The sequence below is a fragment of the Pholcus phalangioides genome, unplaced genomic scaffold (assembly GCF_987345545.1).
Source record: "Pholcus phalangioides strain wild (caught in Gottingen) unplaced genomic scaffold, Ppha-v1.0 ptg000003l_1, whole genome shotgun sequence".
NCBI classification, from domain to species: Eukaryota; Metazoa; Arthropoda; class Arachnida; order Araneae; family Pholcidae; genus Pholcus; species Pholcus phalangioides.
The window spans coordinates 39208353-39496710 of record NW_028301596.1 but is presented as its reverse complement, the minus strand read 5'-3'; the positions used below and the strand labels follow the sequence as shown (position 1 = coordinate 39496710).

The 288358-nt window shown below is 36.4% G+C and overlaps 3 protein-coding genes across 6 annotated transcripts in view; 2 read left to right on the top strand and 1 right to left on the bottom strand.

Annotated features, from left to right (window-relative positions):
* LOC149088524 (protein trachealess-like) overlaps nucleotides 1-107210 on the top strand; it is a 294081-nt gene extending 186871 nt beyond the window's left edge. For 2 of the 4 annotated variants that reach the window (XM_089248056.1, XM_089248057.1), the window contains exons 2-13: nucleotides 27336-27398; nucleotides 35152-35390; nucleotides 85110-85189; nucleotides 88440-88529; nucleotides 96673-96862; nucleotides 98090-98208; nucleotides 98376-98569; nucleotides 99704-99810; nucleotides 101702-101849; nucleotides 102035-102150; nucleotides 102251-102399; nucleotides 105329-107210. In XM_089248056.1, the coding sequence (XP_089104182.1) occupies nucleotides 27336-27398; nucleotides 35152-35390; nucleotides 85110-85189; nucleotides 88440-88529; nucleotides 96673-96862; nucleotides 98090-98208; nucleotides 98376-98569; nucleotides 99704-99810; nucleotides 101702-101849; nucleotides 102035-102150; nucleotides 102251-102399; nucleotides 105329-106567 (2734 nt within the window). In that variant the 3' untranslated portion in view covers nucleotides 106568-107210. The remainder of the gene's footprint in view (nucleotides 1-27335; nucleotides 27399-35151; nucleotides 35391-85109; nucleotides 85190-88439; nucleotides 88530-96672; nucleotides 96863-98089; nucleotides 98209-98375; nucleotides 98570-99703; nucleotides 99811-101701; nucleotides 101850-102034; nucleotides 102151-102250; nucleotides 102400-105328) is intronic. The other 2 variants (XM_089248058.1, XM_089248055.1) reach the window with 1 other exon arrangement.
* An 18727-nt stretch (nucleotides 107211-125937) lies between these two features.
* Nucleotides 125938-261251, top strand: LOC149088522 (zonadhesin-like). The gene is given in 36 exon segments (XM_089252083.1): nucleotides 125938-126052; nucleotides 128431-128601; nucleotides 131487-131660; nucleotides 141905-142078; nucleotides 143167-143340; nucleotides 143798-143971; nucleotides 149022-149201; nucleotides 149292-149471; nucleotides 149589-149762; nucleotides 154049-154335; nucleotides 155294-155460; nucleotides 155575-155757; nucleotides 157973-158117; nucleotides 174128-174233; nucleotides 184220-184427; nucleotides 184493-184665; nucleotides 184760-184933; nucleotides 189503-189679; nucleotides 193829-194005; nucleotides 194123-194293; nucleotides 200477-200650; nucleotides 221597-221698; nucleotides 222892-223068; nucleotides 227611-227787; nucleotides 229747-229926; nucleotides 230019-230192; nucleotides 232542-232564; nucleotides 232567-232633; nucleotides 232750-232920; nucleotides 250118-250294; nucleotides 252146-252319; nucleotides 252908-253081; nucleotides 254851-255024; nucleotides 256773-256949; nucleotides 257772-257948; nucleotides 260980-261251. Coding segments are annotated over 36 exon segments (5943 nt in total). The 5' UTR covers nucleotides 125938-125958; the 3' UTR covers nucleotides 261162-261251.
* Nucleotides 240716-243349, bottom strand: LOC149088523 (chymotrypsin inhibitor-like). The gene is made up of 2 exons (XM_089248052.1): nucleotides 243202-243349; nucleotides 240716-241419 (listed from the first exon to the last, which is right to left on the bottom strand). Exons 1-2 carry the CDS (start codon nucleotides 243269-243271, stop codon nucleotides 241226-241228), a joined length of 264 nt encoding a protein of 87 aa, XP_089104178.1. The 5' UTR covers nucleotides 243272-243349; the 3' UTR covers nucleotides 240716-241225.
* Nucleotides 261252-288358: the final 27107 nt, after the last annotated feature.

Sequence of the window (288358 nt, the reverse complement as noted above, 5' to 3'; positions counted from 1 at the left end):
TTTATGCAAGATATGAAGAAAACTGGATGTTGTGTGAAGATGTTTATTATTATTTTTTCTCACTCACATCCAGTTTTCCGTATACCTTGCATAAACTCATAAACAATCAAAGAGCATTCGTTCAGTATACGAGAGACCCGGGTTCGACACCCGGTAGAGGCAGAGATGAATTTTACTTTTCGAAAAAATCAGCATCTTCATAAAACATCAATTTTTCTCTGTATATCGTACGTGAACAAGTAGAGAGCGACATTATGCCATATTAATACAGTCAATTCGCGATAACTCCGATAGCTCGAATATCTGTTTAAGTTAAAGTTTCCACTCAGCCCCAGAACATTTTCCGTATTTAAGTGTTAAAATTTCCCTTAACTCGAAGTTTCCTAGGAATGCGATAAATTTAAAAAACAACATTTAGAAATCAGCATTTAGCAATGGAAATCAGCATTTAGCAACAGAAATCAGCATTTAGCAACAGAAATCATCATTTAGCAACAGAAATCATCATTTAGCATTAGAAATCAGCATTTAGCAATAAAAATCAGCATTTAGCAATAGAAATCAGCATTTAGCAATAGAAATCAGCATTTAGCAATAGAAATCAGCATTTAGCAATAGAAATCAGCATTTAGCAATAGAAATCATCATTTAGCAAATTTAGCAATAGAAATCATCATTTAGCAAATTTAGCAATAGAAATCATCATTTAGCAAATTTAGCAATAGAAATCATCATTTAGCAAATTTAGCAATAGAAATCATCATTTAGCAAATTTAGCAATAGAAATCATCATTTAGCAAATTTAGCAATAGAAATCATCATTTAGCAAATTTAGCAATAGAAATCATCATTTAGCAAATTTAGCAATAGAAATCATCATTTAGCAAATTTAGCAATAGAAATCATCATTTAGCAAATTTAGCAATAGAAATCATCATTTAGCAAATTTAGCAATAGAAATCATCATATTTAAATTTAACTATTCAATAACCAAAGTTTCATAATTATGAAATGATGAAACTTTGGTTATTGTCTTAATGAAGGAATCGAAAGAATTTTGCGAAAGCTTGTTGAAAGATGTTGAAAAGGCTAAGATGGACGGTTGCGAAAATTAGCATAGTTTGACCAGAGAATGTCCTTTAGGAGTGAATGTCGGAACTTCATTAGCTCAATGCTTTTCTCATTACTTCATTAAAACATTCAGCAAGTTTCATAACTTTCTGATGAATAGTTACCACTGCATAGAAATGAAGCTTGAAGATATGAGTCATATGAATTCAAGAATTAGCATTTGTTCATATATTTTTTATATGGTATTCAAACACGCTGTGTAGACATGGATGTCGAAACCGATGTTTTTACACCCAATTACTATTATATCTCTTTATTAAATTTCATATGTGTAGTTTTCAGATGAATAGATCAGTTTCAGTTACCTGTATATGGGACAGTAAAAGCACGAAGACTGGCAAAACCTAGGTTTTTCCGGTAAGACCTAGGCTTTATGAAGACGAGTTGGTAAAAGCCTGAAACACGCTTGTAAACGAATTCAATTTTGCTCTCATGATGGTTAATTACTTCATTAAAAACTGCCTTTGACTTGATAAAAGTCCGAAATGAAACTTTTACAATCGGCAGAGGAGCAATAGAGCAGCTCAAATTAATAATAACATGAATTTCTTCTTAATCATGATTCATATATAATTCAACAGTTTCAATCTCTAAACATTTTTTTAGAGCATTTCTCACTCACCAAATTTACTACAGGTATCTTTTAGTAACTTCAAAACTGTTTACTCAGTCAAATGAATGTAGGGCTCTTAAAATAAATACTCATACCAATTGTTTTTGAAAAAAATTTACATACGTAACTATCGTAAAAGCTTACATTCCTGTAACAAAAACTTGAAAAAAATATATGTAAATTTATTTCCTATGTAAAATATTATTTTAAAGATCCTTTATAGATCTTTATTTTACAGAAAATATTTCAAAAGCAAAATGATTTGTAAATCAAAGTGAGAAATCTGAGTAAATCGATGAAAAAAAGTATAAAATTCATATTCTTTTCCTCTCTACTTATTAAATCCTCCATCACGTAAAACTGATCTAATGTACGATCCTATTGCTCTTTCTTTGATCCTGATCCAAAAAATATCGGTACACCTTTTACTGGAATCTCATTAAAGCATTTTATGTTGGAAAAAAAAGTGAAATTGAAACGTGTCGCGCACTTACTTACCATCTTTTTCGTCGCTATACGGGAACCTATTTGAGATCACCAATAAAGAAATGACTCCTGGTCCGAAAACCGATAAGTCCTGGAAAAGTAGGAGAAAAAAAAAATAGACCCGGTTCAGAGAATATAATTTGGACTTGTATGACATACAAATATATGGTAATAAGCAAAAACTCACTGAAATGGGAGAAACGCTCAGGAAAAAAAAAACTTCCCTCCCCGCCCCCACCTCAGCTAAAGCGTTTCCTTGTCAATGTTATGTACTTCACATTTACGGGGGCGAAACTTGCATGTGTAATGGAGATGAAACCTTTAGTCTCTAGTTCATGAGAAAAGCGGTAAAGGATCGGGAGGAATGTGTACATGAAAGTACGTATGTATATTTTATTTGTAACCCATCGCAGTAAGAGGGAAATAAATGTATTTGGTGAAAGCCATGCAATAAAAACCTCAGGTACGGACGATGAAGGGGGGAAAAAAATGCTAGGAATGCAATAAAATTTAAAAAAAGAAATGCATATGGAGAGACTTTTACGGGAAAAAGAAGAAATACGCGTAAAAATATCGAATTTCAGTATTTGTTTACGAGGGTAAATTTAAATATTTCTCTCTATTTTACAAGAAAGTTTTGTTTTCCCATTCGTTGGAAGTATTTTTTTTTTAGTGAACAGTTTTTATATTCATGAAAGCTGAATTTTAATTTTTTTTTTGGTTTTCTATATTATAATATATTTTGGATTTCTCACCATTATTTTTCATGAGTTTTATACTGAGAAGGAAAAGCTTGTTATTGGAAATATCTGGAAAATTCTTGATTTATGTTTTTAGCGATTTTTTTTCCAAAAAAAAGAAAGAATTTTAACATTGTTTTTCTTTTTGGGATGCAAGGTGAAATGATCTTGACTGAATAATCATCGGAAGTTTACTGAAAAATATTGAGTTTTAAATACTTTTTGCTTGGGAAGATCAGGAATTGACTTTTTGTGAATCGTGAATACAAGTTCGTGAGAGTAATTATATATTAACGATGGCACACGGACATGTACCTTTCAATATTAAATCGGCATCTTTCGAGGCAGACTTACACCTGTACAAGATGGAAAAGGCTAATATTCCAATAGCTGATGTAGCCTATACTGCTTTCGGATGAAGTACAACCCTGTGTTGGAATTATACCAGGTTAAAATATATTTTTCTAGGAGCTGAAAAGTAGGTCTGTAATGTAATGTGAATCGTCTAAAAAAAAGCCATAGCAACGATAAATAACATTGTGTGCGTGAAGCCAGTATTTTCTTGAAATCTTGAATGGTGGAACGAGAGTTGCGGTGAAGTTTGCAACTACCCGTGTACAATTGTAGTTATAATTACGCGTGTAAGTACCATTAAACCGCTTGCATTGAAATTCGGAAAAATTGAATTCGAATCTACGCGCTGAGTGTAGATTTAGCTTCTTCGTCATATCCATGCCGAAATGGCTGAACACATTTCGTATCAGAAATATTCCGCATACACTATCAAGTCCAAAATGAGGAGCTATATAAAGTTAATTAAAAGGTAAATGTTACAGAACTTTTCTTACTGCTATACAACTTTAAATGAAAAACAAAATTAACTCACAAAAAATTTTCTGTATTGCATTTCTGCTACTGATGTCACATACACCTCTTTCAGTCCACAACTATCTTAATGCATGCACGTGAAATTATTTTTGTTGGTCCGTTTATAGGAGATTTTACAGAAGCCGCTCCATTGCGTCAGAGCTCAGTGGTAAGATGCTCGCTTACCGCTGTGAAGGTTACCATCCGGTTCCAGGTTCGATACCAGGGAAGAATGTATTTAACAATGATATTTCCTCCTAACGAGCTTGAGGTGACCACTGGTAAAAGATGGCACCTTAATTTCCAATCCAACTCGTTAATGGCAGTGAATTGCGTAAAAGCGATATGCGGCGAAGTTTTCAACTACCCGAGTACAATTGTAGTTATAATTACGCGTGTAAGTACCACTAAAGCACTTGCATTTAAATTCGGAAAAATTGAATTAAAATTCAAAATAATTAAATTAAAATTAAAGAAAATAAAGTTTTGAAATATACAGTACATTAAAATTTTAAAATAAAATTAGCTCAGACTATCACATCAAACTATCGTATTTTTTAAATGAGTGCCATGTGGGTGCATGCGCTCCAGAGTGAAAAATAAACTAAAATGAATGTATGGGATTAAAATAAATGTATGAGAGTATTGCTGGTGTATCCGCTGAAACTTTTCCCAATATAATTCAAATGTAATCATATTCTACAAAAAAGTATTTATTAGGATATTCTCACTAATTCTAAATAGTTGAAATTTACAATTTACCTCCCTTTTTGCGTGTATTCCGTAGATACAAATTTCATTACTTTGGAAAAAAAATATCATGACATATATTTAGTTCACAGTGACGTATAATCCCCATGTCAAAATTGCATTCATTAATAACGAAATCGTAAGTAATGTGTGTTTGTGTGTGTGTGTGAAACACGTTTTAAAATTTTTCTACTCACATTAAACGCCATCTATGAATGTTTCGAAATAAGGTTTTAAATTTAATAAATTTATTAAAATTTAGTTGATAATTAGCTCTTTTCACGCCGCAACTCTTTGTAAATATCTAACAACGTTCTTTGTCAATATTTTATCAATTAAAATGTTTAAAAACCAAAACTAAATAGAAACTACTTTTCCCTTAATCAGCGCTATCTGAATACCATGCCAATCGATGTGATAATTGTTATGTTTTCAAAGCAAAAACTAACCCGGGCATAAATGTAGGCGGGACACAAAATCGTGTTTATGAAATGTAAGCAAATAAGTGTGAAAAATATTGTTCTTAGATTTACAATTAAGCCAGCATTTAAACTCCATTCGAATACTTAATACTGATTTATCTAATGCTATACAGAAATACAATTTCATAATTACATGACCTAAAATATTTTTTCTAAAACTATCATTAATATTTTATCCCCTGTTTAACTAAAGCAGGGGGTGACCAACAGCTGGTCCACGAGCCACATGCGGCCCGTGAAGTGATTTTGTGCGGGCCGCGACAAGATAAAAGTACCGTGAAAAAGTTAAATTTGTGATCATTGTTTGAACTATCGGGTTCCGACAGCAGATTTCTTGATTAACAAACTGCTTACAAGCTTCTTATTTCTAGTGAAGAAATCATTTTAATAACTAACTAATTAATTCAATAAATAATGGAGTGGCTTACACGCCAAAGTTACACTACTGATGCGGCCCGCGACGCTATAGCCGATCATTAGTTTAGGCCGCGAACAGAAAGAAGTTGGCCACCCCTGATCTAGCGGGACGACAAAAATTTAGTTCATCATCGGTAATTACTAATATTACGGAAAAAATTATGTTTCAGCTTTAAGATTGGTGTATATATATAAAAAAAAGAAGAAAAGACTCGCCAACCAATGCACTTAAAGCTCATCTCATTCAGAAGGTGTTCGAAACTCAGAGATGGGTGAGTTGAGGGGTGGAAAAAAATCCTAAAGAAAAATCCTAGAAAATGGTAGGGGGAAAAAAAAATCCCGTCACATCAACCTGAGTGTTCCTTCATCAAAAATTATTGGAGGAGAGGGAAACACACAAAGAAATGGTGAAGAAAAAAAAAGAGGGTGGGGGAGGAAAGCTTCAGTACAAAAGAAGAAAACTGATTTAGTGAAACAAGATGGTGTACAGAAAAAGAGCACCAAGATGAGAGAAGGTGGGGACGGAGACGATCATCGTCCACCATATCCTGATGAAATACTGAAAGATTTAGCCGTTCCAGCTTTCGACCGATTGGTTGGAATGATTCCGCAACATCAGCTCATTGGTAGCTTAAGTTGCTTCATGTTATTTTCTCTTGAGCTTCTTTTCTTTCTTGTTCTCTACTGCTGATTTCTGACGCAGCCCTTCCCCCCAAAAGTTGTTTTCCCTGAGATGGCCTCTCATTTCTGCAATTGGCCGGGATTACTTCGTTGTAGGTGTAGTATTCTATTTTTTTTTTTCCACGGCCCGGAGAGGCTAGGCTCACACTCCTGGCTAGAATCCCCCTTACGGAAGGTGCATTTCTTGTATCTTGTCATTGTGTGGTGAAAATTTTATGTGGAAATCAATGAATCAATAGACACAAAACCACGTGCGGTAGGAAAAGTACTGTGTTGTACTGAAATAGCCCCTATTTTCGGCAGTTGGAGTAGTTTGTTTTTTTATTATTATATTGTGGTTGGGTGTGAATTCCGAATGATTTTCGGAATAAAAATACCACAATATTTTACAGTTATTATATAACGATTTTTCCTGTTATGCTGTGAGATCTGTTAGAAGTTAACGCTGGATATTTTGATGATAGGATTACTTGAAGCTACGGTTGAAATTTCGGGACACACTTTTGAAATGAGATTTTAAAATAAGTACAGCTTTAATGATGCACTTACAAAACTCAGACAAAACAATTTATATCTAAATTGTCTAAATAAAAAGACTATAATCCTTCAAACAAAATTCTAAATTACAAAGTGATGTTTCGACTCCTTTAGAAATAATTTTGTCAATTTATTTTTAAAATTGTCGAGACACACCTACAATTTTCTCAAGGCACATCAGTATGCCATGGGTTAAAAAATCATGTTCCATCAGGTGACATAACACCTAGTGTCAATGAAATGGCCGCTATGGTGGTCGAATGGTCGAGTGACGAACTCGCATCGTGAGGATCCGGGTTGGAACCCACCATCACAATAGTGGTGGTCGGCTGAACTTGGTTTTCTGCGGGTCCCAGCTCCGAGGGGGCGAATGCGAGCCGATCTCCCCGTTAAAAAGTCTCGCCACATTGAGCAACAGGCCTGCACAAAACAATACAATTATTCAATCATTACTCTTCACTCATAGTTGGAAAAACTGATGGCAGATGGAAGCACTACACACAACAAGCGTTACACAGAAATAAACATGTACTGATTCGTTAGAAGTTCCGCAGAGGAATATGGACGATCTGCATGTGCGGTTCAGTAGTGGCAATGAAATGGCTCGAGATTAGGCGGGAGGGGCTCCAGCGAGATATTTAGAATTCTTATCTAATTTCTAAGAGTGCCACGAAAGTAAAAATTTTGAGAATTTTTTAGAATTGGGGAAAGAAATACAGGATGTCTCATAAGTTAGTAAATAGTTCGAAAATTGATAAACATTTAAGGAATTGGTATATATCTGAATGCGTTTTCCGAAAAAGTTATTTCACACAAAGGAGTATTTTTTTTTGTAATGAGAGAAATTTAGTTGAAATTTTTGTTGATAGAGGGCAATGCACCAAAACTAGCCATTGAAAATATGCAAATGAGTGTCCTGTAGAATAATTTTGGAACTGGTTGAAGAAAACTAGTTTCCGAAAATTGCATAATTATAAAATTAGTGAATTTTTTTTCCATGACTGTGATAAGATTTTCTTGTTTATGAGACAAATAGTTTCACTGTAATTGAAAGAAATAATTTTTTAGTTCATGGGTGTAATATTTTCATAGTTATGGAGAAAATGTTTTCAGAATCAGTGAAATAAACAAATACTGATTTTTTTTTTCAAAGCTATTGGAAGGAATTTGTTAATTAATGAAATTTCATAGTTAATGAATTAAACAATTTTTCGGAATTTCTCAGAAGCCTCGTTGAAGAACACATTTACACTTTAACATCAGCCAGCCGTTGAAAACCATCGTATGGGTAGCGAAGAGTGACATCATCCTCGGATAAGCCGCCATCTAGTGACAGTGTCAGCAGTTATGAGCTTTGGATTAAGTTAGGTCCGACAGTCCATGAACGATCCCGTTCAGCGCACACGAGCTGTAAGGAAAGATTGAGAATCGTTACCTTTGTGTAGTCTGGTGCGCTCACCCGGCAAAGAAGTGAGAGGACGTGGGTTCGATTTCCCGCAAGAGGGCAGTTGAATTTTCTCTCCTTCCCTAATTCATCTTCGAATCAGCCAACTGTTGAAAACCTCCTTATGTCTTAGGTTTAGACCTCTGCCATCTCTAAATAACCATCATAATGCCGAAATAGGATCTTTGTTGCACATCATTATACACTGAGTGGCCACTTTCTTATGACCCCCCTAACAGTAAAGCACATGAGCTATGGCCCGTCACACTGTTCTGTTATTTCAGGCATGTAAACATGATATTTGATTTCACACTTTCCAGTCCAGATTCGGTCAAGAATGTTTTTAGGGGACCAACAAGAAAAACTAAAAAAGATAAAAAAATGCTTTTTATAATATCGTGTCTTGAAGAAGCTTCAAAAGATTTTTAACCTTCACCAAGCATTTTATTTGTTTCGTGCAAAGCTTTTATGCACTTTCCTGAAAATCGCATGTACATTAACGACCACATGAATGTTTCCTATAAGAATTCAAATTTTTCCAATCGCATGCTCTTTTGCTTATAGAATGAGGAGTTTTCAAGCAATGTTTACAAAAATAACAAAAAATTCAACACTACACATGAAACACATTATGAAGAAATTCAATATTCAATGAGATATGGACATTTTAAAGTAAATGATTATTAATTACGCATGTGCGCGGAAAGTAAGAATTCCAGTGGAATATCACGGAAATTCAGAAAGATGTCAGCGATACAGTGAGCTGTAATTTAAGTTACTTTCTGAAAGATGAAGGGTTTCACCCAAATTGATATTTTGATTATTTTCCACCGTTTGATTATTTTGGTCATTTGAATATTTCCTTCAGTCTTTTTGTTGTTTTCATTCTGACATCTTACACGTGTGTTATGTTCAAGGATTTATCTCACATAGCATCAGACACGCGTCTTCACTCATTCTCATGATGCTGTGAGCTTGATTATTCTCAAAATAACCAAATGACAGAAATGCTTTGTCAAACAATTTTCAAACAAAAAAAAAATTTTGTCGGTCCCTTAAGGCAACCGAACTACGTGCGGGGCCTTTTTTTGAAAACACTGTGATTTTCACACAGCAAAAGTGGGGTTAGAATCAAAATATTGTATGAAATAAAGAAATCAAGTGAAATATTTGTACAACAAAACTTTTTGAGATATTTTAAATTGTCCTCAAAATTGGCTTATTTTCAGTACCTACGCCAAAAATTGTACAGTCGAATCCCGTTATAACGAACTCCAAGAGACCGGAGAAATCGCTTCGTTATAACGAAATTTTGTTATAAAGGAATTCCAGTTTATTTGCATTGTTCCTATGTAAACTTATCTGGGGGGATTAGAAACGTGTTCGTTAAAACGAGATTTTCGTTATATCGGTATTCGTTAAAATGGGATTCGACTGTACACTAAAAACCACGCAATTTATTTGAATAATTTTGATACTGTATGTTTCTATGACTGTTTTCTGTGCAATGAACTAAAATTTTCAAGATATATAAAATATTCTCTGAGATATATGCCAGTTTTCGTGAAACAATACGTGAATTTTCACAAGAAAATTCAAATTTTTTCATTCAATGAGCTCTAAGTATTAAATTCGGAACATATGGCCAAGATCCTAGTCCATTGCACGGCTAACACGGTTGTGTGAAACACTGTTCAATAATATCATGACAATATCTTGCATAGTTTTTGAGAAATTTTGGTTTCACGGGGAATAAAGTGACGAAAAAATGAATCTTCAAAAAACGCGTTTGAAAATTGTTTGTTGCCTTCGAAACTATTGTTGCAGATGATTTAAATCACCCATAAGTCTGTTGTTATTACTTATTGCAGGTACAAAAATAGAATTGTTTTGGATTCTGTGTGAAACATTCTTCCAAATGAATCCATAAAACCATTTTCGACAATTTTCGAAAAAAATCGTCATTTGAACGTAGTCAGTTGCCTTAAAAACACTTGTGATCGAATCTTCGCTGGAAAGTGCGAAATAAAGTATCATGTTTTTACATGTCTTAAATTATAGAACAGTGTGTCGCCATAGCTCATTTTGAATATGGTAGTCGTAATAAAGTGGCCGCTCAGAGTAAATAAATGGACAAATCTCCCGTTGGAGTACTCCCCTGAAGTAAAATAAGCATAGTGGGATGAATCGAGAAGTTATTCACTTAGATAAGACAACCATAATCTTTATAGGCAGCGTATATTAATTATTAGTTTTCCTTCGTGATATATGCTTTTATATTGAGTTGCAGTATTTTGGTCATACAGTCGAATCCCGTTTTAACGAATACCGTTATAGCGAAAACCTTGTTTTAACGAACACTTTTCTAATCCCCCAGATAAGTTTACATAGTGACATTTTTAAATAACCAGGAATAAATTTATAACGAAATTGCGTTATAACGAAGTGTTTTCTACGATATCTTGGAGTTCTTTATAACGGGATTCGACTGTATTTGATATTCATATTTCTTATGGGCATCTATTTCATATCCCCTCGTTGAGAAATTTGCCTGTTCTGGCCTTTATATTAGTATTCATTTGTATGAATATTCTCATTCACAAAACTTTGCTAAAATATCATTGATTGAATGTCATAATCAAAGCAAAAATCATAATCAAAATTCATCTACAGCTGCCTGCGATTTCACTACGTGACGATGGTAGTAGCTGCAGCGTTACGATTGCCAACCCCGTTTGATGAGCTACTTACCGAACAGGAGGGGATTTTTCATGGTGTGTGTGTGTTTTTATAATAATAATAATAATCTGGTATAATTCCATTCATGCTCAATTTACGCTTCGCGATTAATACTGCATCGTATATATAATGCGATCTGGAGAGGAGGGCGGACGGATTTCTAGTCCTATTTAATTAAAGGTTTCAGGAGGCAAGAATGGTTATAGGGATTAGCTGCGATCGAAGACTCACCCACCGGCGATGAGGACCCATTTAGATAATGAAAGGACACAATGCCGGAAAAGGGCTTTTCGGTGCTGAAGGTCCTCTCCGGACACGCTCACATATGCGGTATCAAACGGCAGTTAATGCGAGAAAGAGGACCATGTGATGGGTCAATACAAAAACAGACTCGAGAACCGACTGGCATTGCCTCATATGAGGACTCGGCATAAGGACTTAACATTGAATGCCATTCGAGAGATTATGGACACTTCAAAAATATCCGAGGATTAGCTGGTCACTCTATATATATATCTCTCTCGCTATCTTTATTTTCTGTATATACGTTTCTACATGCGTATGTATGCATGTACGGCCACCTACTTCATAACAACTCATCGGGAAGCCGCCATTTCTGTGTTTGGGACTTTACGAGAGCAGTCGAGTCACGTATTTTGAAGAGGATGAGAGAGGTTGGGAGAAGGCTTGACCAGACGGTTGAGCGGTCAAGCCCGGCCGTAACGCTTGCTCTCCTAATAATTGCCGATTAAGTCAAGGGGGGTTTGTGGGTTCGGTTCTTTTTGTCTATATCATCTTCGTTGTCGATCCTACTGGATTTTTTTTTGTGATTGGAAAGAGGTTCTTGGCTGTTTTGAGCAGGATTGTCGTTTGTGAAGGATTTTTTTTTCAAATGCATTTTATTTATTATTGATCATGTTGAATTGCATGCGCTGGTGTTCAAAATTCAGAAATAATTGAAAACTACTTTTTTCCTGATTTTTTCTCAAAAAATTCTGACGGAGAACAACTTATTTTTCGTATGGGTTGAAATATAAAACATACAATGATTCATACCACTCTGTGTTCTTCCATAACTGGTCTACAGAGTGGTGCTCGTCCTCAGATCATTTCTCCCATTCATTCTCTGAGATAGTTGGAGATTTGCAGTGCTCCATTAATGATTCCAATCGAGTTAAGTTTGGTTCCAGACTTTAGTGCAGAAGTAGCCAATCCGCGGCACGACAATTTTCTACAACTTTTAAACAATTATTTTCGTACGAATGATGGTCTTGTATTCTGCCTTGGTGATCAAATATGATCACAGTAATCATAATAAAATAACTTCTTGTGCTGTATTAAGATTGTATCTGATCTATATTTTTCATTGAAAAAAGGTCTTGAATACGCCAACCTCGGTTGTAACAACACTTTTATAAAAACGGTGAAATTCCGTGGAAGAAGTTAAAAGTTCGATGCCGTTTAACCGAATCTAACTGCAGTTCCATAAAGTGCAGGTAAGATTAGGTTTTACATCGAGTTATCTCTCTTTCTTAACCTGAGATTGAGAGTGCCCTGCCATCTACCAGCACTTAATTTCCTCATCTAAATATTGGTGGTTATTCATCCTACCACACTGCTCATGAAATTTAATGAAATTGTACAGCACAATGAATTATAGCAATGTACAGCACACAGCTGTAATTAATTACCAGCTGAATACCAAAACACGACCACTTTTTTTTTTTCCCCCACAGTGACACCTACACGTACTAGAAAACAATTGGCATTCCCCACTGATTTATTATTTGACCATGTACAGTATTTTCCGGTTTCAGATTAGTATTGAGAAATTCGGGGGGGGGGGGTGGCTACTATTAATTTTGAACAACAGTGTAGTTCAAGAGCTTTTTCCCCTCAAGTTTTCAAGATGTCAGAAACTTTACATTTATTAGTGTTAACAGTAAGGGAAGTATCATACGAAAAATCTGGAGAGTATGATGTATGAGTAGGGGGAAAACAAGAGATAGGGCGGATAGAAATGAATTTATACCTGTCAAGACTAACATATTACACTCGAGATTGTGAGGGGGGTGAAGGCATTAAACAAATTTGCATACAACCATTATCACCCTCTCTTGTTCGCATCAATGCCGATGTGACAAGCGATATGGAAATATTACGTAACAACACACACATCGAGCACTCCTGTTATCTCCGTAAGAGAAGAGACATTTCTCTAAAAAATGATCTAATCTCGTAGGGGATGACTTTCACTCCCTTTTCATTTTTTTTTCTGATAACAATAAAGGGATGTCCAGACGAATAAATACAGGGTGATGATACTCGTGTACTTCATGTACTACTCTTGAAGGTTGGTCAGCATTGCAGGAGTGTTTTTCTCGGAAAGTAAATGAAGTTAGTAGATCAGCACATGGAAGAGTTGATTTGAGTGCATCGAAACATTTTTTGTCGGAGGTTGCAAGTGTTTAGACCGTATTTTTGCGCTATTCAGTTGAATTACGATCAACTGAAAAAAAATCCAAGAAATACCGCCGAATCCAGCATTTGCAGCAATCGCCGCTGTGGTGGTCGGCTGAACTTCGCGGCGTGAATAGAAGCCGATCTCCTTGTTGAAAAGTATCGCAACAGAAAGCCTATTAAGGTATAAATCTTCCCTCATCTCTCACACTTCACTCCTAGTTCGAAAAATTTAAAAATGACTTGTTTCGACGACCCGGGGTTAGTAAATTTTAACACAATTGACTCATTGAAAAAGAAACACGGTAAATGTACCAGTGGACAAACCGGTCTTGAGGTGTGACTAGCACAGCCTTAGCCATTTTCATGGTTGATTTTGTATAGCCACACCCCAAAACCAGTTTTTCCGCAGGTCAAAGTTGTGTAGCGCTTTGCGGGTGAGAACACGGTTTCTAGTTACGTCTGTCTTGCACTGAACAACATACTCAGTTCAATAACATCACTCTTGTTTGTAGGATGAAAATTCCATCAGCGAGCAATATTTTGGGCATTCAAAGCCAAATAAAACGCCTTCTATCGGTCAAAAAAAAAAAACAATAAATAACAAAAATAAATAAAATTATGCTGATTATAATAAATAACATAAAGTAATAAACAAAGCATAGTATATAGTGTCAGAAATCATGAATAAGAAATTTGCTGTAGAAAAGAGGATATTTTACAATTCAGGGTTTCTCTCTCTCTTGGCTAAACACGACTACAATTGCTCCTAAATGGGCCACTGAAGCCTAAATGCGCCACTCTTACTCATGCAAATTCTCTGTCAAAAAGTTTTTGTTCCATGGGCTTTCTGGTTTAAGGTGACATATAGAGAAGGTATATTTTGGGTATCATATTGTGAGAAAAACTGTTGTAGGCTGTATGGGGGCAAAATTAAAAACAGTTTTGGGCTGCAGGGGAGTAAAGAAAAATAGTTTTGAACTGCACTTGGGTGACCTTTGAAAACACTTTTAGGTCGTATCATGATAAGAAAAAAAAAGTTTTTGGCCGCATTGCTATAAGAAAAACGGTTTTGGGAGGAATGGAGGGAGGGGCTAAGAATAAACCTATTTAGGGCTGCATTGGGTATAATGAAAAAAAAAAAATTCTAGGGCCACATTGAGGTAAAGAAAAGCTGCGTTGGACTGAATTGGGGTAAGAAAGACATTTAGGCTGTATTGGGATAAAGAAAAACAGTTTTGGGCCTCATTGGGGTAGAGGAAATTTGTTTAGGGCCACGTTGGAAGAGCAACTGACATCTGTTCAGAGCCACGTCAAAACCAAAATACATTATGAATCGAAAACACGGAGAGGAGCTCTTACCGTCTCTCAGTGGAGATGTAACCTACCCGAAAAAATATTGAAATATTAATTGTTTATTTTAAATTGCCAGTTGGGCCACATTAATAGTTATTCTTTTGCGGCATATTGCATCAAAAAATAAACATGTATTTCTGCCATGATGCAGATATGTCTAACTTTCATCTGTTCCCGAAGAGCAGCGATCCAACCCTAATTGCATTTCCATCATCATTACGATCCACTGTTTTGTTTCTCATCACCCTCAGCCTCAGTAACTGTCCGCTTTACCTCGGCAACTAGCCGCAAAGAACGTGTTGCAATCATTTCCACCCATTAAACAGATCACTCTACTGATTGTCCCATAAAACTGACCTTCCCCCTTTTTTTTGTGTTTTTACTTCTCTGCCATAGGATTAGGATGAGAGAGAAAAAGGAAAAAAAATAGAAGGATTCAGATTGATACAGGTCCCTGTAATCAAGGTTAATGGAGTGAATGACTGTCAAGTAGTTGGTGAGTGGATTTCCAAGAGGCACCCGCCACGTCTGCTGCCTCTAGTAGTGTGTGTGTGTGTGGCTTTAATGCCTTCTCTCACTTTCACTCTTCACGTGACCCTATGTACATCCAATACTCCCCTTTTAGGTCAGATACTCTAAGGCCTATCTGACGATTATCTGCCGGATGAGCTTAACGTAGTACACAGGTCTGCTCTTAAACTATCCCCGGGTTTCCTAAGCCCCGAAGGCCATTCTGGTAGTTTTCTCCTTCTCCGCATGCTCTATCACAGTGAACAAAAGGAGATAGGCATGGAGAGTGGGAACAAAAAAAAAAAAAAAGAAGTACATTGTACTGACTATAGAAAGGTGAGGAAAAGCAAACTCATCCCCCAAGAGGTCTGAAAAGTCCCTTCAATTTTTAATGCCCAACAGTATCCACGGTCTTTTTTTTTTTTTCCTCCTTTCTCCTCTTATCCAGGACAAGGTTCCGGATTTCCAACACCCCGGAAAAAGGGGAAATGCTTGTTGTTTTTTTTTACCGAAAACTTTTTTTTCCGGTATTTTTCCACGGTATATACCTTGGTATATATATATATATCTTTTTTCTTTTTTTTTTACTCCGGTAACTGTACTTATGTTGTTTACCTCGGAGTAGTAAATGGTTTGCTTTCGCCGGTTTCGTTGGAACCGTAAATCTCTAAATTGCTGTAGAGCGGGCAAAAAGAATTAGGTACACAATGCGACGGAAGCCTTACCAAAGTGGTTCTGAGTTAAGGCCTTCGGTAAGTGACGTTAGTGGAGGAAAGCTGTTGCAATTAAACCTCCTGGGTGCAAGAACTCAGAAGGAATCCGAGGAGGAAGAAGAGGATACCTTTCCCTTGTTTTCCAGGACGAAGGAGAAAAAATAGACCATAAAAAAGACAAATAAAGAAACAGAGACAAATTGTTTTGGAATGTTGTCGTGTATTTCTCCTTTCTTTTCTATCGTTTCTTGTATCGTGGTGGTCTAAAAAACGGAACAAAAATATTAAAAAATCGAAAATTTACCTTAGATTCATTACATCGGTTTGTCTGAAGCTTCTCGCAAAGAGTCACACTATATGGAATTCCGTTACGTCATTCTTAAGTCATATTTATAAACTGGTTTAGATCGAAACCCGTTATAGATTTAGATTGATAAAGACAGTCAAGTCCATTTCGGAACTCCCAACCTAGTCCTGAAATGCACTAACACTGCAGCCACTAGGTAGAGGCTGCACTGTGTCTGATCGCATTGATTATTGTACGGAATATTATTAAAATCTTGCTTCGTGGTAGAGTAAAACTATCTATTACCAATTGAAACACGTTCAAATACAAAGATAAAGGCCACAATAGGCAAGCTACCCACAGGTGATGAAAAACTGCCCATAAAAAATGTGGATATCAAATACAACTTTAAGTACCGTAATTTCACACAACTATGGCCCAAAACAAAACTATTTGCTACCTTAATCATCTTAACTTCTGTATTCAAGCTATTCAAAATTTTTTTTTTTGCACATATTGCCTGTAGATAGATCAAAAATTAATATTAAACATTTTTTTATTACTTATGTAGCTCAAATTCGGATTTTTTTTTAAATTAAATTTTTGCCCATAGTTGTGTTACGCAGTCCCAACTATATAGTCAATCATACATTTCGTGTTATAAATCGCTTACGAACCATAGTTGGGAGTATCTATTTCAACTATATATCATATATCCATCTTTTATCTCAACCACCTCGTTGGGTGTTTTGCCTGTTGTGGCGTTGTTTTTGTATTTGTATTATCTTCTTTGCTAGAAGAAGATGAAGAAGAGGTTTTTTTTTTAATTCGACCCCTAAGGAGGTCAAAAAGGGTGGGGGGGGGGTTTCACAGAGAAATCACACCACGAGCCAAAACCGCTGAAGCTCATCGTGAAATTTGGTTTGTTCATCGTGAAGTTTTGTTTCATGAATATCAGAGGGTTTTTCTAAATTCGACCGCTAAGGGGGAGTCCAATAGGGGGAGGGATGTTACCAATTTGGTCAGTATTTTTGTATTGTAAAGTAGAGATTCACCGAGAAGGGATTTTCCAAAATTCATCCCTCTTAGGGAGGGGTTCAAAAGTTACATGGAGCAATCATCACTGAGTCGAAATCGCTGAAGCCATAAATATGAAATTTATCAATATTGCATTTTATAATGTAAATACTCGCTAAGACGGCATTTCTGAAAATTCATCCCCAAGGGTGGGGGGTCATGTTGGGAGCTTCAAATTTTACATGGGAGAATTATCGTCGAGTAATTTTCAGATTATGAAATCCATGCTGTTCGCGGGGATTTGATAATCTGAAATTTGATGCCGCGGGGAACAGCTTGTGGTTCATAAAAATGAAGAGAAAAAAGCGCAATTTTCTATTATTTTTCTCTATAATTATTTTTCTACGCAAGCAACAGTAAAAATGTTTATAAAGCATATGTGAATACTAAATTACCTTCAATACAGAACATCAATAGCGCAAAACAGCTTGTTGTAGTAACTTGTAGCCCTGGAAAGTTTGCAGCTGGACAAGATAACGTGAAAACGTAACTCCCAACTAACAACTGATTCACGGGAAAGTATCAGAGAGAGGGTGTCCTAACCACATCTCCATATCACACTATGCTTTAGTAATTAAATAGTTCACTAAATGTTGTTAGCATTTCGATTATAAATGTTTTAGCGAGCACGGGTGTTTGGATCATAGTTGTGTGAAATTGCGATACAACAACCCGATGTAAGAGCTTATATGTATCTCGAAAATAATAGTATTTAAAATAATTAATAATATCTATAAGGAGTACATACTTCCTTCCATACTCCATTCCATAACGTTGAAATTTTTTCTGACAGATATTAAGATTTTGCTATCCTTTGTGTTAAAATGTTTTGATAAATTTCACAATCTGACATTGCAGAATGTACGAATATCGGGATTTCTGGTTTGTTCATTTCTGAAAACCATATCTAGCGTACCCACTTCTTAAAAGTGGCCGTTATTCGGAAATCCATTTGTGTGTTTGAAAGTTAACCTCATTGTTATTCGAAGGTGATGCTTTCCGTTCTACGAAAATGAAGCCGTTGTTCAGAGGTGGCCATTATTATAGGAGGTTTAGAGATCAATGTAAATATTCAATATCTTTCCAATAGATCGAAGGCTACAGAGCTGAACTGAACGATCCGAGCACAACCAGGCTCTACCAATATATAAGCTAAGTGCCCTTGGAGGGCGTGGTCGTGCCAGAGAAAGTTCTATTGTTTGTATTGATGTTCTATTGATGACAATTGTTTGTATTGGTGTGCACTATCACCTCTTAAAGTTTTCCCCATCTTTTCTGAATCACCCTGTATAACGTGCTGGAAGCACTTGATTCACGGAAATGCGCAATGAAAAACAACATGTGATAATGATAAATTTGCGATGATTCAATTTGTCATGTACGAGGCTGGCTACAGAACTGGTCAGTTACAGAAACTACTACTAAACCAGACATGCATCTCGCCCATATTCTTCTGCGGAACCTCCAACGAATTGGTACATGTTGGAATATGTATGTATGTACAGTGTAATGAATGAATAATTATAACGTTGTAGGCCTGTTGCTCTCTACGGCGAGATCGGCTCGCATTTGCGCCTTGAAGTTGGGAACCGCAGAAAACCGACTTCAGCCGATCACCACTGCGGCGACGGTGGGATTTGAAACCGGATCCTCGCGATGCGAGTCCGTCACTATGACCACTCGACCACCACAGCGGCGTTACAGAAACTATTAAGAATTCCCAAATTGTTCCTATTTACAGAAGAGACTGTCGAATTGAGCAACTTCTATATCCGGCGATCATTATCGTAACCGGCGATATGCCCATGTATAATCTTCCATATCAAGCCCATAATATTCTGATATCGATTTAGCTTCAACAAACATCTGTAGAAAGACGATGGGTGCCCAATCCTATATCGGTATCCATGTCTTCATGTCCCCATGATGATCCCAGCAGAAAAAAAATCTATAAAATCAGAGAAAATCTCGTAAACTTTTATTTTGTCGACTAAACAAAAGTTCGAAGGAACAAAAAAAAATGGTGCTAGAAGTAACACGTCACCAACGCACGTAACTTCAAACGACAACACGTTTTGTTTCAAAAGAATCGAAAGTAGGTTGAAATGTTCCAAAAAAAAAACGCACACAAAAGTTTATTTTTTTTTAAAGAACCTTTAATGGACTCATAAAACTGCCCAATCTTATATATAAAACAGCATCCGCTCCTACTTCCTATGGTATCTATTCATGTACTCATGCCGATTGGTGTACACAGTAGTAGTTTATATATATATTAATACTACCACACCCCCCTCTAGAAAAAAATGCACATATCTTTCCGATGATACGTTACGACCGAATGGCCGCTCGGAACCTAAACATAATACACTGAGACACGTACAAGTTTAACTGGAAAAACTGTCCGTTTTCTCTTTGATAAAATGAAATAAAAAAGAATCGGAGAGAACACAACGAGATCTCCTACAGTTTGGACATCGGTGCTTTTAAAGCTTTCAACTTAATATATGATACCGGTTTTAGAGATGTTTTGAACACTAATAGCATGTGCTCTCTTCATTTTTATTATTTTATTTTAGAGAACTTTCTCTATATATACGTCTTGGTACTCTTAAGACATTAAATTTTCTTTAGTCGATGTTCAGTGTTAAAAAAAAAGAAAAATTTAATGTACTTTTTTCTTTTGAGATACTGGAATCTTGTACTTTTGCCGCCCTCTTTGGTACCGTTATCTTTTAACATTAAGATCCTCGTCGTATCGGGACGTTCTCGGATGAAAAAGAAACGTTAGTTCATCTATCACTTAAAGCAGAAATAGTAAAGATAGAAAGCCGATGAGAGAGAGGAGAGAACGGGACGTTTCTGGAAACATCTTTTGGCAATTGATTTTGCCAATCGATTTTAGAATGATATGGTTTTTTTGTCTTTGATTGATTTCAATGATCGCGTTGTGTTTCAGTTCCTAATTTCGCTTTTCAGGTGTCCCAATCGATGTTAGGTTCTGTTTTCATGTGAATAAAACAGATCATGTGAATAAAGAACCCGGAATCATTGGGGGATATACCAAAGTCTCTACGGGATGAATCGAATGCATTTTCGCACTGAATTTTCTAGTTTCCTATTTGTGATGTATTTTTGAGGCATATTGGATGTTAAACTGAACATAATGTTCAGAATGCTTCGTTCTCGTGAGTTTTTCTTAGCGTGTTGTTTATTTTTGGGTCATATTCTGCGGTGATTTTCTTTTTTTCAGCGCACGTTGGATTGTAAGATAAGTGGTTTTTTTTTTTATTATATTGCTCTAATCTTTTGTTAATTTTCGTTGTGTATTTTCGATCGACTTAAATTTATTTTTCTCGTTCGCATTTCATTTTCGTTGTTTTTTCGCCAGGTTCGCTCGCTTCTTTGATATAAGTTCGTAGGTTTTTGGACGTTAGTGTTAGCAAACAGTGTATACTTTTTCCCGGGTACTCTCAATAATTTTGTTTTCCTTCCATTTGGGCCTATTGTTGTAGTGTTAGTGTTTTGAGATAGTTAGCTAATTCTAATAAGTATAAATTGTACTTCGTAGCTTAATACTTTTTTTTAGAGGGTGGTGTGTATTCTTTATATACATATTTATTTTATTCTTCGTGATTTAGTGCTGAGCATTCTACTTTACGTAATTCTTTCGTATAATCTCTTACGTATATTTTGCATAGTAATGTATTTTACATTATTTTAATTTCCAGTAAATGTTTCTCATTTTCCTATTTTTAAGTATTATTATTATTATCTAGCTTTAGCAATAGTGTTAGTATGCCTCGACCTCGACTAGTGTTGTGTAGAGCTTGCGACGGGAGGTTTCCCTGGTCTAGGGGTATAGTAGCTGATAGTTTCAATTGTAAAGGGTGCTTGTATAGGAAAAGGCTGGAACTCGAGGTCGAAGCTTTACGGGAAAAAGTTAGGGTGCTAGAGGGCCCGGTTATAACGGAGCCTCTGGTCGTCGAGCCACCTGTTGATGAAGAAGCAATCTCCACGAACAACGACATTTTAGAGGGCGAATGGGTGGTCGTGGATGAGGTAGAGGGGGATAGTGATAGGGGTTTAATCATCGGCGATTCTATGGTTAGGGAACTTGGGAACCGAGTGTGTAGGGATTTTCGGGGTTTCGAGCGCTGTTGTCTTCCTGGGGGGAAGATTGGCAACGTTCGAGACGTTTTTCATCGCCGAAAGCTGCCCTTGCGGGTGATTCTGTGGGTGGGAACAAATCAGGTAGGAGCGAATATTAGTGAGTCTCTGTCAGAATACCGGGATTTACTATTATCCGCTAGGGAAGGGGGTTCAGATGTGGCAGTGATTCCAGTGCTGCCAAGGGGTAGTAGGGGATATAGGAGTAGGATCCACCAATTCAATATAGGCCTGAAGGACATTTGCTCCTCACTTGGGGTTACGTTCTTGGAGCTTCCCGCATTTACCGATAGGTGGCTTCGTTCGGATGGGATCCATCTAAATAAGAGAGGGGTCTGGGAGGTTTACGATAGTCTTAGGTCAGGTTTTTTACTCCCAGACCACGTAGTCGGGAATGCGGGTTAGTTAATGATAATCACAACAGTACTGACTTGAAATTACCCACCTCTGACTTGGATGGCTTCTCGATTGACAACAAACCACCGGGCAAATTAAAATGTGTGTTAATAAATGCCAGGAGCTTGGGTAATAAGAAAGATTTTTTAGAAACTATGATAGTTGTGGAGGGCTTGGATCTTATAGCCATTACAGAATCTTGGGCAAACGATGGGGATGAATCTTTCTTACACATCTCAGGATACGATACTTTTTTGAGAAATAGATCTGATAGGAAAGGGGGTGGAGTGTTGATATACGTGAAATCCTGTTTGAAGGCTAGAGAGTGTAACGTGCAGAGAAGTGATATTGAAACCATATGGGTTGAACTTGAGAGCAAAAGACGTCATAAGCTTATTGTTGGGGTTTGTTACAATCCACCGAATAGGGATCAAAACTACATTGCCAAAATGCATGATGAAATTTCCTACATGTGTAAGCGACAGAGGGTTCTCATACTAGGGGATTTCAATTACCCGGGTATTGATTGGGAGAACCTTTCATCTGGAAATCAGTATGAAAGAGACTTTCTTAAGTTGGTGCTCGAAAATTTTTTGTATCAGCATGTATCAGAAGCCACAAGGGGTACTGCTATTTTGGATTTAGTTCTTACTAGTTCTGAGGATCTAGTTGAACATGTTTCGGTGGGGGAAGAGTTTTCTTCCAGTGATCATCGTATCGTCAGATTTCACTGTAACTTTTCCTCGGGTAAGGTTGATAACAAAAGACTGGTTCCTTGTTTTCGGAGAACTAACTTTGATGTTTTGAGAAGAAGGTTAGCGGAAGTTTTCAAAGACCGGTTGGAATCAGTAGGGGTGGTAAGTCAATGGGAAGAATTTAGTACGAAGCTGTCCTCTGTTTTGCACGACGTCATACCCTTTGTTCGAAAAAAGCGTGTTTGTACATCACACCCTCTATGGTTCACGGATAGCGTGCGGAACCGTTATCTTGAAAAGAAAAGAGCATTCAGAGAGTATAAAAGTGGACGTGGTGATCTATCATTGTTTACTGATAAAAGAAGACTGTTGAAGAGAGCGATAAGGGATAGTAAAAAGGAAGTTGAATCTAGGTTGGCAGATAACATTGGCTCTGACCCAAAATCGTTTTTTCGATACGTCAATAATGGATGTAAGGGGACAGTTGGCCCCCTCTCGATAGGAGGCTCTAAGGTAGAGAGCAATGTAAGCATGTGTAGTGCTTTCAATGACTTTTTCGCGTCGGTTTTTAATGGAGATAATGATATTCGATATACGGGTGTTGCATGGGGTAATAAAACCCTCAACGATATTCAAGTAGAAGACGTGGAGGTCCTAAATCTTCTAAGAAATGTATGTGCAAGCAAAGCACCAGGACCAGATGATATCTATCCCAGGGTTCTCAGGGAAGGTGCTAATGAATTGTTGGGGCCAGTCGCACAGATATACAGGAGTAGTGTTGCTGAGGGTATCGTCCCGAGAGATTGGAAACTGGCTAACGTTGTTCCGATATTTAAGAAGGGTAGTAGAGAAGTGGTGTCTAATTATCGTCCAGTGAGTTTGACGAGCTCCCTCTCGAAAATGTTGGAAATTATCATCAAAAGGCAGTTTGTGAAGTGGAGAGACGAGAATAATGTATTGTCGGATAATCAGCATGGGTTCAGGAAGGGGAAGTCATGTGTAACTAACCTCCTTTGCTTCTATGATTACGTGACTAAGGCTTTGGGTAAGAGCAAAAATGTCGACGTTGTTTACCTTGATTTCCAGAAGGCATTCGATCGGGTCCAACATGGCAAACTCTTGAAGCGTTTACACGAGATTGGAATAGGGGGCAACTTGCTGAATTGGATAGAATCGTGGTTAAGAGATAGGTCGCAACGAGTTATGGTGAACGGGGAATTCTCTGGTTGGACAGACGTCACAAGTGGAGTTCCTCAAGGAAGTGTCCTTGGCCCTATACTTTTTTCACTTTTTATCGACAAACTCGATCAGGGTATCGATGGAATTACTAGCAAATTCGCAGATGATGTGAAGCTAATGGGGGTAATCGGGAATGAAAGCGATAGGGAGTTGCTCCAGACCAACTTAAACAAGATTGCAGCATGGGCAAATGAATGGAGCATGACGTTTAGCGTAGATAAGTGCATGGTCGCTCATTTTGGTTCGAACAACCCACGGTTCTCTTACGAGTTGAATGGTGTCACTATCCCGGATGCAACTAGAGTCACCGATTTGGGAATTCTCATTGACGAGCGACTTAAGTTTTCTGAACATTGTTCAGCGGTTGTCAAAAAAGCGAATAGAATGCTTGGTCTCATTTTCAAAAAGGTCTCTTCGCGTTCTCCTAAAGTCATTCTTCCGCTTTTTCGAGGCTTAGTTCGTCCTGGACTGGAGTATGCGGTAAGGTTTTGGAGACCATACCTACAGAGGGACATAGACTTGATTGAAGGGGTGCAGAGAAGAGCTACGCGTGTCCTTATTGGCACACAGGGCTTGAGTTATGAAGAGAGACTTCATTTTTTGAATATGTTTACATTGGATGAACGCAGGTGTCGAGGAGATATGATCGAAGTGTTCAAAATTTTCAATGGGATGGATAGGATGGACCATGAACTTTTAGTACACCGCCAATCAACCGCTTTTACAAGGGGACACCAGTATCGATTGGTGAGGGACAATGCAAGGTTATGGTGTCACAGGGAATTTTTCTCTAATAGGGTTGTTAATAAATGGAATAGCTTACCACCGGAGGTAGTAAATTGTAACACAATTGACACGTTTAAAAAGAAATACGATAAACATGTTGGGGTAAATCGAGAAGCTATCCATTCTTAGAATAAGACAACCATAAGTATTCTTTATGGGCATTGTATAATATTTTATCATGTGTATATATTGTTTATAATTTGTGTTAAATTTGAAGCTCCCAACATGACCCTCCTTGGGGATGAATTTTCAGAAATGCCGTCTTAGCGAGTATTTACATTATAAAATACAATATTGATAAATTTCATATTTATAGCTTCAGCAATTTCGACTCAGTGATGATTGTTCCATGTAACTTTTGAACCCCTCCCTAAGAGGCCATATTTTTATGGGCATCTTTTTATCAGCCACCTCGTTGGGCATTTTGCCTGTTGTGGCTTTGTATTTGTATTTGTATTTGTATATAATCGAGAGCAGCATCTAGTTCCTTTTTTCTCCGAATAATTTAAGGCTCTTTGTCTCATAGAGACCACGGTTTGACCTATCGTGGTCTCTATGAGAATTTACTGTGGTACTGAATATGCCTAATTTTTTCTGTGATGCATTTTTTTCGAGGCATATTGGAAAATGAATCGAGCAAAACAGAGAAAAAATGTTAAGGCTTTAACAGTCGAATTGGCCAACGAGATAGGCAATTTGTTCATAAGGGATACAAGTACAATGGCCACAACAGGCGAAATTTCGCTCAGCGAGGTGGTTGAAAAAAGAAGCCAAATAGAAAATGCTGATGTCAAATGTAACTAAAATACAGCAACCCAATATAAGAGGATATATCACGAAAAAAACTAATAATTATATGATAGTACATTATACACTGCCCATAGAAAGATTATGGTTGCTTTATCGTGTTACTTCTTAAATTCATTTCAAATTTATCTTTTATAAGCCTAATTTTAGATAAAATGCCGATTGTACCGCTGTCTTTCTAAAAATTGAGATGCTCATCGTATCGGTACATTCCTTTTCTTGGAATTGACGAAGAAGAAATGTTAGTTCGCCTATCTCTTAAAGCAAAAATAGTAAAGATAAAAGCCGATGAGAGAGAAGGAAACGGGACATTTCTAGAGACCGTATATTTAGCGTAATTTTATTCGGTGTTTATAATTCCATTCAGCACTCGAAAATTCATCTTTCATACATTTCTGGAAAAGTAATTCCCATTTTATATATCAGTATTTTTCAACCTGTAATCATTTCATTTCCTACCTGTGGGATTATTTCCATTTCCTTGCATTGTATAAATGACATATTTGGTGCTGTTAAATTGTAGTGTGCTAATTCAAGTTTCATGATACTAAATTACAAAAAAATATACATTTTTAGCTTTTATGGGTTATGTTATGTGTTATTGGGAACTGACTTTCGCTACAAGGCTCGCAACACCAAAAGTGTTGTGGAAACACTATTTGAGATGGCTCTCAGCCTTCATTTTCAACTTTCATACAACCCTCGAAAGGCATATTCCGAGTTCACATTGTCGCTGGAGAATTTATTCACTTTTCTATACGGTTTTCGAAAAGTAATTTCGTTTTTATAGGGCCTCTAAAAGAAGTTATTCTATTTTTATATGGACCTGGAAAAAGTAATTAGGTCTTCATACGAATTTTTCGATTAGCTCTTCGGTGTTTTTTTTTTTTTATAACCTACAAAAAAGTAATCCTGTGTTCCTAAGCAGAAGATGGCCTATAAGACAAAAACACAACGTTTCCGCATGCACCCATGATATGAATCATGATACTGAAAATCTAGTGCAAAGTTTCTAGCAGCACGAAAATTCGCGTTCAACCAGGTCTATATGTCAATGACACCAGAAAATATAAAAATATGAGTCCAACCTGATTTTCATCCGATAAGAATTTTTGACCTTGTCCTTGGGGAATTTCGGAGGAAGTACAGAGTGACCAGCAAGGGACCTTACAAGGAAACACAGCTCAAAGGCGCTCCTCATTACTTAGCTTAGCTCAAGCAATGCCTCGAGTTTTGAAATAACAACCATCCATAGGGCGGTATTCACCGACATGGTTTAAGCTATAGTCACAATTTTTTGACCTTGTCCTTGGGGAATTTCGGAGGAAGTACAGAGTGACCAGCAAGGGACCTTACAAGGAAACACAGCTCAAAGGCGCTCCTCATTACTTAGCTTAGCTCAAGCAATGCCTCGAGTTTTGAAATAACAACCATCCATAGGGCGGTATTCACCGACATGGTTTAAGCTATAGTCACAATTTTTTGATAAGAGATCGACACGGATTGGTTAAATTCAGGGTTTTAACCAATCTATGTTGATCTCTTATCCAAAAATTGTAACTACAGGTTTAAACCATGTCGGTGAATACGGCCCTAAGAAGACCATTAGATATCACCATCTTCTTGCACCAGGTTATATATATATGTGCACTTATAATTTCATTTCCATAAATTCATTCTTAATTTCACCCGTTAAGTGAAGGCTTCGATACTGACGTCAAATGGCTAGTCCAGGCCATGCATTTTCAGCAACATTAAGACGAGAAAAATACATTTAACATAAATTTGGAAAAAAAAGACAGCCAATATTTATACAGTATTTGAAAAGGGTATTTATTTCCCTATTGATAACACATAAATTCCTTTATAATTAACTAATTATTAACTGAGAAAGATTATGGTCAGGCGGCTGAGACATCTGATTTTTTTGTTTTCTTTTTTTTCGCCCTCTAGGCAATTGGAATGTTTGCAAATGATGGGGAACCTAGATGTCCAGCACAATGGGTGGGAGAACTGGTATGTTGTTACAAAACAAACATAACATAATACACAAAATATATTGGTTTTTTTTTACGCAAAAAATAATAATAATGCTCTCTAATCATGATTCACATTCAAAGCGAAGTAATAGATCTGAATGATTTTATTATTGACAAAATTTAAATTCCGTTCCAGACTTAAATTGCACATGTAATGATTTTTTTTTAATCAAATCTCTGAAGTTCCATGTTCCATTCTTTTTAAGTATAGCTTCATTTCAAGAGCTTTTATTGTTATAAATGAGCCGACAGTACTTGAACCATACATGCTCACCCCGTGTTTCGTTAAGCCAATCATAATATCAAACTTGAATTCCATACCTTAATGACATTTATTAATGAAAATATGAATACAGCGAAACCTTGTTCAACGATACTCTCGATACAAGATATTCTTTACTACAATAGACTTCTCTATAACAATATTTTGTAGGAGATTTTGATGTCGTCGCAACGATATTTTTCATATTTTACTGAGTGCCAAATATATTCACTCTCAAACTCGTCATATATTTTAGTTCTTCCGTCGTTGTCTAATAATATCGGTATTTGGGACCACCTGATCACCGAAAGTGTTGATGAGGGGTTTTCGGTATCGCTATTTTTTGTGTGATACAATAATATGTATTGGGAGAAACCTCTTCGCAGGAACTGCGACGAATTTGTACCGCGACAAATTGAGTCGCGACGACTTGAGCGCGACAAGTTGAGTGCGACAAACTGACCGCCTACGATCTAACTGGGTTTTGTTTAGAAACTTATCAACTAAAACTTATTGCGGTGAATAGATACCCAAAAGAGCATTTTTTTTAGTAATAGCAACAACGATTTAGAAAAGATGCCAACAGCATCATGAATTTGATAGCACGTGATGATAATGTTGCCTCTCGATATAACGATAATCCCTCTACAACGATAACTTTTCTTGGTCCACAGAATATCGTTATATCGAGGTTTCAATGTGAATTCCAAATTGTGACGAACCCACAATTTTGAATTATATATGAGTCAAATTCCTATAAACAGCTGGTCATTTCAGTGGGAATATTGTGATCTTTATATAAGGACTACCTTGACAAGCTATGGCATGATTATTTTTGGGAACCTTGGCCAGGCCCTCGTTGTGACGCCACTATTTCTTATCATCACTATAAATTTCCATTATGTCATCAATTGAAAATTTTGAATCATTTTCGCTATGGCAAGTGAATAATTAACAAATTATTTAAATACCTCGTGACCGGTCACGAAGCCATTCGAGTTGCTCAATGTCCATCGCCCTTGACTAGACACTAATGGTGGCTGATTTTAATGAAAATAACATAGCTGAAGTTCGTCAAAACAATGAAAACTGGATAACAATGAAACGTGTATAGCATGCTACTTATATAACTTGGGATTTGTGTATCGTGGTCTGATACAACGAATGGATGTGACCGGTCCGATTTCCAATGATATATACAGAGCATCCCATAAATTCGTAAATAGTTTAAAAACAAAAATTAAAAATTGAAAAAACTGGAAAGTTTGAATGCGGTTTTTTAAAAGTTCATCCTAACGAAGACGATTTTTTGTTTTGTTTTTGGTACAAAAAAAAAAGTTCAAATTTTTGTCGATAGAGCGCACTGCACGAAAGTGAATCACTAGAAATATGCAAAGCCGAGCGCTATAAAATGCATTGTGTACGATTAACTGTTCATTTGTGATTTTTTTCTGACCAGACCATGAAAAATTCGGCCCAGCTCTCAAGAGTTTGATTTTCCGGTTACTTACGCTACATAAGGTTTCCATTGCGATGTTGACATCGGTTGATAAAGCATTATTGGTGAAGTTGTTCACCCTCAACCACGAATCACTGGGAAAAGCTTTACGACCGTTTCGAACAAAGAAGAGATTGAAGAAATGTTCGGTTCCAATCATTCTTGATTTTCTTCCTTTTAGCGCCCTCCATCACCAAAATTTTGAACTAAATATTTTTTTTCTGCAGCAAAATAAATCCCATATTCGTGAAGATAACGTTTCAAAAACAGCATTGAAATTTTTAAATTCCTTCAATTTTTATCAATTTCAAACTATTTGCAAAATTTATGGCATACCCCCTGTAAATCACTTTTATTTATTGTTTTCATAAAAATCCAATCTATAACTTTAAACAAATCTTGTATTGAAAAATGAATCAATCCACCTTCCGTGTGATATCTTGGAATGTTTTGGGCATACCTGGAAACACCCGTGACCTATCTACTACGCTGCAATATGGAGAATAATAGCCGATGATATCAAGGGATAAAAGGAAAATAAATGGGACGAGGGTCAGCCGGATCAAACCCACCCGATTCTCCTATTTTTATGTCGGATATCACACTCGTGTGGGAGGGGAAAACCGAGTTAGAAAAGCTTTATTTACGCTTTCCATATATAGGAAATCATAAATAACAAGAGAAAAAAGAATCCCATACGCTTGACCACTTTATCCAAGGGAAAAAAAAGGACACATATCTATATAGAGAGATGGAACTTGCGCAAGAGGGTCAGAGAGTGAGAGTGAAACTATATTGGATGATTCGTGGACGGACAGAGGGGAAAAGTGGGGGAAAAAAAACCGGACAAGGCTGGAAAAGTGGTTGAATCTCAGTACCAACCGAGAGAATGAAGTGTGTTAAACCAACCGCAGAAAAGTGCATCGAATCATATGGTCGGCATTGTTGTCTTGGTCCGGTAAAAATATAGCCAGTAATCCCTCGATAAGGTCCGGAGAAGAGAGAGAGAGGAAAAAAAAAAGCAGGAAAAAGGGAGAAGTGGGAAAAAAGTGGGAAAAAAATAAATAAAAGGCACAAGGTTGAAACCCTAACCGCGAAGAACACAAGTAAACCGTACCATAGGGGATTTTGGTCGTATAAAAAACAGAGGAGAGCGAGAGGAAAATGTCTGGGTTAGTCCCAAAGGAAATATCGGATCTTTAGACAATCGCAACTTGCGGACGGAAAACGAAATGAAAAACTAATGAAAAACTTGAGAGATGGAAAAGAAACGAAAAAAAAGTACTTTTCTTTCTAGTTTTTTTTTTGTGTTTCGGTTGTATATGACGTTTGCCCGTGAGTGGACTCCTCTGCCTTTGTTTTTATGGTCAGTGGATTCACTTTAGTAGATTCTAGTTCATGAAAGAGTAAGAAAAATTCACTGCTGTGTGCGTGTGTGTGAAAGAACTTTATTTTCGCTTTTATTTTATAAAAAAGCTTGGGATTTCGCTGGATTACTATTTTGAAACGAACTCAAAGATTTTTCTGTAATTTTAGAGGTCCTTATCGCCCTGACATACAGGGTGATTCAAAAGTCAGGTGGCATTTGGATGAACACGGGATAGTGTACGTAGAGAGATAAAAATTAGCACACATATTAGAAACTAGTAGATCAGACCGGAATCCAATTTTTGATCTTATAATACAATTGAACGACCGACGTTAGTTGACCCAAAATTGCAAAAGAACCACGGCTATACGCGTTTCGGAACTGTATGAAGTTCCTTCATCAGTAGCAGAAATAGTGAAAAATATAGTGAAATATTCATTATACTCGCTGTTGTACACAAAAGAGTCGAATCCCTATATTTCCAGTATTTTACTATACTTTTTTTCTTTATTTCTGCTACTGATGAAGGAACTTCATATAGTTCCGAAACGCGTATAGCCGTGGTTCTTTTGCAATTTTGGGTCAACTAACGTCGGTCGTTCAAATGTATTATCTAACCCAAAAGATAATTCATTTCTATTGCGTTCTTATGCCTGGTTCCCCCCCCCCCCACCACAGGCTGATCGCAGGATTACGACTGGTTTGTAAACTGCCTAAAAATATGTATTTACTGGAAGACACTGAATGTGCGTTTGGATGTGTTCTGTATGAGAAAGAAAAAAATATGGTCTATATGGGGGTTTTATTTAAACGTATAAAAATAATTACAAAATAATTACACAATTTTTTGGTTGTATATGACGTTTGCCCGTGAGTGGACTCCTCTGCCTTCGTTTTTATGGTCAGTGGATTCACTTTAGTAGATTCTAGTTCAAGAAAGAGTAAGAAAAGTTCACTGTTGTGTGCATAGAACTTTTTTTTTCGCTTTTATTTTATAAAAATTCTCGGGATTTCGTTGGGTTATCATTTTGAAACGAAATTGAGAAGATTTTTCTGTAATTTTAGAGGTCCGTATCGCCCTGATATACAGGGTGATTCAAAAGTCAGGTGAATTTGGATGTACACGGGATAGTGTACGTAGAGAGATAAAAATTAGCACACGTACTGGAAACTATTAGATCAGACCATGCGTGTACGTGTTGTGAAACCTGACGTGAAGTTTTTTGTTTCTCTGTAATGCTTGTTATGTGTAGTGCTGCCATCTGCCACCAGTTTTTCTAACTACGAGAGAAGTGTTATGATTGAATGATTTATCGTTGTAGGACTGTTGCTCTCTGTGGCGACTTTTTAACGGGGAGAGCGGCTCGCATTTGCGCCTTGAAGTTGTGAACCACAGAAAACCCACTTCAGCCGACAACCACTGTAGGGTTCGAACCCGGATCCTCGCATCGCGAGTCCGTCACTATAACCACTCGACCACCACAGCGGCAGTTTTTTCTACAATAATAGACGTAAATTGGTGCTGTCAGCATATTTTCAATTTAAATAATAAAACAATTAACACTCAACAACAATCAATATATCAACACGATAATTTAATTGATCAACGTGGATGTTTTAATTTGTCATAGTGACCAATTTTTGAAAATGAAGTTCCTTCCTTTTCGACACAAATATGTCGTCGTCATAAAAAATATGTTATATGATATCTATAAACTGACAAATCTTGCTTAGCAAAGTTTAATAGTTGCTACCCTTGAATTTTATTTCCTACTTTCTCAATATTTGTTGCGGTTTTATAAATCTCTGAACAATTAAACTTTCAGCATTTCTCAAAAAATGACAACGACAAGGAAATCAGCTCTTTCTAGATAAAAAAGCGTATTGCACGCATTTCGCCGTATTTTGTACCGAAATGACACTAAAAGAGAGTTACACTTTCTAACGTATCGATAAAATTGAGAAAAGATGTAATTGGACTTTTTACCATGTATATTTCCGAATATACACCAAAAATAGAGGATTAATTTCATGTTCTGTATCATATCTTGATATAATATGGTTAAATTTCTTTGTGAACTGGTTAAAATATTTGAGCGGACTGCGGTTTTTCATTCTATTTGTAAGTATAAAATGAGAGTAATTTAGTAGTAAAATTTATACACTAGTTTGAAATAATTTTTACTTGAAACCGTAGTTTAAGAGAGAAATCTGTATAATTTTCGTGAATGATTGCAAAACAATGCTTACGTAACCTGAAGTTTCCAACTTGAACTCCATGGACTTCTCCAATGTCCCGCGAGAGGTTATCAGAGATTTCACGGTGTCGATAGCTATGAAATGTTTCGTTAATTTATATAATAAATACGTGTGGAACATCCATATTTGTTTGAATTCTGTGGAACAGTCTCGTACCCATCAAGTTGAAAACCTAGGATGTTGTGAAGAGCCTTCAGGACGTGCCACGCAATGGTACAAGGATAAAATCACATTAAACTTAGTAATAGGACCGGGATTTCCAGCCGAAGTGTCACTTATATTTATGAGGACATCGAAGTGCCTCGAGATACAGGGGTGCTGCTATATTCTTGAAATTTTCTAGGCAAGGGAGATGCAAAAATATATTTCTCACTTTATTATATATATCTAAGGTTTACTTACGCGTGTCTTATGAATTATAAATATGAAAGAATCAATCTTGTTTTCCCTTTATTTCAATATATAAATTTGATTGACTAATTATTATATTTAATTAACTTATACTTTAGTAAGAACGTATAAATCTCGAATCCGAAAATGAGAAACTTCCGATAAGAATATCAGAAATCCTAGTTTTGGCTTACCTGCTGGACTATTATAACTGTAACAAAAAAAACTTACTGATAGTGACAAAAAAAAAAAAATTGTTTATAAATTTTTAACATTTTCTTCTTTTCTGTAGCTTCTTTTTTTAATTTGGTCCCAATTCGAAAATTATTAAAATTTTTCAACTAAACTCATTAGAAACTGGGTTCGAAAACTTCAATCATTTCCAAGATCATTCCAAGGAACTTCAAGACTGAAGTCGTACGTGGACGAAGCCCTCTTTCTATCAACAACGCACTCATTTTGTCTATATTGATCAAATACAAATACAACGCCACAACAGGCAAAATGCCCAACGAGGTGGCTGAGAAAAAGATGCTCATAAAAATATGGATGTCATATATTTAAAAAATACAGCAACCCAATTAAAAATGCAATTAATAAAAATTATAGACAATATATACACGTGATAAAATATTATACAATGCCCATAAGAATACTTATGGTTGTCTTATTCTAAGTATGGATCGCTTCTCGATTTACCCCAACATGCTTATCGTATTTCTTTTTGAACGTGTCAATTGTGTTACAATTTACTACCTCCGGGGGTAAGCTATTCCCTTTATTAACAACCCTATTAGAGAAAAATTCCCTGCGACACCATAACCTTGCATTGTCCCTCACCAATCGATACTGGTGTCCCCTTGTAAAAGCAGTCGATTGGCGGTGTACTAAAAGTTCATGGTCCATCCTATCCATCCCATTGAAAATTTTGAACACTTCGATCATATCTCCTCGACACCTGCGTTCGTCCTACATTAATTTACGCTGCTCCGTCTTGGATGTATGCAAGAAAATCTTAATATTACTGCTCTTGAACGTTTCCAAATCCTATATCTCCGATTAAAAGATCCCTCGGTTCATCAGAAATAGGCATATACGCAGAGATACCAAGATTGAAACAATCATGGATTATGCCAAAAGGATTTCAAGAAACTTCTGTGATTCTTTACACAACCCCCATTATGAAAAATCTTCGTAAAATCTCCAATTATAATAGCACTGATACTTTTGACTTAGAAAGCCTAAAAATTTTCTCGAGATGTCCAGACCCAATGTTCAGGTCTCCGGCATGTACTTGTATTAAATGACTAATATTGTCCTTGTGGTGCTATCAGAATTGATACGCTGCATATGTCATTGTAAATACTTCAAGACTTGCACATATTATATTTTCTATCCTCACAAGTTGAGTATTATTAACTATTATTATTTTTATTTACATTATCATATTCATATAGCATTACTTACATCACTATTAACATCTCCAGCATCTTTCTCATCGTACGGTGGCTTCATTATCATTTATTCATGCCATCATATTATCACATATAATTAGTTAGCATCAGTTATCATCAATGTATGGTATCCATTAGTTCCTGTGGAGGTGGCTGTTAATTCCCGGGGTAAAGATGTACTTCCAGCCACATTTCTAAATTTTTCGCCACCTTAAAGATAATGTGAGATGACTTTTAAATTGTCATCATCCCTATTCTCTTATACCCTACTGCATTTAATTGGCAGAATGATGATGGAGGGGGTATGGGCTGTTAAAGTCTCATCTACGGCACCCCGAAATACGAGTGAAGGTCGAAGAAACTTCAAGACTGAAGTGGATTAAAAGCACTTTGAGAGTCAGGAATGAAAATTAAAACTGTGTATGATTTATATAAGGATATTTTTCATTTAATTTGAATAATAATAATCCATAGTGAATTTTTTGTTTGTTTGTGTAGCATATTGGAAATGCGAAAGGAGAAATCGAGAGACGCGGCACGTTCGAGACGAGGTAAAGAGAACTACGAGTTCTACGAACTGGCCAAGCTGCTGCCTTTACCGGCGGCCATAACGAGCCAGCTCGACAAGGCTTCTATCATTCGGCTCAGCATAAGCTACCTTAAACTCCGGGATTTTACGGCACACGGCGATCCACCTTGGAGCAGGGATTTGCCAACCAACAGCAAGGGACTCAAAGGTATGTTTAAAAGCATCACAATGATTCAAAACGTACCATATCACGCATACGCCTGAATGGAAATTGAGTGACTTCAACGAAAAATATTGAAATGCTAAAATTGATGCTAATCAATATAAATGCAGTCGAGTATCATACTCCGGATATGGCGTACACTGTGGGTATTTTCAATAATTTCAATAAGTTAATTCCAAGATCTCGAGTATAACATACACTTCTCGAATCACCTAAGGGGTATAATATAACTCAATTCTATGTCTGTTAGAAAAAAAGAGAAAAAAAAAGTCAAGCTCGGTTATAACAAGAACAGTTTTAACGCCACCTCGTACATAACTTTGTGACTTGGTGGTTTCGGCTGATTCCTATAGACAATGATGTTGTTGGAATGAGCCTCCTGGCTTGTCACGTCAATGAAAAAAGCCACATTCTCGGACACAACGGCACTTCTTTTACCGCTTTTGCTTCTATTTTTATCGCTTTCTTTAAAAGAAATTTTTAGAATCAGAATCCATCACGAGAAAATATTCGTCTTCTGTTCTATTGATACCTAAAAATATAAAAATAATAATTGCATGTGTTGTTCGTTCCATCTTTCTTATTGGTATGACTCTGTATAACGTGACATTTAGGTGTTTTCGTTCCCAGTTTTCTGAGAATCTCGCTTAAACTTCTGATCTTCAATAAAATCGAATAGACATGATTTAAGATTCTATGAACTATGTGTAATCAATATGAACACGAAGTAAATTATAAAACTTCATTACCCAATGAATATAACGCGGTGCTCTATATTTACACACACAAGTACTACATAAAGCTATAAACATTCTCGATACCATTCTGGCATATCTCCGACATGAACGACGGGGAAAAAAACAACTTTAGTTTGACTGAAATATCAGATATGTATATACATAGCGAACCAGTATCTTCTGTATATCGCCGACAATATTGACAAAAAAATGGAAGAGTCACTTCTCTGAAAATTATGCAAATTCTCTTAGGGTTTCCCATAGATCGAGAATTTTCTCCGAAGGGAGAGAAAGGAAGTGAGTGTATTTGTACATGCAAAGTGAATCATGTCTACATTCCTAGGGAGATAGAGATACACATATCCCCCCCCCCTCCAGTATTTCTTTCAGAAAATAATATATGTATGGATATATATTTCATTCTTTCTCCTCCAAAGTGAAAACTACAAGTAAATACCACCAAGGAATTGCTTTTATGTCGTCCCCGTAGGTATGGATATCACTTTGTTTCCTGCCGGAGATTGACTTCCCTCGATATTTATTTTTCATTGGAACAGAACTGTATGTGTCTACCACTATATCTCACATTACGTCGTCTGAAAAATCCTGAGCGATTTTTCGTGAGTTTTTGAGCGACGGAAAAACGAAAAAAAATTTGCTTCGGAGCTTCGAAGTACGACCAACAACCACAGTACGACTACAAACTAACAACCTCAGGTGATTCTAAAATTCTGTTCTTGTATAATTCAGCTGGTTAAAAGACAAAACAAAGAACCATCTGTGTGGCTTTCGGCAGCACTAAACCAGCGAAATGCTGTCTATATTAAGAATTTCGAAATTAGTAGAATAAGTAAACGTCAGGAGTGGTGCGATGTTTGGTCGGTATGATGGATAATAAAGAAAACAACTTCCCTTCCTATCCCATATTTTTTTTCGGGAGACTAAAGAACATTTAGCCTTAAAAATCTCGATCTTAGTTTTTTAATTGTAATTATATGAATGTGCTAAGAACCACAACTAAGTTTAGCGAGGTCAATTTTTGGTTTTCTTCGATTTCCGTCACCAAGACATCATCATCCATTACAGTATAGGTCATTTACTTCAATCCTCATATTGTATACTGAAAAAACCGTGTTTGAAACGTGCAAAACTGTCAAATAATTCTTCAAAAGATAGTTCGCGAGATGTCTTTCAGAGACAGAAACAGAACACACAATGTTCAGAACAAAGAAAAAATTAGAATGAACGTATAGCGAGTTGCACTAAAAAATAGGCATCGTGGCCATACTGTAACGATGTTTTACAAATTATCCTTCCGTTTCAAATTGGGCTATTTATCCGGTGAATATGACCTTTGAATTTAATTGACAGTTTTTATGGTGGCTATGATATATCTCGAGTTACCTTTGATTTCCTCAGTGTGTGACCAAGAAATCGTCGAGTAAGTTTTTTGAAAAACACGTGTAAGCAAGCGTAAACTTCTAGCTCGATAATAACGTACGTTTGCTTAAAAAGTACCTACCTTTTTTTCTCAGAAGAACCTTCAATTGTTCGCAAAAGAAACTACTTTTACTCAAAAGAAACTACTTTTTCTGAAAAATAAACTCATTTTTCTGAAAAATAAACTCATTTTTCTGAAAAATAAACTCATTTTTCTGAAAAATAACCTACCTTTGCTTAAACAAATTCCTAACACGTTAATGCGTGTTAGATTCCATGAAGAATAACGATTGTTTGCGAAGTAATTAAGCAATGACCTTGTCTCTAAGCGTCCTCAAAACAGTTTTCATAATGGTAAAAAATTTGTTTGGCAAACAAATTTGGGACTGGTCAAAGGCTCCGGTTGAAACAATCCTTCCAAGCAATCATGATGACATCATAATCAGACGTGCGGAAATGATCCGAATGTTTAGAAGAGGAATTCTCCATTCACATGGAGATTTTAGTGTTGGCTCCGAGTGACTAGGAGCATCATTAAAAGAGGGAGTTTCGTGAGATGAGACTGTGCCACACCAGCTTTTTTTCTATGCGGAACAGTCGCAATGCGAAGTCTTATTATTCCCTTTGCCTCCAGTTCCATTTGATATAATGGATCGTTTATTGTACTTGCAGAGTGGGAAATAGTGGGATTTACGCAGACGGGAAATTAGAAAAGGGGTTTCGGGAAAAAGGAAGCTCTTCTCCCATCCCCGTCACTTGTGTTCCGAGGTCATAAAAGTTGATGACGCCGAGATAGAATCTTAACCAGTATCTAATTGATACTTTCTCGGGCTGGCAGTCTCACTGGGCTCGGAATCTCTCGGTTGCAAGAGGGAATGAGATGCTGACCCGAGATGAGATTCCCGCTGACTGCATCGTATAAATAGAGGATATTCCGATAAACTCGTCAAGAGGCACATAATACTGAGATAATAACCAAATTTCCATCCGTAAGAGGGCTGAAACTTTGTCTCTACACTGTATTTTTCTGTACTTTTCTACAGCCACACTGTTAAATTTCAACAATAATCCTCTTAATATATTTTATCAGACATTAGTTATATAACCCCCTATACTAATGCTGTCCGAAAAGCTCCATATTTCGACATTGAGCAGCGTTTACTTTCGGTAAGGTTCCGGATATTCACAGTGAGCAGTAGTTTTGGTACGGGGTGTTTAATGAATGTGTGTGTTGGTACGGTTCTGATTAACAGTTGTTAATAAACTTGGTAAGCTAAATAACGGGTTCGGAAAATTCGGTTTCATCCAAAAGAATACTAATAGTTAAGCAGACTTCTGGTTTTATTATGATGCAAAATTTTTGAGTGTTCATTATGGGCAAAAATATTGTTAGCGTGAAAACTTACGACGATCTCACTCATCAACGCCAGTTCTGAAGCAAGTGGAGACGATTTCGAATGATATCGAAACATGGGTTAGTCGACACATACGTCAGGGTAGTAGAACCTATGGATCGCGGCTGGAACTTGTCACTAAAGGCTTCCAAGATGAGTCGTGCAAATTCACTAACAGTCTTGTTATAAATGCGCAGTACGCCTTCCGAGAATGACGGACATACTGAGCGGGTTGCACACAAGTCAACGGAGACCATATCAAGCTCAAGCTGGGCTTAACGCTTTAATTGAAATAGTAGAAATCACTAAACTGTTCAGTAAAATGTATTTTTTTTATGAAGTAGGCTTTCTTTCGGTTTTCAGCGGGCACAAAACAAGGGGATAGGAAAATGTGTTTTGTTGAGGTATTAGCTTCAGAAAATATCTAGTCTTGTCATTGACAAAATAAAAAACTTTTAAGCAGGAGAGATTATCAGTATCGGTGAAGGGGTTAAACTAATGCAGATTTCTGTGCAATAAAATCATGCTTATTATTATTTGTCACTAGTCTAAGTATTTTCATACTTTATATGAATTGTTTCAAACCAGAATCCATAAATTGTTTCAATAAAATACTTTTCAATAAAACGTTCCCGGATGAAATTCGAAAGACACCATTTTCCCATAGAAGAATATACACGGTGGAGACTTCTTGCTCAATATACCAAACAAAATGCGATGGAATGCACGAACGAGAATATAAGATGGAATTCCAGCAAAAGGCCAGTACAATTATGAAAAAAATAAAATAAAAAAAAGGAAGGGGGAAAAAACAAATTTCCCTTTTCTAGTATAAAAAAAAAATTCATTTTATTCAGGGAAAAAGAGCAGAAAAAGTGTATAGAATATGATGGGGGGTTGGGAAGAATGCCGGGGCCCTTTTTTTTCTTCTGGGGCCCTGTGTATGTGTAAAAATGCACGACGAGCTTGAAGGGAATTTTATTCACCTCCGTGTTACCGACATTTTCGCAAATTTTTATTTCTTTTCTCGCTTCTAAAGTTCTTCTCTTCCTTTTCACAAGAAAAATATAAAAAAAAAAAATTTTAGGAGGGGCTAGTGGAGGCTAAACTATACATAAAAAAAGGACCGGGAAATGTGAGGAGCAAATAACAAAAAAAAAAAAAAATAGTCCTGGAGTCCGCAGCCTCTGTACAAATGGCTCCTTTGTGAGCTTGCATTATTCATGGAAGTTGTGGGCAGTAGAAAGAGAAGTGGTCGTAGATGTTAAAACCGGCCAATGGCGGCCAGAAGGCCTCCTGTCCTATACTTATTTTTTTTCTTTCCGTTATACACATATACACTCTTCCTCCTCATGTGCTGTCCCTCTTCTGTGCTATATTCTTCCACTTTTTTTTTTCTTTTTATTCACCTACCTCTGTGAATTTGGATATCACTTAGTAGAAGGTAATTTCATTTTGGAAATGGAATTGGATTAGATTCTCCTCTTTCCCCCCAGCTTTACCGTCACGAAATAGTCCCTATGATTTGATTTACATGGCGTAAGGCCAGTGGTGGCGATGAATGAAGGCATCTGTGAAGGCTGCTGAAGGATGGTGTGGGAAAAAGAAGGGGAAAAAAATTCAATGAGAGAGTACGGAATGAAAAAAAAAATGAAGGTTTATATAGGAAAAAGTATATGGTGTGTATGAGGGAGAGTAAAGGAAAAACCAGAAAAGTGGACTTTAGAATGACCTCTTATGTTTTGGCCGCCACTTGCGTGCATTGGTCAATGTCTTGCCCTATAACCTCGTGCTTATCAGCTATAAAGAAATAGAGAAGCATTGATATGTAGCCTAAATGCATTCTAACTACCAATAATTAATTGTCTGTATTTTCTTTTTTCTTTCTTTCAAACTGATCCCAACTCAGGTCTATCGCCATGGATTATTTAATATCTTGTGAGTTCTGACGGACGTGTAAGTCTGTGTCTGTCTTTATACCTAATCATATTTTAAGGTGTTTTCTGCTAGTACGGTCACTGATTTGTTGCTGATCCGGAATTAAATGTGACGGTGGTATCACCCACCAAGAGCAGAAAATATATGAAAAAACAGCGGTTCTGTCCCGTGAATGTGGGACGTATGGTCACGATAAGACTCTTATTCTGACAATCGGATCCCTGTCTGAACTATCTTGATAATAGCATTTTCCGGCACTCAACTACCGATCTGAATGTTGTGTTTACCAGGAAGGCAATGCATTATACTACTGTAATGCATCATTCACACAATCGCTCGAATTCTTTGGGATGAAAGGATTGTTGTGTGTGTAGTTCACTCGGAGAATCTTGATACGAACTCAATACAGTAATTGTGAGGTGAATTGTAACGCAATCTAATACAGTCGAACCTCGTTAACGTGAAATTCAAGATTCCGCCGGAATTTTCCTCGCTAACCGAATTTCATGCTAACCCATGGTTTCCCAAACTTTTTGTTCCATCGCCCTCTTCTTCAGAAATTTTTTCTGTGATCGCCCGCCGACTCAAGCGAACCCATAGGATACTCGTGGCTTTTATCGCCCCTCTGGACCGTTCCATCGCCCATCGGGGGAGATATTGCACACTGTGCTAACCGATAAGAAGTGACAGAAAAATTATAAGCACGTTAGTCTTAAATTTGATACTGTGTAAATGTATACAAATATAATTGATCAAGTTCTTTTTTTTCACTATTTTTAAAACGAAAAATTTGTTTACCAGCAGCATCCAATCATTTTTTTGGAAAAGTCCGTGAAAACCCGCTGCTTCATTTTCTTTGTAGTACACAGTTGAATAAACTTTCCAATTTCATCCAAATATGAACTATTTGGATGAAATTGGAAAGTTTCTGCAACTGTGGAGGAAGCATTCTCCATTTAAATGGTTCATGTTAAGCGTATTTTTTATAACATTATATCGCCATAGAGAATGACGGGAGCAAGAAATATTTTCACGTTGACCGGGTTCACGTTAACGTTCAAGTTCGACTGCAGTTGGGAGTGGATTTGGAGCTCATTTTAAAAATTTTGAGATGAATTGGAAATAATCTAATTATATTGTGAGGCTAATTAGAACCCAGTCCAACAATTATTAGGTATATTGGTACCTTATCCAACAGTCGTGAGATGAATTAGAACTGAATCAAACAATCGTGAGGTGAATTGGAACCCAATCCAACAATTTTGAGGTGAATTGGAATCCAATCAGATAATTTGAGTGCAATTGGAATCCAATCCAATAACCGTGAGATGAGTTGGAGCCAATCCCGCAATTACAGACATTGAATTCTGTCAGTTCTGTCTGTTCTGAAGTCATGTGATGTTTTTTCCCCCCATTCCACTTGGAATAGATGTTGCTAGCTGCAGATTGTATGACCTGCTTCTGTGAACTGTGGTGGTATTTGCTTGCTTATAGCCAGATCATGACTTCTAACCAATTTGACCAGTTCTTTTTACATACACTACACATTCATGCAAACACATATCCATCTACAAACATGGACACATTTTCTTCTTCACAGGCCTTCTTGGCCAGTTTTTATGCCGACAGTTGGCCCTCACGGGCTGGGAATCGGCTCAAAATTCAATTCTGGTCTGGTCCCGCAATTAGGTATGAGGTGAGTTCGTACTCCATTCTAACAATTATGAGTTGAATTGAAACACAATCTGACAATTATAAGGTGAATTGGTAAACAACTAAATAATTATTGTGAGGTGAGTCAGAACTCACTTTAACAATTGTGAGATAAATTGGAACTCCAATCAAACATTTTTTCGGTAAATCTAAACGGGAAGACCAAACTACCACGTTCAAGTTTAATTTCTCATAAACTATATTTAAAATAGTACTTAGTACTTTGTCAACTGATTTATAACTGGTGCTATTGCATTTTACAGAGTCATATTTAAAACGAGGCAGTCTTTTCTTTTTTACCACATGAGCCTCAGCTGGGGAAGTCTTGTTGCATTGGGGAAGGGGGGGGGGCTTTTATGAAGTTTCATAGCAATCAACATTAATTGTGTTTGACTTGTAAGGGGTACCTATGGCTTTGTTTTCGGGTTTACCAAATTCAATTGCATATTCGATTAAATTGTAATCTGAGATATTCGGGACATATAAGCGAAGAAAAAGTCCATCACGTCTAGTTTTTGAGATAAAGTAAACATTTAATTCCAATAGTAATGCATAGGCTGCATAAAAACCACACTGAAACTGTGCGTTATAAGCAGATATAGTAAATCATTGCCAAAGTTAAGCGGTTTAATTCAGTTATTTTAGGGGGATTTTTGGGTGCTAAAACCAAATCTGGTAGTGGTTTTGTCAGATGGTCTCTACTTTTTCAGGTAAAGTGAAACTCATATTTCGATGGTTTCAGGGTCACATAAGCAACATTCATATTGGAACTGTGTGTTATGAATAAATATAGTAAATTATTGCCAAATATTTTAATGTGATTTTAGGGGGAACTATCATTATAATGATAAAGCCAAAATATAAATGTGAAGTATGTATTTATGAGGTGAGATAAAACAAAAAGGAATAAAAATTCCAAAATATTTGGATTTCAGCCATTTCCCCTAAAATATGAAATCGTTTTGTAATAAAAACCTTATGTGATAGGAAAAAAATGGATTTTATTTTTGGACTCAGCATTGAGAAAATGACATTAAAATCAGTTATCAAAACCAAAAAAGCTTTCAAAAAATATTTTTTGTAGACTTATATAGTTAATTAATTAATTGCTGGTCTACAGTGACATACAGTTGCAATACTGACACAATGTTGAAAAAATGAGAACTTTTAGTTGGTATAGAACGTTGGTATATATACATATATATATATATATGAACTTTTAGTTTTGGTATATATACGGTCTATCATATATGACCAAACCTCCAGAGTCAAAGGGACCAAAAACATTCTTTCTCTAGTCCAGATTTTTCGAACTTAGACATCGATTTTAGGTACTCCTTTTCCTAGCTGGAAGAAAAACTTTACAGTTGTATCCTTCGTTCTAAAATCAGGCCACCATCTGTACAACGAGAATTGTACAAAGAGCAATGAAGTAAAAAAGAAAAGCGAAACAAAGGTGAAAACAAGCCAAAGGAAAGGGTCCCTATAATGTCAATATTGATGTTGCGCTGGCACGCAATCCTAATCCCCCCAAGATTAAGCTTTAAAAAGGCTCGAAAATCCACGTGGCTCTAGACGGCCATTATCCTTCCATCAGGGATATTAGGAAATGATGCTTATTTAGTGGAGATTTCACGCCGGGATTGGACTTGGTATTCGGGTCGGATACTCTGCAAACCTCCAGGGGGAAACATTCGGGAGTGCCTTCGAGTAGAGCTGCAGGAAAATGGGCTGGAAATTACCAGAGGAAAGTGCAGAAAAACTTTTTACACGAAGTTGTCTCTGTGGGTGTTTTTGCCTTCAAACTCTGAAAAGAATTCAGAATTCGTGAATTTTGACTGTTCCTTTTACGGTCCCGGTTAACCTAAAGAAAATCATTTTGGAGTCGGTTCGGGATATCTACAAAAGAATTCTGGATATCGCCACCCAGAGTCTAAGGATCTGGCTTTTAGCTTATGAAATCTTTCCGGATGAGCGTAATATCGTGAGACTACTTTCTCTATCAGAGACTGTGAATATCGACCACCAATATCTCTTTTTACCATGTTTTACTCATTTTTCGAGTTCTCGGGAAATCTGTAAATTTTAATCATTGTGGATAATGATCATAATATTTTACAGATTTATCGACCTTCTTATAAATTTTTTACAAACAGCTTGTTCTGATTGCTCATCATAAAAAAGAGATGTTTTAGTTTATAATCCTTTATTAGACAATGTTGCTCTCAAATGCAACGCGAGTTTCTTATAGATTTTCAGGTAAAGGCATTTTTTATGTTTTGAGCTCAGTTGCTCAGGCATTGCTTGAAAGCAACTAAAAATTCGTAAACGTCCGATTTTTACTTGTGAGCAGTTCATGAAGTTTCTATAATTACCAGCAGAATGGCTCAAAGGTGCTGTACATGCCTCCTATTTTTTGGCCAGCCAATCAAGAACGATTTGTGACCTTTGCAGTTTGGTGGGGAATGTTATGAGTGGAAGAGAAATGTTGCTCTGAATTTTTCAACACAGTGAGAGAAAAATATGTTGGCAAATAATAAATGCCATATTTTTTATTGTTTTTATATATGTAAATCATGCAAATATACAGTGTGTTGCTTAAAATTCAACACTCATGTTTACTTAAATACTGAAATTTTTTTTTTTTCGTCATGAAACGGCATTCAGGATACCCCTGATTTCCTTAATATAACCTGCATTTTTCTATGCTTGCCAATTAAACGGTTGAAGAAATGCTCAAGCTCTTAAGAAATATAGATTTCTTTTTGTCGTTGAGTAATATGATCATGTTGTTCCACAGATTTATCGACCATCTTAATATTTTTGCCATCAGCTTGCTCATTAGAAAATAATGATTAATATACCGAGATGTTTCATTATACAAATGCTGTCGCGGGCATCTGGGCAGTTTGAGTATTGGCCAAATTCTTTCTCCAAAATGTCCAAAATTTATACAAGCTTGTTCGTATCGTGTTGCTATCGTGCAGCTTGTTCATATGTTCTGGGACTTGCGGTAATATTAACAGCACCGGTCCAAGCAGTGCACTGGGAACGGCCGACATTACCAGACACGGGGCCTGGTGCGAAAATTATTGCGGGGCTAGAGGCGTCTTAATAATTTCGCCCCCGCACAAGCTCGATTTTATGTATTCTGTGAGAGAAGGGAGTCAGAATCCAAAAATTTATGCATCGAAAATAGTTGACAGATAATTTCAAGCACCCATGAAAAATCAGAATAAATGAGTGAAAAATCAGAATAAATGAATGAAAACTCAGAATAAATGAATGAAAAATCATAATAAATGAATGAAAAATTATAATAAATGAATGAAAATCAGAATAAATGAAATTAATAATTATAGTACCCACGAAAATTCTGAATTCCAGAAAGAATGTAAAATTCGCAATTTTTGAGAGCGATGACTACAGAATTATTATTTTTTTCTAGATGAAAATGCAAATTTCCCGAATGGATGAAAATTAAGAATTCATGCAAGAAATCATTATTGCCGTAAGCCAGGTACTACCGCACCCGGTATGTCGCACACCCAAAAGAGCAGCTCTACATTGGGGGCAGTGCCATAACTAGGCAATTGCAGCAGGTGCACCCGCACAGGGCCTACTTAGAAGAATGGGCCAGAATGGGTCTAAATGCAAATTCTTGCACAGGGCATTTGGGGTACCCCTAAAAGTTTCACACCATCGATACTGACTGCTGAAAAAATGTCAAAAGACGTTCCTCATTCACCACGAGGACCCGGCACTCTCGTGGTGAATGAGCATTGAAACTTTTTCAACTGAATGACAGGCTCGCTCTCATTTGTGCCCCTCGAAGTTTGGAAACCCTAAAAAGATATACACAGTTCAACACTGCGCAATCACTGGCACGGAACCCTTGGTCCTCCGAGTGCTGTAAACGGATTCAAAAATACGTCAGCAACTTGGGAAAATCTTTTCCGCCGTCTTTTCCATCTCTCACGGGAGAAGGGACGTTTCGTGCGGGGGGAAAATAGACGTCCGGGAATTTTTTCCTGTTGAAGGAGGGACCGCACGGTCCTTTTCTTTCAAACATGCACTTCAACAACACATATTTAACTGTCAAATCGGTGAATCGTCAACTCGTTGTTTTTCGAATTCGTTTTGCCATTTCACGCGTGTTCTTTCCCCGAGATTTTCCTGTGCGACGCGTCGCTTTCTTTTTCCTTTGACCTGAAAAGAAAACAAATATCTTACCGTAGCTATAGAATATATAGAATATTCTATGTAATAATAAAAAAAAAAATCACGCTATTTTATACATATATTGGCTTAAAATAGGCAAGACGCATACGCAGAAATACACAACCATAAAAGAAAAAGAGTGGCGCGTTTTTTCTTTGAAGGGAAGCTTCAGTAAGTTTCTGGCGCATTTCCAGTTCCCATTCCTTTTTTCTTTTATTCCCCGTCAGTCCCTTTTCCCAAAATTTTCTACCGCTTTTCACTGAAAAAAAAAAAAAAACTGAGGAAAAACTATTTTGAATGCTTCGGCTTTGACTCCCTTCTAAGTCCCTGTTTTGAATTCGTCCATGTCTTATATATAAAAGCTTAGGAAAGGGAAAAACAGTCCATTTGAATTCAGTATTTTTTTATTGCTCTCGCTCGAACTTGCGTGAAAACTCTTCAGTCAACTATTCAAGTAACGTCAGTATGTGTTAGTTTAACTTTGAGAGAAAATTCACTTTTATTATTCTCATCCCGTGTAACATCGTGACAAAAAATTTTCAACTTGAGGAAGAGAAGATCCTTAAAATAGTTGAGGGACGACTAGCAAATCCGTATTGCGAAATTTCCAATTTCATTCGATGAACATTGAAATTTATGTATTAAAATGCGTGATCGTATTCGCAAACTTCTGGAAGTCAATGCAGCAATTTTTTTATGATTCGAATGGTGAATTGGACAATGAGTTGGAATAAATTGGCATTTTCTCTCAAATTTCCTTTTAGAAAAATTGAATTTAAAATTGTGTTATGTATTTCGGTCAGCACGGAAGTTTATAGCTGTTTTGTTTAAAAAATTTTAAATAAAAAAAACTAAGTTAGAACCCTACATTTTTTTTAACGTTTACGCAACACACCATTAACTGGTTTTTAGAAATTTTTTAAATAATTTTCTTATAGAATTTAACTAGTTTGAAAACTAGAAAGCTGTCTATGTCATTTTTGTAACAGTACAGTGTTCTTACTTGAAATAATTTTTTAATAATTCGAAACAAACAACAATTAGATAATAGAATGTCTAGTCAGGATGATGAATGTGCGATTTAGTTCATCTCATGAAATTTATTTTGGATGACCAAAGAAAAATGGAGTCTTAAAAAAAAGGATTTATTTCGAAAACTTGTTTCATATTTGCAGTATATCCGTGCAGAACAATATATCCATACTGTTTAACGCCAACTATTTCTATGAATTTTTTATGGACGTTATGTTTTAGGAATGTTTAAAATCCAATGCAATTTTAGGCCTGGATTACACTATAAACTTGAAAGTGCAACCAATGAGCTTATCGCAACTAATAGGCTTATTGAAGCAGAAAAGGCTTTCGTGGCCATCGTGTAAATTAGAATTTTGCTTAAAAGTTTTCGTGTGTTTTGGCCGACGTGAAGTACAGTTTTCGTCTTTCGACGTTTCGTTCGCACGAGTGGCGAACATTTCCAAGAAATCTTGAAAAACGTTTAAGATAATAGACTTATTGTTTTTTTTCCCAAGATTTGTAAAAGACCTTTTATCAAATTTTTATAGTGTAATACCAGTCTTAGAATAATTCAAGAAGGGTTGGTGCAAGAAAACTTTTCAAAAGACACATTTTCCAATTTTTCAATACTATGGATTTTTCTTAATCTGATGGTGTTGAAGTTTTTCTTCCACCTGTACTACAAATATTTTTGTAATATTTTAATATACACTGCTGGTAAAGCCATTATCTGTGCTAATATTTCCCATCAAGAATGCTCTTTTCCTCAAAACTAAGTTTTTTTTGATAGATAAGGAAGATTTTTTTTCCAACACCACTTATTCGAATGTCTTGAAACTTTGTATCTCTCGAAACTATAGTGTTACATACTTTAACACTTTATATTTTATTTTAAAATTATTTAAAGAAATTTTATGGCATAAAAATTATGGGTAAATTTTGGTGACGGTGATTTTTGAAAAAGTTGCATGTTTAAGTTAAAATTCGAGAAAAAAAAGTAACCAACAATTAAAATCCTAAAAGCTCGCGTTAAATTGTATAAAAATATCCATAGTATTTGAGAAAAAAAATTTAGTGCTTAAAGTGAACAGAAAAATTTTAAATGTTCCTTGAAGGAGAGAAATTTTTTCATAGGAAAGCATGGAAAGCCAAGTTCGTGAACCAACGTTGTCCTCAAATTGTCAATGTGATGGTTTTTTATTCTTTACAAAAAATCATGGCACCTTAATTAAAATTTCATGATTTGAAACTTCGCTTTACTGGTGAAGTTTCTTTAGCGATTTTTTTACTTTGAATTACTTCACATTATTTATGCATGTTTGAACAAAATTACTACCGTTAGAAAAAAAATACACCTCCTGAGTAATGTAATGTAACGAAAAGATAAGGATTAACAAACAGATGAGGATCGGCCTGCCCTTTGGGTCGATTTGCAATGTTTTTGTTTCTTTAATTATAAGAGGAAATGCAATATACTTGTATGAAAGACTTGCACAACATGTTTCCAGTGATTTATAGATTATAAACCAGAATGGAACGTACCGTAATTTTCTGTGTATATAGTGCAAATTAAAATTTCACTGCTTTGAGAATAAAAAGTATCACCGTATATTTTCTCCACAGCGGTGCATAAAATCCATTGGGCAAAATTTCATTCATCCATAATGAAATCTTCAGTAATGAGAGAGAGAGAAAGACGTTGTTTCTTATGATTTTTGTACAAAAAATGCCAGTTTTTTGCATCTTTACATACGTTATCCAAAAATCTACAAAAAAGTATTTTTTTTTATCAAATAACGCATGAAATATTTCTGTTCAACCTTCTCTCTCAGAAAAAAAAGCTTCAGATCAGACGCAAAGGTATAAAATTCCTGTAAAAAATTCTTATGTTTTATAACTATAATTTGCGGATTATGTCTAATGAAATAAGGTTCAATAAAAGCCAAAGTAGATATTGAAATAGACATATAGATATTGAATAGACTTCCAATTTCCCTATGTTGGTACAAGATGTTAATTTCACACACACAACATGATAAAATATACAAAAACAATCAATAGAAACCACTCGGAATACTTGGGAAATGCGAATACTTCGTGAATTACTGTTTGAATGGGCATAACCAATGTTTCGCAAGGTTAGTCTATCGTTACGGATGTTACGACAGCTGTCTGATGTGAAGATAAATCTGTCGAAACCTTCGTAGTAATAGAGGAGAGTGACATCATATATATCTTCGGATATAATTAAGATACCTCTTCAATACAGACGGATAAAGACCAAACATTGCCCTTGGGTCGATCTACAACTCCTTCAATGTGGTAGGCAGCACTACTGTAAGTGTTTATGAGGCCTTTTCCCCATCAACCGTTCGTTGTAGAGGAATTGTTCCAGTTCAAAAAAAGCTCAAAATTTGTTCAGGAATCTCCCTGCACCAGTTTTGAAAGTGAAAATACAGTGTGCCTCAAATGAAAAACGTCTGAACTTTTATGCTGTTTCCTCGTCCTCTAACTTCCAATTAGAAAGTTGTTGCACTGCATCTTCCAAGGCCAATAGAAAAAAAAATCCATGTTCCTAAGTGCAATATTCGTTAACATATTTGAATTAAAAAAATATTCAAAAGTTATGAAAAAAACAGCAAAAACAATGGACAACGCTCCTTTCATAACTTTCCTCCGCTTTTTGAATTCGAATATCTCAGCGAATATTGCACTTAAAGACTTGGTTGATCTTTTTTTTTTGGGCTAAGGAGACACAGGAAATCAACTTTTTCTAATTAGAAATCAAAGGACGGGGGCAGTATAAAAATTTAATTTCTTTATTTTGTTACACACTTTATTTTCGCTCTCAAAACTGGTACAAGGTTATTTTTGAATGCCTGTCGAGCATTTTTCAAACTGAAACTATACCTCTACTACGGACGGTTGTTGAGATAAAGGCCGCATTTGCACTCACAGGACACCCTTTATAATATACGTGCCTAGAAGACTTGCACAGGATAAATTTAGCCATTTATCACCCAGCCCTCAATTTTTATCTCATTCAAAATACATATTAAAGTCACTCGAGTCAATCATGGTAGACGTACATTGGATATCAAATGTGACAAGAGACAAAACTTCATCAACATCAGTATTTGCAGGTAAAACTTTTCCCACACGTAGGAGAGCGAACTCGCAACTAATAATATCCAAATCCCAGTAGCAGCTAGCTACCAACCAACCAACCAACCAACCAACCAACTCATTCAGCAAGCCATCTCTCAGTCAAAACCAAAACCGTAACCAACCGCGGCCCGTCCCACACGCGCCTCCATTCCTCTTAAAACTGGTAGGACGTGCAGACGTGGCAAGACGTGACCGGCACCACCTGATGACGGACGTGCCAAGGACTTCGTTCGCCCAACATCAGAGAGTGAGAGAGTGAGTGTGTGGAAGGAGGTATACACACACATACTGAGAGAGTAAAAAGACGATGATGGTGCCTCTCTTCGTCGTCATTCCGAATAGAGGCAATGAATGGATACTCGTCCTTTTCCTTTGGATGTCGGATTAGTTCCTCCCCACAACCGAAATGAGAGAGAGAGGTTGGTGAGGAATGTGATGAAGAGTGGGGTGCACGTGCTTTTCTGTACGCCACGAGGAAGGATGGGGTTTTTTTCTTTTTTTGCCTGGTGGTTCGGGGGTGGCCGGTTCGAACGTTGACTGACTGACTTACAAGCACGTGGGTGAAGTAGAGCCAAAGGGACGTGGGCGTCGATTTAAAAAAAGAGGTCTGTTCTGTCAGTGCGTGCGTGTGTTCCTGCAACAGGTGGACACGAGCTTCGACTCACGTGCGCGTGACGTGAGGTTCATGCGAACTGTCTAGTTCCTCTTCCTCAATGTTTTTTCCGTGTTTGTGCGTTTATCAACGTTTACGCTTTCGACCACGTAACTGAACTGGAAAATGATTCGATTTGTCTTCAACCTTCTCCTTCCCAGTCTGAAGTGGTTAACCCATGTGTTGAATGAATATTCTGCTAGTGATAGTTCCGTGATCATGATTCAAGATCACGTCACAAATTCGGGCTGGCTTCTCTATTTTCGTGTCTGCATCTTCGTCCCTGAAGGTCTTGAATGGATTGGAGTTTTAACTTCTAGGGATGGTTGAATATAAAATTAATATCAGATGTAAAAAAAAAATTAGATATGTTTGTATCGTAACTACGTACTCTTTAAATCATCAAACTTATAATCGTATCAATTAACATCTGCTAAAATGGGAAGTATTAAATTTTTGAAAATTCAATGGATGTTATTTAATAAAAAAATAATTACTATAATAATTATGAGATTCTTCCAGAAATGATTTGAAAATACGTAGTAGTGGAATAATGTCTTGGAATACAAATATGAGATAATGGTTAAAGAATAATTTCTCTCAAATGTGTTGGTTCTATTCGATCAACAAATATAAGATGCTATTTGAAAATATATAATTATTATAAAAATTGCAAATTATTTTAAATTTCTATTTCATCGACAAATATATACACATCTCCAGCATGTGAGATATTCTAGTCCTTTAAAACGGTGGGTTTTTCAACCGTTGGTGTGCGGACCACCACGAATCATTTCGTCTAGGTCTTGGAGCCACTGCATGATTGGGGGAGCTTCTCAAAAAATTAACATTCCCTCCTTTATATGGGAAAATAAATGCAAATAAATATTGCTCGAAATAAAGGAGTATTGTGGCCGCTCCTGCCACCTCTCGAGTAAAAATATAATTATCTATCAGTCTGGAAAAAAATGAATTGTGTTTGTTCAAAATCGGTGTGTAGCATTCAAATAAACAATATGGGGTATAACACTACATATTTTTAATTTTATTTTTATGCTGTATATTGGTGTAAATTATATATGCGCCATAAATATCGGTTAATATGTTTTTTATGCTTGCCGGTTTTTTTTTGACGTGTTAATTGATATTATGACGCATAAAATTTACATTGGTATTCAGCATAACAATAAAAGATGTATTGCAAATTGTTCTTTGTTATGCTTTACATTAATTTTTAACCAATAACTACCTCACGATGGATAGTTTCGTGATTGTTTGATAGGTGGCTGCAAAAGTTCATACTCGGAAAAAAAGTTTTAACACCGGGCACGAATGTCAGGCTATATGGATGGTTTAAAGAATGACGTTGTCTTCGATATTTGGACGTGAAAACGACAGATGCATGAACTTTAATACAATTTCATGTGAGTATAGTGTTGAAAGTCTACTATGTTCACATAAAATGCCATCAAAATTCAGGCATCTGTATTTAAATACCATTTTATGTGAGTATAGTGTTGAAAGTCTGCCAATACTGCATTAATAACTACTACTAAACCACACATTTACCTCACCTGTATTCCTCTGAGAGAACTTCTAACGAATTGGTACATGTTGGGATATGTGTGTTCGTGTTGTGAACCTAACGTGAAGCTTGTTTCCGTGAAATGCTTGTATAATGCTGCCTTCTGCCACGTATTTTTTCGAACTATGAGTGAAGTGTAATGTTTGAAGATTTTACCATTGTAGGCTGGATGCTTTCTGCGTGGAGACTTTTTGATGGGGGAGATCGGCTTGCATTCGCATCTCGAAGTTGGGAACCATACATTAATCACTATAAATCAATATCACAATTATTGATTCTAAATTAATGCATACACTTGAACATATAATGTTGAAAATGTGCATTACACAAGCAAAAGTATCAACAGCTCGTCCCAGATAATCCCATCTCTAGTAAATTGGATTCAAATATGCATCAATTAGTAATTCTAGCTAATTTAGTCTGATGATTATTCGGGATTAAGTATAGTTTACCCCAAACAGGTCATTCATGTTTAAGAACTTGAACATCATATTCACCACAATAAAATAAGCTTCAATATAAGATAAAAAAAAAACAAGAAATGCATCCACACCAACTAAGATATTTAATCCTATAAAGTCAGTGATTTCCAGAACAAAGCAACCAATATCGGTAAAAAAAAAAAAATGGATGGTCATCGATCCCAAACCCTCGAAACATCATTTCCAAGCGAAATATTGCTTTTTCTCTGTTTAGTGATCAAAGAAATCTATCGATAAGTACAGGGAAATATTGGCTAAAGGAAAAAAAAGCCCATACGTGTAAAAATACAAGACAAACTTCTTATGGTCAGACGATTCTTGAACACAAAATAAACGTCAGAGAGGAGAAGTAAAAAATATATAATAAAAACAGAGGGAAAATGAGAAAACCTCACTATATCTCCGAAGAAATTGAGAGAGATTCACTGGTCTGTAAGAGAGCAAAAAAAAAACCATATATATACAGTCCTTGAAATACCTCTACCATGTACAGGAAAGCCTTTGGCAATTACTGAGAATCCTGCTTCTCTCTTTTTTTTTTTTGAGCCACCATTCTTTCCGGTAACCCTCCGGATAGCTCAGCGGGTGTGAACGATTTGGTCCAAAGGGACATCGTCTATGGTTAACTCGTCAAACGCCATGGCCTTTTCCTCCACTTCAAACCCCACGAGGATATATTCCCGTCTTTATTTCTTCCCAACCACGTCCAAATCCATATACCGTGGTCCTCTCTCTCCTATCACCACCCTCGACGGAATCTTATAAAATTGTACCAAGACCATAAACCAGTCCAATATATATATAGACTCTCTCTCTCTCTCTCACACGCGTATTTATCAATATACTGTGGAAATTTTCCAGAATTAAATGAGGAAGAGGCAGGAAATATGAAGAGTCCATCTGGACATGGAGTGAGAGCGAAAAGAAATGGAGGAAGAAACTTATTTTTTTTTTGCCCTCGTCCCTGATGGACAAGTCTTTTTCGTCGGAACTTCCTATCATTTGATTTTCCAGCACCGGACAAGTCCGTCATGTACAGTCAGTTACGATATAGAAAAGAACACATGTGTTCTTTCATTCTCTCTCACACACACACACGCGAGCACATAGGGATCAAGCCACGCTGTTTGATCTTGTTAGCCAAGCCAGAACGTGAAAATCAAGTGACACCAGGGACTCACATTCTCTACTATACTAAAGACACAATATATATATAGACACTATTTTTTTGTCCTTCGTATTCCGGAAATTCCCCGACTGTCCAGTTGACCGTGGTTAGAAAAGGACAATGGATAGAGACGTATGCGTGTGTGTGTAGAACTGAAGGAAAAAAAAGTAGAGATGGACGGGCGTATCCAGCTTGTTCTGTAGTCTCTGACGCAGTGGACGGTATTAACATCGTTAGGATACACATACAGAGAGAGTCAGAGGATAAAAAAGTACCGGGAGGAGGAGGAGGGTAAAACCGTTTTCCATCTGATTGAGGGAGTGTTATCAAGTCTAGAGGTAATAAGAGGGAGGTATAGGACCCGGAGAGTCGGAGGGATATTCTGGCTTTAGCTGATTCAGCGCTGACAGACCACAATGCAAACACAACTTGATTGAGACTGGACAAACTCTGAATTGGAATGTATATTTGGTTTTTTTCCCCTTGTCTTACGATAGTATATTTGTTTTGTGTTTTAAAATTTTATTCATGGGACAAAAATCCGTTTAAATTTTATTTTATCTGGCTAATACAAAATTTATATAGGGTGTAATGTTAGGTCCTTTATACAGTCTTTGTGTTTCGACTCTGTTAGTTACAGAAGCACAGTTTTAATAAGAAACGTTATCGAAATAGCTTGTCAATTTTAGATGCTTTTTTTTTTCTTCTATGGGTTGTATTTTGTACTGAGATACAGAATTTTATTTTTTTATGGTCCCCCGTCCTCTAATTTTCAACGAGGAAGTTGTTGCCCTGTCTCTACTGAGCCAAAAATAAGCGTTTCTAAGAGGAATATTTAACGAGATGTTTTTAATTCGCAAAAAAATCTCCTAAAAATGAAGGAAGTAACAGCATGGATTAAAGGGTAATTTTTAGAAAAGCAACGGAAAAATTAGGAAGATTCTTTAGTGGCAGTTTATTAAGTTCTCAGATGCCTCTTGTTTTTCTTGCCTTAACGATCGTGAATTTTCTGTTCTGGCAATCACTTACCCAAGATTACTCTGATATTGATATACGAAGGGGTTCCTTACAATGGGTTTCTTTCATCCGCGACACACTTATTCAGACAGTTTCATACCCGCGGGTCCCTGATGATCATAAGTATAGTCCTCCGACCACGAGATGAATTTTCGCTGCGTCATGTCACGTCACGTCGGATGATTTTATTCAATTTATTTTTGGTAAAACGATTGCACATCCAGAAAAAGTTCATCAGTGACTGAGCTTTCACGATTGGCATGTCCTTCTAGGATAAAATAGAATCGTTTGACGTGACATGACGTGCCGTAGCCAAATCTCATCTCGTGTTAGGAGGACTATCGTCTCAGTTGTTCAAATACTGCAGTTCGGTAAATTCCATTCATTGTTATACAGTCAAACCTCGTTAGTGCGTCACCCGGTTAACACGTCACTCCACTCACCGAGTCACTTTTTGGAAGTTCCAATTATCCTGAGGCAGGAATTGGCACAGCTATGGCTTACTCCATTTAAGGAGTCACTCCGCTTACTAAGTCATATTTTTGCTCTCCCAAGAGTGACTCATTAACGAGGTTTGACTGTACATGTAATAGGAAAGAAATTTTTTTCCTCGTACACATACATGTAATATCCATAAAGCACGTGTACAAAACGAAATTTGTACTATTTCTCCAGTATTATATAGAAATAATTCAATTTCTTTCTCATATATATTGTTTTGTGACTTCTTTCTGCATAAACCAACAGTAATCACTCATCATTGAAAAGGGTCCCCCCCCCCTCGCCTCGATTCCCTACAAACCCGTTCGTTGCAGATGTCAATGATTACTACGCAGGGAGAGTTCTTTGTGAAACAAAAATCACTCGATAGTTTCCTTATTTCAGGACTTAGGCCGGGATTACACTATAAAAGTTTGATAAAAGTACTTTTATAAAACTTGAAAAATTATTGATTATTGATTATTGGTTACATTCTAGAAAATGCAACCGATGATCTCATTGGTAGCATTTTTCAAGTTTTATCAAAGGACTTTTATCAATCTTTTATAGTGTAATCCCAGCCTTTCAAATACTACTTTTTAATGTTTTGTCCCATTTATTTTCGGAAAAAATTTCTTTTATGAGCGAGAACCAGGGCAAGATTTGTCCATAGCATTCCTAATGTTTTCGTCAGCCCCACAGGATTGACTTAGGAGGGATCACAAAAAGTTTTGGGGGCCCACAAGGATTTTCTTACACATGAATTTTTAGTTATTAACCTTCAAAAACATTTAAGTTGACAGAAATTCATTAAAATAGTTGATCTGCGACATTGATTTAGCTCCATTTTCTCATTAAAGGGGTGTACATAAGCATATAAAGCCTACTGCTAAACCATACATTGTACCTCGTCTATATTCCCTCTCCGGAACCTCTACGAATTGGTACATGTTGGAATGTACGTGTAGTGAAACCTGACGTGAAGTTTGTTTCTGTGCAATTCTTGTTATGTGTAGTGTGCTCCCATCTACCACTAGTTTTTTCTAACTATGAGTGAAGTGTAATGATTGAATAATTGTATCGTTGTAGACCTGTTTCTCTCTGTAGCGAGACATTTCAATAGGGGGATTGGCTCGCATTTGCTCCTCGAAGTTGGGAACCACCTTCAGCCGACCACCACTGCGGCGAGGGTGGGGTACGAACCCATATCCTTGCGAGGTGTGTTCCACACTATGACCACTCGACCACTACAGCGGCAGCATATAAAGCCTGTGTTTCCCTTCCAATTATAAAAAACGGAGAATCCGGTCGCAAGTAGAGATAACATCAGTGTTGCCATTCTCCAAGTTTTAAATGACGAAAAATAGAAATATGATTTCTTGTAACATTTCACAAGTATAGCTGAAATATGTACATTTCTAAAGACATTCAAAATAAAATACCATATGACAAAAAAACTAGACCCGATGACCATTTTTTAAGGTTGGACCTGGAATCAGCACCTAAAAATTTATCTAGAACATATAAATTTTTCCATGTTAGGAAAAGTTTGTAGACTAGTGTCATTATTCGAGCGCACGTCAATAGCCTAGGTCCGACATCCTGAAATGAAGTCTGATGATATCTCTTGAAGTCACGACGAACATTTTCAGAACCACTACATTGGCATGGCAGGATCGATTGGACTACTTATACAGGGTGCACAGCTACCAGCACGCACCGCATTTTTCTATCGAAATACTCTCGTTAATGCTAGAGACACTTCCAATTAGAAAAACTATCCAAATAACGTGTAGTACTCAGATACATCATTTTTGTATAGTTATTAGAATGAGAAACCTAAATATTTATATTCCCCCCCCCCCCGTCCTCCAACTTCCAATTAAAATGATATTTTCCTGTCTCTCCTGAGGCCAACAAAAAACAAATTCCATGTTTCTAAGTGCAATATTCGCTGAGATATTTGAATTTAAGAAATGGAGAAAAATTAGAATAAATGCGGGTGTAAAGTAAGTTTCACACCCACATATTTACCCAGATGTTCTCAACTTTTCCCGCTAAAAACCTGACAAATTATGGAGAAAATTCATATGCATTTTTATCAGAGAGAGAGAGATTCTCCTAAAAATCATTATCACACGACACAAATTAGATATTCAACACCACACACTATTCAACACGCTGTAGAAATACGTAATAGACACCAATAGAAGTACAGGGTGGGCAAAAAGTCCGTAGAAACTTTAAAAATGAATAAAAACCTGAAAAATAACCGAAATAAAAAATGGTTTGCAGGGTGAGCATCGCTATGCCACGGGAATTTTTTTGATTGGTAAGAAAACCTCAAAAAACAGCCGATTTGTGGCACTGGTACGAGTGACTTCGGTGGAAATATGCAAATGAGACAGTTATAACAACTTGCACTCCTAATCCTCAACTAGTTCACCGTTGTAATCCGTGGACCTGCTGCACTCTGCCGTTGCTGGATTTGTGACTCGCCTGCAACTGCAATGTGTTATCCCTTGTGGTGGTGGTCATGTGGAACACATAGGACGCATTCTGTTCGTTATTTGCGTATCTTTTCTTTGACTTGTGTAAGTCAGCGTCATCCATCGGCTGTTTTTTGAGGGTTTTTTTTCTGTCTTAAAAAAATTCCCGTGATATAGCGATGCTAACCCTGCAAACCGTTTTTTATTTCGGTTATTTTTCCGAATTTTATAAATTTTTAAAATTTCCACGGACTTTTTGTCCACCCTGTATAAGAGTTTCCTTATAGTGCATGATACATTTTCTTACGCACTCACCATATTAGCAAGTGACTTATATAGAAATAGTCCCTCAACCATAGATTTCCACGACCTAATTTAGTATGCGAATCTAACACAACCCTATGAATTAAGTTAGTTGTACCAATACATTTTTTTCGTACATCATATACACTATGAATACAAAAAAATGAAACGTAATTTATACTACACATGATCTTTTCCGGCCGTAGCGATGTCGTAGGTTTAATTTTTTACCGGATTCCTGATATTCACGGTACACTCGTGAAATGGTCGTACGTGAGAATCCAAATTTCATCGCTACCTCGGAGATGCTATGTCCCATCTCTCGTGCGCCGACTATAACACCACGTTCAAACTCACTTAAATCTCAATAACCTGCCATTGTAGCAGCGGTAACCGATCTAACAACTATGCCAGACACTTGTTGTGTTATATAGGCGTTGCCGACCGCATCGCCGTACTCTGGTTGGTTCCATATCTCTTTATTTGCATACGCATGCCCATACCAGGTTTTTTGGCTCTTCAGTTTACATTAATACATTTTTTTTACAGATCATTCCAAAAACAAAAAAAAAAATTCCTTAACGTGTCCTTGAGCGAGAAGAAGGCACGTTTCCTCTGACAATGTTGCTCAAATATGCATAAAATGCCATTCATTCCATGCAGCACTCACACGCAATTAGTATGTGCTAGTACAATTTTGTGTAAATGTCTCACGAGCAATGTCCGAAGTCTAAACTCCTTAAAAAATGGGTAGTAAGTTCATGATCATTTTTTTTGTTTTTCGCTTCACTTTGGTTATTACAAATAGTTGCAGAAATATGCGAGATTATTTGGTTATTTTACAGTTGTTCAATGTTACAAACACCATCAAAAATTCTACAAAATAAGGAACTTAATAAATTTGACACCACTTTTTGTGCTCTGAATATTTGCGAGCCGTGGGCATCTCCTTATTTTCCAAGCGGGAAAAAATACACTAAAGAAGAGATACTCTCTTGCATAAAGATACTTCAGTGGGTATAATCGTTACCACCCATGTAAGTAGAATGATAAAAATTAAATAAAACTAATGTATACATTAACTAATTTCACTTTAGTTCAATTCGAACAGCCAGAAAATATCAAATTCCTTACTTTTTCAGCTAAAAAACTGACAAATGATGAATAAAATTCATATAAATATTTATCAGAGATTCCCAAAAGTTATTAACATACAACACAAAATTAGATATTCAAACCGAAACACTATTCAACACGGGCTTTAACACATCTCTCTACAGGAATACGTAATAAACACACACAGAAGTATATAAGAATTTCCTTATAATGCACACACGATATATTTTCCCACGCACACACTATATAAGTCGAACGTGACTTATATAGAAACAGTCCCTCAATCATGCACAATTCAGATTTCCCCGATCTAGTTTCGTATGCGAATCTAACACAACCCTATGAAGTAAGCTAGTTCTCCGAATACATTTTTTTGTACATTACATATACTATATAAATGTAAAAAAACCGTGGTTTTTACTAGAGTAAAAAATTTTTACAGAAAATTCGAAAAAAAAAATGTTTACGTGTCCTTGAGCAAGAAAAAGAACGCGCTTCCTCTGACAATATTTCTCAAATATGTGTAAAAATATTTATTATTCCATGCAGCAGCAGTACACGCACAACTAGTACTGTATGTACTACTACTACTACTACTTTTTTTTTTACTTTTTTTGCGGCTCGTCGTCGGTCGGACGGCAAATGCAGCTCGAGCCCCGGCCGCCTCTGAAGTGACGGCAGACGGGGGCAAATTCTAAGACGCTTTCCGTCGGACTCCTTCAGAAATTACGTGACCGTTTTACGGAAGGAAAAAATCGAACGGATCGGGAAAATGGAGAGAGTGGGCCCCCGGAAAAAAAGGAGAGGTGCCGGATTCCCCACCGCGCCAGGATTGAACGCTCGGTATGCAACGGTGCCCGCCACTTGCGACTACGTGCCGTACCTACCTTACGACGGTCAATTTGAATGTTTGTGCCGCGTATGATATCGCTGGATCGTGATATGGGTACGCGATCGTCATCAGCATCCTTTCTTGGAGAAAATGAAAAAGGAAAAAAAAAACCCGGAAAAATAAACATATATATATATAAAACCCTGGGAAAATACACACATACATACATATACATAACCTTCAGGGGATTCCTCGTAACCTCGGCCCCGGAGATTTAATTAACCTCAGCCATTTCCCTTAAGAGAATATGTATGCGTGTGTGTTGTGTGTGTAAACTAGCAAACATGTGTGCTTGTTTCTATTTTTATTTTTTACTGAATCTTGCTGATCTTCATTCCAGTCTGTCGTTCATGGATGGTGTACATACTAAACGAGCCTGCAAAGAAACAATATTAGATTCGATACTCCACTTTTGGAAATTGCGCCTAACTTTAGTATGAGCATGATCTCTAGTGTACCATGAATTTGTTAGGTTAGAAATATTGCGTGTAAAACATTTTGTAAATAATTTAACTTATAGTTATTTTTGAAAAGCGAATATGATATCAATCCATATTGTGTGTGGGAGGATCTAATATATTCATTTGTCGAAATATGATGAAAAAAACGAAGAAATAATGTTATAAATTGAGGATTATACTACTTTATACGATCTTCAATTTACCTGAGCCACAACTGACTATTATATATATATTTTTATATATTTATGTTTATATTGCATGTCAAAATGCCCTTTGAAAAAAATCAATTAATTAATTAATTAATCAATTTCGGCAAATATCTTTATGTGAGTTATGAAAATTAAAATCATTGAAAACCATTTAAAACGGTTAAAAACGAAAGATGAGATGATGAGTGAAGAGGATACAGCTTGAGCTTTATATAGCTTCAATTTCTCGGTAGTATACATAAATAATACAGCTTGATTTATACATGAAACGACTGATTGTAGTGTATTAGAGAGAATGAGAGAGAGTATATGAAAAGTTTACTTTATACTACGGATTCTTAACGTTTTGTGTTCCATGCGATTCATGTTGAAACAACGCCAACGAAAAATAAATCGCACGTCAAAATGTTGTTTGTCATAACATTACATTGACAGAAACATCGCTGAATGGAAAAAAAATCACTTAAGTAAGTGAGATAGTGGGTTATAGAATGAAAGATCTATTCCAATTTTGGTTTTCTACAGTGGAACCTCCCTTAACGGACACTCCCCGTTAGTGAACACCTCCCGTTAAAGGACACTTTTCTGATCCCCGGTCCCGTGGAATAGGGCTTTAATGCATTTCACTCCCCGTTGACGGACACTTCCTGATAGCGGACAGTAAAATCTGGCAAACTAATTTTTTTTTCAAACTCTACTTCGTTCATAAATCGAAAATTGATCATATTCAACGGTGATTATGTATAATTCGCTTAGCTCGTATTGGTAAATTCGATAATCCGTCAATTAATTGCTTGATTAACTGAACATAACAATGATTCAGGACGATGAATTTGAATGGTAATGTTGGTTTCGTTTGTTGAAGAAAGCCAACATTAGAAGACTGATAATGTATTGTTATGAATGTTTCTATCCTCTTTACACTTATTTTAGTTTAGTTTTTATTAAAAAACATAGATATGTAGTGCGCACGTATCATGTACGGGCAAAAATTATTAATAGATCTAATCAGGGAAAGAAAGGCTATACGTTTTTCTATATTTATCAGACTTCCGAACTTTATTTGGGAATTAAGCATAATCACCGGTAAAAGTGATGAATGTAGTGACGTTTAATGAAACTTTCTTTATATATATCCAGATGATTGATGACTATGAATAACTTGTATCGCTTTTGCACACAGTATTATGTCGTGGCAGATGGCAGCACTATACAAGCATTACACAGAAACAAGCTTCACGCTAGGCTCACAACACGGACACGCATATCCCAACATGTACCAACTCGTCAGAAGTTCCACAGAGAAATATGAACATGTACACCGATTGCAGCCGAAGCGAAGCGTCGTATAATTGTGAAAGTCGTATAATGGTTCGACTCTATATTGTACCTCCCAATGGCCGAAATTTCCCGTTAGCGGACAAAAGTTTTGGTCCTATGGGTGTCCGTTATCGAGAGGTTCCACTGTAATAATGTTCAATATATGATGGAAAAATAATAAGTTATTTGTTTTGTCATTCAAGCTCAAGGTACCATGAAATCTTTCCAAGAGCCTACAAGAATTAAGTGAAACCCTTTATGCATTTTTGCTGAGGCCGTAAATGTGACGAACTATGCTGTGCGAGAACATCACTAGATAAATGCACTGTGAAAATCATAAAACATTTCATTAACAACATTTTTTTGCAATCGTGTTTTGATTACTACGTGAATTTTGCCTAAAATTTTACATAGAAATGACCTTTTCACAGAAAATGACGTAGGTCGACCAAAATTTGTTACTAATTCCACCATTCGAGGCACTTTCTACCCAAAAATGCTATTCAAGTTCATAGAAAAGTGCCCTCGAACGTAGTAGGATACCCCTAACACGTTCCGACACGCACCGTTAGAAATTCCCTACATTAATTTGTAAGAGGTGGATGTTCTGTTAAGTAGTAGTAGTGGAAGGAACCCTTGATATTTATTTCTCTGGAGGTGGACGTGCGCAAGATGTCTCTATAAGGGATAAGATGTTTCAAAGAACTTCATTCAGATTGCAAGGGTTCGGGCCTCTGTACTACCTGGCGGCCCAGGAAACGCTAAACCCAGTTTTTCACCTGTACCCTCTACTGCAGACATCCTCTGAAACCCCATTCCATTCCCCAAGGAGTTCCCCAGTTCTTCTGATTGCACAAGAGGGATGCTACCCCTTTCTTCGTTTGAATCTCGCTGCATTAGCATGCATACAAGATCTCAGGGGCCCCCGACGTGGAGGTGAAGATCAGTTATCAAGTGGCTTTGACTGAGCAGGGCCCATCGGACTTCATCGAAATTACCCGCACCAGTCGAGGACTGGGTTTAAGGACAATATCAACTCCATCAGGGTTTTTGACAACATTGTCAGGAAATCCCAGCCTGCCCTCACCCCCAGGTGAGCCGAAACTGTAGATTCGGATTTCTTGATCCTGCCCATAGAGGCAAATTCAATCACATTAGCACTTCGAGTCTATTATCAAGCAAGTTCAGCTTCTCACACCGTAGATAGATACATGAAACCGCTCACAACCCCGGACTGATGCAAAACAACCTAACTTTTGTTACATCAAAAGTGGCAGGGTTGTGTCGGAAAAAGTAAAAGATTTATAGCAGTGGGGCCCCTTGTCCCGTGCTCGCAAATACTTGAAATCTACAATAACTAAATACTATAAAATTTAAAGCATAAATAAACAGAACTATTGAGATAAATTTTTAGGGCGACTTAATGCCTTCAACATGGTGAAACACTATGCTCTAAATGCAAAAACCATCAAAAATGATATTTAAAAATTGATTTATTTCAAACTTTTTACGCATGCTCTTGATTCCATGTGGTATCCTATGCTGGTAAAAAGTTTTATATATCTTGAGTACTTAATGTTTTGTAAATTTTCGAGAAAAATGCATTAAAAAAACAGCTTACGCGCAGAATAAATAAACCATGATATCAATGTAATCGAGGAGAAATTGATTCAAAATAAAGGAAACCAGTTCATGGACTGAAGCAAAAATTGGAAATTTAATTTACTCCATCTTATTTAAAATTCAATTTTCCCCTACAATGAGAACTAATAAATCATCGATTTTTCAGCTTGTGAGCCATATTTTACCCAGGGCAATTTTTGTGGGTCACATGAAAACTGAATAACTTCTTCAAGGGCCGCATAAAAGCTGAACTATTTCTTCGACGTCGAAATAGAAATTTAAAACATTGATAAAATGGGTTTGAATGGACTTGTTCTAAATTTCTTCGTGGGCTGAATAAAATTTTCTAATGAGCAGATTCGGTTGGAAAATATGTTTTTGAGTGAGTGTGCAATAAATCGGGTGTTCTTAACGGGATGTTCTCGGTGTCATACGAATGTATTTACAATTCAGTTATAAATCCATTTGTTGCACCACTGGTTTCAGTGGTGGTCTTATCAATTTCGGTGGCCTTGGCTGAGACCCAGACATTTTTTGGTTTATACAGTATTTTTAGACATATACGGGGATGGGGCGAGTTTGAATCCAAAATGGCTGGCATGACTTTAAGTTATTACAGAATGCACAAAAACTTTTATTAAAATATTAACACACTTAACAAACATTAACAAGAATCCAAAATTGATAAGATTCTGAAATTCATGAATAAAATAAATAATTCCAGAACCAATGAAAAAATATTTCCATGATTATTTGAAAAGTATTTTAGAATCGATGAAAAATAATTCTAAAATTAATGAGAGGAAACAATTCCAGAATTTACACTAAATGATGAATTTCCGATTGGAATTTCAGAATAGGTGAAATCTTTCGATATTTTGGGTCTCGCTGTTTGATTCGGGGCCTCTTGCTTAGGCCCAATTGATCTATTTAAGATTCCCGATTTCACTAACTGCGGAAATAAACATGCTGTTAAGAGCTTTTAAATTAAAAATATACCGATAGGTAATTAAGTTGATCACGTTGCTGAAAGTGGCTGAAAAAAGGTCAAGAACTCCCTGAAATAAATGAATAAATATTATCACTTAACAATCTTATATCTAATAATTAGTTTTTTTTCAATGTTTTCAAGTCGAGAAAACACGGGAATCAAACTGTGAATCAAACGTTAATCCCCCCGACTAATACGAATAAGAGCCAGACAGAAGCCACCGTTTGCCGAGAGAAAAGAGGAGCCTGTATTTAAAATAGGCCTGTCACTTCAGGACCGAAAGCAAATTAGAAGTAACTTCCTGCCCATTAAATAACCCCACCTCCGCGAAACCTTTCCTCCGTTCCTAGACATTGAAAAAGTAGCGAGTCTCCGACCTCTCTCGTAGTTTTCCTACCCGCTCATTAAAATAGCACCTTGCTTAGGTAATTAGGCGGCAAATTGCTCATTAAGCACGCGGAAATGAAACACCGGTTGGAAACGACCCAACGAAAACTCGATTGTTCTTATCCAACAAACCATGGGATGGTTAAGCGAAGCTTCTCCGAGGCATCCTCTAAAACCAGAGAACAAACCAGGAGCTTGCTGGTATGTGTGTAGTCCCATGGAACCTATGGTGGGAGAAAACCCCATTGTGAAGGGTAGGATTTTCCAGAAAATGGGGCATGGGAAGATTTTCCTGCTTTCTGGATAGGGGGTGAGAAATAAAGAATAAAATGCATGTTTTATTCAACAGCAGGAATTGGTGGGTTTCTGTTAGATTGTGTGTAAGCCTTTGAGTTTCCCGTAGGTTTTTCTCCGGGGTTCCTTATTTTCTGGGCTGAAAGGAGAGGGAAAAAGATACGAGATGGAGAATTGAAAAAGGAAAAACACACAGTCCCGGGTTACCCTAACTTAGTAGTGGTAGTGGGTGAATGAGGAATAAAGTCGGTGCGGCCACTTAAGGTGATAAGATCGCTTTGATCACTCCATTTACGAAGAACTCAGGAATCAATCAGAATTGATTGGTGGCCAAAGGAACTTGCTGTGCGTATGTTTTGAAAAGAAAACTTTCTTATTTCCCGTAGTGCCGAAGGAAACTTCAAAAAAAAAAGTTTCGTTACGATAACTCTACTCCGTCTAATAGAGTAGAAAAGACTGGCTTTCCACTGAATTTACGCGGATGCACTTTATTCTTGGAATTTTTTTCCCAATGTACTATACTTGTGAAAGTACTGTACCCGTGACTCGCTGCTATCTACTCCGCTAGCGAGGAAAATCTTCACGTTTGATTTTTATGAACATTAATTTTTAGTTTTGCTTTCATATGTTTATTTACGTATATTTCATGCTATTTTTTTGTGGAGGCGTATTGTAATCTATGGAGTCATTGTAATCGAGCCACCTCGTTGGGCATTTTGTCTGTTGTGGCGTTGTATTTGTATAAAAGAAATAATAGGTTAAATGTTCTATCATGTAGTAGCAATAGGTTTAATAGTGTATGATATTATTTTAGAATTAGAAAATGGAATATATTATTGGTATTGCAAAGGAACAAAAAAAATTAGAATAGTTAGATCTATACAGGATGCATAACTGTCTCCTCTTGTCGCAAATTCCTGGTGAACCGTTTATCCTACGGTATACAGACCTATTTACAATTAGAAAAATATCTAAATAACGTGTATAAACTTCATTTATATTGTAAGAGGTTGTATAGTTATTGGAATAAGAAATATTAACCGGCACCTTATGTTAAAATACCAAAACAGGAAGTTGTTGGCCTGTCCCCTGAGGTGAACAAAAGGTTACTTTTTCCAAGTGCAATATTCGCCGAGATATTTTAATATAAAGTCGGAGGAAAGGTGGGGAAGAACAGCATAATGCACTTGTACGCTGATTTATGTTGTTCTCCCCCTTTTTCATCGGTAAATATTGCACTTATAGAAACGTGAAAACTTTTCTTTTGTTGTTGGCCTCAGGAGAGACAAGGCAACAGCATTTCTATTCAGCTTTTTTAGTGCAGGGTGTCCTTATAAAAAGTTAGTTTTATTTTAATGAATGCACAACCCCTTACTATGAATGACGTATCTTACGTTATTTGGATACTTTTAATATTTGGAATCAATGGTTCGTAAGTCATTTTCGGCAAGGAGACTTTACCATGCATCCATGTATAAGACCGTAGTTATCATGCCTTTTGTCTCATTTGCATCACTTATAGAGATGAAAGGAGTAGGGGAGGGGGGGTTCGAAACTTCTTAAACGTTATTTAAGCAAACATATGTAAATATGATGAGTAATTTGGTCAAGAAATTCGAAAACAATCAATATGCTGAGAATGTGAGTGACCAAAGAAGAAAAGTACTAGCGTCCTCTGTTGATTACCTACTACATTAATTCCTGAATTGATGAATATTATAGGAATATTTCGATATTTTTTTTTCAAAAAAAGTTGTATAGTAAGTTATTATTTTGCTAAAGGTTATTAAATTTGATCTTTTTTATAGCAAAATTTGATAGAGTGAAATAAAGGTTAATCTATTTTTATCTTATTTTGTTGCGGTGGACAAAAATTATAAAAGCAGCTTAAGTTTCTATTTTATGCGTGTTAAGTTAGTTTCGTTTTCTACTGCTCTCTATCGTTGACTTTGAGCATCATTTTTGGTTTTACACCAATAACTGTTGCCCATATTTTTTTCAATTTCTGTCGTTTCTTTTGTCCAAGAAATCAGTCCATTTCCCAATAATTTACAAAATAGCTTGTTATTTTGTCAAGTTGTGTCCATTTATAAAGTGATCGGATACAGTGAAATATCGGTTAATACGATATTACATCGGCTTTCATGAGCCAGAACCATTGAAAAAGTTTTCACCGGGAGCAAATGCTTTTAAATGCTTGTAATTCTGTTCGGTTTGTTCGATACATACATTTTCCGTATCATATTATAAATTCCCGATCTCTAGCGTTAATATTTTTGGAATGACGAGAAGCACTGATTTATACTCTTAGATGGTTTTCCAAAAAAAAACGACCTCGCCGCTTTTCTTTCGGCGTCATTGTTATACATTAGGTCTCGCTCATAACGTTCCCACTGTACGTTTTCCCGCTTAGTACGACTTATTTGCTCATTGTCCCAACTTTTACTAAAGCAGGATCTACTGCTTTTTTTTTTTTGTTTCGAGATCACCTTCCGGTTCGTGATTATGAACTAATTCCGAATTGTGAATTTTCTTGTACCATTTGCATCGGTGTGTACTTCCTACTTTTTACTATTTTTTAAGAAAAATTTTCCAATATTATATATTCTGTACTTCATTTCTATTTCCACTCTAATTATTATCTATCATTGAAAAATAGTGGATTCAGTGAGTACGAGTAATTTCTAGCCAGTTTTCTAGCTCTTAATATTGCAGCTTTTGGTTGCTTTTCCCCTTTTTTCCATTTATTATTACCATTCTTAATGCCTAATTTAGTTATTTTTACCTGTCAATTTTGACCATTTTTGCCTGAACTTCCAGGGCTCTAATGATAAGATAAATCCATCGATAATCAAAAAATGATTTCATTTAACATCAGAAAAAAATTACAATTATTTTCGTGAAATCAATGGCAAATTTAAGATCAAAACCATGGTAAATTACAGGATAAAATGAGTAAATTTTGAAATAAAATTTCATGAACAGTGAAAGGTTTTTTGAAGATTCATTAGACCCTTTCCGCGGCGTAACGAAAACCACTAAAACCCTACTCCAGCATTTCTGTATATCAATTAATTGGGCAGGCCTATGAATTTTTCCGTCCTTAAATCCATATGAAATCAGGAGTTCCAAAACTCTTTGGGCCTCGGGTCGGCACTGGTAATGCCGAGGTGCGCAGGGTGACTGGTGTATCTCTGAGAAAGCATCTCACAATTCTATATTCCGTCGCATGACTCTCAGTGGCCCCTGTGGGCTTAATAAAATTATTTATTTATTTTTAACCATTTTTTTCAATGCTTTGAGCCAGTGTTCTTAGAAATTTTATCACTTGTTGTTAAATTCACTGGAAATTGTTCACGGACTGGCATAAATAGAAGAAATAATTTGCGAACCAGCGAAAAAAAATCATAGTAAGGAAAATTTCCAATCCCCTTCTGTAACTTACAATATTTAATATTAATACCCCACTATTACATACGAGAAATAGCGTATTTTTGGGATTCCTACTGCCAACTATCAAATAAAAATACAACTATTTGGGCGTATTGCATAAAATATATAGGCCTGATTGCATAAAAATGAACAATATGTGGTACGATATATTATATATTATTTACTGATATGCTGCATACTGCTGTTAATTTCATGTGTCAACCTTTTGCTATATCTCTTGGTGCTTGCAAAATGTTTTCATAGTGAATGGGAAAAACCTATTAACCGGTAGTATTGCATAACAGTTACACCTAATTGAGCAGAGAACTAAAAATTATACAGTAATATACAATATATTGTTCATTCTCAACCTGCACACCGATTTAATGTTTAAAACAAACTATACTTTTTACTTGAAAGATATATAAAAAATGGCTTTGTGTATTTTTACTGTATTAGTGGCAACAATCCCAGCTCAAATTCTCTATTTAAAGCAATATTTATGTTCTTTTCTCTTCCATTCAAAGATGTCAGAACTGGAGGGTGAACAGAATTTTAATTCATTCATCTCAATGTTCAAGACAGCACAATTTATATCCTTCTGATACACCCAAATATTTAGGAGAAATCTTTGACAGACGTCTTTCATTCGCATATAACTTTGCTCGAAATTTTCAAGAAAGCCAAACGAGCCAGAATAGGCCGTTGCAAATAAATGCCGATGAAACTCAGCTATTTTTTTTTTTTATTTTTTTTTTTTTGCCTTCATCGCTTCATTTTTCAATCAACTTCGTTGCTCAATTTAACTGTTGTGGCCTTTGTGTATGTATTTCAATAATTAGAAGTTTGAATACTGTATTAGAAGTTAATAACTTCATTTTCTATGTACGGGGGCCCCCCCTCATGCACTTTTTAAGATTTTGGGTAACCACATGCCCGTGAGCGTCATTTGAAACTTTTTTTATAATTGAAAATATGTATCAAAAATCAATATTTCTGCAAAGATGTATGTGTGTGTGTGTGCAAAGAATTTGGGGCAGTCTGTATATAAGATCACGTATGTAAAACATATTTTATAATTAATATATTGTATTTCAGGTGGGATCAATTTATTTTCAATAGTTCAAAAAAAAATCCAGTTATACGGAGTTTCAGATAATTTATTCATGGACGATGATTTCGAGTTACAACCATACGTAATAACCTATTAATAAGAAATTACCCTCAGTGATTTTTCATAGTACTCTCATATACATTCAATGCTCTTTTTTTCCCCAAGCGTTACCCTATGTTATTTCCATTCTGGAGTTCAATTACCGTTACCACAAGAGATTCACTCACAGACGGAGTATTCGGAGCAAAGCAATGTGTGAAAGAGAAATGAAGGGAACCCGTTGGAGAACTATTTTGCATTTAAAAAGGATTCGGAGTACAATAGACGAGTGGTGGGGATGGGTATATATATTCACTGTTCCAAAAAAAGTACTTGACAATTTTTTTTCCGTAGGAAATCACTTAAAATAAGTAAAATACAAGCACGAATGTACCAAGCATCCATTGGATAGTCTTTTTCGGTAGAAGTAATGGAATCGATTGGCGTAACGAAAACAATTAAATTGGAATCGGGGATTCGTGTCGTCTAGTAACGGCGACAAGAATTACTTTACACAAATTTAACATGTTTGAACTTGTTTATTTCGGTATAAACTCCTACGTCCAAGATAATACAATCCCATCATTTTGACACTTGTAGGCCTATATTTCTATGGTTTCCAGGGTGAAATATTAATGTAATAAAATAAAATTCTGGTATAAAGTAAGCCAAATTCATTAGAAACGTAAAAATGTAATTTTTTGAATATTTATGATCAATCAAAATAAAAATAATGAAGTTTTTACTAAAAACAAAAAAAGGAGTATAAAAGCAAATTCTGTGCCCGTTTTTTGAGTTGCTTTTATAACTATTTCTAAATGACAAAAAAAAAATAATATCTGTGTTTATAACCATTTCTAAATTATGAAAGCAATTTAATACCTACTTTTAAAACCATTTCTAAATCATGCTTATAGACCGGAATTGTGCGCGGTTCGGAAGAAAGAACGACAGGCCTTGATGTCATTTACGAGCCAATAACTGAATGCTGTCACTGTCCATCGCACGGCACCGTTCAGCATATATACGCCTCACGAAAGAAATATTCAATTTGCTTCTATAGCTTAGTGGTAGAGCACTTGTCCGCATACGAAAATGCGTGGGTTCAAGTCCCTGTGGAAGAAAAGATGAGTTTTTATTTCTAAAAAAGTCATCATCACTACGTATAATCAGCTTCCCGTGTATCTTGTATTAACAAGTGGAGAGGACATCTTTCTATACATACGGTATAATTTTGTACGCATACGATATTTTTTCTTTGTCTCCACATTTACTTATTGCTTCTGTAATAAATTCCAGCGGGAAAATTGAGAAAAAAACCTCAACGAGAATTTGTTATTTTTCGCGGAAAAAAATATTTTTCTTCAAAGCAATAAATCTACGTATCACATAAACTTTTTCTCGGTACTTATGTATAAGATATTTACTTTTCCTTTTTCCGATACGAAAACAAAATCTTTAATGCTTTACGGTTGTAATATATTCGGAATTCACTTTTTTCTTCAAAATTTTTTTCTGACGCTCCGTAAGACATTAAGAGAGTATGCCTTGTCCATATAAAGAGCTCCAAATCAGGTATCTTTCAAAACCGTACGTTAACTGTGTGTGTATTTCTCCTTCTCTATCCCTCCGTAGCAAAGATATCAGAAAACAGGAGGGGTAAAAATTCCTGGAGAAAAACAGGAAAGAACAAAAGATAGAAAATAGCAGGTGGTAGCGGGTTCGAGTGAGAATACGGGACATAACGTTTGCGATCACCCGAGCGGAAACGCAAGCGACAAATGCCCACATTTGTATGTGGGCCTGGATCTCCCGAAGATTCCTTTTCCCTCCTCCCTTTTCTACTCTTTCCCGGCCAACAACAACAAAAAAAGAATCCTGGAGTTTCCTGAAGACCTGGAGAAAACGGTTCTCTTGCCAATCCATAACCTCTCGACTTTCTGACAGAAATATTTATGGCCTGGAACAACTTATACTATACACTGTTCATACCTCAATGCTTTAAAGACAAACGCATCACCGTATTGCTTGCTGCTCCTGATAATGCGGTCCCGGGATAAAAGAAAAAAAAAAACGAAATAACCGTAAAAAAAAAAAATACATCTGTGGCGTGGAAAAAAAAATGCTGTCAATTTGAGATAAATAGTTCCCTAGACCATATCTAGAAAAGCTCCGGGACCTTATTTTAGGTTACTGGGTCCTGGAGTTTAATCAAGGGCCGCTTCCGTTTTTGACATACGGTCCTTCATCGCGCTCCGTTTCATCGCCGGGTGCCGGGAGATGAGCTTTCGCTGACACTTTCCCGGAATGACAATTGACCCGGACCTTCAGCGAGTTGGGGCCTCTCGGCGGGCTATTAGCCATTAATCTCGCCATTCATCATTTCCGAGGGAGGGCTTGCTCCTCGGAATCTTAACAGGATTCTCCTGTTTCTGTCTCTTCCTCCTTCTTTTTCCCCTCGCTTTTTCTTCCTCTTTTTTTTTTGGATCTTCTTTTATTTCATGAATATGTTGCCGCTGAACTGATCCGAATATAAGAGGATGGAGTGGGATTTTTTGCCATTTCACGGCTTTCTTGTGGGCTCTATTTTCGTTTTTTTTAGATGGGTTTTGAAGAGATTGAAGATGAAAAAGGATCGGAATATTGTTCATGGAATTCATAGTAGTGATTCTATTGTGAATTAATGTTTGAAATCGTTATTAAGGAATGAGAAAAATACTCATCTCAATATTACATAACATTCGTTTTTTGATTGTATTTAACACTTAAATGCTCATTTTTTCCTTCGAGCTGATAATGTGAATGACACGCATTGAAAGCTGGTAAAAAATCATTTTAAAAAATCTATTTCGAATTGTATTGCTTATACAAGGTCTTTAAGAAGACGTATCGACAGTTCTACCAACTTAGTTCTTTTCCAACTAGATCTGGTCTTTTTTTCGGCAAATACTAGTTGGAAAAATACTATGTAGTTGTTTTTCGAAAAAAATTCCCCCGTGTACAAGTAATTTATTATTAAATTACGTAAAAATACGTACGTATGGCCACATAAATAATGACTGAAACTAATTCTGGTTGTTTTACACCCGGTTTCTAGTTGTTTTTGATGAAGAATCTAGTTGGAAAATTTTTCGACTGTTGGAAACACTGCGTATCGAGGACTAAGATCAATCAATCAATCAATCATATATATTGCTGTCCCGCCCCTAGAGGCATACAGCGGGTCCTGAAGTTCAATTTTTCAATCAATCCCTAATAATGTCTAATAATATATATATATATTTAATTTTGGCTATTTAAGCTTCCCATTTATTCCATTCCCCCCCCCCCACTTTCCGTTTACTTCAACTCTATATCAAATATAAAGATCAAATATAAAATAAATACATTGAAGTAATATTACTTAAATATATAACTACGTTCTTTGTGATTCAAACTATAGTGAGTAAAAATTCGGGTTGCAAACTTCAAGGTGAAAAAAGGAAAAAAAATGCAAAAAAATAAATAAAATTCAGCGTTTAGCGAAATCACACAGACACATGCTCTGCCACAAATAAATATTTGAAAAAAACAAAACAAACTAGAACATAATACCGTGAAAGACCGATATCTGGCAAATGTCGACATTCTCCGGTGAATGTCAGCATTCACACAGTCGCTTGGTGTATGTACGGAATATTTCCTAAATATCATTATTTGGCCGGTATTACACTGTAAAATTTTGATAAAATCCCTTTTATAAAACTTGAAAAATCTAACCAATAAGGTTATTGGCTACATTCTAGAAAATGCAACCGGTGACCTTATTGGCTGCATTTTTCAAGTTTTGTAAAAGGGATTTTATCAAAATTTTACAGTGTAATACCGGCCTTTGTCACTCATAACGGTAAATGTCGACATTCATAGTCATGTGCTTGTCGACATACACCGGCGATGGTCCGAATGTGTAAGAATATAACCAAATATTCGTCTTTCACAGACGTATTTGGTATGCGTCAACATTCACCGAAGAGTATTGACATTCTCTAACTTCGGTCATTCAGAATAACATAATATTAGGCAGTAATTGGTTCCAGAACTTCAATTTTGGTGCCGAAACCGATTCGGGCCGAGTAAAATATGTAAAAAATATCGATGACAAGCCAAAAGCCAAAGGGCTGGTTGTTTCCTTGTAAATAAATTGACGAGAACCAATCAGGGCTCCTAGTACAGAAAATTAATTAACTCGTCAAAACACGACGAGTTCCAAAATGTTCGCATATCGAAGTATGACTGCATATAAATTAACTTTAAATATTTACGAGTAAAATACTTTCAATTATATTTGTTTTAAAATTGAAACAACATTTTACAACTAAATATCTTTTTAAAATTCCATTCATTAAATCGAAAAGCTTTTTTCCTACAATATTCAAATTTTTTCGCAAGATGAAAACATTGTCCAATTTTCTATTTCATATGCATTTCAATATGGTTTTTTTTTTCCGAGAAACTCCTAGTCTATCCAATTTCTCCAACTTAGAAGAAATCCATACCTAATGCCTTTACGTAGAGATTGTAGTACGTTTCGTTCTCCCTCGTATCAGGTTATCACCTGAAAAATGCATAGACAAAAAGTAAAATTCATTTTAAAATACATTTTCCTCTCTCTCTCTATACTTACATGTAGATGTTATGTACGCGCGAAGTTTTCATTCAAAAAAAAAAACATTCTCGACATAAATGATATCGCATTCAACGCGGCAGAAAACGGATTTCCCCAAAACCACGTAAATAGATTTTGGCTGATTCAAACAAGGAAAGAAAGGGGTGAGAACGGGAAAAACCATTTATAAATTTCAGCAACATATTTTCAATAAGAATTCTTATACAAAACTCCTTCTTTCCACCCTTCACAAAACCGCGAATGTATTTTGATAAGGAATTTAGAACACAACGTTTTTTTCTTCTTTTTTTTTGAGGAAATTGAAAAACGAGGGAAAACTCATTTCGGAAATTGTTTTTTGAAAACTTTCAATTTGGAAAATCGCGTAAAGTTCAAATCAAACCGATATAAGACTTACTTTTGAGAAGACAATTTTTTTTTTCGCACACACCCACGCAAATTGTAGCAGCTGTCCTCGAGTGGAAATCGTTAAAACATCAATATTTTATTCATATTTTGGAGGCAAAGCCATCGATAACACTATGATCGTTAGAGATACATGATAGAAACTGATGATATTAATCATTTTCCGTAGTTTTTTACAGTGATATGCGAGTATAAATGGAAGAAAATAACCAAATTGGTGAAAAAAATACTAATAGGTGGAAAATTTCCTGATTTTTCCTAACTCAAATTTTATAAATATCCTACTATCATATAAGCGAAAAACGGCGTTGAGCTCAGATCACGTGCTGCCACCTATCAAATATACTCCAACAAGTAAAAATATGTTTGAAATCGGTCTGCAGCATAAAAATGAAAAAAAAAAAATGGTTGGTATGATACCAATGGTGCACACCGGTATAAATTCCATGCGTCATACAGTAGAACCTCGCGATAACGGACACCCACGGGACCAAAACTTCAGTAACAGGGAGTGCTCGCTAATGGGAAGGAACGATACAAAGTGGAACCTCGTTTATACGACTCTCACAATTATATGACGTTAAGCCTCGGTCGCAATCGGTTCGTTCCTACACATTTTAATGTTAAAATATTTACGTGCGTGTTAATGTGAAAGTGACACACCCGTAGTTATGCATAGCCACCAATCGTCTCGATAAGAAAGTAGAATTAAATTTCACTATATTCACCACTTTTACCGGTGATTATGCATAATTGCCAAATATGAAGTTGGAAAGTCTGGCAAACATGGAAAAAATTTATAACATTTTTCTTCTGCTCATTAAAATCCAATTAATTATTTTTACCCATACGTGATACGCGCACTGCACATGTTTTGCAGCAAAAAATTAAATTGAATTAAAATCAACGTAAAGAAGATAAAAACATTCACAAAAACATTATCAGTCTTATAATGTTGGCTTCCTTTACACGTAAGAACGAACAGAACTATTGCAATTCACTATCCTGGTATTCCTGGACCATAGTTACGGTAAGGAAATTAAGTAATAAATTGACGACTTATAATATTTACGAATACTAGCTTGGGATTACAAATAATCTTAGTTGAATGAATATGATTAATTCTTAATATGATTAATCAAAAATTGGTAAATTAGAGTTTTGATGATTTTACTGTCCACTATCAAGACTTTCCACAAACGGGGAATGAAATACATTAACGCCCGATTCCACGAGACATCAGAAAAGTTTCCATCAACGGGGAATCCGATAGGGTAGGTTCCACTATATTTTTACGTTTGCTTTAAATTTTCAGTAATTACCTTTTAGTGTGCTGAGCAATGTTTGAAAAGCTGTCCTGCATCTTTTTTTCGCATATAAAATTTTATTTACGTGGCTGCGAGCACTGCCTTTACCCATCACCAAAAGAAGAGCACCTTTACGACAAGTTTGACGTACGAATGCATGCAATCAGGATGATTTCAATCCGTGAATGAAATTTGTACAAGGTGCTTGTTGGAAAGTTTATCAAGTGCTCGCGAACACCAAATCGGATACGAGCATCGATCACTCTGATTGCTTGGGGGGGGGGGGGGTTCCATGGTGCTCGAGAGCAACGGGTTGAAGATGCCTGACCTACATGACTCGCATTTCAAATAGCCTACTGAACATCAAATATATATAAATTTTTTGGACTGAACACAACACATAAAACCTATAATCAAAACAACCGAGAAAGACAAAAAAAAAAAAAAAAAAACCCACAAGAAATGACATTACAATGACACAGACACTCTGTGACCCCCAAGGAACTACAAGTCCTTCCAGTGGGTCAATATAAATTAGATTCAAGAGTTGAAAATACTGTAAGAGTTTAAATACTGTACTTTGAATTTTTGTGTGTTTCATCATTCTTAGTTCATTGATATTCATGTTTTTGTTTTTTTTGGAATCCATGTCAATCAACGAATTTATTTTATACGAAATGAATAAAGTTGTACCATTTAAAAAAATATCCGAACGACCCGATACGAAAAAGAGTGGCCATTGGTCAACTCTTTCCGACTGCTATACCGTAGCAACATGGAGAAGTAGAAGTGCGTGAGAGGGACACGTGAAAATAGCCTAATGAAATTTAGGGGTCGGATGAGGGTTAGAGCCTATAAAGACAATATCTAAGAGTCCATTCATCTAGATCTGCAACCCCTGCGAGCATAACGCCTTTCCTGAAGCGAGTTTATTTACTTAAAGGCAAACAGTGGACACATCCTAGTATAACCCTAACTCCTCCATCTAGTGAATTCTTTTCTTTCTTTTGTGAGACCTTATATCCCTAACGGTAATAATAGTACACATTGTGTGTGTATATGTGTATACGAGGAGGCGGGGGGGGGGCGGTATATTCTTGCTCGGCATGGGGTTTATTAGAACTGACGGCATCCAGTACTAGAGTTATTGATGATCATCATTTTGCCTTCTTCCCGTCCAATATATTTATCGTTATTTATCCTAGAATAAATCTTTCTCACTCCTTGTTCTATCCCCCCCCCCCTACCTTTAAGTTACCGTAGAATTCACGGACATTCATACTTTATCTGAGAATAAATTACAATATTTTGGTTTTGTGGAAAAATACCTTTTTCTTTTCGTGATACTGTTGTTTTACAGAGAGTCCATTTCAATGGCGGTATATAATGTTATCAGAAACATGGCGATATAATTGTAACTTATTCGTTTTTATCTTTAAACAGGGTTATTTCATAATTCCCCTTGCGAACCGTTGATCCTAGGGGGCATACTTCCAATTAGAAAAAGTATTCAAATAACGTGTAGACCTCAGATACGTCATTCATATCGTAAGGGGAGTAGTGTAGTTATTAAATCCCATAATCCCACCGGTTCTCCCTCGAGGAATTGTTAGGATGAGACGCCCGTTGGATACCCGAGTAGTCAGGCCAATGGGACCCTGCACGTGAAGGAGAAAGAGACCCGTGTGGACTGGACACATTGGCCCTACACGTGAAGAAGAGGGATACCCGTGTAGTCAGGCCAATGGGGCCCCTGCACGTGAAGGAGAAAGAGACCCGTGTGGACTGGCCACAGGGGCACTGTACGTGAAGAAGACGGATAACTGTGTAGCTAGGCCATAAGGGCCCTACGCGCAACGCAATGAATGACTGAGGAGCTGTTGAGAATTGACATTACTACAAACGGATGCTTCGTAAAGGCATGTGTCGTGAGCCATCCAAATGTCTGTAAATATGTTTTGCGTGTAACTATTTATTGTTTCGATTTATAATGAAGCTCCGGAAGGGGGCGGGGGAGTTCGGTCACAGGGCGTGGTGTGGGGGTTTTTGGGTGGTCGGGTGGTGGCTGTTGTGGGACTTGGCTGAGGATGTTTAGGTGGGGTTTGGGGGCGCGAACGTCATGGTGGTGCCGGGCGGCGATGCTGGGCTATTGTTGGGTTGGGAATGGGATGGAGGCATGGTGGCGAGAAAGTTGGCGAGGGGCGCCCTGGGGTGGTGGGTTGGCCTCGCCTGGCTAATACACCGGTAGGTTTACCCGGAACGTCCGCGGTCTTTTGACTACTGTGCTTGAATTGCAATAGCGATAGAGCCTGGACGTGCTCGGTTCATTCTGTATTCTGTAGTTTTTTTTATTAAAATGAAAAATATAACTTTTTTTATACGGACATCCTGTGCTGAAAAAACCAATTAGAAAGGTGTTGCCTTTTGTCTCCCCTGAGGCCAACAACGAACATTCCCCATTTCTAAGTGCAATTAATATTCGCTGAGATATTTAAATTTAAAAAAACGGAGCAATTTTGGGAAAGAACCGCATAAACTAACGGGCAACGCTTCTTTCTCTCGTTTATGTTGTTCTTTTTCAACTTTTCTCAGACTTTTGAAATCAAATGTCTCAATGAATATTACACTTAGAAAAGTGTAATTTTTTTATGTTGGCCTCAGTAGAGAAAGGATAACTTTCTAATTGGGTTTTTTAGCACAGGGTATCCGTATAAAAGGTTTTTTTTTCTCTTAATAACTATATCATCCCTAGTATTATGAATGAATTTTATATTTGAGGTCTACACTTTATTTGAATACTTTTTCTACTATTTGAAGAATGCCTATAGGATAGGATCACCGGTTCGTCAGTAAAAGAACAGTGGCAAGGAGGAATTATGAAATCACACCCCCCCTCCCTCCCGGTATATGGAATTAATTTGGTCAAGCCATTATTATATAGTCATATGAATCAGTAGTTATGAAAAAAAAATTTAATGAAATTGAATCAGATTTTTTTTTTGTTTGCATGCTTTTAGAAAGCATATTGAAATGCTTTCTATAAACCGTTGTTGGCTCCGTTTCTAGTATCAATGGATATATTCATGTTGAGATAATTGAAAAGCTTCCCTCTCTCATACTTGGATGAAGACAAGTATAATTTTTATATGGCAGTGTGTTTTATTTTTCTCATAGTTTTTCCTGCGCTTTTTTTGTTGCTGTATTTTTGATATATTTTGCATCCATGTTCTTATAGATATTTTATTTTTATAATTTCTCTAAACAGCCAACTTGTTGACAATTTTGTCTTTTGTGGCCCATGAATTTGTAGTTAGATCTTAGATATGTCCAAATATGGACTAGGTAGACGGTTATAGAGGATTCAGAATTCTTATTGATTTTCTCGCACATATAAGAGATGTTGTGAATACTTTTTTTTTAAATCATTTCAAACGAGACAAACATGATTTGAAATCATGTAACAATAAATAAACACTTCATAACAGTAGTGATTTTAAGCTTTTTTTTTAAATCTCACAGGACATTAAGTAAGATATTTTTATACGCACTTCAACACTTTGACCATGTATATATTTACTGATTGTAAATTTTTTTAATACATTTATTTGATTTTTTGGTATATGTTTCTCTCAATCCAATTGTATTTAGATTGTACTTTCCCTTTCATTTTTATGCGTCACAGTTCTTTGGTACAGCGACTAAAAATGGCTGTTTTGGAAGAACATTTATCAAGTTTAAATGTACCACAATAAAGGGAAGCAAAACCTTATTTCGATTCATTTAAACATTATGAGTCATATATGCATACATTTATAATAATGCTGATAATAATATATTATTAAACAAATAAATAGCTCTAATATCCAAGAAAAAAATCAGACAGAAAGGAAAAAACTCTCAAATCTAGAGGAATTTTTCTGCAAAAATTATCTCTCTCGAATTTCCGCTGAAATCATAAATTTAACACGAGAATCGTATATTTATTCCGTTTCTCGGGCTAAATTGTGAATTTTTCCGAGAGCACATGGGGACGAACGGGAGATCCCCGGGAAGAAATCGCGCGATTATAAACACGTGTATATACACGTCCCCTTCAATGTCTTTCTCCATTGGCATCGGCAACGTCCTCCCGTTTCTCAACCTAGTCCATTGCCGCCTATTCACAGCGTTTCCGGGGTGTTGATATTTGTTTATGACAATGACATTTCCACTGTTCACTTTTTTTCTTCTTTTTATTATTATATATATATTCTCCCAGCCTTTACCGCTCTATCTGTGAGTCAAATTTTTTCGTGGAGGTTTGTCAGAATCACACGTACACACACACACCACGAGCCTTTTTTTCATTCTCCACCCAACTCCCGTAGTTTCTTGCGGCCTTTACGCGTGTAAAATATATATGTACATCAAAATAGCCCACAGTTTTCCCCCGAAAAACTCCCTTTCAAAAAACCCCTCTATCCTTTTTTTTCTTTTTATAACAGAGCCCATCACTGACGAGTCAGGAGAAAGGAAAACCAAAGAAAAAAAAAATGAGCCGTTGTCGGCACCCCGCAAGTCAGTCCAAATTGATATTGCCGGAGCAGGTCGGGCGACGGTAAAGGCAAGCCAGCGAGCAAGCAAGCCGGTGTCAAAGTCATAACAACGTTACGGAAGGCATTCTCACCGATATAAATAGGCCTCCCGGCCTATTAGATTATGGTAAAAAGTCTACCTAAGGTTTGCGGGAGTGGGGGGATAGTCTGGTGGAGAATACGAAAAAAAAAAATGCGAGAGAGGTATAGTGTTGATACTAGTGACGGAGGAGTGAGTACTGTGTTCGAAACTGGGTATACACTGATGCTTTAGGCTTTTTCCAGTATGTTTCTCATGGCTGTGTGTTTTTTTCTTATATTTTATTTTTAACATCGATTTTTATTTATTTCAACATCGATATCGAATGCTTTTGTCCTGAGGCGGGAAATGTAACCCTCCCCACAAATATACAAGCTATACTGCATCTATTTCTCCCAGATCGGCTTTCAATGTGACTTGATAAGTATAAGTAGATATGATGATGGAAATAGGATTGATCTATAGAGAGAGAAAAAAAGTTTTTCCTTTCTTTCTTCTGTGTTTTTCCTTTTTTTTTTACCTTTTCTTTTATGTTTTTGTTCGAAGTTTTACGCGTGAAACAAATTCTTTTGGTTCTTTCTTCGGAGAACTTCAAAAGATATCGGTTTTAGGATTCAGGTTAGAATCCAAGATCTATTCCAGTTTTTGTTTTCTACAGTGGAACCTCCCTTAACGGACACTCCCCATTAGCGGACATTTCCCGTTAACGGACACGTTTCTGATCCCCGGTCCCATGGAATAGGGATTTAACGCATTTCACTCCCCGTTAGCGGACAGTAAAATCAGGCAAACTCAAATTCATTTTTCCAAACTCTAATTCGTGAATTTTTGTTCATAAATCGGGTTTTCATGTTTGTTTATAAATTTATCATATTTAACGCTGATTATGTATAATCCCAAGCTCATAATGGCAATCCGTCAATTAATTACTTAATTAACGGAACGTAAGTATGGTCCAGGATGCTGATTCCGAATGGTAACGTTGGTTTCGTTTGTATATGTTGATATGTGTGAAGAAATCCAATATTACAAAGTTGATAATGTTGTTATGAACGTTCATTTCTTCTTCACGCTTAATTTAATTTAATTTTTGTCACAAAATATATGTGTAGTGCACGTATCATGTACTGGAAAAAATAATTGGTTTAATGAATAGAAGAAATAATATATTTTTCTGGTTTTGAAGGTTATAAATTTTTTCATATTTATCATACTTTATTTGAAAATTATGCATTATCACCGGTAAGAGTGATAAATGTAGTGAAATTTAATGAAACTTTCTTTACCGAGACGATTGATGGTCATGCATAACCACCGAAGTATCATTTTTACACACAGTAACATATAGGGACCAATTGCGACTGAAGCCAAACGTCGTATAAATGTGAAAGTTGTATAAACGAGGCTCTACGTTATTTGTACCTCCCAATAGCGGCCAATCCCCCGTTAGCGGACAAAAGTTTTGGTCCCATGGGTGTCCGTTATACAGGAAATTTCTGAAAATCACTGGATGCAATTTTTTTGCATACCTGAGCATAACTTTTTACACAGACTTAGAAAAATTCTTCCTCTACGTCAAATTTATTTCTATGAAAATCTCTGTAATCTAATGACTGTAATTATTTTCAAACCCCAATTGGCTTTGCTTTTAAACAGTTATCGATTTTCAAATAGATTAAAAAAATGTGGAGTCGAACTTGGTTGATCAAGTCCAAAGTCACAGGAAAAAAAGTTCGAAACATCAATTAATATCTATCCTGGATCTGTAAAATTAATACAAATTGCATCTCAACATTCACATGGGACAATAATTATCAATTATTGAAGTTTTATCATCAGTTACGAAACTGTTTCCAAAATTTTAATACTTTATAACTATAATATAAAATATTGAGAGAAAACTGGATTGGGATGAGAAAAGAATTAAAGTAAATGGAAAAAACGATGAGTAGTGCTAAAGTTGAAAAAAATTTTAAGTGGCATATGCTGATCAGTAACTACAGTATTTTGGCAATGTAATTTCTCGTTTATTGAAGAAATTTAGGTCTTTTTCGTGAGAAAACGCCAAGAAACCCGCATACAATGAATGTTGTGCAAAAAAGTCTGTTTTTGTCTATATTTTTTCTAGATTTTCTTTGCAATCTGTTATATCCGAATTATTTTCTCGGTCAAGACCATCCATTTTGTATGTTGTATTCACCGCATATGTTATAACAGAGGTAAAAATATATTGACGTTACTTGGTCAAATTTTCAAGGATTACGCAACCGTATGTTATATCGTCCTTTACGTTATATCCGGGGTATGTTATGAGTGTGCTCAGCTGTATGTATTTGAGGTTGTGAGAGTAACCAGTAAGATTAAAAACCCCGTTTGTGAGGCCCAAGACCCCTTTTATAATATTCAACACATAATCATGTAAAAACAATAAACTGATTGTTTTCTTTTCAATTTTGTGAGGCAGGCCCGACAAACCAGTCACGGCCCAGGCTCTGTCCCTCCAGGGATATAAGCCTTTTACCCTTGCGGGTTGGGTCGCGCTGGGGAGTATTTTGTCACCCCCACAACTTTAAAAATCGATAACTTTATAACGGTGTTGTCTGTTCCCACCTGAAATTACCGCCCCTAAATTTTGCCATGGGGGGCCAATTTTGCCAATTTTTGTCCGGGGCAGTTGCCCCCCCCCCTTTCTAGTTACGGCCCTGCCCATAATTACACATAAAAAAAATACACCAACGCGGCGATGACCCCGAATTATAGGGATCGATATAGGGATCAACCCTAACGATCAAAGGAATCTGAATATCAATATCTTAGTGATGCATAGGGGGGATAGACATTTAAACGCCTGCCAAATCCCGGCGAAATACTGAATTTCAGACATTGACCGGATCAGGGAGTGGCCAACACTTCGGGCTTCGGCAGTAACATATATACTTTGTTAATAGTAGTTATTATATTTTATTTATTCATTGTTAGTTTATACTACATTATGTTAAGTGAAAACATTAAACTGTTTTGGAATCATTACAGGTGGGTCTATCAGGTCCAGAACGGCGAATAGTTTAGCCATGGACATTTTCGAGCAACATCAAGGGACTCACATTCTTCAGGTAGGAACAACCACTTTTTTACTTCTGAAAGAAAACAGATTTGATCTACAGCTGTTAGTCATCGTCATCAATACGTGCAATACGTAATTTAACAACTGTGGTGCCCTAATTACTAAAGATTTCAATTAGCGAGCAAAAATAAAGCTTCAACTTGCGGAAAAATATTCGAGTTACGAGCTTGAACCGGACGCGAAGAAACTCATTCAACGCAAGGATTTCGGAATGTTTTAAACCATTTCTCAACGTAGGGTCAGCGGACCTGAGGTGGTCCGCGACGATGGCATAGGTGGTCCGCAGGCAGATTTGATAAAATTATTCACCCGTTATAATTATTTTATATTAATTTTATCAATGTGGGTTCAAATAAAATTTATCTGCATTCTTAGGTTCACCATGTATCATCGAAGAGAATGCGGGGAATTGCGATCTTAAACACGGGATATCACTAAATTTTGCCAAACATTGTAATTTATTGCTCTTCAAATGTAAATAGATTAATCATCTGCATCGGTGTCGGTAATAGTAACTCATGTGAAAAATTGGTAAATGGAGGGGGGGGGGGGTAAATTATTAGCGGTTGAGGAAAATTATGAGAGTTTTTATCAAATATATAAAAAAAAGAATTATTTATTTATTTAATTTTGTGTTTTTCTAAAGCTATATACACTACTTGGTTAAGTATTTTTACCTATAGATGGCAATACATTTGTTCTGAATTTTAGGGAAAATCTTGCTCTTCTTAGGGAAAATTTTGGCTATATGAGATTAGTTAGTAAAACGCGAAGAATTTCTGTTCATACAGTAACTAATGGTTCAAAATAGTTTGGATTGCATCAACACCTCTCATTATCATATTATTTTGCTAAAACCAATGTTATTTGAGATAGGAATAAAAAAAATTTAGAACATGTTTTTGTTTTATAGGGTATATTTACAGTTTCTCAAGAGCATAAATACGTATTTTATAGAGCATTTTTTAGAAGTTTTTAATACAGAAAAATCCTAGCTCTAATAATGACATCGGCATGCTTTCATACTTCTACAGTTTTCTTTTGATCCCGTTCACGAGGATTAAACTCGTAACTCGAGGTACCGTTATTTATTGTGGAAAAAAAAATCTCAAAAAATTTATTCATGAAGTTTTCGAAGATTTGTGAATCAATTTGCACGTGATAATTTATTTCGGCTAGGTATAAAATATACAAAATGTTTTGAAAGATGCAATTTGAAGATAAAAACTTCAAATGACTTATTCTATATTTTCTCGTGGTATCCATTAGGGAATATAGAATCAGTCATTTGAAGTTTTTACAATAAAACGAATACTTAAGCGATATCATAAATTAATAGCATGTATCATAGCCGCATGATTAATATACGATAAAAGAGGATCCACGGAAATCTTCAGCTAACATGAATTATAAATTCCAGAAATGTTTTATCTGTACATATGAAATGAAGATCTATTCATCATTTACTCGACTGAAATCTTCATATATACATTTCACTCTTAAAAATCATATTCTCCAGAGAAATACAATACTGAAATTCCTAACGTTTCATCATCTCAGAAGAGGAGAGGAAATTCTTTTATAAAGAATCGTAAAAATTAGTTTCGTAACATTTCAATTTCCAACGAATGAAGTGAACCGTAGAATATTTTATGCTAATTTCTAGTTCGGGCAAACCGTTTCCATCCATTAATAACTTCTCAAGGAATTCACTTCTTTTCAAGGAACCTGAAATTCCACGAAAAAAAAAAAAACAAGAAGAAAGAAAGAAAATTACAATGAAAGCAATTCTAAAATTCTCTCCGACTTTATTCAAACCCAAGAATTTTCTCCCTTTATAATTTTCATTTGTTCTTCTCTTGTATGATTTAATTTGCATAACGCTCATTTCATATGGAGGGAAGGCGCTTTTCTTCTTGATATTTGACTGAGGGGGTAAATACACACACACACACACGAAATAAAGTCGGCGCTTACATTGGCAAAGACACCTAAGATTTCAGGCTGAGTTTTCTTCTCCCTTAGGGTGAAAATTCCTAGAACTAAACATTTTTCCTCTCAGAAGAATTAGCCGCAGCTTAACTCGTATAAAATTATGTCTTTTATACTCTTTTAACAACCAGCGGCGGGCAAAAGCCTAAAACCTGAAAAGATTTTATTAGGATACCGGAGAGAGAGCCTTTTGAGCCGTTGTAATTCAATCAGCATGTATTTCACTCATTTTTATAAAGTTCGGTGGTTTTACCTTTGTTGGTAAAAGGGATATCTAGTGGAGATAGAGAGAGAAAGAGGGGTGTCTGAATCTCCCTCCGACCCTCTCCAATATGCAAATCACTCTCACCCTACACATTTTCTTGTAAGTCATATCCCCTCCCGACCATCTTTCCAGCCCCGCCCCCCCCCTGAAGGTATTCCAGACCCTAATACCATTAAGGAACACTTTTAAACCGAGACTCTGTATAATGCTGCTAATTTTTCTGAGCATACACACTTCTCCCCTTGTATGTGTATGTATGTGTGTACTTTCTCCTTCCATTCTACCTGCTTATTGATGTAAAATGAGTTAGCGACTTTTAAATTGGTCTTTAGGATCTCCTTCGAAAGGATGGAGTTCATAATAAAAAAAAATAGAAAGAGAGAGAGAGAGAGAGAGAGAGAGAGGAGAGAGAGAGAGAGAGAGAGAGAGAGAGAGAGAGAGAGAGAGAGAGAGAGAGAGAGAGAGAGAGAGAGTGAGAGAGAGAGAGCGCGAGCCATATTTTATACCGATAAGTTTCCGCATTGCAGGTGAAAAGGAAGGTATATATGTACATATACTTCGTTATGCAAATCATCTCCTCCACTTTGCACCGCAATGGCGGTGGGGGTTAAAATTTACTCAGATAATTGGAATAAAAACTTCCAAGAGAGAGCTCGTTGTACATGCCATACGTATATATACATAGCCATGTACGTATTTCGGACGTCCTTTTATTTATTTATCTTTTTTTCCCCTCAAATATATGTAAAATATCTGATCCTATCGTGTTTCTAGAAACGTTATTGTGAAATGCGATTAAAATTTCGAAATTTGGTTTTTTAATGCGTTTAATGGATGGTTTCGGTTTTCAATTACGTTGGGATATTGATACTTCGGCTGCTAATATTGTTCCTTGAGTATTTTAGATTTGAGTATTCTGTCGATGTTTGAAGCCTGAAAGTATTTCTGTGTATTATAAAATGTGATTTGGTTTCTCTTTCAGTCTCTTGACGGGTTCGCTTTCGCCCTAAGCGCTGACGGCAGGTTTTTGTACATATCCGAAACTGTTTCTATATATCTTGGCCTGTCACAGGTAACTTTATCATGTATCAGTATTTTGCTTATGGTGTATTTGCTGAGTTTTAATTACGAGTTTTAACTGTAGGACGGTACAAAATTTGGGAGAGAGTGAAAATGGTTAAGGAGGGCATCACTTCTGCGGTCTGATGATAAAACAAATTTTACAAGTAACGTAATACAAGTAATACTCAGAACGGAATTCCCACTCCTCCATAGCGTAAACTAGTGACGACAATCTTAGAAGTTCTATACAGCCCACCACAGAATTTCAAAATTATTGTATAGAAATTTTTAATTTCAGCGTGTTAAAAACAATAGTTGTCAGAATTTAAATAGAAATTGGTTTGAATTTTTTGCATATAAAAAAAATTGAACACATATGCTATAAATATGCATGAAGCTATTAAAATATGCTTATCTATTTTTTCAAAATTGTAAAAGATAAACCATTCTTTTTAATTTGCAATAAGGTCGAATCCCGTTATAATGAACTCCAGGAGACCAGAGAAATCACTTCGTTGTAACGAAATTTCGAGAAAGGAATTACAGATTTTTACATTGTTCCTACGTAAACTTATCTGGAGATCAGAAAGGTTTTCATTAAAACGAGATTTTTTCGCTACAATGATATTCGTTAAAACGGGATTCGACTGTAAAAACATGGTAGTCTTCAAAATATACTGCCCATACCCACTTCATTTCTAAGCATTAAGATTCAAGAATCAATGTCCAAATATGGCCCGCGTCTACAAAAAGTTTGCCCATCACTGGCGTAAACTATTATAAAAATACAAAGCCATGTCCACAACAGGAAAAAAAAATTCAAAAGAGGCAACTGATATATAGAAATATAGTCAAACTCGGAAAATTGATGTCAGGCGGCAGCACTACACATAACAAGCATTACACAGAAATTAACAAACTTTACAGTAGGTTCATAACACGTACACGTACATTACAATATATATCAATTCGTCAGACGTTTTGCTGAAGAATGTGGACGCGATACATGTGTGGTTTAGTCAAACTTGATTATAAGGGCATTGAAGATGTTTTTGATGGAAAAACATAATCACTTGCAATCAAATACTGTACTATACATAATATTCTTATTTCATTATGACTATGCTTGCAATATTTTATCGGGAAAAACTACGATAAATTGCGACCAGAATATAGGAAATCTCCGATTCTCGTCACAATGTTGCCAATATCGGCAAATTGACAGTTCTTGCTTATTTTCAATTGGTGTGTTTAAGGAAATGCTACAGCAAGTTCTCAAAGAATTGAAATGTAATTCATGGAGGGAGTTGAACATGGCAGGTATGTGAGATTGATAGAGATGAGTACTTATATTTTTCAATGATATTCATTATCACAAAATGTCCAGCTCATTCAAAGGATTTTCAATCTCCAATTTCAGTAAGCTTATAAAATAAAGTAATGTTCGTCGAAAACGACACGTACGGGACATTGTTATAAAAAAAATTTGGAAGGGAAAAATCACCATAATGTTCCGTATATGCGGGTCATGTGAATGAGCAAGTTTGCGCATCAAACATAAAATAAATCACTAAAGTTTCCTCAATATTCTAATCATCAATTCTAGATAGTTTCTCGTAAAAACGACATAAAAGTGATGAAAAATTGCCGTTATATCCATGTTCAATGTATTTCCATTGACGTTTTCTGGGAATCAACCCGGGCCTCCAGTTATGTACGTTGTAGCTGAGATGTCGTTATAATTGAGTTTGTATATCTCACTATAACAAATATGATATCAATTACAGAACCTGAATTAGACAAACAATAACGAATATAACAGATTATATAGCCGAGTATTACCATCGGAAACTTTTACTTGCGTTTCATGCAAATTAACGGTTGCGTAGGCGAAAAAAATGTCGATATTTTCTCGCATCGAGAACTTTTGAAACGTTGTTTTCTCACAGAATAAATCACGTATCACAGAATTATTCACTTTTCAGTTCGAGTTGCAGCTTGCTTCTGAATAATGTCACTTTAGTTAGAGCCATGAAATGTTTCAGCGATCAATTTCAAAATAACCAGACCAAAAAGAAAGACATTTGGGAATCGAATATAACCATAAAAAAAATAAACTTTCCACAGTTAAGACAAAAGCAATAAATTATGTATTCAAAAGAATTTCACACTTTTGAATTCGGAAAGCGTGAAAAAAAAAAAAGTAGCAAAATTAGATTAGCACACGCATAAACGCTTCTTCTCTTTTAAATTCGTGGGAAAACAAATCTCTTCCCATTCATTCCGTATTGAAATGTTCTTGGGTTTTAGTTCCATGTCCTCCTAGCAATTTACTACTGATTTGCGATTCCGCAGTCATTTCATCCAGTTCTTTTGTGCGAAGTCGTATATTTTAAAGCAGCATCTTAATATTCCTCGAGGAATCCTCTTTTCCTGTCTCCTAGAAAATCTAGAGCTCGTAAATATTTTTCTCACGGAAAAAAATAGAAAAGACGCTATGAATTAAACGTTTCCAGTTTTAATTCTTATTTATATATATTTTTTTGTCTCTTTGGAAAAGACTTTGTCCCCCTTTTTAACGACTCGGTCGTGACTATCATAGACATCGTTTAGTTTAACGGTGGAAATGCATACAAAGCAATGGAGAGGATTTAAAAGAGAGAGCCAAAAAAAAAAATGGCATTTTAAATATTCACGAGTGCAAACATCTTAAGATACAGGACTCTCAAATGTCAGGAAGCTTACGGTGAACAATCTTCCGTGCAAATTAGTAGCGGGAAATGTACTTTACGATCCCTTTTATTTAGAATTTTGCTAAAATTTTTTTTTTCACCCCACAGTGCTTACGAGTAAATTGGTCCATAAATTTCAATTACAAGAAAAAAAAATTATCTTAAATAGTTATTAATATGTGATTTTGTTTTAAATTATACACAGTTCAGCTGGTTATTATTTTGATGAAAATTTAATAGAGTTATCATTTCCACATGCTGGAAAACAGATTATAAAAAGTAGAAAATACTTGTTTTTTATTCTGCGTGTAATTTTCGATGAGTTTGATTGTCAGTGTTGTATTGATGAGGAGAAAAACGTCTAAAATTTAGTTGAAATGATATAATTGGGACTATCCTGGTCCATGATAAGTGCATGGTCGCTCATTTTGGTTCTAACAATCACGTTTCTCTTACGAGTTGAATGGTATTATTACCTCGGTTGAAACTAGAGTCACCGATTTGGGAATTCTCATTGACGAGTGGCTGAGGTGTTCTCAGCATTGTGCAGAAGTGGTCAAAAAATCAAATAGAATGCTCGGTTTCATTTCCAGAAAGGTCCTCTTCGTGTTCTCCTTAAGTCATTCTTCCTCTTTTCCTAGGCTTAGTTCGCCCTGCACTAGAGCATGCCGTCAGGTTTTGGAGGACCGTACCTGCAGAGGGACTTGGTTGAGTGGGTGCAGAGAAGAGCTACGCGTGCTCTTGTTGGCGCACAAGGCTTGAGCTATGAAGAAAGACTTAATTTCTTGAATATGTTTACATTGGATGAACTCAGGTGTCGAAGGGGGAATATGATCGAAGTGTTCAAAATTTTCAACGGGACGGTAAGACCATGAGTTATTAATGCACCATCAATCAACTGCTTCGACAATGGAACACCAGTATCGATTGGTGAGGGAAAATTCCAGGTTTTAGTGTAGGTTTTCACTAATAGGAAGGGGGGGGGTGTAAATAAATGGAATAGCTTACCCCCGGGGGTTGTGAATTCTAATACAATTGATGCGTTCAAAAAAGAAGTACGATAGGCATAGTGGGATAAACCGAGATGCTATCCGTATTTAGACAAGACACAACAATAATCTATTCAATCACCTGCTATAGGGTATTTGGGCTTTTGACTATAGGCAGTGTACTCCAAGTGACCTAAACAAATATGTCACAAATGTAATTTTATTTATGGTTTTTTCAAAAACTTCGGAAAATGCAGAACTGTGCTCGCATTTGAGTTGCTCCACCGCATCGTCATCGATCGATGAAATTTTCAACTAAACTCTGGAAAATCTGAAATGGGGGAAAAAAAAATCAACTATTTTTAAGTAGGGTCAACCGAAAAGTAAGTGTGGCACAAAAAATTGAAGTTTGACTTTGAGGCAATGCTGTGGGGGAACTAATTATATCTGCGAATTTTTTATTTTGCCCGTAAAATAATTGGCGAATAATTTTTATACAAAGGTTTTTAACAGCTGGCTGATGCTAAGCTATATTTTGGAAAGAGGGAAAATTCAACTGCCCCTGTGCGGGGAATCGAGCCCACGTCCTTTCACTTTCCGGGTGAACACACTAGACTACACAGGCAACGAATATCTCAATCTTTCCTTAGAGCTCGTCTGCACTGAACGAGATCGTTCGTACATGGCCCGTCGGACATAACTCAGGCCAAAGCTCACAATTGCTAGCAATGCCACCAGATGGCGACTTATCCGAGGATGATGTCACTCTCCGCTATCTCTACAAAGGTTTCAACAATAATTTTTAGATCAATTTGGGACAAATGCGTAATAGTTTTAACATAAAAATTCTGTTTGAAAATCCAGTTGGTATGCCACACTTACCCCTTGAATTAGGGCAAGCGGGGTTGTAAAAGGGGTTAGTGGGACACCAATTTTTTTCCCACTTTTAAATGTACCAGAGATGCTGAAAGAGAATGAGGTTAAGTATATACCTTAATTTTCTCTCCACAAGAATTTTTTTGCATGTCTCAAATGATAGTCTCTCCAGCAATGAATACAAAATATGTCAGCAACAAAAATTCTGAAAATTTAAAAAATATATATATACAGTATATACTACCAGACAAACACTTTTCGAAAGCAATACAGTTAAAAAATGAACATGAAAACAAAAAAGAAACATATTCTGAAGAAGATGAATTAAAGGTGCAACGAAAAACTGCAACATCTAATGGTTGATGCATTCGAAAGATGTAGAAATACGGAAAGGTTGCTTTTCTGCTGTACAAATTTACATCAAAGATGGGGGAGGGGGTGAGCTGTAACTACCTTCAGTTACAAATTCTTAAATCAGGAAAGGAATAGTGTTGCAATCATCTACCAAGTTTCTGCTGCAAAAGTCGTATGTGAATATGTGTGTTTACTGAACAGAATCTATCATAGATGCTGCACGTTATATGCATGTTGAATGGAGTTAACATGGGTAGTGGATTCAAGACCGAAGCATGTGAAGGTTTACACAAAAGTGTGTTGACAAAAAATCTATAATTTCTTGAAAATATAAAATTTTTGCTGGTGCCAAACTCACTCCCCGGTTGAGGCACCGCACTTACCCCCCAATTGTATATTTTTATACCGGATGAGTGTGGTACCACCAGTTTGTTTAATTACTAGTAATTGACAATTAATCTGAATATACGAGTATGCAAATAAAATCCTACTGAGTATCTTTGTGAAGATTTAGTTTAATTATTTTTTTTATGGCACAAAATATTAGAATTTGAATATGCAAACTCTGAATTTGAATTGTAAATTCCTTGGTGATGTCATTTCGGTGTGACAAAAACAAACATGTTTAATTTTGTGCGTGAGCGCGCGCGCGTGTGTGTGTGAGTACGAGCGTGAGCGCGTCTTCCTTATAAATGAATATATAGAGACCTCAGAACTTACTATAAAATGTATTTATGTTTGGTACCGAGCTAGAAGATTATTTAAAAAAATTACAGATTGCTTCCACACTTATCCCGGTTGATCCTAATTCATGACAAGTCTGATGATTCGTGATTTCATGCTGATTAATGATAGCCTGCCTTGATTTTTTTTAGGCTGATGTTGTATCGTGGGAACAGTTGCCAGAGCAACACTCTTCTCATTCTATTTTAAAGTTGGGGTGCTTGTTTTACGAACACCCTATACAAAGAAGAGCATGGCCATTTTTTTATGGGGAGAAGTAGGAATTTCGTTTTAAGGCTATTTAACCTTGGATACTGCAATCATCAAAATGGCTGATAAGAGCTCTCTCTCTGTCTGTCTTTGCGGTCGAACCCCAAGAATCTCGAAAGAGAATTCTCAAAAAATACATGTTTTATTTTTTTTCCTCTTTAACATTTCGTTTTGACTTTTCTTTTCCCGAATCCTCTCTATTCCGAGTAAGAGATAACGACTTAATTTATGTGTTTCTACCTGCGGTTTAAGTGCGATTCCCACCAATGCGGACCATAAAAGTAGCTGGAACCTTCAATGCTTCAAGAAATTTAATATAAAAAAAATTCTCCACCAGTAGGATCCGTATGATAGTTGTTGTAGCAGCAGTAGTATTACCTAAACTTCTAGTTAGTGAGCCTAGGCCGTAAAAGGCCTTCCACGATACACTATTGATAAGAAGAAGCAATAAAAACCGAAAGTTTCTTGAGAAAGAGATAAATATTGCGAGTTTTGTGTGTCGGCCCACACGAGGCAAATGTTATCACCTTCTCTAAAAAGTGCATTAACTGCTACGGAATAAGAAAAAGGCCGAGGAAAATATTTTATGGTCTTAGTAGCCGATATAATAAGTAATTTAAACATTTTATATAAACATCACTAGAAGAGAAAGAAAATCCTCACACTTTTCTTCTGGTCATCGTCTCTCTCTCTCTCTCTTACACACACACACACCTGTTTTTTGTAATTCATCGTAAATGACCACGTTGACAAAAATTTATAATGTCCAGCATGAGATTTATGGACTGTCCACTTTAAACCATTTGACAGTGAGATCTGGATTTTTCAAAAGAAATAAGATTTAGGGGGTTTCTCTGTTCATGAGAAGTACCTACTGAATTTTCATTTATACATGCTTAGAATACTATTACAGGATATATGTGATATTGCATTCATAATATTACACGAGCTTATAGTGTTGAACCAGAGGGGTACTAACTACAGTAGAGCTAAGTGGGCTATAGCTAGGGTGGTAAGTTCGGAGAGTTGGTGAATTTCACAGGAATGGGTGATCGACGAAATTTTACTAGAATGCGGAAAACCGTAAATCCGCCACTGCGTATAAAGCGAAGGACCTGGTGAGTGATCGAAAGAGTGATCCGGAGATTGTGCAATCATATGAGCGACCAAAACAATAGCCATGAGAACTATAGAGTGTGAACCTAGAACCTAGAGTGTGCAAGCATGTTAGTGAATGACGAATAGAATGACTATAGAGTAAGGGGTTCGCACCATGGAGTGACTAAGGAAGAGACCTAAAAAGTGTATAAGCAGGGAAATGATCCCGGACAATGTACAAGCAGGGAAATGACCCCAGACAATGTACAAGCAAAGGAATGACCCCAGACAATGTACAAGCAGGGGAATGACCCCAGAAAGTGTGCAAGTATGAGAGTAACCTAGAGAACAAGGAACCGCATCAGTGAGCGACAAAAATAGTAACCTACACTATAGGACACTTTTTAGATCTTAGTAAGTGTGTAAGTATGTGAGTGACCTAGACAGCGAGGAAACACGTTAGAGGGTGACCAAAACAGTGACCCAGAAAGTATGTTAGCATAAGAGTGACCAAACGAAGGCCCATGTCAATGAGCGACTGTAAAAATGACCTAGAGTATGTGCAAGCATACGAGTGACAAAAAGCGTGTGCATGTATGTGAATAGGAGTAGCCTACAGACTGAAGAGTCAAGTCAATGAGTGACCTAGAGAGTAAACGGCTAGGTAAGTGAGTGACCTAGAAAGTGTGTAAGCATAAAGGCCGAAACACATCACACTGACGTGACGTGATAATAAGAGACGTTAAATCAAGTCACGTCAGTGTAGTGTGTTTCAACCTTAAGAGTGACTTGGAGAATGTGTAAGCGTGCAAGTGACCAAAATAGTGACCAAGGGATCAAGGGACGAAAAAAGTAACCTAGTGAGTTTGGAGGCATGTGAGCGACCAAAAGAGTGATTTAGAAACAGAGGTATATTTACGGAGAAGGGGGGAAGGCTAAGCGGGCTAAAGCAAAGGGAGGCAAATTTGTGGAATCATTGGTCAAGAAAACTATAGAATCGGTAAAGGACGGTAAAATTTTTGTATAGCCTACAGGCGGTAAAACCACGAATCCGTCTCTGTGTTTAATGTGATTACGGCTTGTATGTTAATTTGATTATTTGTCTCGATAGGTGGAGATGACCGGCAGCAGTGTGTTCGACTACACGCACCAGCAGGATCAAGCTGAATTGGCAGAACAACTCGGGATTAACATATCGCAATCTCAGTCCATGTCGTCACCTGGCTCTGTGGGATCCGATGATGGATCGTCGTCGTCAGCTCATGGGCCGCCCACGACACCGACTGGTCTTGATAGGCCTGGTGGGTATTGATACGATTCCTCTCTCTCTCTTCTCTCCTCCCTCAATAACACGTTTTGTCATTGTGTTATTCCCAATCCTTATTAGTCCGATTGATATTTTCAGTAACGCAAATTTTGTATTTTTATTTTGGTTTATAATAAATATAAAAACAATCAAATATAGTAGAAATACTTTTAAAAACTTTTAATCCGGTGATATAATAATGTGGTAGCAATCCAAAAAATCATTTTACTTAAACAGAAATGATATGTTAAAAAATCATCAGAACCATATCGCTTCTGTGGTTCACAGTAATTCGTAGATGTGAACACATCAGTAATTTTCAGATGTGATTTTATCAGTAATTTTCAGATGTGATTATCAGTAATTTTCAGATGTGATTATCAGTAATTTTCAGATGTGATTATCAGTAATTTTCAGATGTGATTATCAGTAATTTTCAGATGTGATTATCAGTAATTTTCAGATGTGATTATCAGTAATTTTCAGATGTGATTATCACCAATTTCAGATGCGATTATCAGTAATCCGTAGATGATATCAACAATTATTTTGTGATGTGATTATCACCAATTTACAGATGTGATCATCAGTAATTCGTAGATGTGATGATCAGTAATTGATAAATGCGATCATCAGTAATTGATAAATGCGATCATCAGTAATTGATAAATGCGATCATCAGTAATTCGTAGATGTGATCATCAGTAATTCGTAGATGTGATCATCAGTAATTCGTAGATGTGATCATCAGTAATTGATATATGCGATCATTACTAATTTGCAGATGTGATCATCACAAATTTGCTGATGTGATCATCACAAATTTGCAGACGTGATCATCAGTAATTAGTAGATGTGCATCAGTAATTTCTGAATTTGATTATCAGTAATTTCTGAATTTGATTATCAGAAATTCCTGAATTTGATCATCAGTAATTCGTGAATTTTATCATCGGTAATTCGTGAATTTGATCATCAGTAATTCGTAGATGAGGTCATCGGTAATTCGTGAATTTGATCATCAGTAATTCGTAGATGAGGTCATCAGTGATTCGTAGATTCGAGCGTGTTCAGTAATTCGTAGATTCGTCTTCAGTAATACGTTGTGATTTGGTGTAATTAATTATATTTACTCTCACAAATTTGAAGATTCGTCCTTTAATTCATTCTAATTTTTCTGGAAAAATCTAATGCAGCATGTGCATGTTTTGCGTATTTTCAGTACCTGTGATGTCCCTAAATAGCAATACACCTTACAAAGGTATGGAGAGATCGTTTTGCATTCGTATGAAATCGACTCTTACAAAGAGAGGTTGCCATTTCAAGTCATCAGGATACAGGGTGAGTAATCTCTACAAAAGTTGTAACAAACAATTATTGTGTGAACGCATTTAACAACACTGCAATTTTTGCAAGAAGAATTAGGTATACTGAAACGAGAAAAGTGAAATTAGCAATACAGTATAATGAAAAAATATTTACTCATGTTGTTTGTCTATGATTTGTAGGTAGTGCTAGTTCTGTGCCACTTGAGGCCGCAGTATTCGTTCTCGCACAACAGAAAGCAATCACCGACAGTCATGGGTATGGTTGCTCTGGCAATAGCGTTACCGCCGCCTTCAATAAACGAAGTCAGACTGGAGAGCGATATGTTCGTCACGAGGCTGACTTTTGAGTTCCGGGTAGCTCATTGTGAACCGAGGTACACATCTATAGATTTCAGAAGGAAAAAATATATATACAGAAGGACCTCTCAAATCCGGACTCCTCGGGACCTATTTGATTCCGGATTATGGGAAGGGGGAGTCCACTTTTTTTGTTTATTCCCCAAGTTTCTATATTTGAAGCAGTAATATTTAACCTCTTGGAGCACTTTGATTCATATTTCCCTTTGAAAAAAAGTGAAGGGGTTAGCTTCCCATGGGAAAAATCTTCTTTCTTTAAGAAACATTTGAAAATTTTCTATTCACTTTCAGGCCTAATTTTTTCCCCTCAAATTTTACTTAAATTTCTATACAATTTAATGAGAGCATTTGGGATATTTGGTTTTATATATATATATATATATATATCATTTATATCATTATATTTAATCATTTTAATAAGCAGTCTTCTCGTTAAAGTATATAACGCCTTAGCATCGAGAAACACCTAAAGTTTCAAGTCATTTGAAAAAGTGGTAATGGAGAAAATGTTCCTTATCTGATAAAAAAAATTTTGAGGGAAGAACATATTTTAAAGGGTCAGTCAAGTATTGCGTCAGAATTGATTGGGGAGGAGAACTAAATGAAATGCTATAGAAATTAAATGGAGAAAAAAAAGTGATCTTCCTTGATCACACAGGTGACTTTCTGACCAGAGAGAAACAATGTTTTTGATTTCCCAAGATGAGCGAAAACTGCAATGGATATCAACGATGCATCAAGCAAATGTGCTCTAAAAAAGATAGAAAATGTCCCAATGTAATAGGAAAAGTCGGAACACAGAATTTTGAGTGAAAAAATACGTAGGAAATACATAGTCTCTCTGGCTCATTGTTGAAGGAAAAGTTTTCGACTGAAGTGTCCGGATTATGGGTATCCGTATTTGAGAGGTCCTACTATATGTAAAGAATGAAATTACACAGTAAGACCTCGGTATAACGCCGATCATTTATAACGTTTCTAAGATCCCTCGCAGCGTAATTAGTAAACTAAGCTCAGTTTTATCCGCTTCTGAGGTTATTTGTATTCAGTCCCCACGGGGGTAACGTTGTACCGAGTTTTGATTGTATATAAGGTAGGCATATCTTGAATAAACTAATCGCACGTACTAAAAACCGATTTTCTTTATACAGGGTATCGGAGCTCCTGGATTATACCGCAGAGGAGTTTACGGGGAAAAGTATGTACACTCTGTGCCACGGGCAAGATGTACAAAAGATGAGAAAATGCCACGTTGATCGTAAGTTCACATTCTTGCATCTGTAAGCGTAGTAATAAAAAATTAATGAAAGATTGCATATGCACGTTGCACGTCAATATCATATATACAGGGTGACTATAATTCAAGTTGGAGTGTTCTGAGCTGTCTACAGTCTTAACGACCTATCTGGAAGATATGAAATTTTGAGAACTTCTTAATGTGAATGGGTGGCAGGCTTTTTTATAGGAAATGCATACTGGCTGGACAAGAAAAAGGGCATTCTAACAAGAGCTGACCCTGAGAAGAGATTCTAAAAGTTTGTTTTTTTTTCAATTCGCGGCACCCTTGGAAATCTTAACATATCTTACGGCACCTCTGTCTGATCCCGAGACACAAGAGACAACCTAAATTGTCGTGACACAGTTTTCACGAATCTCAACTTTATTACTGCTTTCAATATAATTTTATTCTCAAGGTCTGTAGAGAATAATCTCTCGCCCTATCCTTCGGGAATCACCGCTCTAAGGCTTTGTCAAACTTTTATGTTCGTGGCACCCTTGGAATGATACCAGGATTTTAAATACATCGCGGCATCTTTGCTCACGAGACCGATAAACAACTTCGTTTCACCCTAGGGCACGGTACAACATCTGGGATTCTTTCATAGGCGGACACAGGGAGAGGGCGAAGAAGCGGCCGACCAGCCCATTACCCGAAAAATGCGTATTACTAGCATAGGCGCGAGAGTGGAGGTTGAAAATCCACCCCCCCCCGTTCATTATATATATATATAACCTTCCCCCCCCCCCTCCCAACCGAAGAGCTTGTATTCGCTTATGCTAAGTATAGCAGTTTTTATGTACAGCATTCATCCAAGAGACCGCTTGACCAAACACCAAATGTACCAAGGAACGCCCCCCCCCTCCCTGCACCGTACCATAGTCACGTACAATATATTTCGTTCTGATTTGTGCTTTGAAACACATCCTTCAGAGCCCTTAGGAATCTCTTGCAGTGGTCTGCGAATCACCTCTGGAATATCATTTTAGCGATTTCAGACTATCCTCAGGCTATAAGAGACCCCATTTTATCTCAGAGGATCGAGGTGAAAATAAAGTAATTTCAAAAATCTGTATGAGAGATAGTTGGGATGTCACCTGTTGAAGGTCATACTCCATATTTTCGCATTACTGGTGGGTCAAACATAAAGTCTCGTAGGCTTTTTTTTTTCGGCCCACCAGTTAGCATGTTAAGGGGAAAAAACTTGCTCCACACCTAAACTGTACGAAAATTGTCGATCTGTGAGAGGACTTCGAAAATCCCCCCCCCCCCCATTCCTTCCTTCCAGGTTAAGATGTTCTTGGAGAGTTTCATGATTTTCTGATGTTGGTAGGCGTGTTGGTAGGGCATGTTTTTGATACTCGAGAAGAACGCATTAAAAACATAGTCATCAGATCTTTATTTTTTCGAATTTTCAATTTTTTTTTTTTTTAAAAGAGATAGTTAATTTTGTTCACATTTTTTCAACCATGATGATGCAAGGTATATTTCATCTTCGTATACAATTCTTACTACAATTTTATTGCTAAATTTTATGCAAGAAATCACATTTTTCCCAGATGCACTTTCTCCTGAAAGTCATCTTAAACCCCCCTCGTCCCCCTGAAAATTCAAGTTTAAGTGCTGCCCTCTGATGAAATTCCCCAAAGTTCATATTCACATATTTCCAGCCCAAAACTTACACAATCCTTTAATTCAGGGCTTGACTCTACTTGATGTCAGAAGAAAATAATTCTACAGTGAGAAAAAGCAACCCACTTATTTTTGTTTCACCAGGGTTTGAAAGGGTTATAGGCACCCTGTGTGTGTGTGCACGACATGTACATATACTGTTTTGATGTATAATGATCCAATTACATTTATTTTTTAGTAATGAATAAAGGTCAAGTCATGAGCGGCTATTACAGAATAATAAATAAAAATGGTGGTTACACTTGGATTCAGACTTGCGCAACAGTCATATGCAGTACAAAGAATTCCGAGGAGCAAAGCATCATTTGCGTCAATTACGTGCTCAGGTGAAAACAAAGATCCCATTAATATGAACCGTATATTTAATGAAATTCATTGAAACTCCATACTTTGTACAAATACTTTGCTCAATGGAGATAATTTATTTTCTAATTTTTCTTTGGAATTTAATATTCATGTTTGTTCTATATGAGTATTCTTCATGTATGAATATCTGTTTATTCATTTTTAGTGGAGCTGAATATGGACACTGTATATTAGATTGCAGTCAGATGCCGATGTCGAATCTGAAACCTGATGACCCGAGTAACTCCGAGCGTGGATCAACGCCTGATAATGAGGGTCGAGGTGAGCGATCCATTTGGTTGACGTTGCCATTTTTCAAGGCACTTGAGCGATTTGTGAGCATGTAAAATTTCTTTTTTTGATTTTTTTCACCCTTTTTCAGATGATGCTTCATCCAAAGACACTGACTTGAGAAATGGTTCACCGAAACCTCCAGAGGGTCATTCGTCAGCGGGTGGAGAGAGTAACCACAGTGAGCATCTCGTTCAGCTCACATCTGGAAAGCATGGTGACTCCATGAGATCCAGAGCTGTGAGTCTAAATTTTATTATATGTCAGGAATTTTTCTCGAAATATATACGGGTAGAAACGGAAGACGAGATCGAAGAAAAAAACTTCAAAATTTCATAAAATGACAAAATTAAGAAATAATAATCTTGATGAGATTCGAAAGATTTTGAGATAACTTCCTCAATTTTTTTTAATATCCCCCCCCCTACAGTTTTTTCTTTACAGAATACCTTTCGCAAAAGTTATTTTATGTAGTATAAATCCGAATTAATTAATTCAAAGTCCAAAGTTACCGGAAAATATTTCGAATTATCCAATTAATCTATCCTAGATCTGTAAAATGACTACAATTTGCAACGTTCAACATTCAGATAGAACAACTAACTTTTACAAGGGGACACCAGTATCGATTGGTGAGGGACAATGCAAAGTTATGGTGTCGCAGGGAATTTTTCTCTAATAGGGTTGTTAATAAATGGAATAGCTTACCTCCGGAGGTAGTAAATTGTACCACAATTGACACGTTCAAAAAGAAATACGATAAACATGTTGGGGTAAATCGAGAAGCTATCCATACTTAGAATAAGAGAACCATAAGGGGCCGTTCAAGTATAACGTAAGCAAATTTTTAGCCATTTTTGACCCCCCTCCCTTGTCAGCAAAAGTCAGGAAAACGCTGACCCCCTCCCCCTTGTCAGCAAAATTTCGTCATCAGCTCTGCCCCTCTGAATCCTAACTCATATTTTCATAAGGGGTGGTTGATTACGTAAGCATTATCCAAACCCGCCTCCCCCCTTGTCATCAAAAGTCAGCAAATCGGAAACCCCATCCCCCCCCCCCCTCATCGATCATGACGTAATGCTTGAACGGCCCCTAAGTATTCTTTATGGGCATTGTATAATATTTTATCATGTGTATATATTGTTTACAATTTTTGTTAATTGCATTTTTAATGGGGTTGCTGTATTTTTGAAACATATGACATCCATAATTTTATGGGCATCTTTTTCTCAGCCACCTCGTTGGGCATTTTGTCTGTTGTGGCGTTGTATTTGTATATGTATAACAGGGCTGAACAAATCCCAAGAACCAGATCGCCATGGTGACTGAAAAATTGTTATCGACGCCTAAAATTTTCTTTGTGTTGTTAACAAACTTTGTAGACTGAGAGCAGAACAAAATGCTTGCAATTCATAGCAGCATTTCTGCTATCATTGAAGAGAATCACCATGCATTTAAAAGTGAAAAAAAAACCATTATTTTGGACCTTTTTCTTCTGATTAAAATTTTTTGGCAAATAAAAAATTGCTCTGGTGCCTAGATTTTTTTGCGATTTGTCCAGCCCCGACACATGATAATGATTATCAATTACGAAATTTTCCTAAATTTTAATAATTTATTGATTATAATAATTGATGTTACAAGGAAAATGTCCCAAGGTGCCATCCTTAAAAAATTATGATAAATTTAAGGGCATGCATCTCTCACCTAGAAACACATAAAAACAAAATATTAGCGGCGGAATGCGATCATTAAAGCCGCAAAAACTATTAAAATGACAACATTTGGCTACTCATCGCCTCTCGTGCTTCTTGCAGATATCTATAAAAAAATTATTTTCCACTGTTTTTACACGCTCCATATCCGAAAGAAATCCAAGATCAAATACGGTGACCATATCTTACCGTTCAATCGAACGGGGCGTATGAAAACGGGACAACTCGGGACCAAACTTTTTGCTTTTCACGCAGCTGGTTGCAAAATCTGTCGTGTTCTTTTTCCGTATTGCTATAGAACGGGATACCTAAAATCCGGCATTTATTATTTTTATTATTCAGCCATTATGAGGAGTTTGAATGGAACTGTCTAATTTGTTTTACGGTTTATGATGAGTGTTCAATGTACTACTGTACATTATATAGATATTATTAAAGATTATATACATCCCTCGAGAAAGTCTTTCGGCCGAGTAACTGTGAATCTGATCTACTGAAAGAAACTGACCAAGAACTGAGAGCGGGGAATTTTGTTTTTGCTTTACATTTAATGGATTTATTAACTGCTACTACTGCTCAAATATGGCATTGTGAACCGAGTACGGAAACCATTGTCGATAAGGAAAGAGTACAACCCTCTGCCCTCCTACATGGTCTTGCAAATTGATAACGATAATTTATTGGTAAAAAAACCGTCTTTTTTCTTTACCTCAACGTCCAAATGCGCAAAAAAACTTTTAATGGAAAATAAATTGTTAACATAAACCAAAATCCTGATAGCTATAAGGGGCCGTTCAAGTATTATGTCATCATCGATGGGGGGGTGGGGTTTGCTGACTTTTGATGACAATGGGGAAAGGGGTGTTTGGATAATGCCTACGTCATCAACCACCCTTTATGAAAATATGAGTTGGATTCATAGGGGCAGAGCTGATGACGAAATTTTGCTGACGGGGGGGGGGGGTCAAAAATTTCTGAAAATTTGCTTACGTAATACTTGAACGGCCCCTAAACGAATTTTTATAGTTGAAGTGATACAGTTAACATACAGTGATGATATGATATCGGTCATAACAATATCCGAATGATAACATTTTTCATGATTCTAATAAAAGTGGCTTCTACTTTGTTATTCCTAAATGGGCTTTTTCAACTAACTTCCAGTATTCCAGTTAATTTCGATAATCGGGCACGCCCTGGTCTGATACGTGCCGGATTAACGGGAGTCTACTGTGTACTGTAACTAACGTCCTCGATTTATTAAAAAACTTTAAATAATGTCCTTGAAAACTTCTTTTATTCCGAATTATGTCGCTGAATTTTTTTCAATATCATTATAAAACTCAATTAATTTTATATCTAAAGTTTATTTTTCTGACTATAGCGTGAAAAATGAACGTCATCTATTTTTCATTGACAACGAATTCCTTGTTATATTTTCCTCTTTTTCGCAGGAACCATGTATACTCCGCGAAGGCACCGTAACGCCGTACGACATGGAACCGAAGCAGCTCGACTTGACAGTCGATACGTCGAGATACCAGGACCCACAACCAAAGCATTCCTCGCACCTATGCGTCACGGGGTCGTCAGATATGCACCATCATAGGATACGTAAAAGGCGACTCCATAGTAACGGTAATCATCTCGAATCGGACACGAAGAGTCCTAAATCTTTGACGGACAGTGCGGTGTCTAGTCTGAACGCGAGTCCTCTGGACTCGACAACCGGTGCTATGCCCAACGTCGAGAGGATAACACCGGAAAGGACTGCCATAAGTAGCACGAACGGCAGCGATCCACTCTGTACCTCTCCACCGAGTTCTAATCAAAACAGCGAAGTGATCAGCGAGGACTTAGACGGGGTGACGCGCCCCTGGAAACGATCTCCCAGCAGCTCCATTAGGACGTCTTACAGCGAGCCTACCAACGGTGGTGGGTCGATGTCGGTTAAGGAACTTGAAGACGCCATGAGCAAGCATCTGCCTGCTCAGGACTCCGGGGATTCTGCGGAGAAAAATCACCAGCAAAGGTCCACTATCCAGTGGATCGGTGCTCCGCAGACGTCGACCCTGCCGGCGTCGTCGCTTCTGAGGCAACTCTATGTCAACCGCGAGTCAGTCATCCGGTCTGGATCTCACGTCAGTCGACCAACGTACTACGGGGACGCGCAAGGGACACTGCCAACCCCACCGGGAAACAGTTCCGAAACTTATCCAGATCAGGCCCAGTTCATGCTGCCAAGCAAGATGGCGGAGTCGTACGGTGTCATAGCTGGATATTCCACGACCCCGGTGACAGTCACGAGCTACATGGACACGTATTCTGCTATGACACCGCCGGCATCCGTGTCTCCAAGGGACAAGTTCCATCCCGGAATCGCGGATACTGCAGCTTTCAGCGAGGCGGCTGCTGCTGCGGCAGCCGCAGCGATACCACACATGCACCACTACGTTTCTGACGGAGCCCTGCAGCACCTACCGTTGAAGCCTCAGGTCTTTGTTCATCCGGGAACCCTAGATCCTTCAGCGTACAGTCATACTCACTCCCAGCAGGGTTTGAGCACGGAGCAGCAGCAGCAACTCTACGCTCACCACGCTAGCGGTTTCCATTTGTATCACCCTTCAGCATCCAGTAAAGGATCTCATCACGCTGTGAACGGGACGTCGTGGTATCCTCAGTCGAACACGTAACGCGCTAATCTTTCTCGTGAACACGGACTCCACAACATCATAGGGCGATGATTCCCTGAATAGTAAAACTGTTCTGACTTCGGCATCGGACTGACCAACACAGCCATTAACAATTTGTTTCTAAGAGATAGTCTTTCTATATTATATTAAACCAGTGATTGTTTTTATTGCGGTTAATTAAAAATAAAGCGTACCATTTACATGTATATACTCGTACATATAAATATATGCATGAACGTCATGGTGTGGACGTACGATACGGACGCTCCGTCGACGCTGAAGCCTTCTGATTCAGTCGTCAGACACTGATTTTAATGCAGAAAATTAAAGTGCAATGCTTCATTTCGGTGATTACGATATACTACATGATGTAATTTCAGTCATATATTGGTTTGTTCATACAGGTCTCCACATTTCTTCGTAATGATGGACGGCATTTGCATGGATAAATTGTTTTAATGTTGTTTTTTTTTTGTTGTTGTTATTTTTATTATGAATAGCGCAATACTTATCACCCAGAGTTTTACGAATTCACCGGATGGGAAGAAATCTAGTGTCTAAGCTCCTCGGACGCAGTACTTTTTCGTATTTTGACAACAATAAAAAGCCTCGACTCGTGCTCGGAAGTCGTCAGCACAGTGAACATGCACACTTTTTTTACTGGTACTCGAAAACCGTTTGTCCACTAAAAAAAACAACAACACACAGCTTCTTCGCTCTGAACTCGTCAGCGAAGTCAAAAGCACAACCCCGTACTTTTTTTAAATCTTGCTCTAACTTGTCAGTTGTGTTGAAAAAACAACACACAACTGCTTTTCTCAGGCTCGAAACTCTTCTACCATTAACACAACACAGCTTTTTTACGCGCCCATTAAAATCAGCCAATTGAAAAACAACAACAACAACAGCACACCCCTGAGAGCTTTGTTAATTATAAAGAATGCCTCTGCTCACCACTGAAAGCCAATTTACTGGATGAGGTCAGTACTCGTTGGTTCTTAAACTCGCCAAATTCAGCCCTCTTCGCATTTTAACGGGAATGAAAAGCCTCAGCTTCTGCTTGGAACTCGCCGAATGATTCTACGGTACTCGTTATGAGTTTCGAAATGAGTGAAGGCGTACCGCCCACTACATAATTTTCAAAAAAGTACATGAATGCTTCAGAGAAATGGACGACAGGGACTCACTTGAACAGAAAAGAAATGCTAGTTTCAGCGATACCCCAAGCGCCAATCAGATTTGCTAGTCTGGCCTTACTAGGCTTGACCTTGTTGTACTGGTCCAATAAAAATGTTTCTTATTTGTGGAATCATGACATCTTGGTTCCAGAGACGTCTCCAAAGTATCATGGGGCCCCGGGACTAGTGGTTTTGCATACCCTACCTGGTAAATTGTAGAAAATTTCATCCAGATCGCATTTTTACGAGGCCCATCTTCTCTTGAGACTCCTCGAGCCGTGGCTGGGTGGTTCCATGCATTAAAAGGGCACTGCCCGGTTCATCCACCGATCAGTCATTAACTACAGTCGTAGTAATACCATCGTTCTCGTGTTAGTTTTCTCGCTTCACATGTAGTGAACATTTTAATCCCAGAAATCATGGAGAGAAAAAACTAAAAAAATCAATCCCTCACACAAATGATCTCATCATTGGATTCTCCTGGTCACAAAAGTGTCGTTAAAAAAGTATTGTCAATTGACGCTAAAAAAAAACCTGTATTTATTTCCGAGTGACAGAAGAGATAAGATAATATTATATATGACTTTTAAGCAAAACTAAATTCGTAACATTAATTTTGTGATTCCGTTTTCTACAAAAAACGGTTGTCTTTCGGTTTGTTTTTTTTTTTTGAGATTTCAGGACTTGATGTACAGTTATTTTACTGTGTAAAAAATTTACATTGTATATATAATACATATATTATATATATAAGCCTGAAAGAAAAGAGTTGTTCGAAATATGCCTTTGTTTTTGGTTTTTTTTGTTCTGACCTTTCATGTTTGTCATAAGCTATTTATGTGGCCGCTTGTTTGTGCTGAGCATTTCATACATTATATGAACAGAAATTGTAAATAAGAAAAAAATTAAATAAACTGGCTTAGTGCGAGAAAAAAAAAGATGTCTCTTATTCAATTTTTAAGCAATCGATTACTCATCACAATAAAGTTCAGCCCTCGAAAATTCAGTGAATGAATTATACTGGGTTATAACGGAGTTTAAAATTATCCTAAAGGATTTACGGGAAATTCACCGACAACAATTCACCGCCAGGAAAATTCACCAACCAACAATTCATCGACGAAAAATTCACCGCATTAAAACGGCGAATTAGCGAGTGAGTTGGTTAAGTGAGCGAGCTCACTCACTCTCCCTCTCTCTCGCGGATTTGGTAGCTCGCTCACAGACTCAGTAGCTCGCTCAATCACCCACTCGCTCACGGACTGAATAGCTCGCTCACGGACTCAGTAGCTCGCTCACTCGCTCGCTCACTCTCACGAGAATGAATTTTCCTGGTGGTGAATTGCATGGCGGTAAATTGCTGGTTGGTTAATTTTCCTGGCGGTGAATTTTCCTAGCGGTGAATTGCATGGCTGTGAATTCAGATGAGAATGGCAGTGAGTGTGTTGTCGGTGAATTTTCCGATGGTAAATTTTCCGGACGCGATCCTAAAGTGGTAGTGGTAGACTTACGGTAAGAGAATCACAAATGATGAGTTATTAATTTAGTTGCATTAAAGAGGAAAAATTTCTCAAGTTTATTTGCACGTTAATAAACTACAATTTGGGCATTTTTAGAGGGTCGAGCTGTAACTAGGATTTTTGCCACCCAGGGCGAACATTATTCAGCAGTCTGGGGTGAACATTATTGTACCTCCCCCAACAACTTTACAATTCGATAATAACGTTTTTCTTTGTTTCCATCCAAAATACAAATACAACGCCACAACAGGCAAAATGCCCAACGAGGAAAGAAAAAGATGCCCTTAAAAATATGGATGCCATATATTTGAAAAATACGACAACCCAATTAAAAATGCAATTAACAAAAATTTTAAAAAACTGCCTCCTTTTAAATTTTGCCGCAAGGGACAGTTGCTTCCCTCTAGTTCCGGCACTGGTTTTGGGTGTTAAAGCACAGGTTATTGAATCACATTACTCAATATGTATACTACTACTACTACTACTTGCAACCAGATCTGTACCTCGTCCACACTGCTCAGCGGAATTTCTAACGAATCGGTACATGTTGGAATGTGTGTGTGTACATGTTGTGACCCTAACGTGAAGTTTGCTACTGTGTAATGCTGTCATCTGCCATCAGTTTTTCCAACTAGGAATAGAGTGTAATGATTGAATGATTGTATCGTCATAGGCCTGTTGCTCTATGTGGCGAGGCTTTTCAATGGGGAGATCAGCCCACATTTGCGCTAACTAATATGGTTTCAAAACATGCTGAACTGAACAGTCTTCTTATGAGAACAATAATATTCGGAGGAGATAAGATGTTCTATCATGGTGTTTGCTTTTCTCCAATACACATTTTCTGTCATTCAAAGATTTACACCTTAAAAAAAACTCGTAGTACGTAGTTCAATTAGTTCACAGTCTCTATGGATCTTTGCGCTTTCACTGCATTACATTCACTAGTACAATGTAGCAGCCGCTATGGTGGTCGAGTGACGGACTCGCATCAGGAGGGTCCAGTTCGAACCCCACCGTCACCATAGTGGTGGTCAGCTGAAGTTGTTTTTCTGTGGCTCCCAACTTCGAGGCGTGAATGCGAGCCGATCTCACAGTTAAGAAGTCTCGCCACATAGAGCAACAGGCCTACACACACACACGCACACAACGGTACAATTATTCAATCATTACACTTCACTCATAGTTAGAAAAAACAATGGCAGATGGAAGCAGTACACACAACAAGCATTACATAGAAACAAACGTCTCTCTCTCTCACGTCAGATTCCCTACTTACACACACACACACACACACACACTCCAACATGTATCAACACGAGGTGCATGTGTGGTTCAGTAGTAGTTCAATGTAGCAGGGGCGAAAAAAAGAATCTTTATTTTTCAGTATTTTACCCATGGGCAGGGCACCAGTAAATTCACTACCGGGGGACCCCCCGTCCACCAAAGATCCGCCAGTGTTCGTCGCGGCTCCTAGGGGAGTCACGGTGAGATACAGATATCGATTTGTGTGCCTATTTTTGCTTTGAAGTGGTTCATTTATCAATCAAAAGTTATTCTGGGGAGGCGCAAAATAATCATGAATTGGACAAGGGCACCAAAGCGGCCAAATGTTTGAGAACTACTGTACTGAACTGACAAAGATCACCAGTTTTTCAACAAGAACAAATGTATTCTGCCTATTTCTTCTTCATCTGACCACTCGACCTACGACCTTCTAGTTTCATTTCTTAACCTCTTTGCCTGGCAATGAGTTGCCCTTTACTAACAGCCACTACTACTAATCAACCGTACATAGCAATCGCGATGCGAATCCGTCATTATGACCACCAGAGGGCCACCAACACAGTCACTGATTTTCAATCATAAAATTAAAAATTTCTTACAATCAATGAGAAATACAGTTAAGATAGTATATACACTATCTACCAATAAGTATTTGGACACCTGTGATAGAAAAGAGAAACTAACTTTATTCAAAATCAATAGTCGGTAGAGCCTCCACGAGAGGCAATTACAGCGTGAACCCTCCGGGGCATACTTTCCACAAGTCCTTGTGTGACGGCTAGTGGTATTTTCTTCCACTCGGCTTGGAGAAGACATGTCAGTTCCTTCACCGATTTTGGACGGGTAGGGCACCCCTTAATTCGGCGATCCAACTCGTCCCAGAGGTTCTCGATAGGGTTCAGGTCTGGGCTCTGGGCAGGCCAGTCCATTCGATGAACCCCATTGGCACCATACCAAGCCTTGGTTAACCTCGCAGTATGACAGCTGGCATTGTCGTCCTGGAAGTAACAGGGGTCCACCCCGTAAAACTGCCACAACGTAGGAAGCACATTGTCATCCAAAATAGTGCAGTAGGCATCGGCTTTGAGTTTACCATGAATGGGGACCAAGGGTCCCAGTCCATACCAGGAGAAACACCCCCAGACCATAATTCCACCTCCGCCGAACTTGACTGTTGGCACAATGTATTCTGGCAGGAGGCGTTCTCCGGGCAGACGCCAGACCCAGCCATCCGAACGGTAGAGGGTGAACCTTGATTCGTCGCTCCAAAGAACCCGTTTCCACTGATCTACGGTCCAATTTCGATGTGCTTTGCACCACATTAACCGAGCAACGCGGTTGGACTTTGTGATTAAAGGCTTATGGGCAGCAGCACGACCATGAAAACCAATCAGATGTGCTTCCTTACGGATGGTATTCATTGAAACAATACTCCCGGATGCCTGTTGAAACTCCTCGTGGATGAGGGCCATCGGTTGGGTGCGGTTCTTCCGAATTTCTCTGGACAGCACCCGTCGGTCTCTTATCTCCCAGTTTCGTTGGTCTGCCGACTCGGGGCAAATTCCGACAATCACAGCTCACCTTCCACTTCTTAATCACATAGGCCACTGTCGATTTTGGGTACTTCAGCTCGCTAGATATGTCCCTTAAGGATCGGTCATTTTTGTGATACCCGATAATTATACCTTTCTCGAAATCAGAGAGCTCCGAACTGCGCGGCATCCTGCATGCGACTAATGCCGATGTTGTTTCCTACACGATATATACCGGCGGAGGGCGTGACGTATCTCAGGGCCGCAGATATCGTCATTTGCATAGGTGTCCAAATACTTATTGGTAGATAGTGTATAATGTCCGGGAACTGGCTCGGCATAGCCTGTGGGGAACGGAAAATAAGACTGTGTCCAGAGTATGAGAAGTTGTGAGCAGCGGAGCAGGGAAGCACCTGGCCTTCCGGCTAAAGCTTACCTGCCACCCGGGTGCAAAGCCCCACATGCCGCCCCTGAAGACGACCCAGTGATTAACATGATTTTTTTCAATACAAAGCGACATACAATTGTTTACTGAACAAAATGTTCTAAACGATACGTCCCGTTTTTAAAGAAACTGCCCCTCATTTCTGTTTAGGATCATTTTACCGTTTTTATATACGCCAGGTAACTTGATCCAAATTACAGCTCTTACTGATGAGCCACCATAAACATGACTCCCACAAACTGCAGCAGTGCTGCTAGGCTAGGACCTCTGACGGGCTCTATATACGTAGTGAATTTATAGTGCGAAGAGTCAAAAACTGACGAGGGTCTTACCGTGTTGGAACCCTGTCAGCCCAACACCACCTACAGATAGAAGGCCTCCCTGCTTGTGACGTCAGTAAGTAGTTCATTTTCCCCTCAGAATATTCAGGGAAAAAATTCCCAGTATCATCGTTGTGAGGAAAAGAAATGATCGGGCTCAGAATTGACGATTTCTATGCCCCCACATCCAATCACTATGCGATATTTGTGAGCCAATCGGGAAGATTCTATGCCAAAATAAGAAGGAACGAAATATGATGCTGTGTTTCAAAATGTGGCAAACTTGCTAGGTAGTTTGAATGACGTTTATGGCAAACAGTGCAGGGGCCTTCTAGGAGGTGCTGGTCAATCCCGCCCGTGTGAGGGCAATAATTATCACTTACACTTATCCAGTAAAGAGGAAGAAAAACGAGGCAACTTTTTTATTAAGAAATTTATTTCAAATTCTTCTCCTAGGGCTCCACAACCCGACAAGTAAGAAGCCGAATTTTCTTTTATTTGACCGTTCCAGAACAATTGCTGGGGGAAGGGCAGCTCCGAAACGCCGACTTGGCACTTTGTAACAGAGTGCATTCTTGTCTTTGGTATTACGGTCCCAGGCCCAGTCTGTTCCTTCAAGTTTCGTCAACATCTTTGTCAAAGTTATGGCTCAAAAGCGATATGTGATGTGAGTTTTGACATTGGAAATTAATTTGGTGTCTAACGAAATTAATAAGCTAAAATATAATTTAAATAAGCTGTCGCCCTTTGACAACATTCCGCCCGGGTACATCCTCGCTTAAGCCGCCCATGGCTGTGGGGGAGTGTCGCGTTGGAAGAAACATTTTCCCGTCAAAACAACCCACCATATTTTCATGAAAAACACTGGTGGAAACACTTCAGTGACTCATATTAATGGAATCGAGTAAAATTAAAATGCTTAAAATTGCATTTTTAAATTTCTTATGAAAAATTAACAGTTTAACAAACTGTTAAAAAAAGGTAAAAAGAAATTGCTGACAGGCAAAGGAAATTCCTTAGCACTTCTAAGATATTATCAAATGTATGTTGTATGATTTACTTCGCCCCTAGATGGCAGCACAACCAAATTAATATTTCGCGCATGGTACAGTATATAAAAATTTGTTAGCTAGTTTGTATATATCAGTTTCTCAACCTATGGTCCGCGGATCAGAGGTGGTCCGTGACGATGGAATTGCTGGCAGACTAGTTAAATTATTCACCCGTATAATTGATATTAGTAATATCCCTACAGGTTAAAATAAACCTTCATACGTACTTTTAGGTTCGCCATACATCAACGATTTTAAATACGGAATATCACTAAATTTTGCCAAAAATTGTCATTTAATGCCTTAAATGCAATTTTTTAATTACTGTTAAAAATTTTAAAGGGCTGCTGCAAATCGCAGTTTTCTACAAATCATATACGAATACAAATACAGAATCCATAACGAATTGCCCATCGAGGTGGATGAAAATATTGATGTGGAGTAACCAAAATGTACAAATCATCCATAAACATGTACAGTATCTGACGAAAAAAAAAATCAATTGATGACCATATTTCACTGAGAAAAATACGGTAAACTTAGATCTTTATAATATTCCGTAAAATACGGAACATCGCCAATTGTCATGAAAAAACATTACAAAAAAGTCATTGCCACAATCACCGATCGTAATTAAAATTGCTGAAAAACTGCAGGAAAGAACGTTAAACATTGAATATGTGAGATGAATATTTATAATCTTTGCCATAGTTCATCATAATATAATTTTACTAATGGTTGCAAATTCAAATAAGGGCCTAATAAAAAACGGACAAATGTATAAATAAAATCGGAACGACGGAAATTATATATACAGGCACGTCTCGTAATACGGGACACAAAGTGGTCCTTCAAATTTTTTTCAGGCATTTTACTGGTGCGTGCTTTCACAAAGTTTGAGAAACACGGCTATATATACAGTAAAACCTCGTTAAGGTTATCACCCTGATAAGTCGTCACTCCGGTTAAGTCGTCATTTTTCTTCAGACCCTTCCAGCTCTCATAGACCACAATGTTATTAAACCCTCGTTTAATCGTCGCTAATTTCGGTTAAGTCGTCACTATGAAAAAGTTTGAGAAAAAGGAACAGACTATTTTTATGGCTCCCATTAAAAAAAAGAGAGCTTGTTGTTAACAGCATTACCACATGCTTAAAAGTTACCATAAAATCCTATATACCCAAACGGAACAGTTTAAGTAACGAAAGTTACGCTGGGGAATTTCATTTGTCGAATAAGATTTTTGGAACTTTGGGGGCTGTTCAGGCTAGATCTCATTTCTGCCTGGGCTCCATTGGAGAAACTGGACAAACCACGAGACACCCAAGCTCTGTCGCAAGAAGCAATGTAAGCACTTCGCCACCCCCCGGGGGGGAGGGCAGGGCATCTCCGGCAAAACCAAAATGTATTAATATGTCAAAGATATAACATATAGTGCAAGGAAATCAAAAATTATGTAAATCGAAGAATCAAATTAATCAAGTTAAAGTCAAAGTGCAACGGGCACGGATAATAAATAATCATAGAAAGCATGGACTCGAAATTTGAACAAAATATTTGTGTTGAAAAAAATTAGACATTCTTTCCCAAGTTGAGGTCTTCTGTTTACTCTTCCCTGCCCAGGGCCCTTCCACTAAGTCAAAAGTGTTCGAGATTACTTTGAAGTTGTATCATGAACTACTGATGAAGAATTCAAACACTAAAATTAAATTTGATGTATATGTAAAATTAATGTGCAATAGAGAGTTCTGTTATGAAGAAAAGCTACTTATTCGAACAGTTGCTCTGCTGGTCTATAAATTAAAAATTACTAGTATAAATATAAGTGTACAGTACATTTCACCACAATAATTTAAGTAATAAGAGATAAAAAATTGCGCTATTTTTCTTTCGCAATCTATAAATTTTATTAATATTGTTATTTTGATTCATATTACTTTAATAAATGTCATATTACTTTAAATATTTATACGATTTTCATAACATCGCACATTAAATCTGACGGAATTCCGCTTAAGTCGTCACTCCGCTTAGCCCGTCATAATTTTGCGATGACTTCAGGTGACGACTAATCGATGTTTTACTGTAATTATATATATATATATATATATATATATGTATATATATATATAACCCAAAATATGTGCTAAAAAATTCTGAAAGAGTTAAAAATTCCAAAATATGTACATTATGTACAAAATTCCAAAATATGAGTCAGAAAAATCACCTTGCAAAAAATGCATATGTCTTATTTTTTTAGTGTATATTCATTCACAAAAAAATATCCCCACATATGTACATACTTATATACGTATCTTCAAAAAGGCTGGAAAACACTTAGTTAATCGTATTTTATGTAACAGATAAAATAATATAATAATATAGATAGAAATAAAACAGATGGATTCGGATTTGTTGCTGCCATCTAGTGAGGAAATTATAAACAAAGATCGATGAAGTACTCATTTATGCCCACAGATGGCAGTAATAACCCCTCTTTTTTATGATTATTCGAAGCGATACACAATGTTACCAACTTGGTTATTTTCCAACTAGATCTGGTCTTTTCTTTGGCTATTTAGTTGAAGCAATACCCCTCTAGTTGCTAGTTGTTTTTCTAGTCTATTTTCAAAAAAAAAAAAAATAAAAAAAAAAATAATAATTATGTTTACTAGTACTCTATTAATAAAGTAAATGAAAACAAATGTCCAGGAAATAAGGGAAGTATGGTCATCCGAATAATAACCAAAATTAATTCTGTATTTCAAGACCGGTTTCTAGTTGTCTTTGATGAAGAATCTAGTTGGAAAATTTCTTGACTGTGTGTTGGCAGCGCCTGAAATTTTTTTCCACCAAAAAAATTTCACACGTTTCTCGTCATCGTGAGAGTTATGTCAACCTGATAGGGTTTACTGTGTACTGATGAAGATTCAAAGAGATATCAAACTTAGATAATTTCTTTATCAAACATAAATTTCCATTAATTCTCAAGTTGTTTTCTTCACAAATTACGAATTTTTTCATTAATTCCTGAGAAATTATTTTTTCATAATAATTTTTTTTTTAATTGCTGTGAATGTGCATTTTGTCCCGTATTTTCCGGAGCAGTCTCCCCTTTTTCTCTCTCCGTTCCGATTTTTTCCTGTTTTTTAGTCGAAGTTTCGGGTAATTTTTAACAGATTGATTGAATGCAATATTATCATATAGAAGTTCCGAAAATTTCATGAATTGCCACATTGGGGGCAATATTGCATTTTTCGCTTGGGGAGATTCGCGCCTGCATTACAGTATTATTTCGAATTATGATTAGCCGAAATCTAATGTGACTATCCAAAGTCGAGCGCTGTGATTTCTCCCCCTACACCAATCCCTCACTCCAAAATAATCGCAGTCATCGTTTTTCCTGAAATTATGTATTACCATTCACCGTACCATATCCGCGTATTTGGTTTCTCATGTCCCATAATAAAAGGCTCAGCAAATTGAGAACGTTTTGACTACCCGCCAATCGCGTAATATGATCATTACACACATACGATCAATTTCTTTTTTTTTTTCCGTTTACTCGAAACATATAAATTACCGTGTATAGCTTGATGACATCTCTTACTAATGACGTTACGTAATTGGATTACTTTTACTCCCATTGTATAATTGTTACTATTTAATGAACCAGCTTGTATGATTCTCGCGCAACAACCATGACTTCGTGCTCAATCTACCTGCTTCTTTTGATTCCGATCATTTCTGTTTCTGCGCAAATCATCGATTACCTAAGTATGAATTTTTCTCTTATTATAAATAATCATAATATTCACATCTCATTCTGTAATATTGAAATAATCTGCAATGTAGTGTTTTTTCGTTTGTTTTGAAAAAATAACGTAGGTGGAATCAGATATATATAAACCAGAATTTTTGATTCTAGAAAGGTAAGGTTTATGGTTGATTTTTCTAACATTTACTGGTGACGACAAGCATTTACTGGCCGCTTCACGACAAGTAGTGAAGAGGCCCTCGTATCCATAGTATCAATAAGGTGGGGAGGGGGGGGGGAAGGTCTGGCCTAAAGGATGGCCGCTGTGGCAACACCTTCCATAGCAGAAAGCCTGACCCCGAAATTCGTGACGTGATCGAGATCCGTCCTCGAAACCCATCTTCCCTGTAAGACCGTTTTCCAGCAGCACCACACACTGCAACACCGATGCGTTATATATTTTACCCACGTCGCTATATTTTTTCCTCATTGTTATAGAAAAAGAGGCCGAATTAATAAAGACTTGAGCACTCCAATAGACAAGTTTATACTTATAATTCATTATTTTCAAGTATCAATTAGGGCCGGAGTTTTAACAAAAACTTAACAATATTTGAAAAAAATTACCCTTTGACCTCGAAACTTCCCCAAGAGCATTAATTTTTCAGAACTTGATTTCTGTTGATTTTAACCAAAAAAATATCCATTGAATACCAAAAGAAAATTGAGACCAATTCAACTAAGTAATATCCTTCATTTTTCATCACACATGCAATATATATTTTCAGTCATTTATAAAAGAATAAAATACATATGTGAAAGGAAAAAACTTTTCATGATAAATATACATAGCTTTGCCCCTTCCACTATGGATCTCATTCATACACAGATGCATAGCATTCTATGCTAAGATGTGATTCAAGTAGTAAAAATCTATTTCAAAAACAGTGTTGTTTTTTTTTTGAAAATGTCACCGGCTTAATTTTTTTTACTATAATTTTTTTTAAATTGCATTTTTATTTGAAGATTCTTTAGAAATACGTTAGAAAAATTCTACAGAATTGCCCCCCCTTCCGCATTGCGTGCCTGCAATGGTACAAATATTCAATCGATACGTATCACTCACTTCACTTTGGAAATATAGATGGCAGCACTAACTAACTAAACAACCGTGTGATGGCAGCACTCAAAAAATCAGTCACAAACTCACACTTCCGGCACAACTCACTCGCACAACTCATTCAATTGCTCATGGGAAGAATAATCACCCACATTCTGGATCGGAGATTGATCTCATTTTTAAAATTTCGCAATTTAGTTTTTATTGAATTCGATAAGTAGGGTATCCCTAGTAATAAGGTATCGCTCTTGATTGAGAATAGGAGGCTCTGCACGGGGACCACGGGAAGAAAATATGACCCTGCGGGGCGAGGGGCATGGGCTAAATTTTTTCTGAGAAACGTTGATCTTCAGAAATGCTCTTCAACTGTTTTAAAGCTACGGAGTAGTGAAAATACAGTCGATGCCAATTATTATAAACACGGACGGTGAACGATCGGGAATCGTTATCACTTCCGCAAAGAAGGTAACGAACCAATACCATAACATCGGGAAAAATCTTTTTATAATCGTTGGGACCTTATAGTTTATGTTATCAATTCCCCCCCCTCCCCCACCTTTCGTCGTCGAAGTATTTTTTTTGTAAATTTTGCAGCTAAGGTTTAACCAAACTTTTTTTTTTTCACCTTTAACTTATTGTTATCAGACTGCAAAAATGTGTATGGGGCTAGAAAGAGTTCCCTCCCCTTCCTGGTTGATAGATTTCTGTACTTAATGTCGTAATCGTGTTAGTGTTATTGTATAATGTTAGTGTTATCGTCAGTATTAATCGTAATCTTTCTAGTGTTAATGTGATTACATAGGGACTCGTGGTTTCTGATAACAATAACCGATTGATAACAAAATCCGAAATAAATCCCGGTCGCAAGAATTATGACCATTAGTTCTGTTTGACCAGACGGTGATCATACTTGATATCGGAAAATTATGCACACACACAACACGTTGCAAATGGTTCAGGGGACCGTTCAAGTATTACCTCAGCGGATTTTTAGACATATTTGACCCCCCCCCCCCACCCGCGTCAGCAAAAGTCTGACCTTAATTTTTTCCCTCCACTTGACAAAAACATTTGGACAGCTCTACCACCACCCCCCTCCAAACGCATATTCGGATCAGAGACGTACGCGCGGGAGGGGGGGGGTATAAGTGGGGTTCGTGCCACCCCCACCAGACGATCACAAACAATTTTTTTTTATGCAAAAAACATATAAAAAACTTTAATTTTCCGAAGAAAATACCTTTTTATGTGGTTATGATCAATTTCTGTTGATTTTAATGACATTTGAAGGCTAAGACCTCAAAATTTATTTTTAAGAAATTCATTCCGACCCACCCTCTACGCCATATATGCTAAATTCATGGCCCGCGGACCAAATGTGCCTTTCGTACCCGCCACTTTAAACCAAATTTTGTAAAAAAATGAATTAAGCGGCACATTTACAGATTGCTCAAGCAATCTGTAAATGTGCACCTGTGGCATAATTCCAGAGTTTTTAAGCGGCCCGTGGCATAGATCACTTAAGTGACTCGCGACACATTTGCAGAACACTTCCATACAATGCATGATTTTTTTTAATTTTGAGCTGATGATTTTTTCCATAATTATTGAAGCCTTCAGAAAGTCGGGATATATATACTCATTTAATAAAATTCCGGATGCACCCATCCTTCGGGAACGCTTCGATATCTCCTTGAGATGGTAAGGGGGGGGGTGTGTCAGGTCCTTCAATGTTCAATAATTGAGTGACCCTCAATCATTCCGTGTTTTATTATTATTATTATTATTTGTGAAAGTTAAAATCCTGCATTTTTTATTCAGTCACTGAGAGGGGTTGGAATGGAACTGTCTAATGTGTATCACGAAATACGATACTTTTTTATAATAGATCCATACGTTTCACATAGATCTCGATAGACAGATCGAAACCCCGCTCATAACCCCGGACTAACTCAAAGCAACTTACTTCCGTTTCCTCAAATGACGCAAGGTTGTGTAAAAATTTCATTTGTGCCGCTACCGGGACTCGAACCCGGATCCCTAGGTGATCAATGCAATGGAGTACCGAAAAGTGTCTGGTAGGTGCGTTCGTTATGTCATTCTTCTTTTTTTTCCTACAAACTTCTCTGTTCACTAGTCAGCTCTGGAACACCCTCCCCACAGTCCGGATTTGATCCCTTTGACTATTATTTGTTTCAACTATTTAAAAAGCCATTCGTGGCACAGTGATTTTACGATGATGCGGGAGCGGAGTTATCACTAGCAACACTCTACCTTCACATGGGTCACATCCCTCTTATGTTTTCTATTACGGGATTAAAGAAAAGCCAAGTTTTTGGGAGAAATATAATTTAAATTTTGAGGATTCAGCAAAATAAAAATGTGTTATTTTTGTATCGTTTTATTTCTTTGAAAAATTACTGTGATAGAAATTCCGGTCAATATTTAACTTGCCCTCGTATACGTCCAATTTCGTGCATACATAGTATGTTAAAAAAGAGACCTTGAGTAAGGAATCCACGTGGTATTTCCTCGCACGCTCCCACAAAATTTCGAAACTAAGAAAAAGGTTTATTTGATCACTTGACAGTACGCATCAGCTTGGAGCGTCGCTCGCAGGTGCGGATTAAAAATAAAACCTGTGCGTTATCGTGGATTTGAACGCGTCACGGTCTAGTTTGAACACGTGCGCGATTCCCATTATCTTCCCGAAGCTGTTCATACAGGGATTATAGAACACTGGGAAGAGACGTTCTATTTTAGAAGGCCAAACGTCCGTACAGTTGTACAAACACACGTGGACCATATGATTCATTTACAAAAAAAAAAAGACGGGTGAAATAACATTAATTAGCTTAAATCTCTTTTTCTTGGCAATTCTCCTCCTCAACAATTCTTTTTTGGAGGCGTTTCGGGCAACGGAGATTTAAAAAATTTACTTGAAAAGTAATTGTCATATAATGTTAAAATTGATAAAAAAAATTCTAATTCATTGGGAAAAAAGTTTGAAATTATTCTTAGATTCACAAAATTAAATTTTTCTAGCTCAAAAAAAAAGAAAAAGAAATCGATCATTTTAACCTAATACCCCGTTTCACATATGCATCATACTAGCTATATGGTGATTCCAATACAGAATTTATCGCATTTTCCGGTGTTTATGCATAATCGCCTGTTCTTAGTCCTAGTAAATTGGGTATCACAATCGAATGACACTATGCATAATCGTCAGTTTGGAAGAATTCAGGTTTCATTTCAGAATTTTAATTGGAATTATCAATTCTTTTTGATAAGTGATAGTTTCTGCGTCATTCACACTTTCGAAATGGAAAAAAAGAATTATTTCCCTAGTTATGCAAATTTTGCGTTTCTCCCTTTTGAAGTCAATTAGGTAATTTTTTTTTCACTTGTGTTAGGTAACCAATGAGCATCACGTATAATAGGCACAATATACAATGGGTACTTAGTATGTTATCCAAAGTGGAGACACCTCATCCCCGTTAAGGTGTTATCAACTGACGATGAAACGGCACTATTTTGCTAAAAGTATGAAACGGGAAAAGACGAATAGGGACATCACCTTTTGACGGGCTCCTTCGCACTTGAGGAAAAGAAAAGCTTTTTTCTTTACTTTTTTTTTCTAACAATAAAACAATTTGGCGCTGCTCTTCATCTATGACAGCCATCTTTAACCTGTTGCTCGCGAGCAGCACGGCGCTGCTTGAAGCATCAAGAGTGATCAATGAACGTGTCCGACTTCATATGCTCTCGAGCACTTGATCAACGCTTCGATTGAACACCCTGTAAAAATTGCATTAATGATTACAATTAATGCAGATTTCAGGTATATGGATTTCAAAGTTGTCATAATGCGTGCTCTTCGTTTGATGATGGGTATAGACAGTGCTCACCACTCGAGAAAAGTTGAAGCCCCGCTGATCTATGACAATGGTTATCCAAATCAATAGAGGCCTACTCTTTTCTCAGCCACTTCGTTGGGCATTTTTCCTGTTGTGGCGTTGTATTTGTATTTGTATTACATTATATAATGAGATCTCTTGCTAAAATACTCCCTCCGACCTTGGCACTGAGAACTTTTATTCCTTTACAGAGTGGAATACTATGCATTAAAGCTCTATTCCACGGGCCAAAAAAAAAAAAAAACCGTTGAATGATCGTTATGGGAAGTTTTTCCACAAAAGGAACTAGAGATGAAAGGGGTCCCAGGTCTGATCTATGCTACTACGCATAGCGCAAGGATTTGAAACCTCTTATCAAAATTAATTGATTAAAATATATCTACACTTTTCAAAAAAAAAAATCACATAAATGACACATAAATATCCAGCTCTTGAAGGTACATACCAACATCAATAAAACAACATAAATAAAAAAATTCAGAGCATTTTTTAGTGTTTATAGACGCCATTTTCTTCTGAGCTGGAGGGAAATGTCATCAGTGAGTGATGGTTATGAATTTTTAATGCTTCAATTTTACCCCTGGAAGTGGCTGAAAGACTTCGCATACACCAATTATTTTGCAATTGTATCATTGCCACTTTTTAATTGGGCGTATGTGAATTCCCGTGACTTGAGAGCCACCTCCTCCTGAGGGAATGAGAATGGACTCCTGGGCCAGGACTTTTTACACGTCTCCGGCTTTGATCGGTAACTGCAATTAAGAACAAATTCGACAACTGGAAAAATATGGGAAACTACCTTAAAACAAGTCCCAAGCATTTAATATACTTCGGTCAGCCATTTTCACCTAATGTCTTCTGATGATAGATATTAATTAACCACTTATGGAGAAAACGTTGAGTCGATTCTTTAACTCATGACCCCTCAACGGCCACTTAGCTTCCTGTCCTGTGCTCACACCCCCCCCCTGCTACTTCTTTGTGTAGGGCAGGGATTACAATGAGCTTTAGCCTGAGTTAGGTCCGAAAGTCCATGAACGGTCCCGTTCAGCGCACCACGAGCACCAAGGTAAGATTGATATTCGTGGTCTTTGCAGTCTGATGCGCTCACCTGCCAAGTGAAAGGATTCGGGTTCGATTTCCTGCAAGGGCAGTTGAATTTTCTTTCTTTACTAAATTCTTCTTTTTCATCAGACAGCTGTTGAAAACTTTCGTAAACATGAACATTCCTACTAAATCTCAGAATTCTGTGTGCGTTATTTTATTTAAAATTTTACGGATATAGTTTACAAAATCTTCAGAAATTCGATCTGAGAAATACACGTAAAGAATTTACTTCTTGAATATTTTTATACTGTTATCCCCTCTTTCTTTTATTTTTAAAGAACCAATCAATCGAATGACACGAATTTTTTGCATTTTATTTGCAATTAAATGAGATATTTTGTATAGAAAATTTTGAAAAATCGGCATTTTGAAGCCTCAGAGCTTATGAAACCCTTTATACAGGCGGCCCTCGACTTCCGCACATAATTGGTTCTTGAAAATGTGTAGGAATGCTGGATGTTCGAAAGTAGAAGGATTTAAAAAAAAAAAAACATAAAAAATTGTACATGTATTTGAAACTATTTATTGCGCAATATGCATAATTAAGTTAATGAGGCGTGTTTAATTGTTTTCAGGTGTTTTCTTTATTAACTTTCCAGGAGTTAGTTGAATACCACCTTTTTTTTTTCTTGATAAAGTGTTCTGTAGCACGCTGTATATCTTCTTCAATCGTACTACGTACTTGAGATATACGTTCTCTACATTCTTCCACAATAGTTAAAAATTTATCAAGATGCATGAAGGCTTCATTCATATTTTTGATTGTCAGTCTTGATTATTTTATCAGCTTCTTCTTTCTCACTACCATTGTGTATTTCATTTAACTCTAATTGCTTAATTAGGTATTGTGACGGTCGGTAAGGTGTATACGGAGCGGCGAATATGGAAAATTCCTTTATTCTACATTAATACAGAGCAACTCTACGTTAACATACGAAACTGACAACCTTTCGTAATGAAGGTTGAAATTGAATTCCTCGAGAATGTATTCGTCTCGATACAACTTGAACCTCACGTGTCTCGTGAATAAAAGTATTACTGTACAGCTTGCCTGTTATAGTATTCATTTGACAGAGGTACTGAGTGAGGTTCAATCAACTCATTAACATCTTCGTTGTTGACGTCTAAGTTTAGTTCATTTATTAGGCTAACTATTTAACATTTGGGATAGTTTCCAAAGTTTCTTCAGAATTTACAAAATCACTCATCAATTTGTGGGCATAATTGAAACCTTTCATTGTTGACTCTTTCATTTCAGCTCACGAGTTTTCAATATTTTTAATGGCGTTCCATATATATACCGTTCTTCCAAAAATCTCTTAATGTAGGCCTACCTTCTCTTCAGGCCTTGATGGCCTGATTCATTATTGCCCTCATGGACCAAAAGTAGCTATCACTGTTTAGTCCATGGGCTATATGAGGCAGATAGTATTGGGAGGAATAAACACATCATTGATTTCCGGGTATAAATTCTACAGAGATTTTGTGTGTTCTGGTGCATTGTCTAAGATTAATATTGCTTAAAAAAATTGTAAATTTTTATCTTTACAATGTGAGCGCGAGCTACCGCGGTCCGTGGGAGCGACTGCATGGAAGCGAACAATTTTTGCAATATCGACAAAAATCTTTAAAAAATCGAATTTTTAAAATGTGCGAAGTATCGAATTGTGCGAAAGTCGAGGAATATATTCAAAAATTGAACACATTTCTTTTTCCTTTTCACGTTATTTTCTTTCAATCATCAGGTATTTCGCAGCTCTTTTGTGGACAATCTTCGCGTATCACACACTTGGCACTAAAACGTGCAGCAGGTTGACCTTCCTGAATTGATATAAAGAAACAAAATCAATAAAACGGAACATAATACATATATGGCACGTATATGTGCATATATGGCAGGGTTATATAGCATTTTAATGCGAGACATTGAAAGCATATGCGTATTTATAGCCAAAGCTGGCCAAACACAGGGTCGAGATAACCTGGGCATTTCCGTGATGAAACCCATAATAAAATATGACATTTCCAGCAACATAAAATTCTCCCTGATTATGTGAATAAAATAAAAACCGACTGCGGGGAAATTGGCAAATATATTTCATAACACCGACATAACATCGATTTTTCAGAACAGAATTCGATCTTCAAACAGTAATGATCGGTCGCCGTCTTCGGAAACTTATCCTGGTTATCTCGATATGTTCTTCGGTGGCGGAGTACATAGGCGAAGACGATGTGGATTCCATAGGTATGCTTTATTCTGTAATGATATCTCATTGAGAGAAAAATATCGATTCATTTCAGTATATGGTCAAATTTTTAAACTCAATTCATATTTCATAGTGTAGGGGTTCTTCAACGCATGTGGCCCGCGGGAACTTCGGAGCCCGCTGAACATTTCTGAAAATAGCTATTTAACAGTGAAAGACGATTAGTCTTATGGGATGGACGGCTATACACTACCATCTTATAATATCGTTTATAATTTTGATTGCCCATTGGCGTTGATTGTTTGGATTTTATTTATTTGTTATATGACTTCAGGGGCTGACGATCAATTTTTATGTAAATTATTTCATTTTGCTGCCTTCGTCTGAGGTGGTCATGTTACGTTGTTTTTAATACAACTTTCCGGATACACTCATCCTTCTTCGGGAACTCTTCGATATCTCTCTGAGTTGGGAAGCGGGGTGTGTCCGGTCTTCAAAGGTCAAACTGAAAGACGATTAAATAAATTAAAAAGTAAATTGATAAATTTAGTTCAGTTTTAAATATTCACGGTATTTAGAATTGTGTGAGTTATTTACGAGTAGCATTGTACATTATCAAAGGCGCATTTATGATTTTGCCGCCTGCGGGCTACAAGAATTATGTTGCCCTTCTCCCATTCTAGTTTAATTTCCTTGACTACTTTTTCTTAGAATTCTCCACCCTGTGCTATTGTCCTCTTGACCTCATCCCACTCTTGAAAATACACCTCTGTCTCCAAGTCACTCTTTTAATCTTTCACACGCTTGCACACTGTTTTGTCACTCACATGCTTGCACATTGTTTTGTCACTCACGTGCTTGCACATTGTTTTGCCACTCACATGCTTGCACATTGTTTTGTCACTCACATGCTTGCACATTGTTTTGTCACTCACATGCTTGTACATTGTTTTTCTCATTCACATGTTTGAACACGTTCTAGGTCACTCTTTTGGTCGCTCACTGACATGGTTCCTGGCTTTACAGGTCACTCTTTTTATCATTTAAGCATTTACACATATCTATCATGTTTTGGCCCTTCACATGCTTGCATGCGATCTAGATCACTCTTTTGGACACTCACATGCTCGCACACGCTCTAAGTCACCTTTTTTGCTCACCTTTGTTTCACGTGCTTGTAAACTCTATAGGTCACTCTTTTGAACACTCACGTGCTTGCAAACTCTCTATGGTCATTGTTTTGGTCACTCACTCTCCTAGTCATTTACTTTCTCGGCAGAGGCGAATTTGTTTAGGGTTATACGCATTTTGTTGTCCACCAGTTCCACTAACTTTGTTTTGGAAACTCATTCCTGAAATTCGCCTTCCTCGGCTATAGCCCGCTATGTCCGCCCCCCCCCCTGTAAAAACGCCACTGTGCACTATTCCTTGGGTACACTCATGGGATACACATACGGGGTGTACCATAAATTCGTAAATAGCTTAAGCTAAAAAATTGAAGGATTTGGTATATTTGAATGCGAAAAAATTATTCTCACGGAAGGGGATTGTTTTTAGTACAGAAAACGTTTTATCGAGAGAGGATGGTGCAAGAAAGGCAGTAGTGTCTCCAGCCATATCGCTGTGTATTGCAATTTACTGCCAGAAACTTGTTCGGTTGGAAATGAAAGAGCCATCTATCGGTGACCACCTGAAACTAATTAGAGAAAAAATATCTTGTTATTTAATATTCTTCTCTCCCCCGGTTTGAATCTGGCGGCATCCTTCACGGTGGTAGAAGAGCATCTTGCCACCACGCCATTCGGGGAGAAATAGCAGCAGAAAAAATTATCAAAAACAAGTAATTATTTACTGAAAAATGCCACAAACCAGTAAAGTTGTCAATTACAGTAAAAATAAGGTTATTGAAGGCAATTAACGTTACTTAGTACCGCTAAAATTGCAGGGGAAAATCACCAAAATGTAATTCACAAAAAGAAAAGCATGTGTTTTATAAATATGTGTGGTGAATACATTATAGGGTACTAACTACTTATGAGATGGAGTCATAATTATCAAAATATAATTTACTACCGATGAAAGTAAAATTAATGTTTTTGATGTCAAAAATTCACCTAAGCCTTGCTGAAAAAAGGGGTAAAAACGGGATATTTTATGAAAAAGTTGGGACAGCCAAACGTGTTCGGAGTTGCCCCGTAAAATACGGGTCTATAATACATACGGGCCAATATATATACATGTGCCTGGCTTGGGAGCGACAAAAATGCCGCATATCTGGCCCCTAAACTGGAAAAGGTGCGCATCCCTGGATCTAAAGTGTCTCGGTGCATGTCTATCATTAAAAATAGTTATTGATTTTTGCTTGAATAAAATTTATATATTGAGATAATTTATTTATAATTTGTCTTCTTGGAAGTCTGTCCAGAGAATGAGGAGTACACTGAATGCGGATCCTGTGCATCAACCTGTGCTTATTATACAAAAGAAATTGGCTGCGCAGCAGTTTGTGTACCAGGATGCTTCTGCAAACAAGGTTTCTTGAGGAATGATGACGGCGTATGTGTAAGACCTTACCAATGCGTGCCTAGTGAGTTCATTTATGCAATCAACAAAATATACAGGGTGGGTGAAAAGACCATGGCACATTTTAAAGACTGGTGGAAATATTACTTATACATTGATTAATTTTAAATTTTTAACGCATATATTTGATTGTATATGTTATCCTATGCGCCAGTACAAAATTTTACATATCTCCAATACTTATTTTTTTTACAAATCGAACATATATAACATTTTACAAATTTAACATATATAATCAAATATATGCGGAGAAAAAACGCATTTAAAGCAGCGTGCGCGTATGATAAAATAACATGACATAATTGAAATTGAATAAAATTGATTGAAAATAAAGGAAACTATTCAGTGCATAAAGTGACATGAAATATTTTAGATCCATTTGGGTTACATAAAACAATTCATTTTTGAAAGTAATCGCAAATAAAATTGTGTCGATAAAATTTCAATCTTTTTCATCATTTCATTTTAACCGAACAGCTTTCTTTATTTTGACCTATTTTTCCTTCAAAGACATTGATTTCATTCAATTTTATCTCATGCGCACAAGCTTTTCTGAAGTTTTTTTTTTAAATTTGTAAAAAATTAAGTATAGTAGATATGTATAAATTTGCACTTGAATATGATAGCATACACAATCAAATATACGTGGTAAAAACTTGAAATGACTCGATAGATAAATCTTCAATGGCAGAACGAGGGTCCTCGCCGAGTTGAGGCTCGGCTGATAGCCTCTTTATCACATCGATGCCGATTCGAAAACTTTAGAGCGCTAAGCAAATCACTTTAGTAGGGTATGAAACCAAATACTATAGATAATAAATATTTTTAATATCTTGGTTAAATATATGCAAATATAATAAATGTTTTTAATAATATTTCTCCCTAAGAAACTTTTTCATCATCTTAAAAGATAGAAGACCCACGCCCCTTTAAAAAATTAGCAGAAAGTCGACAAATTGACAAAAAAATGTGTAGTTTGCTCTAAAAAACTTACACGAAGTGTTTTTTTTTCTTTCCCATTTTCTTTTGTTGAATACATTGAAAAAAAAAAAAAAGTTAAAAATTACAGTCACAGATGACGCTGTATCATAAACTCGACTTAAAACGTGACACAACCAGTGCAATTATTAATGTTTATTTCAATTTATTTATTGCTTGTTTAAGAGGGTCGGTGCTCGCAATTTGGGCTTCTCGTGCATTTCTATGGGAAAAATCTCTTTTGTTTAAGGGATATTTAAAAATTTTCTGTTTACTATATAGGCACCCAATTTTTTTCTTCAAATACTATGGATATTTTTATACAAGTTAACACACGCATTTAAAATTTAAATTATCGGTTATTTTTTTTTCTCGAATTTTAACTTCAACAGCATGCAACTTTATCAAAAATCATTAATATTTACCCATATTTTGCGCAATAAATTTTTTTTTAATAATTTAAATAAAATATTCTCTTGTACGTAACACGATAGTGCAGTGGTTCTCAACAGGTACTCCGCAGTCACTCGAGGAAAATAAAATAAATACAGTAATTTTTTTTTTTGTAGAAAGAAAAAACATATACATATATAGTTATATATAAATATTATAAATAAAAATCAGTAACTTTACTTTGATTAATAAATAAAAAATAGGCCTACGGGGCTACGCCATAGAGATTATAGACCAGAAAGGGCTCCGCGAGTCAAAAAAAGAGAGAACTGCTGTCGTAGTGTTAAGACACAAAAGTTTCAAGACATTTGAATGAGCGATGTTCGAAAAAATGTTCCTCAGCCAACAAAAAACTCAGTTTTGAGAAGAGCATTTTAGCGAAAAACATATTATCATATATATAATGCTTCCCAGCAGTTTATATTAAAATATTCGAAAAAAATATTTTTAGTACAGGTAGAACAAAAACTTGAAAACAGATGCAGAAACGTTCATAGCATTTCAAAATTCGAAAATGTGTTCTTTGGAAAATTCAAGCCAATCAAGTGCACCAAGCCTCTTTCTTTTTTTCAAACCGAGCACAACTCAGGTGTATCGCCATAGGCAATTCACTACCTAGTGAGTTGTGCCGGAATTGTATGTGTGTACCTAACAGTCTGAGTGCGTGTGTACTGTTGTGTATGATTTTTCAGTGCTGCCATCTATATCTCAGAAGTGAAGTGAGTGGTGTGTAGTGACTGAATATTTGTACTGTTGCTCTCTGTGGCGAGACTTTTTAACGGGGAGATCGGCTCCCCGTTAAAAAGTCTGACCCACCAAGCCTCTTAAAGCACTCTTTGTAGCTCAACCTGCATCTAAACTGGATGTTCACTTTCATCATAACTAGAGCCCGGATTATATGCGTCATATAAACCACATAGTATTCACTAAAAAATGATGAAATATGCTTTAAAACTGCTGACATGGGTGCTAAAATGCTGAAATGTGGACTAAAAAACACTGAAATACGCATAAAAAAGATTAAGTCAAAATTTAATTCACGAAAAATAAAACTTATATGTTTGACAAATATGTAAGATGAATACAGTATTTATATGGCATTAATAGCGAGAGAGCACTCATCAAAATACAACTAACACTCATTAAAATAATCTTAAATCTTGATTTCAAAAATTCAGCTAAGCAATGTTGAAAAGGGGGAAACACGGGAAATTTTATGCAAAAGTTGGAACGGCCAAAAAGTTATATAGAGATATCCCGTGAAATACGGGCCATATGTTCACTCTCAATATACATGTTTCTCGCCAACGAGACAGAAATACCGCATTTCTGTAACGCGGACTGAAGAAAAGGTTGTGCTCCCTTTGTTATGTGTATCTATCACTAAAAATAATTATTGATATTTGCTTGAACGAAATTAATATATTGAGATAGTTTATTTATAATTTGTCTTCACAGAAATCTGTCCAGAGAATCAGGAGTTCACTGAATGCGTACCCTGCTCATCAACCTGTGATTATTATACAAAGCACATCGCCTGCGCAGCAGTTTGTCGACTAGGATGCGTCTGCAAACAAGGTCTCGTGAAAAATGATGACGGCGTATGCGTAAGACGCGACCAATGCGTGCCACGTAAGTTCATTTATGCATACAACAAAATATACAGGGTTGGTGAAAAGACCATAGAGCATTTAAGGGGTCTCCTATCTCCTAGCATAGTAAGAAGACTGGTGGAAATATTATTTATCCGTTGATTAATTTCAAATTTTTACTACGCATATTTGATCGTATATGCTCTCCTATATGCTAGTACAAAAAATTTTACATATTTCCAATATTTAATTTTTTTACAAATTTTCAATGGAACGCATTAAAAAACATCCTGTATGTATGATAAAATAACATGGCATCAATTTAACTGAATAAAAATTGATTGAAAATAAAGAAACTATTCAGTTCCTAAAGTGGAATGAAATACAAGGTGATTATAAAAAAACTATCCCGACATATGGGCCCCTAACTATCATACCATTCACAGAAACTGAATGAAATTTTGGCGTAAGGTATTTTGAGGTATGCGCTCAAGAATGATATGGAAAACAACAGTGTCACTCTAACAGTTACGGTTACAGTGAGAAAATTTCGAAAATATCAAATGCCAACACCAAGTTTTTTGTATTGGAATGTGATCTCCATTGTGAGAAACACTAAATAGCGTTCGAACGGCAACTGTAGCATGAAAATCACCGGCGGTAGATAGGCCAAAAGTGAGGACAACCAATAAGGACAGAGAAGCAGCATAAAATAAAGCATTTTATTGTGTTTCACAAATTTTCCACATGACCTTGTAGAGGACTAATCAGGCTGGGATCTCAGCCGAAGAAACGGTGTGACGAATGAAACGAACATTAATGCTCTGGTGCACGGCAAAGTCCTTTTTACTTTTTCCTTGCTTAGCTCCGGGGATTTTCGTGCTACGGGTGCCATTCCAACGCTATTTAGTGTTTTTCAGTATGGAGATCGCATTCCAATACAAAAAACTTGGTGTTGCCATTTGATAATTTCGAAATTTTTTCACTGTAACCGTAACTATTAGAGTGACACTGTTGTTTTCCATATCATTCTTGAGCGCATACCTCAAAATACCTTATGCCAAAATTTCATTCAGTTTCTGTGAATGGTATGATAGTTAGGGGCCCATATGTCGGGATATTTTTTTTATAATCACCCCGTATTTGAGATCCATTGATAAATACTTGGGTTATATAAAAAAAATAATTTTTGAAGTAATCGCAAATAAAATCGAGTCGATAAAATTTCAATCTTTTTCATCATTTCATTAACCGAACAGTTTTCATTACTTTGACCTATTTTTTATTGAATGCTTCACATTTATTATATTCAATTTTATCATGCGCACAAGCTGTTTTTAAGGCGTTTCTGTGAAAATTTATAAAGCATTAAGTATAGGCGAAACGTAAAATTTAACACTGGCAAATAAAATAAAACAGAACTTAATTTATTTCGTGACGACGACGAAATAAATTAGGCTGTCTGACAACTTACACAATAGTACTGAAAACATATATAAAATGGCATATATAGACAATTAAATAATATATATCATAAAAATTTATAAAAAATTGAATGGATAAAAAATATTCTGTATAATATTTCTTCATAAGAAAGTTCTTTATCATATTCAAGGATAGAAGACCCTCTCAAAAAAAAAAGTCTAGTTTGCGTTAAAATTCTTACAATGACATTTATTTTTTTCTTAATAAACTAAAAAATAGTTAAAAATTGAAATCACAGATGACACTGTACCATAAAAAAAAACTCGACTTAAAACACGACACAAGCAGTACATTATTAATGCTTATTGGAATATTTATTTATTGTTTATTTAAAAGGGTTAGTGTACGCGATTTGGGCTTTCCGTTCTTTCCTATGGGAAAAATCTCCTTTGTTTAAGTAACATTAAAAAATTTTCTATTCACTGTAGGCACGTAATTTTTTTCCTCAAATACTATGGATATTTTTATACAATTTAACACGAATTTCAATTATCGGTTATTTTTTTCTTGAATTTTAACTTCAACGACACTCAACTTTATCAAAAGTCACTAATATTTACCCATATTTTCTGCAATAAAATTTGTTTAAATAATTTTAATAAAGAATCCTCTCGTTAAAGTACGTAACACTATAGCGTTGAGAGGAAAACGAAGTTTCAAAACAATTGAATGAGTGGGTGTTCGAGAAGATGTTCCTTATCTAACAAAAAACTCAGTTTTGCGAAAAGAGCATTTTAGTGTAAAACATTAGCATATACATAGTGCCCCATCAAAACCTCCCAAACTGTGCACAGCCAGATTCCTCGCTTGGAATACCTAAAAATGCCCAAGGAACTGTAACTGTATAAATCCATAGTTTTCGAGAAAAATGCGAAAGGAAAGTATGACGTCATTTCCGGTGCTTTATCAAACGACGGTTTGACGTCCTTCCACGGCGCGCATGCCATGCATGCCTCGATACGCCGTGGTGGACAACATCTTCCTATGTAAACATATGCAAACACCGATGTGCACATGTGTACAGTCTTTTTTCTTTCAATGCACCGGATATGACGTCATTATACTTTTCTTTCACATTTTTCTCGAAAACTATGGGTTCGTACAGGTACAGTTCTTCGGGCATTTTTTATCTATTCCAAGCGAGGAATGTGGCTGTGCAGAGTTTGGCCGGTCTTGATGGGACACCTTGTATAGTGCTTGCCAGCAGTTCATATTAAAATATTTAAAAAAATAGTTCTAGTATAGGGTAGAACAAAAACTTTAACACAGACCCAGAAAATGTCATAGTATTTCAAATTTAAAAAAATTAGAAAATGTGTTATCATTTTTGGAAATTCGCGCTTACAGCAACGCCCTTAACCCTTTTCGACTGAGTGTGCTCAATCTGGAGACACCCAAAAATTCCCTTTTCAAACACTGAAAATAAACGGTAAATGAAATGAAAATTGAATATGATGACTTTCTTTTATTTCGGTTTTCTTGGGTAAATTGCTGCATGGGATGATTCTGGTTTTTATCAAACTATTTGTATAGTGGAAATACATTTGCTGACGTTGAATTTTCTCAACATGGTATTTAAAAATTTATTGATATACTTGTCTATATTAAAACTTCTGATCCCACTTTGTCATGGTATCTCAAATTTATGTAATTTCTTAAACTTTCTCTTGTTTGCCCGTTTGGGCGTGAGCCTCATTAAAAAATGGAGGTAATTATTTTATTAATCTACATACCTGTCATGGCTTTACAGCACAAAGCGCCAAGTAGATGGTGGAAGCCGGATAGGGAGGGTATGCAATGTGACAGCCGCGTTGTGGTACCTCATGGAACCAAGGATGCCGAACCGAAATGAAAATTTGTTGGCTGTACACTAATTGCTTTATTCTGTAAAAATTTTAACTTTTTACATTCAAAGCTTACCCCTAAAATCGAGTCTCAATGCAAGGTTGGGCACACCCATAAAATTATAACGGTAAATGCAATCTTTACGAAATTAAGTAACTTACATGCGTACTCCTCTAGGACTGAATAGATTGCCTACAAATTTTCTTTGTGTAATGCCAACATTAAAGGGTTACGTGCCGGAAAGAATATTGACTTTCAACATGTGCATCTCATTACTACAGCCCGGATTATATGTGGTAAATAAATGGCTAAGTATTCACAAAAAAGATGAAATATGCCCTAAAAATTCTGAAATCTCACTAAAATGCTGCAATATGCTCTAAAAACACTGAAATCACTAGTTTTATCTATTTTGTTCTTCATGACACACGAGACAGACGTTCAGTTCACCTGAATATTTCACAGTGTTGTCAAGAACCGTGACTAATGAAGTTACTTAGCCGTTCTGAGAATGCATTTATTCTCCGGGATCTATTCTTCTGCATCTATTCTCCGGGATCTATTCTTCTGCATCTATTCTCCGGGATCTATTCTTCTGCATCTATTCTCCGGGATCTATTCTTCTGCATCTATTCTCCGGGATCTATTCTTCTGCATCTATTCTCCGGGATCTATTCTTCTGCATCTATTCTCCGGAATCTATTCTTCTGCATCTATTCTCCGGGATGGTGCAAAGTCGCAGAAGTGACAGGAACCTGGTAGCATCTGGTTCTTCAGATTAGCATCGGGTCATTGAAAAAAGTGATCGGGATGAAGCTGTAAGAGTAAACTAGACGGTCCGCCTATTCCTATGAGGGTAGATTAAATGTAAAGATGACGCGGGCGAACTCCGGTGATAAAATATACATCCAGTTATATACTAGGTTGGATCTGAAGGCAGTGTTTACGTACAGTCGGCCCCACTTAATCGTGTAACGGATAAATAGATACCTACCTTCAACGAATAAAATAATCTGGAATCAAATTTTTTAGCACAAAGATAATGTTGAAGTTATCCGCTAAAAAGAATAATTTCAACTATTTTTCCCCGCTTGGTATAATATTCAAACTTACACGACAGCTGGAAATATATGTATAGGCATATGTACATAATATTTTAATTTTATAAAAAAAATATTCAAAATTTAAAGAATTTACTTCAAAATTTAAGAAATTTAGACTTTGAATATTTTATTCTACATGCAATCTTCAGTAAATTTGATTATTTTATTTCCCATTTTTGTTCTTGACCAAGCCCATAGATCTCCATGTAATGACTTGAAGTTAGAAAAGCGAACGGGAAAAGAAAGGATTTGAATATATGCAAGAAATTTTTGCAAGGAATAAATGTGCAACAATAAAAAAATATCTACCTGAAATTGCTAAAGAGTGTAAAATTTCTCACAAGCTTAGGCGTCAAGCGCGAAAGAAAAATCTGTTGAAATTGGAGAAGAAATCGGACCGAAATGAAAGAATGTAAGCTTTATCATCAAACGCAACAGAATAATATGAATTTAATTTCGACGAAAGCTTTAAATTGTCAAGCTGAGTGAACATATTCTTTAACAACTTTGGTGTCGACCAAACTGTATCACGATAGTCTCGTGCTTAAAAAGTCAAAAATGCATTAATCAATCGGCTATGATCAAGCAAAAAGCATAGGAAATCACCAAATATTTTGAAAATTGTGAAAATTGTTCTGCTTCAAAACGATGGTTAAACAGGCGACAGCAAAGTAGCAATTTAATTTTTTTAGACACTGTAAGTGATAAATAAAATAACTACAAAAGTGTGAAACGGCAACTGAATTGATCCTCCGCAGATCGGATATTACGTGCTGGAACCGTTGATAGCCATTTGAGCGGGGTCGACCGTATGTGCTCCAAGAAAACAACTATATCAGTACTTCTATTGCGTAGCGGTGCAGTTCACGCTCTGGAACTCCAGAGGATGATTGTTCAGTTTTTCATTGAGGATTGACAATTTTCTATCCGAAAATCATCTCCGCCTCTTAACCAGCCATTCGCACTTTCGACTGTAATTGTTTTTATCAGTGATTCTTTTCTCCGAGTGAGTAAATTCATGTTGATATGATGCACATGTGTTATTGCCAAAGCCCGAAGTTGGCGAATTCACAAACTGGGCGGCCCAGTCGATCCGGCTAATGCCCGAATTTCGTGCTTTCGCTGGGCTGCTTTAGCTGGCTCCTATATGTCGATCCTTACATATCTCTATGCATGGATCACCAATATATCGATATTCAGATTCCTTCGATCGTTAGGGTTTATTCGGGTCATATCTACGTTGGAGTATTTTTTGTGATAATTATATCTATTTATAATTGGCCATAGCTAAAAAGTGATTACCACAAAAAAAATACACCAACGTAGATATGACCCGAATCACAGGGATTTATATGTATAGAGAGAGCGAGATGCATGAGGATCGATGTATCGGGGCAACTTGCTGAATTGGATAGAATCGTGGTTAAGAGATAGGTCGCAGCGAGTTATGGTGGACGGGGAATTCTCTGGTTGGACAGACGTCACAAGTGGAGTTCCTCAGGGAAGTGTCCTTGGCCCCATACTTTTTTCACTTTTTATCGACAAACTCGATCAGGGTATCGATGGAATTACTAGCAAATTCGCAGATGATGTGAAGCTAATGGGGGTAATCGGGAATGAAAGCGATAGGGAGTTGCTCCAGACCAACTTAGACAAGATTGCAGCATGGGCAAATGAATGGAGCATGACGTTTAGCGTAGATAAGTGCATGGTCGCTCATTTTGGTTCGAACAACCCACGGTTCTCTTACGAGTTGAATGGTGTCACTATCCCGGATGCAACTAGAGTCACCGATTTGGGAATTCTCATTGACGAGCGACTTAAGTTTTCTGAACATTGTTCAGCGATTGTCAAAAAAGCGAATAGAATGCTTGGTCTCATTTTCAAAAAAGTCTCTTCGCGTTCTCCTAAAGTCATTCTTCCGCTTTTTCGAGGCTTAGTTCGTCCTGGACTGGAGTATGCGGTAAGGTTTTGGAGACCATACCTACAGAGGGACATAGACTTGATTGAAGGGGTGCAGAGAAGAGCTACGCGTGTCCTTATTGGCACACAGGGCTTGAGTTATGAAAAGAGACTTCATTTTTTGAATATGTTTACATTGGATGAACGCAGGTGTCGAGGAGATATGATCGAAGTGTTCAAAATTTTCAATGGGATGGATAGGATGGACCATGAACTTTTAGTACACCGCCAATCAACCGCTTTTACAAGGGGACACCAGTATCGATTGGTGAGGGACAATGCAAGGTTATGGTGTCGCAGGGAATTTTTCTCTAATAGGGTTGTTAATAAATGGAATAGCTTACCCCCCGGAGGTAGTAAATTGTAACACAATTGACACGTTTAAAAAGAAATACGATCAACATGTTGGGGTAAATCGAGAAGCTATCCATTCTTAGAATAAGACAACCATAAGTATTCTTTATGGGCATTGTATAATATTTTATCACGTGTATATATTGTTTATAATTTGTGTTAATTGCATTTTTAATGGGGTTGCTGTATTTTTGAAACATATGACATCCATATTTTTATGGGCATCTTTTTATCAGCCACCTCGTTGGGCATTTTGCCTGTTGTGGCGTTGTATTTGTATTTGTATTTGTATTTGTATCGATGTATATATAGGAACCTGCGAAAGCCCGAGTTTCGGACATTGGCCGGATCAATTGGGCTGGTCAGTTCGTGAATTGGCCAAATTCGGGCATTGGCAGTAACATGCATCACCGGTCACAGCGGATGAAGCAAAACACCAAATTAGGCTTTTAAAAGTTCTGTGCGACTTATATTTTCTGCAGCTTTCGTTAACATTTTATGTGACCAATCTTCATAGTTCTCGGGAAAATTTGAATACAGTCATCACACATTTCTGGAAACCGTTGTCATCAGAAAGACTTGCATTTCCTCAAGTGACACTTTGTGACCTTTTCTTTCCAAATATGTGTAAGTAAACTTTCTCTTAATTTATCGTGTTAATATGACGTAATTCGAGTTACTGTGAAAGCTGGGGCTGCATGGAAAAAATGGATAATCTGAGCTTCGCGTCTCGTGTCTGTCTCGCTCTTTTTCAGAACGTTGACATTCTTTTTTTTTTCATTTTTAATGCATTTTCCTTTCTTCACTTCTTATTAGCACAGCTGGTTCATGGAACAACCTAAAGTTGATTTTAATAAATAGCGTAAATACTATATAAGGCTTACATATGTATATAAGCCTTGTGTAATTGCGGGAAAAGAATAGAATTTTGAGGAGATTTTGTTAAAAACGAGAACAATATCATCGAATTCGTGACATCAGCGTAGAAAATTTGAAAACTTCCAGACATTCCTGATTTATTTCTGTGATAAAAGTATTGAAGGTTATAGTAACATAGTAACAAGTAGAATATAGAAATATGACGAGTGATTTACGAGCAGCCTCTATCTTTGCTGTTATTGCCGTGGTTCTGTGTGAAGCGATTGCTGCGAGAGGTGAATATAGTAAATTTAAGACTGGTTATAGATCCAAATTCTTTTTCTGAGTGGAAGTATAGGTAAAAAATGAAATGTAAAAATCCATAACATGTAATATTGGTAAATTTTTGAAAGTTTTAAGAAAGTAATGAAAATTTTGTAAATATAATTGTTAATATTTTAAGTCAACAGCATGTGTCCATCGTTTGTAACCGAACCCCACAAGAATTTCAATGGACACAGTTGAATACTTTATATATAATATTAATCTATTCTTTTTCTAAGTGGAAGTAAAGGAAACATTAAATACGAAAATTCCTGATAAAAATTTGAAATGCAATATTGGTAAACTTTCAAAAGTTTTAATTTTAGTACATAAGATTGTTAGATTTGAAGTCAACAGCGTATATATAGATCGTTTGTAACCGATCCCCATACGAAATTTTAATCAAAATAGTCGAATATATAGAATATAAGTATTTATATGTGAAAATTTTCATAAAAAATATTTAATTATGCAATCCATGCACAAACATAAAAAATTTCATTTTTTTCAGCTTTTGAATAATATTTTGAAAAGCGGTGGATAGCTGAAATCTATTAGGTTTAGAAAACGATTTTATTATTATTTTTTCCAACAATTAGTTTCGCGATAATCTTCAATACAATATCCAGTTCTGTGATTCCTTGTCATTATATTGTTTACTATACTTTTACAAATTATTTATAAGTTACGTGGTATAGTCCGAATTGGTTGCAATATTGAACTTGATGAAGTACATCTATTTTTCTCGTGCGTTCGGTGCACTCGAGTCAAAATGAATTTATGCATATTCAGGCTTGCGTATTTTAAAAGCGCTATTTTCACCTAGTAATAATTTTCAAGTGCTATTCCGATATGCTATGATATTTCGAGTCATATTCAGTTTTGCAATGTTGTTTTTACTATTTATATATATTATAGCTTCACGATAATTTTTTGTTTCAATTTTATAATATTCAGCTTCTTTTCTTTGTTCTTTTTACATTCAGCAATATTCAGCTTCGGTTTTTTTTTCTTATTGTTAATCAATATTAACGTGTTCAAGCAATTTTTTCACTAATTGATGTTTTCAATACTTGTTGAACACAGGTTTCCAATACTTCTTTTTTTCAATTAATATTCAGCGTTGTGGTTTTTTTATTTCAAAGGACATTTAGCTTTGGATGATGCTTATTGCACAAAAATCAGCTCAATACTGATTTTTCAAAGTAATATTCAGTTCAATGCTGATTTTCTTTCACGTGATATTCATCTTTGTGATGGTAATTCCACTTTGCAATGATTTTTCCAGTAATATCAGGCTTTGTGGACGCTATATTAAACTTTGTGAATGATTTTTTTGGTAATATTTAGCTATGTGAACTATTTTCACTCAATATTCGTCTTTGTGAATTATTTTCGAGCAATATCCAGCTTTGTGATGATTATTCAGTTTTCGAACAAATTTTGAATGGAAATTCAGCTTTAAAACGAATTTTTGAACAAAAATTCACCTTTAGAATGATTTTTGAATGTATGTTCAGCTTTATGATGATTTTTCTTCCAGTAATACTTAAATCTGTGAATATGATTTTTTATTACTTAAAAAAAACTTGGTATTTAATTAATTTATTTTTCTTTCTTTCTTTTTTTATTGTGTGTGTGTGTATTCATTTATTTATTAACAATAGATACTGCCTGGATCTCGTGGTATGTGTCAATTACAAGTGCTACCATCTATATTTCCATTCGCGAGTGTGATGTGATGATTGAAAAATATAACCATGTAGATTCTCTTGCTCTGCTTCGCGAAACTTTTTAACGGGCGGATCGTGAAAGTAATAGAACAAATACTGCATTTTGAAACATTCTTTGAAAAACGAGTGGCTAATAGATAGATGCGTGTCCGGAAAATTCATCACTTGGATAATTCAGCAACCAACAGTTCACCAAATTAGGAAAATTCATCGTTGTGAAAATTCACCGACAACAATTCAGCAAGAGTGCAGAGTGAATGAATGATCGAGCGAGTGAGTGAATGAAAATGAGCTCACTCACTCATCAGGTTACTCATTCAATCAATAGGTAGCTCATTATCTAACTCACCCACTGTCTCGTAAACTTTCTCACTATGTCACTCACTTACTCACTCCCGTTCACTCTTTCACTCACTCTGTCACTCGCTGACAAACTCACCACAGGTTCCTCACTCTCACTCATTCACACACTTACTAGGGGCTCAAATTCTGTTACACCCTTAAGTCGCAATCCTTTGTTGAAGTGTATTGGTGTATCTCTATCACTAAAAATAATTATTGATTTTTGTTTGAATGAAATTAATATATTGAGATAGTTTGTTTATAATTTGTCTTCATAGAAGTCTGTCCAGAGAATGAGGAGTACACTGAATGCGGATCTTGCGCATCATTCTGTGATTATTATACGAAAGACATCGCCTGCCCAGCAGTTTGTTTAAAAGGATGCTTCTGCAGACAAGGTCTCTTGAAGAATGATGACGGCGTATGCGTAAGACGTGATCAATGCGTGCCTCGTGAGTTCATTTATGCATTCAACAAAATATACAGGGTGGGTGAAACGACCATGGCGCAGCATTTAAGGGTTCTCCTATTTCCTATCTTCTAGCGCAGTAAAAAGACTGGTGGAAATATTATTTATCCATTGCTTAATTTCAAATTTTTACCACATATATTCGATTGCATACGCTGTCCTATGCGAGTACAAAATTTTACATAGTTCCAGTTCTTAATTTTTTTCAAAGAAACGTATTAAAATAGCCTGCGTGCATTATAAAATAGCATGACATCAATGACGTTGAATAAAAATTTATTGAAAATTAAGGAACCCATTTAGTTCATAAAGTGGCGTGAAATATTTTAGATGCATTCATAAATAGTTGGGTTATAAACAAAATTTTAAGTATTCGAAATTTTTAAAATTTAATTTCGGTTAAAAATGAGTCGATAACATTTCAATATTTTTCAGCATATCATGAACTGAACAGATTTCTTTATTTTGAGTCATATTTTATTCAATTACATTGACTTCGTGCAATTTTATCATGCACACAGCCTTTTTTCCATGTATTTTTTTTTCAAAATTTGTAAAAACTTCAGTACAAGACATATATATAATTTTGCACTGGCATATTATAGCATAAATCCTATGCTATCCTATCATAACAAAGAGCATGATGGCATCTAAGTAAAAATTTAGTAGACATTTTCTTAGATTTCTTATTTTTACTTCTTTCATTTTTTAACAAACTATTTTGCATGTCAGATAAGAAGCCAGATTTACACTCAACATCACTGATGATATTATTGACATTAGCATCAGAATTTTTAGGAGTGCCATGTCATCGTCGTTCTCTGTAGCATTCATGGGATCAAAAGTTCTCAAAGGAGTATAAACAATAGAAATTCTAATACCAGAGGTTAAACAGGTTCCTCACACTCACTCATTCACACACTTACTAGGGTCTCAAATTCTGTTACTCCCCTAAGTCGCAATCCTTTGGTGAAGTGTCTTGGTGTATCTCTATCACTAAAAATATTTATTGATTTTTGCTTGAATGAAATTAATATATTGAGATAGTTTGTTTATAATTTGTCTTCACAGAAGTCTGTCCAGAGAATCAGGAGTTCACTGAATGCGTACCCTGCTCATCAACCTGTGATTATTATACAAAGAATATCTCCTGCGCAGCAGTTTGCATACCAGGATGCGTCTGCAAACAAGGCTTCTTGAAAAATGGTGACGGCGTATGCGTAAGACGTGACCAATGCGTGCCTCGTAAGTTCATTTATGTATACAACAAAGTATAGAAAGCGGGTGGGAAGACCATGGCACATTTAACGTGGTAAAAATACTTTCTTAGCCATGGTATAACTAATAGCGATAGAGCCATACTTATCAAAATACAACTGACACTCATGAAAATAATCTTAATTCTTGATTTCAAAAATTCAGCTAAGCAATGTTGAAAAGGCAAAAAAAATACCGGAAATTTTATAAAAAAGAGTTGGGACAGCCAAATTTAGAGACATCCCGTAAAATACTGGTCATGTGTTAACTCTATATATACATGTTTCTCGCCAGCGAGAGGCCACATATCTGGAACACGGAATGAAAAGGTTGTGCACCCTTTCTTGGAGTATCTTGATATTCTCTATCATTAAAAATAATTATTTCTATTTGCTTGAATGAAATTACTGTATTGAAATAGTTTATTTATGGTTTGCCTTCTTAGAAGTCTGTCCAGAGAATGAGGAGTTCACTGAATGCGGATCTTGCGCATCATTCTGTGATTATTATACGAAAGACATCGCCTGCCCAGCAGTTTGTTTAAAAGGATGCTTCTGCAGACAAGGTCTCTTGAAGAATGATGACGGCGTATGCGTAAGACGTGATCAATGCGTGCCTCGTGAGTTCATTTATGTATTCAACAAAATATACAGGGTGGGTGAAACGACCATGGCGCATTTAAGGGTTCTCCTATTTCCTATCTTCTAGCGCAGTAAAAAGACTGGTGGAAATATTATTTATCCATTGCTTAATTTCAAATTTTTACCACATATATTCGATTTTATACGCTGTCCTATGCGAGTACAAAATTTTACATAGTTCCAGTTCTTAATTTTTTTTCAAAGAAACGTATTAAAAATAGCCTGCGGGCATTATGAAATAGCATGACATCAATGAAATTGAATAAAAATTTATTGAAAATTAAGGAACCCATTTAGTTCATAAAGTGGCGTGAAATATTTGAGATACATTCATAAATAGTTTGGCTATAAACATAATTTAAAGTATTCGAAATTTTTAAAATTTAATTTCGGATAAAAATGAGTCGATAACATTTCAATATTTTTCAGCATATCATGAACTGAACAGATTTCTTTATTTTGAGTCATATTTTATTCAATTACATTGACTTCGTGCAATTTTATCATGCACACAGCCTTTTTTCCATGTATTTTTTTTTTCAAAATTTGTAAAAACTTCAGTATAACACATATATATATAATTTTGCACTGGCATAGGATAGCATAAATCCTATGCTATCCTATCATAGCGAAGAGCATGATGGCATCTAAGTAAAAATGTAGTAGACATTTTCTTAGATTTCTTATTTTTACTTCTTTCATTTTTTAACAAACTATTTTGCATGTCAGATAAGGAGCCAGATTTGCACTCAACATCACTAATGATATTATTAACATTTGCATTAGAATTTTTAGGAGTGCCATGTCATCGTCGTTCTCTGTAGCATTCATGGGATCAAAAGTTCTCAAAGGAGTATAAACAATAGAAATTCTAATACCAGAGGTTAAACAGTCTAAACCACAATCCCTGCTCAGAAAAATCAGAACCATTAATGTCATTAGATACATTGAGAACGTCCATGACAGAGTGGTCACCCCCTTTTCACAGTAGCTAACCTGTCATTATCGTACGTATTCTCGTACAAGAGACAGTTTGAAGTGGCAGACTTATTTGGGGCAGTGTTATAGCTACTAATTTCCTTAGTTAGTTGGCAATTGTATACTGTCAACATGAGCTTTCCCTTCCAAAAGAACATTACATTCGGTGATAATTTCACTCTGGGAGTTACAATAAGAGAACAATTTTTGTGATTTTTAACATAATCAGTACCTTCAACTCTAGCAACGTAGTGCTGTAAGTCCGGAGGAATGCATTACTAGTGAGTTCATTCATCAATTCATCGATTAGTTCCATTTTTTATCTGTGCACGATTAATTAAACTACCAAAGCAGCTGTACATTTTTAATACATTTAATTACATTTTTAATAACTGACGATGATAATGCTAATCATAAATGGTCATAATTATCACACACAAAAAATATGCCAACGGGGCGATCATAGGGATCGATATATAGGGGCCGGCCAAATCCTGACGAACGCCCGAATTTCGGAAATTGGCCGGATCAGCTAGGCTGGCCAGTACGCGAATCGGCAATCTTCCGGCTTTGGCAGTAGCATACATCACTGGTCACAGTGCATAGGGCAAAGCACTAAATTCCGCTTTTGGAAATTCTGAGCCAGGCATTTCCATGCAGCTTTCGTTAACATTTTATGTGAACAATCTTCTTAATTCTCGAGCAAATTTGATTGCAACCGTCGCATTTCTAGAAACCGTTATCATCAGAAAACCATGCATTTCCTCAAGTGACACTTTTGTGACCTTTTTCTTTCCATACACAAGTGAACTTCCTCTTAATTTATCGTGTTAATATGACGTAGTTCCAGGTAATCTAAAGTTTGCGTCTCGTGTCTGTCACGCTCTTTTTTTGCTCTTTTTTCAGAACATTGCCTTCTTTTTTTTTCATTTTTAAAATGCACTTTCCTTTCTTCATTTCTTATTAGCACAGCTGATTCATTGAACAACCTAAAGTAGATTTTAATAAGTAACATAAATAACATATGGCTTGCATATGTATATAAGCCTTGTATAATTGCGGGAAAAGAACAGACTTTTGAGGAGATTTTATTAAGCAAGAGCAACATCATCCTATTCGTGACATCAACGTAGTGGATTTGAAAACTGCCAGACATTCCTTATTTATTTCTGTGATTATTATATCTGAAGTATTGAAGGTTACAGTAACATACCGTAGAATATAGAAATATGACTAGTCATTTACGAGCAGCCTCTATCTTTGCTGTTATTGCCGTGGTTCTGTGTGAAGCGATTGCTGCAAAAGGTGAATATAGTAAATTTAAGACTCGTTATAGATCCAAATCCTTTTTCCGAGTGGAAGTAAAGGTAAAATTAAATGTAAAAATCCATAACATGTAATATTGGTAAATTTTGGAAAGTTTCAATTTTAGAACTGAAAATTTTATAAATATTTTGTTAATATTTTAAGTCAACATCATGTGTTCATCGTTTGTAACCGAACCCCACAAGGATTTTAATGGACATAGTTGAATATATAGAATATTAGTTTACATGTGCAAGCATTTTCATCAAAAAAAAAAAATAATAATAATAATAATAAACACAAGAAATTTAATTCTTTTCAAATAACTGTTAAAAGTGGTTTACATTTGAAATTTATTATGTGTTTTTCTCATAAAAAGCGTCGTATTTTTTTTCAAAACATTTTTTTTAGCTTTGCGATATAATAGTTATTTACATTATTACTTAGCGAATCACTTATAAGATACAATTAAGTTACGGTACAGTCCGGATTGGCTCCAACGTTGGACTTAATCACAGTGTTCTTTGTATATCAAATGAATTTTTCTCGTGCGTTACATTTATCAATGTTCAGCATTTTCAAGTGCTATTTTTCACGTAGTAGTGATTTTCGAGCATTATTCAAACGCGCGATAATTTTTCGTGTCATATTCAGTTTTTCAATGTTGTTTATTCTATTGATGAATAACTTAACGATTTTTTTTTTTTAAGTATTTTATTTTTTATAATTTTTTTAAAGCATTACTCAGCTTTCAGATTATTTTGTTCCTTCCAATCAATATTAACTTTGAAATTTTTTTCCCAGTATATTCAGGGGTTTTCGATCACTTTTTTTCAATTAATATTCAGCTTTGTGGTTCAGTTTTTTTTAAAAGATATTTAGCTTTGGGTGATTATTTTTCAAGTAATGTTCAGCTTTGTTGAACGCAGTATTAAACTTCTTTTAATAACGTGATCATCACGTTATTAAAAAAAAAAAAGATCCGTGTGATTTGTGCGGGGGAATTTCTTAGTGTTAGTGGACACCCATGCCCAAATCAGGATTCAAGCGCAGACCTGCACAATGAAAGGAAAAAAGGCGAGCTCCCTAAACCACACAACTGCCAAGCTGCCTTTGTGAACGACTTTTAGGGAATATTCAGCTATGTGAACTATTTTCACTCATTATTCGAGTTTTGCGAATGATTTTCAACAATACTCAGCTTTGTGATGACTATTCGGCTTTGGAACTATTTTTCAATAAATATTCAGTCTTGTGATAATTTTTCTTCCATTAGTATCCGGATCTATGAATCTATGATTTTTTTCCTTCTTTTTGTGACTTTAAAAGCTTGCGATTTACTTCATTTATTTGCTTTATTTTTATTTTACTTCCTTATTTCATTTATTTATTCACTTTTGAATCATAGATACTGCCTGGGTACGTTATAACTGGAGCCCGGATTATATGCACTAAAAAGTGACAAAATATGCTCTAAAAATATGCAAATATACACTTCAAAATGCAAAAATAAGTGCTTAAAACACAAAATTTGCACTTAAAATATCAAAATGTACACTTAATATACCGCACCTTAATATATAAATGTGCACTGAAAATCCCAAACTATGCATTAAATTCCTCAGAATATGCACTAGAAATCTTCAAAAGTCAAAAATTCCGAAATATGTACAAAAAATGAGAAAATATGCATTAAAAAAATCATCATGCAAAAAAAAAACAGATGTGTTTTTAAAAAAAAATCTTTTCTATTTCTTAAAGCATATGTACTTATTTGCAAAAAATATCTCCTCATAGATATATATGCATATATATATACACACACACACACTGCATATGCAAATAACTTCTACATATTTTTCATTCAGGCATTTTTTAATTTTCAATTAAATTGCACCTGCGGGGGGAAAACCGATGTTATGAAAATATTATAAACAATATTTATTTGAAAAATTATAAAAATAAATTAAGTGAGCTCTTTCTCTTATATAAATAAACATTCAAAAATATGCACTTATACTGGAAATTCTTTGATTTTATGCATTTATATGCATTAATGCTAAAATAGGACAGCATATGCATGTATCGCAAAATGCATATATTGCATCAATACAAATGCATTTTAATGCATATGCAATTAGCATTTATAAAACCCCTTCATATGCCTGCCCCCCCCCCCACAGATTATAATACATGCCAAGTATTATGTGTCAATTTCATGTGCTGCCATCTATACGTTAATTTGTGAGTAAAGTGCGATTAAATAATGTGCCATTGCAGGTCCCTTGTTCTCTGTGGCGAGACATTTTAAAGGAATTCACTCATAATTAGAAAAATTGATGGCAGGTGGCAACACTACTCATAACAACCATTACGCATAAAAAGAACTCCACGTGAGGCTCGCTGCACGTACACGCATATTCCAACACGTACCAATTCATTTGAAGTTCCTCAGAGTAATATGGGCAAGGTGCATCTATGGTTTAGTGGGTTGCCGAATCTCCGGTTCGATGTGATAAATAGATAAGGGCCAATCATTGATATTGGGCTGAGCTCTGCTATAGATTTACATTACTGGCGATTCCAGAAAAAAGTCAGATAAATTGTATTAAATTCAATGCAACCAACCAGCTAATTTGGTTAAAATTTAAAGAGCCTGAATAAATGAGTCTGTACTTTAAACTTCTGCAATTAGGTATGATAACAAAGAAAATAACCTCTTACACAATTTATGATGAAATTTAGGCGAATGTCCCAAAAACGAAGAATGGAATGAGTGTGGTACAGCCTGTCCAAAGACTTGCAAAAATTACAAGCTTCAAAATTATATGTGCCCAGCTGTTTGTAAGAAAGGTTGCTTCTGTAAGAGTGGTCTCGTACGCAATGACGATGGGAAGTGTGTGGGACCTTCACAATGCCCTCCTGGTAAGTTATAAGTACGTGTCAAATCTCTGTCATCCATGAGGAAATAACTGAAAGATTAAAAATTTGTTTGTATTTCTATTTTCCTCTCAGATAATAGATGTCCTGCCAACGAAGTATATAAAGACTGTGGTACCGCGTGTCCGCGAACTTGCGCAAATTACGGAGCACAGATAAAGTGCACAGCGGATTGTAGGAGAGGGTGCTTCTGCATGGAAGGTCTCATAAGGAACGACTACGGCAAATGCGTAAAACCAGAGCAATGTCTTCCCGGTTAGTTTGCCAAATTTCAAAGCAATCTCGTATCCACCTTCTTCCTTCTTCACCACCACCAACTACTTCCTGTAGTTTTTATTCATATTTAACTTATAGAATAATTTGCGATTACAGGAGGTTGTTCTGCAGATCGAGTGTACACGTCTTGCGTGAATCCTTGCAATGACTGCTACCGAAAAGGTGTTTGCGACCAACCTTATGAATGCGTCGAAGGCTGTGACTGCCCACCCGGACAGTACATGACGGGATACACTGGTACTTGTGTTCCTGAAGAACAATGTCCAATCAGTAAGTAATGTACCATATTTTTTTTCGGGAACAAGGATCTCTGAGAATTTGAAGTTTAGTCTCTTTCACAGTTCAAATCTGTCTCGTTGTTCAATGTTTATTCCTGAATTCACATTGATGAAAGCATCTAATCTAATAAAAGTGTTAACATTTTAAGCAATATTTAGCCAGGGTACTCGCAGTATGCTACTGCTCAAAACAAATAGGGGAGCAAGCAAAAAAGTGAAGAAAACCGTGCGAGACAGCCACGTATTGGCATACAATGGATAGTACACGCGTATCAATGCGCAATACAGAAAAAAGACGTAAAAAAAATTTGGAATTAAGCTTTAATTCTTTGAAAATATGGAAAAAACATGAAAAGATGATTTAGGGCAACAATTTGGTTACATGTAAACGATAAAAAAAAGTACTGTTTAGACATGATGCATGAGTTTTAATAGGGCGTGTGGCCTCCTCGAACAGCTAAGACTGCTGCACACCTGTTTGCCATGGATGCGATGAGGTTATCGATCAGACTTTGGGGAATACTGTTCCACTCCTCAAGAAGTGCAATCTGCAAGTCTCGGACAGTAACAGGCGGCCTTGTTCGCGCAGCAATGCGTCGTCCGAGCATGTCCCAAACATGTTCGATTGGATTCAGGTCAGGAGACCACGCTGGCCATTCTATACGTTGTATTGTTTCAGCTTCAAGCATGTTCTCCACCAGACGAGCTCTATGCGGTCGGGTATTATCATCCTGGATAACAAAGGAATCTCCAATGGCTCCAGCGTAAGGGATGACATGAGGTCGCAGTATCTCGTCTGCATACCTTCGGGCCGTCAAAGTGCCATTCCGAATGATATGCAGGTCCGTACGTCCACCTATGCCTGATTCCACCCCATACCATCCAACCAGCTCGTCTGTATTGTGACCTTTCACGAACGAATGCGGGGTTATTTCGAGTGCCCCTGTCCCTCCATACCAGAACACGTCGGGTGTCACACTCCAGACTGAATCGGGACTCGTCTGTAAACAGCACTTGACTCCAATCATGTTGCTCCCAATCTCGATGTTCAGCAGCCCATCTTCTTCGGGCCGCACGGTGGCGTGGGGTCAACGGAATGCAGACCATTGGTCTACGTGCATAGAGCCCTCCCTCACGAAGCCGATTACGTACTGTTTGGCTGGACACCCTTCGTCCTGTTGCCAAGAGCAACCGTCTTTGCAGCTGCGTAGCATTCTCTGTTCTGTTTCGACGGGCTGTTAACCGTATATACCGGTCATCAGTTGCTGTAGTGGCGCGGGGCCGACCTTGCCCTGGTCGACGTCTAACATTTCCTGTTTCTTGGAATCGATTCCACAGCCTTGCAACAACACTTCTTACACTGCGCTGACGTCCCGACTTCATCTCGTAGAGAAGTTCTAGTCAGTAGTAACCCAGTTGACGAAGTTATCTCACTTCCTAAGAAAATTACAGCAAATGAAAGCAATAATATGTTAATATCAGGGGATCGGCCCTTTTCAAGAACTGCTACGAATTACTAAGGATTTCTTTTTAAAAAAAATTATAAAGCAAAAACCAATGAAGACAACAACTGACAGAAGATTGAAATTCTTTTTAATACTTTTCTGGCAACTGCTGAAAAGCTTTCCTCATCGTTTTGCTCAGTAATAATGTCTAGTTTGCGAATTACAAACCTGAACGAATTATGGCTTGAAACGCCAGAAGCTTACACAGCAATATTTCTGAATTTCGTCGTACATTAGCTGAGGAAAATGTTGATTGGCGAAACTTGGCTTAAACCATATATTTCAGCGAAAGTTGTGAATTATGATTGTATTCGAAAAGATCGTAATTTTGAGAGGGGAGGAAGGACGGGGGTGGCAGCGTTGCTATTTACATCAAACGACATGCTACGATATCCTTTCACTTCCTGATTCCAGGGCTTGGTGTTGAAATCGCTGATTCAAATAAGAGGAAGTTCAGAATTTTGGCGTTATTTATAAACCACCAAACAATATAATCGGCAATCTTCTCCTGCGGCAATTCTTAAATTGCCGATATTTATCAGTTATGGCTGGTGTTGAGTTTCCCCCCCAAGAACCCAACTTATTAATTTTTTCTTCCAGGAATGCTACGTAATACATGCGTGCGTACGTACGTACTGTAATTTCAGTTTTAAAGGGACTACTAAGTTACGCACATGTACTTCGTCCACATTCGTATACGGAACTTCTAACACGGAATGGTAAATGTTGGAATGTGTACGTGTGAACCTGACGTGACGTTCGTTTCTGTGTAATGCTTGTTATGCATAATATGCCGCCATCTGCCATCAGTTTTTTTTCTAACTATGAGTGAGGTGTAATGATTGAATAATTGTATCGTTGTGTAGACCTTTTTGTCTCTGTGGTGGGACTTTTTAACGGGGGATCGGCCGCATTTGCGTCTTCAAGTTGTAAACCACAGAAAACCAACTTCAGACGACCACCACTAAAACGAAATTAGGGGTTAAAAAGAACTAGGCAGCCACCAGCCTTATAATAGGTAACTGGTGTAATAAAATATTGGACTCCCTCGAATGCACGTAGACCATTTTAATTTTCGGGGGTCGCTGAGAAAAAGGAGTAAGTTTTATCATCGTCTTGCTATTCGTGGACAACGACATTGTCCCCTAATTGCTTACGTAAAATCATTGGAAAGGCAGCTAAAAGCTATCAGTGTTTCAGCGTCGTTCACAAACAATCTCATCCCCAACAATCACTCTCTTCGCTTCGCGCCCTTTTCACATTTTTACTCTTTTGAAAGATTTTTCTTTACTCTTTTAAAGACATTTAGTGTGGATCCTTTAGGCTAAGATCTCTACTCTGTGCTGTTTGTAATCTCAGTGAGGTGATGCGAAATGACTTCAAAGTAAAAGAAGGTTTGTTTCTATGCAAACTAAGTTTGTTGCTGTAAAAAGACTGGATGGAGGCAAAACAATCGAAAATATTGAAAATACAATAAGTATGCTTGTGCTGTTTAGCTTGTGCATCTTGGGCATCTTTTTATCAGCCACCTCGTTGGGCATTTTGCCTGTTGTGGCGTTGTATTTGTATTTGTATTTGTATTTTTTTTTCTAGTAAAACTAGCATTTAAAGCATTTTTTATTGTTTTTCGGATAATTCGAGTTTTCCGATAATCCAAGGTGGCCACGGTCTCATCCAGCTTGGATTATCGAGACTATTGTACACAGTCGAACTTGGTTAATTCAAATTCCTACGTCACTGGAAAAAAATTCGAATTATCCAATTAATCTATCCTGTATTTGTAAAATAACTATAAATTTCAACTTAATCTGCAACATTCACATAGGATAATAATTATCAATTATCAAAATTTTATCATCAGTTACGGAACTGTTTTCCATATTTTAATAATTTATAATTATAATAATTGATCTGTTCGCTGCTACATTATTCCACTTCTCTAGAATCAGAACCACTGCAGAATTTCTTGACCACGCCTAAAGCCTGATGTACGGAAACTGTTCATGATCATCTGTTACGAAACTGTTTCTCAAATTTTGCCTATCATTTTTATGCTATGAAGGAAATCTATTATCATTAACGTATTACAATTTTGTAGTTTCCGAAATTTTCCATGGTCTTAAAAATTACGATAAAAAAGATTCAGATTTTGAATTTTACTCCTTGATGCATAGGTTGAACAAAATAGTCGGTATTAAGTGGTACATAATGTCGATGCACTTGAACCAGCTGAACAATGTTTAAATGTTAAATTTATTGAAGAAAGATTGGAGAGAAACAGAATTTTTTCAAACTCTTAAGTCTCTACAAATTTGTTATTTAACAACTAGTCAGTCTGATTTCTTGCAGGAATTTTCCAAACTAAATTTGCTCCTACAAAAATCATGCTTTTTTTCCTCCGAATCATACAGAATTATTTAAAAAAAATAGAATTAAAAAATAAATTTTAACATTAAATTTGATATAATACTCAAGGGGGGAGTTCGTAAAGCTTCGAATTTACCAAGTTCTACTGCATTTACTTCTCTTTTTGTCCATTTTATTCGTCGTTTCATCCATTTTGGATTTTTTTATTAGTCCATCGGATGTATTGTTCATTTTTAATCGTATATTTTATATCATTTTCAAGTGTTCTTTTGTTTTCTTGTTATTTTTTGTGTGCGATTATCTTCCTTCCTTTTCCAACTGTAAGTGGATTTTATGTCGATAGAAACGTAAATAAATAAGTCTTATTCGAAGAAATTAAGATCTTCTTGTTCATATGGATTTTCAGGGCAATGTCCAGCCAATGAAATATACAAGGATTGTGGAACAGCCTGTCCTCTAACGTGCAAAAATTACAACACAGATTTCGCTTGCATACAGGTCTGCAGGGAAGGATGCTTTTGTAGGGATGGTCTCGTACGGAATGATGACGGAATATGTGTGAAACCTGAGCAGTGTGTTCCTGGTGAGTTTATATATGTTATGAATATACTTGAATTACTCAGAACTTTCCGTATGCAGGGTATTTTGCAAGCCCTTATTCGGTTTTTATATCATCAGCCGTTCATCGGAGAGGTATGATTTCAATTTAAGAAATGCTCAAAACATGATCATTTATCACCCTGTACTAGTTTCGAGGTTGAAAATACAGTGCGTCATAAAATAAAATAAAAATCTAATTTTTTATACGGTCCTCAGCATACAGTGCAGTGTGCTTCAAATAAGAAAGTTGTTTCCTCCGTCTCTCTCTCTCTCTTCTGAGGCCAACAAAATGTTCATACTTCCGAGTGCAGTATTCACTGAGATATTTGATTTAAAAAGCCGGAGAAAATTTGGGAAAGTGCAGCGTAAACTAACTGTCAATTCTTTCCCCTTATTTGTGATTTCTTTCCGCAATTTTTTTGACGCACTACATTAAACAAAACTAAACGAACCTGACCAGGCGCTCTCGCATCAGCGATAAAAGTGATATAAGTTCGACACCCCAGAGTGTGCAGTCGTGCCGGAAAAACTCCAGCTGGCGTGTAAGCGTGGGAACAGGAAAAAGAAAAAGAAAAAAATAATAATAATAGAAAATAATATTAGAAAATAATAATAATAAGAAGAAAAAAATAGTAATATAGGGCATGCTGTGGGCTCTTGGGCAGTTAGTGAGGTTTCAGCTTCTTTTCTCTTGCTCGTCGCCTCTTTTGTTGGGGATAACTGGTAGACACCAGGGCCGTCTTGAGAATATCGTGGGTCCACGGGTCAAGTGGTTTTTCGGAGGCCCTACCTGGTATATCCTGGAAAATTTCAACTGGATCTCATTTTTGTGAGGCCCCATGCATTAAGACGGCACTGGTGGACATGGTGCCTCTTTTCCTTTAAGATACACTCTATTTTCGCTCTCTAAATTTGTAGAGTGATTTATGAACACATTTTGAGCATATTCCAAATTAGAAAACTAGATAAAAGCCGAATCAGGAACAAGACACCCTGTATAGTATTTCTACAATATCGTAATATTTGTCGGATTACAAATCAATGTCCAAAGAATGAAGAATACCAAACTTGCGGAACAGCTTGTCCACAAACTTGCAAGAACTACGGAATAAGAATCAGTTGCGTAGACGTATGCGAGAAAGGATGCTTCTGTAAGAAAGGCTTCATACGGAATGATGAAGGGAAATGTGTTGAACCTGACCAGTGTGTACCAGGTGAATAACTGTGCTCGTTATTGTAATAGGGATCAAACTCATAATGATTTATGAATGTTAAATTCATGTAACGTATATATGTAATTTTTCCAGACACAATTTATTTTCTTTATGCTACAGGAGAGTGTCCGCTAAACGAGCAATATTCTAGTTGCGTCGATATATGTAATGAATGTTCCATCACTGGCGCCTGTAACTTTTTGATGTGCAACAGTGGATGTGATTGTATACCAGGATACACCAGATCTGCACAAAACAAAATTTGCATTCCAAAGTATCAGTGTCCTGAGTGTAAGTATAGGTCAGCGTGATAAGATTTATTCTTTAGACGCCATTGCATAATACACATTAATGATCCATTGCATTATCACCTCTCTTGTAATGTGCAAGCGCTTCAAAACTCGGACGTCGCATACGCGTACTTTGAAATCTGCTTGGATCATTTCATCACTTGAATGCACATGGAGAAAATTGCTTTTCTTGTATTGGCGAAGATGACATTTGGCGTCAAATTTATATTTTAGAGAATTGATATACAGTGAAACCTCGCTACGACGTAACGATATACCCCTCGGTTATTCTTTCTGATGCTCGATTTAACAATAAACCAGAACGATATTTTTTCGAATCTTTTTCGGAATTGCCTATAGTCTAATGTTAAGTGCCTCTGAATATTACGGTATCCTTCACTACGATAAATCCCTCTATATAAATATTTTTTAGGATATTTCGAAACCAATATAACGAAATTATTTATATTTCACTCAAAATAACCATCAGTATATATTTTAAATTACTCACCAATGCTTATAATAACAATAATAACGTGATCCTCACGGATTCCCAAGGGATCAGCATGATCCGTCCAGGGAATTTGTTAGTGTTAGTAAACATCCATGCCGGAACCGGGATTCGAACCCAGACCTGCACAGTGAAAAGCTAGTTCCCTAACCAGGCGGCAGTCAGTGGGTTATTTTCAGAGGGTTTTTAATAACAGCAGATAATTTTGCCCTATTTAACCTTCGAAAGTGGTAATGAAGTTGCCACAATCCTGTTTTCTGTGTAATACACGAAAGTTTCATAATCCAGAGGTTCCCAATATTTAGAAGCCCGGTATTATGCTTTGCGCAAATTTCTGCCATATACTCGCCTAACATTTACGCAAGGGGCGAAATGTCGGGTGTGAAATAAGATATCCGGTCCAACTCACGTAGTCGTTCACTTTGTTCCTCATACGTCCACTCACTTGATCACACATACGTCCACTCACTTGATCACACATACGGTCACTCACTTGATGATTCATACGATCACACATACGGTCACTCACATGAGTTTTCCCTTCCAAAAGAACATTACACATTCGGTGATAATTTCAATCTGTGAGTTACAAACAATGTGAGAACAATTGTTATGATTTTTAGCATAATCAGTATCTCCAACGCTAGTAACGCAGTGCTGTGGAGCATTAGTGTGCGCAGAAGCATGTGTTTATCAACAAGTGCACAAGCATTATATTTCAACAAATTTTTGTTAAAATGCGTTTTGCTGACTTTTGCAGATAAGGGGGGGGGGGTGGTCAAAAATTGCCAAAAATTTGCTTACGTAATACTTGACCGGACCATTACCGCCACTGGGGCACGGGATCTAACGCGCCGGGGAAGGCAACAACAAACTGCATGGAACTTTTCTTTCTCTCCCCACTGCTACATCCTTACTTACAGAGCTCTGAGGACCAAGCCGCTACTCCTGGCTGGCCGAAAATATGAACTGAACTTATACTAAATCGAATCTCTTGCTACAAGTTCTAAATAATTCTCCTGCAAATGTATGGAAACTGCATTTTGCTTCACAATATTTTTCAATCTAACAGTAATAAAGCCCACGTGATATAATATATCCGTTTTGAAAAATTGAATTGACATTCAGATAACTTAACGCGTCAAACTTATGCCTAGAAATTCTCCTCGGGTGCACGCTCTTTCGCGGCTTCATTACGAGTCACCCCTGGTAAATTGTGAATACACGTGAATCATTTTTGAACCCTTTCCCTCTTCACGGGTAACCCGCCCACCCCCCTCCCCCAACCTTAAATCTTAAAATGTATCGGTAAAGATTAGTTTAATCTAATTAACCCCATGACACCATACCGGTTTTCAGATGTGGCTAGTACAGCGTCGGCCATTTTCATGGTCAATTTTGCACAGCCACCATTCAAAAACCGGTTTTTCGCAGCTCAAACTCGTATAATGTGTCCGGTGATGACCAGGCTTCACGAGTCGTTTTACACTTCCATTCAACGTTAAAGCAAATGCTGTGGTCAGTATTCTCAGATATGACATTAGTAAATGTCTTTATCAACTAAGAATTAGATTGTGATAAATCAACAATATCTTATTGAATGCAATGAAAATTATGCAAATTGTCAAATAATTACTTATTTATTCGATTCTAATTGGCAATTCAACGAATATAAATATTACATTATTATTGTTTCGTTTATTTTTCAACAGATAATGCGTGAACCCATGCAACGACTGTTTCACAAAAGGGAATTGTCAGTTCTTGGTCTGCAACAAAGGTTGCGACTGCAAGATAGGCTACTACAGAGATGAAAAAACTAGAAAATGCATTCCTCAAGAACAATGTCCGCCGATAATATGACTGATTTCATTCCAAAATTACACGAAAATGCGAGCTGTTTTCTCTGTATAATTTTCGAAATGTGTAAAATTTAGACTTAATAAAACCCTTTCTTTTTAAAAAGCAAAGTCTATTCTTTCGATTTTCTAAGACAGTAGTTCCTGATCTGTACATGGATCTCCTCAGGGTACGTAATGGACCGTTCAAAGATACGCGAAAGAAATCCAGTAACGGGTGAATACCGTGTATAATAATGGGTGTAATATGCAAAGAGCATATTTCCTATTTACGCGTAAGAGAGAAATTTATGTGCGCATTTCCATTGGGCACTAAAAAGTATGCACTGTACAAGCTGTCCAAAACTGTTTGCACAGCGGATATTTCTGCAACGTTGACGTTAGAAATATACCCAACGTCTTAACTAGGATTTTTGCCACCCGGGGCAAACATGATTTTACCGTCACCAATAATTTGAAATTCGATAATTTTATAATGGTGTTTTTTGTTTCCACCTGAAGCTTGCCACCCCCTAAATTTTGCCACCCGGGACAGTTGCCCCCCTCTGTCACTCTCTAGTTCCGGCCCTGACATACCTATCAGTTACATAGTTTTCAAATGGCGTACTGAAACCCAACATGTATAAAGTTTACCAAGACGTCGTATACATTAAAAAACTTGAAAAATTTACTTTTTATGTAGACACTGTATGCTAAAACTTCCAATATAAGTGAAATATAAATTCGACTTTTACACGTGATTTACAAAAAAAATATCATATTGTTAAATGCAATGTCAACAGAGATATTCGACTTTGAAGTTTATCGCCAATTACTCAGAGTGTGGTTCACAAGTTTTGAAACGTAAATCAAATTTGAAGAAGTAAAAATTGCGTAATTGTCAAAGTAACTGTTGAAAAAAATTGTAATTGCTATTTATCGTGAATAAAAAAAATTAAAATATAATTGTCATAATTCTATTTGTGTACAGTTCCTAAAAATGGCAACTTTTAAATAAATGAAAACTTGCTAAAACAGGCATAAGTTGCCAAAACAGTGATTTTATATATTTATTATTTCGATAACTATTGCATTTAAAATATTTCTTTTTGCAAGTGACGTTTCGAGGGGGGGGGGGGGGTTACATTTCAATAGTTGGAAGTTTATTCATACGGGGACTGAGTAAAAACTAAATTCCTTTACTTTTCTATGCAAAAGGGTTCCTCAAACAAATTTTGAAACTTTAAGAAATTGCACGCCATTTGAAAAATTTTTATAACAAAAAAATATACATGATATATATATATATATATAAATTCGCCGTCATATACATGACGGGTGGGTGGTTGATGAGATAAATGTCGCATTAGCACTTACATAAAACACTCTTTATATTTACTACTACTAAACCACACATGCACCTCGTCCATACTCCTCTGCGGAACCTCTAACGAATTGGTACATACGTGAAGTTTGTGTTTCTGTGTAGGTCCTTTATATTTACTACTAGCTACTATAATACCCGACGCTAAGCGGGTAGCGAATAAACAAATCCTACTCTGCTAGTAACATTATGGAAATTTAGCGGATCGTGATTGGTCGAAGTTAGTGATGAACCATTACGTTACTAGTAACAATGAAACCTTGGCGAAATTGAGCGATTTTTTTTTTTTCTCTCTAACGTTATATTTGGTTTCAGGCGGTTTTTCGATTTTCCTCAAATATCATTGTTTTATTTTATTAATTTCACAAAGGCTTAAATTATATTATTTAATATTAATTACATTTAGAGATACGTAAATTTCGCAACAAAAAAGTTTTGAAATCAAATTTCACATTTAAAAAAACCGGCCATATTAATGGAAAGTGTTAAAGTTCTTGATTGAAATCTGACATTGTAGTGCAGTCGAATCCCGTTATAACGAACTTCAAGAGATCAGAGAAATTTCTTCTTGATTGAAATCTGACATTGTAGTACAGTCGAATCCCGTTATAACGAACTTCAAGAGATCAGAGAAATTTCTTCTTGATTGAAATCTGACATTGTAGTACAGTCGAATCCCGTTATAACGAACTTCAAGAGATCCGAGAAATTTCTTCGCAATAACGAAATTTCGTTATAAAGGAATACCAGGTTTCTTTGCATTGTTCCTATGTAAAGTTGTCTGGGGAATTGGAAAAGTGTCCTCAAAATGAGATTTTCGATAAAACGGGATTCGACTGTAATATCTCTACTTTCCACCTAATTTAACATAATTTTCCAAATGTTTTTTATATCTTTTTTCGAATTTCCAAAAATTTGCATATACTGCCCAGTACACTTATAACATAACCCGCATATAGCATAAACCGTGGATATGACATAGGTAGTCTAATCCTTAGAATTTGGCCGCATTCATACCGGACCAGAATTGAACGTTTTCGTCGGTTCCTAGCCTGTACAGGCTGTCTTCCGACCTACAAATTGCCTGTGATCGGCATATGAAGGAAAAGACAAGTTGTGCTTGCGTGTAAGTAGTGTATGTGTGGAGAGAAATAAATTTTAATGTCAATCAAAGTGTGTGATTTACAGATCTTGGAATTCAGAGCACTCATCACGAGAAATATTTACTATATTCTGAAGGAAAATTTGTCATGGGGGGGGGGGGGGTGAAAAGAGTAGCTGATGTTGTGTTACCCAAACACACCCCCCCCCCCCGGATTATGTGACATAATTGAGAGATGCTAATCAGAGATTTATGTTTACAGAGCATGAGTAATTTTTTTAAAAATATCGTTCATTCATTAAATAGTACAATAATTATATACTTTTCATGGTTGCACTGTCTGTGAACACCCCTCAGTAGTCAACCCTCTTATATGGGGTGTTACTAAATTGCACAGACCTTGTAATACTTTATCAAAAACTGAGTGTAATTTCAAAATATATATATATATATATATATAATAATTGCAATATGCAACTTCTTTTTTTTTTACCACACTCCACAATAATGTCCACAAAACAAAAATAAGTGTTGTCTTATAAGTTTGCGAAAAGGAATAAATGAGAATATATCAGTAATACATGGGAATAAATCAACCGTATTTCACCAGAGTATTGAGATGGCAAATATATAACACAGGCTGTTTTTTATTTTTTTAGAGTTCAAAGCTAGTTCATTGTCCAGGTGCCATCTAACGTATACATAGGTCTGGGATGCGTTGTGGGAAGTCAATAGCTCATTCATATTCAATATATTTTTACCTTTGTTATAACGTACCCTGCTTTGAAATACACTGTGGATATAATAAATCAAAATAATGGTCTTAACCAAGAAAACAATCCGGATACAGTCGAATCCCGTTTTAAGGAACACTTTTCTAATCCCCCAAATAAGGTCACATAGGACCAATGCTTTCCTTCGACAAAAAAGCCCCTAGAAAAATAGTCAAAAACAGACACTTTTGTACATTTATTTGAGTGATATTTTGACCGTTTTCCCACAAAAAGACCTACATTTTTTTTCTATAATTTAACACATTGCCAGAATACATTTCTTATAGAAATGCAACAGAATACATTGCCAGTTACAGTTCTGATCAACAGATGGCAATAAATAACTTTTAGCTTTATCGCCATCTTTCGAGGAAAAATGTAACTATTCTCTCAATAAAATTTTGGACAATAGAATCCTGTCTTTCTGTGTAAAACTATATCGTCTAATGCGAATTTTCACTTCTTTTTATTACTGTGTGGTTTTTTTTATTGGTGACGATGATGGCAGAACAATTGTTGCAAATCAACTCGGTCACTTGAAAAGCTTATGCTAATGCAAGTGTGTTGGTGACGTGTATATCAAATTCATAAACATCAGTGGAGGGTTTTCTTTTTCTGAATTTTTAAATTGTACACTGCCGTCAACTTCAAAGGGGAAAAACCGTTACCATAAAACTCAAAATAATCATTAAAATTGCAAAAGTGTCTGCATGTTATTGTATATATTTCGTTTTCTAGCACATTTCCCAAACTTTTCAAGAATCAATCAAAAACTCTATTCATACTATATTATATTTCAATTGCTGCATGAGCTTATTTTGCCCACGACTATATCAATATAATGCATATATGTTATTGCTACATAAGCTAATTTCAACTCCTCGCTTATAACATACACGTCGGTTGTTACATACACTTCTCGAATCACCTAGGGGCTATGTTACAACCGAACTCGACTGTATTTATATCTAAACACAATGTCAGAGGGGAAACAAGTGATGCTTGTGGTTCCCCCCTTTTAAGCAGGCTCGCAAGTACTGAGCAAAATTACGAGTTTCCACTTCAAAAAGTGCAAATTGCCAAGACTTCGTGAAAAAGTTGTAAAAAATAAAATTTTAGCACTTATTCGTCAAAATTGGCAAATTTCGCATTTATCGTATAACCAATCACCTGCGTGCTAACGCTTCCTGTGTTACTAAGAGAGTAGGGATTGTAATTACGCGGCCGGTTTGACTAGTGTTAGGGCCGGGTACTGGGCCGCGGCCCGGCGGTTGAGACACACTGTTATAAACTACTTTACAGAGTGGAACACCTATAAATGAGTTTTATTCGTCAATTAATAAATTATAGAATGTTTTGCCGCAAATAAATAAGTAGTAATGCATTCTCTGTCGCGGTACAAACAATGCAAATTGAGAAGAGACAACATCACATAAATTTGGTGGTGCTTGATGTTAATGCTACCTCTTGATATAACGATAACTCCCTCCTCAAGGGTATTTTTCTTGGTCCACAGAATATTATTATATCGTGATTTAAATGTATACACTGAAAAGCCATCTTATTATCTCACCACCTTCTCTAATATACAAGAGCCTCAAAACTCGTACGTTGCGAACGCGTACTCTGAATCTGATTGGATCATTTTATCACTTGAATGCGCTTGGAGAAGGTCGCTTTTCTCGAAGGTTGGCGAAGATGACGTTTGGCGCCATTTTTTTTTTTTCTAGATTTTTTTCTAATTCTATAAAATAAAAATTTATTGACGTGTTTAACTACAAGAAAAACTGGTCCGCGTTTATGACGATGAGTGATACTCAAAAGGTTCTTTTAAAAAGACACGATTTCTCCATTTCCAGGTACGTAAGTGGGATTGGTGTCATAACTCAAATGGCTAATCGGTTTACGTATGCTGAGGGTTATCGCGTACAATCTCATAGTGGCGTGGTTTTTTTTTGTTTTTTTTTAATGATATGCACATTTTTGTCACAAATGCTGATAGAGCACATTTTAAACACGTATTGTGTTGCAATATCTTGAATCCCCTGTATATATTTAGAGACACGATTTCTTCTAAAGCACTTTCCAGCACTTGAAAAGCGGAAGTTTGACATTTCAGAGATCTTACTTTTTTTCCGACCCTCACCCCGACAGGATGACTGCACAAAAAATATTCGTTTTCGTCACCATTTGCTACTTTTTCGGATTCTTGAAATCCATGAATGTGACAGCTAATAATACACGTGAGTATCCGATCTTTCTTATACAGTTGAATGCGTGAAATAAAGGCATACCAAGCATATCCTTATGCTTTCCACCACAGTCTTTTCTACTGTGATTCAGCGATACTGATTGTGTGTTGCGATCCTTTTGTTCTAGCGTACATTGAATAACTCTCTTATGTGCTTATTTAAAAATTCCACAAAGTGGAAGAAAAATCACTTTTGACGAGTGATTTATACAAGGCAGACAGACATCTTCAACCCATTAATCACGAATACCACTACGCTCACTTGAACACAAATAAGCTCTAGGTGTTTCTGCGTGCGAGGAATTGATTGAATAATTGAACAACTTTTTCAAGGATTTAGCGCATCACGCATATTTAATCTTTTGTGGTCCTGTGTAGTGGTGGAATCGACATCCGGAAAAACCTGTACTTCATTGTTACAACAACCCCTTACAATCACGGTAAGACCCCTGTGCATTTGGCCCCTTCTTAGTAAAACTCATAAGTTATACAAAAAACACAGTAACTAGCATCCAAGATCCTTCCTCGTCATGGGGGATGCGCAATAAACAAGGAATAGTACCAGAAGCACAGAGATCCTCAAGACCGCACAGGGTCAAGTTCGGGCCCACCTCAGAGTCTCTTTTACAAGTGCTCTTCATCAAATGAGGGGTATAGAAAAGGGGGTTCTTAACTTTTTGTGTTCCACTGACCCTCTGCGCAGTAAGACCAGAAGCACCCTTTGCCAATAAGATGAAAGCATAAGACCCATTCACTAAATAATATTCACCACCCAATGATTAAAGAACAAAAAAATTTATTTTCTCATCGAATCTCACAGGCCTTCTGAAGCCTCTCCAAGAACTCCCAAGGGGTCCGCGAACCCCTACCTTGAAAACTACTTTTATAGACGGTGCTCGTTACTGGAAAAGTTTGAAGGAGATATATGAATTCAAGTTATTATTCACGTTCCACTTTCATTTGGATAATCTTGGAACGTCATCGGATTTTCAACGTGTTATTCCATTCGCCAACTCTCAGAGTTTTGTGTGTGTGTAATTTCACATATTAACAGAAACTGGATTTGTTTGTTTATTTCTGAGTTAATATAGCAGTGGCGGTCGAATGTGCTGGGGAAGGGGGCGCCAAAACAAAGTTTCATTCCAAGCTAGCAGTAGTCAATTTTCACAAATATGACTTTTGTAATTATTTTTATTCTAATTAATTAGATAATTTGTGTATCGAAATTTTATTTTAATACGTCTGTTCATATAGAAAATCATTCGCGATCAATATGCTCAATTTTGTTTAAATATGAAAAATCAATTTCTATTGAAATACTCATGACTCTGTTTTCTATATGCAGAAAATGGAACAACCCCTCGAATGAATTTTTTGAAAACACTGATATCGAAAACTTCTATACTGTGTTTTGAAGTCTGCGGTAGACCGGATAGAATCTCTAAGCGGCCGCATCCGTCCCGCGGGCGTAATTAGGCAATCACTAGCTTTACCAAAGAAGAAAAACAAATTATGTAAACCATAGGAAATAATTTTAATGTACAATTTTGGATTTTAATACATATTTTGACATTTTAATTTTTTTTTCAAAAACCTTGGAAATCCGATTTATGTATGGCATTTATAGTATGCGAATATCTTAGCGTTTTCTCACAAAAAAATCATCAACTTTTTCAATAACTGAAAATTTAATGATAAAAAAGTTACAGTTGTTATCATCTGTTGACGCAATGAAAATTATTTCAACTCCAGCTTTTTTTGTTGGCAATAAACGTAACTATTTTGACAAGAAAATTTTATTTAATAAAATCCTGTTTTTCTGTGCAATTTTACTTTTCGAATTATCGAATTTTTACCTTTGTTTTTGTAACTTTTTGATCAACTTATGGATATATTAAGTGAAAGAAAATTTCCCTTTTGAGTAAATTTTTTTCACATAAATTTTGGAATATGCGCTGCCACTTTCGGTGAAAATATGTTGTCAGTACGCTACTAACATATAGATCTGCATGTATAATTTTCGATATATCTATGCACATAGTTTTTGTTTGATGAACTCAAAATTTTCATAAATGTCCAGAAATTTCATATATCAAAAAATTTAACCAATTTTTTCCATGGATATGGAATATTTATCACCAGTTAGGGGCCGTTCAAGTATTACGTCATCATCGATGGAGGGGAGGGGGGGGGGTTTGGATAATGCTTACGTCATCAACCACTCTTTATGAAAATATTAAATATTCTTAATGGCATCTTACTTGGTGCGCCAAAAACGAAAAAAACCTTTCGATAGTTTGTGGGCACTTGAAGCAGCATTCCCTCCTATTGATAAGTGCCCTACAGAGCCACTTTAGTGATCTCTAGATGTTTCGCGGATCCAAGTGCTCTGGAAATGTGGACGGGCCGCTTAAGTGCTCCGGAAATGTGTACGGACCGCTAAAGTGCTCTGGAACTGTGCCACGATATCACTCAAGTGATCCGTAATCATATGCCGCGGATCACTTAAATAATCTAAGAGTGTGCCGCGGGTAACTTGAGTGATGTAGAACCGCATTGGGGGCCATTTAAGTGCTCTAAAACTACGTCACATGTCACTCTGTGTCCCGGGTAATTTAATTGATCTTAAATGTTCTGGAATTGTACCACGGGACACTTAACCGATCTGTAAATGTGCCGCTTATTTCATTTTAACAAAATTAGGTTTGAGGAGGGCAGGCTACATCAGATAACCCCCAGGGCTATATCTGATCCGCGGGCCAACGACCTTTATGGTATTTATCATTATATGTCTTATATAGAGGGTGGGTCGTAATGAATTTAGTAAAGATAAATTTTGAGTTGATAGCCTTCAAATAACATTGAAATGAACAGAAATTGATTATAACATATAAAGGCATTGTCTTCCAAAATTTCAAATTATTAGTTTTTATGCATTCAAAAAATAAAATTTGGGGGGGGGCAGGGGAAACAGGGGGAAAAACAGGGAGGGGCAAGAGCCGCCCCCCCTTCCCCCGTGTACATCTCTGATCCCACCAATATGCGTTAGGATTCAGAGGGGCAGACAAAATTTTGCTGACAACGGGGGGAAGGGGGTCAAAAATGGCTAAAAATTTGCTTACGTAATACTTGAACGGCCCCTTAAAATTCTTTCTTCGCACGAAGTATTTTTTTTTCTTTTCCATTTTCTTTTGTTGAATAAATTGAAAAAAAAGTTAAAAATTACGATCACAGATGACGCTGTACCATAAACTCGACTTAAAACGTGACACAAGCAGTGCAATTATTCATGTTTACTTCAATCTATTTATTGCTTGTTTGAGAGGGTTGGTGCGGACAATTTGGGCTTCTCGTGCATTTCTATGGGAAAAATCTCTTTTGTTTAAGGAATATTTAAAATTTTTCTGTTCACTATATATATAGGCACTCATTTTCTCCCTCAAATACTATGGATATTTTTATCTAATTTAACACGAGAATTAGAATTTAAATTATTGGTAAATATTAAATTTTCTAAAATTTTAACTTCAACAACATTCAACTTTATCAAAAATCATTAATATTTACCCATATTTTGTGCAATAAAATTTGTTTATGAACAATTTCAATAAAAACTCCTCTTGTTAAAGTACGTAACACTATAGTGTTGAGAGAAAAACAAAATTTCAAGACAATTGAATGAGTGAGTGGGTGTTCGAAAAAATGTTCCTTTATCTAACAAAAAATTTACTTTTGCGGAAAGAGCATTTTACGAGAAACATTGGCATATACATAGTGCCCCATCAACACCGCTGAAACTCTGCACAGCCAGATTCCTCGCTTCAAATACGTAAAAATGCACAAAGAACTGTAACTGTACAAACCCATAGTTTTCGGGAAAAATGCGAAAGGAAAGTATCCGCTATAAAAAATAATTTCAACCATTTTACCCCATTTGATATACTATTCTAACTTATACGACAACTGGAAATATATGTATAGGCCTATGTACATTATATATATACAGTGAAACCTCGTTAATGCGTCACCCGGTAAAAGCATCACTCCGCTTACCGGGTCACTTTTGGAAGTCCCAATTGTCCTCAGGCAGAAACTGGCACATCTATGGCTTACTCCGTTTAACGAGTCACTCCGCTTACTAAGTCATATTTTTTCTCTCCCAAGAGTGACTCATTAACGAGGTTTGATTGTCTAATTTTATAGAATTAATTTTATATAGTCAAAATTTAAAGAATTTACTTTAAAATTTAAGAAATTTAGACTTTGAATCTTTGATTTTTCACGCAATCTTCAGTAAATTTGATTATTTTATTTCATTTTTGTTCTTCATAAAGCCCATAGGTCTCCATGCAATGACTTGAAGTTAGAAAAGCGAACGGGAAAAGAAAGGATTTGAATATATGCAAGAAATTTGTGCAAGGAAAAATGTGCAACAATAAAAATCATCAACCTGAAATTGCCAAAGGGTATGAAATTTCTCACAAGCTAAGGCGCCAAGCACGAAAGAAAAATCTGATGAAATTGGAGAAGAAATCGGATCGAATTGAAAGAATGTAAGCCTTATCAAACGGAACAGAATAATATGAATTTACTTTCGACCAAAGCTTCAAATTGTCAACCAAAGCTGGGTGGAGATATTCTTTAACGACTTTGGTGTCAACCAAACTGTAATACAATAGTTCCATGCTTGAAGTCAAAAATGCATTAACCAATCGGCTATGATCAGTCAAAAAGCAGAGGAAATCATCAAATATTTTGAAAATTCTGAAAATCGATCTACTTCAAAACGATGGTTAAACAGGTGGCAGCAAAAAAGCAATTTCATGTTTTTAGGCACTGTAAGTGATAGTATCGCTTATAAAATAACTATAAAAGAGTGTGAAACGGTAACTGAATTGATCCTCCGCACGATCGGATACTGTATTACGTGGTGGAACCGTTCATATCCATTTGAGCGAGGCCGACCGTATGTGCTCCAAGAAAAAAAAAGAAAACTACATCGGTACTTCTTATAGCGTAGCGTTCTACTGCACGCTTTGGAACTCCAGAGGATGGTAGTTAAGTTTTTCACTGAGGATTGAGAATTTTCTATCCGAAAATCATCTCCGCATCTTATCCAGTCATTCGCACTTTCGACTGTAATTGTTTCTATGAGTGATTCTTTTCTCCGAGCGAGTAAATTCTTGTGGATATGATGTGCATGTCTTATTGCCAAAGCCCGAAGTTGGCGAATTCGCAAGCTAGGCGGCCCAGTTGTTCCGGCCAAAGTCCGAATTTCGGGCTTTCACTGGGCTTTAGCCGGCACCTATATGTCGATCCCTACATATCCCTATGCATGGATCACCAATATATCGATATTCCGATTCCTTCGATGGTTAGGGTTGCCCTAGCTAACGATGGTAATTATTTTTTAGCTATGGCCAATTATAAATAGATATAATTATCGCAAAAAAATACGTCAAAGCAGATATGGGACCGTTCAAGTATTACGTAAGCAAATTTTTAGCCATTTTTGACCCCCTGTCAGCAAAAGTAAGCAAATCTCTGACTCCACTCCCCACTCCCCCCCCCCGTCAGCAAAGTTCCGTCATCAGTTCTGCCCCTCTGAATCCTAGCATATTGGTGGGATCAGAGATGTACATGGGGGCTCGTGCTCCCCCCCCCCCCAACGATCAAAAATGTATTTTTTTAATGTCAAAATGTTTTTCTTTTAATTGCCATTTCGAAAGAAAGTACCTTTATGTTATTATAATCAATTTCTGTTAATTCCAATGTTATTGAAGACTGTGAACTCAAAATTTATCTTTAATAAATTCATTGCGGAAGTTCATCACCCTTTAAGCCATATAATGATAAATCGCATAAAGGCCCTTGGCCCACGGACCAAATATGGCCCCGGAGGTTATCTGATGCGGGCTGCCTCCCTCAAACTTAATTCTGTAAAAATGAACTAAGCGGCACATTTGCTTAAATGTTCTGTGGCACAATTCCAGAGCATTTAAGTGGCCTGTGTCACATTTTCAAGATAATTTAAGCCGCCCGTGACACATTTTCAGATCACTTAAATGACCAGGGACACAGTTCCAGAACACTTAAGCGATCCGTGACATATTTAGAGATCCCTTGAGTGACATGTGACATAGTTTTAGAGCACTTAAGTGGCCCCCAGTGCGGTTCTGCATCACTCAAGTTACCCGCGGCACATTCTCAGATTATTTAGGTGATCCGTGACATATAATTACGAATCACTTGAGTGATGCGTGGCACAGTGCCAGATCACTTGGATCCGTGAAACATTTAGAGATCACTAAAGTGGCTCTGTAGGGCACTTATCAATCGGGGAATGTTACTTCAAGTGCCCACAAACTATCGAAAGGTTCTTCTAGTTTTCGGCGCACCGAGTAAGATCAGTTAAAAATATTTCATTTTTTCATAAAGGGTGGTTGATGGCGTAAGCATTATCCGAACCCCCCCCCCTTCCCATCGATGCTGACGTAATACTTAAATGGCTCCTATGACCCAAATCATAGATATCTAGTATATATACATATATACAGTATATATATGGAGACGCATAAGGTTCGATATATAGGAGCTGGCGAAACTGGGCTGGCTAGTTTGCGAATTGGCCAGATTCGGGATTGGCAGTAACATACATCACCGGTCACAGTGGATGGAGCGAAATACCAAACTAGGCTTTTAAAAATTCTGTGCGACTTATATTTTCTGCAGCTTTCGTTAACATTTTATGTGACCAATCTCCATTGTTCTCGAGCAATTTTGAATAATCATCCCATTTCTGGAAACTGTTATCATCAAAAAACCTTGCATTTCCTCAAGTGACACTTTGTGACCTTTTTCTTTCCATACAGAAGTGAATTTCCTCTTAATTTATCGTGTTAATATGACGTAATTCGAGTTCCTGTGAAAGCTGGGGCTGCATAGAAAAACAGATAATCCAAGGTTCGCGACTCGTGTCTGTCTCGGTCTTTTTCAGAAAACATTCTTTTCTTTTTTTCTAATTTTTAATGCATTTTCCTCTCTTCATTTCTTATTAGCACAGCTGATTCATGGAACAACCTAAAGTTCATTTTAATAAGTAACGTAAATACCATAAGTCTGACATATGTATATGTCAGTACTCATAGTCTTTTGAGGAGATTTTATTAAACGAGTACAACACCATCGTGTTCGTGACATCAGCGCAGGAAATTTGAAAATTGCCAGACATTCCTGATTTATTTCTGTGATAAAAGTATAGAAGTTTATAGTAATGAGTATAGAAATATGACGAGTCATTTACGAGTAGCTTGTATGTTTGCCGTTGTTGCCGTGGTTCTGGGTGAAGCGATTGCTGCAAGAGGTGAATATAGTAAATTTAATTCTGGTTAAGATCCAAATCCTTTTTCTGAGTGGAAGTAAAGGCAAAATTCAATACCAAAGTTCTTGATATAAATTTGAAATGTAATATTGGTAAAGTTTCATAAGTTTTAAATTTAGTAAATAAGATTTTGTAAATATTTTAGATTGTTAGATTTGAAGTCAATAGCGTATATATTGATCATTTGCAACCAGTCCCCATACGAATTTTAATCAAAATAGTTGAATACATAAAATATAAGAATTTATGTGAACATTTTCATAAAAAATATTTAATTGTGTCAAAATTTCACTTTTTCCGGGTTTTGAATATTATTTTTAAAAGCGTTGGATAGCTGAAAAATTTATTAGGTTTAGAAAACGATTTTATTATTATTTTTCGAACAATCAACTTCTCGATAATCTCCAATGCAATATCCAATTCTGTGATTCCTTGTCATTATATATTGTTTGCGCAATAACTTTACATATTATTTATTCGGTACGTGGTATAGTCAGAATTAGTTGCAATATTGAACTTGATAAAGTACATCTATTTTTCTCGTGCATTCCGTGCACTCGACTCAAAATGAATTTATGCATATTCAGGTTTGCGTATTTTAAAAGCGCTATTTTCACCTAGTAATAATTTTCAAGTGCTATTCCGATATGCTATGATATTTCGAGTCATATTCAGTTTTGCAATGTTGTTTTTACTATTTATATATATTATAGCTCCACGATCATTTTTCGTTTCAATTTTATAATATTCAGCTTCTTTACTTTGTTCTTTTTACATTCAGCAATATTCAGCTTCGGTATGTTTTTTTTTTATTGTTAATCAATATTAAGCAATTTTCAAGCAATTTTTCCCCAATTGATATTTAGGTTTTCAATACCTCTTTTTTTCAATTAATATTCAGCGCTGTGGTTTTTTTTATTTCAAAGGATATTTTTAGCTTTGGATGATGATTTATTCGCCAAAATCAGCACAATGCTGATTTTTCAAAGTGATATTCAGCTCTGTGTTGATTTTGTTTCACGCGATATTCATCTTTGTAATGGTAATTCCACTTTGCAATGATTTTTCCAGAAATATCAGGCTTTGTGGACGCAATATTAAACTTTGTGAATGATTTTTTTGGCTATGTGAACTATTTTCACTCAATATTCGTCTTTGTGAATTATTTTCGAGCAATATCCAGCTTTGTGATGATTATTCAGTTCTCGAACAATTTTTGAATAGAAATTCAGCTTTAAAACGAATTTTTGAACAAAAATTCAGCTTTAGAATGATTTTTGAATGCATGTTCAGCTTTATGATGATTTTTCTTCCGGTAATATTTACATCTGTGAATATATAATTTTTTTTATTACTTAAAACTTGGTATTTATTTTATTTATTTATTTTTTATTTATTTATTTATTTCATTTTTATTGCTTGTATTTATTATTATTTTTTGAATAATAGATACTACCTGAGTGCCTATCTCGTGGTATGTGTCAAATACAAGTGCTACCATCTATATTTCCATTTGTGAGTGTGATGATTGAAAATTATATACAAATACAAATACAAATACAAATACAACGCCACAACAGGCAAAATGCCCAACGAGGTGGCTGATAAAAAGATGCCCATAAAAATATGGATGTCATATGTTTCAAAAATACAGCAACCCCATTAAAAATGCAATTAACACAAATTATAAACAATATATACACGTGATAAAATATTATACAATGCCCATAAAGAATACTTATGGTTGTCTTATTCTAAGAATGGATAGCTTCTCGATTTACCCCAACATGTTATCGTAATTATAATCAGGTAGAGTCTTTTTAACGGACGGATCATAAAAACACCATAATAAATACTGCATTTCGAAAAATTCTTTGAAAAACGCGTAGCTAATAGATAGATGCGTGTCCGGAAAATTCACCACTTGGAAAATTCAGCAACCAACAGTTCACAAATTAGGAAAATTCATCGCTGTGAAAATTCACCGACAACAATTCAACATGAGTGAATGCACAAGTGAGTGAATGAATGAGCTCACTCACTCACCAGGTTACTCATTAAATCAATAGGGAGCTCATTCTCTCACCCGCTGTCTCGTTCACTTGCTCACACTTTCACTCACTTACTCTGTCGGTCACTCTTTCACTCGCTCACTCACTCTGTAGGTCACTCTTTCACTCGCTCACTCACTCTGTCGGTCACTCTTTCACTCGCTCACTCACTCTGTCACTCGCTGACTAACTCACCACACAGGTTCCTCACTCTCACTCATTCACACACTTACTAGGTCTCTAATTCTGTTACTCCTCTAAGTCACACCCCTTTGTTGAAGTGTCTTGTCTATATATATCACTAAAAATAATCATTGACTTTTACGTGAATGAAATTAATATATTGAGATAGTTTATTCATAATTCGTCTTCACAGAAGTCTGTCCAGAGAATGAGGAGTACACTGAATGCGGATCCTGTCAACCTGTGCTTATTATACAAAGAACATCTCCTGCGTAACAGTTTGTCTACCAGGATGCGTCTGCAAACAAGGTCTAGTGGAAAATGATGACGGCGTATGCGTCAGACGTGACCAATGCGTGCCTCGTAAGTTCATTTATGTATACTATAAAATATACAGAGCGGATGAAAAGACCATGGCGCATTTAACGTGTCGCCTATGGCGCATATAACGTTTTAAAAATACTTTCTTAGGCATTTCATAACTAATAGCCATAGAGTCATACTTATCAAAATACAACTAACACTCATGAAAATAATCCTGATTATTGATTTCAAAAATTCAGCTAAGCAATGTTGAAAAGGGGGAAAATATCGGAAATTTTATGGAAAAGTTAGGACAGCAAAGTTATATGGAGATATCCCGTAAAATACGGGTCATATGTTCACCCTCTATATACCTGTTTCTCGCCAGCGAGAGGCAGAAATGCCGCAAATCTGGAATGCGGACTGAAAAAAATATTTTGCGCCCTTTGTTATGTGTATCTATCACTACAAATAATTAATGATTTTTGCTGGAATGGAATTAGTATATTGAGATAGTTTACTTATAATTTGTCTCCAAAGAAGTCTGTCCAGAGAATGAGGAGTACACTGAATGCGGATCCTGTCAACCTGTGCTTATTATACAAAAGAAATTGGCTGCGCGGCGGTTTGTGTACCAGGATGCTTCTGCAAACAAGGTTCCTTGAGGAATGAAGACGGCGTATGTGTAAGACCTTACCAATGCTTGCCCCGTGAGTTCATTTATGCATTTAACAAAATATCCAGGGTGGGTGAAAAGACCATGGTGCATTTAAGGGGTCTCCTATATTCTAGCATAGTGAACTCTTTGGTGCAAATATGATCTATCCATTGATTAATTTCAAATTTTTACCGCATATATTTGATTGTATATGTTATCCTATTCGCCAGTACAAAATTTCACATATCTCCAATACTTAATTTTTTACAAATCTTCGAAAAAACGCATTTAAAACAATCTGAGTGCATGGTAGAATAACATGACATCAATGAAATTGAATAAAACTTGATTGAAAATAAAGGAAACTATTCAGTTCATAAAGTAACATAAAATATTTGAGATCCGTTGATAAGTACTTGGGTTTTTGGTACTTTTCTTTATTTTGACTCATTTTTTTATTTAATTACATTGATTTCATGCAATTTTATCATGCGCACAAGCTTTTTTCAATGCATTTCTTTTGAAAATTTGGAAAACTTTATGTTCAAGAGACATATAAATTTTAGTGCGCGGAATACATGCGGTAAATAAATGGCAAAGTATTTATTAAAAAAAGTTGAAATATGCCCTAAAACGCTGAAATGGATGCTAAAATACTGAAATATGCCCTAAAACGCTGAAATGGATGCTAAAATACTGAAATATGCCCTAAAAACTCTGAAATATGCCATATAAATGCTGAAATATGCCATATAAATGCTGAAATATGCCATATAAATGCTGAAATATGCCATATAAATGCTGAAATATGCCATATAAATGCTGAAATATGCCATATAAATGCTGAAATATGCCCTAAAAATGCTGAAATATGCCATATAAATGCTGAAATATGCCCTAAAATACTGAAATATTTGTTTCATTCATTTATTTATGCAATATTGTTTGGCTGAGGTCTGTACAAGGGAATGCGGTGGTGAAGTTTGACAGAGACGATTGATGTTACAAAGGAAATCAGAAACTGTTGTACAACTAATTTCTGATTGGAGGTTGTTCCAATCGGTTATTGTTCGAGGAAAGAAACTGAATTTGAAACAATCTGTGGATGCAAAGATGCATTTCAATTTTTGTTAATGGTTAATTCTTTTTCAAAAGTATGAAGCTGGAGTTGGGAAATTCGAAGTGTGGATATGTGAAAATGGCCATGAAGGATTTTGAAAAGGGAAGATAATCGAGAGAGATATCTATATATACGGGTGAAAAGCTATTGCATATTGAGTTGATGAGTTCAGTGACGGAGGCGGAGGATGACAAACAGTTAATAATGAAGCGGGCGGATTTATTTTGAATAGATACTAATTTATCTACGTTTGAGAGAGTAAGTGGGTCCCAAATTTCACAGGCATATGAGAATACAGGAAGAATGTAGGTTTGGAAGCAGAGATGAGAGTTTTTGAGGTTTCGACGAAGAAAAAAACATTTTTGGAGACACTTATGAAAGACGTAATCAACATGGAGATTCCAACAGAGGTCGGTAGAAATAATTACACCTAAATATTTGTAATTAGAATCTTCGGTGATTAAATAGTTATTGATGGAGTAAAAAGAATCCAGGGGAAGTCTTTTGCGGGTAATTTTCATAAAAACTGTTTTGGAAGGATTAAGGGGTAATTGCCAGAACGAGCACCATTCCGATACAATATTGAGGTTATTTTGGAGAGATGCGTGGTCGGATTCGTCTTGCACTGATTGGTAGATGACGAAATCGTCTGAAAAGAGTCTGATATGGCAATTGATGGAATTAGGAAGATCGTTAATATAAATCAAACATAATAATAACGAGAGGGCCGAACCCTGGGGGGTGCCAGATTTAATTTGGAGGAAATGGGGAGTTCTGGCCCTTGAAGGAGGCAAACTGACTGCGGTTGGTGAGTTTTAAGTGTTTCTTAGTAACGCCTAAATGTTTTGCAGTTTCATCTTCAACCTTGTTCTCAGAATCGTTGAAATTCGAGTGAACCACCAGATCTGATCCACATCTGGCGTGGAATGCGAATATGATAATATTGCATTCAATAAGTCCGTTGAAAATTACTTGTATCAATGATGTTTTTGATTAAATAACAAATTCAAGAAAAATTTGACAAAAAACGAAGAAAAACCGGACTTTTGTTTTTTTGACTTTGAAAAAAGTCGGGACAAACAGAAAATAGTGATAATCCCGGAAATACGTGACAACGCGGGACGTATGGTAATCTCACCCACAACAATATAACAATATGGATAAGGGGAAAATAGAGAGAGAGAGAGAGAGAGTAAGGGATTTAAGTGCGTTCTTTTTACTATCATTGGGCTTGGCCTTCAAGATAGGAAGTTTTTCGAAAATTATATCGACTCAGAGAGGTGAAAATACATTGATTTAGTACAGAAAATTCAAGAACTCTTTTTTTATTTTTCGAGATATGGAGTTTTTGCGAAAGAGAGGTTTGACTGTATACGACATTAACTAATTGTGATAGAGTGTCCATACTTATCGCTCAATGACAATTTAACACTCATGGAAAAAATTTTAACTCCTATTTCAAAAATTAACCTAAGCCTTGTTGAAAAAAACGGGACATTTTATGAAAGATTTGGGACGGCAAAAATTAAAAGGATGTCACTAAAAATACTGGTCATATGTCAACTCTCTATAAACATGTTTCTCGTCAGCAACAGACAGAAATGCCACAAATCTGGAACACGGAATTGAAAGGTTGTGCGCCCTTTGTTGGAGTATCTTGGTCATCTGTATCACTAAAAATAATTATTTCTATTTCCTTGAATGAAATTACTATATTGAAATAGTTTATTTATGATTTGAACTTCTTAGAAGTCTGTCCAGAGAATGAGGAGTACACTGAATGCGGATCTTGCGCATCATTCTGTGATTATTATACGAAAGAAATCGCTTGCCTAGCAGTTTGTTTAAAAGGATGCTTCTAGCAAACAAGGTCTCTTGAAGAATGATGACGGCGTACGTGTAAGACGTGACAAATGCGTGCCCCGTGAGTTCATTTATGCATTCACCAAAATATACAAGGTTGGTGAAAAGACCATGAAGCATTTAAGGGGTCTCCTATCTTCTAGCATAATGAAAAAAAAAAAGACTGGTGGAAATATTATTTATCCATTTTTTTAATTTCAAAATTTTTACCACGTATATTTGATTGTATATGATGTCCTATGCAAGTACAAAATTTTACATAGCTCCAGTTCTTAATTTTTTTTCAAAGAAACGTATTAAAAATAGCCTGCGGGCATTATGAAATAGCATGACATCAATGAAATTGAATAAAAATTTATTGAAAATTAAGGAACCCATTTAGTTCATAAAGTGGCGTGAAATATTTGAGATACATTCATAAATAGTTTGGCTATAAACATAATTTAAAGTATTCGAAATTTTTAAAATTTAATTTCGGATAAAAATGAGTCGATAACATTTCAATATTTTTCAGCATATCATGAACTGAACAGATTTCTTTATTTTGAGTCATATTTTATTTAATTACATTGACTTCATGAAATTTTATCATACACACATGCATTTTTCCATGCATTTTTTTGAAAATTTGTAAAAACTTCAGTATAGGAGACATGTAAAATTTTGCACTGGCTTAGGTCTACTAAAAGTCTACTAAATTTTTACTTAGATGCTATCATAGGATAGCATAGGATTTATGATCGCATCTAAGTAAAAATTTAAGTATAGACTTTTTCTTAGATTTCTTATTTTTTTCTATAATTTTACTTGTATTATTTTTTAACAAACTATTTGCATGTCAGATAAGGAGCCAGATTTACATTCAACGCATCACTGAAGATATTATTTACATCAACATCTTCACACACACAGCAGTGATCACTGCTCATGGGAATCAGAACCATTAAATTCATTAGATACATTGAGAACGTCCATGACAGAGTGGTCACCCCTTTTCACAGTAGCTAACCTGTCATTATTCGTATATTTTCGTTCAAGAGAAACAATTTAAAGTGTCTGTAACATATATAGATGTATATAGTATTAATTTTCCATAATTCATTGGGCTACCCTTAGAGTAACAAACATCCCCGTATATACTTTTCTACACTCAGGTCCACGTAGCAACTAGGATGTCAAATCATTGATCATATATTTCTGAACCATATATATATATATATATATATATTGCGCGGTATGTCCAACAAATACAGCGAATGAGGATCGGCCTGAGAACTAAGCTGCCAAAATTTTGGAACAGAATCCAGCTGCATACAATCTTGTCAAATAGGACGCTTTTGTAAACCACGTGAGAAACGACGATGGGGTATGTGTAAGTCCGGAGGAATGCATTACTAGTGACTTCAATCATCAATTCACCCTCTATGGTTCACGGATAGCGTGCGTAACCTTTATCTTGAAAAGAATAGAGCATTCAGAGAGTATAAAAGTGGGCGGGGGACCTATCATTGTTTACTGATAAAAGAAGAGTGTTGGAGAAAGCGATAAGGGATAGTAAAAAGGAAGTTGAATCTAGGTTGGCAGATAATATTGGCTCTGACCCAAAATCATTTTTTCGATACGCCAATAATGGATGTAAGGGGACAGTTGGCCCCCTCTCGATAGGAGACTCTAGGTTAGAGAGTAATGTAGGCATGTGTAGTGCTTTCAATTACTTTTTCGCGTCGGTTTTTAATGGAGATAATGATATTCGATATATGGGGATTGCATGGGGTAATAAAACCCTCAACGATATTCAAGTAGAAGACGGGGAGGTCCTAAATCTTCTAAGAAATGTATGTGCAAGCAAAACACCAGGACCAGATGATATCTATCCCAGGGTCCTCAGGGAATGTGCTAATGAATTGTTGGGGCCAATCGCACAGATATACAGGAGTAGTGTTGCTGAGGGTATCGTCCCAAGGGATTGGAAACTTGCTAATGTTGTTCCGATATTTAAGAAGGGTAGTAGAGAAGCGGTGTCAAATTATCGTCCTGTGAGTTTGACGAGTTATCTCTCGAAAATTTTGGAAATTATCATCGAAAGGCAGTTTGTGAAGTGGATAGACGAGAATAATGTATTGTCGGATAATCAGCATGGGTTCAAGAAGGGGAAGTCATGTGTAACTAACCTCCTTTGCTTCTATGATCACGTGACTAAAGCTTTGGGTAAAAGCAAAACTGTAGATGTTGTTTACCTTGATTTCCAGAAGGCATTCGATTGGGTCCAACTTGGTAAACGCTTGAAACGTTTACATGAGATTGGAATTGGGGGCAACTTGTTGAATTGGATAGAATCGTGGTTAAGAGATAGGTCGCAACCAGTTATGGTGAACGGGGAATTCTCTGGTTGGACGGACGTCACAAGTGGAGTTCCTCAAGGAAGTGTCCTTGGCCTCATACTTTTTTCACTTTTTATCGATAAACTCGATCAGGGTATCGATGGGATTACTAGCAAATTCGCAGATGATGTGAAGCTAATGGGGGTAATCTTGAATCAAAAGGAGTTACTCCAGACCAACTTAAACAGGATTGCAGCATGGGCAAATGAATGGAGCATGACGTTTGACGTTGATAAGCGCCTGGTCGCTCATTTTGGTTCGAACAACTGACGGTTCTCTTACGTGTTAAATGATGTCACTATCCCGGATGCAACTAGGGTCACCGATTTGGGAATTCTCATTGACGAGCGGCTTAGGTTTTCTGAACATTGTTCAGCGGTGGTCAAAAAAGCGAATAGAATGCTTGGTCTCATTTTCAAAAAGGTCTCTTCGTGTTCTCCTAAAGTCATTCTTCCGCTTTTTCGAGGCTTAGTTCGCCCTGGACTGGAGTATGCTGTAAGGTTTTGGAGACCATACCTACAGAGGGACATAGACTTGATTGAAGGGGTGCAGAGAAGAGATACGCGTGTCCTTATTGGCACACGGAGCTTGAGTTATGAAGACAGACTTCATTTTTTGAATATGTTTACATTGGATGAACGCAGGTGTTGAGGACATATGATCGAAGTGATCAAAATTTTCAATGGGATGAATAGGATGGACCATGAACTTTTAGTACACCGTCAATCGACTGCTTTTTCAAGGGGACACCAGTATCGATTGGTGAGGGACAATGCAAGGTTATGGTGTCGCAGGGAATTTTCCACTAACAGGGTTGTTAATAAATGGAATTGCTTACCCCCGGAGGTAGTAAATTATAGCACAATTGATACGTTTAAAAAGAAATACGATAAACATGTTGGGGTAAATCGAGAAGCTATCCATTCTTAGAATAACACAACCATAAGTATTCTTTATGGGCATTGTATAATATTTTATCATGTATATATATTGATTATAATTTTTAATTGCATTTTTAACTGGGTTGCTGTATTTTTGAAATATATGACATCCAAATTTTTTTTGGGCATCTTTTTCTCAGCCACCTCGTTGGGCATTTTGGCTGTTGGGGCGTTGTATTTGTATTAATTCCCGAGCAAATTTGATCGCAACCGTCACAATTCTGGAAACTGTCATCATCAGAAAACCTTGCATTTCCTCAAGTGACACTTTGTGATCTCTTTCTTTCCATATATAAGTGAACTTCCTCTTAATTTATCGTGTTAATATGACGTAATTCCAGTTTCAGTGAAAGCTGTGACTGCATGGAGAAAAAAATAGATAATCTAAAGTTTGCATCTCGTGTCTGTCACGCTCTTTTGCTCTTTTTCAGAACATTGCCTTTTTTTCATTTTCAATGTATTTTCCTTTCTTCATTTCTTATTAGCACAGCTGATTCATGGAACAACCTAAAGTTCATATTAATAAGTAGCGTAAATACTATAATTCTGACATATGTATAAGCCTTGTATAATTGAGGAAAAAGAACAGACTTTTGAGGAGATTTTATTAAACGAGAACAATATCATCCTATTCGTGACATCAACGTAGGAAATTTGAAGACTGCCAAACATTTTTGATTTATGTCTGTGATAAAAGTATTGAAGGTTATAGTGACGAGTAGAATATAGAAATATGACGAGTCATATACGAGCAGCCTATACCTTCGCTGTTATTGCTGTGATTCTAGGTGAAGCGATTGCTGCAAGAGGTGAATATAGTAAATTTAAGACTGGTCTATAGATCCAAATCCTTTTTCGGAGTGGAAATAAAGGCAAAATCAAATATAAAAATTCATGACATGCAATATTGGTAAATTTTAAGTTTAAATTTTAAAATTGAAAATTTTGTAAATATTTTGTTAATATTTTAAATCAACAACATGTTTTGATCGTTTGTAACCAAATCTCACATGAATTTCAATGGAAATAGTTGAATACATTGAATATTAGTTTATATGTGCGAGCATTTTCATCAAAAAATAAAAAATAAATACAAATAATAGTAATAACAATAACTGCAATCTGTGAAAACATAAGAAATTTAATTTTTTCGGCTTTTGAAATAATTGTTAAAAGTGGTTTATAGTTGAAATTTATTATGTATCTTTTTCATAGAAAACGACATATTTTTTCTCAAGCAATTTTTTTTAGCTTCGCTATACGTAATCTCTTAACGAATCCCTTATAAGGTACACTTAAGTTACGGTACAGTCCAAATCGGTTCCCACGTTGGGCTTTATCACATTCTTTGAATATCAAATGAACTTTTCTCGTGCGTTTCATGCTCTCAAAATATATTGTATTAATCAATATTCAGTATTTTCAAGTGATATTTTTCTTGTAGTAGTGATTTTCGAACACTATTCAAACACACGGTAATTTTTCGTGTTATATTCAGGTTTCAATGTTGCTTATTCTATTGATGATAAACGATAATTTTTTTAAGAGTATTTTATTATTTATAATTTTTTTAAAGCAATATTTAGATTTCAGATGATTTTTTTTCAATCAAAATCAACTTTGAAATTTTTTACCCGATTGATATATTCAGGGGTTTTCGATCTTTTTTTTTTGTCAATTAATATTCAGCTTTGTGATTATGTTTCTTTCAAAAGATATTTAGCTTTGGGTGATTATTTTTCAAGCAATGTTTAGCTTTGTTGAACCCAGTATTAACCATTTTTTTAATAACGTGATCACCGCGCACTCCCAAAAGACCCGTGTGATTTGTGCAGGGAATTTTTGTTCGTGTTAGTAGACCCCATGCCTAATTCAGGATTCAAACGCAGACCAGTGAAAGGAGAGGCCAGCTCCCTAAACCACACGACTACCAAGCGTCCTTTGTGAACGACTTTTTAGGGAATATTCAGCTATGTGAACTATTTTCACTCATTATTCGACTTTTGCGGACGATTTTCATCAATATTCAGCTTTGTGATGACTATTCGGCTTTAGAAACTATTTTTCAATAAATATTCAATGCTGTGATGATTTTTCTTCGAGTAATACTTGAATCTATGAATCTGTGATTTGTTTTTTTTTTTTTTCTTTTGACTACAAAGCTTGGGATTTATTTCCATTTAATTTGCATTTAAAATTGTTTTATTTTTATTTTACTTGTTTATTTTATTTATTTATTCACTTTCGAATCATATATACTGCCTGAGCCCAGAATATATGCACTAAAAATATGCAAATATACACTTCAAAATGCAAAAATATGCGCTTAAAATACAAAATGTGCACTTAAAATACCAAACTGTGCTGATAAAATACCAAACTGTGCTCATAAAATACCAAAATATGCACTTAAAATGCCAAAATATGCACTAGAAATTCTTCGAAAGTCAAAAATTCTGAAATATTTACAAAAAATGAGAAAATATGCATTAAAAAATCGTCATGCATAAAAAAAGATGTATTTTTAAAATACATCTTTTCTATTTCGTAAAGAATATGTATTTATTTACAAAAAAAATCCCCTCATTATATACTATATACTGCATATGCATACTTCTACATATTTTTCACTCAGGTATTTTTTTGACTTTCAGTTTGTTGTAGCTGCTGAATAACGAAAATACCTGTAACAAAAGAATTTCGACACTGTTTGTAAAAAAACATTTAACACTTCGACATATCTCTAGATATGTCAATAAAACGGTTAATATTCGTAAAATGTTTTATAAATATATATTAATTCATTAAATTTCAACTGCGGGAAAAAACTGATGTTATGAAAATATTATAAACAATATTTATTTGAAAAATTATTTTAAAGAAAATTGGTGAGCTTAAATGAGCCTTCAAAAATATGCACTTTCACTGGAAATTCTTTAATTTCATTCATTTATATGCATTAATGCTAAAATAGGACAGCATATGCATATATCGCAAAATGCATATGATGCATAAATGCAAATGCATTTACATTCATATGCATTTATACATTTATAATATTTCCTCGTATGCCCCCCCCCCCCAGATTATAGCACATACTAAGTACTGTGTCAATTACAAGTTATGCCAACTTTACGTCAACTTGTAAGTAAAGTGCAATTAAATAATGTGCCGTTGTAGGTGCTCTCTGTGGCGAGACATTTTAACGGAAGATCGTAAAAACACACACACAATACCATAAATACTGTATTTCAAAACATTCTTTGCAAAACGAGTAGCTAACTAGCAAATCTTCATCACAGGCCTACACAAAGGTCAATTTCACTCATAATTAGAAAAATTTATGGCAGGTGGCAGCACTACTCACAACAAGTATTATGGATAAAAAACTCCCCCTGAGGCTCGCTGCACGTACCAATTCGTTAGAAAATCCGCAGAGTAATATAGACGAGGTGCATGTATGGTGAGCTACCGAATCTCCGGTTCGATGTGATAAATATGTAGATAAGAGCCAATCATTGCTATTGGGCTGATCTCTGCATTAGATTTACATTACTGACGATTCCAGAAAAAAAAAAAGACAAATAGAATCAGATAAATTGTATTAAATTTAATGCAACCAACCAGCTAATTTGGTTAAAATTTAAAGAGTAATGAGTCTCTACTTCCATTTCTGCAATTCGATATGATAACAAAGAAAATAACCTCTTACACAATTTATGATGAAATTTAGGGGAATGTCCCAAAAACGAAGAATGGAATGACTGCGGTACAGTCTGCCCAAAGAGTTTCAAAAATTACAAGCTTCAAAATTACATATGCCCGGCTGTTTGTAAGAAAGGTTGCTTCTGTAAGAGTGGTCTCGTACGCAATGACGATGGGAAGTGCGTGAGACCTTCACAATGTCTTCCTGGTAAGTAATAAGTACGTGTCAAATCTCTGTCGTTCATGAGGAAATAACTGAAAGATTAAATTTGTTTGTATTTCTATTTTCCTCAGACAATAGGTGTCCGGCCAACGAAGTATATAAAGACTGTGGTACCGCGTGTCCGCGAACTTGCGCAAACTACGGAGCACAGATAAAGTGCATAGCGGATTGTAGGAAAGGGTGTTTCTGTAAGGAAGGTCTCATAAGGAACGACTATGGCAAATGCGTAAAACCAGAGCAATGCCTTCCCGGTTAGTTTGCCAAATTTCAAAGCAATCTCGTATCCACCGACTTCCTGTAGTTTCTATTCATATTTAACTTATATAGAATAATTTGCGATTTCAGGAGGTTGTTCTCCAGATCGAGTGTACACGTCTTGCGTGAATCCTTGCAATGACTGCTACCGAAAAGGAGTTTGTGACGATACTTATGAATGCGTCGAAGGTTGTGACTGCCCACCCGGACAGTACACGATGGGATACACTGATACTTGTGTTCCTGAAGAACAATGTCCAATCAGTAAATAATGTACCATATTTAGTTCAAGAACAAGGATCTCTGAGAATTTGAAGTTGTTTATTTGACAGTTCAAAACTGTTTCGAATTATGTGTTCTTCAATGTTTATTCCTGAATTCATATTCAAAAAAGCATCTGATCTAATAAAAGTGTTACAATTTTATGTTTTTATTTTAACTTTTATGTATCGTATTCCCCGCATTCGTCGGCATGCCGTGAAAATCGAAGTTCCCTGAGAATCGTATGATATATTAAGAGAAGACCGCTATCAATGTATATTAAATACTGAATGAAACGCGAATCTTAGTAAAATAATAGTTTTCACGGTAGCACACGTTTCGACCAGCAATGAAAAATCGAATATTTATTTTTATTGCTGTAACTTAATTATCGCCAACCGCCGTTATTATTATTTGTTTGTATGTTCAGAGATTAAATAAATATGCTACCAACTTTAGTACAGTATTATAATATCATGTTTTGTTGTGCAAGCTATAACTTTTTGTTCTGCTTATTCAAATCTTGCTCAGGGGTCATTCAAGTATTACTTCAGCATCGATGGGGGAAGGGGATTTCCGATTTGCTGGCTTTTGATGACAGGGGGGAGGAAGGTTTGGAACATTCTTACGTCATCAACCACCCTTCACGAAGATATGAAATATTCTTAATGTGGCATCTTATTCAGTGCGCAAAAAATGTAAAAAAAAAAAAACTTTCGATAGTTATTGGGCGCCTGCACTAACATTCTACCTGTTGATAAGTTCCCTACAGAATTACTTTTCTACAAATGTTTCACGGATCCTTCAAAAATATCCGGCGGGAAAAATCGTCGCCTTGTTGAGAATTATTGTGAAAACTGCCAGTATGATCGAGATATCACGAAAATTTAATTAATTATCTCGAAAAATAAACAACGGTGCGGTCAGTTAAGTGAAAAAGGGAATTTCCCTACGTCCACGGGAGCTCGTGCAGACACGTCCTCACTGGTTGGTGGTCGAGGGGGAAGAGACTTGAGGATTCTGGGAATGTACCGCGGGTAACTTGAGCTAGATGTAGAACCGCACCGGGGGGGCGCTTAAGTTCTTTAGAATTTTGCCGCATGTCACTCAAGGGATCTCTAAATGTTCCACGGATCGTTTAAGTGTTCTGGAACTGTAACGTGGGTTACTGAAATGATCTTTGAAACCTACTTCAGTGATCTGAAAATCTGCCGCCGGCGACTTAAATGCTCTGCAATTGTGCCACGGGTCATTTGAGAGATCTGTAAATGTGCCGCTTAGTTCATTTTTATGAAATTTGGTTTGAGGGGGCAAGCCACATTGTGCAGTACCGCGGGGCAGCTCACAACTGATTAAAATTAGTTTTTTTTTAATATTCCTCAAAATTGAAACGTATATATATATGAAGATTTTTTATGTGTTCTAAATGAATGAAAATAGGAAAAATATTTGTGTTTAAAAGTTAAAATGTCGAAATTATTCGCTGAAATTAGATATAAAAATAATCGAAACAACAACAACAACAAAATTATTAAATATATATATATGGTACTGAACAGTACCACACACACGCCATAGAGCACCCTGTACGTGCAGATTCCTCAACATGTTCGTTCATGAAAACTTCATCGGCAGAAAAAGTACCAGTCATCATCATCAAGCTGACGCTCCCAAACCAAGCACGTGATCTTATACAGGGAATGCCTAGAGAAGAGCTCGTGTACACGGGACCTCGACCAATAGGATATCTCCGATCACGTGGAATCGAGGGAGGATACTCGATGAGTACCGGTTTTTCCGGGCAGTTGGCGCGAAGCACAAGCCTGAACGGGGCAAGAGATTCTGGTGGCTGTGCCTGGCAGGCCTTGAGTACTCCATGGCGGTCCGTCGTAATAATGCCGCGATAATATAAAAATCAAAAAAATAAAAATAATAATAATAATAGAAAAAACGAATTAGACCTTTCCCCAAACAAGCAAGACGTAAAGATCACATAATGATACCGAACAACCTTGTTCGCCATCGAGAGACGTCCAAGGAGGACAACCGAGCCATCGCGTACGCCATCTACTAATCCATAGCATTACTACCAGGAATGATCGCCCAACCCTCCATTTCATCCATCACAGTGTTCTAGCAGTGTTGTGCGTGTCTCGTAGTAACTTCGGGGTCAACAGTCAAGAAATAAGGGTGACAATATCTAGATAAGTAGTAATTCTTTGATGTTCCTTTAGGTTGAAACCTCCCCCCCCCCCTTCCGAGAATTAATAATAAATTGATTAACAATTAATTAACAATCGAGAATTTAATTGTGTTGTTTTTAATTAGGTGCACCTGCCCGTGTAATACTGAGATCTCATAATAAAAAAAAAAGGGATGTTAATAATGTGATATCTATGTGAAGTTTTATATAAAAAAATTAAGGAATGTAATTTTGTGTTTCAACAGCAACGAGGTTAAAGAGAAACCTAATTAAATACCCATTTCTACCTTTCGATCTGTTTTTTTTTTTTGGAGGCACTTAACGCTTTCCTTTTCAGCCCTTCTGAACCTGGGTGTCAAAGATCACGATAGACTCACAAAATACGATACTGAGAGTGGCACAAGTCACATAATTGCACAACATCACAGGTCCTTCAGGGCCACATTTCGTCCGCGGGTCAAGAGTTTACCATATATGGCTTAAAGGTAGGGGTGGGTAGCAATGAATTTCTTAAAGAAAATTTTTGAGTTCTTACCTTTCAAATAGCATTGAAATTAACAGAATTCGATTATAATAACATATAAATGTATTTTCTTTCGAAATTTTAATTTTTTTAAGAAATAATTTTTACATTAAAAAATATATTTTTTTCGTCTGGGGGGGGGGGGGGGAAGGCACACGAGCCCCACCCCATGCCCCCCTCCCGCGTACGTTTGTGATCCCAATAATATGTGTTACGAGGTAGGGGGTAGTGCTGACGAAATTTTGTCGACAAGGGGGGGGGGAATGAATGATGCCACGGCCCAGTACCGGGCCGCGGCCCGGCGGTGGAGAAACACTGCTCTAGTCAGTAGTAACCCTGCTGGTGAAGTTACCTCACTTCCTAAGAAAATCACAGCAAATGAAAGCAATAATATGTTTCCTTTTCAAGAACTGCTACGAATTACTAAGGATTGCTTTTAAAAAAATTATAAAGCAAAAACCAATGAAGAGATAAGATTGAAATTTTTTTAATACTTTTCTGGCAACTGCTGAAAAGCTTTACTCAGCAATAATGTCTAATTTGCGAATTATAAACCTGAGCATTATTGGATTGGAACGCCAGAAGCTGACACAGCAATATTTCCGAATTTCGCCATACATTAGACGAGAAAAATGTTGATTGGCAAAACTTACCTCAACCATATATTTCGGCAAATTATGATTGTATTCGAAAAGATCGTAATTTTGAGAGGGGAGGAAGGACGAGGATGGCAGCGTTATTTACATCAAACGATATGCTACGATATCCTTTCACTTCCTGATTCCAGGGCTTGTGAGGCCCTTGGTGTTGAAATCGCTGATTCAAATAAGAGAAAGATCAGAATTTGCTTCATTTATAAAGCAACAAAAAATATAATCGACAATCCTCTCCTGCTGCATTTCTTGAATTGCCGGTTATGGCTGATGTTGAGTTTCCGGATAATCTTGAGGCACCAAAAATTTTCAAATTTCCTTCTTGAGACCCTTTTTGTCCCTCTCTTTTGTTTCACCGCAAGAACACAACTTATTAATTTTCTTCCAGGAATGCTACGAAATACATGCGTACGTATGTATTGTAATTTCGGTTTCAAAGGGACTACTAAGCTACACATTTATCTCATCCACATTAGTGTACGGAACTTCTAACGGAATGGTAAATGTTGGAATGTGTGTGTACGTGTTGCGAACCTGACGTGAAGTTCGTTTCTGTGTAATGCTTGTTATGCGTAATGCCACCATCTGCCATCAGTTTTTTCTAACTATGAGTGAGGTGTAATGATTGAATAGTTGTATCTTTGTAGACCTGTTTTTTCTCTGTGATGGGAACTTTTTAACGGGAGATCGGTCGCATTTGTGCCTCCTAGTTCTAAACCACAGAAAACCAACTACAGACGACCACCACAAAAACGAAATTAGTGGTTGAAAAGAACTGGGCAGCCACCAGCCCTATAATAGGTAACTGGTGTTATAAAATATTGGACTCCCTCGAATACACGTAGACCATTTTAATTTTCGGGGGTCGCTGAGAAAGAAGAACAAGTTTTATCATTGTCATGGTAATGGTGGACAATGGCATTATCCCCTAATTCCCCAAGTAAAACCATTGGAAAGGCAGCTTAAAGCTATCTGTGTTTCAGTGTCGTTCATACACGCACACACAAACATTTATTTTATTAGTCCATCGGATGTATTGTTTATTTTACATCATTTTCAAGTGTTCTTTTGTTATTTTGTGTGTGTGATTATCTTCCTTTTCCAACTGTAAGTGGATTTTATGTCGATAGAAACGTAAATAAATAAGTCTTATTAGAAGAAATTAAAATCTTCTTGTTCATATGGATTTTCAGGACAATGTCCAGCCAATGAAATATACAAGGATTGTGGAACAGCCTGTCCTCTAACGTGCAAAAATTACAACACAGATTTCGCTTGCATACAGGTCTGCAGGGAAGGATGCTTTTGTAGGGATGGTCTCGTACGGAATGATGACGGAATATGTGTGAAACCTGAGCAGTGTGTTCCTGGTGAGTTTATATATGTTATGAATATACTTGAATTACTCAGAACTTTCCGTATGCAGGGTATTTTGCAAGCCCTTATTCGGTTTTTATATCATCAGCCGTTCATCGGTGCGTTATGATTCCAATTTAGGAAATGCTCAAAACGTGATCATTTAAACTCCCTGCACCAATTTCAAGAGTGAAAATACAGTGTGTCATAAAATAAAAAATATATTTTTTTATGCGGTCCTCACCACACGATGCAGTGTGCTTCAAATTAGAAAGTTGTTTCCCCCGTCTCTTCTGAGGCCAAAAAAATTTTCATGTTTCCGAGCGCAGTATTCACTAAGATATTTGAATTAAAAAACCGGAGAAAATTTGTGAGAAAGAGCAGCATAAACTGACAACAATTCTTTCCCTCACTTGTGATTTCTTTCCCCAATTTTTTTGACAAACTACATTAAACAAAACTAAACGAACCGAGCCTGACCAGGCGCTCACGCATCAGCGATATAAGGCCCCTTTCACACGGAGCGGATGCGGGTCGGGAAGAAGTTTTAACAATTGGAATATACTGCGCCTTTCAGACGAGCCGAAAAATCTCCGCACCTAGGAAATGTTCATGCGGGTCCGGACGTCGTCCGCATGTGTCGAAACCTAAGGCCCCTTTCACACGGAGCGGATGCGGACGCGGGTCCGCATACCCTTTCAAACGAGCGCTGAAGATGCGGACGAATCGCCCGCATCTTTAGTTCGAAATTCGTGCATATAAACTGTTTTTTCGCAATTTTTGTAATTATTTTTCTCCTTCACCCCTGATTCAGTGGCCATAGGCAGCCTAGAGGCATTCTTTGGTGGTTTAATCTAGAGCCACATAGAATATGGGAATAAAGATGTCTTCATTCCGATCCTCACAAGTAGTCGATGGAAGAAAATATCTTAAAATATTTTCAAAAAAATTTGAAAAAAAATCCGTCTTTTCGGAAAAATATGGAAGAAAAATTCCAAAAACATCCGATGTTCGAAAAATCCAATCCAAAAACATCCAAAACATTCGATGTTCCAAAAAAAAAATAAAAATTCAGCAAATATCAAAGAATTTGCAAGTATAAAAAAAAGGAGGGGTTGGGACTTTCAAAATGTCTGTGCTTAGAAATATTCACATCACAATTCTGTCTTCAGGCCGGGATTACACTATAAAAGTTTTGTAAAAGCTCTTTGATAAAACGTGAAAAATTCAACCATTAAGATCACCGGTTGCATTTGCTTGAATGAACCGATGCGCCTATTGGTTGAATTTTTCAACTTTTATAAAAGATCTTTTACAAAAGTTTATAGTGTAATTGCGGCCTCAAGTACGGATTACACTATAAAAATTTTATAATAATTCTTTTAAAAAAGCAACTAATAAATTTATCGGTTGCACTTGGAATTTATTAGTTGCTTTTTTCAAGTTTTATAAACTAACTTTCATAAACCTTTTAGAGTGAAATCCCATCCTTAGATTAGTCTCACTTCTGAAATATAAAATTTCATTTTTTTAAGTTTATAGACTGAATATCGAGTAAAATAAACTTGTAGGTATCGAGGGAACCACCAAAAATATTCAAGTGCTTAGGGCCTTCAAACGTCTTAATCCGGCCCAGAGTGAACACCGTACGTGGATAACGTTGTTTATGAAAAGTATTTTTTTTAAACTTTAAAAAAACTAACAGATTAAAAATTTAAAAAAATAACAAATATTTAAAATAATATTTCAAATATTTATATTTTTAAATAATTTTAAAAATTTAAAAAGAAAAAAATTAAAATTTTCAAATTAAATTTAAAAGTTATTAAAGTATGTAGTCAATTAAATATTCGCAATGGCTTATAATTTTGGTCCCATCAGTGGCCGTTGTTGACAGGTTTTTTGTATAAAATTGTGAAATATGGACAAAAGGCAGTTGAAGTTGCTATATCTCAATCTCAGAAGGAAACGAAGGGATACACGTATGTAGGTACATTATATTAATGAGCAGGGACCATCATATGGTGTTTTTAAGGGTATTTATGGCAAATAATTAAAAAAATTCCGTGAAAAATCACCTTCAAAAAGTAGCCAAATATGCGGACGAATTCGCTCCGCATCCGCATCGTCTGAATAGCTCCGAATAAACCTATTGTCAAAACTTCTATGTGCGGATGCGGAGCCCGCACTTAGGTTTTGACACATGCGGACGACGTCCGGACCGGCATGAACATTTCCTAAGTGCGGAGATTTTTCGGCTCGTCTGAAAGGCGCAGTATATTCCAATTGTTAAAACTTCTTCCGGACCCGCATCCGCTCCGTGTGAAAGGGCCCTAAGTGCGGGCTCCGCATCCGCACATAGAAGTTTTGACAATAGGTTTATTCGGAGCTATTCAGACGATGCGGAGCGAATTCGTCCGCATCTTTGGCTACTTTTTGAAGGTGATTTTTCACGGAATTTTTTTAATTATTTGTCATAAATACCCTTAAAAACACCATATGATGGTCCCTGCTCATAAATATAATGTACCTACATACGTCTATCCCTCCGTTTCCTTCTGAGATTGAGATATAGCAACTTAAACTGCCTTTTGTCCATATTTCACAATTTTATACAATAAAACCTGCCAACAACGGCCACTGACGGAGCCAAAATTATAAGCAGTTCTGTTCATTACGAATATTTCATTGACTACATACTTTAATAACGTTTAAATTTAATTTAAAAATTTTAATTTTTTTCTTTTTAAATTTTCAAAATTATTTAAAAAATATAAATATCTGAAATATTATTTTAAATATTTTTATTTTTTTTAATTTTTAATCTTTTAATTTTTTTAAACTTTAAAAAAAATACTTTTATTAAACAACGTTATCCACGTACGGTGTTCACTCAGGGCCGGATTAAGACGTTTGAAGACCCTAGCACTTGAATATTTTTGGTGGTTCCCCCGATACCTACAAGTTTATTTTACTCGATATTCAGTCTATAAACTGAAAAAATGAAATTTTATGTTTCAGAAGTGAGGCTAATCTAAGGATGGGATTTCACTCTAAAAGGTTTATGAAAGTTATTTTATAAAACTTGAAAAATGTAACCAATAAACACATCTATTACATTCGAGAGAACTTAACTGATCCGCCTATTGGTTGCATTTTTCAAGTTTTATAAACGAACTTTTATAGTGTAATCCCGGCCTAAGACAGAATTGTGATGTGAATATTTTTAAGCACAGACATTTTGAAAGTCTCTACCCCTCCCCTTTTTTACTACTTGAAAATTCTTTGATATCTCCTGAATTTTTTTTTTCTTTTTTTTGGAACATCGGATGTTTTGGATGTTTTTGGATTTGATTTTTCGAACATTGGATGTTTTTGGAATTTTTCTTCCATATTTTCCCGAAAAGACGGATTTTTTTTTTCAAAATATTTGAAGACATTTTCTCCCATCGACTACTTGTGAGGATCGGAATGAAGACATCTTTATTCCCATATTCTATGTGGCTCTAGATTAAACCACCAAAGAATGCCTCTAGGCTGCCTATGGCCACTGAATCAGGGGTGAAGGAGAAAAATAATTACAAAAATTGCGAAAAAACAGTTTATATGCATGAATTTCGAACTAAAGATGCGGGTGATTCGTCCGCATCTTCAGCGCTCGTTTGAAAGGGTATGCGGATCCGCATCCGCTCCGTGTGAAAGGGCCCTAAGTGATATAAGTTCGGTATCCCAGAGTGTGAGGTCGTGCCGGAAAAACTCCAGCTGGCGTATAAGCGTGGGAACAGGAAGAAAAGATAAAAAAAAAATAGAAAATAATATTAGAAAGTATAGTTAGAAAATAATAAGAATAAGAAGGGAAAATAATAAATAATATAGGGCATGCTGTAGGCTCTTGGGCTCTTTTTTTGGGCAGTTAGTGAGCTTTTAGCTTCTTTTCTCTTGCTCGTCGCCTCTTTTGTTGGGGATAACTGGTGGACACGGTGCCTGTTTTCCTTTAAAATACTCTATTTTCACTCTCTAAATTTGTACAGAGTGATTTATGATCACATTTTGAGCATTTTTCAAATTAGAAAACTCGAAAAAAGCCGAATCAGGACTTACAGGACATCCAGTGTAGTATTTCTACAATATCGCAAACTTAAAATCAATTTGTCGCATTACAGATGAATGTCCAGAGAATGAAGAATACCAAAGTTGCGGAACAGCTTGTCCTCAAACTTGCAAGAACTACGGAATAAGGATCAATTGCGTAGACGTATGCGTGAAAGGATGCTTCTGTAAGAAAGGTTTCATACGGAATGATGACGGGAAATGTGTTGAACCTAACCAGTGTGTACCAGGTGAATAACTGTATTCGTTATTGCAATAGGAATCTAACTCATCATGATTTCTTGTTAAATTCATGTAACGTATATACGTAATTTTTCCACACACAATTTATTTTCTTTATGCTACAGGAGAGTGTCCGCTGAACGAGCAATATTCTAGTTGCGTCGATATATGTAATGACTGCTCCATCACTGGCGCCTGTAACTTTTTGGTATGCAACAGTGGTTGTGATTGTATACCAGGATACAGCAGATCTTCACAAAACAAAATTTGCATTCCAAAGTATCAGTGTCCTGAGTGTAAGTATAGGTCAGCGTCATACGATTTATTCTTGAGACATCATTGCATAATATACATTAATGATCCATTGCATTATCAGCCCTTTGTAATGTGCAAGCCCTTCAAAACTCGGACGTCGTATACGCGTACTCTGAAATCTGATTGGATCATTTCATCACTTGAATGCGCATGGACAAAATTGCTTTTCTCGTATTGGCGAAGATGCCATTTGGCGTCAAATTTATATTTTACAGAATTGATACACAGTGAAACCTCGCTACAACGACGTAACGATATACCACTCGGTTATTCTTTCTGATGCTCGATCTAACAATAGACCAGAACGATATTTTTTCGAATCTTCTTCGGAATTGAATATAGTCTATTGAATACAGGCCCGTTTACACGAGGCAAGTGCTTTAGTTGGTAACTTAATTTTAACTTACCGATTCTTCTTGAAACTGTCCACACGATGATTGGTAAGTAGGCGCTCATTGGATAATTTTTACGGAGGTGAGCGCAGTTAGCGCATGCGCGCTTCAGTCTACTCAAATCCACGGAGAGGCACACAACGCGCGGGAGTATAATAGTAATAATTTTTTACAAGATATACAGAAGACTGGATGTTGTGAAGATATTTATTATTTGAGATGTTTGTTTTTTTTTTTTTTTTTTTTTTTTTTTTTAAGGAAGGAAAAAACTTATCTCTGCCTCGTAGATAGGAAAATCTCTATCTCCTCTGTAGCTTAGTGGTCAGAGCACTCGTCCGGCAATCGAGGGACCCGGGTTCGACTCCCGGTAGAGGCAGAGATGAGTTTTTTCCTTCCTTAAAAAATTAACATCTCAAATAATAAATATCTTCACAACATCCAGTCTTCTGTATATCTTGTATTAACAAGGGAGAGCGACATTCATGTCATAAATAATTTTTTATTTATCTGGCGTTCAGAGAGGTGCTTTCTTTAAAGCTCATAACTTTCGTAACAGTGGATGAAGATGATCAGGTAGAACTTGAGAATACTGTGATCAGAGCCACATTATATGATATATTTTTTAAAGAATATAAATTTATTCACTTAAATAAATTTATTCAATAAAAAAGGAGAAACTTTTTTCTCACTTGCGCGAGAGCAACACACTGAGCAAGAAGGAGGCCACGCAAGGGAAACAGTTCGCTTGTCCCCTTTTTTCGCCTCTGCCACCCACGCAAGGGGGGGGGGGGCGAGAGATGACGCCACAGGGGAAAAAAGAATACACAACATATTATAAACTTATGTAAGTCATCGAGAAGAAATATAAGATTTCTCTATTTCTCCTCTAAGTTGTAAATATCGATTATATGATATTTTAATAGAAGTTGAAGAGGAGATAAATTATGAATTATGTAAGCCGAAAATACAGGAGAAGATTCTTGGCATTCGTAGGAAATTCTAAGGGTTAAAAATTAAATAATAAAAATTCATTAAACAAAAATTATTTCCAAATTTTCGAAATCATTATTATTTTTTAATTTAATCTATAGAGATGACATCTTTCTGTTAAATATTTGATCATGTATTTTTACAACAGATGGCAGCAAATTCGTTCTGGACGAGAGAAATATTCGAAACCCCCCCCCCAGTTAATATATAAATCCTCCCCACCTGATATATATTTTTGAATCTTCAATTTTTTTCAACTCCTGACATCACGTCGACAGAATATTCCATAGCTTTTTCCAACATCGAATAATTTTTAGCTTGTTTGTTAAGGTAATTTTCATTTCAATAGTTCAACAAACATTCATGGCGAAGATATTTTTCAACAAACTTGAAGGTTGTGTTCTCTGGCCACCTCACCATCCAATATTTCCGCGGAATTCTAGCGAAACTTCAGGAGACGACGGAGTATGAACAGGTTCACGCTCGAGATCAAAATAAACCCCTCCGTGAGAGAACAAAATGACCCCTCCAGCACGGCAGGTCACGCCCACTGGCGCATGCGCATACGTCTACTTAACCGGAAAAAATAGAACCGTTCTTATCTCACTTACCACTAAATCCCAACTAACTCACGTAGTCGCTCTCACTTAGTCCCTCATACGTCCACTCCCTTGATCACTCATACGGTCACTCACTTGATGATTCATACGATCACTTACTTTGTCACTCACTTGGTTACATGTCATTACGGCGGTCATTTCTACGGTCACTCAGATGGTCAAAGCAGGTGAAATGCCAATCGGTAAATGTCTAACTTTTACTTGATCATTTATGTAGTCACTCATAACAATCATTCATATGTTCACTATATGGTCATTCATACCATTGCTCATGCCGTCAGGGTAGGTAAAATGTCAGGAAGTATATGTTCAACTCACCTGATCACTCACAGGGTCACTCATATGGTCAGGGCAGGCAAAGTGTCATAAGTAGATGTCCAACTCACCTGATCACGCACAGGGTCACTCATATGGTCAGGGCAGGCAAAGTGTCGTAAGTAGATGTCCAACTCACTTGACCACTCATATGGTCACTCACTTGGTCACTTGTACCATCATTCATATGTTCCCTCGTACGGTCAGGGCAGGCGAATGTCAGGGTGGGGGATAAATGTCCAACTCACTTGATCACTGATAGGGTCACTCACCGAGTCGCTCATATGGTCAGAGCAGGCGAAACGTCAGGGGCGAAATGTCCGGGGTGAAATATCCGTTGCGAGATGTTAGGAGCGAAATTTCCGGGGGGGGGGGCAAATGTAACGGGGACGAAGCGTGCTAGGGGCGAGATGTCGGGAGCAAAGATTCTGGGAACCAATCTCTTGCTTGAGTAAAAGGCCGGTCATACACATAACTAACGAGAAATTAATGGGTGAAAAAAGAAACGCGGCAAATCACTCACGTCCCGGTTTTACTAGTGTTATGGCCCGGCGGTTGTGTGTGTGACAGACACTGTGGACACCAGCTTCAAAAAAGTGAAGCATCCCTTACAACTAAGTCTGCATAACAGAAATATGGCTACACGCAAATAACGCTAGCAGATGGCGGCAATAAATAAAGGGGGGTATGCATTGTTATAACAACAATGATTGGAACCCTGTATCTACCACTCATGGTATTGGTTGGTATGGTTTAAACTATAGTCACACAATTTTTTTACAAGAGATCGACAAGGATTGGTTAAAAATTCAAGTTTTTAACCAATCTATATTTATCCCTTATCCAAAAATTGTGGGACTACAGTTTAAACCATGTCGGTGAACACAGCCCTTAATCTGATTGGATCATTTTATCACTTAAATACGCTTGGAGAATGTCGTTTTGGCGAAGATGACGTTTGGCGTCATCGATACTCAAAATGCTCTTTTAAAAAGCCACGCTTACACCGTTTCTCCGTTTCCAGGTACGTAAGTGGGATTGGTGTCATAACTCAAATGGCTCATCGGTGTACGTATGCTGAGGGCTATCGCATAGTGTCGTGTTTTTTTGGGGGTTTTTTCCCAATTATATGCACATTTTAGTCATTAGCATCGCATTATTACCATTTAATATCGAAATTCTGATAGAGCACATTTTAAACACGTATTGTGTTGCAATATCCTGAGCCCCCTGTATATATTTAGAGACTTCGATTTCTTCTAAAGCACTTTCCAGCAGTTGAAAAAGCGGAAGTTTGACATTTCAGAGATCCCTCCAAGACGATGACTGAACGAAAATTATTCGTTTTCGTCACCGTTTGCTACTTTTTTGGAGTCTTGAGATACATGAATGTGATGGCTGATAATACACGTGAGTATCCAATTTTTCTTATGCAGTTGAATGCGTGAAGGAAAGGCATTCGAAGCATTTTCTAATGCTTGATAACACGACCTTTTCTACTGTGATCCAGCGATACCGATTGTATGTTGCGAACCTTTTGTTCTAGCGCACATTGAATAAGCTGTGCTTATTTAAGAATTTCAGGAAGAGTAATAAAAATCACTTCAGACGAGTAAGCTATACATTTCAGACATCTTCAACCCATTGATCACGGGTACGCTCACATGAACACAAAAGAGCTTTCAGTGTTTCTGCGTGCGAGGAATTGATTAATTGAACAACTTTTTCAGCGATTAGCATCATGCTTATTTAACGCTTTTGCGGTCCTGTGTAGTGATGGAATCGACATCAGGAAAAACCTGCATTTCATTGTTACAATGATATGCCCAACCCCTTAAGATCACGATAAGGCCCCTGTGCATTTATCTTCTCTGTGCAACTCATAAGCTATACAAAAAGCACAGTAACTAGCATCCAAGGTCCTTCCTCGTCACGGGAGGAGGCGCAATAAACAACAAATCGCACCAGAAATACAGAAATTCTCAGGACAGCAAAGGGCTGAATTCGAGCCTACCTCAGTTTCTTTTACAAGTGCTCTTCATCAAATGAGGGGTATAGAAATTGGGTTCTTAACCTTTTGTGTTCCACTGACCCTCTGTGCAGTAAGACCAGGAACACCCTTTGCTAATAAGATGAAAGCCTAAGAGACCCATTAACTAAATAATATTCACCACACAATGATTAAGGAACAAAAAAAATTATTTTCTCTTAGAATTTCACAGGCCTTTTAAAGCCTCTCCAAGGGGTCCGCGAACCCCTACCTTGAAAATTACTTTTATGGACGTTACTCGTTACTCGAAAAGCTTGAAGGAGATACATGAGTTCAAGTTATTATTCACGTTCTACTTTCATTTGGATAATCTTGGAACGTCATCGGATTTTTAACGTGTTATTCCATTCGCCAACTCAAGAGTTTTGTGTGTGTAATTTCACATATTAACAGAAACTGGATTTGTTCGTTTATTTCTGAGTTAATAGCAGTGGCGGCCCGTGGTCGAATATTCTGTGGGGGGACGCCCAACCAAAATTTCATTCCAAGCTACCAGTAATCAATTTTCACAAATGATTTTTGTAATTATTTTTTTATTCTAATTACTTAGATAATGCGTGTATCGAAATTTTATTTTAATATGTCTGTTCAGACAAAAAAAATTCACGTTCAACATGGCTGAATTGCATATTATGTGAAATTGTTTTTTTGAACATGCAAAGATTTTAAAATCAATTTCTAAATTCTCATGACTCTATTTTCTATATGCAAAAAATTTAACAACCCTTCTTGAATGAATTTTTTGAGAAAAGTGATATTGAAAACTTCTATACTGTTGGTTTGAAGTCTGCGGCAGGCCGGATAGAATCTCTAAGCGGCCGCATCCGTTCCGCAGCTAGTATTTAACCCATCACTAGCTTAACCAAAAAAGAAAAACAAATCATGTAAACCACAGGAAATAATTTTAATGCATGTTTCGGCATTTCAATTTTTTTTTCAAAAAACCTTGGAAAATATTAGTCTAAAACCGACATATTTGTGTATAACATTCATGGTATGCGAGTATCGTAACGTTTTCTCACAAAAAAGCATGAATGTTTTCAATCACTAAAACTTTTAATGATAAAAAAGTTGCATTTGTTATCGTCAGTTGACGCAATGAAAATTATTTCTACTTCAGCTTTTTTTATTGGCAATAAACGTAACTATTTTGACAATAACATTGTTATTTAAAAATCCTATCTTTCTCTGTGCAATTTTCTTTTTCGAATTATTGAATTTTTTTTACCTTTTCTTTTTTGTTACTTTTTGATCACCTTATTCATATTAAGTGAAGGAAAATTTTTCTTTTTTCAAATTTTTTCAAATATATACACACGTGAATCATTTTTGAACCCTTTCCCTCTTCACGGGCAACCCCCCCTCCCCCAACCTTAAATCTTAAAATGTATCGGTAAACATTAGTTTAATCTAATCAACCCCATGACACCATACCGGTTTTCAGGTGGCTGGTACAGCGTCGGCCATTTTCATGGTCAATTTCACACAGCCACCACTCAAAAACCGGCTTTTCGCAGATCAAACTCGTATAATGAGTCCGGTGAGGACCAGGCTTGACGTGTGTTGTTTTACACTTCCATTCAACGTTTAAGCAAATGCTGTGGTCAGTTTTCTCAGATATGACATAAGTAAATGTCTTTATCAACTAAGAATTAGATTGGGATAAACCAACAATATCTTATTGAATGCAATAAAAATTATGCAATTGTCAAAAAATAACTTATTTATTCGATTCTGATTGGTGATTCAACAAATATTAGATAATACATTATTATTGTTTCGTTTATTTTTCAACAGCTAATTGCCCTGTAAACGAGGTCTATTCTACATGCGTGATCCCATGCAACGACTGTTTCACAAAAGGCAATTGTGCTTTCTTGGTCTGCAACAAGGGTTGCGACTGCAGGAGAGGCTACTACAGAGATGAAAAAACTAGAAAATGCATTCCTGAAGCACAATGTCCACCGATCATATGACTGATTTCATTCCAAAATCACACGAAAATGCGAGCTGTTTTCTCTGTATAATTTTCGAAATGTGTAGAATTTAGACATAATAAAACCCTTTCTTTTTAAAAAGCAAAGTCTATTCTTTCGATTTTCTAAGACAGTAGTTCCTGATCTGTAGATGGATCTCCTCAGGGTACGTAATGGACCGTTCAAAGATACGCGAAAGAAGTCCAGTAACGAATGAATACCGTGTATAATAATGGGTGTAATATGCAAAGAGCATATTTCATATTTACGCGTACGAGAGATATTTACGTGCGCATTTCAATTGGGTACTAAAAAGTATGCACTGTACAAGCTGTCCAAAATTGTTTGCACAGCGGATATTTCTGCAACCTTGACGTTAGAAATATACCCAGGGCCTTAACTAGAATTTTTGCCACCCGGGGCAAACATGATTTTGCCGTCCCCAATAATTTGAAATTCGATAATTTTATAATGGTGTTTTTTGTTTCCACCTAAAGCTTGCCACCCCCCCCCCCTAAATTTTGCCACCCGGACATTTGCCTCCCTCTGCCCCTCTCTAGTTCCGGCCCTGACATACCTATCAGTTACATAGTTTTCAAATGGCATACTGAAACCCAACATGTATAAAGTTTACCAAGACGTCGTATACATTAAAAAACTTGAAAAATTTAATTTTTATGTAGACCCTGTATGCTAAAACTTCCAATTAGTGCGAATTCGACTTTTACACGTGATTTACAAAAAAAATATATTTTTAAATGCAATGTCAACAGAGATATTCGACTTTGAAGTTTATCGCCAATTATTGAGGGTGTGGTTCACAAGTTTTGAAACATAAATCAAATTTGAAGAAGTAAAAATTGAGTAATTGTCAAAGTAACTGTTAAAAAATTGTAATTGCTATTTATCGTGAATAAAAAAAATTAAAATATAATTGTCATAATTCTGTTTGTGTACAGTTCCTGGCAACTTTTAAATAAATGAAAACTTGCTAAAACAGGGATAAGTTGCCAGGGATAACAATAAACAGGAATAACAGTGATTTCATATATTTATTATCTCGATAAACATTTCATTTAAAAATATTTATTTTGCAAGTGACTTTTCGAGAAACGGGGTTTAGATTTCAATAGTTGGAAGTTTTTTCGTACGGGGACTGTATAAAAAATGAATTCCTTTACTTTTCTATGCATAAGTCTCCTCAAACAAATTTTGAAATTTTAAGAAATTACACGTCATTTGAACATTTTTTGTAACCAAAAAAAATGTATATACATACGGGCGGGTGGTTGATGAGATTTATGTCGCATTAGCACTTACATAGAACACCCTTTATATTTACTACTACTAAACCACACATGCACCTCGTCCATATTCCTCTGCGGAACCTCTAACGAATTGGTACATACGGGACTATGCGTATACGTGTAGTGAAACTTGGCGTGAAGTTTGTTTCTGTGTAAGTAATTTATATTTACTACTTCGGAGGTTTACGATGATCCTTTATATAGAACATTGCAAATTTATCTATGATTTTGAAAAAAATAGTGAAAAAATATCGTTTTGAAGCGATGTTTATTTGTTTAAAATTTTTAAATTAAAAAAATATATATTGGTTACCATTATATCAAAAACCCACCGCAACAGCAACAACATTCTGGCGCGATATCCTAGAAATTTTCCCCGCCAATATCCCTGTCCTGTTTTTTTCGTTACGCAATTATATACTGTATATATATTTTTATATCGTTATTTGGTTGAATTTTCCATAACGATACAATTTTTCATTCAGTTTTACATGCAGTTATAGGCTTACGTAAACACAAATATTCAATCAGTTTTATTTTCTCCCGAAAGTAGGTTTCAGTGAGTTCAGATATTCACTCATAAATTACAAGAAGTGTTTCTAATTCCACGAGAGTGCCGATACTATTGTGAGAGGCCGTTTATTGGTGCAGAAGTTTTTGTTTTAGGTCCTTCTTTTTTTTAATTATTTATTTTTTGCCATGTTTATGGGATAGTTTTAGTTTCCGATCACGGAAAGTGTTGACATGAGTCGTGTCTTCCACTCACACGAAAGGATGCCATCTTCCACCCACCTGTTTCTCCAGATGCCCCTTGCCTTTAGTGTCTCTTCAGATAAAATAAGTGAGAGAGGGGGTTCCACAGTGGTTTGGGCTTTCATCTTTTATGTGACAGTTGTATCTTTATTTTCACCATAGATTGCCACGCTAAAGTTCTCTGCTCTTCCATTCCTGAATACTATATTTTTGGTTTTTGAATACTCGCTGTAAACAAAACTCGATAAGAATCATCCGTAATAACCATGAGCAGCACATCAATCGTAACAAAAGGCTAAAACTGTCGTGACAACAAGTGTCATCGACGTATACCATTCGGGGAATGTGGGGGAGGTCGAGCGACGGAAATTTCGGCAAGAAAAGTGAGTAAAAAAATTCTAAACTTTCCGTATCCTTATTATTATTTGGTGCTATTCCTGCATTTACACGTGAAAACAGAGTTAATCTGCTTCTTCTTAATTTTTTTTTTGATTGGATTATTTTTTTCCATATAAATTGAAGAAAAAATTAAAAATCCGTAAGTTTTTTTGAGAGTCATGGTTAATATGCAGTATTTTATAATTATATGTTGCTTTCATATTATTGTTTGGAATTTTTTTGTAAATAAATTTCAGCTAAGGGAAGGGAAATATTGCAGAAAAATATTACTATGTTTTTGAAATTTTTAGTGTTACTTACGGCACATCAATAAAGAGTAAGTGACACGCTCTGATAGAAGATAATTATTTTTTTGAAATTTTGAAACTTTCTAATCAAAAAACAAAAGAAATGATTTTAAAAACTTCACTTTAATTTCTGAAAGTATCGGCAGTGGTTTTTTTAATTCTATAATTATTACTAATTTAAATATGCAATTACGTTACACGTAAAGAAAGATTTTTGTTAGTGAGATTGGCGAGAATCGGCCATACCTAACCAAGGCCGCGCATCGATACATTAGTTAAGAGGCTATCGTTCCCATAGCAACGAGTGATGGGGTTTCCTCGTAGCTTCCTCTTCACTGCAAAGTTAACCTGAAACGGACTATAGCTATAATACCCGACGCTGTCGGGGTTTTCTCCTATGAGGCTTTTTGGAGATCACGTGATATCTCCCTCTTTCTTTGAGGGACATGCAAACTGTGTCCAAGTTATCCAATATGTCGACTTCCTGCGCGACTCATGAAGGAAACAAATGTAAATTGAAGAAACATAGAAATAAATATATTTTTTTTCTTTTTGATGGGCGCTAGGTATTTTGATTCCCCCTCTCCTTGTTGAACTTGAAGTTATGCATCTGCCTGTTTCTGTTTCAAAAAATGCTTAATTAAAGCTGTGGAATTTCTTCGATGTACTTTACGGGCCCATAATTAATTTTAAAACATCCTAACCTATATGTGAATTAATGCAGTTGAATATTAAAAGACAATACGGAGACATTAATTTTCATGCATGAGAAGATATAAATAAAAAGCTGAAATCACTGTTACTGTGCATTGATATCTAACTCGGAAGTAGGTCCGGCTAATTACTTCATATTTAATCTCCTGGGCTTCGCATCTCTAAGTTAACTCAACATTTCAAAAAACAAGAGAATTTAATTCAATTTTTAAAATTATTTATGTGGTGGAAAATCCCACTAAATTTCCGCATTTCTACATTTTTTTTTTCTTTTAATCAGCAATTTTAACACTGACTTCTATGAGATCATCCTTTGCCTGATCCTCAAAGTGATGCTGTTGATGACTATTTGTATATGTATAATTGTTTATGTCTTATAAACAATTATACATATACTGACAGGATTAGAGAAGTGACAAACCATTGTAAATGCATATGCATGTGGGAAACGCATTGCTAGGGCACTACGGTAACCAAAGTAAACATTCGGAAAGTGATTCTTTAGGCCCAGAAACTATTGTTGACCGACAGTTTTTCTCCCATTTTGGGCATCTGCCCAGGTCTGACAAACTTTTCAAGTAGCCTATTGTTCAAATCGGATCCCGTTTAGTATATATGGAAAATTTGGCGACGATAGATCTAATATTGTGGATTTGTATAGAGAACACACACACAGACGGATAGAAAATCAATTTTATATATATAGATTTATATTCACTTGTACACCAGAATACAGAGGATAAATAAAGTTAGAATGAATCTTTTGGGTTGAACTTAGATAAAAAAATTATTATATACGCGTATAACTGATTCTATACTATGTGGTTCTATACTGGTGGTCTATATTTGTGTGTTCTGAGCTGTCTGCAGTTTCGACTACCCGTATGGAAGCTATGAAATATTAGTGACATCTTAATTGGGGAAAAAATTGGAAGCAAAAGACACTACTTCCCACTGTAAATCATACATACTCAACCCATGACCGCGGGCCAAATGAGGCTCTCGGAGTCATCTCATGTGGCCCGAGACAAATAACCAAAGTGCATAAGTGTCCATGAAAGATTACCAAATCACTTGAGTGTCCCCCGGCACATTTCCAGATCACTTAGGGCGGTATTCACGGACAGGGTTTAAATTAGAGTCACAATTTGTTGATAGAGGATCGACACAGATTGGTTGTAAACCTGAATTTAACAAATCCATGTCGACCTCCTATCGAAAAATTGTGACTATCGTTGAAACCGTGTCGGTCAAAACCACTTTTTAGCGGCCCGAAAAAAATTAAGAAATCACTTGAGTCACCTGCACCACATCGCCAGTTCACTTAAGTTGGCCGTGACATATCTACAGTTCACTTATGCGGCACGAGGCATTTTTATAAATATTTTTAGTGACTCTTGCCATATTTCCTCATCATTTACGTGACTAGAAGCGAGATTCGAAAACATTTTGCTTTCCAGATCCCTTATATAGTGCTTGCAGCGGATTTCCAGATCACTCAAGCGGTTCGCAGCAGATTTTTAAATCACCTGAGTGACTCTATATATGTAGATAGATTTTATTTAATACTCTTTTTGGTGTTATACCTATACGACGTGTACCATTGGATACGCAGCATCAAATTTCCGCTGATTCTGGAAAAGATCATTGAGACGAACAATTTCATAGGTAAGAAAGGCAGTGAGTCTCTGAATAACGAATCATAGTCTAGTCATACTCTGACTATGAGGCTATATTCAGACATTATTTTGAACGAATGAAAACTTAACGGCTTGTTATCGTCCATCGCGACGAAAGAATATAATGCTAGTGAATATTTTCAAAAAAACTCAGTGATAAGCGAGTGCAATGCTTTTTAATGCATTTAATTTGATAGAATAAACATGGATTTATACCTGGATGCATACACAACACATATAATCACAATATAAGCTGAAGTAAGACCAGAAAAAATGCTAAGTTTTTATGGTAATAATTTTTACAAGGTGCTTTCACTCCATTCTTTGCTGGCTCCGTTCTGATATATCCGGACTCGCAAAAGCATCCGTCGACACACATCATCACGCATACTTCTGGATTAGGCTTTTGACAGCTTGGTATGCAGGCGCTTCCACGTTTCTCCCGTCTTTCATATTTTGGACAATCATCTATGATGGATCCACGTTGTATAGCTTCAAATAGCGTCTTTTTTTTCCTACTGTTATTAAATGAAATTTCCAAAAATAATAAAGAAATTGTATTAGTAATATTAATTGAGTTAATAAAACTAATTTGTTTTAATATACATTACTTTTTTGAGCTGACGCTGTGATGAATATGACAGCAACCACAAAGAGCGCAAAGAGTTGCAATTTTCCCATTTTCTGAAATTGACTCATTCAATATTAGGAGATAAATCCGAAGAATGAATGGATGGAGGTTTTTCGCTTTCGTGAAAGAAAGGCTTTTTATATAATACGTAGGCCTCCTGTTACTTAAGTAAAATGAGAAAACAAAATTTTCTGTTTCGTAACATCATCCTTTAGCTGTACACAGTGGCGGATTCCGGGAGGGGGGGATGGAAGCGATCGCCCCCCCCCCCAAGAGCCTTTAAACAATAGGTGAAAGGGCGATCGCCCCTCCCAAGAGCCTTTAAACAATAGGTGAAAGGGCGATCGCCCCTCCCAAGAGCCTTCAAGCAAACATAACTCCAGTTACCTCACTTTTTTTCTTTATTAATCCGTAATTTTTTTAATTAATTTCCTTTTTTTTTCAAAGTTCCTTTCCCTAAAATTTGTGCACTCGAAGAAGTTCCACCTTGAGATTTCTCCTGCTGGTAAAGTCGAAAAAACAAAGAAGTCATAGCCGGAGGAGAGTCAATTGTATTCCCACCAAGGCTCTACAGGGATTCCATACGATTCGGCTGTCACGCTGCCTTTTCGCTGCAACATACCCCCTAGCGCCTAAAACTAGTGTTGCAAAAAAAAAAAAAAATTGAGGGGAAAAACTGATAAATTACCAGCAAAAAAAAAGGCTGATGGAATTGAATTTTTCTAGAACTAATAGAGATATGAATTATTATTACAGTTGACTCTCGCTAATCTGGCACATATCACACCAGGGTGTACTGGGTGAACGAAATCGCCGAATTACTGCAAATTGATTGAAAAGTCCATTTAAATAACAAACTTCTGCTCATAAACATGTGCGCACTATGTTTTCCTCTTCTATGCTCGAAGAAAACAGGCCTAAAAACACCGGATTACTGGAGAGATTATTGAAAGTCTGACTCTATACGTAAGTAGTTTAGGGGACACTATACTGGCCGATTCCATCACCGGCATTCAAAGTCTGAAAGGGAAAACATCTACCCTGTACTGTACTGAAACCGAAACTCACGGACCCTACGTATGAGAGGACAAAAGCTGCGCCGCATAGGTTCAGCTTTTTATCTGAAAGCATGCAGTCATTTAAAGTTTGAGCGGTCACAACAATTTTTCGCAAGCTCAGTGCGAACCGTTACGGGTAACGGGGCTGTCATTGTGTGTGCGTAGTGCCTATTTATTTGATAACTACTTTGTTGTTGTGCGTCACGTTCATGCTCCCAAGGGTGGAGCTGACAGGGCCGGGGATGATTCTCATCATTATTTTTTTGTTTTTTTAAGCTATAAATTAACTATAAAGGGGCCCGTGAAAAGTCTGGTCTGGGATGTGGAGGCCATGGTCAGGGCTTTAGATGTTTTTTTCCCTTCAAATGTTCAAGGATCGTCTCTATTAAACAAGGTTTCTTGTATCCGAGTTAGCTCAGAATTCATTTCCTCTGGTTGACTGAGATTCTTATTTTATTCATATTATTTTGCCTAATTGTTATCATAACGTCACAAAGAGAAACGTTTAATACTTTCACAGGGATCAAAAAAATTAAATTTAAACGGAAAGTATCTATCTACTTTGACTTGAAAAGCTGGAAAAAAAGCATTTATCGAATACATCCGGATGAATTTTTATTTGTGCACATTGTTTTGTCCAGTTAACTTAGAGCCTTAATTTTTATCAGGCGAAGGAGGAGGAAGAAGTAGTATTCTAGGAACATATTAAAATACCAATTCTTTATATGCTTTTCATATTCTGCTTTCTTTTCATCTGCAAAGTTTTTATTTATCTGTACAATTGCTCATGATACTGTTAATAAAAAACATTTTTAGCTGGTAATGTGTATCAGAATTCCTTACAATGTTTATAAATATAACACACATTATTCAGTCTGCACCTCAAACTTTTTTTTCGTACGGTATTTTTTGCGAGGTTAGCCGGCACAAACGTTCAAATTTATTATTAAAAAAAGTTTATTCATTAATTGTAACACCAGTCGCTGCAAGCAATTTTTTAAATAGAAATGTTGCATATTGAAAAAATATAATTTTATTAAATATAAATTTTAATTTATATTTAATTTTTAACTGCCTTCAATTTTTGATTAATTTTCATTTAAATTAATTTTTTAATTAAATCTAATCGCAATTAATTTCAATGTTAATTAATTTTAATTTAAAATTAATTGAACATTGAAATTAATTACGATTAGATTTTAAATTAAAATTAATTGAAAGTTTTAAATAATTTTAATTCATATTTAATTTTTTTATTAGTTTTTTATTTTAAGTACGTTTTGCACCTGCGGACACAAGGTTGGGTCTCACCGATCGACATCTTCACTTTAAAAAATCGCCCCCCCCATCACCCTGTATCTGTGCCTGGCTGTACAAACCTTGTTTTAAAAGAGAGAGGTAAATGCTGATTTTCTTTGAGTATATAATTATATTGAGTCAAGTCACAGCAAACACTTTAAACACGTGTTGACCGAAAAAACAATTCCGTGTGTTTGGATTTATATGCAAGTTCATGCGATGGCGTTACGAAAACTTAACTTTTCCACATCAGAATTTGTATTAAGTTTTTTTTAATTCGAAATGCATTTTCAAAACATAGGAGAATGTTCGATCATCCCATAAGTAACACAATTTAAAAAAAAAAAAAGACTGCAAAAGGGCGCTCGAGGCCGGGATTACACTATAAAAGTTTCATAGAAGTTTCTTTTATAAAATTTGAGAAATGCAGTCAATAAACGTGTCGGTTACTTTTGCCCGAATGTAAAATATATGACCATACGCTTATTGGTTGCATTTTTCAACATTCATAATATTTCATAGTCAAAGCATTAGAACACTGTAAAATAATATTTTTTTTAAATGGTATGCAGCAAGCTGTATAGCGGTGACACGTGTGGCTTTGGACATGACACTAAAAATGGTCAAATAAATATCACTGATAATAAGGTATATATTTTTAGTTATGACGCATTTTACACCTGGTATCTCATTGATTGATGGGTGACGCATCATTCTTTGTTCAGCAATAGTTGTGGAGGTAAATTTAGAATCTCCTATAATAGATATTGTGTTTGTATAGCTTCCATTGTTTTCCGTTCAGTCAGCTGAACTGAAATTTATTGCGTCTATCATATAGATCCCTGTATGTATATATAACATGGGGGAAAAATTCGATTGTTTCAAACAATTCCAATTCGTAATCAGCAAGATCAAAACCGACGAGATGATTGGAATGAAGACACTTTTGGTCGCAATGCTCTTCTGCTGCTTCGGAAGTTTGTATGCGCAGTACGCACCAGACTACCCACGTGAGTATAATTTTATTTAGTTATTTTTTGCTTACATGAACAATTTGTATTGATAGATAGATAGAACCGCTCACAACCTCGGACTGAAGCAAAGCACTTTACTTCCGTTACCTCAAAAGAGGCAGAGTTGTGTCAGAAAAGTTAGCAAAGATTTATAGTGGTGGCTCCCCTTGCCACGTGCTCGCAAGTATCGAATAACTCACATCCTTTTCTCCCATGAAAACAGGCATCAACTCGATGAAACGTATAAGCCATTTGACTAAAATAAATAGCTGAACCTAATGACCAGGCAGAAAATTGCACGTGAGCCCAGTGGCACATGAGGGCCGGAGACCGCAGCCTGGGATTTCAAAAGACGAGTGGTAAAGACTTGTGGGCAGGAAACAACTCGGGACACGCCAAATAGTAGGGAAGAAACGTGGACTTGGTTCTCGACTTATGGGCAAGTATAAGAAGAAGAACAAGTTGGCATGTTGAAGTGGAGAGATTCGAGAATGGTCTATATACACAATATATACAAAATATAAGTATATATACAGCGCCTCCACTGTGACAGGAAACAAATCAACAAAGCCTCCATCTACAGTGCTGGGCAGTTTTGTTTCCTTTCCCTTTTTTACGGAATGTGCAATATACACACACACAGAAAACACAGAATAATCAATCAGATCCTCCGTTGACAGGGCTGGACATTCACATTGGAATTACTCACATATATCATTTACATTAAAAAAAAAAATTTATACTGTTAACAATTTTTATAAATAAATAGGAAATCGGCCATAGCCAACACAGTACAAAAAATTATCTTTGCGCTTAATAATACAAATAGTTCGCTTTAATTCTCTTCTTTAAATACGTGAATTTTCGAAGAATTTTTCCGCAGCTCTCCACAGAAACGAAATTCCCTTCCTTGTTGTTACGTCGTTTATAGTCGTTTTTAGAAAATATAGATGGCACTTGAAAAAAAATAAATTAACTTTATTCTTCAGTTTATTTTTTGAACCTTTCGTGTTTCAAAATATAATGGAAAATAGTTAACAAGGCTGCAAACAAACAAGAATGTCATCTATTGCATCAGTATAAGCACCGTAAAGCATCTACTACTACTACTCAAACGTACACGAGTCTCGTACACATTCCTCTGCGAAATTTCTAACGAATCGGTGCATGCAGAAACGTGTTGTGTGAGTGTATGTATGGCCCTGACGGGCTTATGTTATCATAAGCCAAGTTCACATGGGAAATAGAAAAAGCGGGTTTAAAACCCGCTTCAAGAATTTTCATTAATGACTGCTCTTCATTTCTTTCCTTACGAAGTGAAAAAGTCATCAAGCGGGTGCTAGATCTCCCAATGCTACCGCAATATTTGCACATATGAACTGGGCTACAGTTGTGCTTGTTTCGTGTTCTTGTTAGTGTATTTGTCTCCTAGATTTTAAAGTGAGGATGTTAAATGCTTGAATGTTTATGTTAAGTAATTGCCTGCTCTCTGCTAAGAGACTTTGAAATGGGAGACTTTCTCGCATTCGCGTCTCGAAGTTGGAAAATAGCTGAAAATCAACTTCAGCCGAACACCACTGTGCCGCCAACGGGGTTCGAACGTGGATGCTCATGGTAAGAGTCCAGCACTATGCCCACACGACCTCACAGCGGCTAGTAAAGCATCTATAATACAACAAGTATCTCCGAAAACTACGCGATAAATAATAGTAATAATTCGACTAAGCGGTTATTGTCCTCTTCTTCGAATTTATTAAATAGTACTTTCTCATTTCATGGGTATGTGTAACCATAAAATCAGAAAAACAACATATATTTTATCATAAGTACGTAACATATTGATATGACATGTGTGGTGAAGATAAAATGCACTATATTATGTGTGTAAAATCAATGTTTAATAGAAGTGAAACCATTTTCATCTGCAATACAAATTGAATCATAGAAAACATGACTATACAAAAGAAATCCCTCAATATTTTTAATGGTCACGGCACCTTTACTAAAAAATAAGAATTCTATACAGGATGCTTTCTGTATATGAAAATACCCATTAATATACTCGCAACTTCCGCGAACATCGCCAATATATAATCATAAAAACTCATCAATCACTGTTCATCAAAGAAACAGGGGCGTATATTGCAGGCAGCCTTTCACATCGAGCCAAATTACTATGGTTGCAGTCGAAAAACATAAAAAATTGCACAGGCACATAATCACTGATCAAAAGTGTGGAATAGTACAACCAGCAAATACATATCATAGCTATAAACAGTGGCGTCGGAGCTAGGGGTGCTGTGGGTGCTCAAGCGTCCACAGTAATTTGTGGCATGGATCCGAAAATTGATTCAGAAATTAAAATTTCCGATATAAAACTAAAGACGAGCACCCACAATTTAGAAACACTTCCGACGCCCCTGGCTACAACCGAAAAATATCAGAAACTAACGTGCTTTTTTTGTGTCTTAACTACGCCTTTGCCAACCCCTTCTATAGCAGAAAGCCTCCGCGCGAAGCTCGTGATGTCACTGAAGTCGTCTATTTCACGTATAGTCATTGGATAAACTGGAAAAAAAGGTTAAGATTTCGCATACGTCGGACTGATATATCCAATGGCTACAGGTGAAATGATCGACTTCGGTGTCAAAGCTTCGCGCGGAGGATTTTTTCATAGTGTTGCCTTTAACCCAAAAGAGATTGTATTTCATGTCGGTGCGTATACCTTTATTGAATATGAGCGCTAACTGTCGGATTCTGTTCAAAATGAGAGAAATACACACAAAACTTATCGTTTAAGGGGACAGTTGGTCCCCTCTCGATAGGAGGCTCTAAGGTAGAGAGCAATGTAGGCATGTGTAGTGCTTTCAATGACTTTTTCGCGTCGGTTTTTAATGGAGATAATGATATTCGATATACGGGTGTTGCATGGGGTAATAGAACCCTCAACGATATTCAAGTAGAAGACGTGGAGGTCTTCTACTTGAGGAAATCTTCTAAGAAATGTATGTGCAAGCAAAGCACCAGGACCAGACGATATCTATCCCAGGGTTCTCAGGGAAGGTGCTAATGAATTGTTGGGGCCAGTCGCACAGATATACAGGAGTAGTGTTGCTGAGGGTATCGTCCCGAGAGATTGGAAACTGGCTAACGTTGTTCCGATATTTAAGAAGGGTAGTAGAGAAGTGGTGTCTAATTATCGTCCAGTGAGTTTGACGAGCTCCCTCTCGAAAATTTTGGAAATTATCATCAAAAGGCAGTTTGTGAAGTGGATAGACGAGAATAATGTATTGTCGGATAATCAGCATGGGTTCAGGAAGGGGAAGTCATGTGTAACTAACCTCCTTTGCTTCTATGATTACGTGACTAAGGCTTTGGGTAAGAGCAAAAATGTCGACGTTGTTTACCTTGATTTCCAGAAGGCATTCGATCGGGTACAACATGGCAAACTCTTGAAGCGTTTACACGAGATTGGAATAGGGGGCAACTTGCTGAATTGGATAGAATCGTGGTTAAGAGATAGGTCGCAACGAGTTATGGTGAACGGGGAATTCTCTGGTTGGACAGACGTCACAAGTGGAGTTCCTCAGGGAAGTGTCCTTGGCCCCATACTTTTTTCACTTTTTATCGACAAACTCGATCAGGGTATCGATGGAATTACTAGCAAATTCGCAGATGATGTGAAGCTAATGGGGGTAATCGGGAATGAAAGCGATAGGGAGTTGCTCCAGACCAACTTAGACAAGATTGCAGCATGGGTAAATGAATGGAGCATGACGTTTAGCGTAGATAAGTGCATGGTCGCTCATTTTGGTTCGAACAACCCACGGTTCTCTTACGAGTTGAATGGTGTCACTATCCCGGATGCAACTAGGGTCACCGATTTGGGAATTCTCATTGACGAGCGGCTTAAGTTTTCTGAACATTGTTCAGCGGTTGTCAAAAAATCGAATAGAATGCTTGGTCTCATTTTCAAAAAGGTCTCTTCGCGTTCTCCTAAAGTCATTCTTCCGCTTTTTCGAGGCTTAGTTCGTCCTGGACTGGAGTATGCGGTAAGGTTTTGGAGACCATACCTACAGAGGGACATAGACTTGATTGAAGGGGTGCAGAGAAGAGCTACGCGTGTCCTTATTGGCACACAGGGCTTGAGTTATGAAGAGAGACTTCATTTTTTGAATATGTTTACATTGGATGAACGCAGGTGTCGAGGAGATATGATCGAAGTGTTCAAAATTTTCAATGGGATGGATAGGATGGACCATGAACTTTTAGTACACCGCCAATCAACCGCTTTTACAAGGGGACACCAGTATCGATTGGTGAGGGACAATGCAAGGTTATGGTGTCGCAGGGAATTTTTCTCTAATAGGGTTGTTAATAAATGGAATAGCTTACCCCCGGAGGTAGTAAATTGTAACACAATTGACACGTTTAAAAAGAAATACGATAAACATGTTGGGGTAAATCGAGAAGCTATCCATTCTTAGAATAAGACAACCATAAGTATTCTTTATGGGCATTGTATAATATTTTATCATGTGTATATATTGTTTGTAATTTGTGTTAATTGCATTTTTAATTGGGTTGCTGTATTTTTGAAACATATGACAACCATATTTTTATGGGCATCTTTTTATCAGCCACCTCGTTGGGCATTTTGCCTGTTGTGGCGTTGCATTTGTATTTGTATTTGTATTTTCAAAATTAAATAACTCGGAAATGGTGATCGATAGAAGATTAAAACAAATGGTATGTTTATTTTGAAAGCCGTGATAATCGGGTACACAGAAGTTTCAAGAATAGTTACAAATGTTATCGACAAGTGGCTCTGCATCCAGAAGTTGCAGTACGGGGTACGAGAAATTGGCTGAACAAACCGAGCGACGACCAGGCTCTGTCCCATTAGCGAAGTAAGCTCAGCGAGGTCGTGCCGGAAAAACTCCAGTCAGTAGTCTGGCCAGTTAATCAAGGGAACAGCAGCCTCATTTTTCAACAGAAAGCCTCGTTTTTGACAAATTTTCTCGAACTTCACAGTTTCGACCCACATGATTGGTCGCGGAAATGTCAAGTGACAGCAGCGTCAAGCTTTCACTCTTTTTTTCGGCAAAATCCCGTGAAAAAGATTACTCACTTGGGAGGGGAGGAAGCGACAACAAAATGGACAAAATACGTGTCTAAATATGGTTTTGCAAAAATCTGGAATTTTTGTGAGCCTGCACGTGGTATTTTGTGGAAGAGTCACACTCAAGGGGCCAAAGAGCCGCATGTGGCTCGCGAGCCGCGGTTTGCCGGCCACTGCACTAGTGCATCACAGAGCCCTGTGATTCTTAGTCCAAAATTATATCAGCAACTTGGAGGGGGGCCCGCGCTGGCATACAACATGAAGGAAGAAGCTGTAGCTAAAAGCCAATATCACTTTTGTAGGGAGATCCCTGTGAGAAGTCACATGCCAAGAGGTCAGTATAAATTGCATACTGGAATTCAGCCACATCGAGTCCACGAGCGTTCAGAGTCCACCATCAGACAAACCGTGACCCCCGCTCTGTCCCCCTAGGGGATATACGCTGGTCCGTATCAGGAGATGTGGGCCACGAAGACCAGCGTCGCAAACAAAGATTTCGCAAACCATCACTAATGCGGTTTTCTCGCCTGGGCTGGAGGATCAACAAGGCACTTCGTGGTCCACGCAAGATGGTGCCCGACCACACCGAACCACAACGTTTTTGCCTTTCTTGAGGAGATAGAGTGCTTTGAAGTATTTCACATTTGCTGGAACAGGCATGGATTGACCTAGATATTCACCCGATATTACTTCCTGCGAATACTATCTCTGTGGAAGAAATTCAAAGACACTGTTTCCGCAACAATACTGCAATGCACGAGCTTCAAGATTTGATCTGTGAGGCATGTGCGCCAATTTCCGTGGAGGAACTACAGAGAGTGACTGTAAATTTCATTCTTCGTTTGTACCATATGTGTTCCGCGAGAGGTGAGCATTTTGAATCGATTGTGATACGAGTGCAACGACAGCTTCTGAAGAGAGTGCAGTCTTTCTCATACCCGTAATGCGACTTCAGCGTGCAGTGCCATCTGTCGGCAACATTTGTAAAATTTTGAAATTAGTGTGTGTATGTCAGATTTTTACGGCTTTCAAAATAAATAATCAGGGAGTCCTTTGTGGGACACCCTGTACAAACCTTGCTTAATATGCATTTTTAGGCACCTTACCTGACAGCCAGAGAAAATTCAACGTGTTCATCCACCCGGGCACTGAAATGCGCACATCAAGCCTGGACTGAAGTGCGTTGGGAGCCTCATAATAACGAATTTTGGTTAGTGGTGCATCCAGCTAGGTGCCGCCCCCCCCCCCCCCCCAGGAGATCGTGGTCCAGCCGAGGCGGGGGTATGATGCTTGTTAAGATGACCCTGCTCGTGGCACCCTTGCCCAATCTTTGATGGAAGAATAAATACAGCACTAAATTCATCGTATCACGCCGTTTGGGTATCAGTACTAATTTATTCTACATTGATTCGACTATGTATCTTGATACTTCATTGTGATAATGTAATTCGACTAATGACTAATCATAATTATCTAATAGTAAGATTATATTACCAATGTTTTACAATTTCAGTTTCTTTTAATTAGACTTATTTCATGTGTTCATTTCAGTTAAGAAAAAAAATTATCACTAATTCTACCATACTGTTTTTCTCTTTGTTTTACCAGCGTTCCCATGTTTGGGAAACACTACTTGGAGTGAATGCGCATGTCACTGTCCCGTAAAATGTCGTCCACTTTGTGACTTCACGTGCTCAATTTGTAAGCCTGGTTGCGAATGCAAAAAAGGTTACGTCTTCAACGGCCTCCGCTACCCCGGCGGCTATTTCTGCGTCTTACCAGAAGACTGCAGATAACAGATCTGCAGCGTATAATATCCTGCGGTCGAGAAGAATTACTCTTATATATATCTTTGGATAAACAATATTATAATAAAGCATGACACACAAGCATAAAATGAAAATAAATAAGTCATGAATAGTATTTGTATTTATTTATTTTTTGTAGTGTTTTGACTATTTTTTAGTGAATAATTTGAGAACATAACACTAGACAATGCACATTTCATTTCGTAAAGTGAAAATTGGTTTCGGAATTAGAAAGATAATTCAGAGATATATAACCATAATTATTTATTATCTAAATCGACGTTTAAGGCATCCGATTACGTTGAAAACGTCGTTTTGCCACCCGTTTCTCAACATGCATCTCCCTTGAGAAATAAATGCATCCGGTGCATCCTGTTATCAGTACCTTCCAAGCTAGTTGTTTACTCGGTGATTGGCAAATTTATGAGGTTATGCTATTGTTTCTTTGCTTCATTTCATTCGTCAAAGTTTCCGTGGGAGTCACCATTCCCGTAAGTCTTTTTTTGCCTGACGGCGGGAGTGTTGAGATCAAAGTGGCGCATCGGAAGAGCGCCAGTTTTCTCGATAATGGATTCAAATTAATGGTGAAACATCATATATTCGAGGTGAGCATGAGAATAGTGTATTAGTGAACTAAACGTAAGTTCTATGTGTCATTATTTCATGGTGTTGTTCGCGAGTATTGTGTTATCGACTTGGAATAAGACCAATTTTGGTGCTTGTGAACATATAGTAAACATTATTTTAATTTGTAAATTTTATTTTGAGTAAATTTTAATCATATCTGTTCAATTTTTAATCAAGAAAATTGCGTTCAAAAATTTAATAAATAATTTAAAATAATTTAATGTCGCGTATCCCTCCATTTTTTCACGTATCCATAAAATTTTTGGGAAAATAATTAAAGAAATTTGAAAAATTGTTTAGTGAATTAATTGAGAGATGAATGAAGGCTTGTAAAAACAAATTGCTTTTGTGGAAATTTCTTTGTGCTGATTTTTAAAATGCATTAATACTTGCTGGGGTCAAAATGGTCCCACAACGCCAGGTGCACACAGAATTTTCACAACGCCACTTACGGGTTTAAATGACGCTTAAAGTCGAAATTACACTTACTTTGGTGTTGCGTTTTTACATCAAGTGAGGAACTTATTTTCAAAAAGAAGCATTTCCACTTTTGCTGAATTTACTGTAGAAGTAGAAAAAAATATTTTTTTTCTCCGAAATGGGCTACTCTACAAAAGTAAAAAATAGCCCAAGAGGTAGCATAAAGGAGTGCTGGTATAAAAATATTTAAATATTATTGTTCTGATCAACATCCACGAAAGTTATCTACAGTCAAATTTTTGAATTTTCATTCAAGTTTTGAAAGAAAATTAGTGGGAAATCATCAATTGGAGATGGTTAAGCCTAAAAAATTGGAAATTTCTACGTGGATTCCAGAAGATTTCGCCTAGCCAAGTAAAATACCTTTATTTCTCTGTCGTCAATAACATACGAAACACGATCATTCTGTAGTGGAACCTCCCATAATAACGGATTCTCCCGTTAGGGGACACTTTTATGAATTACGTTGATGGGTCTCAATGTATTTAGTTATCCATTAACGGACACTCCTGGTTAGCGGACCAGTTTTTCGATTCCAAGGGTGTCTGTTATTAAGAGGTTCTACTGTAGAATGCGACTTTGAAAATGCTTTAGAAAAATGTGCCGTTTTGAGAAAAAATCCCTCAACGCCAACAGGACAACCGCTTTGCTGTGTTCCGTTTTGAATGAAAAATAATGAAGTGTGGATGAACAAGAGGTGGATATACACTGAAGAGCCAAAAATACTGGTGCACCTGCCTAATATCGTGTACGGCCCCCGCGAGCCCGCAGAAGTGCCGCAACACGACGTGGCATGGACTCGACTAATGTCTGAAGTAGTGCTGGAGGTAATTGACACCATGAATCCTGCAGGGCTGTCCATAAATCCGTAGGAGTAAGGGGGGGGGGGTGAAGCTCTCTTCTGAACAGCACGTTGCAAGGCATCCCAGATATGTTCAATAATGTTCATGTCTGGAGATTTAGGTGGCCAGCGGAAGTGTCTAAAGTCAGACGAGTGTTCCTGGAGCCACTTTGTAGCAATTCTGGACGTATGGGGTGTCGCATTTTCCTGCTGAAATTGTCCAAGTCCGTCGAAATTCACAATGGACATGAATGGGTGCAGGTGATCAGACAGGATGCTTACGTACCTGTCACCTGTCAGAGTCGTTTGGTGGTGGTGGAACAAGTGGTTCTTTTATAAGTGAAAATATCTACTATTCCAGAGAGGGGGAGCCGCGGCTGGCAAAAGTTTGAGAACCACTGTTGTATAGGGATTATCGTTATATCGAGAGGTGGCGTTATCATCATGCGTTTTCAAATTTATGGAGCTGTTGGCATCTTTTCTTAAACTGGCATTGTTAGTACAGTAGAATACTATTTTAACCAGGCACGCAACTGGAGGTGGGGGGGGGGGAGAGCAGGCGGGTCTCGTGCCCCGGGCGCTGGACCCGAGGGGGCGCAAATTTCATTCTGAAACGTCTCCTTCAACATTATATGGGGAGTCAAAATGCGCGCATGCCCTGGGTGACCAAGCATCTAGTTGCGGCCCTGGTTTTAACGAATACCGTTATAACAAGAATCTCGTTTTAACGAACACTTTCTACACTAATCCCCCAAGATAAGTTTACATTAGAACAAAATGCAAAAACCGGTAATTCCTTTATAATGAAATTTCATTTTAACGAACTGGTTCCTCCGGTCTCTTGGAGTTCGTTATAACGGGATTTGACAGTACGACCAGAAAATGTGTTTTTAAGAATTTATTGCCGCTATTCCAGCTAGGGTGCTAGGCGCGACGACACGAATGGTTTCATAATAACCATTACATGTAGTTTATATTATATATATATATATTCATTTTTTTTTTGTAAATATAAATATAACCAGCCAGATCGAGTCAACCAAAACACCAAGACCGAAGCTGATCCTTAGCTAAGGCTCTCTCCAGACAATCCCCCATTTAAATCAAGCCCACATTGCTCACCAAAATAGGTTTAGGACGAGACGACTCGACCTGGCAGCTCTGCTTTTAAAACATACCTCCATCCTAATATGTGTACATTCATCTTAACTAAACCCCGAAACTTCTCCAACCCCTAATCCCATCTCGTCTTCTAATCACCACAAAATTTGTTAATCGCGACAGTACCCAATTGTCCGGGGAAAATATGTTGTAAAAAAGTTTGTACGTTATTTTTTATTTTTTTTTTTTTTGACACTAAATAAAGTGTTTCAGACTCTGCCACGAAGCTGGGCTGGAAGAGATCTCGGCAACGGGATAAGTCCAGTGGCAAAGTTCTGACGTTCATTCATTCAGCAATAGCTTCATTGGAGCTTTCGGTGATTCTGTGGTGCAAATTACCGACGTTATTATCAGACGTAACATAATTTATTTGTTCCCATTCAATTACGATAGCACTATACAAATTAGAGTTTACAATTAAATTGCATATTTTACAATACAGTCGAATCCCGTTATAACGAACTCAGAAAGACTGGAGAAATCACTTCGTTATAACGAAATTTCGTTATAAAGGAATTTCAGGTTATTTGCATTGTTCCTATGTAAACTTATTTGAGGTATTAGAAAAGTGTTCGTTAAAACGAGATTTTCGCTATAACGGGATTCGACTGTATTTGAAAATAAATACAGTGAGGGAAAGAAAAAAAAATATTTGAATTGACTGTTTTAATTCATAATGTGATGAAGAAAGCTAGAACACAGGGAAGAGAGCAGGAGATCAAAGCTAGTACTAGAAATACTCTCGACCCTATAACGACATCTCCGTACTAGAAAAAATTTTATATCAGGCTAAATTAATTTCTCTCATTTCATAATATTTGTTTAAATTTCATTTATTCTCTTCCCATTCATTAATTTGCTAATTTAACATTGCTATTGCAGTGATTTACTAACCTAACCACAGTTAATGAAACCGAAGAAAAGTTGCTTTCATAATCAAAGGAGTTTCATCTGAGTTTCTGTGAAATGTACATAATTGGTTGTATAATTAGTTCAGAAGAACGAGTCAGCGAAAAGAATGATTTTTTTAAGAGGGACCGAGTGAGTCACTTCACAAGGCTTGTTGATGTGGGGAAAGATTAAAAGGTATGAATAAAGTAGGGGTACTGATAAGGACACAAATGGAAGACAACAGTTTTGTTACGGAGAACAGGGGGTGGGGGGGTGGGGTGAGAGACACAATTTACATCCAAAAGTTTTTGTCATTCAGAGTGAGTGTTCCAGACTCTGCCACGAAGCTGGGCTGCAACAGATCTCGGCAACGGGATGAGTCCAGTGGCAAAGTTCTGGCATTCCTCAATTTATGTCATTCAGAGTGGCACTGTCATTAGGAACATCTGCTAAAGTTCGATTATCACACATTAAATTATAATCACTTATATAACAATATCATTTATATAACGACGTATATAACAATATACGTCGGAATTATCACCAATAGAAACACTATTTTCATCAAAAAAAGTTTGACATTCAAGGTGACACCATCACTAATTACACCTTGTGAGACATGAACAAAGGACACGCTAATATGGAAAATTTATTAATTTCCATATTCATAAGGTTATACTTAGAGTAACAAACATCCACGTACATACTTTTCAATACTCAGGTCCACGTAGCAACTATGTTAACCACGTAGCAGCAATGTTAAGTCATCTGAACAATAGTCTTTTTTTTTTTTTTTTTGCATTTACAATGAATGAAGAATACATTGAATGCGGATCAGCCTGTGAACTAAGCTGCCAAAATTTACGAACAGAATTCAGCTACATACAATCTTGTCAAAAAGGATGCTTTTGTAAACCAGGTTTCGTGAGAAACGACGATGGGGTATGTGTAAGTCCGGAGGAATGCATTACTAGTGAGTTCAATCATCAATTCATAGATTAGTTCCATTTTTGATCTGTGTGTACGATTCATTAAATTGCCAAAGCAGCTGTTCTTCTATACTAGATGATCAAAGAAATTATCAAATTCAAATCTATCCAATAACATTTGATAAATCCATAGTTTATGGAAAAGAAAGGACTCTCTTATAGCAAAGAAATTCGTACAGAAATGCATGAAATGACTTTATTTTGAAGGAAAAAAACACGAAGTCTAACATGAAAACATGAAATCAGTGTTTTTCTCTTCTAGAAAAAAACTGGGCTTTGAGAGTAATAATGTTCACCTCAGCGACTGAACTGATCTTCCTCCTTCCAGACGGTTTCCGAAGAATCAGAGGTGGGCGATAAAAAAGGGAAATTCAGAAATGGGCAAGTCCGGACTGTAAGATCGATTTTACAGTACTTCCGAGATAAATTTGGCGAGAATATCAGTTGCTTACTGCTGGATAATGACTAAGAATCATGGTAATTTTTGCGAAGGGATTATCTTTAAGTGAAAATCTATAGTATCAAAGAGTCGATGATTTTGTAATGATGTTTTCCGTCCCCCCCCCCCCTCAAAAATACTACCTGGGCTAATAGGTCCTCTTGTCTCCTCCCCATTCTTAGTTCTGGCACAGAGTTGCTTATATATATGTGGGAATGGGTGTTATTGCTCCAAAACAACACCCGCTTATAACACAGGTCTGCGACGAAAATGATTTCTTAAAAATAATTAGTGTTTATTACAGTTTCTTGAATGATAATTACTGGAAAAATAATTAAAAACTTCCATCATGTCTAGTTTTTGAGATAAAGTGAAAATTAAATTCCAATAGTAATTCCAATAGTTTACGCATAATGCATAGGCAGCATACAAATTACATTGAATTTATGGGAATTTATCAAGCTTACGAAAATGCTCGGCGATTACGCATAATACACGCATTTTAATGTAACGTATATAGATATATTGTATATAGGATTAATTTTCCATATTCATAGGGTTACCCTTAAAGTAACAAACATCCACGTAAATACTTTACACTCAGGTCCACGTAGCAACTAAGATGTCAAGTCATCGATCATATATTTCTGAACAATATGTATATATATGTGTGTATATATATATAATATATATATATATAATAATTATTATTATTTTTTTTTTTTTTGCCATTCACAGCGGTATGTCCAACGAATGAAGAATACAGTAAATGCGGATCTGCCTGTGAACTAAGCTGCCAAAATTTTGGAACAGAATTCAGCTGCATACAATCTTGTCAAATAGGATGCTTTTGTAAACCAGGTTTCGCGAGAGACGACGATGGGGTATATGTAAGTCCGGAGGAATGCATTACTAGTGAGTTCATTAATCAATTCCTCGATTAGTTCCATTTTTGATCTGTGTGTACAATTCATTAAATTACCAAAAAGCAGCTGTTCTTCTATACTAGATGATGCAAGAAATTATCAAATTTAAATTCAAAACCATCCAATAACATTTGATAAATCCATATTTTGTGGAAGAATGGACTTATAGCAAAGAAATTTGTACAGACATACATGAAATGACTTGGTTTGGAAAGAAAAAACACGAAGTCTAACATGAAATTTTTTTTTTTAGAAATACTGAAATTAATGCTCATGTTAGGGGGGCTTTGAGAGCAATAATGACTGAACTCATCTCCTTTCTTTCAGACGCTTTTCGAAGAATCAGAGTTGGGCAATAAAAAAGGGCAATTCAGAAAGGGGCAAGTGTCCGGACTGTAAGGTTGATTTTACAGTACTTCCCAGAAAAAATTGGCGGGAAAATCAGTTGCTTGCTGCTAGGAATCATGGTCATTTTTGCGAAGGGATCATCTTTAAGTGAAAATCTATAGTATCAAAGAGTCGATAATTTTGTAACGGTGTTTCCCCCTAAAATTTACCGTCTGCTGCAAAAATTCTAGCTGGCGCAATATAGCTCCTCTTGTCTCCTCCCTATTCTTAGTTCGGGCTCAGAGTAGCTCGGATATATATAGGTAAGTGTTATTGCTCCAAAACAAAACACCCACTTATAACACAGGTCTGCGATAAAAATAATTGGTGTTTATTATGTTTTTTTGAATGCTAATTACTGCAAAAATAGTTTAAAAAATTCTATCACGTCTAGTTTTTGACGTAAAGTGAAAATAAAATTCCAATAGTAATGCATAGGCAGCATACAAATCACGTGAAAACTGTATGTACTCGCTATAAATAAATATAGTAAATCATTGCCAAAGAATAATTCAGTGATTTTAGGGAGATTTTGGGGCACTGATTCCGAATCTGGCATTGGTTTTCTCAAATGGGCCTTACTTTTTGCGATGAAGTTGAAACTACATTTCTCTCAATAGTAATTCATAAGCAGTATACAAATCACATTGAAACTGTGCGCTATGAACAAATATAGTAAACCATTGACAAATATATTTTATTGATTTTAAGGGATATAAATATATTGACAGAGCTACGATATAAATGTGAAGTATATATATTTATGAGGTGATAAAAGGAAAATTTCAAAGTATTTGGATTTCAGTTATCCCCCCCCCCACCTCCCAAGATATGAAATCGCGTGAAAAACCTTATGTGATGGAAAAAAAGAATTACATTTTTAATAACTGACAATTAATAATTGTGATTCACTATGACTAATCATAAATGGTCATAAAAATGCACCAAAACAAAAAAAAATACGCCAACGTGGTGGTCATAGGGATCGATATATATGGGCAGGCCAGATCCCGACGAAAACCCGAATTTCGGACATTGGCCGGATCAGTTGGGCCGGCCAGTACGCGAATCGGCAATTTTCAAACTTTGGCAGTAGCATATATCACCGGTCACAGTGCATAGTGCAAAGCAATAAATTCGGTTTTTGAAAATTCTGAGACACGCATTTTTATGCAGCTTTCGTTAGCATTTTACGTGATCAATCTTAATTCTCGAGCGAAATTTGATTGCAACCTTCCCATTTCTAGAAACCGTCATCATCAGAAAACCTTGCATTTCCTCAATTGACACTTTGTGACCTTTTTTTTCTTTTCATTGTATAATGTCACGTGTTTAATTTTTTTTTTTTTTTAGAAATACTGTCGAAATTCATTTGTTATTGGTATTTTCGTTATTGAGCAGCTACAACAAGCATTCGGAAATATGAAAATTTTGTTGGCCTCAGAAGAGACAGGGAAACAACTTTCTAAACGGAAGCCCCTGCACCGTATGCTGAGAACCGTAAAAAAAATTAGATTTTTTTTTATTTTATGAAGCATATAATTTTCATTCTCGAAACACCCATATATAGATTCCTCATAATTTATCGTGTTCATATGACGTAATTCCAGTTTCTGTGACAGCTGGGACTGCATGGGAAAAATAGATAATCTAAAGTTCGCGACTCTTGTCTGTCACGCTCTTTTGCTCGTTTTTCAGAACATTGTCTTTTTCATTTTTAATGCATTTTATGTATATAAGCCTTGTGTAATTGAGGGAAAAGAATAGACTTTTGAGGAGATTTCATTAAATTACGAGAACAATATCATCCTATTTACGACATCAACGTAGGAAATTTGGAAACTGCCAGACATTTCTGATTTATTTCTGTGACAGAAGTATTAAAGGTTATAGTAACATATAGTAACAAGTAGAATATAGAAATATGACGAGTGATTTACGAGCAGCCTGTACCGTTGCTGTTATTGCCGTGATTCTGTGTGAAACGATTGTTGCAGGAGGTGAATATAGTAAATTTAAGATTAGTTATAGATCCAAATCCTCTTTCTGAGTGGAAGTAAAGGCAAAATCAAATATAAAAATTCATGACATGTAATACTGATAAATTTTGGAAATTTTAAAATTCAAAATTTTGTAAATATTTTGTTAATATTTCAAGACAACAGCATGTGCTGATCATTTGTAACCGAAACCCCAATGAATTTCATTGGAAATAGTTGAATATATAGAATATAAGTTTATATGTGCGAGCATTTTCACCAAAAAAATAATAAATGAATAAAAATAATAATAATAATTGCAATCTATACGAAAACACAACATATTTCATTTTTCCGGCTTTTGAAATAATTGTTAAAAGTTAAAAAAATCTATAAAAGTTACTTTTTTTATAGTTGAAATTTGTTATGTACTTTTTTCATAAAAAGCGGCATATTTTTTTTCAAACAATTTTTTTTAGCTTGGTGATACAATAATCATTGACATTATTGTATCGCAAAGATAAAAATTGAATTTTTACAGCGAATCACTTATAAGATACACTTAAATTACGGTACAGTCCGAATTGGCTCCAACGTTGGAATTGATCACAGTGTTCTTTGTATTTCAAATGAATTTTACTCGTGCGTTTCAAGACAAAACATATTTACCAATATTCAGGTTTGTGAATTTTTCACAAGTAGTGATTTTCGAACACTATTCAGACACGCAATAATTTTTCGTGTTATATTCAATTTTGCAATGTTGTTTATTCTATTGATGTATAGCTTAACGATAATTTTTTTTTAAGTATTTCATTTTTTAATTTTTTATATCAATAATAAGCTTTCAGATGACTTTTTTCCCAATCAATATGTTTTCGATCACTTTTTTTCCAATTAATATTCAGCTTTGGGGTTATGTTTCTTTCAAAAGATATTTAGCTTTTGGTGATTATTTTTCAAGTTATGTTCAGCTTTGTTTAACGCAGTGTTAAACTTTTTTTTAATAACGTGATAATCACGTATTTCAAAGAGACCTGCGTGATTTGTGCAGGGAATTTGTTAGTGTTAGCAGACACCCATGCCCAAATCAGAACTCAAACGCAGACTTGCACAGTGAAAGAAGAGGCAAGCTCCTTAAACATCACGACTGCCAAGCGGCCTTTGTGAACGACTTTTAGGGAATATTCAGCTGTGAACTATTTTCACTCATTATTCGATTTTGCGAATGATTTTCAACAATATTCAGCTTTGTGATGACTATTCGGCTTTAGAAATATTTTTCAATAGATATTCAGTCCTATGATGATTTTTCTTTGAGTAGTATTTGAATCTATGAATTTAGATATTTGTTTTATTTTTATTTTAGTTGTCGATTTTATTTATTTATTCAGTTTTGAATCATAGATAGTGCCTGAGTACATTATAACTCGATCCCGGATTATGCACTAAAAAGTGGCAAAATATGCTCTAAAAATATACATATATGCACTTAAAACACTAACATGTGCACTTAAAATGCTAAAATGTAAACTTAAAATGCTAAAATGTAAACTTAAAATGCTAAAATGTAAACTTAAAATGCTAAAATGTAAACTTAAAATGCTAAAATGTAAACTTAAAATGCTAAAATGTAAACTTAAAATGCTAAAATGTAAACTTAAAATGCTAAAATGTAAACTTAAAATGCTAAAATGTAAACTTAAAATGCTAAAATGTAAACTTAAAATGCTAAAATGTAAACTTAAAATGCTAAAATGTAAACTTAAAATGCTAAAATATGCACTGAATTACACAAGAAACTTAAAAATCGAATTAAACAAGAAATGTCAACATTTAATAAAGACAGAAAACTCAAGAGGAGTTCGTAAAGTTTTGAATTATTCAAATTCGAATTAACCAAGTTCTACTGCATTTCTTTATTTTTGTACATTTCATTGGTAGTTTCATTCATTTTTTATTTTGTTATTAGTCCATCGGATGTATTGTTTATTTTTAATAATTTATTTTATGTCATTTTCAAGTGTTCTTTTGTTTTCTTGCATTATTTTTTGTGCGATTTGCTTCCTCCCCTTTCCAACTGTAACTGGATTTTCTGTTGATAGAATGGAAAATAAATAAATCTAATTAGAAAAGAAATTAAAACTTCTTTCTTGGATTTTCAGTGCAATGTCCAGCCAATGAAACATACAACGCTTGTGGAACGGCCTGTCCTCTAACGTGCGAAAATTACAATACAAAATTCACTTGCATAAAGGTCTGTCAGGACGGATGCTTTTGCAAGGATGGTGTCGTACGGAATCATGAAGGGAAATGTGTGAAACCAGAGGAGTGTGTTGATGGTGAGTTGATATATGTAATGAATGTAATTAAAAATCACGCACATCTTCCAGTATACCCTAATTCGGTTTTAATTATCAACCGTTCTTCGGAGAGGTATGATTCCAATTCAAGACATGCTCAAAGCGTGTTCATGTATCACCCTGTACGAGTTTCGAGAATGAAAATGTAGTGCGTCATCAAATAAAAAAAATCTAATTTTTTATGCGTTCCACAGCTTAAAGTGCAGTGGGCTTCCATTTAGAAAGTTGTTTCACTGCCTCTTCTGAGACCAACAAAATTTTCATATTTCCGAAAGTTTGTTGTAGCTTCTCAATAACGAAAGTAACAAAAGAATTTCGACACTATTTCTAAAAAACCTTTAACACTTTGACATGTCTCTAAAAATAGCCTTACAATAAAACGGTTAATATTCGCAAAATATATTCTAAATATGTATTAATTCATTAAATTTCACCTTAAACCCTCAAAAAATATGCACTTATACCGAAAATTCTTTGATTTTATGCATTTATCTGCATTGATACTAAAAAAGGCCAAAATATGGCCATCAATAAAATCTGGGCTCTAATTATAACACATACTAATTATATTATTAGTATTAAGTGTCAATTGTAGGTACTACTACTACTAAACCACACATGCACCTCGTTCATATTCCTCTGCTGACCCTCTAACGAATTGGTACATGCGGGAATGTGCGTGTACGTGTAGTGAAACCTGACACGAAGTTTGTTTTTGTGTAATGCTTGTCATGTGTAGTGCTGCCATCTGTCACCAGTTTTTCTTACTTTTTAATGGGGAGATGGGCTCGCATTTGCGCCTCGAAGTTGGGAACCACAAATTGCAAGTACTGCCATCTATACTCAAGTTGTGAGTAAAGTGCGATTAAATAATGTGTCGTTGTATGTCGCTTGCTCTCTGTGGCGAGACATTTCAGCGGAAGCTCGTAAAACACAATACAATAAATACTGTATTTCAAAACATACTTTGAACATACTTTCAAAACATACTTAGCTTGCCAAATCTTCGCCACAACAGGCCTACAAGCTACAATCAATCAATCATTACACTTCACTCATAGCAAGAAAAATTGATGGCAGGTGGCAGCACTACTCACAACAAGCATTACTCATAAAAAAAAACTCCACGTGAAGCTCTCTCTCTCTCTCTCTCTCTCTCGCTGCACGTACACACATATTCCAACATGTACCAATTCGTTAGAAGTTCCGCAGAGTAATATGGACGAGATGCATCTATGGTCTAAAGGGTTACCAAATCTCCCGTTCGATGTGATAAATTGATTAAGGCCAAACATTGCCATTGGGCTGATCTCTGCATTAGATTTACATTACTGGCGATTCCAGAAAAAAAAAAAAACACATAAATTGTATTAAATTTAATATTCAACCGACCGGCTAATTTTATTGTTCGCCGAGTGGTGGCAGGGTAAGCTGCTCGTCTTCCACTATGAAGGTTACCATCAAGGTCCGTGGGTTCGAATCCGGGCGTAGAACGTTAGAAGCCACTTCTTTGCCTGTCCCGACATTTCCGTATATCGATATATGACCGTAGTTGGTGTGTGGTAAAGTAGCTACTTTTTGGTTAAATTTTAAAGAGCCTGAATAAATGAGTCTGTAATTTCCAGTTCTGCAATTCGATATGATAACAAAGAAAATAACCTCTTACACAATTTACGATGAAATTTAGGCGAATGACCCAAAAACGCAGAACGGAAAGACTGTTACAGCCTGCGAAAATTACAATCTTCAGAATTACATGTGTTCGGTTGTTTGTAAGAAAGGCTGCTTCTGTAAGAGTGGTCTCGTACGCAATATGACGATGGGAAGTGCGTGAGACCTTCACAATGTCCTGATAAGTCATAAGTACGTGTTAAATCTCTGTCATCAATGAGGAAATAACTGAACTATCAAGTTTGTTTGTATTCCTATTTTGTTCAGACAATAGATGTCCTGCCAACGAAAAATATGAAGACTGTGGTACCGCTTGCCCAAGAACTTGCGCAAATTACGGAGCACAGATAAAGTGCACAGGGAATTGTTGGAGAGGGTGCTTCTGCAAGGAAGGTCTCGTAAGGAACGACTACGGCATGTGCGTAAAACCAGAGCAATGCCTTCCTGGTTAGTTTGCCAAATTTCAAAGCAATCGTATCCATCGACTTCCTGTTGTTTCTGTCCATATATTTAACTTATAGAATAATTTTCGATTACAGCAGGGTGTTCTGCAGATCGAGTGTACACGTCTTGCATGAATCCTTGCAATGACTGCTACCGAAAAGGAGTTTGTGACCAACCTTATGAATGCTTCGGAGGTTGTGACTGCCCACCCGGACATTACACGATGGGATACACTAATACTTGTGTTCCTGAAGAACAATGTTCAATGGGTAAGTAATGTACCATATTTTTTTTAGGAACAAGGATCTCTGAGACTATTTGACAGTTCAAAACTGTCTCGAATTATGTGTTCTTCAGTGTTTACTTCTGAATTCATATTGATAAAAACATCTAATCTAATGAAATTATTGAAATTTTTCGTTTTTATTTCCACCTTTATGTATCGTATTCCCCGCATTCGTCTTCATGCCGGGAAAATCGAATGTCCCTGAAAATCGCATGATATATGAAGCAGACCGGTATCAAAATGTATATCAAATACTGAATGAATGCGCGAATCAGAGTAAAATAATAGTTTTCACGGTAGCAAACGTGTTTCGTCCAGAAATTGGACAGCAATAAAAAATTGAACATTTATAAGATCAGAATTGGCGTTATTTATAAACCACCAAACAATATTATTGACAATCCTCTTCTGTGCTGCACTTCTTCAATTGCCGATATTTAGCGGTTGTGGCTGGTGATATGAATTGTCGTTCCTTGAATTTCCGGATAATCTGAGGCACCAAAAATTTTCGAATTTCCTTCTTGAGAGCATTTTCCTCAATGTCTTGTTTCCTCCCAAGAAACCAACTTCTTAATTTTCTTCCAGGAATGCTACGTAATACATGCGTACGTACGTACGTATTGTAATTTCAGTCTCAAAAGGACAACTAAGCCACACATGTACCTCGTCCACATTCGTATACGGAACTTCTAACGGAATGGTAAATGTTGGAATGTGCTTGTACGTGTTGTGAATCTGAGGTGAAGTTCGTTTCTGTATAATGCTTGTTATGTGTAGTGCCGCCATCTGCCATTAGTTTTTTCCAAACCATGAGTGAGGTGTAATGATTGAATAATTGTATCGTAGTAGACCTGTTGCGGGCGAGTTTTTTTAACGGGGGATCGGCACCAAGGTCTCATGCCGCTTGGATTATTGAGACTATTGTACACAGTCGAACTTGGTTAATTCAAAGTCCAACGTCACTGGAAAAAGTTCGAATTATCCAATTAATCTATCCTGTATCTGTAAAATGACTGTAAATTTCAACATAATCTTCAACATTCACATAGGATTATAATTATGAATTATCAAGATTTCATCATCAGTTACAAAACTGTTTTCCAAATTTTAATAATTTATAATTATAATAATTGATCTGTTCACTGCTACATTATTCCACTTCTCTAGAATCAGCATCACTGCAGAATTTCTTGACCATGTTCAAAGCGTGACGGACGGAAACTGTTCATGATCATCCGCTACGAAACTGTTTCCCAAATTTTGATAATCATTTTTATACTATATCAAGGAAATATATTATCATTAACGTATTGTAATTCTGTTACTTCCGAAACTTTTCATACTCTCAAAAATTACGATAAAAAAAATTCAGATTTTGAATTTTACCCCTTGATGCATAGGTTGAACAAAATAGTCAGTACATAATGTCAATGCACTTGAGCCAGCTGAACAATGTTGAAATGCGCAATAAATTTATTAAAGAAAGAATAGTGAAAAAGTGATTTTTTCAAATTTTCGTAAGTTTTTAAAAATTTATTGTTTGACAACTCGATCCATAAAATCAAAGTCTGATTTCTTGTAGGAATTTTTCCAACTAAATTTGCTCATAAAATATATTTTTTTCCTCCAACTCCAAATTGCAGCAAAAAACTTAAAAATCGAATTAAACAAGAAAAATTCCAACATTAGATTAGATACAAAATGCAAGGGGGAGTTCGTAAATGTTTGAATTATTCAAAATTCGAATTAGCCAAGTTCTACTGCACTCTGGTACCCCCAGAGTGTGCGGTCGCGTCGGTAAAACTCCAACTGGCAGTCCGGCCGGGTAAGCGTGGGAACAGGAAGAGAAGAAGAAAGAAGAAAAATAATAATAGTAGAAAATAATATTTGAAAATTAAAATAAGAAAATTAAAAATAGAAAATAATAATAATAAGACGAAGAAGAAAATAATAATATAGGGCATGTTGTGGGCTCTTGGGCTCTTTTCTTGTGCACAGCTAATGGGCTTTTAGCTTCTTTTCCCTTGCTCGTTGCCACTTTCTTTGGGGCTAACTGGTGGGTACGGTGCCTCATTTCCTTTATGATACACTCTATTTTCACTGTTTAAATTTGCACGGAGTGATTTATGAACACATTTTGAGCATATTCCAAATTAGAAAACTAGATAAAAGCCGAATCAGGACTTACAAGACACCCTGTATAGTATTTCTACAATATCGCAATATTTGTCGGATTAGAGATCAATGTCCAGAGAATGAAGAATACCAAAGTTGCGGAACAGCTTGTCCAGAAAACTTGCAAAGAACTACGGAATAAGGATCAGTTGCGTAGACATATGTGTGAAAGGATGCTTCTCTGTAAGAAAGGTTTCATACAGAATGATGACGGGATATGCGTTGAACCTATCCAGTGTGCACCAGAAGAATAATTGTATTCGTTATTGTCATAGGAATCTAACTCATAATAATTTCTTGTTAAACTCATGTAACGTATATATATGTAATTTTTCCATACACAATTTATTTTCTTTATGCTACAGGAGGGTGTCCGCTGAACGAGCAATATTTTAGTTGCGTCAACATATGCAATAACTGCTCCAGCAATGGCACCTGTAGCGTTTTGGGATGCAACTGGGGTTGTGATTGTAAACCAGGATACACCAGATCCGCACAAAACAAAATTTGCATTCCAAAGTATCAGTGTCCTGAGAGTAAGTATAGGTCATCGTCATACGATCTATCCTTGAGACATCATTGCATAATACACTTTAATGATCCATTGCATTACCACCTCTCTTGTAATGTGCAAGCGCTTCAAAACTCGGACGTCGCATACGCGTACTTTGAAATCTGCTTGGATCATTTCATCACTTGAATGCACATGGAGAAAATTTTGCCCTATTCACCCTTCGAAAGTGTTAATGAAGTTGCCACAAGCCTGTTTTCTGTGTAATACACGAAAGTTTTATAAACCATTGGTTCTCAACCTTTTAGAAGCCCGAGGCCCGGTAAATCTCTGTTGCGTGAGTAAAAGATCTGATCATACACACAACTAACGAGAAATTAATGGGAAAAAAGAAACGGCAAATCACTAACTGCCCGGTTCGACTAGTGTTAGGGCCGGGTACTGGGCGGTGGCCCGGCGGTTGAGAGACACTGTTCTACACTTTACAGAGTAGAGCAACTATAAATGAGTTATATTCGTCAATTAATGAATTCGAATTTTTTTCCGCAAATAAATATTTACAAATTTACTCTATCGTGGTACAAACAATGCCATTACGATATCTTTCTTGGTCCGCAGAATATCGTTATATAGAGATTCAACTGTATACACTGAGAAGGGTGCTATCCTTGGTGCAGCACGATTTCGCGCCTTCATTACGAGCCGCCCCTGGTTAATTGTGAACACACGTGAATCATTTTTGAAACCTTTTCCCTCCTCTCTTCATGGCCAACCTCCCTAAGAATTAGATTGTGATAAACCAACAATATCTTATTGAATGCAATGAGAATTTTGCAATTGTCAAATAATAACTTTTTTATTCGATTCTGATTGGTGATTCAACGAATATAGATAATACATTATTATTGTTTCGTTTATTTTTCAACAGATAATTGCCCTGCAGACGAGGTCTATTCTACATGCGTGAACCCATGCAACGACTGTTTCGCAAAAGGAAATTGTGCTGCCTTGGTCTGCAACAAGGGTTGCGACTGCAGGAAAGGCTATTACAGAGATCAAACGACTAGAAAATGCATTCCAGAAGCACAATGTCCGCCGTCACATGGCTGATTTCAGTATCATATGAAAAATGACATTGTCATAAAAAATGCGAGCAGTAAATCTATATAACTTTCGAACTTATAAAATTTACACTTAATAAAACCATTTCTATTCAAAAAGCAAAGTCCATTCTTTAGATTTTCTAAGACAGTAGTTCCCGATCTGTAGTACGCGTACCCCCCCCCCCCCACAGGAAACGTAATGGACCGTTCAAAGATACGCGGAAGAAATCCAGTAACGGGTGAATAGCGTGTATAATAATGGGTGTAATATGTGTGGTGTTTGGGTATATGCACTATACAAGCTGTCCGAAATTGTTTGCACAGCGGATATCTCTGCAACCTTCACATTAGAAATATACCCTGGACCGTAACTAGGATTTTTGCTACCCGGGGCAAGCATGATTTTTCCGCCTCCAATAATTTGAAATTCGATAATTTTATAATGGTGTTTTTTGTTTCCACCTAAAGCTTGCCGCCCCCTAAATTTTGCAGCCCGGGGCAATCGCCCCTTTTTAGCAACCCCGCCTTCCGGCCCTGACATACCTATCAGTAACATAAAGTTTTCAAATGGCGTACTGAAACCCAAAATGTAGCAAGTTTACGAAAGGGTCGTATACATAAAAAAATTGAAAAAAATTACTTTTTTAGGTAGACCCTGTATGGTAAAACTTCCAATCAGTGAAATGTAAATTCGGCTTTTACACGTGATTTACAAAAAAAAACAAAAAAACTCATATTTATCGCCAATAATTTAGGGTGTGGTTCACAAGTTTCGAAATGTAAATCAAATTCCAAGAAGTAAAAATTATGTAACTGTCAAAATAAGTGTTAAAAAATTGTAATTGCTATTTATCGTGAATAAAAAAAATTAAACTATAATTGTCTGCGTTATATTTGTGTACAGTCCCTAAAAATGGCAACTTTAAAGTAGATGAAAACTTGCCAAAACAATAAGTTGCTAAAATATAGTGATTTTACATATTTAATATCTCGATAAACATGGCATTTAAAAATATGCTATTTTTTGCACCTGACTTTTCGAAGCGGGGTTTACATTTCAATAGTTGGAAGTTTTGGCATGAGGGGACTGTGTAAAAACTGAATTCCTTTACTTTTCTATGAATAAGGTGTCCTCAAACAAATTTTGAAATTTTAAGAAACTGCAAGTCTTTTGAAAATTTTTTGTAACAAAAAGTATGTTTCCCTAAAGTCAAAAGTTGCACAGATATCTGCGGTCGAAAAAATTTAGGGCAGCCTGTGTAGCCGTATATTTTGCATTGAAATAAAACTGAAAAGATATATTTTCTAAATTGAAATAGAATTTTGATGAAATAAATCGGTATATAGGCTTTTTTTTTTACTGTACAGGGTGTCCTGTAATTGCTAATGCGGCCTTTATCGCATCAGCCGTAAGTCGTAGAGGTATGATTCCCATTTGAAGCAAAATAAAAAATATACAATTTTATACGGTTCCCCTGCAATCTAACTTCTAATTTAAAAGTTGGTGCTCCGTCTCTCCTGAGGCTAGCAAAAAAATTCCATGTTTCCAAGTACAATATATCCGTGGGGATATTTGAATTCAAAACCGGAGAAAACTTGGAAAAAGACAGCATAAGTAAGCGAATGGAGCATTGTCCGTTAGTTTTTGCTGTTCTTTCATAAATTCTCTCCGATTTTTGAATTCAATTGTCTTAGTGGATATTGCACTTGCCAATGGAAGTTAAAAGATAGAGAGACCGTATAAAAATTCAGATTTTTTATTTTTATTTTGTGACACACTGTATTTGCACTCTGAAAACTGGTACCGGGTGATATTTTTGAACGCCTTTTCAGTATTGTTTTTTAATTGGAATTGTACCTCTATATATACACACGACGGACGGTAGATGAGATAAATGCCGCAATAACACTTACATAGGACACCCGTTATATTTACTATGTATATTCACATTTACACCAGAGGGTGAATAAAGTTAGAATGAACCTTGGGTTGAAGTTAGATAAAAAATTATTATATACGTATAACTGATTGGAAATTTAGTGAAGACTGTTTTAAGGGTGGTCTATAATTAATATTTGCGCATGTTTTGAGCTGTCTGCAGACTTTACTACCCATCAGGCAGCTTTGAAATCACAGAGTAATAATACTATTATATCTTAAATCTATGTTTGAAATATTAGGGACATCTTAATGAAGAGATGGGAAAAAATTGAAAGCAAAAGACACCAGTTCTCAGTGTAAATCATACATACCCAACACATGGCCCGGCCCGGGGGCCAAATGAAGAAATCTGAGTCATTTGATGTGGCCCGCGACAAATGACCAACACTAGTGTCGCATGAAAAATTACGAAATCACTTGAGTGTCCCCCGGCACATTTCCAGATCATTAAGGGCGGTATCACGGAACTTTTTTAAACTATATAGTCAGAATCCCCCTTTTGATAGGAGATCGACACAGATTTGTTGAAAACCTGAATTTAACCAATCCGTGTCGACCTCCTTTCCAAAAATTGTGACTATCGTTTAAACCCTGTCGGTGAAAACTACCTTTTAGCGGCCCGAAACAAATTAAACAATCACTTGTCACCAAGCCACATCGCCAGCTCACTTAAGTGGCCCGTCACACAACTATAGTTCACTTATGCGGCTCGCGCCATTTTTATAAATATTTTTAGAGGTTCTTGCCACATTTCCATATCATTTACGTGACTAGAAACGAGATTCGAAAACATTTTGATTTCGAGATCACTGATGTTGCTTGCGGCAGATTTACCTGAGTGACTCTCTGCACATTTCCAGAAAACTGAAATGGGCTCGCAGCACATTTTCAGATCAACTGAATGACTCGCAGCACATTTTCAGATCGACTGAATGACTCGCAGCACATTTTCAGATCAACTGAATGACTCGCTGCACACTTTCAAATAGCTCAAGTTTGCCGTGACACGTTTCCAAACCAATGAAGTGGCCCGCACTTTTCAAGCGGTTGAGCAAACTTGCTGTAAATGATCACCTTTTAGGTTATAAATTTGTATTAAATTTTATTTCTAATGTCTCATGTATTTCTCCAATGAGGAAGGCAGTCTACATAACTCCGAAATGCGTTTAGTCTACGTTACATTTTAACAAAGGTAAAAGCTTGTTTACTTCTTCAATCACAGTTCAGACATTCACCATTATAAAAGTAAACTGAAGAGCCAAAAAAACTGGTACAGGCATGAGTATGCAAATAAAGAGATATGGAACCAATCAGAGTACGGCGCTGCGGTTGGCAACGCCTATATAACACAACAAGTGTCTGGCATAGTTGTTAGATCGGTTACTGCTGCTACAATGGCAGGTTATCGAGATTTAAGTGAGTTTGAACGTGGTGTTATAGTCGGCGCACGAGAGATGGGACATAGCATCTCCGAGGTAGCGATGAAATTTGGATTTTCACGTACGACCATTTCACGAGTGTACCGTGAATATCGGGAATCCGGTAAAAAATTAAATCTACGACATCGCTGCGGCCGGAAAAAGATCATGCAAGAACGGGACCAACGACGACTGACGAGAATCATTAAACGTGACAGACGTGCAACCCTTCCGCAAATTGCTGCAGATTTCAATGCTGGGCCATCAACAAGTGTCAGCGTGCGAACCATTCAACGAAACATCATCGATATGGGCTTTCGGAGCCGAAGGCCCACTCGTGTACCCTTGATGACTGCACGACACAAAACTTTACGCCTGGGTCCGACAACGGCGACATTGGACTGTTGAGGACTGGAAACACGTTTCCTGGTCTGACGAGTCTCGGTTCCAATTGCTTCGAGCTGACGGACGTGTACGGGTATGGAGACAACCTCATGAATCAATCCATGGACCCTACATGTCAACAGGGGACTGTTCAAGCTGGTGGAGGCTCTGTGATGGTATGGGGCGTGTGCAGTTGGCGTGATATGGGACCCTGATACGTCTAGATACGACTCTGACAGGTGACAGGTACGATTTTATATCCCTCAAGGGACAGAGCCCGGGTGTTGTCTGGACTTCAGGTGACAGGTACGTAAGCATCCTGTCTGATCACCTGCACCCATTCATGTCCATTGTGCATTCCGACGGACTTGGACAATTTCAGCAGGACAATGCGACACCCCACACTTCCAGAATTGCTACAAAGTGGCTCCAGGAACACTCTTCTGACTTTAGACATTTCCGCTGGCCACCTAAATCCCCAGACATGAACATTATTGAACATATCTGGGATGCCTTGCAACGTGCTGTTCAGAAGAGATCTCCACCCCCTCTTACTCCTACGGATTTATGGACAGCCCTGGAGTATTCATGGTGCCAATTACCTCCAGCACTACTTCAGACATAAGTCGAGTCCATGCCACGTCGTGTTGCGGCACTTCTGCGGGCTCGCGGGGGCCGTACACGATATTAGGCAGGTGGACCAGTTTTTTTGGCTCTTCAGTGTATATCATCTGCAAATTGTAGTGCTCATGCTACTTTTGTGCCCCCAAATGACTACAAGACTATAACCGATATGACTACAAGTTTTATTGCAGAGACATTTCAGATTCAATTCGTTCACAAAACACTTGTGACATCTGCTGTTGACATAAAACACTAGTTTTCTAATTAATTTAATGTACATTTTGGATATATGTTTGTCGCTCTTTTTTTCAGAATTTCACGTTCTAAGATATTATTTAGATAAAATTTAATGCAGGGGTGATCTAAGGTGAAATTTAATGCCGGGGTGAGCTATAGCATGGGTGAAATTCAATACTTTAAAGTATCGGTTAAAATGATTTTATAATTTCCTCTCCTGGAGTTGATTTTTTGAAATGATGGTGGAAATTTGATTTTTATTGAGCAGCGAGAACAAGTTTATATTAGTGAAAAGTCATTTCAAGGAATCGAATAAAATTTATGGAATACTGGAAAGTTTCAACTTAAGCAAGGGGTCAAGATGTGCAAATATAATGAATCGTGCCATAATGAGTTCGCCATTATTTGAGTATACGTAACGACGTGGTTTTAAAGTTTGAATAAATTGTTTCAGTTTCAATATAAATTAGATCCTACTAAAGGCATCTATTGACAACGTTCGATTTTATGTGTTTTGGATCGATATTTTTTCTCTGGAATTTTTTTTTCCTGTTTAAAATCTATACTACAATCTGTGATTTTAACAATATTCAAGAAAACGCAGCCAATTCACCACAAAATTTGAAAAAAATTGACAAATCTATTTGTATGACTTTTTGCATCCTTTTACAAAAAAATTCTTCTTTAATAAAATTATTTAACTTCTTTTATTTCGAAAGCACGAAGATGAAGATACTGTACATACAAATACAAGGAAGATTTAAAGCGATTTTAAAAGATTTTAAGCCCAGCGAGAAACCAGTACCACTGTTATTTGCTATTAACGCAGATGAAATTGAGAGTCCGTTTCAAAACAGTTTCAGTTTTGAGGATTGTGCGTGACACGATGTGGTCTTCAGCGTCATCTCTCTTTTCCAAGAACTTATGTCTTTCTCCGCGATTCATACGAAGGTTTTTCAACAGTTGCTTGATGTGCGAATATGAATTCAAAAAAGAAAGAAAATTCAACTGCCTTTGCTAGCTATCAAACCCACGTTCTCTCACTCTTGGGTGAGCGCACTACACAACAAAGGCAACGAATCTCACTCTTTCCTTAGAACTCACGTGCGCTGAACGGGACCGTACATGGACGGTCGTACCTAACTCAGGCTAAAACTCACAATTCTTGACGTGCCACCAGATGGCGACTTATTGAATATCCATATGCTATCATTGCACACAGGCTCTAAGGAAAAATTGGAATTCGTTGCTTTTGTAGTCCATGGCGCTCACCCGGCAAATGAGAGGACATGAAGTTTGATCCCCCTCAAAGGCAGTTAAATTTTCCTTCTTTCCTGAATTCATTTGCGCATCAGCCAGCTGTTGAAAACCTTTATCTGTCTTTTACTTTAGATGGTACTTTTCAATTTAAAATGTATGAATTCCAGAGATATATATATATCTTTTTACATTCTGTCATTTCTTTTATTTGAAAAATCAACTACCCAATAATTCACCAAGATTCGATTATTTGTCCACTTATGAAATAGCGGTAATAACACGTCTCTTCCGCCTCCATTGCCTAAACCATTGAAATAACATCATATCGATGAATCTTAAACAAAACGTAACACCTGTTGCTATGTATTTCGTAATGCTTTTAATCAACACCGAGTCCCCCATTCTTGATTTTTTTATGTAATGTAGCAGTACATCGGGGAAAAACAAAGTTTTGCTCAATTCATACAAATATTTTGTCACTAGGTGAAGTACCCGGCGTTGCCCGGGCTTTACGCAGAGTGAGGAGGCTTCATTTAGGTGGGGGGGATGAGGGGAGTTTTTCTAAATCCCTGGTACACAGTGAGTATCCCCTTATTTTGATTCAAGGTGAATTGTGCAAAATTTTATCAAGCTCGAATAAAACTGTAGATTTTATTTAGATGGAAAACAAACATTATTTTTTCCGCACCTCTTACCGCAAAGCTCGAAAGTAGATAATTTTTTTCGTTAATCGGTCCGGAGCGTAGATAAACTAACTCTCCGGCGTGCGGACTCTTGAGCAAGCCACACATCGTCCTGGTGAAAATAAAAAAGGCGTTTCAAAGTTAATACCTGCCAAACAAAGTGATTGCCCCTGTGCCTTGTTGATACTCACAGTGAATGCAAGTCGGATGGGAAACTGAATCGATTGAAATCGGGAGTCATATTTGAATCGCTGGGTATCAACGGAATGTAAGGAATGAATACGTAACAACGAGGACATGAACCTGAGATGGGCGACGTGATTTCAAAATTTCAACCGTTTAGATAATAAATGTGTCGATAAAATATTAATATCTATTTTTTGGTAAAAAATAAGTTTAGTCATAAATCTGACTATGAGGCTATGTTCAGACATTATTTTGAACGAATGATAACTTAACGGCTTGCTATCGTCCATCGCGACGAAAGAATGTAACGCTAGTGAATATTTTCAAAAGAAACCTCAGTGATAAGCGAGTGCAATGCTTTTTAATGCATTTAATTTATTAGAATAAACATGGATTTATACCTGGATGCATACACACACACACACACATATAATCACAATACAAGTTGAAGTAAGGCCAGGAAAAAAATGTCAAGTTTTCATGGTAGTATATTTTACTTGGAGCACTGGGATTTCTTGACGCAAGGTGCTTTCACTCCATTCTTTGCGGGCTCCTTTCTGATGTAGCCTGACTCGCAAAAGCATCCGTCGACACATATCGTCACGCATACTTCTGGATTAGGGTTTTGACAGTTTGGTTCGCAAGCGCTTCCACACTTCTCTCGTCTTTCATTTTGTGGACAATCATCTATGATGGATACAAGCATAAATTGTCAATTATCATGATCACGAGAAGCTAAATTAATACATTATTCATTTTATTGAGAAAATTATTAAAAGATGTCTAATATTGATTCGCATATGCATGTGCAATTAATCATTGCTAACACTTTATTCATTTATTCACTTTATACGTTTATAAAAACAAATTTTTCCTATGTGAATTGCTGCAGCATCGATACGGCTTCTTGGACATGATCAAAATCTTGATGCATTAAATTACAGATCAAGGTAAAAGATGGCCACAGTGCAATGTATTTCTTTATTTATTTTCGTATCTCAACCTGCCGAGTCCAATTACAGACATTGAAATCGCTACGGGCATATAAATGGCAAAAATACAATAAAATAATGAAAATATATAGGAAAAGTAAAATAATAGATAAAAATAATTCATCAAATTTACACATTAAAAGTTAAATCCTCAAAGAAGCACATAATGCAGAAATGTATCTACTTAATGGAAATACAAATTGATAATTTTCGATACAAGAAAAACAAAGATACCACGTCTACCCAGAGTAAAAACAAAAAACCCGAAAAATAGATGTATTTCACAAAAATACAATGCACAATGATAGATAAACAGAAATAATTCAACATGAAAAACGTATGTAAACAAGAGAAAAAAAGTCAGGATGCGAAAGCACTCTTAGAGATGAAAAGAAGGATTAGAGTGAGAAATATGTAAAGTATAAGTGCTAAATGAGGAATGTTTATGAAAAATATCTGGGATTTTTCAGTCGTGTAATACTTTTTACAAGCAACAGGTACATTCTCGAAACACAAGTCACTCGTATATGCTTGCAAAATGTGTGAGGTATCCTAAATGTTCTTACTTGCACGAAGTAACTAAAACAAAACAATACGAGAGCTATGAGCCCGTCGCTCACGAGATGGCAGGATATGTTCACTAGGCTTAACAAATAAGAGTCATCAATTCTGCCATGAAAAACTTTTGGTACAAATGATAGTTCTCGCAATGTACGTCTGCTATCGAGAGATGCCATCTTGAAAAAAGAGAGAAGATCCGAAGTAGGTGCATCTCGAACGTACACACCGAAAGGAATAACGACCGCAAAAACTTTTTCTCTATTCGCTCAATACGCATCCCCATCCTGTAAGAATATGGCTCCATATTACTGAGCCATACTAAAGTGAGGGTAAAACGTAAAATACAGTCGTACCATCGCTGGAACAGAAGTGAATGGACCAGACGTCCTAACGATAAAGCCAAGCCAAGTGACTTATTGGACTTTGACAGGACACTGCGCATGAGCGCTCAAGTTCAAAAAACTCTTCTGAACTGCACCTAAATCCATTACCATGCTCTTTCTTTGTACGTACGATACTCACCATTTAAATTTTCATTGAGTATTTTATAATGCTAAATTATTCTGAATTAAAAAAATATTTTTACCACAATAAATATAATACAATGTTTTACATACAGAAACATGTTAATCGAAATCCGTTAGATTCACTCAAAGTCGGAATTTCCAAAAAAACAAAACTTATTAAATAGGCCGCTGCCTAAAAATTACCTTTTACTGCAGTAAATTACGATATCTTAAATTATGTGATATTCTTTTAAAAGTTATATCAGACGAATCCACGTTGTATAACTTCAAATAGCGTCTTTTTTACCGGCTGTAATTAAATAAAATTTCCAAAAACAAGAAAGACGAAATTGTAATAATAGTAATTACAATTAAATTAATAAAACTAGTTTTTTTTAAATATTAATTACCTTTTTGAGCAGACACTGTGATGAACGTGACAGCAACCACCAACAACGCAAAGAGTTGAAATTTTCCCATGCTCTGAAATTGACTCTTGTTTAATATTAGGAGATAAATCCGGAGAATGAGTGGATGAAAGTTTTTAGCTTACTTGTGTGTGTTGTGTGTGTGTGAATGTGAAAGTCTTTTTATATAATATTCAACGTAAGCCTCCTGCTCGTTAAGTACAATGAGGAAACAAAATATTCTATTCCGTAATATCATTCTTCAGTTGCACAGACATTGTTTGAAAAAAAAGATGTGCCTTCGTAAATGCTGATTTTCTTTGAGTATAATTATATTCAGCAAAGTCACGGCAAACTCTTTATACACGTGTTGACCGAAAAACTATTCCGTGTCTTTGGATTTATATGCAAGTTCATGCGATGACGTTATGAAAATTTAACTTTTCCATATCAAAATGAATGTGTATTTAGTGGTGGTGTTGCTGTTGTGTTTTTGTTTTTAAATGTTGAAATGCAACTTGAAAACATGGGAGTGATTGATTGATTGATGACCGCTCACGCCCAGAGCTGTTTTGCAACTTTATCTCTTCACCTCCTAGGAGGCTGGCCCATGTCGTAGAGCATCTTCTATTTATTCAACAAATGAAACAATTATATACACTCTATGGAAACTGTCTATCAGAAAACATTGAGCACGATACAATCAGGATTAACGTAAGAGGAAAATGAAATAATAATGAAATAAAGCTAAATATAAAGCTAATATAAATAAAGCTAAAAATAATAAATAAAAGATTAAGCACACGCTAATTTACACTAATTAACTATGCACTATTATATACATTCTATAGAAACAATATTGCCGCTGTGGTGGTCGAGTGGTTATAGTGACGGACTCGCGATGCGAGGATCCGGGTTCGAACCTCACAGTGGTGGTCGGCTGAAGTTGGTTTTCTGTGGTTCCCAACTTCAAGGCGCAAATGCGAGCCGATCTCACCGTTAAAAAGTCTCGACACAGAGAGCAACAGTCCTACAACGATAAATCATTCAATCATAACACTTAACTCATAGTTAGAAAAACTGGTGGCAGATGGCAGCACTACACATAACAAGCATTACAGAGAAACAAAAGAAAACTTCACATCAGGTTTCACTACACGTACACGCACATTCCCGCATGTACCGATTCGTTGGGAGTTCCGCGGGCGGGCGGGGTGCATGTGTGGTGTAGCAGTAGTAGGTAGGGGCTCGGGGATCCATGATGTTCTTAAGTCAGCCACCTCGTTGGGCAATTTGCCTGTTGTGGTGTTGTATTTGTATTTGTATAATACATCAGAAAACATTGAGCATGATATAATCAAGATTAACTAAGAGAAAAATGAAATATTAATGAAATATATATACCAAAGATAACAAGATTAAATACACGCTAATTTACACTGACTGACTATGTACAGTACGCACAACATATAACGTAACAATGGCGATATCTTGGGTGCTAAAAGTTGTAGAATGAAGCAGATTTCACACCAAAAATTATGGTTTGTGATTTTTTACTCGACTAAGTGCAATTCGTCTTGACAAGGGATCATCTACATGTTCATTATTGTTCAAAATCTTCAATGTAAAACGCTTATTTTTTTCCATTTTATCTGATTTATCGCATTGCATTTGCTCCAAAAATAAAATTTCATCGCCATAAGCATAAAAATGAGAGAGATATTAGGGAAAATGTGTTTGGGGACACTCTAAACATTGAGAAACTGAATCTGAAGGTTGATTGCAGGGGGAAAAAACTCACACCAAACAAGTTTCGAACGATAAATACTCCATATGCTACGCGAGTGTTTGGATTTAGTGCTGTTAAAAAATAAATAGTTTTTATTTTAAGGAGGTGAAAAACGAATTTTTTTTTATTACTCTTCATTTCAGTGACTTTATAGAAGTGACTAGCTATAATACCCGGCGCTGCCCGGGTTTTCTTCAATGAGGCTTTTTTGGATTACGTGATATCTCCCTCTCTTTTTCTTGAGGGACATACAAACCGTGTCCAAGTTAACCAATATGGCGACCTGCGCGATTCATGAAATAAACAAATCTAGATTTACACAGAAACGTAGAAATGAATATATATTTTTCTTTTTTTAAGGGGCGCTAGGAATTTCGATTCCCCCCCCCCCCTGAACTTCAAGTTATCCATCTGTCTGTTCCAGCTTCCAAAAATCCTTAGTTAAAGCTGTGGAATTTCTTCGATGCACTTCTCATGGGCTCATAACTAATTTTAAAATATCCTAACCCACATGAATTTATGCAAATAAATATCAAAAGAGACAATATGGAGACATTAATTTTAATACTTGAGAAGATATAAATGAAATGAATGATATTGCTCGAATATCCAACTCAAAAGTATAGGCTTGGCTAATTACTTCATATTTAATCTCCTGGGCTAAGCGAACTGAATATTTCAAAAATCGAGAATTCAATACAATTTTTAAAATTATTGATGGGGCGGAAAATCCCACTAATTTCCGCATTTCTACAGTAAAATCGACAATTTTAGCACTGATTTCTATGAGGATCACCCTTTTCCTGACTCTCAAAGCGATGCTGATGATGATTATGACGTCTATTCAAAAAGCTTCATTACTGAGAGTATATTGAAAATGTGGCAAACCATTATAAAGGCATAAATATTATACATATACTAACAGGATTAAAGAAGTGACAAACCGTTGTAAAGGCATATACACGTCTGAAACGCATTGCTAGGGAACCACGGTAACCAAAGTAAACGTTCGGAAAGTGATTGTTGAGGCCCAAAAACCATTGTTGCCGGACAGTTTTTTGCCCATTTGGGGCATTTGTCCTGGTCTGACGAAATTTTGAAGTAGCCTATCGTTCAAGTCGGGTCCCATTTGGTATATATGCAAAATTTGGCGACGATCGATCGAAAATTGTAGATTTGTATAGAGAACATACACACACACACAGACACACAGAAAATCAATTTTATATATATATATAGATATAGATATAGATAGATAGATAGATAGATTAAACGAAAATTCATATCATAATGATTTCAAACGATGTGTCACAAAGCAATTGTTTGTGACGACAATTTCATCAATTTAGAAAAAAATATATAAAAATTTTCTGTGTCGAACATTGCACTATTTTATATTATAATTTTGTTTCATTTTGCAATTCCCCAATCTTTAATAATGCTAAAAAAAATACGGATGAAACGAAATACCGTGATTTTAGCAGAGAAATCCATTCATTCAGCAAAGAAAACGACTCCACCAATAGCCAGTACCCTAAACCTGGCGCACACTAAGATGATTTACGCTATTGGGAGAAACGTCATTTATAGATTATTATCTCCATAAATATTAACATCAATCTAATTGTATGGTATTAATTTATGAATTCTATACACATTATTATATTTACCATTTCAGCTAATAGATGTTATCTAAGGCAGTGGTTCTCAACCTTTGGAAGATCGCGGCCTGGTAGGATTCTTTTCCTGAGGGGAAGGCCCGGTCATAAACTCTAATAATGGAAAACGAACGGGGATATATATGAAATAATAGGCAACTTTTAAAGAGCTATAGTCCGTTTCAGGTTAACTTCGCAGTCAAGAGGAAGCTACGAGGGAACCTCATAACACGTTGCAATGGCAACAAAAGCCTCTTAACCAATGTATCGACGCAAAAGTGAAAAATTACGTTTTTTTCCTTCCAAATATTCAGAAGATCAATATATATAAGAATACTCAAGAGTTAAGCAACGGTGGTGTAATGCGAATTACAGCTATTTAAGTAATTTATAATATTATTTTGAAAAATTTAATGTTGGGGGTAATTATATTCTAAAGAATTATTATTATATAACAAACAAAATGCAATTAAAATCATTGAATTCTTGTGATATTTTGTTTTAGGTCTATGGGGTGGGTGGGTGGGGAGGGGTCATTTTCAGCGAAGTTCCAGTTGTACGATTTTCACCCATATACAACGTTTTGACGTGGCCTCTTGAACGTCGTATAAGCGGGGTTCCATTTGTGGTAAAGTATCTGTAGAGTGGAAAAAGTGACCTTAGGCAAGTTAGAAAGTGAAGCTTTGCCTTTCCTCTGTTTCATGACTGCTATTTAGGATTTGCTATTCAGATAGCGATAAGAATCCGACATCATGAAGCTCAATTGGACATCCGAAAGAAGAGAGGTGGGAAGCCACAGAATGCAAAGAAGCAATATAAAAGTTCCGCATCTTTTCGGGAACACCCTCATATAACCTGCATATAAGGTCTTGAGTTTCGGGAATACTAATTCCGAGGAAGTCTTGTTATAAAAATTGCTTCAGGTGAAACAGTAACAAGAAAAAATTCAGGAAAAATCAGGGTTCCGGGATTTTTGGGGTTCCGTCACTTTTGATTTCGCGGAAACCCCAAAAAAATATCTCACGGAAACCTAAGGCTCCACGGAACACCAGTGGGAAAACCTTGCACTAGGATATTGATATTCAGATTCCTTCGATCAGTTTTGCCTTAGCTAACAATGGTGATTGTTTTTAGCTATGACTATGATAAATAGACAAAATCATCACAAAAAAATACGCCAACGTAGATATCATCCGAATCATAGGGATCTATATAAAGGGATGTATAAGTATCAATAGGTAGGGGCCGGCGAAAGCCCGAATTTCGGACATCCACCGGGTCAACTGGCCAGTTCGTGAATTGGCCAACTTCAGGCTTTGGCATTAACATTGAACATACATCAGTGCATAGTGCAAAGCACCAAATTCGGGTTTTTAAAAATCTGAGCCACGCAAATTTATACAGCTTTCATTAACATTTTATGTGATCAATCTTCATAATTCTCGAGTAAATTTTATTGCATTTACATTTCTGGAAATCGTTATCATCAGAAAGACTTGCATTTCCTCAAGTGACACTTTGTGACATTTTTCTTTCCATATATAAGTGAATTTTCTCTTAATTTATCGTGTTAATATGACGTAATCATAGTTTCTGTGACAGCTGGGAATGCAAGGGAAAAATAGATGATCTAAAGTTCGCGTCTCTTGTCTCTCACGATCTTTTGCTCAATTTTCAGAGCATTGTCTTTTCCTTTTCATTTTTAATGCATTTTCCTTTCCTCATTTCTCATTAGCACAGCTGATACATGAGAAAAACCTAAAGTAGATTTTAATAAATAATAAAATAATATACGGCTTACATATATATATAAGCCTTGTGTAATTGCGAGAAAAGAATAGAATTGAGGATATTTCATTATACGAGAACAATATCATCCTAGTTACGACATCAACGTTGGAAATTTGAATTGCCAGCTATTCCTTATTTATTTCTGTGATAGAAGTATTGAAGGTTATAGTCACATAGTAACAAGTATAATATGTATGGAAATATGACGAGTCATATACGAGCAGCCTATACCTTTGCTGTTATTGCCGTGGTTCTAGGTGAAGCGATTGTTGCAAGAGGTGAATATAGTAAATTTAAGACTGGTTACAGATCCAAATCCTTTTTCTGTGTGGAAGTAAAGGCAAAGTCAAATACAAAAATTCATGACATAAAATATTGGTAAATTTTGGAAAGTTTCATTTTTAAAATTTAAAATTTTGTACCGATTCCCACATGAATTACAATGGAAATAGTTCAATATATAGAATATTAGATTATATGTGCAAGCATTTTCATCAAAAAGTAAAAAATAAATACAAATAATAGGTAATAATAATAATTGAAATCTGTGAAAATACAAGAAATTTCATTTTTTCGGCTTTTGAAATAATTGTTAAAAGTAGTTTATAGATGAAATTCATTATATATTTTTTTTCATAGAGAGAAAGCGACATGTTTCTTTTAAACAACTTTTTTTGCGATACAATAATTATTTACATTATCTCTTAGCGAATCACTTATAAGATACACATAAGTCACGGTACAGTCCGAATTGGCGCCAACGTTGGACTTGATCTCTGTGTTCTTTGTATACCAAATGAATTTTTCCCGTGCGTTCCGTGCCCCCCAAACACAATGTATTTATCAATGTTCAGTATTTTCTATCTTTTCACCGTATTCGTGTGCCCTTTTTCTTGTAGTAATGATTTTCGAACACTATTCGGACGCGCGATAATTTTTCGTGTTACATTCATTTTTGCAAAGTTTATTCTATTGATGCTTGACGATAATTTTTTTTAAGTATTTTATTTTTTATAATTTTTTAAAGCGCTTTCAGATGATTTTTTTTTTCACAATCAATATCAACTTAGCAATTTTTTCCCCCAATAGATATGTTCCGTTTTCGATCACTTTTTTTTATCAATTAATATTCAGATTTGTGGTTATGTTTCTTTCAAAAGATATTTACCATTGGGTGATTATTTTGCAAGTTATGTTCAGCTTTGTTTAACGCAGTATTAAACTTTTTTTTTTAATAACGTGATAATCACGTATTCAAAGAGATCTGTGTGATTTGTGCAGAGAATTTGTTAGTGTTAGTAGACACCCATGCCCAAATCAGGATTCAAACGCAGACCTGCACAAGGAAATGAGAGGCCAGCTCTCCTAAACCATACTACTGTCAAGCGGCCTTTGTGAACGACTTCTCGGGAATATTTAGCTATGTGAACTATTTTCACTCATTACTCGACTTTTCGAACGATTTTCAACAATATTCAGCTCTGTGATGGATGGAGCCTATCAGATGTTAGTTTTAATCATTTATTTTAAGTCATTTTCAAGTGTTCTTTTGTTTTCTTGTATTATTTTTTGTGCGATTTGCTTCCTCCCCTTTCCAACTGTAACTGTATTTTCTGTTGATAGAAAGGAAAATAAATAAATCTAATTAGAAAAATTAAGAACTTCTTTCATGGTTTTTCAGCGGTATGTTCAGCCAATGAAAGATACTTGGACTGTGGAACATCCTGTCCTCTAACGTGCGAAAATTACAATACTAAAATCGCTTGCATAAAGGTCTGTAAGGAAGGATGCTTTTGCAACGACGGTCTCATACGGAAGGATGACGGGAAATGTGTGAAACCTGAGCATTGTGTTTCTGGTGAGTTGATATATGTTATGAATATAATTATATGTTATGAATATAATTAAATTACACAGATCTTCCCGTATACCTTTATTCAGTTTTTATCTCATCGACCGTTCATCCGAGAGGTAAGATTTTTAATTTAAGAAATGCTCAAAACGTGTTCATGTATCACCCTGTACGAGTTTCGAGAATGAAAATGCAATGTGTCATAAAATAAAAAAATATTATTTCTTATGCTGTTCTCAGCATATAGTGCAGTGGGCTTCCATTTAGAAAGTTGTTTCACTGCATCTTCTGAGGCCAACAAAATTTTCATATTTCCGAAAGTTTGTTGTAGCTTCTCAGTAACGAAAGTAACAAAAGAATTTCGACACTATTTCTAAAAAAACATTTAACACTTTGACATATCTCTAGAAATAGTCTTACAACAAAGCGGTTAATATTCGCGAAATATATTATAAATACATATTAATTCATTAAATTTCACCTGCGGGAAAAAAAAACATGTTGTTATGAATCATATTATGAACAACATTTATTTGAAAAATATTATATAAAAAAAAATTGAGTATTTTTAAAATTATAAAACTTTTGATCTTAAATAAACCTTCAAAAATATTCACTTATACTGAAAATTCTTTTATTTCATTCATTTATCTGCATTAATGCTAAAAAAAGGCCAAAATATGCAAATGCAGCATTTGCATATAATCCGGGCTCTATTTATAACGCATACTAAGTATTATGTGTCAAGTGATTCCATCTATACTTCAATTTGTGAATAAAGTTCGATTAAGTAATATGCCGTTGTAGGTCTCTTGTTCTGTGTGGAGAAGAAAAAAAAGATGTGCCTATATCAAGACACGTTATTTTCAAGTAATGTTCAGCTTTCTTGAACGCAATATTAAACTTTTTTTAATAACGTGACCATCACGTATTCCAAAGAGATCTGTGTGATTTGTGCAGGGAATTTGTTAGTGTCAATAGACACCCATGCCCAAATCAGGATTCAAACGCAGGCCTTTACAGTGAAAGGAGATGCCAGCTCCCTAAACCACACGACTGCCAAGAGGGCTTTGTGATCGACTTTTTGGGAATATTCAGCTACGTGAACTATTTTCACTCATTATTCGACTTTGCGAACGATTTTCAACAATATTCGGCTTTGTAATAACATTCAGCTTTAGAACTATTTTTCATTATACTGTATATTAAGTCCTATGATGATTTTTCTTCGTACTTCAATCTATTGAATCTATGATTTTTTTCTTTTGTTGTGACTTTAACAGCTTGGGATTTATTTCCATCTAATTTTTATTTATTGGTTTTATTTTGTTTATTAGTTCTATTTTTATTTTACTTGCTGGTTTCATTTATTTATTCACTTTTAAATCATAGATAGTGCCGGAGTACATTATAACTAGAGCCCGGATTACATGCACTAAAAAAAGTGGCAAAATATGCTCTAAAAATATGCAAATATGCACTGAATTACATAAGAAACTTAAAAATCGAATTAAACAAGAAATGTCAATATTAAATTAGACAGAAAACTCAAGGGGAGTTCGTAAAGTTTTGAATTATTCAAATTTGAATTAACCAAGTTCTACTGCATTTCTTTCTTTTTTTGTCCATTTCATTATTAGTTTCATTCATTTTTTATTTTTTTATTAGTGCATCGGATGTATTGTTTAATTTTAATAATTTACTTTCTGTCATTTTCAAGTGTTCTTTTGTTTTATTGCATTATTTTTTGTGCGATTTGGTTCCTCCCCTTTCCAACTGTAACTAGATTTGCTGTTGATAGAATGGACGATAAATAAATCTAATTAAAGAAATTAAAAGCTTTTCATGGATTTTCAGAGCGATGTCCAGCCAATGAAAGATACTTGGACTGTGGAACATCCTGTCCTCAAACGTGCCAAAATTACAATACAAAATTCGCTTGCACACTGGACTGTAATGCTGGATGCTTTTGCAATCCTGGTTTCGTACGGAATGATGACGGGAAATGTGTGAAACCTGAGGAGTGTCCTGGTGAGTTGATATAAATTATGAGTGTACTTAAAAATCACAGATCTTCCCGTATACCCTTTTATTCGGTGTTTTTATCTCATCAACCGTTCTCTAGGAATACATTCTCTAACTTCCTTTTCACTGCAAAGTTAGCCTGAAAAAAATGGACCAAAGGTATTTCAATTGTTTTCCCACCCCTCAAACTTCAAGTTATCCATCTGCTTGTTTCAGGTTTCATAATGCTTAGTTAAAGCTGTGGAATTTCTTCGATGTACTTTACGGGCCCATAATTAATTTTAAAACAAACTAAACTACACGAATGTACATAGTTGAATATTAAAAGACAATTAGGAGACATTTTCATTTCCGAGCTTGAGATGTAAATAAAAAGTTGAAATCAATGTTATATTGCAGGGATATCCAACTCAAAAGCAGGTCCGGTTAATTACTTCATATTCAATTTTCTGGGCTTCTTATCTCTAAGCGAACTCAATATTTCAAAAATCGAGAATTCAATACAACTTTTGAGTAAGTGGATTTTCTGTTGATAGAAAGGAAAATAAATAAATCTAATTAGAAAAATTAAGAACTTCTTTCATGGTTTTTCAGCGCCATGTCCAGCCAATGAAAGATACTTGGACTGTGGAACATCCTGTCCTCTAACGTGCAAAAATTACAATACAAAAATCACTTGCATAAAGGTCTGTAAGGACGGATGCTTTTGCAAGGATGGTCTTATACGGAATGATGACGGGAAATGTGTGAAACCTGAGCAGTGTGGTGGTGAGTTGATTTTATAAGTTATGAATATAATTAAAAATCACGCAGATCTTCCCGTTTACCCTTATTCGGTTTTTATCTCATCAACGGAGAGTTCATCGTAGAGGTACGATTTCAATTTAAGAAACGCTCAAAAAAAATAATAATTGCAATCTGTTAAAACACAAGAAATTTTATTTTTTCGGCTTTTGAAATAATTGTTACAAGTGGTTTATAGATGAAATTCATTGTGTACTTTTTTTCATAGAAAGTGGCATATTTATTTTCAAACAATTTCTTAAGCTTCGCGATACCATAATTATTTTCATTACCTATTAGCGAATCACTTATAAGATACGCTTAAGTTACGGTACAGTTCGAATTGGCTCAAACGTTGGACTCGATCACTGTGTTCTTTGTATATCAAATGAATTTTTCTCGCGTGCGTTCCGTGCTCCCCAAACAAATTAAATTTATCAATGTTCAGTATTTTCAAGTGCTCTGTTTCTGGTAGTAGTGATTTTCGAACACTATTCAGACAGGCGATAATATTTCGTGTTATATTCAGTTTTGCAATGTTGTTTATTCTATTGATGTAGAGCTTAACGATAATTTTTTTAAGTATTTCATTTTTATAATTTTTTATAGCAATAATAAGCTTTCAGATGATTTTTTTTTCCAATCAATATGTTTTCGATCACTTTTTTTTCAATTCATATTCAGCTTTGGGGTTATGTTTCTTTCAAAAGATATTTAGCTTTTGGTGATTATTTTTCAAGTTATGTTCAGCTTTGTTTAACGCAGTGTTAAACTTTTTTTTAATAACGTGATAATCACGTATTTCAAAGAGATCTGTGTGATTTGTGCAGGGAATTTGTTAGTGTTAGAACTCAGACAGCCATGCCCAAATCAGGACTCAAACGCAGACCTGCACAGTGAAAGAAGAGTCAAGCTCCTTAAACATGACGACTGCCAAGCGGCCTTTGTGAACGACTTTTAGGGAATATTTAGCTATGTGAACTATTTTCACTCATTACTCGACTTTTCGAACGATTTTCAACAATATTCAGCTTTAGAACTTTTGTATTTTTGAATAAATATTCAGTCTGTGATGATTTTTCTTCGAGTAGTATCTGACTCTCTGAATCTATGATTTTTTTTCTTTTTTTGTGACTTTAAAAGTTTGGGATTTATTTCATTTAATTTTCATTTAATTGTTTTATTTTTATTTTACTTCCTTATTTCATTTATTTATTCACTTTTGAATCATGGATACTGCCTGAGTACATTAGAATTAGAGCCCGGATTATATGTTCTAATAAAGTGGCAAAATATGCTCTAAAATATACACTTCAAAATGCAAAAATAAGAGCTTAAAATAGAAAAGGTGCGCTTAAATTGCCAAAATATTCACTGAATTACACAAGAAACTTAAAAATCGAATTAAACAAGAAATGTCAATATTAAATTAGACAGAAAACTCAAGAGGAACTCGTAAAGGTTTGAATTATTCAAATTCGAATTAACCAAATTCTAATGCATTTCTTTTTTTTTTTGTCCATTTCATTATTAGTTTCATTCATTTTTTATTTTTTTATTAGTCCATCGGATGTGTTGTTTATTTTTAATCATTTACTTTGTCATTTTCAAGTATATTCATTTGTTTTCTTCTGTTATTTTTTGTGTGATTTGCTTCCTTCCTTTTCCAACTGTAACTGGATTTTCTGTTGATGGAAAGGAAAATATATAAATCTAATTAGAAAAAATTAAGAGCTTCTTTCACGGATTTTCAGGTCAATGTCCAGTCAATGAAACATACCTGGCATGTGGAACAGCCTGTCCTCTAACGTGCGAAAATTACAATACAAAAATCGCTTGCATAAAGGTCTGTAAGGAAGGATGCTTTTGCAAGGATGGTCTCGTACGGAATGCTGAAGGGAAATGTGTGAAACCTGATGAATGTCCTGGTGAGTTGATACATCAACCGTTCATCGGAGAGGTATAATTCCAATTTCAGAAATGCTCAAAAAATAATAATAATTGCAATCTGTGAAAACACAAGAAATTTAATTTTTTCGGCTTTCGAAATTATTTTTACAAGTAATTTATAGATGAAATTCATCATGTATTTTTTTTTCATAGTAAGCGACATATTTTTCAAAAAATTTCTTTGACTTCGCGATACCATTACTATTTTCATTATCTATTAGCGAATCTCTTATAAGATACACTTAAGTAATGGTACAGTCCGGATTGGCTCCAACTTTAGACTTGATCACAGTGTTCTTTGTATATCAAATGAATTTTTCTCGTGCGTTACGTGCTCTCAAAACGCAATGTATTTATCAATGTTCAGCATTTTCAATTGCTATTTTTCACGTAGTAGTGATTTCCGAGCATTATTCAAACACGCGATAATTTTTCGTGTTATATTCAGTTTTTCAATGTTGTTTATTCTATTGATGAATAGCTTAACGATAATTCTTTTTTTTAAGTATTTAATTTTTTATAATTTTTTTAAAACAGCTTTCAGATGATTTTTTTTCCAATTAATATCGACTTTTCAATTTTTTCCCCTCTAATTGATATATTCAGGGGTTTTCGATCACTTTTTTTTTTCAATTAATATTCAGCTTTGTGGTTATGTTTTTTTCTAAAGATATTTACCTTTGGGGGAATATTTTTCAAGTTATGTTCAGCTTTTTGTCGAACGCAGTATTAAATTTTTTTTAATAACGTGATCATCGCGTATTCCCAAAAGATTCGTGTGACTTGTGCAGGGAATGTGTTAGTATTAGTAGACACCCATGGCCAAATTAGGATTCAAACACAGACCTTGCACAATGAAAGGAGAGGCCATCTCCCTAAACCACACAAGTGTCAAGCGGCCTTTGTGAACGACTTTTAGGGAATATTTAGCTATGTGAACTATTTTCACTCATTACTTGACTTTGCGAACGATTTTCAACAGTATTCAGCTTTGTGATGACTAATCAGCTTTAGAAATATTTTTCAATGAATATTTAGTCCTATGATCATTTTCGTTCGAGAAGTATTTGAATCTAATCTATGAATTTATGATTTTTCGGGTTTTTTTTTGTTTCTTTAAAAGCTTGCTTTTTATTCATTTAATTTTCTTTTGTTTTATTTTTATTTTACTTGCTGATTTTATTTATTTATTCACTTTGGAATCATAGATACTGTTTATGTACATTAGAGCCTGGATTATATGCACTAAAAAGTGGCAAAATATGATCTAAAAATATGCAAATATGCTCTAAATATATGGGAATATGTACTTCAAAATGCAAAAAATAAGTGCTTAAAATACAAAAGGTGTACTTTAAATGCCAAATTATTCACTGAATTAAACAAGAAATTTCAACGTTAAATTAGACAGAAAACTCAAGGGGAGTTCGTAAAGTTTTGAATTATTCAAATTCGAATTAACCAAGTTCTACTGCATTTCTTTATTTTTGTACATTTCATTGGTAGTTTCATTCATTTTTTATTTTGTTATTAGTCCATCGGATGTATTGTTTATTTTTAATAATTTATTTTATGTCATTTTCAAGTGTTCGTTTGTTTTCTTGCATTATTTTTCGTGCGATTTGCTTCCTCCCCTTTCCAACTGTAACTGGATTTTCTGTTGATAAAATGGAAAATAAATAAATCTAATTGGAAAAAATTAAGATCTTCTTTCATGGATTTTCAGGGCAATGTCCAGCCAATGAAAGATACCTGGACTGTGGAACAGCCTGTCCTCTAACGTGCAAAAATTACAATACAAAAATCGCTTGCATAAAGGTCTGTAAGGAAGGATGCTTTTGCAAGGATGGTCTCATACGGAATGATGACGGGAAATGTGTGAAACCTGAGCAGTGTGTTTATGGTGAGTTGATATATGTTATGAATATAATTAAAAATCACGCAGATCTTCCCGTATACCCCTTATTCGGTTTTTATCTCATCAACCGTTCATCGGAGAGGTATGATTCCAATTTAAGAAATGCTCAAAACGTGTTCATCTAGCACCCTGGGCCAGTTTTGAAAATGAAAATAGAGTGTGTCATAAAATAAAAAATTCGCTGAGATATTTGAATTCAAAGTCTGAGAAAAGTTGGGGAAGAACAACATAAACTAAGAGACAGCGCTTCTTTCCCTCATTTGTGATGTTTTCCCCCAATATTTTGACACACTACATTAAACAATAGTAAACGAACCGAGCGTGGCTATGCGCTGCCGCATGAGCGATATAATTTCGGTAACCCCGGAACGTGCGATCGTGCCGGAAAAACTCCATCTGGCAGTCCGACCGTGTAAGCGTGGGAGCAGGAAGAGAAGAAGAACGTAGAAAAATAATAATAATAGAAAAAAAAATTAGAAAATAATAATAAGAAGGAGAAGAAGGAAATAATAATAATATAGGGCATGCTGTGGGCTCTTGGGCTCTTCGTGGGCTTCTTATGCTGCTACTGGGCTTTTGGCTTCTTTTCCCTTGCTCGTCGCCACTTTCGTTGGGGCTTACTGGTGGGCGCTTTGCCTCTTTTTCCTTAAGATACACTCTATTTTCACTCTCTAAATTTGTACAGAGTGATTTATGAACACATTTTAAGCATTTTCCAAATTACAAAACTAGATAAAAGCCGAATCAAGACATGCAAGACACCCTGTATAGTATTTCTACAATATCGCAATATTTGTCGGATTACAGATCAATGTCCAAAGAATGAAGAGTACCTTAGTTGCGGATCAGCTTGTCCAGAAACTTGCGAGAACTACGGAAAAGTGATTTTATGCACATTGGAATGCGAGGTAGGATGCTTCTGTAAGAAAGGTTTCGTACGGAATGATGACGGGATATGCGTTGAACCTAACCAGTGTGCACCAGGTGAATAATTGTGCTCGTTAATGTAATAGGAATCTAACTCATAATGATTTATGAATGTTAAATTCATGTAACATATATATGTAATTTTTCCATACATAATTTATTTCCTTTATGCTACAGCAGGGTGTCAATTAACGAATTAGAATGTTTTGCCGCAAATAAATAAGTAGTAAGGCATTCGCTGTCGCGGTACAAACAATGCCTATTGAGAAGAAATAACATTATATAAATTTGGTGATGCTTGATGTTAATGCTACCTACGCGACATCACCTCTCGGTGTAAAAGATAACCATCTCTACAAGGATATTTTTCTTGGTCCGCAGGATATAATTATATCGAGATTTAAATGTATACACTCTTTGAAAAGCCATCTTATTACGACCACCTTCTCTAATATACAGCGCGAACGCGAAGGTTGGCGAAGATGCCGTTTGGTATCAATTTTTTTTTCTAGAATAATTCTATAAAATAAAAATTTATTGATGTGTTTAACTACAAGAAAAACTGGTCTGCGTCTATGACGATGACTGATGCTCAAAAGGCTCTTGAAATACCGTTTCTCCTTTTAAAGGTACGTAAGTAGCTTAATTCAATGGCTCATAGGTTTACAACCCTGAAGGTTATCGCGTACCCAATCTCATATCGACTGGTTTTTTTTTTTTCTTTTTCAACGATATGCACATTTTCGGCATTAACACCGTATTGTTATCATTTAATAACAAAAACACTGAGCACATTTTGAACACGTATTGCGTTTCAATATTCCGAGCCTGTATATATTTAGACACATCGATTTCTTCTAAAGCACTTTCCAGCACTTGAAAAGCGGAAGTTTGACATTTCAGAGATAATATCGATAGGATGATTAAAAGAAAAATATTCGTTTTCGTCACCATTTGCTACTTTTTCGGAGTCTTGAGATCCATGAATGTGAAGGCTAATCATACGAGTATCCGATCTTTCTTATACAGTTCAATGCGTGGAGGAAAGACATTCGAAACATTTTCTAATGCTTGCTAATACGACCTTTTCTACTGTGATCCAGCGATACCGATTGTATGTTGTGACCCTTTTGTTCTAGCGTATATTTTGAATAAGTTATTGTGTTTATTCAAGAATTCCAGTAAAGAGTCCGAAAAATCACGTTTGACAAGTGCGACATCTTCAACCCATTGATCGCGGGTACCATAGACTAAAGATATAAATATTATATAGATATTATTCTTACTCTGTGGCGGGTACCAACCACTACGCTTACTTGAACACAAAAGAGCTCTCGGTGTTTCTGTGTGAGCGAAGAATTGATTGAATAATTGAACAACTTTTTCAAAGTTTGCATCCATGCTTATTTATCTTTTGCGGTCCTGTGTCGTGGTGGAATCTAAATCACGAAAAACCGGTACTTCATTGTTACAACCACCCCCTTACGATCACGGTAAGGCCCCTGTGAATTCGGCTTCTTCGTAAAACTCATAAACTATACAGTAAACCCAATTACTAGTTCCGAGGTCCTTCCTCGTTACGTGGGAGGCACTATGAACAACGAATTGCACCAGAAGTACAGAAAAAACATCAGAACCGCAAAGGATTAAGTTCGATCACACCTCAGAGTTTCTTTTACAAGTCCTCTTCATCAAATGAGGGATATAGAAAAGGGGGTTCTTGACCTTTTCCGTTCCACTGACCCTTGGTGACAATGGTGACCCTGACTTAGTTCAATAAAACCAGTAACACTCTTTGCCAATAAGAGATGAAAGCTTTAGTGTCCCATTTACTAAATAATATTCACCACACAATGATGAAAGAACAAAAAAATAATTATTTTCTCATCGAATCTCACAGGCCTTCTGAAGCCTCTCCAAGAACCCCCAAGGGGTCCGCGCGAACCCCGACTTGAAAACTACTTTTATGGACGTTCCTTGTTATTCGAAAAGTTTGAAGGAGATATATGAGTTCAAGTTATTATTCACGTTCCATTTTCATTTGGATAATCTTGGAACATCATCAGATTTTCAACGTGTTATTACATTCGTCAACTCAGAGCTTTGTGTGTAATTTCACATATAACCGAAACTGGATTTGTTTATTTCTGAATTAATAGCAATGGCGACTCGTGGTCGAATGTTCTCGGTGGAGGGGGGAAGAACTCGAAAATCCACAAATGTCAATAAATGTCCGAAAATATGAACTGAACTTGTGCTAAATTGAATCCCTTGCTACAAGTTCCATATAATTCTCCCGCAAATGGAAACTGCATTTCGCTTCAGAATATTTTTCAATCTAACAGTAATAAAGTCCACGGGATATGTATCAGTTTTGAGAAATTCAATTAACATTCAGATAACTTAACGCGTCAAACTTATGCCTAGAAATTCTCCTCGGGGGTGCACGCTTTCGCGCCTTCATTACGAGCCGCCCATGGTTAATTGTGAACCCACGTGAATCGAGTTTGAACCCTTTCCCTCCTCTCTTCACGGCCAACCCCCTAACCTTAAATGTTAAAATTAATCAATAAAGATTAGTTTAATCCAAATAACCCCATAAAATCATACCGGTTTTCAGGTGTGGCTAGTACAGCGTCGGCCAGTTTCATGGTCGATTTTGCACGGCCAACACTCCAAAACCGGTTTTTCACAGCTCAAACTCGTATAATGCGTCCTGTGTGAACTCGTCTTTACGCGTCATTTTACATTTCCATCCAACGTTTCACCAAATGATACGGTCAGTATCCTCAGATATAGCATGGCTCCTAGGTTGTCTCAGGGAATGGAAAGACAAACAGTCGATCGCTGACATTCAGGTTTTAATGCAGAAATTTTCACCAATTTCTTATATAAATTTGGTTTAATTTCTGGAATCACTTCCGTGAATGTCTTGATCAACTAAGAATTAGATTGTGATAAACCAACAATATCTTACTGAATGCTATAAAAATTTTGCAATTGTCAATTAATAACTTATTTATTCGATTCTAATTGGCGATTCAACAAATGTAGATAATACATTATTGTTTCGTTTATTTTTCAACAGCTAATTGCCCTGTAAACGAGGTTTATTCTACATGCGTGAACCCATGCAACGACTGTTTCACAAAAGGCAATTGTGCTTCCTTCGCCTGCCGCAAGGGTTGCGACTGCAGGAAAGGCTACTACAGAGATGAAATGACTAGAATATGTATTCCTGGAGCACTATGTCCGCTGTCATATGGCTGATTTCACTCAGGAATCTCACAAAAATTCGAGCAGTTTCTCTGTATAATTTTCGAATTTATAAAATTTAGACTTAATAAAACCATTTCTGTTTGAAAAGCAAAGTCCATTCTTTCGATTTTCTAAGACAGTAGTTCCCGATCTGCAGTACACGTACCCTACCCCACCGTCGCCACAGTGGTGGTCGGCTGAAATTGGTTTTCTGTGGTTCCCAACATCGAGGCACAAATGTGAGCCGATCTCCCAGTTAAAGAATGTCTCGCCGCAGAGAGCAACAGGCCTACAAACACGGTATACTAGTCAATCATCACACTTCACGAAAGGTTCACTACACACACACACATTCCAATATGTATCAATTCGTTAGGAGTTCCACAGAGGAATATGGACGAGGTGCATGTCTGGTTTAGTACTAGTAGTAGTAAGCGTACAGTTCACAGGGTACTTAATGGAACGTTCAAAGATACACGTAGGAAAACCTGTAACGGGTGAAAAGCGTGTATAATAATGGGTCTAATATACGAAGACCATATTTCTCCTAAAAAGTATGCACTACACAAGCTGTCACAAATTGGTTGTACAGCGGATATCTCTGCAACCTCGACGTTAGAAATATACCCAGGGCAACTAGGAGTTTTGCTACCCGGGGCAAACATGATTTTGCCGCCCCCAATAATTTGATTGAAATTCGATAATTTTATAATGGTGTTCTTTGTTCCCAACTAAAGCTTGCCAGCCAGGACAATTGCTCCCTCTGCCACCCTCTAGTTCCGACCCTGACATACCTATCAGTTACGTAAAGTTCTCAAATGGAGTACTGAAACCCGAAATGTATAAAGTTTACCAAGAGGTCGTATACATAAAAAAATTGAAAAAATTGCTTTTTATGTAGACTATGTGTGGTAAAAAATTCCAATTATTTAAATGTAAATTTAGCTTTTACACGTGATTTACAAAAAAACTCATATTTTTAAATGCAATCTCAACAGAGATATTCGACTTTAAAGTTTTATCGCCAATTATGGAGGGTGTGGTTCGCAATTTTCGAAACGTAAATCAAATTCCAAGAAGTAAAAATTATGTAATTATGTTAAAGTACGTGTAAAAAAATTGTATTTATCGTGAATAAAAAAATTTAAATATAATTGCTATAATTCTATTTTGTGCACAGTCCCTAAAAATGGCAACTTTTGAGTAAATGAAAACTTGCCAAACAGTTGTCAAAACATAGTGAGTGATTTTACATATTTTGTATATGTCGATAAACATTGCACTCAAAAATATTATTGACTTTATAAAGTGACTTTTCGAAGCGGGGTTTATATTTCTATAGTTGAAAGTTTTTTCATACGGGGACTGTATAAAATCTGAATTTCTTTACTTTTCTATGCATAAGGGCCCCTCAAACAATTTTTAAGAAACTTCACGTCATTTGAAAACTTTTTGTAACTGAAAGTATGTTTCGCGAAAGTCAAAAGTTGCACAGATATCTGCGGTCCAAACAATTTAGGGCAGCCTGTGTAGCTGTATATTTTGCATTGAAATAAAACTGAAAAGATATATTTTCTAAAGTAAAATAAAATTTTGATGAAATAAATCGGTATAATGGCTTTTTTTTTTACTGTACAGGGTGCCCTGTAAGTGCTATATATATAAGGCGGCCTTTATTTCATCAAACGTAAGTCGTAGAGGTAGGATTTCAATTTGAAAAATGCTCAATAGACGTTCAAAAATCACCCTATACCAGTTTTGAGAGGGAAAATACAGTGTGCAGCACACTAAAAAAAATATACATTTTTATACGTCTCCCCTGTAATCTAACTTTCAATTAAAAAGTTTGTGCCCTGTCTCTCCTGAGGCTAACAAAAGAAATTCAAAGTTTCTAAGTGGAGATATTGGAATTCAAAAATAGGAGGGGAAAAAAAGTCTTATATCTTATTATAAAATATCTTGGCGAATAATGCACTTGCCAACGTGTAATCTTTTTCTGTTGGCCTCAGGAGATAGAGGGCAGCAACTTTCTAACTGGAAGATAGAGGGACCGTATAAAAATTCAGATTTTCCTTTATTTTGTGACGCACTGTATTTTCACTATGAAAACTGGTACCGGGTGATTTTTCAACGTCTTTTCAGTATATATATATATATATATGCAGAGGTATGATTCAAATTTAAAACAAAATACTGAAAAGACGTTGAAAAATCACCCGGTACCAATAAGTCTGTTAAAATATCATTTTTTATATGAAAACACAACACAATTATTTGAACTGGAAGGCAAAAATTCAACAATATATATAGTATATATACATATATTCGACGTACGGTTAACGAGATAAATGCTTCATTAGCACTTCTACATATAGGACACTCTTTATATATATATACTAGCTATAATACCCGATGCTGCCCGGGTTTTCTTTGTGGAACTGGGTCCAAGTTAACCAATATAGCGACTTCCTGCGCGACACATGAAAGAAACAAATGTCAATTGAAGAAACATAGAAATAAATAGGGTTTTTTTTTTGATGGACGCTATATAGGTATTTCGATTCCCCCCCCCCCCCTCTTGAACTTCAAGTTACCCATCTGCCTGATTTTCCCTCAAAAAATGCTTAATCAAAGTTGTGGAAAATTTCTTTGATGTACTTTAATTTAAAACAACCTAAACTATATGAATTTATGCAGCTGAATATTAAAAGACAATACGGAGACATTAATTTTCATGCTCAAGAAGATATGATCTTTTAAAAGTAATATGAGACAGATCCACGTTGTATAACTTGAAATAGCGTGTTTTTTCCCGCTGTAATTAAATGAAATTTCCAAAAATAATAAAGAAGAAATTGTAATAATAATATTAATTGAATTAATGAAACAAATTTGTTTTAATATACGTTACCTTCTTGAGCTGACGCGGTGATGAACATGACAACAACCACCAACAGCGCAAAGACTTGAAATTTTCCAATGTTCTGAAATTGACTCTTATTCAATATTAGGAGATGAATCCGGAGAACGAATGGATGGAGGCTTTTAATATATATATATATATATATAAAATACGTAACATAAGCCTCCTGTTCCTGAAGTGAAATGAGTAAACAAAATCTTCTGTTTCGTAACATCATCCTTCACTTTGTTTTAAAAGAGAGATGTGTAAATGCTGATTTTCTTTGAGTATAATTATATTGAGCAAAGTCACAGCAAACGATTTAAACACGTGTTGACCGAAAAAACCATTGGATTTATATGCAAGTTCATTCGATGGCGCTACGAAAATTTAACTTTTCCACATCAAAATGTGTATTTATTTTTTTTTTCAAGTCGAAATGCAACTGCAAAACATGGGAAAATGTTCAATCATCCCATAAGTAACGCAATTTTTAAAGAAGACTGCAAAAGTACGCCTAAGGCCGGGATTACATTATAAAAATTTCATAGAAGTTTTTTTTATAAAATTTGAGAAATGTAGCTAATAAATGTGTCGGTTACTTTTGCCCGAATGTAAAATATATGACCATGCGCTTATTGGTTGCATTTTTCAAATTTACATGGTATGCAGCAAGCTGTGTAGCGGTGAAACGTGCGTTTGAACATGACACTACAAGAACACACGTAAGTCCTCGGAAGTTCCGTCAGTAACAAATAGCATTGAATGAGGTAACCGTATGTAGTAGTGAAAAACGTCAGTGTTGTATATGGTTACGGGATCCTTGGAATAGAAAAATTGCCGCACACGAAGGACATGTTCCGAACGGGGACAATATTGTTCGAAAACCGCTATTAGCTTAAGAAGGTTTAATCCACCTTCATATGAATAAAATGGAATAATGCTACAGAATTGTGATTAAATGTCACGGATCAATCATATCGTATATATTTTTAGGTATCGAATGACATATTTTACACCCGGAATGCTCATTGATTGATAGGTGTCGCATAATTATTTGTTCAGCAATAGTTGGAGAGCTAAATTCCGATTCTCCGAATAGATTTTGTGTTTGTATAGCTTCCATTGTTTTCCGTTCAAGCAGGTGAAATGGATTACTGCGTCTTACATATAGATCGCTGTAAGTATATATAACATGTCCGATTTCGATTGTTTCAAACACTTCCAATTCGCAAGATCGAAACCGACGAGATGATTGGCAAGAAGACAGTTTTGGTCGCAGTGCTCTTCTGCTTCTTCGGAAGTTTGTACGCACAAAACACACCACCAGAGTGCCTGATTGATATAAAGTACCCACGACGTGAGTACATCTTTATTTAGTTATTTCGTTCACGAATAATTTTTAAAAATAAATAGGAAATCGTGCCAGAGAGCCGACAATACAAAAAATTATCTTTGCGCTAATAATAGAAGTAATACGCTTTAATCCTTTAAATCGCTGAATTTTCGAATAATTTTTCGCATCCCCACACGCACAGAAACGAAATTTCCGTCCTTGTTGTTACGTCTTTTATAGTCGTTTCTAGAAAATATAGATGGCACTTGAGAAAGAAATAAATTCAATTTATTTTCTGAATCCTAAATCCTAAATATGACATAGTGGCCTGTGCATATTGGCAAGCAGAGCATACCCTTGAGTCATTTCTTAGCCATCCTGGACTAGTAGTGCGATTTTCGCCATGGTTGTATATGTTTTATTTTTAAACTACTTAGAGTTTAATATTACCCATATTTGGTTATTAATCTAGGGGGAAAGAAATCTTAAGCAGGCAGGAAAGGAAATAAAAAGCAGAAAGTCACTCAACAGGGCAGTGACAGAATGTTACTTCATTAGCCTGTTAGGACGTCATTAAGTTATAATTAATGCTATTCTTTTAACACTAATCATTCATCATAATGTATATATTACCTACTCTTATTTTTAGCGTCAACTATATATCATATAAATAAATGCGATTATATCTTATTAAATGCAGTTAATTATGATTATTTGATTAAATATATATTATCCACAAAATTTGATATTTTGCAGTTGGTCTAATTATTTACACTATATATAGTTGCTTATATGCATTTTTCACAATCCCGGTACCTCCGGTCTTTTCATAACCAGAAAGTTTTTGGGTCTGGAAAAAGCTGATATCTGATCTTTTGGGTAAGTGGATATTTCCCTAAGATGTTGGTATTCTGACTGTTCAAGAGTTTGGAAGAGATTATTAGCCAGCTTATGAGCAAAGGCGTGTATGGTGGGCATTCCTATATCGTTTCTTATACTTCTATTCCTGATGAACCAATTGGCTCCCAGCATAGCTCTTACTGTTTTGTTTTCATATTGTTCTAATTTAACCATGTGTTGATTGCTCGAGTAGAGCCACACTGGTGCAGCATATAAAAGTGATAGCCATTTTGTATACATTTAATTTGTTCTTGATTGTCAATGTTGATCTGCTTGCAAGTATGCGTTTTAAAGTTTGTTTTGCTACGTCTGCTCTTTGTATTACATAATTGCGTTGCTGCACAAATGTCAATCGTTTGTCAATTATTATTCCCAAGTATTTAGTACTTAAAGCAGGTTCAATGAATTTCCCCTGAACCACTATTCCGGCATCTCGGGGTAAATCTAATTTTCCTGTGATCCACATAAATACTGTCTTGTCTGCATTAAGTTTAACTCTGCTGTTTTCGCACCATGTTTCGACTTGATCAATTAATTCTTGTAAATTACTTAATGCCTTCTGTGGTTTTCTATCTGTACAAATTATCATTGAATCGTCTGCGTACAGCGCAGTAATACCCTTAATTGCCACTGGAAAATCATTCATGTGATAATTGTGGAGGCAAGGTCCTATAACACTGCCTTGCACTATAGATGATCTAATTCGTCTAGTTGTAGATATTGTGTCATTGATTTTTACATAAAAAGTTCTTGCTGCGAGATAATGACGTACAATTTTAATTATGCTAAAGGGTAGGGCCATTCTAATCATTTTATAGAGCAACCCCTCATGCCACACTTTGTCAAATGACTTACTTAAATCCAACAGTGCAACTGCAGCTGTATCATGATAAATTCTAGCTTCTTGGAGTGTTTCTATAACTCTTGATAACTGTGTGGTTGTAGAATGACCGTTTCTAAATCCATATTGTTCGGGCCCAATTGTTGGATGAGATTTTTCGTAAGTGTTGATACGTGTTACCACAACTCTCTCGAACAATTTTCCAAAATTACTAAGCAATGAGATGGGTCTCCAATTGCTTGGAAAGTGCAAATCTTGGCCAGCTTTTGGTATAATTTTAACAATTGCTGTTTTCCAGTTAGATGGGGAAAAAATTGTTATTTTCTGAACCTTCCGCGTGGCAGAATATAATGGAAAAGAGTTAAAAGGGCTAGTAACAAACAAGAATGGTGTCATTCAAGTATTGCGTCAGTACCGATGGCGGGAGAGGGGGTTTCCGATTTGCTGACTTTTGATGACAAGGGGGGAGGGGTTTGGATGATGCTTACGTCATCAACCACTCATGAACTCATCATCATGAACGCGTCACCAACCACTCACTTCACTTTATGAAGATATAAAATATTCTTAATGGCATCTTATTTGGTCCGCCAAAAACTAACATTCTACCTATGGATAAGTCCCCTACAGAGCCACTTTAATGATCTCTAAATGTTTCACGGATCCTTCAAGTGTGCTCTGGAAATGTTTCCGGGCCGCTTAAGTGATCCGTAATTATACCACGGATCACTTAAGTAATCTGGGAATGTTTCGTGGGTAATTTGAGCGATGTAGAACCACACTGTGGGGCCGGTTAAGTTCTCTAAAACTGTGCCACATGTCACTCAAGGGATCTCTAAATGAGCCACGGATCGTTTAAGTGTTCTGTAACTGTGTTGCTGGTTACTTAGGTGATCTTTGAATGTGAAAGTGATCTTTGAGGCCTACTTCAGTTATCTGAAAATCACGGGTCACTTAAATGCTCTGGAATTGTGCCACGGGTAATTTAAGCGATTTGTAAATGTGCCGGTTAGTTCATTTCTACAAAATTAGGTTTGAGGGGGCAAGCAAAGCGTATTAAGTTTCTAATACGCTTTGGGGGCAAGCCACATCAAATAACCCTCAGGGCCGCATTTGGTTCTGGGGGTGAAGGGTTTACCATACATGGCTTAAAGGATGGGTAGCAATGAATTTTTTGAAGAGAAATTTTGGGTTCTTACCCTTCAAATAGCATTGAAATTTACAGAAATTGATTATAATAATATATAAAGGTATTTTCTTCCGAAATTTTAATTTATTTTAGAAATATTTTTTGAAGTAAAAAAATATATTTTTTTTTGTCTGGGGGGGGGGGGGGAGATCGCACGAGCCCCCTATGTTCGTCTTCCTTGTACGTTTCTGATCCCTCCAATATGCGTTAGCAGGTAGGGGGCAGTGATAACGAAATTTTGCTGACAAGCGGGGGGGGGGGGTCAAAAATGGCTAAAAATTTGCTTACGTAATACTTGAGCGACCCCAATGCCATCTATTGTGTCAATATAAGCACTGTAAAGCATCTATTACCATTTAACCGTACAGGAATCTCTCTCTCACTCTCTTGTACACATTCATTTTTAACGAATTGGAGCATGCAGAAATGTGTCTTATGTGAGTGTATTTATGGCCCTGACGGGCTTATCTTATCAGAGTTGTGGTTGTTTCGTGTTCTTGTTTATGGAAGAAAGAACCTATTAACACATCATTAACGATAATTAATCATAATATTTTGCCATCTCGTGAAATAAAATATCTGGGAATAACATTCGATAACAGACTCAATTTCAGAAATCATACAGTGAATAGAATTTAATCTGCAACCATCACACACTGAATCAAATCATGAAATTTTGCTATCCAAGATCCAAGCTCAGCTTAAGAAACAAGCTTATGATCTATACGAAAGTTATTAGACCAGCACTTCTGTATGCAGCTCCTGCATGGGTATATGCCACCAAGGGAAACATATACCAAATGCAAATATTTCAAAATAAGATACTCAGAAAAATCTCTGGAGCTCCTAAATTTTTCAAATCGTCAGATCTACATAAAGAATTGGGTATTGAGTCAGTTTTCAGTTTCGTCAAGAGGACCTCAAGAAATTTTTACGACAAACTTGAAAACTCAAATTTGTCACATCTCAACGAAATAGCGAGATAGAAAAGTACAATATATATATTAATAATTACAGTAGTACATGCATAAACATCGCAGGGCTTCGGCGTGTCCTAATACAAAATATATCTGCCTTAGTCCAGATATCAGACACGCGAAGCCCCTCCGCGTGGACACACAATATGGGGGAAGAAGCTGTAGTTAAGAGACAATGTCCCTTTTGTATGGCGCCCTCCTGCGAGGGGTCACGTGTCAACAGGTCAGCTTGAATAGGGGGATGGTAGACCCCAGATTGTGTGCTGGAATCCAGTCACATCGAGTTCACGACAATTCAGAGTCCGTATTTCACGAGAGCTGTAAACTCTACTTTACAAGCAGTCGTTGCAATCATATCATATTCGATTCAAAATGTACACCTTTCGCAGCACAGATATTTCACCAACGATTACTAATGAACGGTACGTTGCGGTTTCGTCACGTGGGCTGGAGGATGAACAGATGAACCACACCGAACGACCCACAACGGTTTTTGGCTTTCTTGAAGAGAACTTCGGGAATATAGTGCTTTGAACTATTTCACATTTACTGGAACGGGCATGGATTGACCTAGATACTAACCCTATGTTACTTCCTAAACCTACTTTAGGTTTTTCAGGTTTCAGGCTTTCAAATAAAAAATCAGGGAGTACTTTGTGGGACACCCTGTACCAACCTGGCTTAATATGCATTTTCAGGCACCTTACCTAACAGCCAGAGCAAATTCAACGTCTTGACCCACCCAGGTACTACTAACCCACACATGTACCTCGACCATATTCCTCTGCGGAACTTCTAACGAATTGGTACATGTTGTGAACCTAACGCGAAGCTTGTTTCTGTGTAATGCTTGTTATAGTTGGTGCCATCTACCTTATATTTTTCGAACTATCCGTGAAGTGTAATGTTTGATGATTTCACTGTTGTAGGCCTGCTGTTCTCTGCGGCGAGACTTTTTAATGGGGAGATCGGCTTGCATTCGCACCTCGAAGTTGGGAACCCACAGAAAACCAACTTCAGCCGACCACCACTACGGCGACGGTGGGGTTCGAACCCGGGACCTACCCCAGCCAGGCACTGAAATGAACACATCAAGTCGGGTCTTAGGTGCGTCTGGAGCCTCATAATAACGAGTTTTGGTAAGTGGTGCATCTGACTAGGTGGGCCCCCACTGCCTCCGGAGATCGTTGTCCGGCCTAGGTGGGGGGGGGGGGGGGGACATGGTTCTTGTTAAGATGGCCCTGATGGTGGAATCCTTGCCTAATCTTTGATGGAAGAATAAATATTGCGCCAAATTCATCATAGCACGCCGTTTGGGTATCAATACTAATTTATGCTCCATAGATTTGTGTCGACTGTGTATCTTGATACTTTATTGTGATAATGTAATCCGACTAATGACTAATTATAATTAGCTAATACAAGGATCATATTATAATGTTTTTACAATTTCATTTGTCATTACTTAACCGGCTTCTTTTAATCAGACTTATTTCATGTGTTCGTTTCAGTTCAGAAAAAAAATTATCACTAATTCTACCATACTGTTTTTCTTTGTTTTACAAGCGTGGCCATGTTTTGAAAACTTTACTTGGGATGAACGCGCAAGTACCTGTCCTGTACAATGCGGTGGCCCTTATGAAACCACGTGTCTGGATTATGAGCCTGGTTGCCGATGCAAAGATGGTTACGTTACCGATTGCCTTTTCTGCGTCTTACCCGGAGACGGAATAAACTGTTGATAACGAACATCAGCGTATAAAATATCCTACCGTCGAGGAATTACCCTTGTCTTTGGATATACAATATTATAATAAAGCATGACACACAAGTATAAAATAAATAAGTCATGAATAGTAGTTTTGTTTTTATTTACTTTTTTGTAGTGCTTTGACTATTTTTTTAGTGAATAATTTGAGAACATAACACTAGACAATGCACATTTCATTTCATAAAGCGAAAATTGGTTTCAGAATTAGAAAGTTAATTCAGAGATATATAGGCTAATTTATTTATTATCTAAATCGGAGTGTCGGCTACAAAATCTATACTTAGGCGCTGTGGTACTATACTCTTGGTCGCTGTGGTGGTCGAGTGGTTATAATGCCGGACTCGTGATGCGAGGATCCGGGTTCGAACCCCACAGTGGTGGTCGGCTGAAGTTGGTTTTCTGTGGTTCCCAACTTCAAGGCGCAAATGCGAGCCGATCTCCCCGTTAAAAAGTCTCGCCACAGAGAGCAACAGTCCTACAACAGTAAATCATTCAACCATAACACTTCACTCATAGTTAGTAAAACTGGGGGCAGATGACAGCACTACACATAACAAGCATTACACAGAAACAAACTATACGTCAGGTTGCACTACACGTACACGCACATTCCCGCATGTACCGATTCGTTGGGGGGTTCCGCGGGGGGGGGGGTGCAGGTGTGGTGTGGTGTAGTAGGTAGGGGCTCGGGGATCCATGATGTTCTTAAGTCAGCCACCTCGTTGGGCAATTTGCCTGTTGTGGCGTTGTATTTGTATTTGTATTAAGACATCCGATTACGTTGAAAACGTCGTTTTGGAAGAAAATATCGATTCTTTTGCTCATTTTTCATGGAATTCTGAAACATGCTTTGCTTTGTTAAAATGACGTTTAAAGCTGAAATTACGCCTACTTTGGTGTTGCGTTTTTACATCAAGTGAGGAACTTATTTTCAAAAGTGTGCATATCCACTTTTGCTAAATTTGCTCTGTAGAAGTAGAAAAAAAACTTTTTCTCCGAAATGGACTACTTCACAAAAGTATAAAATGCCCAATAAGGGAGTGGTATAAGAATATTTAAACGTCATTGTTCTGATCAACATTCAAGGAAATTATGCACATTCAAATTTTGGAATTTGCATTCAAGTTTGGAAAGAAAATTAGTGGAAATGAGATCAAATTGATTATTGATCGAAATTGGAGCTGGTTAACTCTAAAATGGAAGTTCTAATGGAGTCTAAATGGAACTCTAATACACATGTAATTTTTGCGTTTGCAGAAACGTCCCGTTTCTCTTTCCGTAAAGCGAAAATATTGAACTGTTATGTTCTAGATTCATATACATATCCGGGAAAACATACAATACTTATCCATAAGCCTAACGGTTATTACGATAATTCGCTTCTATACAAGGATGACGTCACTCTCCGCTACCATACGAAGGTTTTTAACAACTGGCTGTTGCGAAGATATATTCCGGCTCCGAGGAAAGATTGAGAGATTCTGTGCCTCTGTAGTCTAGTGCGTTCACCAGCAAAGTGAAAGGACGTGGGTTCGATTCCCCGCAGGGGCAGTTGAATTTTCTCTCTTTCCGAAATATATCTTCGCAACAGCCAGTTGTTAAAAACCTTCGTATGGTAGTGGAGAGTGACGTCATCCTTGTATAAGTCGCCATCTGGTGGCAACGTCAGTAGTTGTGAGCTTGGCTTGAGTCTGGTCCGGCCGCCCATGTACGGTCCCTTTCAGTGTACACGAGCTCCAAGGAAAGATTGAGAGATTCTGTGCCTCTGTAGTCTAATGATCTAGGGCGTTGGTTCGATTTCCCGCAGGGGCAGTTGAATTTTCTCTCTTTCCGAAATATATCTTCGCAACAGCCAGTTGTTAAAAACCTTCGTAATTCGTTTTTAGTCCAGGTGTTCTATTTTTTTGAGACAAGTTTCAGGTTGCTTTAATTTATTGAAACAAAGAGGAAAAAGAAATTTGACATTTTCAAGACGCATTCAGTCCGTTTTACGCAATTTCTTTGCAACCGATATGCTCGAGTAGAACCTCTTAGAAGTTTAAAATACAAATTACAACCGTACTGTTAATTTCGACTTTCCAATTTTAGAATTTCGTGTTTGTGTTTCGTAAATATCTGGAGTGTTCTAATTTTTTTCGAAAAGGACGTGCATAAGCTGCATCTAGAAGAATGCCCGGAGGGAAAAGGAAAGATTTCGTAAAAAACTCGTAAAAGGAAAAGCAAAGATTTCGTAAGGCTTTTTACACGCCGCAGCTTTATAAGCTGTACTTAATTCAAGAATTGGGAAAACAATGAAACAAATGAATAGAACTTAATTTACCTCACCATTTAAGCTTTCATTCAGTATTTTATAATGGTAAATTATTCTGGATTAAAAAGATATTTTTACTATAAGAACTATAATAAAATTTTTTACCTACAGAAATATGTTAATGGAAATCCGTTAGAATCACCCAAAGTCGGAATCCCCAAAAAACAAAAGTTACTAAATAGGCCGCTGCCTAAAAATGTCTTTCTATTGCAGTATAAATTAAGATATCTTAAAAATTCTGTGATATTCCTTTAAAAGTAATATGAGACGGATCCACGTTGTATAACTTCAAATAGCGCCTTTTTTTCCCGGTGTAATTAAATAAAATTTCCAAAAATAATAAAGAAGAAATTGTAATAATAATAATATTAATCAAATCAATAAAACTACTTTTTTTAAATATCCATCACCTTTTTGAACTGACGCGGTGATGAACATGACAGCAATTACCAACTTAGGAGATAAATCCGGAGAAAGGATGGATGGAGGTTTTTCGCTTTCGTGAAAGAAAGGCTTTTAATATAATACGTAACATAAGCCTCCCGTTCCTTAAGTAAAATGAGAAAACAAAATCTTCTGTTTCGTAACATCATCCTTCACTTTGTTTTAAAAGAGAGATGTGTAAATGCTGATTTTCTTTGAGTATAATTATATTGAGCAAAGTCGCAGCAAACGCTTTAAACACGTGTTGACCGAAAAAAACCATTCCGTGTCTTTGTATTTATATGCAAGTTCATTCGATGGCGTTATGGGAATTTAAATTTTCCACATCAAAATGTGTATTTCGTTTTTTTTTCAAGTCGAAATGCAACTACAAAACATGGGAAAATGTTCGATCATCTCATAAGTAACGTAATTTTTAAAGAAGACTGCAACAGTACGCCTAAGGCCGGGATTACACTATAAAAGTTTCATAGATGTGTTTTTTTTATAAAATTTGAGAAATGCAACCAATAAATGTGGGGGTTACATTCGCTCGAATGTAATCCATACGCTTATTGGTTGCATTTTTCAACTTTCATAAAATTTCATAATCAAAGCATCAGAACACTGTAAAATAATTAAGTATTTTTAAATGGTATGCAGCAAGCTGCGTAGTGGTGACACGTGTGCCTTTGAATATGACACTATAAGAACATATGTAATATGTGAGGCCTCAAAAGTTTCGTAAGGAACAATCAGCACTGAATGAGGTAGCAGTATGTAGTAGTGGAAAACTTCAGTGTTGTATATGGTTACGGGATCCTTGGAACAGAGAAATTGCCGCACATGAAGGGCATGCTGTGAACGGGGGCAGGTTTAATACTGTTCGAAAACCACAATTATCTTAAGAAGGTTTAATCAACCTTCATGTGAATAAAATGACATAATGCTATAGAAAAATGGTCAAATGAATATCACTGATAATAAGGTATATATTTTTAGGTATGACGCATTTTACACCTGGAATGCTCATTGATTGATAGGTGACACATCATTCTTTGTTCAGCAATAGTCGTGGAGGTAAATTTAGAATCTCCGAATAGATATTGTGTTTGTATAGCTTCCATTGTTTTCCGTTCAAGCAGCTGAACTGAATTGCTGCATCTATCATACAGATTGCTCGTATGTATATATAACATGTGTGATTTCGATTGTTTCAAACAATTCTAATTCGCAATCAGCAAGATCGAAACCGACGAGATGATTGAAAAGAAGACACTTTTGGTCGCAATGCTCTTCTGCTGCTTCGGTAGTTTGTATGCACAGTACCCGCCACGTGAGTATATTTTTATTTAGTTATTTTGCTCATGAATAATTTTTATCGATAGATAGACAGATATAACCACTCACAACCCCGGACTGATGCAAAAGCACCTTACTTCCGTTACTTCAAATGAGGCAGAGTTATGTCGGAAAAAGTTAGCACTATCTAAGTTATAGCAATGGCTCTCCTTGCCCGGTGCTCGCAAGTATCGAATCACTCGCGTCGCTCCCCCCATGAAAACAGCAATCAATTCGATGCAACGTACAAGCGATTTGACTAAAATGAGTAGGTGAACCCAATGACTAGGGAGAAAAATTGCACGTGCGCCCAGTGGCATATAAGGGCACCAGACCGCAGCCTGGGATTTCAAAAGACCTGTCGTAAAGACTTGTGGGCAAGTAAGAAGAAGAAGTAGGAGAGATTTGAAATTGATCTAAATACACAATATATACAAAATAGAGCAGAAGACACATAGAATAATCAAACAGATCCGCCGTTGACTGGGCATTCACATTGGAATTAAATATATTGTTTAATTTATTATTACAATTTTTATAAATAAATAGGAAATCGTGTAGGAAATCCAACAGTACAAAAAAATTAGCTTCGCACTAATAACAGAAATAATTTGTTTAATCTTTTAAATACGTGAATTTTCGTAAGAAGTTTTCGCATCTCTACGCATACAGGAACGAAATATCCATCCTTGTTGTTTCGTCGTTTACAGTCGTTTCTAGCAAATATAGATGGCACTTGAAAAAAAAGAGAAATAAATCCAATTTATTTTTCAGTTTATTTTCTGAACCTTTCGTGTTTTAAAATACAATGGAAAAAAAGAGTTAAAAGGGCTGCTAATTTTTGGCTACAAGAATGTCATCTATTGCGTCAGTATAATCACTGTAAAGCATCTACTACTACTTAACCGTAGACGAATCTCGTACACATTCCTCTGCGGAATTTCTAACAAATCGGTACGTGCAGAAACGTGTTGTGTGAGTGTATATATGGCCTTGGCGTTCACATGGAAAATAGAAAAAGCTGGTTTAACACTGCTTTAAGAATTTTCACTACGACTGCTCTTCATTTCTTTCCTTAAGAAGTGAAAAAGTCATCAAGCGGGTGTTAGATCTCCCAAGGCTACCGCAATATTTGCACATATGAAAGCGGCTATACTTGTTCTTGTTTCGTGTTCTTGTTAGTGCATTTGTCTCCTAGATTTTGAAGTGAATATGGTAAATGCTTGAATGTTTATGTTAAGTAACTGCCTGCTCTCTGCTAAGAGACTTTGAAATGAGAGACTTTCTCGCATTCGCGTCTCGAAGTTGGAAAATTGCAGAAAATCAACTTCAGCCGACACCACTGTGCCGCCAACGGGGTTCGAACGTGTATCCTCACGGTAAGGGTCCAGCACGATGCCCACACGACCTCACAGCGGCTTGTAACGCATCCATAATACAGCAGATATCCCTGAAAACTACGCGATAAATAATAGTAATAATTCGACTAAGCGATTATTGTCCAACAATCAGCTCATAAAATCATCACAAAGGAATTTTATCGTTTTACATCAGCGAATGTCCATGATCAAATCAAAAGTTGCTGTTATAAATTTCTTTTAAGTTGACGAAAAAGGCGTGTTTGGCATTTTAGGATTTTAATTAAAAATTTAAATTCAAGTTAAAAATTTAAACGAGAGAAATATCGATTTTTTAAATCTGGCTACGTTTTCAGAGAAATCAGAGAAATTTTTCGATTTTTAGTCAGAAAAAGTTTGATTTTTGATATTTCTGAATATTTTATCAAATTTAGATTGTGAATTATGTGCGTGAAATGAATATCAAACAGAAGTGGAACCATTTTCATCTGCAATACAAATTGAATCATAGAAAACATGACTGTACAAAAGAAATCCCTCAATATTTTTAATGGTCACGGCACCTTAAATAATAAAATGAGAATTCTATACAAGATGCTTTCTGTATATGAAAATACTCGTTAATATACTCGCAACTTCCGCGAATATCGCCAACATATAATCATAATACTCACCAATCATAATTCATCAAAGAAACAGAGGCTTATATGTATTACAGGCAGCCTTTCACACACCATATCTTATTTGCTTTTGTTATGTAACTTTGCCTTACGTTTTAATTTTGTTCTACCCTCAAATTAACATTTTTTTATTGTGTATACTTCAGTAATGTTTTTGTTTTCTTCAATTGATTCGTACATTTTTATTTAATTAATTTATTATTATTACTATTAATTTTTATAATTCTGTTTATAATGCTATTTATCTTGAGTATTGTGATGTTACATCGTCCAAGGCGCTGTCTGCACATGTTCTCATATTATTTTGCATATTAATGTTTTCTTATATCCTTCTATTATTCCAGAAAGGATCTTGAGAACCACACACACACACTCCCACGTTAACATTCCCCTCTAACGTATTGGGAGCCTGTAGGAAAGTAGTCAAACCTCCTGAAACCGAACGAAAATGAGGCCCAGAGCACCCCATTAGGAGCAGAAACCCAACACATTCTTCTATCTCATCTGTCAGAAAGCCCACCCGAAAAGTACGAGAAGGGAAGAGGTCCCAGATGTATAACAATTAGGGCAATAACTGTAGGTGCTGGACTTGCAACTCGCAGACCCTTTCCGTAATAATATAAGGATATAAAAACATTAATATGCAAAATAGTATAATAACATGGGCAGTCCGGAAAGGATCTGTGAGATGCAAGTTCAGCACCCTACAAATACAACGCCACAACAGGCAAAATGAGGTGGCTGAGAAAAAGATGCCTATAACAAATATTGATGTCATATATTTCAAAAATATAGCAACCCAATGAAAAATGCAATTAATAAAAATTATAAACAATATATACACGTGATAAAATACTATACAATGCCCATAGAGAATACTTATGGTTGTCTTATTCTAAGAATGGATAGCTTCTCGATTTACCCCAACATGTTTATCGTATTTCTTTTTAAACGTGTCAATTGTGTTACAATTTACTACCTCCGGGGGTAGGCTATTCCATTTATTAACAACCCTATTAGAGAAAAATTCCCTGCGACACCATAACCTTGCATTGTCCCTCACCAATCGATTCTGGTGTCCCCTTGTAAAAGCAGTCGATTGGCGGTGTACTAAAAGTTCATGGTCCATCCTATCCATCCCATCGAAAATTTTGAACAACTCGATCATATCTCCTCGATACCTGCGTTCATCCAATGTAAACATATTCAAAAAATGAAGTCTCTCTTCATAACTCAAGCCCCGTGTGCCCATAAGGACACGCGTAGCTCTTCTCTGCACCCCTTCAACCAAGTCTATGTCCCTCTGTAGGTATGGTCTCCAAAACCTTACTCCAGTCCAGGACGAACTAAGCCTCGAAAAAGTGGAAGAATGACTTCAGGAGAATGCGAAGAAACCTTTTTGAAAATGAGAACGAGCATTCTATTCGATTTTTTGACCACCGCTGAACAATGTTCAGAAAAGCCGCTCGTCAATGAGAATTCCCAAATCGGTGACCCTAGTTGCATCCGGGATAGTGACACCATTCAACTCGTAAGAGAACCGCGGGTTGTTCGAACCAAAATGAGCGGCCATGCGCTTATCAACGCTAAACGTCATGCTCCATTCATTTGCCCATGTTCCAATCCTGTTTAAGTTGGTCTAGAGCAACTCCCTATCGCTTTGATTCCCGATTACCACCATTAGCTTCACATCATCTGCGAATTTGCTGGTAATCCCATCGATACCCTGATCGAGTTTATCGATCAAAAGTGAAAAAAGTATGGGACGAAGGGCACTTCCTTGAGGAACTCCACTTGTGACGTCTGTCCAACCAGAGAATTCCCCGTTCACCTAAACTCGTTGCGACCTATCTCTTAACCACGATTCTATCCAATTCAGCAAGTTGCCCCCCAATTCCAATCTCGTGTAAACGCTTCAAGAGTTCACCATGTTGGACCCGATTGAATGCCTTCTGGAAATTAAGGTGAACAACATCTACATTTTTGCTCTTACCCAAAGCCTTAGTCACATGATCATAGAAGCAAAGGAGGTTAGTTACACATGACTTTCCCTTCCTGAACCCATGCTGATTATCCGACAATACATTATTCTCGTCTATCCACTTCACAAACTGCCTTTTGATGATAATTTACAAAATTTTCGAGAGGGAACTCGTCAAACTCACTGGACGATAATTGGACATAACTTCTCTACTACCCTTCTTAAATATCGGAACAACATTAGCAAGCTTCCAATCCCTTGGGACGATACCCTCAGCAACACTACTCCTGTATATCTGTGTGACTGGCCCCAACAATTCATTAGCACATTCCCTGAGGACCCTGGGATAGATATCATCTGGTCCTGGTGTTTTGCTTGCACATACATTTCTTAGAAGATTTAGGACCTCCACGTCTTCTACTTGAATATCGTTGAGGGTTTTATTACCCCATGCAACCCCCATATATCGAATATCATTATCTCCATTAAAAACCGACGCGAAAAAATCATTGAAAGCACGCATTACTCTCTAACCTAGAGTCTCCTATCGAGAGGGGGCCAACTGTCCCCTTACATCCATTAAAACCAACACAACAATGTATACAATTATTGCCCTAATTGTTATACATCTAGGACCTCTTCCCTTCTCGTACTTTTCGGGTGGGCTTTGTGGTGGAAGCGATGGGAGAATGTGTTGGGTTCCTGCGCCTAATGGGGTGCTCCGTGGGAGGTTTGACTACTTTCCTATATGCTCCCTACACGTTAGAGGTTTCTGTTAGAATGTTAATGTGGGAGTGTGCGAGGTTCTCAAAGCAGCCTTTCACATCGAGCCAAATTACGACAATTGCAGTCGAAAAACATAAAAAAATTGAACATGCACATAATCACTGAATCAAAATGGTGGAATTGTAGGATCGGCAAATACATGGCGTAGCTACAAATGAAAAATGTCAGAAACTAACGTGTTTTTTTTTTGTTTTTAACTAAACCTTCGCAAACACCTTCTATAGCAAAAAGCCTCTGCGCGAAGCTCGCGACGTCAATGAAGTCGCCCAATTCACCTATAGTCATTGGATATACTGCAAAAAAAGGTAAAGATTTCGCATACGTCAGACTGCTATATCCAATGGCTACAAGTAAAATGGTCGACTTCAGTGGCGTCAAAGCTTCGAGCGGAGGATCTTTTTCATAGAAGGTGTTGCCTTTGCACTATGAATTGATGTGATATTACGCACCTCCAACCAAAAACAGATTGTATTTCATGTCGGAGCATATACCTTTATCTAATATGAGTGCTAACTGTCGGATTCTGTTCAAAATGAGAAAAATACGTAAAATTGATTATATATATGTCCCAAAACTTACTGTTTTTAAAATTAAATAACTCGGAACCGAAGTGATCGATAGAAGACTAAAACAAATGATATGTTTATTTTGAAAGCCGTGATAATCGGGTACACAGAAGTTTCAAGAATAGTTACAAATGTTACCGACAAGTGGCGCTGCATCCGGGAGTTGAAGTACGGAGTCTGAGAAATCGGCTGAACTGAACAGAACAAACCGAGTGACGACAAGGCTCTGTCCCATTAGCGAAGTAAGCTCAGGGTGCTCCGGAGGGCGCGGTCGTGCCGGAAAAACTCCAGTCAGTAGTCTGGCCGGTGAAGCAAGGGAACAGGAGAAAAGAAAAGTGAGAAAAAGAAAGTAATAGAAAATAAAACATTATTACACTATGCATGCATAAACATCACAGAACCTTGCGATTCTTAATTCAAAATTATATCAGCAACATGGAGGGGGCCCGCGCTGGCATACAATATGAGGGAGGAAGCTGTAGCTGAGAGCCAATATCACTTTTGTAGGGCGCCCCCTGTGAGAGGTCACATGCCAAGAGGGCAGCATAAATCGTATACTGGAGTACAGCTACATCGATCTCACGAGCGTTGAGTGTCCGTAGTTCATGAGAGCTCGCAAGTTATGAGAAATGGGCTGTAAACAGTCCTTCACAAGCAGTCGTTGCAATCACATCACAATCGATTCATAATGCTCACCTTTCGCAACAAAGATATTTCTCAAACGATCACTAATGAACGGTATGTTGCGGTTTTCTCGCCTGGGCTGGAGGATCAACAAGGCACTTCGTGGTTCATGCAAGATAGGTCCCGACCACACCGAACCACAACGGTTTTCGGCTTTCTTGAGGAGATAGAGGGCTTTGAACTTATTCAAAGACACTGTGTCCGCAACAATCCTGCAACACTGCACGAGCTTCAAGATTTGATCTGTGAGGCATGTGCGTCAATTTTCGTGGAGGGACTACACAGAGTGACTAAATTTCATTCTTCGTTTGTACCATATCTGTTCTGCAAGAGGTGAGCATTTTTAATCGATTGTGATACGATTGCAACGACAGCTTCTGAAGTAGAGTATACAGTCTATTTCTCGGACTCCGTACTGCGACTTCAGCGTGCAGCGCTATCTGTCAGCAACATTTGTAAAATTTTGAAATTAGTGTGTGTGTCCGATCTTTACGGTTATCAAAATGAATAATCAGGGAGTCCTTTGTGGGACACCCTGTACAAACCTTGCTTAACACGCATTTTTAGGCACCTTACATCACAGCCACAGCAAATTCAACGTGTTCACCCAACCAGGCACTGAAATGGACACATCAAACCTGGACTGAAGTGCGTCGGGAGCCTCATAATAACGAATTTTGGATTTTGGTTAGTGGTGCATCCAGCTAGGTGCCCTCCTCCCCCATGAGATCGTGGTTCAGCCGAGGCGGGGGTGTGGCCCTGCTCGTGGCACCCTTGCCCAATCTTTGATTTAAGAATAAATACAGCACCAAATTCATCGTATGACGCCGTTTGAGTATCAGTACAAATTTATCCTCCATTGATTCGACTATGTATCTTGATACTTCATTGTGATAATGTAATTCGACTAATGACTAATCATAATTATCCAATGGTAGGATTATATTACAATGTTTTACAATTTCATTTATCATTACTTAACCAGCTTCTTTTAATCAGACTTATTTCATGTGTCCATATCAGTTCAGAAAAAAATTATCACTAATTCTCTACCATACTGTTTTTCTTTATTTTACCAGCTTGGTTTTGTTCTGAAAACGCTACTTGGAGTGAATGCGCATGTGGCTGTCCCGCACAATGTAGTCCCTCTTGTAACCCCATTTGTGAGTGTCAGCTTGGTTGCCAATGCAAAGATGGTTACGTCCCCGACGGCCATTTATGCGTCTTACCAGAAGACTGCTACTTTAAATAACAGATCTTCAGCGTATAAATATCCTACCGTCGAGGAATTACTCTTATCTTTGGTATACAATATTACAATAAAGCATGACACACAAGCATAAAATGAAAATAAATAAGTCATGAATAGTATTTGTATTTATTTATTTTTGTAGTGTTTTGACTATTTTTTAGTGAATAATTTGAAAACATAGCGGCCATAACACCAGACAATGCACATTTCTTTTCGTAAAGTGAAAATTGGTTTCGGAATTAGAAAGATAATTCAGAGATATATAACCATAATTATTTATTATCTAAATCGACGTTGGCTACAAAATGTAAAGTTAAGGCATCCGATTACGTTGAAAACGTCGTTTTGGAAGAAAAGATCGATTTTCCCCCCATTTTTTTTTTATGGATGCCCTATTCCTTGTGATTCTGAAACATGCTTCGTTTTGTTAACCCTCAGCTGGCGTGGTGGAGTCATTTTGATCCCACGCATTGCTGTTCAACATGCCACTCCCTTGAGAAAGAAATGCATCCGGTGCATCCTGTTATCAGTACCTTTCAAGCTAGTTTTTTACACGTGCTTGACTAATTTATGAGGTTATTCTATTTTTTTTTCTCCGTTATTTCATTCGTCAAAGTTTCCGTGAGATTCACCATTCCCGTAAGTATCTTTTTGTCTCACGGCGGGAGTGTTGAGATCAAAATGGCGCATCGGAAGAGCGCCAGTTTTATCGATAATGGATTCAAATTAATGGTGAAACATCGGATATTCAAGGTGATCATGAGGACAGTGTTGTTAGTGAACTGTACGTAAGTTCTATGTGATCATTATTTCATGGTGTTGTTTGCAAGTATTGTGTTTCTGACTTCGAATAAGACCAATTTTGGTGTTTGTGGACATATAATAAACATTATTTTAATTTGTAAATTTTATTTTCTGAGTACATTTTAATCATATCTGTTCAGTTTTTCATTATGGAAATTGCGTTCACAAAATTTAATAAATAATTTACAAAAAATGTAAAAAATTAGGTAACTTGAAGTTTGAAATAGCAGAAAATAAACTTCAGCTGACCACCACTGTGCCACCAACGGGTTTCGAAGGTGGATCCTCATGGTAAGGGTCCAGCACGATGCCCATACGACCGGACAGCGACTTGTGAACATCCATAACACAGAAAGTATGCTCTCAAAATACTCGATAGCGAATAGTACTAATTCTACTAGCGGTTATCGACCAACTATCAGTTCATAAAATCTTCACAAAATAACTTTATCAGCAAATGTCCACGATTAACCCATTAGTTGCCACGATCCCCATTTGGCGATTTTGGAATTTTACGTGCTTTACGTTTACAACTTTTTGTGCATATATATAATTTATCCGGCCAAAAACTTCAAAAAAAAGAAAATGGGAGTTAATGGGTTAAATCTAAAGTTGCTGCTTTAATTTTTTTTTAAGTTGCCGAAAAAGGCATGTTCTCTCGTCATATTGTAGACTTTAAAACCTGGCAAATTTCAATTTTTAACTGGAGAGAAAGCTTGATTTTTAAATCTGTTAAGTTTTTGATTTTTCGAAATCTTGCAAATTTTAATTTTTAAAATTTGGTATTTCTTTTTGAGGTAAAAAATATTTTAAAGTGAGAAAAATTCAATTTTGGAAATTTCGCAAAATTTTGTCAAATTTCGAACAAATTATATTTGTCATAAATATGTTCGTTTATGATGATTTCCGTATCAAATTTATTGCATAACACTTTCTCATTTCTGGGTGTTTGTAATTATAGAACTAGAAAGAACATGTATTTAACATGTATTTCATCATAAGTAAGTATCATATTCACATATAATATCATATAATACGTATCATATTATATCACATGTGTAAAGAATATAAAACACACATTTGTGTGTGTGAATGAATGTTAAAAAGCAGTGGAATCATTTCCATCTGCAATATAATTTAAATCATGGAGAAAGTGGAAAAAAGTTATACAGCAGAAATTTCTTAATATTTAATACGATCACGGCACCTTCACCAATAAAATCAGAATTACATAGACCAACAGGTTGCAAATAAAGTCAAATTGTAAGTCAGTTGTAAGTCAAATTTATAAATTTTTCGTCATTTTAGAGATGGTGTGAGATAACTCTTAAATTGTTATTATCCCTATTCTTATATGCAAACCATGGCTTCAACGCATTACTGCATTTAATTGGCAGAGCGATGATGGTGTTCCTTTATCGCAGATGATATTCCTTTACCGCAGTGGTTCCTAAACATTTTGAAACGTGACTCCCCTCCCCCCACTCCCTTGACAAGACATCCATCGGTAACCCTTCTACAGAGAGTGACCATATGTCCCGGTTTTATGGGGACACACCCCCCCCCCATCCCCAAAAGCAGGATGTTCTGCAACCTCGTCTGAGTAGAAATGTTCTGCGGTAAAAATCCCAATAATAGTGTTTATTACACTTTTCCTTAAAATTCTCTCAGATTACAAAGGTTTTTAACAGCTGGCTGATGCGGAGATATATATTTTGGAAAGAGATAGACATATAGATCGTTGCACGTGTATATAACACGCGAGAATTCGATTGTTCCGAATAATTCCAGTTCGTAATCAGCAAGATCGAAACCGACGAGATGATTTCCAAGAAGACAGTTTTGGTCGCAATGCTCTTCTGCATCTTCGGAAGTTTGTATGCACCGCATGTACCACCACAGTACCCGCTATGTGAGTATATCTGTATTTTGTTATTTTGCTCACATGAATAATTTTTATAAACAGGAAATTGTGCCATAGCCAACAGTACAGCGGCTGTGGTGGTCGAGTGGTCATATTGAACGAAAGTGGTACGAAACTTATATTTATTCATTGATGTGAGTGTTCCCCCCCCCCCTCCCACACGAATTCACCAACACTCGTGAAATTCCCAGAAAAATTTTCCTGTTTCTGCCTTTTTTTAACAGTTCTGTTTTAGAGTGGGTAAAAATATGGTTGTGATCGATGGGGGAAGTTATTAGTCGGAATAGTAGCGCCATCTATTGTGAAAATTTGGATAAGTGACGTCACCAATGGAGCGAGCACGCGTCCTCCTTTTTTCAGTTTCCGAATCTGTTTACGGTATCCGAAGCTGCTTTCATGTATAAAACAGTGCCGTCATCTATCATACACAACAGGCTCTTCACTATAAAGCCTAATGTGGTGGAAAATTTCTCACATTTTTTACCACAGAGAGAACCCGCTCTTATATTTTCTCACATCTAAGAACAGTGCAACCTTCCCCAGCGGACGCCAACCCCCCTCGTTAGCAGACACCTCCCGTTAACTGGCACTTTTCTGATCCCCGTTCCTGTGAAATAGTGCTTCAATGTATTCCACTCCCCGTTAGCGGACAGTAAAAAATCAGGCAAACTCTTAATTTTTTTTCCAAACTCTGATTTATCCCGTTAAAATGTCTCCACAGAGAAGAACACAGTCCACTAAAACGGTACAATAATTCAATGATTACACTTCACTCATAGTAAGAAAAAATTGGTGGCAGGTGGCTGCACTACACATAACAAGCATTAGACGGAAACAAACTTCGCATTAGGTTCACAACACGAACACCCACATTCTGGCATGTACCTATTCGTTAGAATTTCCGTAGAGGAATGTGCACGAGGTTCATGTACGGTAAATAGTTGTAGTCACAGTAGGCTCATAAATGTTTGTTGCGCACTGTACCATAACATGAGCAGAATTCCATAACGTGCGCATGGGGGGGGGGCTTAAACAGAAATCCCCCTCTTGCGGACGCCTATTTTAACGTTCGTTTTAAAAATTTATTATGCGGTAAAAAAGGAAAGTCAGGAATAAAAATATTGTACACATTTTGAAGATGGATTTTGTAACGTGTAAGTGGTCATTCAAGTATTACGTAAGCATCGGGGGGGGGGGCTTGTTCGGATTTGTTGACTTTTGATGACAAGGGGGGGAGGGGTGTTTGAAGGTTGCTTACGTCATCAACCACCCCCTTTTTGAAGATATGAAAAATTCTGAACTACTGACGAAATTGCTGACGGGGGGTTGAAGGGGGGTCATTGTTTTGCTGACAAGGAGGGGGAGGGGGAGTTGTGAAAAATGGCTGAAAATCTGCTTACGTAATACTTGAATACCCCCTAACTTAATTGCAGGAAACATAAAATCCTTACATTATGAAAATACGTGCAGTTTTAAAATGAACTAAACATAAATACATAGACTTAATCCCAACGAAAATTATTTAAACTTTTTTTACTGTTCATTTGATGAATGAATTATGATGACCAGGGCCCGGATGTTGATCACATCTGCAATTTTTTTTTTTCATCTTTTTGCATTTTTCTGGGGTTTTTTTTCCACTGTTAGGACATTTTTTGGCATTTTCAGGATATTTTTTACACTTTTTAAATTTTTTCACGATAGAAAAGATTGAAAAATTATACGTGTATGCTGATTGCATTGAGCACTTATTAAAAAATATGTTTGAATTTCTTGGAAAAGATATCTTTTGGCTTCTAACCACAGACATAGACAGACAGGATTTCCTCAGGGAAGGGATTTCGTTTTTCGTTTTTTGCTACAAAAATCGCTTTTACGCCCCCCCCCCAGAACGTCATTCATGGCCCCACATCTGGCAACAGCACCCCCCCCCCGGTTCGGATTCCACACGGGCCTCTCAACAGTGAATTTTGTGCGAAAATACAAACAAATAATCATCTCAGGCCCTTAAGCCCTGCTAGCCCGTTCTTTGCGGAGAGAGAGAGAGAAAAAATGTACACGTTTGATGCTGTCAAAACTTTTTCTTTCGACATTCCAACATCATCGGGTTTTCAAGCGATGTTTTTGGAGAACTTTATTTTATTAATTTGATATTTTTCCCCAATTTTTAGGGCATTTTTCAAAGTTATTTTTCAAGATTTTTAGGGCAGCAACATCCGGACCTTGATTATGACACAATGATTGCACTTGAAACGCCTTGGAAAAATAAATAATTCCTAATTTTTATCAAGGAGAATTATTTTTATTTTTAACTAGGGGATCAGTACGGAATCCGGATATTGTCTTCAGAGAGGGTCTTCAGTAAATGACATTTACTCTATGCATCGGCTTCGTCTTGCAAGGAGGAATAGCAGGTGTTAGGAACATAAAGTATCATGTTCAATGAGGAAAAGATGTACATATTAATACGAATATTAAGATGTAAGCACATGTATATATATATATTATGGTAGAAACACAAATCAAGAGGTATGAATATATAGAATGAAGAAATATATATAGGAAAAATAGCTTTTCGAATGACAAAAGCGCTAGAGCTTGTTCACTTGCTCATTCAAAAATATATACTTAAAAGGTAATTGATTATTTGAAAGGAAAAATGAATACAAGATGGAATTTTATGAGTGAAATAGAACCTATATATGCAGTGGGGTTTCCCCCCGATGACGACCAGGTTCCATCTCATTGTCATAAAACATAAAATGAATTTTTATTGCCCCTCCAAAGTGAATTTATATTGTGAGAAAACCATCAAAAATTAGCAGCTTACATATTTTGCCGGGATCCGCGGCCAAAGCGAAGCTATGGGGGGGGGGGCATGATGATGAACTGGCAAATAGCCTGGGATGATCCGGAGGCTTCGGGAAGATCCACTCGTACGATCCTGCGTTGCGGTAAAACGTGGAACAGCAAGTGGTACAGAGAACTGATTATGTTCGTTACTGGACACGGCCCATTCTCTGCTAACCTCAGAAGGTTCAAGTCCATCCCCAACGATCGCTGCTACTGTGGTGAACTTGGCACAAAACACTACGCCACATCTTGTCGACACACCAAAGAGTTCCACCTAAGAGCTCCCTCGGAAGCCATGGAAGGCCAATGCCTTAAAAAGGCCGAAGCCGA

What these genes read in the sequence shown, in the direction of transcription:
- LOC149088523 (XM_089248052.1), bottom strand. Translation starts at nt 243,271, where the DNA reads ATGGGAAAATTTCAACTCTTTGCGTTGTTGGTGGTTGCTGTCACGTTC. An exon ending in CACAGTGTCTGCTCAAAAAG is followed by an intron (nt 241,420 to 243,201) that starts GTAATTAATATT and finishes TATCCATCATAG; the next exon opens with ATGATTGTCCACAAAATGAA.